Consider the following 288,358-nt stretch of genomic DNA (forward strand, 5'->3'; position numbering starts at 1 on the left):
GCTGTTCTTTTGTAACTCTGTTTCTAGGTAGGAAAATAATTTACCAGAATTTTTAGTTAGCAGAACAGGATAACTGTTCCAGAAAAACAGAGTTTGTCTTTTCCTCACTCCCTGTTTATTGATAAATCTAATCACTAGACAATTACTAATAACTAGGATTGAGAAGGGTATCAGTAAGTATTAAGTATCTCCAAGTACCTTCTGTACACCAAGCAGGGTCGTACAGAAAAATCTTTGCCCCTGCCACTAATCTATGTAAGTGTATATTTTTATAGTGTTTTCACTAAGGCCTTTGGTAGGAAGTCCTCCACAGTATTCTTGCTACTAAATTGAAAAGATGTGAGTTTGATGAATGGACTGCTAGATGGCCAAAGAGTTGGCTGGAGGGCCCCATCTGAAGAGTTGATTTAAAGAGTTGCAGTCCTCATATGGCTCGATGTACCAGGTAACAAATGGTTACTGCCAGACCTCAAGGGTCTGGACCAGGACAAATTGTATTTAATATCTACATCAACAACACAGACAGTGGGATCAAATGCACTCTCAGCAGCTTCCAGGTGACACCAACCTGAGCAGTGCAGTAGACTCACTGGAGGGAAGGGGTGCCATTCAGAATAGTGACCTTGTCATGCTTGAGAGGTGGGCCTGTGCAAACCTCATGAAATTCAACAAAGACAAGTGCAAGGTACTGTACCTGGGTCATGACAATCCCAAGTGCATAAGTACAGGCTGGGTAGAGAATGGATCAAGAGCAGCCCTGAGAAGGGGTTAGGGATATTGGGAGACAAAGACCCAGATGTGGCCTGGCAATGTGTGTTTGCAGCCCAGAAACCCAACTGCATTCTGGGCTGCATCACAAGCAGCATGGCCAGCAGGTTGAGGGAGATGATTCTGCCCCTCTACTCTGTTCTGGTGAGACCCCACCTGGAGTGCTGCATCCAGCTTTGGAGCCCTCAGTACATGACACTGATGCTGATCTCTTAGAACAGGCCTAGAGAGGGTCATGAAGAAAAAACTATGCACAAAAGCAGAGCAAAATAAGGAATTAATTAGCTGCTTCCCAGTGGCTGGTAGATGTTAGCTAACTCCAGGAAAGCAGGGTTCTATCAAGTGCCATGGTTACATGGGATGAAAAATACCACAACCAGTGGAAGACCGACAATTTGTACAAAATAAAATCAAAACACTCTTTGGCAGTGGCCCAATGAAATATTTCTGAATCATGTTTGTCCAGGAAATGCCAACAAGACCGTTAGAAAGAAACACTTTAAAAGAACATTTTTCACTATGATAGAATCACAGAATACCAACTTGGAGGAGAATCTCTAGGATCATCTGGTGCAACCTTACTTGGCAAAAGCATAGTTCAGACAATATGGCCCAGCACTCTGTCTAGATGAATCTCAAAAGTGTTCAGTGTTGGAGAATCCACCACTTCCCTGGGGAGATTATTCCAATAGTTGATTGTTATCACCGTGAAAAAATTTTCTCTTGTGTCTGATAAGAATCACCCCAAAAGAAACTTGTACCCATTGCCCCTCATCTTTTCTATGTGACTCTTTGTAAAAAGGGAATCTCCATCATCTTTGTAGCCATCCTTTAAATACTGGTACATGGTGATAAGGGCTTATTAAAATTTCTTTTCTCTAGCTTTCTTTTCCCAAGAAAGCAAGAAAAGCTAGATATAGTGTATATCAATACCAGGGAGTAGCCTTTCATTCTGCTCAGGGCACCCAAACACCATGCCCTCCCTTTCCTCCCTCCCTGACTCTGAAGTCAGCAGGTTTGTCCATGGTCAAATAGACATCGAGCAGGTTGCTCTGCAGGACCTGCAGAAGAAAAACAGCCCCCCATGTGCTCCTCAGGCAGCTAGCTAAGGTCCAAGGTTACTTGGGAAGGGACAGTCTTTTGAGGGCTAAGGGGCAGAATTTGCCAAAAATGGTCATCTCGGGTCAGTTAAAGTTTTGGCCTGGTTTTGAACTGAAGCTCCCAGGGGAGCATGAAAGCAGAGTTGCGAGCCAAGCCTTAATTCACTGTGTGGAAAGGCAAACAGTGACTTAGTCCTAATCAGATATTGTGAGCCCCTTTTAATGACCTGCCCATATGCTGCTGCACAGATCATCTATTATTAAGTAAATATGCTCTCTGGGATTTGAGCTCAAAAAACAACACCAGGTAGCTATTTACTAATGAAGGGAAGTCGTACAGTCAAAATTCACTGAAGTCAGGTCATATAAGGTAAAAGCCATGATTAATTTGCTGTTTAGATAACAGTGGAGTGAAACTGTTACTTTTACTATACTTAAGGGGATGCGCTCAGAGGATTCATCTGTAGTCACGAATGACATTGCTGTTAGAGGGTAAGAGTAGCGGAAGAAAAGCACTATTCACTTCTGTAAAGCATGTTCTAGCTCTTTCAGTCTTCACCAGCATTGTAGGGGGGGATAATCTGCAAAACATAATTCGATTCCCAACTCAGAGCCACATCAGGACAACTGAAAACACAGGTGAGTGCTCAGGTGCAGCTGAAAGTAATCACATGAAGGCTACTCAGACTTTTAGACTGTACATTGGATGACATGAATTAAACCTAATTTACTACTAGATGATGGAAGAGTCATCTGAGGTCAAACACAAGCCTTCAGTTTTATTAGAAGTCTTATGAACTCAACAGCACTTCTCTTTCAGTGAGACTCTTCCAAGTGAAACAGTACCAGAAGCTGCTGAAGAGATGTGGGCCATGTGTTGTGTTTGTGGCTGCATTTGATTTGGAACACCCTTCATCCTGTGTATTAGAGCTCAGTGCTCACACCTGAGCCTTCTGAACAGTCCTGGTTCCTTGCAGAATTTCTTTGTATTGCTACGGAAAGCCACACACACCAAATATAGACTCAGTATTTCAGGTCAAACACAAATCTTAGCTTCTTCAGGATTCACTGTCAGCAGACCAGGTGCCCCTGAGCACATTGCATACTGACCTTCCTTTTTCAGCCACAGGACTGTATCTGAAGTTACACATCCCCCTTCCTCCTGACTGTTGCATAGCAGTCACCTAGACCAAGAAAAGCCCTCTGTAAGAAACTATAATCCATTAAAAACCATCGAGGTATAGAGACTGAGCTGCACCCCAGAACCTGCAGCCCAGGGGAGGGGTGGACTCAACTTGGAGGGGTCCCCTGAGAATTTATTTCTGTGGGAGGGACCCCACAGAGCAGGGGAAGGACTCAGAGCTTTGGCTCCCTTGTAATCTATGGTGAAGACCATGGTGAGGCAGGTTGTCCTCCTGCAGTACATGAAGGACCATTGGGGTGCAGAGAACCCCCTCATCCCATAGAAGAGAGACCTTCAAGTGAGAGTAAAGAAGGGACTTCTCCTGCACTGATGAAGGGGGCGAAGGGGTGGTCAGAAAGTGTGTTTAAGACTGTTTATTTTATTACTCTTTAGTTTCTATCCTGTTAGCAATACATTTTAATATTATCCTCATGTCGAGTCTATCTTGCCTGTGTGACCTCTCCCAACTTTTAGCAATTTTGTTAGGTTTGAAATCTGGCCAGAGTAAACCCACGACACCCTTCACAATCCTTAGCACCCTGTGAAGAAGCCTCAGTGCTCCCATATTCCTTTCCCCCCCCCTCCAGCCTTTCTCCCTTCTTTTTCGGGAATACATTGACTTGCCATCTTTGAAGAATATGTACTGAGGTGTTATTGGCAACATCAATATTCACATTTTGAGGGCCACTGAAAATTCCTGTGTAATTTAGAAAGATACAAACCAGCTTTAAATGGAGTAGAAATGCTAATGGCTTTATAACTAATGACTACTGGGTAAAGCTCTTCTTGGGAGAACCTATTTCTGCTTTGCAGAGCTATATTGCAGAAAAAACACAACTTCTGTGCAATTTCTCAGGCAGCATTTGCAACTTTCTGCTCCCTTTTGCAGTAATTCTGATTGCTGGTAAGATTCTAGTAGAAAGAGAAATATTCCTCCAAAGAAACAGTACAGTGACACAGCGCTGATGACGGCAAAGAAATATCCCTATTGCTAACAAAACATCTTCTTTACTCAGGTCAGTCATGCTTTTATGTCTGGAGGAATGGAAAATTAAAAATCCTTGCACGTGCGCTGTTGGCAAAAGCATCTGAGATGAGAACTTTCGTTTTAGACCCTGCACCAAATTCAGGACCCTTCTTAAACTCCTACTGCTGCTGCCAGTAATGAATGCTGTCACCTGCATGCCCACTGGTCACACAAATGTTCAGTAATAGCACAGCATAACCAAAAGGCTAAAATAAATTTTCCATCTATATTGAAAACCTTCTTCATCTGATAGGTTCCCACACCATCATCAGGGAGACAGATACCTTTAGAAATATCTACACCATCCTGGAAGATTAAACACGTGGTCTTGCCACTATCAGGAGAATAAGGTTATTCCTCTTATAGCAACTGAAGCAGAGAAGATCCCTGTTTGCAGTCTTTTGTCATGACTTAAATGGAAAAGGAAGGCTGGGAAGAAAAGAGATTGTTGAAGCATATTTCACCACAATCTGTTGCTGCTGTACTGCTGTTAAGAGTCCTGCTCTAGTCACAGAAGAAGGGAGGTTTCTATCAAGCTGGTTTGAGTATGTACAATGTACATGTGTTTATGTTACCTTATACTCAGTGGGGAATGAATGATTCACTTTGACTCAATGTTTTTTCAGTCATTGAAGAGAGGTATTGTGTATTTCTCTTCTGTGCCAAACACCAATGTTTAAGAGTTGTTATGGAACAGTTTGTGCCTTGTTTAGAGATTGTGAGATATTAAAGAAAGTGAGAGGGTATATTTAGTACTTTACAATGTACATACACAAAGCAGAAATGCTGTCACTACACTGGCTGTCAGCCCAAAGCAATAAGACGGAAATTTGAAAAACTAAGATCAAAGTCCTAAAGTTCCTATTTCATTATGTCAAAAAGCTAAAGGTGCTTCAGAAACACCCATTCTGTAGTTCATCATACAGAAAATGGGACACAGAGAGTGTGCTCACAATTGTAACAGGATAATGCATCAATTCATCTTGAGTGTAGCTCCTGAATCTGTCTGACAGTGGCAGAAAATAGACTTTTATATTACATTATGTTTTTACTATTCGGGGAGAATTTAAACCATGTCTTTAGGCCTGTTGAAATTTCCTAATCCTGCAGTCTGTGCTGAATACCAGTTACACTTCTTCTCAAATGCCTCTTCATTCAAAAGTTATGGTACAGGGCTGTGAAGGATCAATATTTTCAAACTTCATTTCTATTATATTTTAAAAGCAATCCCTGATGCCCTCAAAAAGGGAAACAAAGGTTGTAAAGAAGAAACATTCGAAAAAATTGAAAAGCTTTTAACTTCACCACACAACTGAAACAGTCTGGAAAATACATTGTATTCTTATTAAATACCAGGATTTAGTCAGGGGAAATCTATCGGAAAAACAAGGTAAAAGATGCTCTTCTGCCATTCTTCTTCTCCCAATAAATCAACATTGGCATTTATAAAAAGAGAAAATCTATTAACCACATGCTAATAATTCTGCCTTCATTTGGAATGGAAATTAGTCCCATTCATAGGAAGATTTTCATACAGATTGCCCATGCTCACAAGTGGGAATTAAACCCTGGTGAACTTTCCCTGGAGAAATGTCTTTAACCTGAAGGGCAGAAGCCACTGCGTGTTCAATCTGTTTCACCACAGCATTCCTACATTGTTCTCTTGCACAACACCCAACTGTCAAGCATCCGTGGCATTAAACCACTCCAAACTGTGGAGCTGCTTTTTGTGCTCTATTCTTCTGCAGAAAGGGAAGATATTCCCGTAGGATTGTTGTGGTGCAGTGCTTACAGTGTGTCAATGCTCTGAACAAAAAGGTAAGCTCAGCAGAAGTTGTTCTGCTCTTTTTGTGTCAAGAGGTTTTCTGGAAAAGGGCAACAGTACTTTACAGCCCACTCTGTAGACCTCGTTATCTACCTCAAAAGCCCAGCTGTTGTTTTTTTTTTTTAAGTAGTTCATGAAGCCATGATGACCTTGAAATAATTTTGTCTAAGTTCCACAAAAACATGTAAAAAATGGCCATAAATCACAAGACTGAGTACAACATTTAGTCTTAGCCTATTTGACTATTTGGAAACAGCTGCTACAACAAAGTGTGAAATAACAGAGCTAACAATAGCTCCATGTTTAGCCATTACACATTGACAGTAGCACTGTAGTTAGCCTGTTAACACCGCAGTTACAGATGTATTAACTTAAACCACCAAGATCAGGCCTTTGCGCAGCAGCACTGCATCGGCATTAGACACTGGTCGCTTGAATAGCTTAATTTCCAGCACCAGCAGCGTATTTTTATTGACTTGGCTCTGTTACAGGAATTAAATTATAGACTAAATCATCTAATGTGTGACATGCACTCTCTGTTTAACAGGAGTGAAATTGCTTGTAATATACAGGCCAAACCTTCCACAGCAGGGGCTACTGACTGTGTCTTATTTATTTGTATGGTTTTCACATGAAGCTGCAGATACGTTTCAGGGTTGCTGTGCTGATACACTAAAAACTGATGCTAAATACCCTGACTATATCCTGCCCATCACCATACAGTTTGCATGTCTGTGCAAAGGAAGAAAATAAGGGGTTGCTGTTGTCAATCACAGAAATCAATGTGCACATATTAGGAGAGAATCTGATTCAGACTAATGTGGCACTAATTTTTGAGATTTTCACCATATTTCCCTGTGCAAAGCAGTATTGTACTTCATACAATAGTGCAACTGAAACACCAGTATTAAAACAGCCTTGCCCTTTGTGCAGCCCCCTCACTTCCAGCTGGAGCGATTTTCCCTCATAGCTCTTCACCCACACAAATTATTGTCACGGAAGGCCAGAAGAAATGAGATGCCCCCATGGTATCCAGGATGGTGTCCTTTGTATTGATTTTAAGTGTTTATTTCACATACAAAGCTTTTGACTGCATCCTGCAGAAATCCCTGACATTATTAATTTAGTTTAGTTCATCTACCCAATTTCCTTTTTGCTTTAATTCTACAGTCTGTAGTATGGCACTTAAGTGCTCATTCTTCTGTCAGTTTATTTCAGTTTCATGTTTGTGTTTTATGTGAAAATAAAGATGCTCATTACAGTAGCTGAAAAGGAAGCCTTTTTATCATCCAGGCTTTCATACAGAACAGGGCTCTAGCTAAATAGGGTTCTCATTTCCATAGATCTGCAGTAACAGAGTTTTTATCAATCAGTGAGGGATATACCACCACAACTCTCCACCTGACAAAGTAAACTGGTAAACTGGCTAGTGAGGAACTTCTAAACTTGTTAGCAGTAAAATATCATTTCTGCAAACACAATCTGATATTTCAGAAAAGAAATAAGTTGAAGACTAGCTATTCGCTCTGCTTAAAATATTTTAAAAACCTGATTATTTTTTAATTCCTGACAAGAGATATCTTTAAGAATGTTGTGTCTGAGATAAAGTCAGCAGACCTGAGATGCAAATCCAAACACATTTCTCCATTCTCCTTTTCTCTCCCATAGAGAGCTTTTTTTTTATCTTAGCCCACATAAAATTATTGCATTTTAATGTCAAGAAAATACTTCATTTTCAATGAAGCAGGGCATTGTGTTTCATTATACCAGTCTGCAACCAAAACTTTACAACATTGAGGTCATCAACAGAAAAAGGAGATATATATAACAGAACCATAAAAATACAACTTGCTGTTGCTGTAGTGACAAGACAAACAAAAATGAAGCACTGAGAAACACTTTCAGATTGAGATTTCTTTCTGTCCAAAGTACACAGGAGGTTATTTGGCAGCTGTCTTATCAGCTGGGGTGTTCTGAGTGAGATGGGAGCCTGAGCAGCCACTGCTCACTGTGGTCACACAACAAATTACTGCAGCCAGCAGCCTCAGTGCCTTACAGTCAACAGCTGTAGGTAGCTAGGGAATGAAATCTGTGCACAATTGAGAATTAGTTTGGATTTTGGCATGTAATAAGGAAAAGGAAGCTAAGGTGGAGTCCTGAAGCACTTTGCCTTGCAGTCAAAATGGTTCACCTAGTGTAAATATCTCTGGGAAATCAGTTTCCTCTCTCTTCTCTATTTATTTGATTAATTTTTTTTTTAAATCTTTTTTAACAATTTTAATATCAGTGACGTCATTTTGTCCTAATTTGAAATAAATCCACCTTATGACAAAGACAGCATTTAAGTCAAATTTTCACTGTATGCCTTACTACCTGACTGACTGGTAGAGAATTTGCAGTGAGTACCTGGTGGGGTTTTTTTAAAATACTAGTCACATGATCTGTTATCATTTAGCCCAATTAAGTCATACTAAAATTAAATCTTGTCATTTTACTGCATGCAAACTATTTCAATTTGACTTTATTTTTGTTAATTTATATTTGTTTCTGCACTTTCAGAAGATTTATCATGGCATGCTTGCCTTACTCTGGCACAGATATCATTACAGACATTATTTTAAGAATAACTAGGCTTCACTTACACTTAACACTAACTTAAAGAAAGCTTGATTTAAAAAGAAAAAATATGTAAATCATCCTGGCTCAAAAAATAAAACTTGAACAAACCAGACAACTTACAATAGAGAGAATATGACTAACAAGTAACATTTGTTTGCTAAACCTTTATGTCTAACTTAATGAACATAAAAAGTTTAGGATTTATGCTAACAGGGTTCTTCCATTCAGCAAAAAAGGCTCTAATTAAGACATTTCAGGCTTTCACAGGTCTTCATATTCCTCCATATGCTATTTAATTTTTCAAAAGTAAAAGAAGCTTCTTCTATTATCAGAGTTTAAGAAGAAAAATGCACAATAAGGTATATATTGCACAATTAATGTGAAGAAAATGCACATAAAATGTGATGCTATTCAGGAAGTAGGTGTATATGTGAACTTTCCTGAAATTACATCATAAAAAACCTGAAAGTTGGTCATTCTTCTTTTCTCTCATCTCTGTAATATTGCTGTTCTAAAGTTTCATGGTCAATTGCTATTTAAAAAATGTGAGGCAACAGATCTTCCTACTAATACATTCACTGAATTACCTGTTTCTAAGCAGTAATACAAAAAAGCACTACCAAAAACCAGCACTTTAAAAATTTAAAACCTCATAAATTTAAATACAATCTTTAGCATGTTCTAAGTTATAGACACATTTTAGTATCTTGTAATCCTTTCCAAATATTTCTAGAATTCAGGCCAGGCAACTTTAAAAGCATACTTCATCTAGCAGACATCTTAAAAAAATTATGGAAAGATAGAAGTGAGCTATAAAAACTAATAGGAAAAAATTCAACAGTTCTGGTCTTTCAACTCAGAGCAGACTATGGTGCCAGACAGACCTAACAAAATGAGTGGGATGGAGTACTAGTACCAGGTCCACTAAAAAAAAACCTCAAACGAAACAAAACAAGAGAGAGGGGCATACCATTGATCTAGTGGCAGAACAGGCAGCATGGACTGTCAGTAAGTGCAGCTGGTCAGGACCTAGCAGAATGCATCTCAACAGCCAGCACGTACCAACAGTTTTCTGTTTGTCATTTTACGGGGATCTTGTCCCCCATTCTTTCGCCTGTGGGCAGATGCAGTGCATTTCAACCACTTCATCCATTTGGATCCTTACTTGACCTACACATGTCTTCTTCTCCAGATCATCACTCCATGACCAAAATACAGTAAAGAATTTTGTCTCTTGAAGCCCCGAGTGTGCTCACTGTATTTGCACGAAGACAAACTATGTAAACCATCCCCAACACTGATCTAACAAAAAGACTTAAAAGTAGCTGTCCTGAAGTCCTATAGATTCAAGAGACCACCGTTGCTTTAAAGTACTTGTTCCAGCGCTCATAGTACGAAAGCCAGAGATGGGACTCTAAATAGTTTTTGCTACTAAGAAAACCATCTATTCTAAGATCTAAGAAAGAGTATATAAATACCCCAAACAAAAATACACCTTTCTTTTATATGTCAAGTATGCCATAATTTTTCCTGGCATGAGAGAAAAGGAAATAGTTAGAGTTGATTAAATTGCTCACAGTCCCTACCTACAAAACTGTGTTGTGTTTATCTCATAGGCATTGTCACAGATTAAATGGATTCTATCAGCAAACTGGTCAGGACCTCACAAATAATTTTAAAAAATTATCTGGTTTGTCTTTCATTCATATTACTTAAACATCCCTCCCGTGCTTTGCTCCTGATTTTTCATTTTGGTTCTGTTCCTCAAAACATGGGTTCCAGTGACAAGTCACCCAATGTACAATTCATAAAGCCTGTCATAAGAGCACAGTATAAGGAAAGTATAACTATACTTTCCTTGGAAGTATTCTTTGTCAATATTTACAAGTGAAGTTTTCCATTTGGGTAACAACAGATCATTTTTTTGAATACTTGTCAGCTTTCTATAGTAAATCTGCAAAAGTTAAAGTGGACTCCAAAGAGAATGAAAAAAATAAAAACAAAAATAAACCAAACAAACTCACGTGAGATATTCAAACCAAACATTTATCTTTACCCCATTTTTTCACCAAGCCCATGTACCACTGTTCTTATGCTACTGTTATTTTTCAGTCCAATCTATGTCCTCTTTGTCATCTCTCAACATTCTATTTTCCTGTGCACAACCTATTCTGAAAATGCTTCCTGTTTTCACCAAGCCATACTTGTGCTAAAAAGAGCTGCTAAATTTTTCTGCAGTACCTCTCACCAACCTTCAGTTTTATTTAAACTTTTTTATAAAATTATCAAGTCAGAATTAGTCACAAGTTTTATAGCTATCAAATAAATTTATAAGCAACTGTTATTGCAATATAATACACAGGAAAGCAGAAATCTAGATTTCCTGCATTAATTTCCATGGAATTACTTTTGGATCTGCTCCTGTCTCACAAACATTTTATGTTGTATTTAAATGACACACCAGACTGCATTGTCTGTTGCAGGTAATATGTCTATCTATCTACAGATATATATACATAGATAGGTATGTGTGTATATATACACATATATATATCAACTGAAGAATATTTTCAGATGATTATCCAAAAGTTTCTTTTAATGTAATGATGCTTACTAAGACCTGGATCACTAAGATCCAAGTTCTTTCATAAATTTATATGCCATGGAAATAAGAAGGGCAGGAGGGAAAGATACAGTGGAGTAAGAGATACAGTGGAGCAAAATAGGTCCACCAGTCAAAGGTCCATCCAGGCAAAATTTTAAGCATTGTTAAGCTATTGTGACCATTTTCGGACATAGTTGTATTGAAAAAAAGTTATTGAGCTTTCTACTCAAAACTTGCATCCGCCCTAACAATCAGGCAGCCTTGATGGTCCCACATGTATATTTCACTCATTTCCCTTCACCACACACTCTAAATTAAGAAAACGACACAAACTCTGACAGTCTTTCATAATCCTTACTTAGTCTGTATTGTCTAAAGGAATTAATAAATTTAATTAATTAATAAGATTAGTATGTATAAGCAGGGACTAACTAAATTAAATAGGCTGTGAACTCACACAGACAATTCTGCCTTCCAATGAATTATTTGCTGCTTGACATAATTTTTACCCTTTGATTTGAAAGTCTTCCTAATGTCTGCTTTTATATATTTTTATTTTGTATAAAAATCTGCCAGCTTATTTTGCCCTTTCATTTACTTACATGAAGAACTTTGAATGACTCATGCTTATGCTAGTACATATTGAATCAAAAGGGTCTGGTAAGTTATGCTACTGATATATCGTGTACATCTTCCAGTTCATTTTTCCATAGAAGTCAGTTGCTGCCACCAGCATCTCCTGGGAAACACCAAAAGCCAGCAGGTGCTCCTTTCCTGTATTCTGTGCAGAGCACTGGGAGTGGGAGAGTCTGTACTGCCTCACTCCACACGGATATTAACTCCCCTCTACAAAGTTTCCCATTAATGACATCCTGTACTCTTGAAACCAAGAATGAAAATGACAGATTTCTCCTTCATACAATACATTCAATGAATTTTTGAAAGGTGTATACATGAATCACACAGAGATAAAACTACTAATACTACATAAAACTACTCAAACAGAGCACACAGAGAGTTGCACCTTAACAAGTGAAGGTCTGGGGAGATGTTCTGATTTAGGAAAGCATAGCATAACAACCCATTTTGGAAGGACACTAAGACAGAGCCTTGACTATGTCCACTTCCACAATGACAAGCCCCTTACAGGATGATTTCAGAGAATCTCTGAGATCACAGTATATGATCCATGAAGGATTTTTTGTGATGTTGTTCTCAATCTTCTCTGTGATTTGATATCCCCTTACCATAACAGGACCTAAATTTGTTTGCAAGGACAAGGCTGTCATGTCACAGAAAGCAGAACTCAGGAGCAGAGGAACACAGGAGGTGAGAGAAGTGTTAGTACATATAAGCACAGAATCATCAAGGTTGGAAGACCTTCAAGGCCATTGAGTTCAACCATCAACCCAGCACCGCCATAATCACCCTGAAACCATATTCCTAAGTGCCACATCCAGATGCCTCCTGAACACTTCAAGAGATGGCGAATCCATCACCTCCCTAGGCAACTTATTCCAGTGCCTAACAACTCTTTCAGTAAAAAAAAAAAATTCTACTATCTAACCTGAACCTTCCCTGGTACAACTTTAGGCCATTTCCTTTCACCCTTTCACTTGAAACATGGCAAAAGAGACCACCCCCTTTCTGGCTACAACCTTCTTTCATGTAGTTGTAGGGATCAATAAGGTCATCTTCTCCAGACTACAGAACCCCAGTTGCCTCAGACACTCATCACAGGACATGTGCTCCAGACCCTTTGTTGCACTTCTCTGGACTTGCTCCAGCAGCTCAATGTCTTTCTTGTAGTGAGGGGCCCAGAACCGGACACAGGATTTGAGGTTCAGCCTCCCCAGTGATGAGTACAGGAAGACAATCACTTCCCTGGTCCTGTTGGCCACCCTGTTTTTTATAGTGGACAGAATGCTTTGGCCTTCTTGCCCACCTGGGCACATAGCCAGCCAGCTGTCAAACAGCACCCACAAATCCCTTTCTGCTGAGCATCTCTCAAGTCATTCTGCCCCAGGCCTGTAGCACTGCCTTGGCTTGTGACACCTGAAGGTGACACAAGTGCAGATCCAGCAGGGACTAACTAAATGAAACAGGTCATTGCATAAAACTACAATAATAGAAGGGGTTTACAAATTCTGTTTTTACTGACAATTAAGTCTAGAGCACAGCAGAAGTTCTGGTAAATACTCTCTCAAGGTAGTGTGGGCTTTCACAACATGTCTACTTCATTCCTCTGTGTGTTTGTTACTAATTAGTAGCTGCCTGAAATCAACATTAATAGAAAAATGTCCAACCATTAAGACATTTAGAAGTTTCTCCACATTTGTAGCCAAAAGATGATTCCAACAGATTCCCACATTACACTGCTCAAGAGTATCTTTAAGGCACCATTGCCCCTAGAGACAGCCATTTTCTGTTGTTATTTTGAATACACATTGTGATCTCAGCTCTTGGCTCAAAGATTTCTTCATTCTTCCATAACCTCCTACACAAAGGTTTTTGTGCTTTAAAACAGAAGCCTAAGGGACTGCATCATTGTCTCTGGATTCTGGGTTAGAGAAAGACAGGACCCCACAGAGAGACTGAGCTCCTGGTGCTAAGTATGGAGGCTGTGTCCCCACTCTTCTGGGAGACTGTGGGGAGTGTCTTCCCAGGAGCTACTGGCTGGGTAGTAAGTTTTCACACAGGCTGTCTCCACTGCCAAGAACAAGTCAGGCAGGTTCCTGCATCAAAGGATGCTTTCATGCATGCCCTTTCCTAGCCAGCAATCCCACATACTAGCAAACAGAGCAAATCTTCCAAATTAGTAGCAATCTGAAAAAGCTAGGTATCCAATTCTCTTCAATCTAACAAGGGAGAAACCATTCATCTGTTTCAGATAAACACATCACATCTATACCGAGTAGATGAATGCTGGCTGGACAGAGCAAAAAAGAGTCAAATACTGCCAGGCCATGGACTAGAAAGTCTTTTGGTACAGCCAAAATGGAGAGTTTCTCTGGAGGTGATTCAGGATCATGTTACTGCTCTTACCATGGAATTGTCACTCCCAATTAATGACACTTATGGAGCCCCTTCCAGTTAAGTTGTCCAAGAAAAATAAAAATTTATCTTGAGGATGGTAGAGGAAGATGGTCGCAATCAGTTTTAAGAACTGATGGGTAGTGACAGGGCATCCACAACACTTCTCCCTCCTCCCACCACCTCATACTTTACAATAAGTGGCAAATCTGGTCTCTTGGTGAGTTTATACCTACATCTGGAGTATCACCACAGTAAGTCTATATCTGCTCTCTCAAGATTTGTTCACATGAGTAACACGAGTAACAGTGTTTCCAGCAAGCCCATTAATACATATAAGCATTACTCACACATACAAGGTGTGCTGGATTAGATTCTTAATGACATAACCATGGAAACTCCAGTCTGGATTTGCCCAGATAAACACACTAAGGAAACAAAAGCTAGACAGCTGGCACGAAGAAAAGAAATGAAATAGAAAAAACAAAAATATCACTCCATATTAAGTAGTACTGGTAGGATGTTCCATACCAGCTATTTCATAACCCACTTTCACAGTCCTGCAAATATTCAGCACCTTTCCCAAACCAAATACAAACAATTAATGCTGAACAGTTAAGGCACAAAAGCCAGTCATCACAGACCAAATGCCCCTATGGCACAGTTTTTACAAGTTCCAATAAAAAATGTGCACCATGGTCACCCCTGGTGGAATTTATGCAACAGCTTGTCTCTTTCCTCACACTGAAGAAAGCCTCATTTTGTACTCCATTTGTGGGAACAGTGAGAACCCAGGACTTTTTTCCCATGCAATTTCTTTTTTTTTAGTTTTAAATATATTTTATGGTACCTAAGTTATTAAGCATGAATATATAATATATAATATGAATCTCAAGGATGAAGGACCACCGCCTCCCTAAGATCTTGCTTTACGGTGAACTTGCCACTGGCTGCCGCATGAGAGGAGCCCCGAAGAAAAGATACAAGGACTCCCTGAAACAACATCTTAGCCTTGGCCATATTGATCACCATAACTGGTCTACTCTGGCCTCAAATCGGGAGGCCTGGAGACACGCCATCTATAATGCAGCTGTCTCCTTCGAGAACACACGCAGGATCACCCTTGAGGAAAAAAGGCAACACAGAAAGAACCGTGTCTTGCAGAATACACCATCTAAGGAGTCTTTCTGCTGTGCCTTTTGCAATTGGATATGTCTGTCACGTATTGGCCTCATAAGCCACCAGCGTGCCTGTAGCAAATGTGGATAGAGCCTTCCCAAATCTTCGTTTGCGAAGGCTAGCCATGATAATATGAATACAGTTATGTAGCATTCTGTCAGGAATCTTCAACTTTTTGGAGGGTATCATCATCAGATATAGTACAAACACAAGGTACTTGTTATTTCTTACCTATTCCTTCTGTTTCTCATCAAAAACAGCATCTGTCAACAACTCCTAAAGTCGTTTGCAGGAATTCTTCAGAAAGCATCCATTCACTGTCACCAGTGGGTAGTGATAAATCACAGAGCATCATTACTGACAACAACATCACCACTACATCTAATGTTAGAGAAGAGTATTTGTTTGGAATACCATGTAAAATGATCAGCCATGCCATGATCTGTATCATCGTGCAGTCTGGTAATTCTTATGCAATTTTATTAATTAATCATGAGTTGATGAATGACAAATGATGAGTCCTAATGACTTAGAAATTGAGGAGAAAAATAGCTTAAAATACTTTCGGTGAAATATGATTCCAGTTCAAGGCAAGAAGGTTCAAGTTTTTCCCAGTTTCCATAAAGAAGGATTCTCACAGTTGGAAAGCCAAGCCTTTATAGCGTGCCAGAATTAGCATCACCTGACTCATATCACTATAATTCACTAGCAAGGAGAATATGAATACATCCTTCAAGCATAAGATTAGCAAGCCAAATGGCAGGGCAAAGAAGCAGTATGCTCCATATCAGCATTGGTAAAAAAAAGAACTCTCTTTCATGAGAAGATAGATTTTCATCTGAGTCCTGAATTCTGGTAGCACATTTGCTCAAATAATCTGTGTGAAATTAGAAGAAGAACAACAAACAAGCTCTCATCAGCTGGGTATCAGATCACTCCATGGCCATGAACTAATAACATACATCAACGAGATGCAGTGAAGGCCAGAAGAGAAAGTAGTTTGAAATTAATTCCTTTTCTGCCTTCAGCTTTGAATCTGGCTCCCAAATGCTATGGGCAACATGTGGAAACCCAAAACTGTTGCAAAACACAGTGAGTTATGAGATGTTCAAAGTACCTGTGGCGTATATTTCTTCCACAGTGCAAAGCCTCACAGAAATACTGCATATTCTGGAATGAGTCACTGCTGTATTTGACCTAATAAGGAAAAACATCACCCTGAATCCAGAGTCTTGAGTATCATCTTCTCAACAGAACAACCCAGAACACAGATTAGGATAATATGTTGAGTCACAGACTTTGTCCACCCAAATATTTTCATTGCAATATCTTTTCGTTTTGCGGGGTGGGATGGATGGGAGGGCAGGGGAGGGCTGTAGGGTGGGGGGAATACTTACGTCAGTGTGCAGGCATCTTATACACCCTACTGATTAAGAGGTGCTGTAAGAGAAATTCCCAGCAAATAAGAAAGAGTAAGAACGCCACAGCTCAAATACATAATGTCTGTAATGTGCACTGACAGCTTTCTACTATGGATTTACAACACATCTTTGTTGTTTCTAATTTACTAGTGTATTTTGAACTTCAGATTTTTAACATTTCTTCTAAGAGCATAGATATATTTTAAAAAATAATAATGTTGCTGGGGTATGCTGGAGCAGATGGTCTAGTCAATACAGCTACAGTAATTTATATTTAGGAAGATCTATTTGTTTATGCCTATGCTGTAATATACTCTACCAGCTTTTTTATCATCAGTTTGTATTTCAATTCATTTGGTCACTGCCATTTTTATATTTGAGGAAATTTTTTTAAAAAAGGGCAATTTGATGCACAGGATTCAGCTGAAAATACTCCACACAAATGAAAAAAAACAAGTGAACAGGAATGCATTATGCATTACAACTTCATTTTAAATAAACAAATCGATGGTGTTCTGTCTGTAACCTCAGCATGAAAGGTAATTGATATAGAATAACAAATCAATGTCCCATGAACTTTCTGAAAGTTTAACTGATGCTCTCAAGTGGGACCACTGGCATGGTTTTAATGGGAAGGATAACAAGATCTTTGCTTCAATCAGTTGCAAAACAAGAGTGGAGCATTATTAGTATGCTTAGACTCAAGGAATATCCTAAAATAACTTTGAGAAGAGAATAACATATGCAGTTAGAAGAAGATAAATTGAAATTAATATTTCATAGTACTGATACAAACAGGCATCCATAACCTTTCATAAGTAATTTTCACATATAATTTATGTGGTGGCCTTAAGTTGAAGTACAACAGTCACCACCAGTATGCTTGATTCTTTAAAAAATGCTTGTTTTGTGTGAAAAATGTCTTTTCTTCTCTGTTGACTTTGGCACTTAGTTCCTTTCAAAATCCATCAAGTGCAGTACCTGCAGGAAATAAATTCCATTCCTAGAACAGTGCTGTCTTACTTGTGTATTACATGTGCATATTCACATGCAGATACAACCATGTTACACAGATAATCAGGCCATCTGGGAGTAAACATGGAAAAACTACTTCCATCAAGTTCTGAATACCTATGAACTGGCATATCCCAGTATTAGCTTTTTTGGCCCTACTAGAAGAAAAGCCTTTTCTTGCTCTGACCTGTGATATGTGACTGAGTCAAAGAAGGAAGACAATTTCTTAATGGAAACAAGTTACCAGAAAATTTAAAGGCAAATGAGAATCTTTTATTCCTGAAAACAAAACTAACAAAAAACCCCCCCAAAACAAAACCCCAAGCCAAACCAACAAACAAACAAAAAAACCAAAACAAAGACAAAAAAGACAAAACCAAAACAACAAAAAGACAACAACCCTAAAGAAAACATTCATGTCATTTTTCTTAAATGTAATTTGTTTCTTTAAGAATCGAACACAACAAAAATAATCAGTTCAGATCGAGGCAAAAGCATAGGTGTATATGGACATACATAGAAATGTTATGAAACAGACACAAATAAATATTTGTCTGCTTTTCATTACCCAAAAATGTCTGCTGGAGCTGAGCTGCAGTCTGATATTGAATTGAAGGTTGGGGAGCATTTACTATTGATTCTACAAATGACTCTCACTGATGACAGGAAAGGAAAAAGCAAGTTCATGTACTAGAATTTTGAAACAGATTATGTAGAGAGCCCAATAATACAAATATAAAAGGCAAACCATGTTGCTTGCTTGAGAAAGTGCGCACAACTTACACTAAAAAGAATAACTACCACAAGTAATTACCTACAACAATCATTGCATAATGCAGGATGTAGGACAATGCCACAGGTCCTGAAGAAAAGCATTGCCACTGAAATGGTCACCCAGTGGAAAGTCACTTTTGAGAATTTTAGCAGGGCTTTAGCACTAAATACCTCCCTGCTCCCTGCCATGTCTGTGCGAGGGCCTAGGGGGACACTTTCTGAGAAGCACTCCCATTTGTCACATATTAGTTACAGAGGTCATGCCTTGAGAGCGTAAGTGTGCAACTGAAGGCAATACATCTGAGTCACAGCCATCACTGGAACTGTGTTTAGTGACACACCATATCAATCAACACTGTGTTTGCCCAAACTGGTGGGGTACAGCTTCTCCAAATGGCCAGGCCGCTCCAGGTAAGGCTGAAAGTGCTGGAGCTGCACATTTAAATGAACAGACTGTGGGTCCAAATTAAAAGCTATCTCGCTGAGTTGCTCTTTAACTTTTAGAATCTAAACCCAAGACCAGTAGCTCCTGTTTTCTTCTTCCTCAGCCTGTAGGAACGAAGGAAAAAAGGTTAGACACACAGCATTATGAATAGGTCACGCTGAATTCTGAGAAGCACCATACCAGAATTCATCTATGACTTCCTACCCATTAAATCCAAGCATGAAACCCCCTTTAGTGCAACATTTTGAACTCCTGAGTTTGTCACAGATACCATAAATGCACCATTAGACAACTGTTACAAATTAAGTGATGGAAAAAAATCAAGCAGCATGGAAAGAAACTAAAAGTTATCATTTATAGCGGTAAATCACCAGGTTTCAAAAACATAATGAAGTCACACCAGCTGTTTTAAATACATGAAGCTGGGGAAGGCCTAGTTAATAATTGATGAAGTACTAACAAGAAGGAGAGAAGGAGACAAATCTGAAGAACTAAATAACCAAAGTAAAAAAAAAAGTAGAAAACAGGAAAAAAAAAGGGGGAGGCGTTTATTTCTATAGAGCAATTTTCATGTAAAAAGGGCAGTGTTTGCCATTTGATCACAGAAATATGCCTATTAAGACAGTCAGAGATAACAACTCCTAGCATATTTTTGCTGACCCACTTTGTCTGCTGTTATTTCCATCCTGGAAGCATGTATTACCATCTTGCTTCAAGCAATGTGTTTTCAGCAGTCACTCAGTTTTCAGTTGAGGCATTCGGTGTGTTCACATTCAGTAAAATTTTGCAAATAAGTAATTATTACTTAAAAAAACAAACTCAACCTTCCATTTTACTTAATCTTTTAATTACTTTCTAAATAACCTTCTGAGGGAATCCAGTTGGACCCTTATCCATATGAAAAGACTTCAGGTAAGACAAGCACAAATAAAAAATATGAACCAGATGTCTCTACAATCACACAAAAAGATTCAGGTCTTCTTGCCACCATGATAATACACTTAAATAGTCTTTGCTGCTGATGAAAGCATCAGTGAACTGGGCAAGAAGAGCCACTGGCTGGAGGTCACCAGGTCAGCTCCTCTGCTGCTGATCTGCCCTCTGCCACCAGCTCCATTCACAGCTTTTACTGGTGACCTAGTGACATCAGCCAGTCCTTAGATTAAGGTCTCTGCTTTCTTTCTTTAAACTTTGAAATTCTCATGTAGGTGTTTTTCCTCTTGGATCCTTTCACACCTGATGGTTTTGTTACAACCATGCTCCCCCTGTTTGTAATCTTATCATTTTTATCTGCAGACTTTCTTTCTGCTCACCTTCGCACCCTCTTAGTGCTCACACTTCTCTGAGACAGGGTTGTGCAGCTGGGTGTGATCCATGCTGGATCCTTATCTGCTAAGGATCCCATCTGAACAGCAAGGGTTACTGCTGTGACCCAGGGCTTCTCGTTTGGAGCAGGCACCTCTCCCTGGAACAAAGATCACTTTTCTTATGAGTGTCACAATCTTCTTCCACTAGCTTAGGGGAACGTCAAAGTCTTGGGAACAAAAGAAGAATCCCTTGTTAAGAGAATATGAGTTGACAGAAACTGTCAACTTTACAGGTTGGCCTGTAAAATATTCTTACAGAGACAGGAGGATGATCCCAATGCTTGAATTCAAGTTTTAGGAACAGTAAAATGGCAAAATTTTTTACATAACAAAATGTTATTATTTACCTTACTTGACAATGAAGACTATATTAAAAATTCAAATTAGTTGTTTCACAGAGTTTAAATCTGTAAGAATAAAATACATAGTTGAAATGATGAGAGGTAGGAGTGGCTCTAGTTTTTTCCTGCTGATTCATTTGACCCTCTCAACTTCCTGATTCCTGATTTTTTTTTTTTTAGGCCTCCATTATGCTTTTTCATGCATTTTGTGTTCTTTTCCATATTAAGACTCACAAGAAACTTATGTAAGCCAAGAGGAAAGAAGAAAATTCATCACCTGCTACAGTTTAGATTTAAGAGCAATGAATGCAACAAGGCATATCAGTGTAAACCTAAACATGTAGAGCTCAGTGAAGCTGGAGAGAAATTTCCAGAATCTCAGGATTTTATTTAGGCATCTTATTACTCTTGAAATTACTGGGAAATCAGACTGTAAAAATCTGTAAAAATCTTTTTAAATAAATCTATACCAGGAAAGCAGCTTGGGCATAAACCACAACCTAAACCCAGTATCACGCAGAAAATGTTCCCAGCATTCAACATGACCCCAGGTGTAAGCTGCTATTTTTTGGCTAGTGATGACTATGCTGTTTTAGTATTAACTGGGAAGACTTGCATAAACAGAGGCTCAAATCATATGCACTGAAACCATCAGATGGAGTGCATATGCAGACTGCCTGTGAAATCAGAGGCATGATTCCTTTCTCTGCCAGAACTGCTGCTCTGAGATGTAGTTAGAAACAGTTAAATGCATTCACAAATTAATATTCAGGATGATTCCTGTCTTTAGAAAAAGAGTAGGAAGCATCAATAGTTTCCTTTTCATAAGACTTCCCAATTCTTCAGTGGAGGGCACAGCAACACATTCTTGGACAAAACAAATCCAGAAAAGTAATTTTATTGGGCTGAATTCACTCTTCCACCCCAGTGGAGATGTCTCAGATAAAGCACCTTAGATGAGATTGAACACTTGTGTTTAATTAGCTCAGTTCCACTTGTACCTTTTTATCACTGTTTTTCTGGAGAAAGTGTATTTTTCCATGATTCAGAGGAAGGCAACTTCTTTAATCTGGGCTGAAGCTAGAAACTTCCAAAGCACTAAAACCTTCAGTTGAGAAAAGGAGAACAGACTCAGGACAAAAAGTTGTACTCTGTTTTATGAGAGTGAGAGGCAAAGAAAATCTTTTTGTGACCTCCTTTTCATAAGCACAATGCAGTAGTTAAGCATTAAATAACAGCTCAATAGGTTCTCATCAATGCAGAAAAATAATTACTTGGGAAAAGTTATATAACCTCCAACAAGGTCAAAGATTGAGATATTTTTACACGTGGTCTGTAAGATTCCCTCCTGCATGAAATAACTTCTTGAATAGAAAAAACTCATCATCTTTACAGGGCTCGACATAGATGACCTATTATTTTAGCACCCATTAATTTTCCTCCATGTGGAACCTAATAGGGAAATTCATTAAACAGTACCATTGGTTATTCTACTCTGCAAAAAGCACATCCATGAATCCATCCCGACCAACCAAACTGTATCTTTATTTCAAGAGCCAATTTAAAAGAGTTACTTTTTGTTCTTTACTTGAAACAAAATTTCATGGGGCTATCCCAGTCAGTTCACTGACTTATCTTTTCCCTGCTTCCTGGAACTTTTAATTATCACCCTTGTAACAGAAGAGATACTAGGACACAGTTAATCAAACTCACTGTTTAAGATCCTGCTAGCAGCCAAAATCCAGATATGAATAAAGGGCTGAACACCATGTCCTTGCAGTAGTACCTGTGAGTTTCAATTATTAACCTATCACAGATACTGCATTAAATAGATCGTTAATGTTCTCAGCAAACCATATCAAGTCACCACATGCAATTTTAAATGCACCTTATCTTAGGACTGCTGCTTACCTGGCTTTACATATTACATCTTCAGGGTTGGTATGGAAAGAATCCTGACACAACTTTCTCTCTTTGGGATATGTCAGTGAGAGAAGTTTTATTTTCCTCTTGCTTAGGTTCTACCATTTTTGACACTAAGCATAGACTTCCCAGGCAAAATATTGCCTTCTTTTAAACCAGCTGAAGTGTTACAATTGGGCTCAGCGTGGTCAGTGTTTATGCTGCTGAGCCTGGGACTTCCCATTCAAGGGTGTGTAGAGTAAAAGGTGCTGTATTTTTCAGTCTTTCTGAAGGCCCTTGATAGGTTTGGGGCATCTCTGCATAGATATTCCCAGTTTAAGCCTAGGGCTGTGAGCCAACAGAAAGAAATTCTGGGTGACATATTTGGATGATGTCCTGGCAGTCATTTCCTACCACCTCCCTCCCAACCATCTGGTCCTGACAAACTGGAGCTCGGCCTTGGGCTGACAGTTAGACCACATTAGCAAAGAGTAACATATGATAAATTTCCAGATAAATAGAAAGATTGGAGTTCTTCACATCACTCATATTTGTGCCCGAAACATAAGGCTACAGGATTCAAGCTCAAGAACAGCTACAATGGAATTTTCAGCTGATAACTATGATCCATTTTCTATACTAGCTACATCAAAACCAAATCCCATCTCAGTTTTTCATCAGCTGAGCCAAAGTCTTTGATAAACCCAGACATGACTATAAATTTTTAAAACATGCTTCAGTTTTCCTTAAATATTTTAACATTACTCTTGTGATATTTTCAAGACCAAATACAACTCTCCTGGTCAACTCTCTATCAGATCCAGCATGTTGTTACAAAATTCTACATTGACCCACTTGAACATTTTATTGAATTACATTGGCTCTGGAATTAGAGCCTTTCCAGTCCTACGTACTATTAATTTACTATTAAGGAGGGAAAACTGCATCCCTTTCTTCCACTGAGTATCTTACAATAGCTTATATACTTTAAATCCACTAAACAATTTATATAGCTTCATAATTCTCTCTTTTAAATGAAGTGATGCAATTAGTGAACAACATAAGCAGTCTCACACTCGACCAGGTGCCAGCCAGAGAAGGTTGAAACCTCTATGCTTTGCATAGAGCAGGACATCATATGCTTGGTCATTAAGGCAATTGTGAGCTGGTAGCTCCCCTGCTAAGTGCTCCAGTGGTGCCGCTGGTAAACAGCTGGGGGTCAGTCCTTTTCCTCACTGTGCTGGGAAGTAGCACCTTACTGGATGACAAGTACTACATGCCTACCCTGAAGAAAACGTTCAAGATTTTGAGCCTGGAAGGACTAAATTTCATAGTCTTAATTGAGGTGACATGTAAGACCTAAGAAAGTTCAGTTAACTAGTGTACATGGCCAATTTGTCTGAGAACTGTTTGTAAGCAGTCTACTTGTATTTTTTTCCTTATTTTGTACAGAGACATTTGTTAATCTCAGTGGATGTTCAGACAACAAAATATTTAAAGTTCTATGAGCCAGAGCTCTTCTAAGTTAAGAAATCACTACTTTGAATAAAATCCTGACACAAAAAGATTTCTAAATATATATACACACACACATATATATCTCCAAGAAATCTCTCAGGGGAACACTACAGTGTGATTGTTTCTATGACTAAAACAGTTTTGGCGCTTCTTTGTTCCTTTGACTGAACTAATTTTATCATATGTATTCTCTAGTAGTTGCTACCATGTGGAAAGGATGCACTTCTACTAACATCTTCCTGCACATCAGCCACAACATATGGCAGGTTATCCCTTGTCCATGATAAGCATCTTGTTGTCCCTCCAGTGTTTGAGGGGGTAGGGCCTGAGGACTAAGATCATCTGCAACTAAGCTCAGCTTTCTTTTTAACTCTACTTACAGGTCACTGGCCACTTCCAGAATACCAGCAGTCATTTTTGGAGCTCTTTGAAGCCCAAAGCCTCTACTCTCAGCTCCTCTCTCAATGAGCCATCCTGCAACGTGACAACCCCATGATGCAGTTCACACTTCTTCTCATCTCTCAAGGTGTGCCTGACCCAGCCCCACACAGTCCAGCAGCACACTGGCATTTAACCTGCCTTTGCTCTGCTGCACCATGTGATGTGGAGCACTATGGGATGGGATCCCTGCTGATGACAATCGGGCACCAGCTTTATGGGCTAGACCAGTCCTGTTTCTCCAATCTGAGCTGTAATTCCTTTTGAACAGAAACAAGTGGCTCTCACATATTGCCAGGGAAGTAGAGGGTATTATCTGGTCCATTTCATTCCCTAAAGCAAAAAGTATATATAATATAGATTCTAGGGTTTCAAGTATCATTATAATTTTGACTTATCAGAGCGCGTTAAAATGCAACATTTGTATGCAGTAAGCAATAATTATGTAATAAGAAAAGATAGAGAATAGCTTTAATAATGTGCAAACGTACCCATGGTAATGAAAAGGAGTTTATCCCTTTAATGGCTCAAACTGTGTAGTTGGAGTCACATCACAACTACACTTTGGCTGAAAAATATACGTTTGGATGAAAAGTAGGCATTTACTCTGGTCCCTTGAAGGCCAGAGAGCCCTGATGGCACCACTGGACTTATCACCCCTTAAAGCATTTGAACCACTCATCAATTATTTTTCCATAACAGTAGTTTCAGGGGATGTTTACAGCACAGCTGCTGGACATTTTCATTGAGCAGATGATAAGGGGTGCGTTACTTTTAGTTGGTTTGGCTACAAGGAAAGTTTATATTTTACAAATCTGATTCAGATCTGCCCTACTTGACTTGATCACTAAAGCAAAGGCAGCTGCTTACTATAGTTGTCTTAACTCCAGTTACATATTTTGCCTGCTAAAGTAGTAATTATAGGTCTTTGGGAAAAGCAAGGAAGGAAACAATAATTATACAGATAGAGAGGGAAGATATTCCAGCTGCAATTCAGATTTATTTTCCCACATTGCCTACCTTAGGAGACTATCAAAAAAGCATATAATACAGATACTATGTCTATCTAGAACCGTGCTTAGCTTTAACTATTACCTGTCTTTCAGAATCTGAAAGCTGCTTTCCTAATGCCACAGCATAACCTGAAGGTGGTTTTTTGGGTAACTCAGCTTCGCAGAAGACACCTCCTTTTGTTTTATTTTTGTGGTGTGTCTGCTTAATCTTAACTGAGTTTTAGGGATTAAAATGGACCAGTTTAAATCCCTGGTGTGTTTGTAAGATATGTGGAAGACAGTCTGTTGTTTAATGAAAATAGAAAGAAGATTGCCTAGCAGATGTCCTCGCTGATTTGTAAGTGATAGAGCACAATTTCCCCAAGCTCCTTGTTATCTGCAGAAACACCTAGGCAGAAATTTTCTTGATCTCTCTTGAGCTGAAGTTTTCTTGACCTCTCATGCACTGTAAGTACTAGAAGAGTGACTCCAGAGCATCAGAAAGGCAATGCCAAGTCTTCCTGCTTCCTGAGACAGGATAGCATAGTGATGTGTAGCTACTAAAGTTTTCAGTCAGATATCTTTGCTCATGCTCACTTTCTGGGTTGTCAGCAACCACACATAGCACTGCTTATGCAGTGTTTTACCATCTGTCTTGCACACACTTTCTGCTTTTTTGGGAACCACATGGGTTGTTGACATGGATTCTGTCTTTTCCAGCTTCCATCTCCCTCTGCCAAGCACATTTTCTTAATTAAATAATGCTTGGCAGTGTACACAAGCAAACAATTACCCACACAAATTTGGTGCAAGCAAGTGTAAGACCACATCAACAGTGGAGAGGAAGTCGGGTTTAATCATTAAAATGTGTAAAGTGTTGGTTCGACAATTGTTTTTGTTCAATAAACCATACGATTTTATTGTGTGGTTACCTTTCCTGGGCCAAGGCTTGAGCCTAATTCAATATTTAATAAAAGGCATGGTTTTTGTAAAAAATGGAGAACCATGTCCCTATTTCTGACCCTTCTCTCTTGTTCTGACCCTTTCTCACACATGAGGGCTGAATTACCCATGATTTTGAGACTTTACTGCATTGAAGACATAGCTAATGCTGTGTTGAGGATCAAATACAATTAACAAGGAGGTTGTTATCTTACCAAAGATCCAGCAGCAAATAGGTTAAGGAAATTAATTTTGGCCCTCCAACCCTTAAAGTTGTTTTGTATTCTGTTGTTTTAGGTGCTTCCATGTGTATCATTCTCACCTGGCCACTTCACCCAGCAGCTGGCCAGTGCAATCTGCTTGACTAAACTTTTAGCTACAGCAGTGTTCCTGAGATTTTGATTAAGAGTTAATTCTCATGCAAAAAGTTAAACATGGAAAAATTTCCCCATGGTAATTTGAGAAGCAGTCCTGCATCCAAATTAAGTCATACCCAATGCTAATGAAACAGCTTTAGAAACCAAAGGGGTAACCAAATACCTCAGGCCATTTTATCATCTGAGGTACATGAGTAAATATGAAAGGTCTGATGTAGATTAATAGGCATCACAGGTATGTAAATGATCTCTTAATTTGGCACTCTATAACTTGCTCTTAGATCTTAAAGTACCCTAAAGTTTGACTTTCTAACACTAGAAAAACTGTTCTTAATTCCCTACAAAAACACCATGTAATTTTAAAAGAAATTTAATTAGAAAACTTTGTAAATACTTTAAACTGTATATTAAAGATCAGAGGTTACTTGGAAAAAAATCTTGCTTCAGGTTTCACTACAGATGAGAAATATTATCAGAAAAAAAATAAAAGAACTAAAGTATCACTTTTGTCTTCCCATTTTTCCTACTCTGCACTGCTGTAATCCTGCAGCTCTCAGGAATGGTAGTTTGATTTACCTAGGCACGTGTGTCTGTACTTGATACTCCTATTGTGGTAACTCCAGTTCCTTCACAATGAGTAGCACCCAACAGCCCATATTTCAAAAACAACTGGCTAGAATTGTATCTTGGCAATTCAACTAAATTTTACCACCTGCAATAAGCTAAATGCAGGTTGTCTTTTGCCCAAGTATATGTGTTGCATCCTTTGCTTTTACTTAGGGATCTTCCCAGCTCAGGCCACACAGTGGCTTCTGGGCACAGCCGCACTACTACTCTAAAATTTACATGAAAAAGATTCTCAGTGCATTGACAGCAGGTGCCCCAAACAAGAACTCTCCCCCCAAAAGAGCTATTGAATTATGTAATTCTTAGTCTGCAAGTGCCTGTCCCCCCATCCCACAAGGAAGAAACAAAACACTGCAATAGGCAGGATGCTGCAGAAAGGTTACTGTGATTTGTACCATAACCTACCTAGAAGTTGCTTACATACATGCACAGACGGACTCACACAGAGGTTTTACGTGTCTCTTGGCCTTTTCACTTTCCGGCTGTAAGTTAATGGGTTGTGAGAACAATGTCAATATGTGCCAGTTTAAGAACAATGTTTTATGTAACTCAGATTAAAATTTAACAGGGCTGTTTCACTATTCAGTGTGTGCAGCCTTTTCAACTGGATCTGATAAAGATCAGTTTTGCTGGAACTTGTTTTCATAGCACTTACAAAAGCAGCCTCCCTGCTACTGGCACTTGGAGCAAAAGAAGCTGCAAAATCTGCTGCATTTGAGAATGAAGGTAATATGCTTAGCATGCTTTTATACATGCAATAAATAAATAAGGTAAAAAGATTCTGGAAGGATTTATGGCACCATGTCAGTTGCTAATCTTGCTTTAGCTGCATTATAACACTAGCTCAACTCATAGTCCTGTAGGTTACCACTTCACTGGCCTGACAACTGCAAATAGCTGTCAGCTACTAAAGGATACCTGAAGCAACCTGGATGTGTGATTGACAAACCTTACTCGGCTCTATGTTCACATAATGGACTCTTATCACCAGAAAGTCCAGCCTTCCAAGCTGCAGTTGGCATGAGAGGCAACAGGAGAGCTGCAAAATCCTCATTTAAATTGTGGAGAAACAGAGGATCAACCTTCAGTTCCGTTAAATCTCTTGTTTAAGCATGTGCCTCTCACATACTGACAAAAAAAGGTGAATTTATAGAAACCTGGTAGGTAATGATATTTGGACTGCACTGTAAGTGTAAGCAAGCCTCAAAGACAACCCAGACATCTCCTGATAATAGGTTGTCATTTCTGCAAGAAACAGCTCACTGGCTGTAAGAGTTCACACATGCATCAGCCCAGTCCACTGGGAATTCTGTGAGCTTCTATCAACAACAGCCAAGACTGAGGCCTTTGAAGTCCCTGTACCTAAGATGAAGCATGCATATAGCAAATAAGCTGCAGTACAGTTGCACATTTTGATATCAGTCTTTTTAACGTACTTTAGAAGCAAGCTACAAGAGCCAGATGCCCTGAGCTGATTAGGAGTCTGTCCTTCAAGACAAGCATTTAGGAGACATTACTCTAGGAGTTCAAGACTATCAAACTTCAAATTTTAGATCCTTGCCAAAAACTCTTAAGACATATTATCAAAGTAAGATGTGACACTTGGCTATAAAGATCCTGTTAATGAGTAACAGAAGAATTTGTGATCAGCTACAAACTAATTTGAAATCAGACTAAGGAACAGTTTTCAGAGGAGAAACCAAGTTTCTTACCCTGCACACCACCATGTATACCTGTGTATATTCCTCAGGACTGCAACAAAAAACTGTTTATGGATGTGCAATAAAGCACTTACATGCATTACGTATATGGTTTGCAAAAGGACTGCAAAACCTGTGAAAAGACACACTTGCAGGGAGAAACTCATGTCTTTCTTCCCAAACCTTTATGCCTTCCCTAACCCTTCAGAAAAAGCTTCATATGCGGCTTCTTAAAAGCCTATCACTAAGCAAGTAGAAGCTGCACCCTTACTGCTTTTCATAGCAGAGATTAAAAGATCAGATCTTGGCTTCTCATAGAGGTGATCAGTAAAGATTTCTTCATAACCTTACTAAAATTACAATTTTGCAAGGAATAAACTTACAGACAGTGACAGGCACAGATGACTTTTTACTCTCTCTGCAAAAGAGTTCTGTTGAGGATACTTTTTTTTTTTTGGAGGCATGTTTTTGGAAAGCTTATATCCCTATGGATATTTTCAGAGTCATATTTTTATTTTAAAGCATTCATTTTGTCATGGCCAGTATTAAACATTTTGGATTTAATGCATGTTTTGTTGAATCTTGTGGCTTTCAATAATGTTCAAAAGCACTAAAAAGAGGGTCAGAATAGGGTAACTGTTCAAGCTACTGTTATGTGGTTTTTTTGCTTGGGAATACATCACTGCAGACATTTTAAATACACCAGAAGTTAAAATAACATTCTCCTGATTGAATAATTTCTATTAGGCTACTGATCTGAGCTGAAAACCAGTGACAGGCTCCAGTGGTTGTTAGTTTTGGAGTGCTTGAGTTCCTTTAAAGCTCTGCAACCCGTGCTGTTTAAGATTTACCTTGATTCTCTAGTGCTATCTAGTGGCTACTACTGAAAATTATTAATGTGTAGAAATGCAGCTACACTAAAGTCAGCTTCTGTGGACCAATCTAGGTACTTCTTCCATGGTTAGTCTGACTTCAAGGTGTCTAAGTGGGGTTGGTAGTAAAGACAAATAGCCTCTCCCACAAAGGTTCAGCACCCAAAGCTTCCAGGCTAAATGCCCAAGCTGAAATCAGCAGCTGTCTGCGTAAGCAGTTTCGTATTGAAAAAAACCAAACCAATCAAACAAAAAACCACTCATGCAGCCACCTCCAGACCTATTTGTGCCTAAATAGGCGAGCACTTCCCCTCTTCTGTTACCTATCAATTTAACTTATCCTTCTCCTGTTATTGCAATGCACTTTTGAATTGGAAGTTCACACTAGGGCAGCTCCAGCCACCTTTCAATAGAGAGAAAAGCATACAGGCTTCCAGGTGTCAGTATACATATCTGCCTCTTTGCTGTTGGCTGCCCAAGATTTTTGCTTGGTTCATCTTCTCCTTGACATTGAGAAGGAAAACAACCCAGTTAAGGGTTGCCACTTTTGGGCTTGATCAGAGATCCGCTAGCTTGGCCAACAGATCCAAGGTTTAAGCTCAAGTGTGAGGGTCAATAACACATGTATATGAGTTCAAACTATCAACTAAGTAAAACTGAGTATGGTTCCTATATATAGAAGGAACAATCCTATAAATGTTCTTTCACATGGGCCTAAACAAAGAGCTTCTAGCAGTGAGGAAGTCCGGAGTGTATTCATACTTCATGAGTTGATCCTAGCCCCACAAACACGGCATCAGTATCCCAGACTCAAACATTTTTTAACTTCAAATAGGATTTGATTGTCCTGGAAGCACAAACTGAAATGTGCTCCAAACTTAAACATAGCAGGCTAATAGAAAAGATGTATACTCCCATTAGAGGAAGGTGCATTGGGAATCACAATTTTCCTGGAAGGAAATATCAGCAGTCCAAGGGTTAGCACTTACACAGTACTATTCCCAAAACCACACATGAGCACAGACACACACAGACTTTGACACACTCCCCTCACACATAATAACTCCCCTCCACCAGCCCAAGACACACATACAAATTAAAAGAAATGGGAGAAGTGCTGACCAGAATGGTTTGGCTGCTGGCAAATTAAAGAGCTTTGAAGAGACTCTGACTTCTAAAGTGGAAAGAAGAGAACAATATATGACAGCAAACGGTAAACTGTTAATGACTTATTTCTATTAAATGTTAATATTCCATAAATCTGCACTTAAAACAAAGGTCCAGTTATATTTTTTTCTTCCAGCTCTAGTAACCACAATAGAAAGGCTTTTTTTTCCAGAGGGAGACTATATACACAGAATCCTGATGGTGAGCTGCCATTCGAAACAAACAAAAGCCAATTTATTCCTAGGGAGATAAGGCTTAGATTGAAAAGAGAGCATACTTAGTCATAATAGGAAAATCAGCTCAGACCAGGAGATTTCCACCTTGTCTCCAGCAATTCACTCTCTTGCCCAGATTTATCCTTATTGCAAAGGTGTTTTTAGACACACAATTTAACATGAAGGCAATCACTGCTGTCATTCACTGTTGTGAAAGAGGCTGTAAAAGCTTTGCCAAGAGACCGTGTCCACAAACATTTTTGTGAAGTAATCAACATACTGGTTAGAACAAACTCTGAGCCTACATTAACAACAAATTTGAGTGGATTACTTCTCCTTCTGTAGATGCTTAAAAACAGAAGTATCTAATAGAACTGGAGAAAAAGGTAGAACTAAAGTAGCTCCTCTGCATGTATGGCCAGTCTTCATGAACGAAGATTTGGGAAAGGTCATTACCTTTTGAGCCTGCGCAGTGGATTTTTTAGTTGAGACACAGTGTGCGCTGAACTGAGCCCACCCTTTAATCCTAAGGTTCAACTGCCGGGGCCGAGCAAGCTTGGACAGTGGTAGCGAGGTCCTGACGTAGGTTTGTTTAGAGTGACCTTCTCTTAGATGGATGGCCTTACAGGGCTGACGAGCTCCATCTGCCCGGGGTCCCTGACCGGGAATTGAACCCGGGCCACAGCGGTGAGAGCACTGCATCCTAACCACTAGACCACCAGGGGACCCTATAGCTCCTCTGCATAATCTTTAAATTAAAGCCAAGATGTTCAAGGCTAAATTTTTTAAAAAATCCCCCAGTCAACCAACCACCTTGATTTCCAGGACTGCAAGTGAAGATTGTCAGATTTGTGGTACACACCCATATGCAGGACTTAAAACTGCTGAGTATGCATCAATCCCACCAAGGAGTGACTCTGCTACACCCAGAGGTGGGTTCCTAACCACCACACCTGTCAGGGAGCAAGTCTTCAGGAACAGCAAGTGAGCTTTTGTCTACCCTTTTCATTAACACCACTCTACTCCTCCACATTGAATAGCTGAAAGGTAAGCAAAGTTAAAAGAAAGGGATGGATATCTGACCAGAAAATGGGCATAAGGCTTTTGGGAGACCTTGTACTCTGAGTCACAGGCTCCATGGCTCACTGTTGATCCTTCATGGCAAGTCCCATGCCTGAAGGAATGCTTTTTAAACAGACTGAAAAATGAATAATGATCTCTGGCACAAAAAAGCAAGACAACTTCATAGTTTCATGGATTTGCAATGAGTTTGCAAGTGAAGATAAAATCTTAAAAAAAAAAATAAATTAAGGTTCACATAAGAGTAATGCCTTTTTATAACTATGAAATTATTTTGAATTCATCTTTCGCAACAAAATGAACAATGCGAGCATGCCATTGTAAAGCAATCAGGAACACACCTGCAACTTTACTTCTTTATCATGACAGTTTGGAATTTATTTATTTAAATCCCACATTGTGACACAAAAGCAGTAACAAAATAGCTGTAAACTACTTCTGTTACAAATATAGATACTATGTAAAGTGACTTTACATATTCTAATGTAGGCAATTCTCACACTATGCAAGAAATGAGTATAAAAGAGCAATTCAATAACAGCAGCATCCAGTAATGGTACCACGTGATTTCTTCCATCTTAGCCTACCACAGTGTAACTTCTAGAGCAGTTAAAAAGACAAAGGGGTGGATTTTTTGTTAATTCGCTTACACTTAGCTATCAATTTGTTAATACTATTTGACAGACACTTCTAATACTGCTTTTGTGACCCCACTAAAACAAATGCTAGTCTTTTGTGTTTTCCCATAATGATGGCCTGAACATTGCCTGCATTTTCAGTTTGGATTTCTCTTAAATGACAACTGACATGGTGGCCTTCTTGCTACATTTTTTTGGCTAATCAACACAAGGGATCTTTCTGCTAATTAGCATGCTAGTTAGCTGGGTATCTTTCTCCCTCAAAAGACTTAGTGAAATTTTTCTGCAGGAAAATAAATCACGGGAAAAGCGTGCTTTATCTGCCAGATTCCTAGAAGCAAGGCAGGCAAAGGCAGGTAGGCTACAATCAGCTAAGAGCTTCATTGAGTGCTACTTTTACATAAAGTTTTAGTGAGGAAAAAGTGATACATTTATTGACCACACTGCTGAGCAAAGAACAGCTCCATGGTTGCATTGTACTTACTAGACACATCTTGTATTTGTGCCTCTAAAATCAATATCCCCAAAAAAATAGTTGTGGCTCTCAAATCTCTTCTGCTTATTACTGATGCAAATGTTCACTGTTGTCTTACTCTTCACCTCCACTGGGAGGAATGTTCAGGTCTTTACCCATCCTCAACACATTAGTCCTGGTTTTATGTCTCCTCAGTTCAAGGAGGACTCTACCTTTGCTGCTGTTGGTAACAGCAGCAACACTGTAACATCAACTTCTTCCATACTGGCCTAAAAGATATCCAGACATCTTCGGCAGCCAAGTAAACCTGCTCTGAGCAGTTTGTTCACAGCTCTGATTCATGCAGCTTGAAGAAATGTCTGCATTGAGCCTGTAGTTAGTCTTGCACATTGGAAGAGAATAACCTTTGCTTACAGACATTTCATACTGGGAAGGTAGTTTTCACATCCATATACACTAGAAAATACTACTATTATAAAAGTCTAGTTCTTCTAATACTGCAGTTGCTGGGCATTCTCATTCACCAGGAACAGTTTCCACTAGCACTGAATTTTTTGGCCCTGAGCACAAGTCCTCTCCTTTTGAAACAAACACACAAACCTCAACTCCCTGCCAAAAACCCACATAAACAAAACCCCCAAACCCAAACCAACAAATGAGAAACAAACAAAGCAATAAAACAAACAAACATACAAACATCAAAACAAAACAAAAAAACCCTCAAATCTAAGTCAAAATGAAACACAGTTTTCTATTTTTTGGGATACACCATGACTTAGGAAATTTAAACATATAAACAGACAAGCAAACTAACCCATCCAAGTACCCACCCATCCCCTTCTACTTGATCATAGGATGGTTTGGGTTGGAAGGGACCTTAAAGATCATCTAGTTACAAATAACCATCTAAGTCCATTAATAATCAGCCTCCAGATTACATACTCTTCCCTCTATCCCCCAAGTCTCTATTTTATTAGTACTTTTTTTCTTCAGTAACCTTATTCCTGTTTTCTGATTACTGCTACCCATACAATCCCCTTGCTGACTTCGTGAAATTGTAATTTTTCCAACATTATTCAAATATCCAAAGGCTGTTAGCAAAACATTTCAGTTTTGCTGTGTGGTTATTAATGCAAACATTCTTTTCTCTTTTTTTCCCTGCTGACTTACTAATAGGAAAAATATCCATCTCTTTCCATAGCTGACATAACTTCATCCCAGTGGCTTGACAGTAAGAGAAGTACTTCTATTGTATACAGAAATATGGTTAAATGTTACTTTTCTTCAGTGCTGTAACCGAGTCCTGTGAATCTGGAAGAGCAAGAAGACTATACAAACATTTCCATTCTCTTTACTATGTGGAAAGTAAATAATACCCTAACCCTTCAAGCAGCCAGTTCATGACAATACAGTCAAAGTGACTGATCCTTTTGTCCTTTTCAGAATAGCAACTGCTTCCTCATGAGTCACCCCTTCCAAGCTCTGCCCATTCACAGCAATGATCTGATCGCCCCTCTTCAGGCGTCCATCTTCTGCTGCTGCACCCTGAAACGATACAACACATAACTGCAGACTCATGCATTTCTTTTTCTTCCTGACACACAGCCCTTATGGTTTAAGATTGGTACAGTGTACAAACCCCTTGAAACATTTTTGATTTTCAGTGATTCCAATACAGTCAATTGTAGTACAACTGTACTACAGTGCAGTCGTCTGCCCTGCCCTAAGTTTCACAACATCTACAAATCAGACCTACAGGATTTTTTGTTCCCTTAACTCTGTTTGTCCAGCTAGTAAAACATTTAAACCCTGCTATCATAGAATTAGCATTTTCAAGACCCGAGGAAGTTTTCAGCAACTTGTTTAAGAAATTCAGTCACTAACACCCAGCTCTACACTCTGATTTACCATAAAAATTTAGGATTCTTCATTCCAGTTTTCTCTGACTCAGGGCTGTTTCCTACAGCAGTCCAAACTATTAAACTCAGGTTAGTATTTCAACTACTCCAAAGGTCCAATCTAAGTTCAATAATATAGTTCCCTCTACTACCTGAAGAAAACACACTCTAAATATAAGGCAAGGGAAATGTTTTTCTAAGTATGTGCACAATTCCCATTTTGAGATGTGGAAAAGAATGCCATATGCTGGATCACGTGTATTTAGAAATTCTGAATCTTTTGAAGACTACAGCTTTCAATTACTGGAGGTACATTTTGACCAGCACTTACACTAAAAAGGAAAACCTGTAACAATCTTTTGGCTGCCAACTAAGGCCATGATTTGGTCTGAGTGAACTAATAAATGGACTGACTGAACAAACCTACACCTACCTTTGCAAACACTGTCTTCACATAAATGGGTAAGTCTCCATGGGGACTGCCGTAGCCACCCACAATACTAAAGCCAAGGCCATCCGGTCCTCTGTCCAGAGTAATAGTCTTGTACTGAGGAGGTCTAAGAAAAGGGACAAGATTATTGTGATGTTGTCTGAACTTTAGATTTAACACGTATAATATTTCTTTTATGCTAATCAATACATTTCCCTTTCTACTCTAACTATAAATACTTTTATTGTAATGAACTGGTTATTTAAGTTTGTGTTAAACACTGTAAATGTCTAATGCCTATATTATTACGTAAAAGTAGCTACTTCAAACACACAGCTCAGGACATAGTTATGGCTGCTATGTGCTTACCAGTGAAGTACAGATGCAATGCCAGTACCTCAAGTTTCCATAACATCTACTTCAAAAATCCTGTAATGCCTAAAATTAGCGCCATCAGTTTATGCTATAACGTTTGATTGCTTCTCTCTTCCTCTAATAGATAAACGTGTATTTGCATGCACACGTTTATACATATCATCTGTAGGTATATTCCCCCACATATACTTCGACTGTATGAAATTTTGAAATTTTGAAATTCTACCTTTCAAAGTAGCTACGTGTGGCTACAGAACCCTGTTCTCTCTTTGCCTGTTCCTAAAAGAAAAGTGCCTCAGATCTATGACAGAGATTGAGGCAAAATTGTTTACATAATGTACCTTGCAAGTGTATTAGAAGCAAGGTATATCAAAAACATCCGATACTCAGGATATCCAAGCACTAGAAAGCACATTACGGAAACACAAGTACTACAGTGGAAAGGGACTTTTTTTGGTGTATCAATTAATCCCAGCTACCAAATCTCAGTGAAACAATGGAGAATGTAGAAGAAATCAAATCGCACCATAACTCTACAGAAGTTCAAAAACAAATTGCAGTATAGCAAATCATATAATGAAAAATGCAGAAGAGAACCACTGGCCTACAGGTGCCACATAACACCAGTGTGTTAATCATGATTGTGCCAAACAATTCATCTATTATTTGCTAGAATTTGTATGATTTTTAGACTGAGTTCCATCTAAAACAACTGACTACAGAAGTTGCATATTCTATAGTTACTGACCCTAAATCATCCTGAAAAATGCCAGTTGAAGTTAGTCCCGCAAATGAAAGACTGGATGTAGGCGGATCCTGCTGCTGACCAGTTATGACACTCACTTCTCCTCCAGCTACAACCTAGGAACAGAGTTCATAAACCAGTAAAATAAGAATGCTGACACTAAAATAATTCATTGTAGCAGCTGGCAAAACAGTATTCAGAAAGTATTCAAAATGTCACTGAAGATTTTTTACCTGCAACTCAATAGTGCCTGAAGCATTTTTTAAGATATTAACAGCTTGGGAATGAGTCATGCCCTCAGTAGATGTTCCACAGATGCTAACAATCCTGTCCCCAACCTACAGAAGAAAAGGTAGAAAATCTAACTTAGTTAGACAAACAGATTTATTTGTCACTTCTTTCAACAACAGCAGATCTGTCTATTTGCATTTAGCCAGATTTTATCAGTAATATACAGCAGGAAGAAAGAAATTAGCAACTGTACATTCACAGTCCTCTTGTAGGCAAAAAAACCCTTTTAACTGCATAATAACTTTCCCACTACAAAAGTGGGAAAGTCAACATCAGAATGAGCAAAATTCAATAGTTTAGCGTATTCAGTGTAAAAAAGTAATGACGGTTTACAGAATTGATCCTAACATTCTAGAAATGCACAGCACGTAAAAAACAGAGATGCATTTTGCACGTCACCTGAAGATAGACTCAAGTAGCAAATTATCATCAGAGATTCTGTGTTTGAATTCAGCTTGAAATAACACTGTCCACTTTCCAGGAGACCTGAGTCAAATTCAACTATGTCTGATACAGCTTGGATACAGTACACATTCAAATACAGTATCAGATAAGACCTCCCACTTCAACTCAGAACCCAAAAAGCACTATCTCTGTAACATAAGAGATAAAACATACTGCATACCCACAGTTGCAGGAACAATGCAATGCAATGGAATGCAATGCACCACACAGCAATGGCACTCGCTTACAGAATGCATCCTTCTGAACCACTCTCTATGCTTTTAGTTTTCAGAAGCTGACTAATTCTAAGATCCAGGATTGCTTTAGGACTTCCTTTCTTAAGTTAGTACATTTCAGCAATTACATTTTCCCATGCTACCAATCTGAGTTGCTGTTTCATCAATTCAAACAGCAAGAACTCTTGACGCAGCCAGAAGCACTTATGACTGTATCACCCAACTGCTAATTTATTGCCTGTCTAGAGTAATTACTGTGCATTACCCATGCAATCTTTACAGCCTTCTTAAAAATTAACTTACTCTTAGTTTCTGAGTCTGAGCTGCAACTCCGTTTGGGTGCATCATGGCAATAAATATAGGAACATCTCCAAGAGGACTTCCTACACCTCCAGCAATGCTCACTCCTAGTGAATCTGCAGGGCTCTGTTACAGTAATGAAAAAAAAATAAGATTTTTCTAGAAAGAAAAACACATACAGAGAACTTTACGCTTGCCTCAAAAAATCACTAAGCACCTTGTCTCATGAAAATCAGAATTCCTGTGTCTCAACCCATTTTTTAAGATAATACACTTTGCATCACTTCAAGAAAGCACGGAGACCACAAGAGATGTTTCTATTTCTCAGTGGTAGGTGAAAATTTCCCAATTTAGTTGTATATTTTATTAACTAAGCACAGAATTCAGCATCAGTCCCTTAATTCAGCATAGGAAGTCTGAGCAAGGAAAACCGAAGAGATGGGATTGCTGTCTTTAGTATTGTCTATATCAACTTCCTATCATGAACCTCCCAAACACTAGAATTAAGCTTTATGCTCCCCCTAGTGCCCCAGTGTGGAAGAGTACTGCACCACACCTGAATACCTCACTGCAAAAACTGATATTGTAAAACTGGTATTTACAGATTCTACTGTAAAAGAAAATGGCTAAAAACAATCCATGTAATCAAGAAAACCAGATGCCAGGCAAAGTCAAATAAATATAAATATTTTGGACCATAAGAAGCCGCCTGTGACTAAGTTCACACGCATAATGAAGGTGACTGAATTTCACAGTTGAAAACCTCACAGCTGTATGTTTCATTAAAAACATGTGTGCAGAAAAATACTAAACACAAAAAAGCAGCCTTCCAACTTTCTCTGACTTCACCAAAACAGAGTTTGGATTTAACTCAGTCTGGTAACAAAATTAGGTCCCATTATCTCTTAGTAAATCTTCCTTCTTTTGCTTTCAACACAGCTGACAAAAAGTGACAGAGTAAGTCACACTGATTTTACATAAAAATATAGGCAGTGGAGATCATACAGTCCTGACCTGAAAAGATAGACAAATTAACTTCTATTGCCATATCAATTCCTCTCTCAAAACAATGAATAGGTCTAGACTTTCTTTCTGTAAAGAAACCTACTAACAACATTTACAACATCTGTTCCTGATATATACCACTTCATGCTATAACTTACCTTTTTTATTTCAACTGTTCTTAGTCCCTGTATTTCAGAAGCTGCTGTCAAATGAATTAAAATAAATTTTAAAAAAAGTTAAAACTAGCATTCCTAGAAAACTTTCCTAATAAAGTTATCCAAACCATTATGATGATTCTAACTTTCTGCTGATTTGTTATATATATTTTAAGCCAATTTGAAAGTGGCTGTCATTACATTAATTGGATTGAAATACTCCTAGAGTAGGTGAGAGAATCAATCATTTTCTCCATTTAAATAACGTTTGGAATAAAACTGCTCAGCATGCTCAAATAGAATAGGAAAAACTAATATTTGCTAGCAATACTTTGGTCAGAAGTAAGTTTGTTCTACATTTAAGCATAAGACAGCTATTCTGCATGTATTTTCATATAACTATACAATATCTGGATTTTTATGAATGAGACAGCTTGACTGAAGATGTATTTAGATTAAATAGAAAATTATGGCTCAACTTAGATTCTCAGCTGACACAAGAATTTGCTAGTTTCTTTTATAAAAAGGTATTACAATATCTATGTGTGATGTACTGAGCAGTAACTGCCCCTGCCATTTCAATTACTAAGGAATCATTTTAAGGCCTACATCACATAATTTACAAATATTCTAGAGACAGCAAAAGATCTCAGCTACCAGTTCACATGTATAAAACACTGAAAGCACCAACCACCCCCCCCCCCAAACTTACTGGTATTCTTCTTTAGACCACTTTCAAAGACCTCAGGTGCACTGGACCCAGAAATGGGGAAACTGAATGATGAGAGACTGCCACTTCCTTCACTGACCTAAACACAGTGTAAGACTGGGATTAGAGAGCCGCTTCAGTCATACAATTAATAAATGTAAAACTGTAACTAGCTGTATTCAGTGTATGTTCTGTTGTATTTTACTTTTTCTGCGCCCAGTTAAAGCCGATACAGAGAAAATCCACATATTTCTTGGTCACTCTAGAGGGCTCTTTGAAACATCCTTAGACCAATTTAGAGATTTCATGTTTATAACCCCATGCAAAGCTTTGAAGTGCTGCTTCCAAGGGCATGACTAGGCCATTATATTTGCACCTTCTATCATCTCGCAGAGATCTTCTAATGCAAGTTAGCCATAATTATCACAGTAGGGACAGAACACAAAAGACAGATCTTTATATATTCTCATATGTACTTGTGAATATTCACCTACTGCATCAGCTAAAATTAAGACTACGCTCTCCACTCAGCTTCACCCGCACAATTTCCAGAAAGATATTCACTATACCAGCAGGGTAAGTAAAGGAACAACATGGTTCCTGGCCAGACTAGTTAGTTCACTGATTGTTACACACTCTTCAAAACATTCAACATTGTGAGCTTCATCTTAGAATAAGACCAGACAGAGTCTGCATGTTTTCATCTTGTTTGACAATACCCATTTTGAAGAGAGCCTAACATTTCAGTCTTATCCTGTCTAACCCTGCTCACTTGAAACTGTTTAATTATGATTTGTTTTAAAACTATTTATCTTCAGTACTTGAGATCTGCATACTCAGTTTACAACCAGAAAAAGTTCTAAGGTAACTTGTGAGCTCTCAGAAATGTAGCTCCTACTGAAGAGAATGACAATATGAGCTGCTACCACATGAAAAATGCTTTCAAATACAGAAATTGATATGAGTTTGTAACACTATAACATTAGCCAACAATCAAATAAAAAAGAGAAGCCTGATGGAAAGGGTGCAGGTTTCTTGCTTCTGGTGACCAAGATAATAGTAAAAACATGCAAAGAATGGAGAAATTCACTAAGTTTACTGGAACAGTATTCCATTGCATGCCAAGCACTCTGAAAGTAACACAGAGGTTGACTAACTTCTTCTAGTATTGGTAAGAATTGGAGTTCTGTATGCTGTTCAGGCTGAAGCCTGGAGCAAAGCCATTTCTGGGGTACATTTTTAGTTGGATCCTGTCTATATCAGATACAATATGTTAAAGTCAATGTATAAAAATATGTTCTGAAAAGCTGCAGAATTTTTCCATCTTGGATCACACGGCTAGGCTTTGCGAATGAAGATTTGGGAAGGGCTCATCTTGGATCAGGTACGTGGAAAACCTGATGTCATCATAAACCCATTTCTTTTTATTTGCTTTCATTATTTAACCATTATTTCTTCCAAACTAACCAGTTTTACAGTTATATACCTGGCTGCTCTGGGATGTTCTCCTCTCAGAGTGGAAGGGTCCAGCTTTTATTCGTCCGACCTCTAGTCTTACTGTACCTAAGGAACACTAAAGAACCAGTCACTTATAACACACCTCTTCTGTCTACAAAATTAAAGCCTACGACAATATTTAAGTCACTTATCTGCCAGTGGAATAAGAAAAAAATACAGACAGAGGACAGAGTGATGGACTAGCAACCCTGAAATGAGTCCTTCAGAGAGTTCATGGCAGGACCAGAGACACACAGACTAAGGTACACCATGATATTCAATACTGAGCAGGGTATTTTTTTCTATTAACCTGTATTACAACGCAGACATGAAAATCACACAAGAAGACTAACTCTGCTACTTCACAGAGTACCTTAATAAGGAGTAGTTCTGTCTTCTTGCAATGTCAACATCTATTTTCAAGTTGGCACTTTTCAAGGAATAATGAAACTGACCATTTTCACAATAAACACTAAAACCAGTGTAATACCTCAAAGTCTTAATCATCATTTCTCTTTATATGACTGAGAACATGATATTTAAACTGGAAGTTACTCGTCTCTCTCACAGTTTTGAAATTATCTGTTACTTTGGATAGACATCAACACAACTAAAGAAATTTTGGGCAGGAAATTTTCTAAACATCTATCTGTAGTTTAAGTGAACTTTCTGCATCTGACTCCTAGCAAGAAGCTGGGTGATATGGACTGATTGCACATGGTAAAGTCCTTTCACTACTCTTTAAGTTTTTAATTATACTGTCAAGTATCCACATATCTATATAAAAAGCATTTCTTAGAAGAAAATTCTATCAAATATTTAGAAACCAAGACATTATTTTGAAGAGACAGATAAGTTATTATTACAAACAAGATTTAGAAAATTGAATCTCCAAAATAATATAAGTAGTGTCAAAAGAAGACACCTATCTGCAATGTATTCAAATACAGAAATTTCAAAGTTTTGTTGCTATTCTGCTTTTTTCTTTCACCATGAAGTTCTGTATACCAAGAACCTAATATAAGTTTGCCTTTATTTATCATGTTTTATCTTTATTACCTTAAGAGAGGATCATGTAATTGTCAGAAAAATTCACAGTAATACACCAATATGTCAAAAGCAACTGGACATATCCATTCAAACATGGTTTTCGTCCCTCATTTGCTGTTGTTATATTCTTAGAGTTGACACTAAAAAAGATTTATTACTAAATTGCTTTTTATTTTAAGTTATTCCTTTTTAATGTTGACTTCTCTATGTCCTGGAAAAGACTTGATCAAAGCTTGGGGGAAACCATTCTTTCCTGCTCCTATTAAACCATACGGACAACTCTTATTCAAAATGGAAAACTGGCGAAGTAATCTGTGTACCTAAAATTACCACATCCTCACATAAAATGCAAACCCACAAATCAGATTTTAAAATTACAATGTGTGAAAGTTGGAAGTCATACTTTCCAACTAAACTGTGAATAAATCAATTTTCATTTAGTTTTATTACACCTTCCCTTATTACTGTCTTCCTGAAATCTCCCATTCGATAAATCCATAAGTCAAGTAAGTGGAAAAACTGATAGTCTTTTCACATGTTGTAGGGATACTTCAAATAAACACTTCAAGAACCGGCAAAATTCTCAGACTTAAGACACATTCTATTGGTCCCATGCTACTAAAAATACACTGGAACTTCCCAAAGATTATAAATAATTTTCTAGCAAAATACATTTTAGGCAGTTCAAGAGAATTCACTCCTAGGTCTCATTCTTATAAATGAAAAGAGAATGGATACCTGAACTGGAAATGGTGACTGCGCTTCATTTCATTTATACTGTGTGAACAAAGCCATTGTTAACAATAATCTGTCTAAGGTATTTTTAAAAGCTTCATTTCTCAGGGCTAAGACAATTAATTACAAGTACTACTAAGCACGATGAAGTATTTAAAACATGAATATATGAATGGTAAGTGGGAACTAAGCATCTTCAATTAGATACTCCAAATGCCTGCAAAAATGAAAGAAACTTTCCACAGGAAATGGCATTTTTATTTAGAGGAGAGGTAAAAGTACAGTGTATGAAGAAGAAACACTGTGTTCTTAAATAAATAAAAAAAGTATACCAGAGAATAATACACTAACAACTTCATTGTCACAACACAGACTTAGTTCTGGCATTCTCACTATTGGGCACATGCTGAAAATACAGAAGTGCTCCTACATCCCCCTTACTATGCACTGCTCGCCCTCAGGACCTCTCTACCCCAATAAAAACAAAAGCTCAAGGAACTGTTCAAGATCTGGAAAAATATACCTTTGAATGAGAGTGTTAAGAACCATGACTGTGTGCCTATGTATCCAAGAGACAGCTACAATTAGTGTCTGTTAAATTTTATCCAGTGGAACAGTTTTCCACTGGAAAATGCTGACTCAATGGAATCCTTACCATGCAGCATACGTCTCAAAACTCTGGACTGAAAAAGAGATGAGCTGGCTGACCAGCTGGACTTCCTGCCAGATCACAGGAAATGCTGTATGTCTGACTTCATTCTGATTTGGAAATAGGGGAAGGATATCAGAAGCACATAATCTATTGAGAATAGAAATTCTGATTCCAACAGTAGCAGATATGAGTTTACTTAGTAAACTCTGAGAAAGCAATTTCTTATACTAACTGCCTTGGTCACTGAGAAATACATTGTAGTATTTAATGGATGTAAGGAGGCACTAGACAGAGTTAAAAAAAGATTAACATTATCAGATATCACAGAATCATAGAACTGTAGAATCCCAGAATTGTTTGACTGGGAATGAACCATAAAGACTATCCAGTTCCTACCCATCCTGCCTTGGGCAGGAACATCTTCCACTACACCAGGTTGCTCAGAGCCCCATCCAACCTGGCCTTGAACACTTCCAGGGATGGGGCATTCACAGTTTCTCTGGGCAACCTAATTCAAGTGCCTGACCACCCTCACAGCAAAGAATTTCTTCCTAATATCTAACCTAAAAATTTCTTTCTAATATCTAATGTAAATTTACTCTCAGTTTAAAACCACTCCCCCTTGTCTTATCCCTACAGGCCCTTGTAAATGAACTATGAAAGTAATCACTTTTGGCACAACTACTCTGATGAATTCTCAGTCATTTAAAGTCAGTTCTGAGTATCCTTCCAAAAATGTGAGATAGTTAACTAATTCTAAGTTTGCTAGAGAAAATACAGTGTTAATTTTAGGTTCTTCTAGGTAATGGTCCTCTACTGCCCTATAAACACATGGCATTCTGTACCACCACCACTCCCATCTTCATCAGGCAAAGTATCAAAATCTGAATGTTCTAGACTTCATGAAGCTTAAATCTGAATCCACAGCTCACCTCACTGACATTCCAGTAACAGTCTGAACTCAGTCTGAATAAAATTAAAGCTTTCATAAAATCTGGACTTCAATTTTTCACTCTTATCCACCTTCTCTTTTGGCAATACCTTTAGCAAAGCTGCAACAGCTTCCTGGTTAGCATTTCGGACATCTTCTCCATTCACTGTCAATATCTGGTCTCCTTGCATCAATCTCCCATCTGTATCTGCTATTCCTCCTTTGACGATGTCTGACACAAACACACCTGTATCATTTCTGCAAATACATACACGGATTTTGCATTACAGCATTGTTTGAGGGTCATTTTTATGGCTTGCTATTGGGAAGACAATAAACACTGTCTCATTTTTCTGAGTAACGATGGGCTAGTTCCTTTAGGGAAGACCAATCAGCTTAGGTACAAAAATGATGTGTTTGGCCTTCAAGCCTGTGGGATCTGAGCACCAGATCATAACAGAAACATGAGCATGCCCAGCAAGTTCCAGATATTGACTCTCCAGTTACATTACTTACCTTTTCCCAACAATACTCAGCCCAAGGCCTTTGCCAGGCTTCTTCTGAAGCTCTATATTGAGCACATCATACATGTCTTCCTCCTTGTACTGGGCCTCATCTCTGTACACAGTCAGACGAACCTTTTGGGGAGTCTGTCGGAGGACATTTATGGCTTCGTCATGTGTGGCATTCCTGAGGTCAATTCCGTTCACCTGCAATGAAAGCATACAATGGTAAATTGTGTAGCACCTTCCAGCAGACAAACAGAACAGACCTTCTGTTCAATGAAAACAAAAGTGACTGTATTGGGTTTGCATGGCCAGGTTTTGGTAGCAGAGCTGGGGCTGCAGGGGTGGCTTCTGTGAGAAGCTGCCAGAAGATTTCCCCCTGTCTTGTAGAGCCAATAACAGTTGTCTTCAGGATGGACCCACCACTGGCCAAAGCCGAGCCATCATGAATGACAGTAACACCTCTGTGATTACATATTTAAGAAGGAAAAAAAGTTTTGTGCAGATGAAAATTGCAGCCAGAGAAGAGCAGAGTGAGAACATGTGAACAATTCTGCAGACACCAAGGTCAGTGGAGAGGGGAGGGGGGGAGGTGCTCCAGGCTGAGGTTCCCCTGCAGCCCGTGGTGCAGACCATGGTGGAGCAGCTGTGCCCCTGCAGCCCATGGGGGACCATCGGAGTGTAGAGATCCACCTGCAGCCAGTGGAGGAGACCCACGCCAGAGTAGGTGGATGCCTGAAGGAGGCTGTGACCCCGTGGGAGGCCTGCTGGAGCAGGGTCCTGGCAGGGACCCATGGAGAGAGGGGCCCATGCTAGAGGTTCTCCCGGTGGGACTTGTTGAGGACTCACACTGGAGCAGCCTGTGCCTGAAGAACATTGCACTCACCCCATGGAAAAATGATCTACACGGCAGCAGTTCATGGGAGGGACTTATGCTGGAGAAGTTCATGAAGAACTGTCCCCTGTAGGAGATGCCCCACAGGGAGCAGAAGAAGGACTCCTCTCCTTGTGCAATGGCAGAAACAACAACTGACTGTTACCCCCATTCCGGTTTCCCTGTGCCACTGTGGGGGAGGAGGTAGAAACTGGAAGGAGGGGTGGGAGGAAGGTGTTTTTAAGGTTTGTTTTACTTCTCATTCTCCTGCTCTGACTCTATTTGTAAAAAATTTAATTAATATCCCCACTTCGAGTCTGTTTTGCCCATGATGGTGATCAGTAAGTGATCTCTCTCAGTCCTTAACTCATGAATCCTTTCTCTCCCCTGTCCAGTTGCAGAGGGGAGTGAGAGAGCACCTTTGGCATCCAGCCAGGGTCAATCCACTACAGGAACCAAAGAAATCGCCATACCTCTAATATCTGATCCCCAGCCCACAGTCTCCCATCTTTAGATGCTGCTCCTTCTTCATATACTTCATGGATAATGATTGCTCCCTGTGGACAAAAAAAAAAATCAAAAATCGCATGTTGCAAGAAAATACCCCATTTTGAAATAAGAGCAACTGAAAATTCCTACTATAATTTATCAATGATAAGCACAAGTCAGATGTACGATGAACAAATATTTAAGAAGTTTACGAAGTTTATTTATGAATCAAAATATTTAGGAAGTTCATTTATACTTTCAATTTTAGAAGTGCTTTTTTCTTTTTTTTTTCCCTAAACTGGTTTCTTTGTGTCTTTCTGTAAATGCTATAGAAAAAAATGACGAGAAAAATCTCTTCTATCAGACACTTTAATTTCATTACTGTTATTTCACTTGAGTGACACACATATTTTTCCAACCAACCAGCAAAGTGTCTGCTCCTCCAACAATGCTCAGACCAAGACCAGTCCGCCCTTTGGAGATGTCAATGGTTGTTTCACATCCAGGAATGATGGGACAAGTAGCTGGGTCAGAGGCTAACATGGCTGGAGTTGAAGATCTGCTTGTGTCTAAAAAACAATTAAACATCCTGGTTACAGTAAGAGGGCTTGGTATTAGAAAAGTGACTTTAAAACAGCATTTTTCAGAGCTCATTGACAGCTGCACACCAAGAGCTGACCCACAGAGAATGATGCTGCCAATTTGCCCTTCCCCTCAAACAAGTACTGTCCTGTAGTTTCATTTACAAGTGTCCTGTTTTCATGCCATCAAGTACCTGGGTCACAGTCTGGACAGACAAAGAAGATATTGTACAAACATATTCTATTTAGGATACAATTTAAGTATCTATATGATGTGTGCATTACTCAAGTTATTAACTTCTTAGAATTGCGTTGCTTAACCAATAACCTTCATCCATCAGTAACATCTTGACTCTCCACTCTAAAGGAGAAGAATCAAATGTGGCTACTTATAAATGGCAAGACAGTTTCAACCATCCCCTTTTCCTAGGAAAAATGACATGACTTTTCTCTGTCATTTTAAGGAATGCCTCTCACTTCGTTCCAGATAGCCATGAGGCACCTGCTGTCCAGTATTTAAGAGGGAGGAGAAGATCCGTCCCTCCATTCTCCTGCCTCTGCAACAGGCTAGTGGGAAAGTATATGGTAGGTCTTCAGGATGGTGGTACAATGCTTCTCTTAGAGGAACATGTAATCCAAAAGTATTAAAAAATGCAACTCACAAGACAGCTGAGTGCATACAAAAGGAGGAAATTCACAAGACAGGTCTTCATTTTAAGGCTACAACCTCAGTGAAGATAAGCACACAAGAAAAACATTACTTTTGACTGCTTCTGGTTCTGGTGAGCTGGAAGCAGGAATAGTTGCTGGAGGCTGCATATTTCTCTTGTCTGCTGGGGCAGTGCTGGAAGGGACTGGTGCTGCAGTCAGGTTATCCAACTCCGCTGAGTTGATTGTAAGCCTCACTGTAGTTTTGGATGTCTTCAGAAGACTTATAAACTGAAAAAAGAAAAGCTGATGAAGAGTGTAACTAGATTGTTCAGTTGCAAATCAAAAATAAAGCAGAATAACTGTTCTGTAAACTGGAGCTACCAGTTACAATGCTGCAGGTTTACTTGGCAAGGAACAAAGACAAATATTGATGGTTTTTCTGAGAAACTTTTCTCCATGAAACTTTGCCAAACTATATCAGACGAGAATGAGGCAGACTTTCAATGTCCTCTCTGAACAAAAGACTCTATTTATAGCAATTATTAGAAAAACAGAAAACTTTTAATGCTGGATGGAGGTCAATTCTGATCTCACAGAAGTCAATATCCAAACATCTTAAAAAAATGTGCTACTGCCATTCTAGAAGGAATATTCGAAAGTACTATCTGAACTATGGGAGGGAGAGAAGGAAACCAGGGTGTAACACAAAATCTAGTTTAAAGAGATACTGAAAAACCTTCAAAATCAATTGCCATCTCACAGAAAAGACACCAAATCCTTCTGAGACTTTACATTTCAGTAGAACTATTTTCAGAAATTACTTACCCAATCTCTCTTTTCTTCCAAAGCCTACCTATTTGTCTATAGACAACTTCACTATCTCTTACTTATTTACTGCTTCAAAGATAGCAGTGCATCAAAGAGTAAGACTGATGCTTTCCTAATTGCCCTTTAACAAACAGAAAGTAATCTACTCATGCCTAAAGAATCACTTTTCTTGGTAGCAAGGCAAGTGCTAGAAAAAACCCTCCTTGATTCATTACAGAGTTCAAATTGAGTGTGCAGACCTAGAAGTTAGAAATAAATCTTGTTATTTAGGAACAGAGATATGTTTCTCCAAAGGGTTGAAATACCAGGCTTGGAATATAATGAGGCTGTTACTGCAAACAGTCCCCTTGGATAAGTGCAGTTCATGACCTGATTTACCACTGACACAACTCGCCCATGTAAATTTACACATATTAAATTTACTAGTTCTAATACTTTTAAAGTGGAGTAGCTATGCAGAGTCATTACTGAGCAATAGTTCATGGCTTTTATTGCACTAAGTGCCTCTCAGGCATCAGGTCTAAACCACAGAGAAAATAATATCAGATTTGTAGCACAGAGATAGATGATTCATGTAGTGAATGAATGTAAAATAACAGCTGAGCTTTAAATTTAGACTTTAGCTTATTCTGCAGTAGTTTCCTTATCCAGATAGTGCCTGCAGATCTTTGCTTTTTTAGCCAGCTTTGAAAATTAAGTCAGAGTACAGTCATGAAAACCTTGCTGGTTTAAGATACAATCACTCCCACATTAAGCAGTGAGATTTCTGCAACATTCCTGACACTTCAGAGGCACCTTTTCTACAGGATATCCCGCAACAATCTCATCATCCACTGCCAGAATCTGATCACCAACTTTGATTCGTCCATCCTGGAAAAAACATAGAATAAAAAATATCAGCTCTGGATGCTACTTCAAAAAAACATTTTTCATTCCCTAATTGAAATTTAAATATTCTCACACCTTTGCTGCTGCACCATTATCTGTTAAGCTCTTAATAACTACTCCATTAATGGTGTCTTCTTCACTAATGGCAATTCCAAAGCCTCCTTGATCCTAGGGCAAACAGAAAAATGCAAATGGTTAAGTACTGTGTATATCAAAATGTCAAAATACATTCACTAAAGACTAGTGAAGCCTGCTGACATAACAAAAGTTAGGTTTTTCACAATGCATCAATATTGTTGTTTTAAACTAATCTATTTCTGAAATAGGTTCCACCAGCCTGAACCACTTCTAAATTCAAACCCACTCCTTCGAAACTTACAAGGTCAATTGCGATTCAGTTGTTATTTTGAATAACTTAGACAATGATTTTACCTGAGGAACCACCAAAAGTTTTTTAAACAGAACAAAAGACGACTTCTTCCAGAGACACAGAGCAATTGGCAAATTTATGTGAAGTTAAAGCAACTCATGACTCAAAGACAGTCATCATGTGAGGAAAACTTTGGGTCCATTCACAAATAGGAAGAGAAGACCTCTAGAAATCACTTTTCTAACTTCTAGTAACTAAGAGACACATTTTGTTTCCCATTAGAGGGACTCCATTAAAAAAATGGAGGCTAGTGAATACAAGTGTGACTGATATAAATTTAACTTTCATCACATACCTTAGGAAGTTCCACATACTGAATGTTTTTACATGAACTCAAGTCAGAAAAAGCGCTAGAGTTTGCAACACTTGCATCAGTCTAAAAGAAAATGAAAATGTAACTGTAAGCAACTATTTCCAACATTTTGCATCAAAATAAAGTAGCTCTTAAACGCTTAAAGTGAGTATGATAATTTTCTAGATTCATTTAAACTGCTATAACCCTATCAATGGGAAGTCAGACTTACTTCACAGTATAGAAGAATATAAAATGAAACAAAATTGAGCACAGATGTAATAAACTTAGTAGCCCAGAACAGAAGAAGAACTTTGTTCTTCTATTTGGTTTCTTTCTCTTTTATGGTATATTATAAGCAGACAGAGCACTCCTCTATCCAGAACAACGTTAGTATCTTGGTCAAATAAGAAAAACAAATATTTACTTTACCTCTTGATGTTGAAGTGTCCCTGAAGTACTTTGTGAAGCCTCTACTGACTTTGCAGGGCAAACAGCCATCTGATTTACTGCATCTTTATTTCTGTAACAAATTCAGTTAAAGAATGCAGTAAGGAGGTAGTTAATATACCACAATATTTCTAAGGACAAGTTTAGGTCTAGTGCTTTATTTGACCTTATTTCTGGTTCTAACAATAGAAGTATCAAAACAAAAAAACTCCAAGGCATATTTAACAACTACTAAGATTGTGATCAAAAGCACATATACCTTACCAAAATTAAACAAACAAACAAACAAACAAACAAACAAACTCTCTGCAAAACTTGAGCACATTAAAAAATAAACCTTTTTAGCCAAACTTTTACCAGAACTTACCTGATAAAGATCACTTTTACTTTAGATGGTGTGCACTTGATTATTGAGGAAGCATTCTGATGAGTCCTTCCATAAAGTATTTGCCCATTTATCTAAAGAAAAGTAGCAATTATTTATCAAAATATTTTAACTACTTATATTTAAACTAATTTTTAAACCTTAAAAAAAAATCATTCATTCCACATTGCTTGCTAAAGCAGCAACTGTATTAAAATAAGAGAGTATGTTGTGTTCTGCTTTCCCTCCCTTCTTACAGTAAAAATATTCACTACAGTTTGATTTCAAACTAACATTGTCACAGTGCTAAAAATGCCATTCTCTGAATTATACTGGGTTGACGTGGCACATCATCTATTTTCACTTGCCATTGATCACTTCATGACTGATGTGGTGATAAAGCAGGGCTATGGGAAATTCTAACCATAACAAATATTGAATTGCTTATATCCGGGAATGAGATTGCTATTATTTATTGAATCTCAGCCACTTTGAATCCCTGAGCAAGGCACTTTACACATAGAGGTCTGAACACTGGAACATTTAGCAGAGTTTTAATCTAGATTTGGTGGGGGAAGGGAATGTACTTTTGTGTGTCAGAGAGGAATGAGGAAACACCAACGCTTTAAGAAGCAGCAGGGAAACACTTCTAAGTCATCTCAAAGGAATTAAGAAGGGTTCCTCTCAAAAGGTGAAGAGGTCAGTAGCCCAGCTCAAGTGCTTTTACACCAATGCGGGCAGCATGGGTAACAAGCAACAGGAACTGGAAACCATGGTGCACTTAGAAAACTATGACCTAATTGCTCTCAGAGAAACAGGTGGGATGAGTTACACAACTGGAAAACTGCAATTGAGGGCTAAAAGCTCCAGAGAAGAGAGAGGCTGGGAAGGAAGGGTGGGTGTGTTGTGCTCTGTGTTAAGGAATGGATAGATTGTGAAGAGCTGCCTCTGAGGAACAGCCACAAACAGGTCAAGAGCCTGTGGGTAAAAACCAAAGACAGGACCAACGAGGGACATCGTGTGATTGGTGTCCAGCACAGGCTACCTTGGTCAGGGGAGCCTGTTGACAAGACTTCTTGCTTCAGATACAAGGATAACTGTGCTCACAAGCTCTCATCCTGATAGGGATTTCAACCACCCATGTCTGCTGGGAAAGCAGCCGACTGCAAGCAATACAGGAGACACCTGGAGTGCATTGAGGACAACTTCCTGGTTCAGGTATTGGACACACCAACCAGAAGAGAAGCTTTACTGGACCCCACGCTCACCAGTGTGGATGAGCTCATCAAAGAGATTACGATTGAAGGCAGCCTGGGCTGTAGCAACCATGCCCTGGTTGAGTTACTGATCTCAATGAAAAAAGGCCAGAAAAAGAGCAGAGTTAGGATTGACCCTGAAACTTAGAATAATGAAATACCAGCTGTTTAAAGAATTAGGGGATGAGATTCCCTGGGAAACTGTTCTTAAGGACAGAGGAACTGACCAGAGGTGGCAGCTCTTTGAGGACACTTAGAGCCCAAGTGTCCATCCCCATGTGTAAGAAAACAAGCAAGGCAGGTCAGAAACCAGCACGGCTGAGCAAGGATCTGCTCTTCAGACTGAAGAGTGTAAGGGGGGTACTTTAGAATTAGATGATCAATGGAGCATAGAGGCGTGAGAAAGTAATTATATTAGGATGTGAAACCAACCAGAGTATTGTACAATGTAACTTTATGGCACAAGTTAACTGTAAGGTCCATTGCATTCTTTTAGCAAGTCAACTAGATGTCCCCTACTATCAGAGCTGAGTTCCTCTTTGGCTTAGCTCCCTGCTGCAAGATGGATACAAATACCCATCACAGTGCTAGAGGTCATACATAGGGGCGAGAAAGATGATGGTGAGAGGAAGATTACGTGGGCAGGGGTCGTTTGCCCCTTGCCCTACAGCAGGGCATGCACAGACTGTTGCCATTAGGTAATGAACAGGCGGTGTTTGGCTGCCACTCAAGCATCCCCTTGTACTACGTACTGGCCCTACGTGGTGTAATGTAGAGCTGATAAAAATGGGGTGTCAGGACTGCTGAGTTGAGCGATACTCATCCTTCCACCGAGACCGTGTTGCTCCGTGGGGACGCCCGCTAAGCATGGGTACCAACCAGCTGCTGCAGATCCTGGTAGCCCTGGCCTGTCTGTGTGGGTAAGCACAGTTTCTTGATAGGAAACAACAGAGAAAACAAATGTTTTTCTGTTCTTTTTGGTATCCCTTTAATTCCCTTTTTACTAGTTAATACTGTATTAAAAGCTGTCCGTAGTATTGTTTTAATATCCTTTTTTAGTGTCCCTTTAATTCCCTTTTTACTAGTTAATACTGCAATGAAAGCTGTTCATAGTATTGTATGAATGCCAACCGGTAAAGTAGTTATTTTATATTCTTTTTTAGCTTTTGCTTCTCTTTGCTAGTTTTTATTCTCACTGCAATAAAAGATTTTTTGTAGTGTTTGAATGTCTGTTGTACTTATCTTTATTCCAGGCATGTATCCTAACAGACCAATACATAAATTGGCATAGTCGGCAGGATACATGGTGGAATAAAGCAGTACTGTATAGGGAAATTCGTTGGTGGAATGCTTAGCCAATGAAGCTGTGTCCCTGAATGAGTGGTGGGGAGATCTTCAGGTGGAGTGCACAGCCTGTAGAGCTGCGTCCTCAAATGAGTTGTGTGAGAAGGGAGATTTTCAGGTGGAGAGCATAGCTTGTGAAGCTGTGTCCCTATATGGGGTGTGAAACATAGAGTTCAATTAACCCCGTGTGTGGGGGGGGTGCCGAGGGTGCCGATGTCTGTGTTTTATATGTTTTTTTTAGTTTTTTGCCTGTTTTGAACCAGTTTTTGTTGATTAAGTTACTATATGGGAAGTACTTCTGAGCAATTACTGTTGTTTTATGTCTTTTGGAGGATCCATTTGGAGCTATTGTAGAGTGTGTATTCTGTGGTTGGTACATACACAGACTTTAGATTTGATGTGTATGTGTGGTTAGATTAATTTGTGGTGTAAGGGCCACATTTTGTGGATTGGTGTGTATTGTTGTGTTCAGCCTGAAACTGTATTTGTTAGTGAGAACATTCAGTAGATTAAAATGAAGAAGTGGTTAGGAGGGTTGGCCGCAGGCGGCAATAAACCCAAGAAAACCACTGCTCCTCCCTGTGAATTAGTAGAATGGGGGCAGGAGTCATGGAATACCTTATGGAATAAATGGGAAACATGTACAAAGATTCCCTCTGAATATTGGGGACAGCAGACCCCTATGGAGGTATTGCAATATTGGGAGCAGCTTACACAAATCCCTACTACTAAATCAAGCATTTGTTTGGAACATGCTGGACATATGGGGGGTGCGCTGCTTGCTGCATGTAAGTTACCTGTAGAAAACTTGCAAAAGGAATTAGAAAAGAACAACAAACTGCAGGAGCAGCTGAATGCTGTTAAGAGCCACTCAACTGGTACAATGCCAAGCTTTACTTGACCTTCAAACTGAAAAGAACAGGGTAGAAGATAAATGTGTTACTTCAGCTGAAAAATATGTTGGAAGAACTATTCAGTGCAGGCAAAGGAAAATAGAACAAAGTGATTGGGGGCCACGGGTGCGTGCTGTAGTCACTTCCCCTGATTGGAACCCAGAGAAGTGGGATGGTAACATATGGAGTAGTAGTGATGATTCTGATGAGGATGATTCTATAGAAAATTCAGGGAAGCCATCAAGAACAGATGAGTTGGCACAGGAAGTAAGGGCAGCCCCTGTTGTACGGTGGAAGGCAGTGGTGGATAGTCAGGGTAAACAAGTGAGACAGGATGAGATTGTTGATTTCTCCCCAGAAGACATTAACAATCTTTTATCTAAATATTCTCAGCAACCTGGGGAATGAGCACAAATGTGGATGGTTCGATTAACGGAGCACGGGGCTGACTCTGTGATAGTAGACAATGTTGATGACATGAAGTTTTTAGGGTTAACTAATGATGCATATGTACAAAATGGTCTTCGGCGTCTAAAACAAACACCAGGAGTTAGTAAAACTTTAGTTTCAGTCATTGCTGAAGGTCTTAGTGCCTGTTTTACTAATGATGGATTATGGCAGGATGGAAATTCATCCTGGGTAACTCTTCATCAAGCAATCAGGATATTGAAAGGGGAAGCGATGAAATTTGCTGCTGAATTGCAGAGCCCCGAACTTTACATGCAACAGCCTTTAACCTCAGTCATGCGAAACAAATTATTAGAAGGCTGTCCTTTACCCTGGAAACCATATATTATTCTGCTGTTGGTGTCTAACCCAGGGGTGCCCACAGAAGAGATTGTAGAGAGGTTGCAGCAACTCGGTGACCTTCCAGGTCTCTCACACACAGACAAAGCAGCCAACCATGGGAATAAACGAGACAATAATGAAAACCAGAGAGGAGGGAAAAGAGAAAAAGGGGAATGAACTAAGTTATTTCAAGATTTACTTAAAAAAGGAGTTCCAAAAAAAGATATTGTTGGGCAGCCAACAGAAGCCTTACGGAGGTTAGCCTGACACCACCAAATTAGAAGAGCAACAAAACAAGAACAGATATATCTCCGGGTTGAGATGCAGAAGACAGTCGATTGGTTCCTTAACACAGACCCAGTACTTTCAGGGTTTGAGGCAGCAAAGGCTAATGCTCCTCCAGACGAGGGGAACCATAAACTTGAATAGGGATGTGGCCAAGCCCCAGTGCAGTCCCCCAATGCTTGCTGTGTTCGTAAGGATCAACGATCTTCTACCACTTGTACAATACATTGGTCCACTAAGAACAAGCAAACTGTGCCAGCATTAGTTAATATTAGGGCAGAGATCACTATTATTCATGGCAATCCTGACAAACATAAGGGGGACCCAGCACCTGTATGGGGCCTTGGAGAACAGGCAGTTCAGGGGTGTATGCTTGAAATAACACTACAAATAGCAGACAATCCACAAAAACCTTACAGAGTAATGGTAGTAAAAATATTTGAATATATAATAGGGATTGATCTTATTAGAGCAATGGACTTACGGATTGACAACACCCTGTGGTCATTTGGGTCCACGCAGTGGCGCATACAAGCCATGCAAGTAGGAAAGATACAGGAAGAGGCAAACATTCCTATTTGTACGCAAATTGCCAACCTTAAACAGTATAAGATTCCAGGTGGAGATGAGGAAATTCAAACAACAATCCAAGAACTACTTGAGGCACAAGTAGTGAGGTACACTCATTCCCCATTTAACTCCCACATATGGCCTGTGAAAAAATCAGATGGGTCATGGCAAATGATCGTAGATTATAGGGGTGTTAATAAAGCTACTCCACCAATTACAGCTGCTGTACCTACTGTTACAGATTTAGTTCATGAAATCCAAAACACCCAGGTGATTGGTATGCGGTAACAGACGTAGCTAAAGCCTTTTTTACCATTCCCATACCACAGGCAGCACAGGATCAATTTGCCTTTACCTGGAAGGGTATTCAATATACATTCACAAGGCTCCCGCAAGGGTATAAACACAGTCCAACCTATTGTCACCAGGCTATACATCAAACCCTGAAGCAGCTTCCAAATCTGAACCCCTCAGTCCAGACAGTACAGTATGTACTAATCCATGGCAATACAGAGCAAGAGCCAGGTGATGCTCTCGAGAAAGTAGTAGACATACTGAAAAAAGATGGGTGGGCTGTCAACCCTAAAAAGATACAGGGGCCAGCTATGAGTGTAAAATATCTAGGGATAACTGGCATGCTGGGAAACAAGAAGTACCAGAGCAGACAACGCAGGTCATAAAGGAATGGCCAACATCCACAACTAAATGAGAAATGTAGCGATTTCTAGGAGCTGTTGGGTTTTGACTGTCGTACCTCCCAGGGTTAGTCATTTTATTAAAACCATTGCACAAAGTGACAGGGAAAAAGCTGTGTTTGAATGGGGCAGTGAGCAACAGGTAGTGTTTGAGGGAGCCAAAAATCTGATACAAGAGCACATGGAATTACACCCCATTTAGGCAGGACCCATTGAATTACAAGTGTCAGTAGAAAAAGATGTTGCTCTACAGAGTTTATGGCAACTACAAGATGGGCGACGCAGGCCACTTGAATTTTTGCCCCAACAATTTCGGGGAGCAGAGGAAAAGTACACTCCCTTTGAAATACAGTTAGCAGCTGTGTATCGGGGACTGCTAGACACAGAGGATCGGACAGCAGGACACGAGGTAATAGGACTCTATCTCCAGTAGTATCCTGAGCTCTAGGACCTACAGCAACCAATAAAATCGGTAGTGCACAAGGACAGACAATAGTAAAAATGAGGTGGTACATTCAGGAGCATGCAAAAGCTGGGGCTTGTTGCCATGGAGTTTTTGATTTTTTAATTTTTATAGGCTTTAGAAGTAGTTATGTAATGAATGTAGATTTTAAAGTAGCTGTATTATCCCTCACCCTTTAGCACAGTACTTTATACATCTTCCCAACACTGCTCCCCTTCCCACATCAATTCCGTTAATTCCGTTAGCTTGTTTAGACTTCCCTCAAGACTTCCCTTAGGCCTTCATGCTGTTTAAGACCATCTGCACCCTGGCCTGGACAACAAGATACCACACAGGCACAGCGACCTTCAAATCCAGAACTCTGGAAGAGCTACAAGGACTGGAAGTGCTGTGACGAGGAGGAGGATGAGGAAGAGGGGGTCCCAGAGTCCCTGCCTCAACTCTTGGAGGGGTGTGCCGGGGGGCGGAATGGGGCAGAACCGAGGGGGCTGACAGACCTGGGATTGGATGAGTTAACACCTTAAATTGTGGAACCCCCTGAACACGGTGCACACAACGGATGTATTCCTGGAGCCTGGTGGCTCATTAAAGCTTTCTGCTGTCTTATCTTATCTTATACCCTAATTTGGCCCGGAGTTTCTTTTTCAGCAGTCTCTTTAGGCAACAGTCTGGCTCACTGAACGGTGGAAATTGGAATCCAGCACTCTAGAACACCTGGATCTCCTGACTGGGAAATTTCATCCTGCAGGAAATTCTTCTTCGGCTGGCATATTTTGAAGAATTCCTCGCAGTGATCTTGGTGAGATAAAGAAAGCAGTCACTTTGGGTAATTTTGCTAGCAATTATAAAGTGGAGTTTTCCCCAGAAATTGGGAATACGGTGGGACTAGGAAGGGAACTTAGACTTGGGCCCAGAAGCTGCAAGAAGTCAGTGTTTTCCCAGTCTGTGGGCGAAAGGGTTTTGCCGGGAAGGGCAGCTGGACTGTCCTTAAGGCTTCAGTAAAGGCAGGGCAGAGAGAAGCTCGGGAGTTTTGTGTTTCATGCTGGCCAGGTACAGCCATGAGGGGAGGGGCGCCTCCCTGTGCGGTAAAATACGTTGTTCTTACGTGAAGCTGTTGGTGGCGCTCTGGGAAAGAGCTTTGCACAGTGTTCCTGAGGCTGTGAATTCTTATCCCAGTGCTGTTAAGTTTTTCCTTGCCTGTTTATTTGTCGTAATGGGCTGCATACAATCTAGAAAGGAAGAAATCCTTAAGGGGTCTCCTCTGGCTTCGGTTTTGTGACACTGGAGGCATTTGGCTGGCCCTAACACATCTTTAAAAAGGCAGAAGTTATGTAAGTTATGTAAGCTGTCCATACATATATGGCCTTTGTATGGCAGACTCAGAGAAGAAGCTTGGCCGAAGTTCGGCTCTTTTGAAATAAATACAGTGTTGCAGCTTATTTTGATCCTTCCTAAAGAGGAGCAATGGAACGAATTACTGTATGCCGAACTGTTTTTGGCTTTCTGCCAAATTTATATTACAAGCCCCAGAGATGAGGATTTAAATCTTCTAGCAGGCCCGATTGGCGAGGGGGCAGTCCGGGAGCCGTTCTGGCCCCGGGCGCAGGCACACTGGGTGCAGGTCCCGTCGGAGCAGCGGCCCCTCCTGCGGCTGACACTGGAGCAGTGGCGGTGGGGGCTGGGGCCACCCCTGGAGCAGGTCCTGCCGGTGCTGCGGGACAGACTGTACCGGGGATGCCTGCTGCGGTCGCGGTGGGGGCCCCGAGGGCCGCTGCCGAAGCTGTCCTGGGACCGGCCAGGCTACTGATGGACTGAGAGAACCACGCTTTGTCCCCCCACCTGTCAAGGCTGCCAGCAGGGTGGGACACTGTGTTAGGTGATACAGCCGTTTTCTACACATGTACACGATGTCATCATCATCATGGCTGGGCTTCGCGAACGAAGATTTGGGAAGGGCTTTACCCACGTTTGTTACAAGCACGCTGGTGGCTAAAAAGGCCAATACGAGACAGGCACGTCCAGTTGCAAAAGCCACACGTAAATTTAAGAAAACCCACATGATTCATTTCAAAGCAAAATAATCGGAGCAGTCGCTCTCCCTCCCAGGCAATCTCCCTCTAGGGGCCGTGGGAGTGGGCGCGGTCGCACCGGGACAGGCAGGGCTCGTCCGGGCTGTTCCAACTGGAGCGGGGGGGGGGGTGGGTGGTGGTGACCGTTCCCCCCGCACCTGTGGTTTTGGCCCCTGCCAGCGCCGCGCCGGCGGGTGCAGGCGCGGTTGCTACGGCAACGGGAGCTGCCCCATGCGCAGGCGCTGTGGCGGCTCTGGAGCCGGCCGGAGCGGGGCAGTTGCCAACTGGGGGCGGACCCCCCCCGGGGGTGTGGGACCCATTCTGGCTGAAGCCGCTCCGGGGACAGTGCCGACTGCCGGCGCGGTTACGGCGGCAACGGGGGATGCTGCCAGCACAGGCGTAATTGCCGGCGCGGACGAGTCTGTCCCTGCAGGGGCCGACGCGGCCCAGGGAAGGGGGCTGTAGGGGAGGTGCCGGCCCCTGGGGCCGGCGCAGTCCCCATGGCGATGGGAGGAGGAGCAGGGGCGGTGCCTGCAGCCGGCGTTCCTGTCCCAATCGACACGGGACCCCCCAGCTCCGCCATTATGGGCGGAGCCGGAGCTGCCCCCTTCCCCCTAGCACCCCGCTGTCCTTTATGGTCCGTACCGTCCCATCGGGTACGTGGGCGGCGCGGTCATTCCGACTGCCTCCCTTTGGTATGCCCCTAGGGTTTCCCATTCTGAAGGGGGGGGGGGGGCAGCGTCCAGCGGTGTTCCCAGCTTTTGCCCCACACCCTCAAGAACTAGGCATGCCAAGGAAAAGTAAATAATTCTCGGGGCAGGGTCTTCCTTGCTATGACCCCTCAAGCGTGAAATGCGAAACTCGAGACAGTGATCTCACTGACATAGACACAGAGGTTTCTGGTGAGGAGTCAGGTAGTAACTCAGAAGAGGGGAAACATCAAGTAGCAGAACCAAGAGCAGCAAACTGGTCAAAGATGTATAAGGGAAAGCAAGACAAGACTGACTCCCCAAAAAACAGTAACTGCCAGGAATGCTACAGACACAATGTCCACCACAAAAGTTGTGGATGGAATTGCTAATATGATAAGGCAAATGATAGGTATTCTTTCTGTAAAAAGAAAGGATACTGGAGAAGGAGTTGTCCAGATTTGAAGAGAAGGGGATCGGAGGATTCTTCCCCAGCAGAACCTCTGGTTGTAGCTAAGCTGGGGGAATAGAAAAAACTATCTGTTGACGGCTGTATTCTAAGCCTGTTTCAGGCTCACAGCCTGTGAATGTCTCTGCCCTAATTCAGCTAAGGGGGGTGTGGGAAAAAAACAAAAGGGGGGGTACTGTTTTGTTCTGAGTGTGAACTAACAATGTGTTAGAAGTTGACTGTTTACAGAAAGTCCATTGCAGCTGACAGACCTGAAAGCTGTACCACCAAAACCCAGGTGAAAATAACTTACGTGCAGAAGTGAATGAATGCTTTAACAACTGCAAGTGAGATACACCAAGACAAGGAATTTTGGACTGCAATAAGAATTCCTGAAATGGGTCAGGAGTAAGTAAACAAGAAAGATCAATATAGAAAAGCTTCTGACACAGTTAAGAACTATTGTAAGATCAGCCTGTGACTTCCAAAGGTGGTACATATACAAGAATCAAAACAGTGCCATGACTATTGTATTTGTTTTGTTATCTTCTGTCCTATGCTACATTTAGGCTTCTCTTACTGTTAGTTTAATTGCAGAAGAATTGAAAGCTTACATTGTTTTTGCTACAATGATTGTTTTAAAGTTTGTAATGTTTATATTTGCATATATCTTGTCCCAGCAGTTTAACAGCAGTTTGTAAACACTGTTTGAAACATCTGTTTCCTTGGCCTGGTGCAGCTTGTGAAAGAATTCCTCCTGGAGGGATGGTTTGATGGAAAGTCCACACAGGATTTTCACGTGATTGTGAGATCAGATTTATACACCTGATGCCTCTAAAATGCTTTCTCACCCAGTGTCATCTAGAAGCAAGTGAACGCTGAGTTTCACAGAAGAGAAGTCCTGTGTTAGGGGGGAAAGAGAGGTAAGAAGGCGGCTGCAGCACTGCAACGGCACTGGTTCTGTGGACTCCCCCATGGGACTCTGAGACCTCATTGGCATCTTGCCTGCAATCTCTGAGACAAACTGGTAACATGGTTGTTGGGACAATTTGTTTAGATTGCTTAAATAGTTTGCTTAGAATCGCTTCCTAGCTTTATTGTAATATAGCTGTTTTGTTAGTATTCACATACACATGAGGATACTTTTATCCATGGAGGCAAGAAGTACCTGCACTACCACTCCATGAATTAAGGATGATCGACTGCAGTCTGGGGCAGACTGTGGCAGGATGGCCTGTCCCCTGATAAGGCCTGGAATCTGTCCAGAGAGTGCAAACTCCCTGTGATGAGCTACTGGCACTGCCAGGGTGCCGTTTGGTGTTACATCCAGACGCAGCCTGCTTCTGGTAAGCTCCTGACTGGCCTATTAGATCTGTGACTGGCAGTCAATCACTTTATGTGATAAAAGCACAAGTTCCTCTCACACAGTCAAGATGAAGGAATTCCAAGATTTGGGGTTCCTGTGAGATTGTCATCAGACAGAAAGTCACACTCCATAGACTTACAAAACACAAATAAACAGGGTTTGTCAAGAGACATCTATGATGTGGGTTCAGGCCTTGCATATAGCCATATTAAAGATCCACATACAGTCCAAGGCAGAAAACAACATGCTCCCTATTTGCATAAAGGAAGGTTAATTTGTAAGATTGTTTAATAGTTTAAGCTCTGCTTTGCAGGAACTGCAGAGATTCATCATGTCATCTAGGCCTATGGGACTGGACACTCCTGTTCATCTGTTCCAGCCCAGAAACTGAGCCTATGTAAACAATGAGACCGAAACTCCCACAAGCCAAACAAAAGAACTGTTCCAAGTTCAGCAGACCATCTCCATCATGGTCAGAGTTGTTGGCAAAAACCCTGGATTTGCCACCCAGAAAGAAGATAGCCTCTGTTCCTGAAACAAGTGAAGCAACAGAGACTGTTACAAGGACTGTTAAAATGATGTTTAAACTTTTTCTGTGTGTATTGTCTAATATCACCAGTAACTATGAATTGAGTTTAGCACCAAAATTTACATTTGGCTTTAGTAAAATGCACCCAATATTCTTCATGAATGTGAGTGCTGAATTTGCACTATGGATTTGGCTGAAATTTGGCAACAAGTTTAAATTATATACATTGGGTAATTCCTGAAGATGTCTCATTAGGTTTACAGAGATATCTTCTACACACTTACTTCATGGTTACCAAACTGGACCTGGATAAAACAGCTATTCATGTTAGTTGTATATAGTGGTAGATCTGCATAATAGCTTGTTGTATGGTTAGTGTTGTAAATATTAGTCATCTTACTAGTATGATGTTAAGTATAAGTGGTAGAGGCTAGACAAGATCTTTGGGTCTTGTCCAGTCTTTAAAGGGGGGACTGTTGCGTGGAGTTTTTGATTTTTTAATTTTTATAGGCTTTAGAAGTAGTTATGTAGTGAATGTAGATTTTAAAGTAGCTGTATTATCCCTCACCCTTTAGCACAGTAGTTTATACATCTTCCCAACATTGTTCCCCTTCCCACATCAATTCCGTTAATTCCATTAGCTTGTTTAGACTTCCCTCAAGGTAGGCCTTAATGCTGTTTAAGACCATCTGCACCCTGGCCTGGACAACAAGATACCACACAGGCACAGTAAATATTAATGCAAAAGTATCTTACCAAGCAGGTCACCAGTATGGTATAGTAGGTGAAGCCACAGTTTTAGAGCTTACGCACAGTTATGGGCCACAAGAAGTCAAATGGGAGCGACCTGATTGTCAGCTAAAAGCTCCATCAGTGCCCCTTGTGAAATTACTTGCTTTAACTCCACGAGCAGTAACCAAAGGCTTAACCTTGTTAAATCCAGTACAAGATGGTACTAAACCTGTGTTGTTGGATATCAAAAACACTGCTGACCATACTGTTATTTTACACCCTGGCCCACTCTGTTCTTTAGTATACATTGCATCTATACCTCTAACACCCCCTGTAGTAGTCGGGGGTATAAGACACAGTGTGTGGTATACCCCTCCAGGACAAAGTCCTGGAAATAGGGATGACCCTGGTTACAAAAACTGTTAATCAGCTTGTTAGTAGCCGGATGTATAATAATATGTATATTGTGTATAATTCCCTGCGTGCTAACATATGTATGTCGAATGATAAACACCAAGATAAATGCATTACAATCTTGAGTAGTGCGCTATCACCCTCTTGCTACCATTGATCATGCGGTGGAATGTCAGGGGGGTACTTTAGAATTAGATGATCAATGGAGCATAGAGGCGTGAGAAAGTAATTATATTAGGATGTGAAACCAACCAGAGTATTGTACAATGTAACTTTATGGCACAAGTTAACTGTAAGGTCCATTGCATTCTTTTAGCAAGTCAACTAGATGTCCCCTACTATCAGAGCTGAGTTCCTCCTTGGCTTAGCTCCCTACTGCAAGATGGATACAAATATCCTTGAAACACAATGCTAGAGGTCATACATAGGGGCGAGAAAGATGATGGTGAGAGGAAGATTACGTGGGCAGGGGTCGTTTGCCCCTTGCCCTACAGCAGGGCATGCACAGACTGCTGCTATTAGGTAATGAACAGGCGGTGTTTGGCTGCCATTCAGGCATCCCCTTGTACTACGTACTGGCCCTACGTGGTGTAATGTAGAGCTGATAAAAATGGGGTGTCAGGACTGCTGAGTTGAGCGATACTCATCCTTCCACCGAGACTGTGTTGCTCCGTGGGGACGCCCGCTAAGCATGGGTACCAAACAGCTGCTGCAGATCCTGGTAGCCCTGGCCTGTCTGTGTGGGTAAGCACAGTTTCTTGATAGGAAACAACAGAGAAAACAAATGTTTTTCTATTCTTTTTGGTATCCCTTTAATTCCCTTTTTACTAGTTAATACTGTATTAAAAGCTGTCCGTAGTATTGTTTTAATATCCTTTTTTAGTGTCCCTTTAATTCCCTTTTTACTAGTTAATACTGCAATGAAAGCTGTTCATAGTATTGTATGAATAAAGTAGTTATTTTATATTCTTTTTTAGCTTTTGCTTCTCTTTGCTACTTCTTTTATTCTCACTGCAATAAAAGATTTTTTGTAGTGTTTGAATGTCTGTTGTACTTGTCTTTATTCCAGGCATGTATCCCAATGGACTAATACAAGAGTGTCCTAGTTAGGATAGCTGAGACCAGTTCATCACTGGATGGGTGTAACCCAAAACTGTGTATTCTATAGCCTTCCATGCCATTTCCCAGAAACTGTTATCAATGAACCATTTACACCATCTGCACATAGAGCCTGACTCCTCAGGCTATAAACTAGGTGCTAAGAGGCCTGCCAGATAGGAGTTGCTCTTGTCCTCACACCCATTAAGGAACCCCCCACTCTGAGGGAGGTACTGAGCATTCCTGCCTGAACTGGAGGATGTATAATCTTGGAGTCTTGGGACCTTTTTAATCACCTGTGGGATCCAGAGGAAGACTGCAGCTCACCGCTCTCAACCAGACTGAGACCACCACTCTCGACTGGACTGCAACCACCACTTTTCAACCAGACTGCAATCACCACCCTTGACCAGACTGCAACAGCTCTCTCACCAACAGGTTTTCCCCTCTCCTTTTCCTTTGGACTCAGGGGGCTTGAAGAACACCACTCTGTTCATGCCCCAGGGTGCTGGATTATATATTTGGGTTTTGTGGGTTAAAACCAATTATTTGTCTGTATAATCGTACTTATTGTATTATTTTTATAAATTGTTATTCTGACTTATAATCTCTCTTTTGAGTTGAGTTCATTTCCCCTGCTGGTTTACCTTTAAACCAGCACAAAGAGTCAGAAGGAAATGCACAGCCTGAACCAGGCACAGATGACCAGGGAAGAGTACAAGGATATGATGCAGCTGCGTAGGGATGGGATCAGGAAAGCTAAGGCTTGGAATGGGACTTGGCGAAGGAAGCAAAGAGTTATCAGAATGGATATTATAGGTCAGAAAAGAAAGGCCAAGGAGAGTGTACCCTCCTGACAAATGAGAAGGGAATGTTGGTGACAATGGATATGGAGAAGGCTGAGGAACTCACAAGTTCTTCACCTCAGCCTTCACTGGCAGTCTGGCTTCCCACATCTCTCATGTTCCTGAACCTATAGTTGGAGGTTGGGGAAGTGAAGTCTCTCCCACTGTAACCAAAAAGCAGGGTCTAGAGTTCTCAGCACAAGATGTGGATCTGTCAGAACAGGTCCAGAAGAGGGCCACCAAGATGACCAGAGGGCTGAAGCACCCCTCCTGCAAAGACAGGCTGAGAGTTGTGTTTATTCAACCTGGAGAAAGCTCTGGGGAGACCTCATTGCAGCCCTCCAATACTTAGAGGGGGCTTATAAAAAAGAAGGAGAGTGACTTTTTACATGGGGTGGTAGGAGTATGACAAGGGGAAAGACTGAAACTGAAAGTTTTAGGTTAGATGTCAGGAAAAAATTCTTAATCCAGAGGATAGTGAGGTACTGGAACAAGTTGCCCAGAAAAGCTGTAGACGCTCCATCCCTGGAAGTGTTCAAAGCCAAGCTGAATGGGGCCTTGATCTAGTTAGTGATTGGCCATCCGTCCCATTGCAGGAGACTTGGAACTAGATGATTCTTAAGGTCCCTTCCGACTCAAGCCGTTCTATGATTCTACATTTACTATCTGAAGTTTTGACCTGACAATCATTGTCTTCATTTGGCATGAGCAGGCTCACTATAACACCTTGAAGCACCTATGATTCAGATACAACTGGACATATCAGTATGAATTTGCAGACTAAGGCCATTACTTGCTCACATTTTATTAGCTGTCTTTTTTTGGAAATGGAAAACCACAGTGGAGAAGTCCATTTTAAGAAAAAAGAAATGACTGGAAAAGGACAGCTTGGACCCAGACAAAGGGAACGTAACACAATACAGACAGGTAGTATTAATAGAAGCAGAGACACAGTGAACAGTGAGCAACAGATGCAAATCACTGAATTGAGGGCTGAGCATAACAACAATTGCTCAGCTTCTAAGCAGGCTGTGTCCACCAGACATGGTCACAGGGATACTGAGCCCTGTCATTTACAGTGGAGTTGACAATCCAAATGCAGCACTTCCTGCAGTGTTTGCCATAGGCTTGTGGAAAACCCTGGTTAGGCTGCCAGGTGGGGGATGGGACATGACCCACAACAGCTGATGGACAGCTACTTGGGAATACAGGAAGCAAGCTCAGATGTCTCCTCTCAGAAGGGGTTGAGATAATTTCTTAGCATTAGTCTGTAGGTCTACAATGTGGACAGTAAGCATGAAATCACATGACAGCAGACTCAGACAGATGTGTTTCAATATGTCCTCAGAATACTCCATACTGCAACATGAAGATTTTAAAAACAGATGTTTCAAGAGAACTGTCAAGCAGGTAACACTGGGCTTTTCAACTAAGTTCCCTCCGTGAGACTTGGTCCACGGCACCACAAATCTTTTTAGTTTCTTTTTTAATCTGCAACTACCAGGCTATATAATTTACCCTCTTAATGTCAAGCTTTGTTCAGACTCACCATTCCCTCCCCTGTACCATCTCCCCAGTACATCTGCAAATACCTCCACATACAGCTTTGAAGTTACACAAAGCATTTCTGTGATGGTAATGTTACCTATGGCTATCAGAAAATGAGAAATGCTGTAGCAGAGAAGACATCTCCAGGTATCATCAACTGAGCTGTGGTAATACAGAAATATCCTTTATGCTCATATACCTATTGGAAATGTTAGCTGCATATTTAGTGGTTTGGTCATTTCACTCCATTAGAAAACAGCACCCGAACATGTAATGATTAGAAGTATATAATAAAAATGGATCTGTTCCTGTTTCCCCAATTTAATTTCCATATTCCGTGTTACACAACATAAAAATATTCTGCTATTATCACACTTCTATAGCTAGGGAAGTAATCAGAGAGGTCTGGAGCACTCCAAAAACAGATGGACTAAAGGATTTCAGTATTTTTCATAGTCTGCAACTCATTGCCCTTCTATATGTCTCCATAACCCCAAAACTGCTGTTATCCCCCATTTTTTCCATTTTAAATACACAAACACACCTTTACTTAGCACTACTATAGCCAGAAAATCTGCAACTAATTGGCTTATATCAGAAGGAAAATCTCGTAGCATAGTGATACATTGGATAAACTGGGGATTTCAAAATTCACTGAAGAACATCCATATTGCAGAAAGAATCCAGTATCTTACTGCATTTTAAATCAGTATGTTTGGGTTTCAGTATAAATTGAAAAAACTCACCTCTAGCAACTCATCTGCAATCTGTAACCTGCCATCTTTTCCAGCTGCTCCATTAGGATCAATTCCCACTATAAAGACACTCATCCTGGATCGGTCTTTGTTACCAGCAAGACTAAGTCCCAGACCTGTCCTTCCTTTTTCCAGCTCAATCATGTGTAACTCCCCTGGTAGATTTCCATAGCGCTGCACGATCTTTTCTAAATGTAAAAGTGTGGGCAGCAGAGGTTGGATTTATATTAGAAAGTTTCACAAGTCACCTAGAGTCAAGATCAGTGTCCAGTGGGCAGTATCTGACAGAAAAATCACAAACTGGCTGAGAAAATTTTCAGTGTAAACCACACCTTCTTTTAAGCTAAGCTTTAGGTGATTTACAATATTATTTCTAGTTTCCTGTTTTCCTTATAATTTCAGAAAACATTAAAACTTTTCTTAAAAAAAGACTTTTCACACATAAAAGCAATAATATTCTCTCCAGTAACGCCTTCGGGTAACAGAAACTATCACATCAACCATTGTCATCAGTTAATAGGAGTACAATGAAATTCTTTGAGTAGTACTACATGTGAAACAATGAATTTAGATCATGGAGGAAAACAGAGATTGTAGTACAATGATCAAGAAAAAATGCATTTCATATCTTACCATGAGCACTTGACCAAGCACAACTAAAAGAGCAACACTTAACATCCAAACCACGAAGCACATGATAAAGAAGCAGTTCAAACAGGATGACCCCACTCCCATATCTTATGCAGTGCTATTTTAACACCGAGTATTGCAAACATTAGCACAAAGGATAAACTTACTCCAGCTGTAACCAAACTCATCCTCCTTCTCCACATCTTCTGGCACTCTGGTGGAACATGACTGTGCAACATCACAGCTCATTCCTGAAAATGCTGAAGGAGGGGGCAGAGGCAAATTACAAAGTGAAGTCTTTTCTGGTTCTACATTGGACTGACCGAATGCCTGTGGAGAATAAAAAAAATGCAGTGGCTAAGAAAATGTAGACTCTGTGAAGGGCAAACTAGTATACAAAAACATCAAAATGGTAATGACTATGGCTTTGAAGTTTAAATATCAAGCAACTGAAACTCTAAATTATTAACACAACACAGAAAGGCTGAAAGAGATCATAGACAGAAACAAACACCAGGCAAGGTAAGAGAGAACATCACTCCAAAATGTATTTGGAAACAAACAAAACTCACAATAAAAGCCCAATTCAGTAAAGTTTTATGTGCCACTTTATATTTCTGAAAAAGTCTCTTACAAAGACTCAAGTGATTTTTTTTTAATGCTCTAATTGCAAAAGACTTACACCTCATTTTATTTTTAAAAGCCACTGCATATAATTTCTTCCTATCATATGCTTTGGAAGCCAAATATGAGAAAAGGGAAAGGAAACAAAAAACTAGATGCTTTCAAAAATGCCTCCAGGAAAAAAAGAATAACTGGCATATTAACTGAAAGAAAAATTAAAAACCAAAATGAAACAGATGATAATTGACGAAATCTACAGTGACTGGACTTTTTCAGTCTTATTTACTAGTTTCCAGTAAAGGGCACAGAGGAGATCAAACAAAGAAAGATACATATTAAACCACAAGAGACAGATACTTTTAGTCTTGATGTGGTCTATTCATATTCATAAAAAAGTAAGAAGTACAAACGCGACTACTGCAATGTAATGGTTAAATGCCCAAATCCACAATATGGTAAGCCTCCGTTCAAGTAATTTCCCCTGAGGAATATGGACTCTGATCAGGGATTTCACTAAGTGTTTTTAATTTGTATGATTTTGTCTTGCTTAGAGTAAACATCTAAGCAAGAAACTTGTGTCTGAATATCATAATTCTGAAGCTTATGCATGCCCAAGAGACTTTGATACTGGAAGATCAGCTATTGATATAAGCAACAAAAACTTTAAAAGAAAACCAACTATTTTTTCAACAGTAGAATTTTCAGGTGTGTTGCCCTAGCTTCATAGCCCTGTTCTCATCATTTCAGCTTTCACTACTTCCATTAGCAAAAGTCTGAATGCAATATTTCAGATTGTGTCTCTAGGTGCCAAGAACACTCAGATAATTTCTTCATCAAAGGCAATCGACTGAAATGAATAACAGTGTACATCTTCCAAATTGAAGGTGTTGAAAAACTTAGGAAGTTACCAATTTATTCATATTGAGATTTAAGAAAGGTCCCATCTCCCAGTGAAGATGACTTATCTGAATTCTGTAACTCCAAAGATTTAAAGAAATTGCAAATGCCCTGTTTCAGTTCTCTCATTCTGCTTGTGCTTGAAAAACATTTTCCTTTCATTTAGGAACTTGTTCTAGGAACTAAGAAGTCATTAAATGTTAAAAGTGTGGGAAGTTTTCATATAACACCCAAATTAATAATTTTTATAAAAAATGCAAATAAATGCTATATGACTTCATATCTTTAGTAACCTTGTCTCATGCTTCCAATCTAAGACAATGTCATCCTGCTGAGATGATACCTAGCATCTCAAAACTGAAGCAGCAAAATTCTAGCAAAGACATTGTCACCCATCAGAATGAGAGTAGGGTGGAAACCCTATCTAGTAACATTCAAAGTGATTTTTCACAATCAAAATTCGCGTGTCCACCATAAAGAAAAGTTGTAACATACCTCCACATATCAAGGAGGAGTGAAAGGGAGAGTAATTCTAGAAACACTATTTTTTCAGAGTGCTTCCTAGAGTTTAACTAGGAAGCTACATAATATACTGAAAAAATGAGGAAATACAGTGTTGTGGTGGGTAGACCTTGGCCAGTGGCCAGCTGCCCATCAAAGCTGCTCTATCACTCCCCTCTTCAGCTGGACATGGGAGAAAAAACCAAGATAAAAGCCACCCCATAGTCCCCACAGCTACCACCACCTTGCCACGCAAACCGATAGCAAGTGTGAGAGCAAACCAGATCAGCAAGCTTTACAGTAGTCTCTCTGTTTTAAAACCAGAATTAACATATTAATTTAGGGGTACTCTTTGCAAATGACAGTGTCCAAGAACAGCAAATTTAATGAAAACATGACTAAAAAACCAAACAAAATATTGGTCAAGGACCTCTGGAAAATCTGTAAGGTATGGACGTATGGCTACATCCTGACAGATTAACATTTATTAACTGCAGCCACCATAATCTGATTGACAAAAAACGCTTCTTTCTGTACCTTTGTACACATGTACCTAAATCTGAATATTTCTGAAGGAAATGCTGAAATGAAAGTAAAAGCAAGGCTCCTTTGTGGGAAGGGTGAAAAGCATGCTACAATGCCATTTGTGTGGAGGGGAACACATCCTGCCTCCAAAACTCAACCTGACACACGTGCGCAGCCAGAAGCAGAAGCTGGCCTCCACAGTTTACACACACATAAGACTTTTGCTCCCTGAATCGGGCAACACACAGAAAACCTAAAATACTTTAACTCATGAAATACTTTCAGTGTGCCACAGCACAGTATTTCATTTAAAATGCAAAGCATCAGAGAGTGCGTGAACCAGTTCGGCTACCAGGGTCACTCTGATCACAGCCAAGCAAATATTGAAAATGGCAGCAAGTCTGGAGCTTGAAAAAATGAAGGCACAGGCAGAGGAAGAAGCAGTACTCTGGAAGGTATCACAGGCCATGTACAAATGTAGAGCACACATACAGTAGGACCCACTGATGGGAATCAAGACAAACCTTGAATGGTGTGGGAGCAAAGGGGTTAGTTGGGGAACAACGGAAGGTAACCCTAACTGGATTCGATACCTCCTACAGTAACAGAAAACAGCAATCCACATGTTACAGCACCTTTGGCAATACACAGTACTGTTAATGAATAACTCATTTTCAATTATGGATTCATTTTACTAATTGCAGGAACTTTATTAGTTCTATTTATAAACAGACAAAAGTATTTAATGGTTATTAAGGACCCTGATTCAGGAAAGTAACTTACTGTACACGAACCTTAGGTTCAGCAAGAGAACAGAGATGACAAAAGGCCATTCTTATATTAATGTTAAAAAAGAAATTACGCAGAAACTGGAAGACCATTATGTATTCTTTTAAAATATGTGCAATATTTTTCAGAAATACTTTTGAAAATATAGAAAGTACAAGCCATCATTTATATTACATATCTGTTCCCTTTCCTCAGATACAAAACTGTAACAAACATGAAAAACAGTTTTAAGAACACACATGCAATTATATACTACATGTATTATCACAGATGTTCATTGCACATATGATGTATTTGACAACAAGGGAAAACAGAAGGGCACAATCACTTCCAAGATGTAAAACCAGCTAGAAATTATTTTATTAAATCAGAAATGCATGCAAAGAAGAATTAAGCTTTTATTTATTACTGTGTTAGAGGGTAACTGTTCCCATTGTGAACAACATGCAGTAAGCACTAATCACCAAAAAAAAAAAAAAAAAAAAAAAAAAAAAATATCTAACTTTTTAATTTTTCCAAAGATGTCAGCATCTTGTTCATGGTGCATTAAAAGATTTTTCAAGAAGTATAGGGAAAATATTTTCAGCATCATAAACTGAAAGCTGCTAATGTTTGGATTTTTTCATGCAAAAATAAAAGTAAGATATTAAAGCTGTAAAGTTTTAACCACGTAAAATAAGTACATAGCAGCAAAACACTTCACACACTGATGAGAGAGTTACACTCATGGGGATACTTTAACATATACCACAGGGACTGATCTTGTATTTGAGAACCTACTCCTTTGGTAGCTCTGAATAGCTCAGATTTAGTAGTTATGACTAATAGAGCTGGCGTTTTCCACTTCTCTGTAACTTTCCTTTGTGTATATTTGTCTGTCATTTTAATTCCCACTCTCATCAGCACAGTATTTTACCCAAACTTGTATAAAAGAATTTGAATGCAGAGAGACACAAATGGCAAAGAAGCACACATATTGTGTTTGGTGAATCAAAAGCAGACAGTGTGTCATCCTCCCACCTTGCTGGTGTTGAACTGAGAAGAATCAGCAAATGGGTTAGTGCTGCTGAAGACACCTGGCCTACAGAAAACACTGTTCTGCGGGAAAGATGGAGAAGAGTTCTAAAAGGAAAGCATAATAGAAACTAAGCAAAACCAATTTTTAATTAACCCTTTTTACTCATGAAGCAAAACATATTTATGTAGTTGTTTGGGCTAACTAAACAAGGTCCACTTCCTGCACTTTGCTACAGATAGGTGAAAGTGGGCAAAACTGTATTTGCTCTGTGTTTCTATCAGCTTTGTTTAGCATAGCATAGAGGAAAAGCACTGATGCTCATATCTGTTCTCTACTCTTCACAAAGTACATCAAGTAGAGAATTGAGCAGCACAAAGATGAGTAAATTTATGTGCTATTTGTACAATTTTGTACAAGCATTTTTTACTTCGCAAAAGAGAAGGTTTAGTAATATTAGGCATCTCTAAGCAGCTTTCATATCTAATAATGACTTTTACTGAACACTTTGTATATGAGTGCGTGCACCTATAATTGCTTGAATTTATAGTTTATTGAAACTAAATTCTCTGGTCTTCTGTTTTAGCGATGGAAGGTATTTCCTCATTATTATGTAACATGAAAACAGTTTACACATTTAGACGAAATTAAAGGATGTAATTCGATCATTTATATTCCTTACTCAGTTTTTGTACTGTACTCTATTTTGAGATCAAAACAAACTTAATTAAGAAGGACCAGCTCTGATCGCACAGTTTGTTGGAAATATACCATGTATACATGATACAGATGTATCCATCTGTCAATAGCCTACAAGTCTTAGGTCTATAAGTTAAACACTGCGGAAAACAAGAAGTATGGTAAATGGAAAGGAATGTGAAAAACTTGCAGGATCGTTTATATCAAGAGTAATTTAATCCGAACGTACACTGCTGTTTAAAAATTTTCTTAAAGCATTTTGCTTTTTTCTAAATGCTTCTGAAAATAGTAAACGCATCCCTAAACATTTATTTTCAAATACTGTATTGCAAAAAAGTAATGTAATTTGATAAGACAATATAGGTCTTGACTTTACTGTGTCTTCAGCAGTGAGAAAGCAATGCCATGCATGAACAAGGTTTCTCACTGTCAAGTCACTCAAAGTCAACAGGCTGTAAGATTTTTTGTTTACACACGTCTTTTAGAGAAGTTTGCAACAAGTAATTTGTTACTGTAATGATCCCATTACACTTTAACACCTGCATTTGTCATCTGCGTAAAATTTTAAAATGTATCTTGATGGAATTTTAGGAAACTAAGAAAAGCATCACAAACCTTACATATATCAACAGTGAAATCCTAGTAAAAGAGGAAACAAATGTCAGCTACAGTCATTCAAAAGCTTGCCTTTTATATTTTTCATGATGGCATGGTTCCTAAAATACTAGTCCAAATTCTAATCCATGCAACAGTATTGTGTCAATATGGACTGACTACTATAATAAAATATGGAGCATTTGAGTTTGCCTGAACAGTTCAGTTTAGCATACCTTCTTGCTAATATAATAAGAAAAGCAAAGGTTAAAATAAAGGGCATTTTCCCTTTTGCTGTTTTTTTATTCAAATCAAAACCTAAATTAACAAGATTTTTTTTTATCTTTTTTTTTCTTTTTTCAACTAACTTTTGTTCATAATTTTATTAATGTGTCCAAGATGCTAAGGTATCAGAAACTAGCTAGCATTTCCTATAGCACAATGCTGTAGGCATAATACTATGGCATCATAATCACGGTGACATTTTATTTCTTACTCAGAAATAAACAGAGCAGTATTGGTAAGAAACACGGACTCAGTGGGTAACTCCTTATTAGCAAAATTATCCTTTGCTTAATTAGCTATTAGCAAAATAGCTTTTCATAGCCCATTTGCATTACTTGGACTATTCTGGAGTACTCAGGATCTCTTTATCTGCTAGATAAGCCTGAATGAAAAAAAACAAAGCAGAACTGGACTCCTTAGCTACATATCACTTGAAACTGACTTCCTGGCTAAATACAACCTGTATCATATTAAATATAGCTACTCTGTGCAGGCAGCTAGCTATTTGGGTGACTGCACATGAATGAAACCAGGAAATTTCCTTATAAGATCTCATTATAAAGTACAGATGCAAGTTTCAAAAGATGAAGATAATAAATATAATGCCATTTACGAAGATCACAATGTAATGTATGTGTACAGCAAGAGCAATTGCAATGTTTCTTCTTACAGAGAAACAAGGGTTTGTTAGTACAGTCAAAAAAACCCAACAAGCTTAATAATTTGAAAATAGAACAAAGAACTACAATTAGAAATAGGAAAGGAGCATTCTCTAAACAAAAGTAAGTTGTGATAAAGTAGTGGCATCACTCCCATCCCAACCTGGCCTAACCATTCAGCAGTGGCAATTCTGCTCATATCACAGCAAACACAAAAGCCTTATTTTAGTAGTTTGAGCATCAAAAATCAACATTCAACAGAGCTTTTTCATGCAACTTTACCTTAGATGACTGACGATAAAATGGGTTAGTAGTTTTCTGCCCACAGGGAGCAGAAGCTGAAGAAGGGCTATAAAGAGACTCTGGCTGGGGAACAAGAGTTATGAGACAACTAGTAAATAAACACGCAGCTTACACAGACTCTACAAAGAGGAAGTTTAGTTTCTAGTGATGCAAGCAACTTATATTAAAGCTCAGTAGCTTTTGTCTGCAATGTCCATGCAGCTTAGTGACAGAAAACTTCCGTGTACTTCTAGGTCCTTTCATTAATGTCCAAAGAATTTTTTAACAGGTGCTGTATTTCTGCATGCGCTCCTCAGACACGCTGTCAATCTCTAAGAGTTGGTTTTAGTTAGACTCCTACTCTGCCCCCCAACAAATTATCTTTCTTGAGGCTTTTCAAAATAGTTTGTGGACGGCGTGATGGAGGGTAATTCCAAATCCAAATCGATTTCATTCTAAATGGAAATAATACTTAAATCAAATCTTTGTTCCTAAAGTAGCTGAGATGGCACTTTCAGGATTAAATATCCCATTCCCAAACACCACCATCTTGAACATTTGTTTCATTTATTACTATGTATTACATCTCTTTCAATATTCTTAATGCTTACCCTTGGTCTGCTTATAATGCTCTGTACCATAAAGACTACAGGATTGCCTGCCTTCCGTATGGCTTCCACAGCTTGTTCATGGCTGGCATCTCTGAGGTCAATTCCATCCACCTGTAATTGGAAGGCCTCATCTTAACATTGCAAGAAGCTACAAGAATCATGAGTCAGTTTTGGTTAGGAAACTTTGACTAAAACCTGAGCCCAAACCTCTGTTTCTAGTGGAAAGCTTTCTACTAACTTGGCCTAAAGTCCCTCACACACAGGTTTGAGATTTCCAAGAGCACTGAAAGGACATTAAATAAATATTCTCTTATTCTTCTGTTTTAAAAACAGGTTTTTCAACATTCTTGGTTCAGGCTCCATTCATTTTTTCCATAGGCAATATAACATAGCAGATATGATAATCTGAAGACAGTGGTAGTTTTTGCCAAATACTGCTTCCTGTAAATTCTATCTCAGAGAAATCTGTCTCCCAGGACTTTATGAGATTTACAAACAGAAATTTGTTAGGTGCTGTAGAGTCTTTCACAACGGTTTTTTGGGGGAGTTTGTTTGTTTGTTTGTTTTTGAAAAGCAAGATAAGACCAATTTTAGCTACTAGGCACTTTCTCCAGAAGTCAAATTTTTAGGTCAGAGCTGAAAAGCTTTCTCTCTTCCAGAAGAAGGCACTTACAAAGGATGGCTAAGGATAAATTTTTGCCTGGTTGTTTTTCTTCATGTCTTCATGTATATTGGTGCGTGAAAAAAAATTGTCAGGTAAGAACAATGTTAAGGTGAGGTTAGCATCAGTAAAGTATTCTCACAAGGACCACAACAAAAGCTAGAAGATAACACAGAAAGGTTATTTGTTAGTGGTAATTTTTGCACACAGAGTTATATGACTTTATATGACAACTTTTTAATTGTCTAACTCTACCTTAAACTTAACCATTCGATGTAAATAAGAGAGCACAAAAAGAACCTGAGAGAAATTCTAAACCTATGAGGAACTGAACAAAGGCTCTCCAACTCCCCGTGTCTGAAATACTGTATGCAATAGTGGAGATAAAGCTCAGATATGTCACAGCCTGAGAAACTGAAATAATCCATTCAGAAACAGTCACATTAACATAACATTTTAATTTCAATCACCCATTCCAACTTCTGCAATTATCACTGTCAGAGTCAACTGCACTCATAAAGATCCAGTTATTCAAATAAAATGACTATTTTTATTTTGTGGCCATCAAGCAAAATTCCAACTCCCGTCTTGTTATAACAAACATCTTGTTATACAAAAAACTGTTCCATCCTATTGAAGAAAGTGCTACTTATACTAAGGTATTATTTCAAGATACTTATACTAAGGTATTATTTCAAGATCCTTGATAGGGATCTTGTAGCAAACAGCAGACTGCAGCTCAGTGCCACTGTGTAAAGCAAGCCCAGTTTGATCCAGAATCACCATCTCTGTCACCCCCCCTTGTTACATTCTTACTGATGGACAGCCAGCTAAGCACATCCAGCAGGATGGAGGGCAGTTCCTAAGAGCCTGATGCTGGAGACAGGGTAATGCCTGACACTGATAATCATCACAGGGAAGACCTATTTTTTCAGCACGTTCGTTCTTCAGTATCTTTAAGCAAGAAAGCAAAAGTGGCTGTATGAACACAGAACTGGTTAAGTAGAAGAGAAATCTAGATAAATCCCTTCATGCAACACCAATGGCTACCTCACCCTCAGGCATGGACACAAGTGTACTTACTTTCCCGAACATCAAACCCAGATTTCTTCATGTCAGGAATTAAAAAAAAAATGTGTCTCCCTTAATTACTGCACAAGATGCATAAGAATGATGTGATATGATTAAGATTTAAGAGGGAAATAAGCTTGGTATTTATTTGCATGATCTGCACTGGCCATTTCTGTTGCTACCCAATAAACAATAGTGAAATCTTTTAGCTTAACCAAACTTAAGCTTTTTCCTACACATGCTGGCTTTAAAACAGGCAGGTTGAACTGCTGGCTTTGTAGTACCCTGCTCACATAGTCAGTCATCTATGCTTCAGGTTAGATATTCAACTTAACAGACAGCTGACTGCACATAAACATCAGCAGATGGTAGCACAGTCTGCATGGCTCAAGTGGTGTCAGCTGGAGCAATTACACAGCTGTCAGCCCAGAACTACAAATCCATCTCAGCGGCTCCTGAGATGCTGGGGGCATTGCAGCAAAAGGCATTCAGCTGGTACCTCTACAATTCGATCTCCAGTTTTCAGAGTTCCATTTTTGCCAGCTGGGCTGTCTTCCAGGATGTGCTTGATAAAGATCCCTCTCATCACTTCTCCATTACTCAGGCGGCTCCCCATCCCTCGTCCTCCAACAATGCTGATCCCCAATGACTTGCTAGGCTCTCTCCAGAGTTCAACCCTGTTGGGAAAAAACAAGGGCCAAAATAAATAAAAATCTGTTGTGATTATGACAATGCTGCACACTGAAGACACCTGGATTTGCACAATTATTTTATTCTAAAATAACCCTCCTTGCAAGGTTTTGTTTTTCAGTGGGAGTTATCATCTGAATTGCTCAGCAGGTCTGTAATTGAGTCTAGTGTTGGTCACTTTATTTTGGATTCTGATAAAAACTTTGAATCCTTCTATTCATCTCTTCTTTCTGGATCCCAAAGAATCAGCCTGGGATAAGTAAAGATAAGTTACTAAAACAATCAAGACACTGTTAGATTTAGCCCAATGGCAGTAAAAATCAACTCCTGCAATGCACAACATACATAATTGCAGCAATTCTGCTGTTTTCTTACTCCTCTTAAAATATACTATGTGTTTCAAAATTTTTATATTTCATATGACATTTTATTCTGTGCAACTAGATCTGCACTTACTTTCTGGGCTGGTTCCAGTTACTGAAAGCTGCATTTTGAAATTCACTTTCTTCTCCCTCCCCCTCTTCACGTTCTGGAAGCTCTGAGAGTTCCCTAATGATGAACAGGAACATGCAATTCATTTTTAAAGAACTCATATAATGATTAGATTTTTCTGAAAAATTTCATGTATTGAATCACCCTGCCAGCACTAGAATTTGTACACAGGATTCACATAAGGAATTTCTTCTTCAGATGTCTGTTAGAATACATTTGGTGTTTGAGGATTCCCCATTCACTTTTTTCTGCAATGAAGTCGCTATCCACAACCACAGAATAAAAGACTATGCAATTTGGAACAAGAACCAAATCAGAGCTAAAGGTAATTATTGACTGTTTTCAAAATGGAATAAATAACAACAACAGCACTTAAAAAATGTTACTGCTTTTGGAGATGAATTTTAAAAAAACCCAAACAATATTAGTCACTTTGAAATTTTGGACTGTAACTGCAATGAATTTTTGAAACTCAAGGAAAGGATGGCAGAATTAGTTCTTTCCACTTACATTCTGGGAAGACCATCAATACTAAATTCTTATGTTGAAAATACTGAGTATTTGTGGCAACATGTAAATCAAACTGCATGGTATTTAAGAGAAATTTAGGATGAAACAGAATTCAATCTCCTTTTTTGGGCAAATCAAACAGTATGAAACAGATCAAACCTTGAAAAAATGTTCAAAAAATTTTCTAGTCAAAGTAAAAATTGTATTCTGAACAGCTTTTTATTGTAATGGCTGCTGGTCTGAAGAAAATCACCCATTTTTCATCTCTTCCAAACCAAAACTTATCTTCCCAATATAAGTAAAGTGTATGGGAAGAGCTGCATCTGAGAGCTCTGTGGGAGAAAACCATAAGCCTTTTGACTCACCTGACAATATGTGATGGAAAAAGTTCAGGTGGCACAGCTCCCTCTGTCTCTTGTCCCAAACCGGCCCTGTACTCATCTAAATTTTCTGCTGGCACATATGTAATACTGCAATAAAATGGGACATGATTAAAGTAGCATGAGGACTGCCGGTCCTCCCTTTGGTGGGTGTGAGGTATGGATATGAGGAAGCCACTCAAGACTACTTCATTGACTTCAAAGGCACAATGCAAGTACATTTGGAGTAAGCTGTTATATGAATACCTTGTGACTTTGCAACAAATATGCATTTATAGTCAAATTAAGTAGCTGAACAGTACATATATTTCTGTAATTAAAATAAATGGTGCTTGAACAGTGACAAGAGTGTTAACAGAGACAATCCAGCTTCAGTTAAATAGAGTCCTCAAGGAAAGACAAACACTGAAGGATCTGTGAAGTTTGAGGCACCATTACGACACTAAATGACTGCTGAAAATGTTTCTGAAAGTTGGCTTGTAGGAGGTTTTGTGCTTTCCTATGTGGTTTTGTATTTATTTTGTCCACAGATTTGGACATACAAATGTGTTACAGCATACCACCTATGCTCCAGGGAGCAATCCCCTGCTCAACTCCTTCCTCCACCCCTTCATGCACTTCTAGGCAGTTTGGGACAGTCAGATAGTCATGTTTCACCAACCAAATGACATGCAGACTCTACTCGATGTTTGAATGCCAGAAACAGAAATGGTCCAATAGACTGGGGAAGGAGAAACAAAAGGAAGGAAAAAAAGATTACACATGAAGAATATTTCTTTAAAAACTCCACTCTATAGGCAAAAGGATACCATGATATAAACAGGGCTACTTAGATGGCCCTCCTTTAATGATGCTTTGTCTTCTTAAAAGCATCTAGTTGTACAAAAAGCAGCTTATTGTCAGATCCAAGTCTGCCAAGAAGTAAGGTTAATGGAAAAAAGACAAGGGAAAAAAAAGTCTGTCTACTCATACGTCACATTGTTAAAAGAAAAATTAACATATTTCCCCACAGAAGAGAGAGAGGAAAAAAATAATCTGGACGACTTCACAAGGATGTGTAAGCTGCTGAGGAGAGACTCTTTCAGCTCTGAGGCTCAAACCTGGAGCTGTCTCCTGTCTGTCATTCCCTGACTGAAGTTCTCTGTCTGACTGTATCATTTTCCCAAAACCCAGAGACCTCCTGAAGAGGAAAAGTGAACTTCCAAACCCTTAGGGAGTCCCGAAATGCAACAGCAGCTAGAGAGAGAAAGAAAGGAGCTGAAAAACTCTGAATCGTCCTGAAAGCTGAACCAGGACGGAATGCAGAGGAGGTGGCTGTGCCCTCTGCAGCTGCTACCATGCTAGCAAGCTGAGAAAGAGCAGAGGAGCTCTGGTAAGACTGAACTGAAAGCTGCCTTAAATGCTCTAATCCAAGAGAAGTGAAGGTTTCCAAGAAAAATCCCCTGAAGGCTTGGACTTGGGATTGGAATTTCCACAAAATAAAAACAAAAATCCTGACTGCCATACTTAATCTGCTGCCTCAGAAAAATGAAGGACACTAACCAGTGCCACAAAAAACTGAAATGAACGAACTGTGGCCTGAGGAGTGACAGAAAGACTTTTCTCTTTTCTTCTTAGACTTTTATTGAAGGAAAAGAGGAATTTAATTCAATGTAAATATATATATGTGTGTATAAATAAACCTTTGTAAATATTTTCCCCTTCCCCCAATAACGAATGGTTGTGTTTTGTCTGAGAACTCCACATGAAGTGAAGAAGATATCAAGTCCATACCATCGATAAACCCTCTCACAGGGACAAACTGTGAGAGGGGAGCTTGAACTTAGATATTAGATTCTTGAGAGTTTCAAACCACCACACTCTCACACCCTGACTGCCACTGATTCCCCCTCTCACTGGTTCTCTGCTGGATACAGCAAGCATCAAACAGCAGCTCAAATGAACTTTTATATGACTAATGCTGTCAGTTCAAAGCACTCTACCAAAATTATCCTAATGACCACATTTATTTGTCATCTTTGTCTGTGTCCCAGCACATTCCCTACCTCCTCTCACATTTACCATATCTAGAAAAGTGCAAAGAGGGTCATTGTGAAAGTGCTGAACAGAAGGAATTCCACCGCTTCTAATGGAAATTTCTGAAACATCCACATTATCACCAGCTTTTCCTTCAATCTCCTCCAAGTTCTACTTTGGCCCTTTTTTTTCAAGCACTGAAGTGTTACTGTGCTTGACACAAAGTATTTTCCTTTTGAAGTGGTGGGAAGTTAGCATACACTAGAAAACAAACACTCAGCAGAAGGTCACTGACTCTTATCTGCCTTTCCTGAGGGCATTCTAGCACTGGGAAAGACTAATGACATGCAGCAGTTATTCTGTGAAGACCCAGCAGTGAAACATCAAGAAACAAGAGAGGAAAGAACTTTTGAAAATAATCACTACTACTTCTTAGCCACCTCAAACTCCAGGTGTATTGAAATATAGCAAAGTGCTAGTACTATGCTCACAAAACTCTCACAGGTCAAATGCTGATGCAGAAGCTCCACCCAGTAAGCCCATAACAATACCTTGCCTCTACAAAAGCTACAAGATGTGCAAGTTGCATTTCAATGTAAGAAAATGTAACATTCATTAAGTTACATTCATCAGTTTCACCCCAATCAAATTCATCAATTTTCATCCTATAAAAACAAGTAGGAAATAATGTATTTTCCCTTGGCAGACAGCTGCAGTAAAATAACCCAGAACTGCAAACAATGTTTCTGCTGACTGGAAGGCTCAGACAATCTCCTTTATGCTAAACTGCAGCTGTTCTAAGTATGGAAAGGAGAATGGCACACTCCTACAGAAGAAAGGGATAAGCCCAGATCCAGCCTGGATGTATACAGCAGAATGTGATCTCTGACAGTACAGTGACCAATATCTATCAACTCTTGTCTAGTCCTTTTGTGCAAGGGGCACACGGCAAGCAATTATGCAGGGTGCCAAGGTTCAAAGGTAGTAGTAGTCCTTACCTCTCGTATGTCAGCATTAGAGGTCAGCTAAGGGTGAGGCAAACCATGTGCACTCCAAGTTCTGGGATATCCTATTGTTTTATATGATTTAGTAACTGATATTGTGCTGGAACATTTAATGACACAAAGGATGCTCTTAAAGAGCCTCATACGCTACTTAGTAACATCTCCCAAAAGCTGCCTTACCTTCCCTTTCTGTGTACAGCACAGGAGCTAAGGAGAGAAGTTCACTCCACCATTTTTAAAAAAAGCATCTAAAATTGAGCAATTGAATTACCTAATTGATTTCCACAGATGGAGTAAAATTTAGATAGTCTCATTGGGAGTTGTTACATATTAGCTCTTAGGAAAAATACATTATTTCTATTCTAGTGCTTAACTACAGTTTGAATAGCGTATTTTAAAGCACTCAAAGGAACATACAGTGTGTTTTTAACTGTTCATTCTTATCTACAACTAAATTTCAGTAATGCTTCAGCTATTGCACAAATATAAACCAGAACACTTGCATTTTGCAAAAAATAGCATAGAAAAGAAAACTAAATTACATGGATCAAATACACGAAAAGTTATATGCTGTGTAGTTCACCTTTGTTTCTTGCTCATGATTTCCAAAGTTCAGTTAATTGCAAAGGTTTCCCTACCTGCTCTTTTTATCTAAGTTGTATTATTGATGTGACTGTCCTCCTCACTCTCTCCTTTTGCATGTTATTGTAATGAAAAGTTATACTTAAAAAACCTCTCTCTGCTGTAAATTACAGTTTTAGGAAATATGTATACCAGAAAGTAGTCTTTGCTATGAGGCATTCAACCTGATTCTGCCTTCTGTAACACTTGGCAAGGTCACATTGTATTAAAGACCTTCAATTTACATGAGTTTTTTCCCTGTTTAACAAGAGCAGACGTGCTTTTCCCTGTACTCATGAGCAGACACTCCCCAGTTATAAAATCCATCACTTGCTGGATTGCTACTGTAGCTCACTTGGAGGTCACAGTGAGGTCTGATGATATCCAGCATCATCCTGAACAGGTCAGCCTGTGACTGGGATGATGAGGGGCCCAGAAGAAGTGCATCGGGCTCCTCTGACCGACTCTGTTGAACCTCGTGCTGTACAGTGGAAATAAAAATCCACTCTGGCACCTGAATGGTTTGTCTGCAAAATAGACTGGCAGTTGCCTTGATACAGTTACAGGGAAGACAGTAAGAGTAAAAAATGCCAGAAAACAGGGATGAAGACACAGAAAACAGGAAACAAGTAAATTACTGTTTTACTTCTGAGCTGTATTTCCTAGCTGCAAGAAAAGTTGAAGTTCAACAACTTCAAAGGAAAGTATATGACAGGTTTAACCATCTCCTCTCTTTCACAGTTGTATAGCTTGAAAGAGAAAGTGTTCTGGTCTTCTTTCTTGAGAGATATAACCACTTCTACCCCAGAGGTATGCACTAGCAACTAAAGCAGTGACAATGGAAACACCAGTGGTTGTACATATGAAAGTATCTTGTAAATATGACACCGCATGCAGTACAGAGGAACATTTATCACATGCTTGACTTAACAGCCACACGAAACCTTGAAACACCAACAAACCAAGTAACAAAGTATGGAAAATGTTCAGGACACATTACTCTAACAAACATTTAAGGTTTACTTTGAACCTCTTTATACATGAAGTAAAATGTAAGTGCCACAGAAAATATGACACTGAGATTAATCCAGATATCAGTACAAAGTACTCATGCCAATTCTAGCAGTGAACCTTGTACACATACACACACATGCACACGTGCTTTGAGCACATCTTGGGTGGCCACCACAGACAAAATTTAAAAATATTAGCCATAATTTTTTAGAATACAGGTATTTTCATTTCAGACTTAAAAAGTATGCTCCAATCTTCAAGTTGAAAACCATACATATAAATACGAGTATACACACACACTCATATCCTTTTTTAATCAAAAAAAAAAATATATACATCCACATGTGCAGCCACATGTGCATGCACACACGAACATACGCAAGGAAAGAGAGAATATGTACCTATATCTGGATATATCCCTGACATTACTATTGATGTCATAAAAGCATGGAATGATTTTAGAGACAAGTTGCAACATAGAGCCATAATGAGTGTCTGAATTGCCAATACTCACACATAACAGAGGGCCTGATCATCAGCAGGTGCTGGAGAAGATCTAGAATGTGAAGCATACGATGCAGCATCTTTTTACAATGGTGTTAACAAATGTTAATGTCTCATGCTGAATGTGAGAGGTATATTTATGTAGTTAAAAGTGTGAGCTGCTTTTTTTTTTGTCCTTTTTTTTCCCATTCCACCTCTGCTTCATCCCAGAAAACATCTGCTCTTTATTATTGTCTATAGCAGTGATTATTAACAGGTATGGAAAATGGAATTGCAATCTATCTTACTTCTTGATTAGGAATTCATCCCCACACTTCAGTCAGGTGAATTCTAATATACCTCTAGTAATTATCTGACAGATGTTACAAGCAGCTGCTGCTGAGCACAAAACACTGGCTATTATTACAGAAATATAAAAGCTCCTGGCAAGGTAGAGTGAGACATGGCACAGAATGCATTGTGGTAAGGCCATACATCTGGTTTACCACACATGAAGGGGAAAAAAATTAACTACCCAAATCTGAAGCTCAGATTGCTGGTTCTTGACCTATTCAAAATCAAATTTCCTTTAATAAAATTTAACAAAGCCATTAAATGGCCAGTAATAATGGCTTTGTATTTTCTCTGCAAATACTGTTTGCTGCTGAAATACAGCTTTGACAGTAAAGTATTCCTACTTAATCACTTTTTGGGGGCAACCTGCTAGCCAAAAGAAGCTCAGTCTAAAAGTCAAGGTGCCAATATTGCGATAAGGACAGAAAAGAATGATATCTCGATGGTCACATCCAAGTGCTAGTGTACCCTTGCTTCCCAAGGAAGATACTAAAGAGATCCAATTTAAATATTTGAAATGCTGGCCCTTGTATCACAAATGCTGCAAGGTGATGCACCACATTAGCTCTGAATTGACATATACAGATGTGTGTGTGGGTCTGTGTGTGTATCCCTCCAAGAAAACAAGAATTATCAGGACATAATGCTCCTTATCTACAATTTCTGATTTGAGACATTATCCACTCACTTTAAAACCTTATTATAGTAATAAAATGAAGAACATAAATACAAAAAACCCCCACAAAAATCTTAATTAAAAATATGAATAGCATCTGCCCCTTTTCTGCAAAATCTTTCAGAAAGAGGATGCACTTTTCTCTGGAAAATCTGAATATTCACATCTAAGGCAAGATTTTAGTATTTCCAACGTATCTGCAAAAGACTATAAAACAAAACTTAAGTCAAACAGTGTAAAACACAGCAGCTATAAAAGAATAAACACAAATAATGAACACATCTGTATTTGATCATGTAACTACAGCACTAATAAAGGACTCCTCATAGAAAAATAGCGCTGCAGCAGTTGTGTATCTAAGCAGATATATACACACACATGCACATGCACATACCAACTGATACTAGTGACAACAGTTAGAATTACAGTTTGGAAGCCTACAATAATAACCAAGGACACATTTTATCAACACTGACCCATGTCAGTATATAAATACATGACAACATTGACAATAATGTAATTCATTATATGAGCATACCCCTTTTTTTCAACAATATTACATTAAATCATAATCCTAAAGGCATGACAACTATGGGGCAAGACAATTAAACCTACAACCCACAGTGAAGGTACTTTGACCACCTGTTCCCAAAACGCCAGGTCTCTTCGAAGTAGAATACTTCTGCAGAAATATGGAATGCCCAGCTGTCCAATCTGAACTAACAGAAATCACAACTACCTGGAACCACACTGGGATTGGACTGATCTCTTTCAAAGCCACCATCTTAAATAAGTAGAGGCTTTCTATTACCCACAACTCCATTAATCCCATTTGTTTATCTGACCCAATCCATGTTACCACAGGTCTGAGAAAACCAGCCACTAGGTTTTGAAGTTGCAAAGCCAGCATTGGCATGTCTACAGCACCATCCACAGCTTCAGGAACAAGCTCATTTCTAGATGGTGCATGAGAGCAAAGTTAACTCCACAACTAAGACAGCAAGAAAGAAGTGTACTTTGAGGCAGAGTTAAAATTCTGCACATTGTGTGAACCTGAGAAGAAACTTTCTTATCAACTGGGTATCTCAAAACTTGTATTAATTACCACACATTTAAAATAGTACTCCCAAGAGCAGATATTTATGCACAAGAGCAAGAGTTTCTTTCTATGTACTGATAAAAAATTGGAACTGACTTCAGAAAACAGGGTGTTTCTGCTGTTTGTCACAGATGTACTGATATGTTTTAATCATTATTTTTCTGCATTAACATCATATGTCATACTTTCTGTCTGGCAGTCAAAACCAAAACTCATTGTAGAGATCAAATGAAATGACTTGTGCAATGGCAAGGATAGTCCTCCTTTAAGAACCACAAACATCTTGAGGAAATAATTATTTTCTTTAGAAGAGTAATGAATGCAAAATTCTGACTAACCCCATTCTTTCAGTAAAACCATGCAGAGCAGTAATGATGATGCTTACTCATGACAGTAATTTTCCTAAGAACATCCAAAGTCTCACACAAGTGATTTTATCTTTGAAATTCATGAAAATGTAATCTGAAGGTGAATTATCCAGCTGAAGCTGTAACTTAAAGGTAAATTCATGTGTAAGAACATACAAAATTTTCACTTAAAATACTTGCATAGATAACCAATTTTCAATTATTAGCTTTTTCCTACCACAATTCAACATCTGGCTTTACCTACTTTATATCTGGTCCAATGAGTGAATGCCGTCTCAGCATAGCCCGGGCTTGTGCATTGGTTAAGTTAGTGGTTGACTCTTCATTGATGGACAGGATGCAGTCCCCCACACCAATCCGCCCATCACGACTGATCGAGCCTCCATGGATGACGCTGCGAACTATCATTCCCAAGCCATCTTTATTGGAGCTTACTGTCATCCCTAGAGTGAAAACACATGAACCAATTAATGTCTTTGAGCCTCAGCTCTGGGTGCCAAGACAAGGAAATGAAACCTGGGCCACATGGGAGGTAAAAGTCAGTCAGCCAACCTGCCAATATCAGCAAACCTATAAATGTTGCTCTTACTCTCCCTTGCATTCCCTTGCTTTCTCCAACAGGAGACAGCAATTACAAATAGCAATCACAGTACCTTTACTTCACCTTGTTGTCATTTCACATACTAGGCTCTACATAAAAAAATTGAGACAGTGGAAAATTTAAGCAAAAAATAAACAAAAAAGGTAATGAAATTGCTTCAAATTCACCTCTTGTGATGGTTCACCGAGTTTATATGTTTCAGTTTAGTTTATGATGATTCTCTTTGGAAAGAGGGTGAAATGATTAAACAGGTAATTAGGAGCACAAGCCCAACACACACACTTATTTTCAACAGAAAGCCTGAATCAGATCTCACTGAGATAGCGACTGCCTTACCACTCTCCTAGGTGGGTCACAGCTTAGGCCAGATTTCTGTGAGAGTCCTGATTTCTGTGAGAGTCTGTGCTTTGCTTGTGGATACAAGCAAAGCACTATTTGAGTTACACCATGGTCCCACCTGTGGCACAGCAGGACTCCAGTTCTCTATATTTACAAATACCCTTTAACACCACTTTCTTCTCACTAATGGGAAATGAGACAGATATTCTCTCACCGCTCCTTCCCCAGGGGGAGCCCACAGGGACTTACTTGTGCTGGGCTTCACATGTCTGTGATTGTTCTTACATGCATGAGTTGTCACGGTTATTTGCAGGGCACTTGGTGCTCATGAAACAAACCCTGATAACAGTTTCAGGAAAAACTGTTCTTCACTAAAGCAGTGGAAAGGCAGCTGTAGGTTCAGGACCCTTAAGTCTACCCAGAGGACTTCCACTATCTTACTACTGCCAAACATGGTACTTTTCTTTGTGCACTAACAGGAAAGTTTTCATTTGCTAACAAGGTAAAGCCACTGAAATAAGAGCATCTTATAGACGAATATCTATTGGAGAAGGAGGCAGTGACCACCCCACTGGGTTCTCCTGGTTTCCAATGTAAAACATCAGGCCAGCAAGCACTGGGAGTGCAGCTGTATGTCTGCAAGTGCTTACCTTACTGTCCAGACTGCGAGTGGACAGAAGATGATAGCTACCAGAGAAAAACCTCCAAGAATACTAGCTAAATAAATTCCAACAATTTATATACAAACACGGCTACAGAAGACACAGTCTGAACTCTTTATTTTGTGAACTTAGACTTGGGAAACAGACTGGTTGAACAGAGTTTATAAGGCAGCTGTTAATTCCAGGCTACCCAGGCTCAGCCAACCATACAAACATCTGACTATATATTTGTCTCAGAAAAAAAAAAATAAAATCCTGTAAACATTTAAAGAATAACCATAATTCAGATATTCATTTGTGGGTTTTAGGGCTCTTTTCAGAAAATAAGAATCTTTTAATAGTGCTAGTTCCTCACATCCCCTTGCAGTTGAGATCAACATAGTTGTCTAAAGCATGAAAAGGTAGCCCTGACTAGTAAACTGCTCAATAATGTTCTTAGACATAGGAATACATGTACTTCGCTACTTGGGTATGTGGAAGTCAAGGTCTAACTTTGGAAAAACTGCAAAACCCATCTTCATGATGACCCTTTATATTAAACTGCTGAAAGAATATGGTGTTACTACTGACTGGAGATTTGTATGTATTATTTACCAGTTAATAATGTAGGTGTGGACAGGTGTAATTTAGAGATGAGTGTATCAGATTTGTAATACAGACACAAATGCCACTGATTATTCCTTGCTACTAGAAAAAGCAGAGGCAAACTGTATATCATCTACTCCTCAGGTCAGTAACATTACAATACTAAGCACATCACAGGTGCCATCCTGGGGTGAGTGTCCCATTTTTTACATTCACATGTTTCTTCCAAGAACCATCTCCTGACAGATCTGCTCATATAGATTTTATTCAATCAGATCTGAATTCAAACATAACTGCAATAAAGTGATCTCCACCAGAATACAAGTAGAGTGCACAGAAAACTGCCAAGGAAACAGGTAAAATGAGGTTTGAAATTCTGAACCTAACTTAGCTGTCTGGTTAAGACAGTAACAAACATGCATAACTGAGGGTAGTGTAATAGCACTTCAAAAAAAACATCACATGGACCCGTACAAACCACTCCCCTGTTTCTATGCTGACATCATCATTACAATTTGTAAGGCTGATGTCACACTTTGGACAGCTACAATCTCAGGTTAAAAATGCAAATACCACTGGTAAGTTTCCAAATGATTTATACAGGATAATGGCATTTCAGCTCTTTTTCTGCATTTGGGTGCTGTCTTCTTAAAAAATCACAGTCAAAATCTTAGCGTTCCAGCTGTGGCCAGATTTGAAGAGCTGCTGCAAACTGTAGGTGTCAGAGACTGAAACAGTTAATGATTTACACATTCCAAGATCACTAAAACACTTTTGCAAACTGAAAAGAAACAGCTGCTCACCCAGCAAAGCCCAGCCCCCCCAGTACTGCTAAAGGATCAGATAAGTGCGTGCCATTGTCCAGCTATCCTGGGTGCAGATGCCTGCCTGAGGAAGGGAAGAGGCTAAGCAGCAAGTCCTGCAAGGTGGAAAATCCCTTTTATCATGCCAGTGTAATGCCTTTACATGAACTCTGCACATCTAGCCTGGGCTATACATCTCAAATGTTAGACCCTGATGGACCACGATTGATGCTGGTACAACAAGCAGCTGCAACAGTCTTTGGAGATGCTGGAGGCTCATGGCATGGCCCATGACACTATCCATTGTAAAACTCCCCACCCTGGGGAGCTACAAGGTGTTTCCATCTGAGAAGAAAGTGTATAATAACTCATAACTTCTTTGAGTTTTGAGCCCCAACGGATCAAGATCACCACTTCAACAAACACACAGACGCTGCAACTGCCAAGTTTCATTGCTGGATCCAACAGGCGGTGACTATATAGATCTTTCCACCTTTATCCTTTCTTTCCCTCTCTCTCCCTTACGCTTTTCCTTAAGTGCTATCTTTATGCTCTAATGATTGCTATATTACTATAGATGATATTGCTGTAGATGCCGTAATACTGCTATGCTTTAATAAAGGGCTATATTGCTATGCTTTAATATTGCTAAGCTTTAATAGTCATATTGCTATGCTCTAATGTTGCTTTATTGCTATAGATGCTTTAATATTGCCATATTGCTACAGAATAACACCTAAACCAGCAACATATCTGTTTACCTTTTGAAACAAAATTGTTCCAAAATAAACCTACATATATATGTATTCAAACACCAATTATTCAGTGTCATTTCACTCTAGTCTACCCCAAAGGATTTATTAATAAGAACCTGGGTTATCCTCCCCTTTCTGGGGCAGGTAGCAACAATGGTGACACCGTTAAAAAGGAAAAAAGAAGTGCCAGTTCTCAACTGAAGTAATTGATGCAGCTGCAGCTTTCAACATCATTCTCAGCTTTTGATTTATCTCCTTTGCAAAAATGAAAGTTAAGAGCAGTGCAGCCATGTGTGTAAATTGGTCACTGTGCCCAGGCTGCTTCCCAGGCCAGAGCATACTTAGCCTGGAAGAAAAAGCCTGGTCCAAAGCCAGGAGAAAGCGATATTCACATTCATATTTTGTATATATGAATAGAGACCAGTATTACTTTCATGCATATAATGTCTGCCAATGTGGACCGTCTTCCAAATTTGTATTTTCATGCTTGACATCAAATTTGCTTTGTATGTTCACTGTACTTAAAACACTCAAACAAATAAATGAAAACCTGCTTTATTGAATTAACAGTTTTTTGCAAGGAAAACTTTTTTTACAAAATCCAGATGCTTGGAAATGCACTGTGACCTGCACTTTATACAGCCTGGCAGTAAGAACAGTAAAGGTAGTAGCTAGCCAAGAATGTCATACCAATGAAAGGTAAACCTTAGACTTTTTTCACAGTTTTATATTTTGGAGACCTTGATTTTAAACCCAATCAGTTCCCAATCCAGTTTGAGGTGACAATCATGAAGGTGACAGGTGGCAGACTGAGCATCCAGTCATCAGAGGGCAGTTTATTCCAGGTGAAAGAGTCCACTGAAATACAGCATCACAGCTGTAAAAAAAAACAACACCCACCTCTGCACAGCAGAGGAATCCTAAGTGGGAACTGTTTATAAACATCTGGTTCTGTGGACAGCCCATTTTAAAGCATTTGTGGAGTTTTTGCAAACAGCCAGCACCCACACAAAGTAGTGCCCTACCAACTCCAGAGAGTCTTCAAGGATGTGCAGCTGGCTGGAAGAAGCAGCATCAGAAACCTAAACCAAACCAAACGAACACAGCAGCCACAAATGGGAAGGACGCACCACTGCCTCTCAACAAAAAGCCTTTCCCGCACTGGCTCTGAGAAGGTTCTGTTCCTGTTCTCCCTTTCACACTGCCAAGGGCCACACCAGAGACTAGGACAGGACAACAACAAACATTACCATCTGTCGTGCCTGTTTGCTCCAAAACGTGTCTCTAGTCAGTATGCTCAGGAAGCTGCAGATTGCAGATATTTAAAAACTCTGAACTTCATTACAAAATGATAATATTGAGCCAAAAATACTACCTATTAAATTAATCAATTACATGATTTTTCAGAAATATTGCAGCACTTCAGATACAAGTATGAAATTGTAGCAAGGAAGTGAACAGCTTGTTTAGACCCTTCTGACCATCCTCAGGAAGCAAGATCATTTTGTGCTTGCAAACATTTGAAATTCTAGTCTGAAGTTCTTTGGCCAAAGTGTTCTTCTATGGCACTCCTTGGCTACTATCTTGTTTTTCCACTATATTAGTACAGACATAAAAAAACAGTGCATTAAAATTGTTCTGTTAATAGTTTGAAAGACTAACCTTCTTTATGGGAAAACAAATTCTCAGTGAGACTGGACACTTCACTTTTGTGTCTACAGTGACAGCACATGGATTCAGTGCCATGACAGTCAAAAAGGGCAAGAGCAGCAAAGAACGAATATCCTATCCCCACCAAATGGAAAATATTTAGTCTTTACTACTAAAACATACAAGGAAAATGGAAAGCCATATTCCCTACAACGTTACAGAAAATGTTAGCTAACTTACCTAGACTCGAATTGCCTTTTGCAATTGTGATAGTCTTCTCATACATGTTTTTGACTGAATTTGGGATTGTGAAACTTCCCTCCAAAGATACTGGGCATCTCTTCTCCATTAAAAGCAACTGATCCTAACACAAGGGAAAATAACATTAGTTCAGAATACTGACATAAAAATAAAAATATAATTGGTCATACTGATCTCAACTCACTTTACCTTACACAAAAGCTATGTGCATAATTAAGACAGATTCCTTACACAGACACAGAAAAAGTCAATCCACCAAAGATCAAACCAACATACCTGAGATTTGTGTTTTCATTCAGGTAATATACCAAATCTGTCACAAAGTATACTTTTAATTTAGAAACATTAGTTACACTCTTAAAATTGGTAGGATGAATTCAAGGGCTTCAGACTTGTTCACCACAGATGTCTGACAATCTGCCAGTACTAAAGTAACGAATATTGTAAGAAATTGCAGCTCTTTCAAGCATTTCTTAATAAATCACTGAATGGAATAAATAAGAAACACGTCACAGTGACTATCATATAAAGATTATGCAGCATCACAGGTCAGTTTGTGAGTTGACCTGCATAGGCTGGCATGAACACCATGATGCAAGACATTCATACCACTCCCCCTCGGCTTCCTAGGCCCGTTTCCAGCTGGGCACCTCCTTCTTGCACTCATGTCCCTGTGAAGGTTAATAGGGGATAAGAAAATCCCCCTGTCCTGCCCAGTGGGTACACTGTGGTCCTGCAGTATCTAACAATGTGAGGTTTGAGCAGACTTTTATACACCATTGTATTGCCAGCCTCTCAGAAACTACTATCTTGATGCCATAACTTATGTCCTGTTTTGGAAAGGTCTAAATTCTGCAGTTTTGATGTGAGATAACACATCTGATGAACATTAATAATCAAAGAACTATGCACAGCTGCTGGCAGTCACAATTTCTGTAGGATATGTTACGGTCTAATAGAGCCTTTCTGTAGGTTTTTTTAAATTATTACTTAAAAAAAATAAATAGCTTTACTTTTCCTTGGGGATCAAGCTGCATGGTAGTAGCAAGGCTTGTATTTAGTGCAACTTCTGGTGCTGTCTGAGATTCAGTCCATGTTGCTGTGTTTTCACTTTCATTTTGGTTGATAGTCGAAACATCCGGAGGCAGTAGATCCGTTTTAGTAAAACCAGTTGCAGTTTCCAGGCTACTGCCCACTATACACTTTTGCTCTCTCATTCTCTGGTTCAGATCCATGTTGTACAGATTCTTGTCAGATACATGGAAATCAGCTGCAGTATTTTCACATTCCTCTCCAATAGCCTGTTTAACACAGGAGATAATGAACAATCACCATTCATTCGTAGTATAATTCAAAAACATATTTCATGCTAAAACCTTAAACAAAAACTAATCTCACAGAATGTAAACATCTCTGTTGTACAATCAGTAACAATCAACCTCGCCTTTAGTTCCCTACAGGCATTCATTCCTCTATAAGGTGAACTTGACTTCTTAGACGACTTCTTTTGTTTTAGAATACCAGAAATCAGTGAAAATAAGTTACTGCTGAAGGCCAAATTCTAACTTAGTACTCTGCAGTAACTCTCTACTAACTTTAGAAAAGTAACATCCACTCACACATTCTTAAAATAGACATAAGCCCAGTAAGTTTTTAAATTGTTTTTCTCAGGTGAAAAACTTTGCAAGACCAAGGTCTTTACTTTCAACACACTTAGCAAGTAAGAAGGAATTTCAAGCAGCTCAGACCATAAAAATGCAATATAATCATTCATTTAACTGAGCAGAAACATATTTAGATATCCCTTTCACATAAAGCAAAACTAGGTCAAACCTCAGTAAAAAATGAACATGGAGGATTTGAAGTAGGACAACAACAACACAGAATGATGAAGTTACAGCATCTTAGCAGTTAGTACTTATTACAAGTCTACCTTTTATGGCTGCATCACTACAATTAAGCTCTCTGCACATTTGTTTAGACTTCCAAGATTCTAAGGCCCTGCCTTTAAAATGTTTCAAGAGATTTCAATAATCACAACACTCTGACAAATCTTCAAATATTCTCTAGCTGAGCTTTCAAAGTAAGTTATTTTAAAAATATGTAGGCCATTAGACATTACAAAGATGCATCAAGGACTCGGAAGTTGGACTTAGAGGCTCTGTATCAATACTAGGGATTTTTCTCAGAAATTTAATACAAGTGCTACCTAGGTAGCCTCATCTCCTCGGATGGTAAGATTGATGGGGAGATAGACAACAGGTTAGCAAAGGCACACAGTGCTTTCAGAAAGCTTCATAAAAGAGTTTGGCAAAGTACAAAGATCAGTGTTTACAGAGCCATGGTGCTGTCTACTCTCTTATACAGATCTGAATCATGGGTCATCTACTGCCACCATCTGCGTCTCCTAGAATGCTTCCATCAACGCTGCCTCCTTACAATCCTAAACATCCAATGGTCAGATTATGTGACTAATACGTCTGTTCTTGAACAAGCAGCAGTCACAAGTATTGAGGCCATGTTACTGAGAACACAGCTGCGCTGGGCAGGGCACGTCTCCAGGATGAAGGACCACCACCTCCCTAAGATCTTGCTTTATGGTGAACTTGCCACTGGCTGTCGCAAGAGAGGAGCCCAGAAGAAAAGATACAAGGACTCACTGAAACAACATCTCAACCTTGGCCATATTGATCACCATAACTGGTCTACTCTGGCCTCCAATCGGGAGACCTGGAGACACACCATCTATAACACTGCTGATGCTTTTGAGAAAGCACACAGGATCACCCTTGAGGAAAAAGGCAACGCAGAAAGAATCGTGCCTTGCAGAATACACCACTTAAGAAGGAGTCTTTCTGCTGTGCCTTTTGCAATCGGACATGCCTGTCTCGTATTGGCCTTTTCAGCCACCAACGCGCTTGCAACAAATGTGGGTAGAGCCCTTCCCAAATCTTCGTTCGCGAAGCCCAGCCATGATAATACAAGTGTCAAAACCAACTGCCTTTACCTGTCTTTCCACTGGTCCTATTAATTGTTCTATTACTTTTCCAAAAAGTTGGGAAACATGTTTCCCAGAATCTGGGGATATTTTGCAGTGTTTTGTCTCAAGGGTCTTAGAATTAGTTTTTGTCAGCTTTTATTAAGTGCATACATGCATGCTCTGTCGCTAGCCAAGAATCAAAAAAGGTTTACCTGTAAATAAATGGTTTAAGTAACAGCTGAGAAGATAATTGAGCAAAGCCTAAATACCACTAATCTGCATGATATAATCAATGACATAATTTCCTACCTTTTTGAGAACAGAACACCAGCACGATAATCTATTTAAATTATTTCACAACGTTTCCAATACAATTGGGACACATACTTTTAAGTCTACTTTTTATCCATTTCCAGATCAGTGAAAACAAGCCTCAGATCATACTCAACATTTATTTCACATGCCATATATACATATAAGAGTCACAGTATATGCTCATTTTTATTTCTGTTTCACTTAAAGACAAGCCAATGCTGTAATTTTTGAAGAAAAACACGATTTCAGGAATTTGTAACTACAGCAATATGTGGCCTGAGCATTTGCATTACTTTAAGTATGCTTTTCATCATTATTTTAAACATGACACCAAAGTGACATTCAGAACATGTCAAGTGCCCTGCAGCCAGAAATAGTTGAAATACGTCTGCATTCCTCACAGCATCAAATAGCACTGTTTCAATTTTTACTGCATTTCACTTGATTCAAAAGTCTTCTTTTATGACCAGATTTTCTCCCTGTGTTTGTTTTGTGAAGTCACTCTTAACCACAGAGTATGTTACTTGATGAGAACTTAATATTCACTTCATACTGGTGCACAGAGATGAATACTAAAAAGTCAGGACCATAGTATTTTATTAAAAACATATAAACCAAAGCCATCTTTAAGTCAATGCTGAAAATAGCTTAAGACTTTCTAGAGCCTCTCAATGCGATATATAATGTAAATCCAGTCTCTATCTCATAAAATGCTCCTAAGCATGCAAAACGCATAATCCATTTAAGTAACAATTACAGAGTTAAACAATGCAATCTGTCCCACTGGCACTGCAGAGATGTGTGTTCTTCTGTGGATTAGGAGAAACCATTAGAAGATGAATCTAGTTTTCTAACAAGTGCCTGATAAAGGCTGAATATACTCCAGAAGGTGTAAAGGGAGTTACTGAAGCTCAGGTCTGCAGGAAAAAGCAGCAGCTACTCTATTCAAGTCCAAAGACTGCAAACCCAGGAAGAAATTTCTACAATGTGGCTTTCAAAGATGACTGCTAGGAGAATGGAACTGGAAGGCTCTGGGTTAGCAAAATAAATGTACAGATTCTCAAGAAAAAAGAACATGAAAAACCATGGAGAGAAACAAAACACATCTCTGATACTAACAATCAAGTCACTATGGGTATGTGACCAGCAACAAATAGCTACTGATTTTTGTAATACTCTTAAATAAATCTTCATTTATTGACTTTAAATATGATTAGAAGCAGAGTTTTGATATATACATATTTATTTTTAATTTCATTCAAAACATACTAACACTAACTATGGAGCATAAAAGCACAACTTAAGATGAAAACTTACACTTGTTTTCATAGTAAAATACCGTAGAACAACAGTCATTTTGTGTTACCACTCCTTACTATGCCTTAAATAACAATTTAGTTTTTCTACCAACTGCTCACCATAGCTTTAATACTGTAAACATCTCACCACACTTTATATGGCTAAATCATGCTTTATCTAAGAAAAATCCAAGCTTTCAGCCTTCTATCTGCCTCTCTCTTCATCAGAGATCTGTAAGACATCAGCAATACTCCAAACAAAACTTTAACCTGGTAACAAATAGCGCATTTTGAACTAAGATGACAATATAGCCTGTTCACACTTATAATCAAAGTTTGTCTTCGATAAAACCATCCTCCTTTTTACCTTGGAAGTTGATAATGCAAGAGAGAAGCTGTCGTTCACCTCACCGCTACAGGCGCTGTGATGCAAAGCTGCCACTGAATCCTGGAAGACGTCTCTCTCTAGAGAATACTGTGATTCAAAGGTGGACTCATCTGCTAGATCTGCCTCTCCGGAGTCCACCTAACAACAAAAGCAATTCAATCAGCCAGGCTGTTACCATCACACCACATAAGCCCCAAACACATGCACATCAGCCACTCCATACTGACTGACACTTTTCTTGTTTTTTTTTTTTCTTTTTTTCACTCCATGTTTTACACTGAGGTTACATTTGCACAGCACAGTAGGAAAATTTTCTGCTTCAGTAACAATCTGTGTTACCACATCTTTAAATGTTGCAAAGAATATCTGAAGTAAAGCAAGAGTCTCAACCAGAATAAGTTGCGGGGCTAAGGCAGGCTCATGCCTGTTAATAGAAGTACAAGGTGTTGGGAGAATTCTGGTGTATTTCCTGATGTGAATATCTGGATTTCTTTAGGGCTTCTTTTTATTTTTCTTTTGAATTTTCTGTTACAAAAATGAACATGGAAAAAATAATGAGCTTCATTTGGTACCACCTGTCAGGAATGTTCTCTTGACTCAACTTCTTAGGCTCAGTTATTTTTTATACTCTTTTAAAAACAATCATTATAATGCTTTACAGTACATTTATAAGAAAAATTTATTATATGATTTTTTTATGATTTTTACATTTGACGACAAGATTATTATGGACATTTCTACATTTCTTCTATTCCTCTTATATGAGAAATAAAGTTTTTAAAAGAGTTTCAGACATGGACATGGGTAGTATCTTTTGCCCCTTTTTTAAATGAAACATGATTTTTTTTCAAGACTCACATACTTTCAAATACTAGAATAAAATTAAGTCATAAAAGACCTAATTTATGGTGCTTCTTAACTACACTTTGATTATAATTTCATCTCCCCTGGTAGACCTCCAGAAAGTAGCGTACGTTAACAAAATGATCAGAGAATTTAGAGCCATGACATACCATAAACTTGTATATAAGCACTCATCTGCAGAGATGGGATCTAACTTGTTTTCCAGCCCCTCTAGTTAATCACATTGTGAATTCATTATAGTAAATGCACAACAGCAATAGCAACAATCTGCAGAGATCTGACACACTGATTCCTTTTTGTGGTAAAAAGGATCAATTTTTTTATTATTTCAAGCCTAAAGACTTAACAGCTAATTCAAATTGCTCCTTCGCTGTAACTGACTCTCAGCTTATTGTCTGGAAAATGCATACTAACGTTACCAAAGCTACGCCCTAAAAAGGTATTGTGAAAATTCAGATCTGTAGAATCTGAGTGCAGATCTATCTATGAAAACCAGGATCTCATAAGTGCAGTCTGTAACCACATCTTCAACCGGGTGACTGCATATTTAGTTTCATATTTTGCATATTTAATTAGACAGCTGACAACTCTATTAATGTCATATATTTTCACTGCTTTTTTCACAAGTTTAATTTTTTTAAATATGAATCAGATGAAAGTCGAGTTTTTTAAATACTTTAGTTTTAATCTGATCTTTTCAACACATCTTTAATTACGGGTTATTTATAATATACAGCGTGTCTTCTTCATGCTTCTTAATGAACGGAATAATACAAATACTATTATCTAACTACTATACAAAGATAAAAAACTGCAGAATTAAAACCAGGCAGTCTTGTTTAAAGGCAAGTTATTAAACCAGCTTGACATTTGCAAGAGTGAAAAAACAACAGATCTACTGGAAGTAGCAATGCAGATATTTTCATCCTGGAAGAATCCATTTCAGGTTTTTTTTTTGGTTTTGTGTTTTTTTCCTAATGAACTAAGTCCTGGTGTTTAGTAGAAACTGCTTCTCTGCTAAAGTCCTCAAAAAGAGAGTATAATGACTTCAAAAGGGGTTGGAAGGGGTTTTTTTTGCTTTTTTGTAGAGTCCTATTTCCTGTGTCTTTTTAATCTGAGTTCTTATTGGTAACTTCTAGGCTATGTAAGGCACTGAATGCTCAGGTAAGCCGCATTGTTTATACAAGTGAACAACTTTTGACCTTGCAAATCTCATAATCACTGATTGATGTTGAAGGCTGAAGAATATTATTAGAAGGAAGCGTTTGCAGCTTTTGAAGACAGACAGCATTCCTTGTAAGGCTGGATTACATGCAAAAAGGGAGTACCAAAAAGTTTTCAAGGTAGAGAAATGATACGTAGGGAAATAAGCACATGAACATTTCTCTACACAAGGTGAGATTTCCAAAGGGACGCTCAGTGCATGCAAGGAGATGTGGATAGCCATGCACTTTTGAAAACATCAGCAAAATACTTTTTTTCCCCAGCAATTAATGTATCACAGATTCACAGCTCATGCAAACATCTCTAGATACCAGTTTCTACCATGTCAGGATCCATCCCACCTATGGTAGATGAGTAATGTGGTGAGAGTAAACACTAAAAAAAAAGCATGAATAGTGAAAAAGCAACTCCTTTCATTATAAAACGCAAAGACTGAAGAAATCTTTGGTAAGTTGGGCCACTAACCAGAGCCAGCTCAGCATGGAAGAGGGCTGCATCAGCTGGCCCCTCCTCCTCAAGTGACTGGGCAGTGTAGAAAAAGCAATCTTCCTTAGCAGAGACATAGCCCTCCTCAGGTGAAAGCTGCAGAAAGAACGAAGCTCTGAGTCGGATGAGTGGCCTGGACACAGGAGGTGCAGACTGCATTCTGGAGGGAGGGGGCAGGGGGTGTTTAGAAAGGCAAATGGATTCCAAATGCAGCAGAGTTCATTTCAATCACAGTCACAGTACGGGGCAGGTAAAGAGACAATTTTTTTTTTTCAGATTTACTGAATTGATTCAGCTTCACACCTTGTTTTACAACCCCAAGTAATGAAAAAGGCCTATCCAGGTATATCACAGAGCCCACAACTTAGTCTAAACTCATTTTCAATTTCTGTTCTTAATAAAAACATTCTAAAACTGCCACCACAGCTGCCACCAGAGAAAGAGCCTAACAGCAGGGATCTTGAAATTCTTGCTAGCCACAGAGCAATCTTATTTGCAGGCAGAAAGACTTCATCCACTGTGTTTTACTATTGTATCTGCCAGGTGGAACAGCCTCTAGAGGACAAAACATAATTCTGACTATAAACAAACAGCTTTTTCTAATATAATTTGATGGTAGGTGCATTTGTCCTGTACCGCAAAAAACCAGTGATTATTTGCAATGTTTAATTACTTGGCAAGCATAATATATGAAATATTGAAGTGCAAATGCTGAATGTTTACAAGTGTTTGCAAAAAAACTAAAACCCCCCATGCATTTTCTCTTTTAGAATGGTATCTTCGGTACAAAATTTTTGACTTGCAAGACACTTCATTAATATAGTGTCCATTACAAAAAAAGAATTTAACAAAGCAAGTTAAAAAGTGCCCTCTTACTGTGAAAAGGGACCTAAACAAGTCATTCCCTCTCACTCTCTCCACAGAGATCTACTAAGAATGAAAATTTGATATTTGCATCCACAAGGATTATAAGATTATCAATTCATGAAAAGCAAAAATGAACCTCTAAGACTGTACTTGAGCTTGCTTACAAATATAGAGAAAAGTATCTTCCTTGTATGTATGAACTAATGCCATTTTACTGGTTTGAATTTAGCACACCAGGGACATTAGTTCACTAGCATCCTTACTGATACATTATCTTGGTCACCTTAGGTCTCATTCAACCTCCTTTTTTGAATCGTTACAGGTTACTGTCTAAAATCAAGCCTGAAAAAACCAGTTAGATGTATACAAACTGAAGACTACACACTATTACATAAACAAAGTGTGCAGTCTAAATACAAAGACTGCAATACACTATGCCTTGCAAAGCAAAGGAATAGGTAAATTCCAGGCAAACCACATAAACCTAACATTATGTCCCCATCAAACACATTCAGAGAACCACGTAAAGTGTACAGTGTACAAAATTGTGCCTGTCAACTTTCAGCCCTGAAAGACTCTGCTGGTTGCAAGATGCTTTGCTGTTTTCTCAGCTGCAAGACAGGTGTGCTAGGTCCTGCAATCACTACCTCAGTCATACACTACCCAGGCCACTCCTACATGCAAGGAAATAACTGGGCCACTCAGTTATACCCCAGAACACACAAAGTGTATGCAGAAGACAGGATCAGCATGTACCAGCTTAAATGACAGGAAAAGTACCCACTGAATTCCCAAATCCTTACAGGCAGTGGTTTGGCAACTCCTATTTTAACTGTTCCTGTTGGAGCTCCTTTCAGTGCTTGTACTGCTTCCTCCAGGCTGCCATTTTCCAAATTGATATCGTTGACAAACATAAGCCGATCTCCAGGAAGAAGTCTGCCATCTTGCTCAGCCACACCTCCAGGAACTAATGAGCGAATCACAATTACAGTGTTTGCTGGATCAACAGGATCCTAATTAGATAAAAGGAAGAAAAGCATTTAATTTTATTTACTCTTTTATGTCCTGAGAGGCAAATTTTTATTTATGAACTTTTACTAACCCAAGGGAGTTGGGTTATTAAGAAGCTAGAGCTCTCCTCCAGGTGAACCCTCAGCAGGAGCAAACCCTCCAGTCTGTACTGCCCATACATTTATACTTTCACCTATTTTTAATTCTTCAATGTGAAAATTATTACTCCTATCTAGGTGATACCCCATCATGTATCTCCAGTATAAAGTATTACTAAATTGTACAAGTCAACTTTTGAGCTTGCAAATCTCATAATCGCTGATTGATGTTGAAGGCTGAAGAATATTATTAATTGCAGAGTGTTGTCTGTACATATCAAAATTCAAGTACTTCCTACTGCAATGACGTTGCAGACTCCATCCTCCTTTACACTCAGTGGTCTGAGGATACAAGTGGGCAATGCAGGCTAGGGCAAAGGTAACACGTGTATTTTAGTGGACAAAGGACTTACTTTCAATAACTCTCTTACACTTCATGGCACCAGATCTTGCTCAACAGAGAAAGCACTTAGGAGGCAAGTTCTTGTGCATGACTAATTAAACACTTTATGTGAGAGAGGAACATACCGATACAGCACTCTAATCAACAAGACAAAACAAAATGGTGTTTGTTTCAAAAAAAATAAACCTGTTTTGAAGTTCCCATCCTCCGGTGCACCTATTTTTATAAAAAAGCTAGCATCAAATACCAGTAACAGGAACATATGTTTCTGTCATAACAATTATCACAGGTGCAAAACATCTGTGTGATTCTTACAGAACTACATTTACAAGGCACATCATGTTAATAATTCCAAGACACAGTTCACTTGAATGTGCACACAAAAAAGAACACCAAGAAACATAATCATGGAACAGCTTTACTGATAGCAAAAGTAAGAGAAAACCAAACATCCACAAACAGGCACAAAGCTGTAACAAGTTTCCACGCCAAGACATATATCTGAAAAGATGGACACCATTTTACCAACATGTAAAAACTGCAGAAACTGGGAGACTGCTGAAAGCTGGTGTGAGAGAGAAGTGCTGAGGGAGGGAAGGAGGAAAGGAGGGAAGGACACTGAAAAGAAGTGTTCCTGATGGCAGTTAATGGAGTAAGAAGAATGCCATGGAGTTATAAAACACTTCACAAGTGGAAATATAACTAGCATTGCTGGAGATAGAGCTTGAGCTTGAACACCGAAATCTTTCTCACTATTTTAACAACAGATAATTACACTGTCACTTTAGATGACACTACATGTCACTTTTTTTTTTTTTAATAAATACCTCTCTAGTCAATGTGACAGTCTTCTTTAGAGTAAGAAATTATGCAGACTTTTCTAGAGGCCTGCCATTGTATAAAACACGAGGAATGTATTAGTATGGCTGTAACTGTCCTTAACTGTAGTCACTGTTCATTGAAAATTAATTGAAAATTTGAAGAAAACAGTAAAATACAAAGAGAAATCTCCCTGTAAATTTATTGTTCGCAATCTTAGGTGAAGGCAGAAACTTCAGTGACAAACTGAAATTTTTTTACTGCGTGTCAAAGAAGACAACATAGGACAACACGATACTATAACATCAAAAAAGGTAAGTTTCAGAAAGCCAACTAAAGCTGTAAGACAGAATTATATTCATATTTGAAAAATATATTAACCAATTTAAGACAGTTTCCACAGCCCTTTAGTACTATTATCCATAAACAAAATCCAGAATCCAGTGACTTACGCACCCACAATTTGTGTTAATGCTCAGAAGAGGCTGAAGCAAAAATATACTTTACTGTGTACTGACACAGACTTCAAATACTCCAACTCAGCTATGACATCTCACTGCACAGCATCATGAGTAACATATGAGAGAGTAGTCATTGTTTCATAAAACAGACACTTGACTATGCCTTTATCCTTCAGATTATTACAATACACTGCTCTTCACTTTTATCAGTGTGCAAATGCAAAATCTAAGGTATAGGCTAATTCTAAGCAGTGCCCTGGGGGCACAATTTCCATCTGGAAGTGATCTCCAGATGTAAATGCATATACTCCTAGGGACAAGATCCAGTAGAAACCTGGAAGGAGACTGGGTCCTGCACCACCACCAAACAGCTCACCAAAAGCCTATACTGACCATAGTATAGGGAGAAAATACTTGAAGTCAGATTAAAAGTTATCCACTGAACAACTGGGAACAGGAGGAACATTTGTTTTGGAGATCCTGACCAAGTGCAGGCAAGAGACAGACACTGACCTGCTCACTGGAACACATCAAGAATCATTGCTTACATATCCAGGAATTCTGAAGTCAAATACAAAATGAATGGAGATGTTTAAGCACATCCTGGACAAACTGCAGCTAAGCAAGGGATTTCAGAATTGCGGCTCTGGATTTTAGTAAATCCTTCTTTAAGCACCTAAGTCCTTTATTGGATCTTGCCCTAAACACCTCACTGCAGGTGCACAATACATGGCTAAATGCCTGAATATTCTGGCTACATCATTCATTGTCCCTGGGTCACTAGAAGACAGCTTTCTGAAGACCCTATTATATAACGGATTATCAGTTTTTCTGGAACCAGTATTACCACCATCATTAGAACCTGTAGTCTTAATACAGAAAGAAGAATATGTAATGCAATTAGTGAGATGCCTAAAACTAATTAGTGATTAGTTTTACTCTATTGCTTGGTTTCCATTAACATTTACCCTTAAAATACATATTTGGAACACACTGCAAGATGCAAACAATATGAAGTATTTTGCCCTCTATTCAAAGAAGTGCAGAAGTTACCTGATAGTCCAATATGCTAAATCCAAGCCCCATACTCCCTTTCTCCAGCTCAATGTTCTGTACTTCTGTTTCCCACATTGCCAAAGATGAGCTTTGCACCTCTTCCATACTCTGACCCTCGTCAGCTGCTTCCAAAGCTGTTCCCTCTGTGTCCGAGGAGCCAATGAATCCAAGTTCTATGTGAGCCTGAGAAAAACAGTAAATGTTTACCAATAAAATGTAAACCCTTGTGAATATGCAGAGACAAAACTCTGTTTATGAAAAAAAAGATCAAAACTAGACATAAAGGAAGTTCAAGCCCCCAGCAGATTTAATAAACAAGTCTGATAAACCTAGCACAGAATTCACATATCCTTTTAACAAAATAGCCCTGCTGTAAGTATATGAAAGTACTCCCTGAAAAACCTTTTACAAAATGGAATTTCTGTCAAACGAAAAACTTCAAAAAGCTTCATTAGTACATGCATTCAAATATACAGGAAATATCTGTTATTAAATGGTATGTCTAAATGTAATAATACTGATAGTAGTCAGAATATTCAATAAAAGAAAAAATACACGCACACATACACAGACATCTATGTTCTTCACTTGGTTTCATAGAAAAGCTTAGATCCTATAAACTGAATTTGGTGCCTTGCCCAGAACTCAAAATTAACTGTGTCTCTTTTCATATAAATGCTATTGCTTTGCATACTACACTGTAGGCCAGCCATTCCTACATATTTAATTCATCAGACTGCCCAGAGCTCTACAAGTATGAGTGACAGAAGCATCAGCCACTGAATGCACACAGAGTTCTGTGCAACACAAACCCAGAAAGCAAAGTTTAAAACCAGAATAAATATATTCAGATTCTAAACAACACACAGTTCGATTCGCCATACCCCTACCTCTCACCTACAGAACAGAAGTACATTACTCAGACAGACAGCCCTGCATCCCAGAATATTTCTGCCCATGACCAACCAGGATTGACATCTTCTGGTGGCCTAAAGAATGGCTGATAAACATAATTTGCCTTTTCCTATTTGTCCTACAATATTAAAACATATTTCTAATCTTGCAGAAGAACTTGATCTGTTTCTTCCTCAAGGAAACAGTAATTTTCAGTGATCTTTTAAAGACACAATACCTTTTCTGTGAGCTGAACCTCAGACAGACTTAGACTCTCTAGCACTTCTGGTTGAGTGATGGGGGGAGCTACTGGACGACAGCACACCATTGTCACCTTAATAGGCAGCTCTTTCAAGATACTGACCACATCCTTGTGGTTTTCCCCAATCAAAGAGATCTCATTCACCTCAATAAATAAAGAATACATACTGGTTAAAACTAGAGTATTAGAACAACAATGAACAAAAAAAGCCCCACAAACCTCAACTCACTAATCACCTCATTAAAAAAAAAAATTCCCATGCTAGAAGACACTGTCAACCCTTAATTTCTATTCAGTTCAATGTTCAGAATGAGCATCAAGATAAGTACTGAACTGAATGTACAGTCTTATAAAATTGCATGACATCACCCTACAAACCCCACATACTCTGCAACTTCATGTTTCTTGCATTCATGTAAACAAAATTCACATTTTAATTCTGAGAAAATAATTTAGAAAAATAATCCAGTGTTCAGTACCTTCACTGTGTAGGGATATTCCTATTAAATCCTAATGCTTTTGCTACATATTCTTTTTTTGTGACTGTCCTGGTTTCAGTGGGGATAGAGTTCATTTATTCTCAGTAGCTGGTGCAGCGTTGTGCTTTGGATTCAGTACGAGAATAATGTTGATAACACAGTGGTGTTTTGATTGCAGCTAAGTGTATTTATCCTACAGAAAGGACTTTTTAGTGTCTTGTGCTCCGCCAGTGAGGAGGTACAAAAAAGAAAAAGTGGCTGCATGGTACTTAATTGCTAGCTGAGCTTAAACCATGACACAGACCTTGGACTGCATCTGAAAAATCCACTACCATCTGAGAAATAAATGTAGGTATATGCAGTCCCATAAATACACATAACTGCACATGAAGTGACTGCTCAACTGCTAACTGGTATGCAGTTAGATATGCCACATTCCAAGGTCATAAACCATGAGAAGCAACTTACTGCTCAAAAACCTTACTGAATGCAGACTAAGCTAAGGTAGTATTTTTTCTTACTTCCAGCAGTTCATCTCCACTGAACAGCTTGCCACTGCGTCCAACTGGCCCCTCCGGTAAGATAGATCTGATGAAATGATGTCCCACTGTAGCTTCAAGGCTTATCCCCAACCCACTGCTTTCACTAAATTTGTTAACTACAGCCACCTAAAGCAAGATTAAGAAACAGTTACATTTGACGTATTTACAGCCATACCTGTTACTTTCCATTTCAATTTACAAATTATGAGGTCGATATTCCAGAAGTGAGAAATCACAAGTATTGTCATGTGTAATGGGGCAGTCAGGTAAAAACTGGAACTTTGATCACATACCACTTCACAATACACAAGTAAGAACTGTATGACAATAATATATCTAATAATACACACTTCTGTAGACACATCACCTATGGCATATGTTTTTGCAGTAGCTCCTAAACTTAGATACCACTTTTCAACTGTATCTACAGTATATGTTCTATACATTTTTTACACCATTACATCAAACCATTTATTCAGGATGCAGAATGGGTATGAAATTTCAAATTCTAGCTAATGAAGGGAGCTTTGAGTTTCATATTAAATATTATTTTTTTCTATAATACACATTTGTTCTCTTGAAGCTAGGAAATCGGTGAAACAATACTCATAGGCCCAGCAATCTAACAAGTCTATGATTGTTTGGCAAAATACAGAAAAATGTATTTCCTCATACAAATATTATATAAAAATAATCTCAACAGACTAAGAGGCATATGTATAATTCTTATACATGAATGAACAAATACAATGCAAACATATTTCCATCCATACGTTGTTAACATAATAGATGGGCAGATTAAAGGGCATTTAATAACAGTAAATAGAATTTACGTACCACTATTTCATAATTCGAACCCATAATCCTCTGCCACTTTATCTTCGTAGCTTCTTTTTCTGCAGTAGTTAGCTGGAAATCTAAAAATTATATGTGAGATTACTGTGACAAAGAATAAAATAATTAGTCTGTTCCTATAAGTGACAAAGTATATGGAACATACAAGATGGCACAATCAGGAACATACAGCATGACACAATCCTTCCCATGATGCCAGAACTCTCCCAAATATGACTAAAAATCTGCCATGTTTTGTCTCACCAAGCTTGAGTTTACCAAAGGAAAAACCTGCAAAATACTATTAAGATTCCAACCCTGCAAAACTAATCGTGTATTTTGAAAGAAATGAAGTTCAGTCCAACAGTTTGGTGCGTGTAGCTGGGAAGAAAGGACACATATTTAAACTAGCCTCAGAGTTAGGTGAATTTTTTGCAATTTTTCAAGATAATAGGCACAAAAAATATTTAGAAGTTGCATGCATGCCCTGAGCATGGATTAAATCAGACTGTATGTGGGCTGATTAGACTGATTCAGGGAGATGGCTGAAATACTTAAAAATGTAAACTGCATACTAATCCTTTTAGACAGGCACTGCATTTTACAGAGAGCATCCAAAGACACAATCTTGACATTTTGTATTTTCAAAACCATGAGCACAACTGTAAAAGATTTTTCTGAAACTGTAAGCCCTAGAGGACAGTGACAGAATGCAGGAAGTCCCACCTCTATTTTTTTTTTTTATTATGTTAGACTCACATATGTGCACACACACGACATAAGATTCTAATAGCTAAAGAGTAGCAGTGAACTTGGAAAGAAAGGAAGTGGACAAAGTAAAGATGTGGTGAAAATCACAGTGACAGGCTAGGCAGAAAACTCTGGCAACTCTTAACTTGATTGAAAGTTTATCTGCAGGCTGAAAAAACTGAGAAATGCTTTCTTCCTGCTCATTTTGCCCTCATTTACATTGTCTAGGCTCTATGGTAGGAAGAAATAAAAAGCAGTATTTAGATATAACAGCCAGCAAGCACAGCAGGTTTAAAAGAACCCTACATATTCAAGGGCCATGGTCTGGACTGTGCCTTCAGTAAATACCCAAATAAACCCTTCGGATCTGAATGTTCATCACAGGCAAAGACAAGAATCTTCATCACAAAGTTGCCAAATCCCACTGATTCTAGTAAGAATATAAAATGTCTAACAGCCTTGAACAGTGTTTTAAGTCTAGTCATTACTTGGAAACATTACTACACATAAAGCCAGATGATGTGTGGCATTCAAATAGGACAATACTTTCCCCAAAGCAGAGACCCAGCAGTATCTGAAGGAAAGGCATTTAAAAGAAATTCCTTCATCTATCCAAGATAATAGAAAGTATGAATTATGAAAAGATAAACATCACAAAACTCTTCAGTTCCCCTTTTGCTCTGGAAGCAGGAAAATGTCACAAAACACGCCATGTGCTGTCTCAATCTGGAAAACATATCATCACACAGGACTTCTGAAATGCAAAACAGTGTTCTAAGAGCTCAAGAGGGAAAAAAATACTCATTAGAAAATAAGACAGAGTATGGGAGAAGTTGGAGAATATCAGTGCACTAGAACTGACTGAATTTCAAACGTTACCAGACAACACAGATTGAAATTAATGCAAGTTCAGAAATTTGTGAAAAGGAAGTTTATCAAAAGAAGTGTAAGTCCTGGAACTGTAGCTGAGAAGATGCGGACAATTTGGAAGATAAAGTATATTGGGGAATGAGGAAGAAAAAAGCTTTCTACTAGAAAGAGCAGATACACAAAACTGGACTAAGAGAGGACCGAGCAAATGGCAAAAGCAGACTGCTTCATATGACATCTTTGGCATATAATTATTTTCAGACACATATAGTAGTCAAGATCCTACAGCACTCATGATCAAGAGTACATGATTAAACATATAACTACTTTGACTTTTTAGTTCTACCTCAGCTAAACAGCATACAAATGGAAAGACACAAAAAACATCTGATCTAAAAACATCTGATCTTAGTGTAAGCACACACAAGTGCATCTTCATAGAATAAAATATTAAATCTTGAGAACCTGTCTCCTGTTGTTTCACGTCATCTCCAATATTTACCACACTGGCACTGCATGGCAATGATGGGGATCCCTGTTCTGTTTCACTGTTATCTGGAAAAAAAGAAGAAATCTTTTCAGCTATTTTATGTTGTAATATTCATCAAGCTCACAGGTATGCTTCAGGGCATCGACTCTCTCTTCCATTGGACTTCAGAGTACAGTAGCCCCATTTGACAAATGGAATCTGGCATAGGGGGCCCAGAAGAAACATCACATTTCAAAGACATTGTCTCTCCTGTCAACACTTTGCCTTCTCCAAAGAGTTTTCAATAAAACAAATAAACAGAAAAGCACAACTACCAGTACCTGCATTTCTATCACTGAAAATATATCTAAATACATTCCTTACCATTCTTGTATTAACTTTTTTTTTTGTTTTCTTTCATGCAATTCAGGAAGTTGACACTGAAAACAAAAATGCTAGAGACTTGGAGACTTGCATAACTGACATACTTTTCATTTGCAGAAAACCTCTACCACAAAGTTCTGTTATCTCTGTTGCTGACTGTCAGATGTCTTGAACATCTATTGGCTGGAGAAACAGCACTGAGCATTTTGTCTTTATTTTTTTCCTAAAGCTGGGAGCAAGAGGATGACATACAGATAACATACTACTGGGTGTTTGAAAATCTTGCACAAGGTGGGTATTATGCCACAGCTGATGAATTATGACGTACTTTTACTGATACCAAACTATAACACAAGTAGCTGTTTGTGCATCCAGCCTCCGCTCAGGTATCCTGTGTTCAAGCCCACTGACTTCCAATATCTGGCACATATACTTCAATATGTGCAGAGTATATAAGATTAAGCTTCACTAATCTCATGTTATCAGCAGCAAAATTAATATGGGTCTTTAGCTTATGAATATTGTACACACACATCAGATTATTAATAACCTCTAGGTGTAGGCCACACCTCTCGTACATGGAGCTTGTGACATGAAAGAGTGAAAGGAGCTAAGATTTGCTTTTGTTCATTGAGGAGGCTATCTCTCTGCTTGCTTTTGAATGCAGCTTTCACTCTTGAGCATGAATAAAAGATTTGCTACCTTCTTGCCATTTGAAGATTTGCAAGATCAAAATCTTGAAGCAATTCAGACAGAAGTGCAATGCAGGGCAGAAATTTCAACACTCAATTCGAAAATGTAGCAAATAATACCATTATGTCTACAAGATTAATCAAACCATAGTAGACCACATTCTGCCCTCACGTACAGCAGCTCTGCCCAGCAGCTCTGCCAACAGTAATAGCTACCCAGAATGAATCTGGCCTATTTTATTTCCAGTTTGCAATTGAGAAGAAAAATGTTTCAAGCCAACTTCAAAGCAAAGTCAGTTTTAATTACCTTTGGCTGTGCTACTATCCTTTGTTTGGAACTGTAAGTCCTTTTCAACAGAAGCACTGAAGTCCTCCTGGGGCGGAATATGATTTTCCTGCTTAAGACCTCTTCTGATCAAAGTGAGCCGAACCGTTTGTCCCGTGTGCCGCAAAACGTCAACTGCTTGCTGGTTAGTAAAACCCTGAAGATTTGTTCCATCCACCTGCAGAATTAAGCAGCTTTTCAGTCCACCCAGAAAAAAAAAGTCCAGGGCAAAATAATATGGTGAGCTCTCAGCATCTGTTAGCCTGAGCACAAAGCAAGTGTAGGGGCAAGAACAAAACCTATATGACTTAATGAAATTGGATGAGCTAAGCACTTCCACTGGAGTACCGCACAGCTAGACGACAACCAGCACTACACCGCAGAGAGGGGAAGTGCTCCAGGTGCCCACAACGGTGCAGCCGGGCAGATCTGCTCTGCAAAGTGGGAGAAGACATAGCACGTGCTGTCCAGGGCACATTGTGCAGCCTGTCTGCTTGACCATTTCAGCCATCTCTACCTCCAAGGAGAAAAAACTGGGTGAATTAACCAACACAGCCACGGTTAGGAGTGCTGGGGACAGGAACGTTAAGGAAAGATACACTGATCCATGGTGGTAAAAAGAACTAGAGAGCACAGTCATTCTGAGGCCAAGGAACCTCAGATACAGGGAATTCTACTACTGAACACCATGAAGTCCCATTTCCCAATCAAACACAGTCACAGCCAACCAGATGTTATCACTGCTTCATCATTTTAATATTTTAAAGATAAGATTTTGGCCTCTTCTGTTTGAAACTATCTCATTATCTCATTAATTCAGTGTTTTTTTCTGGAACTCAAAACTTTGGCATTGTTCAATTTCATCCCATTATCCCTAGCACACACCCAATTTTATTCTTCTCCCTGCAAACTCTGTAATATCCTTTCTCAATTTACCCTTCCGTGCCTTAAATTTCTGAAATACTTCTAATAATACTATGTTCCTGTAGCTTTTTCTGTCTATCTACACAACACATATATTTCATTATTTTAATTGCTCCTCCATGAAGAACGAATCCCTCTGGACTCTTAGTCATTTTGTTGTTCTTCTCTTAATTTCTTCCACCTCTGGTGCTCTTCTGAGTATAAAGTAACCAAAAATCACATGGGGTTATTCAATTTTTTCTCCATGCTTAAGCAAACCATATTTAAAAAATGTTTATTATTCTTTTGTCTGAGAACACTCAAATAATTTTCTTCTTCTGCATCTGCAGTAGAAGAAGCAAACAAACTGCAATAATCAAGTCCAGCCATTTGTATTCAGCATGTAAATCATTACCAAAAACATATACTTCCACAAACAAACATGCAGGCACATTTAGAGAGAGACATTAACTTGCTCTTAGTGCTGCCTAAGGAGAGATCTATGAGACACACAAAAATGCACTCCCTCTGTTCATGACCTGATTTTCACTAAACAAATAACATTTTATGGATGAAAATATGTTCTTTTTTCTCTGAGCATCTAAAACTTTTATAACATACTTTTAAAAATCATTTTGAAAAGTTGTGCAAATTTAATCAAACTTTAAAACTTTGCACTTACTAAGATCCTACTGATAAGATACACATATGAAATACAGATTTTTTTAAAGAAGTACAAGTTAGGAGTGGATAAAATAATCAGACAGAGAATGTGATCAAATATTCTATCAAAAAAGGCCTCATCCTTTCAACAGCATTTAAGTATTTTAAACAAGTACTATATAAGCATTTCTTTACAATTTAAAGAAGCAGAATTTTGCAGACAAGTGATCTTGCTTCCTTTTGTGTTTACTTACAACTATAATTTGATCTCCCACATGGATTCTGCCATCATGTTCAACAGCACTGCCCTTTGTAATGCTTTTCACAAAGATACCAGAAGGTTCTGGGATGAAGAAACAGGAAAAATTAAATTAACTAATTTATTAAGAAACAATTTAAATAATGCAACAATCTCTAACTAATGGCACCAGTCAAAGAGAGAAAAAAAACCAACCCACAATCTCAAAGTAAGATAAGAAAATAATCATGAAGAAAAGTAATGATTTAAGTGAAACATAAATATTACTAAAGGATGAACTTCATTAATGTCGGCTTGCATTGCACCAGCTTTCATTCAAAATCTTACAATGCCAAATTCACAATTCTTGCTGGAAAATAAAAAATATTCCAACTTACTTTAACCTAAATATTGAAACCAACATCAACAAGGAACGTATCTCTGACTTCTGTCAAATTTGGACAGAAAATTCAGCTTCAGTATACTAATCTGGTAAACTCTGAATTTTCTATGTACTTAATAACTGCTTAAGAAAATGCATGTTTGAATAACCAAATCCAGAAAATTATAAGCAAACAGGACCACAACTTACATTTGAACCAGCTTTTAAGTACAGATGCCAATATTAGATAAAACAAAATTAAAAAAAAAAAAAAATCCCAAACCAAAAAAAAGCAACAAAAAAAAAGCCACAAACAAACAAAAAAACCCTAAGACAGAACTATTTTAGACAGTTATTAATTTTGAATCAGAAAAGAAAGGAATATATAGAGAACATCTACAGAAGCGACGTTTTACTAAAAGAAATTCATTTCAGGAGAAACACGCCTGTGAAACAACTTCAACAGCTCAATAAAGTGAAAATCTCTGGAGTTCCTACATACACATTTTGCACATCATACATGAAATTGAGAAAAATAACAGCATAAACAGGCATGAAATCAGGTCTGACAGTTACAGGCCTGTAACACTGATATCAGAAATCTCAAAAGAATCTACTTTCTCTCAACAAATGTTCCCACTGTTAAATGAATATGTTTGATATGAAGATAATTCACTACAAAATGCATTCTAAAAGTTGTCAGATCCTTTACAGACCTGAAGTTAACTTTTTACTGGCCTTATTATGACAAAAGTTAGCAGGAAGGAGGGCTAATGATCCAATTCAGCTTAGGAAAAATAAGATTACAAATATATTAAAGTCACATCACTGACAAGTCTCTTTTTATTTTTTTTTTTAAGCTGTTGTTTCCACAACAACTGGTCTTACAGAATTTAAGGTATTCTTATATCCTGTAACAGCTGTATGATAACACAAAAAGTTGTTATTTGTCATTCATGAAAGATTCAGCCATGGATCTTTTTGTCCAGTAGTTTTATTGCTACTTCTCTGACAGCAAAGTTATCCTGTAACTAAGTGTTAAATCACAAAACTGAGTTACCTAATCAGTTCCTAAGTTAAGAATATTCTACATAGTTACACACAGCACAGTAATTTCAAATCGAAGACTGGTGATACCCAAACACTAAATCAGTTAAAATATGATCTATCACATGTTCTGCATTTTAATTTGTCTCTTAAAGATTCAACTGGAAGCTGCTAAACAGTGACTTGCACAAACTGTGACCATCCTGTCCTATGCAACAAGACTGTTAAAATTTAGTCCAGATTTTCCAAGTCGACGAACTAAGCTATATACTGCCAATAATGCAGAGTGCACCTATCCATACATTTTTCTAAATATATATATGTGGGTGCAAGTCAAAGCAATAGCTCTTTGAGAAGTTTTACAACACATTCAACAAATATCCCTTCCTAGCAATACTGAATTTGCCAAATCCCCCCTAGGGAGGCCTAACAGAGTTCAGAATAATTTTTCAGAAGAATGCAGTGGAAACTGCAAAGTAAAAATACACAGAACCGTACATGAATATTGTTGCATGTGTTTATTTAAATAAACTTATTTATTGTCTGCCACGGTCCACAGGCCAACAAACATTTATTGTATCTATATCTATTGTATTCTTGATCTGCCAGCAGCACTATTCACATTGTTAACAATTTAATAACAATACCTTCTCAAACTACTCAAATGGCTAATGTATTACCTTGTAAGAGCCTTTTAAAAACGAAAATGTAATTTTAAAAGCCCGGCTATTTCTAACAAAGAGGGCTCAACCTATTTTAGAACTGTTTTTCAAAAACATATAAACATAAGCTTTAGCCAAAAGTGAAGATAAAAATTGATTTAAAAATAGAGGTGGGATTCTATAATAACACCAACTGCTTTTATTCTGAATGTCCTTCTCACTAAAGGAAAATAATTCTTTTTCCCTTACAAACTTTAAATAGATTTTCATATTGTCAAGGGTTCTTTTAAGAGATGCTATACCAAAATTAAGTCTCGGATGCATATATACCATAGTATGCAATAGATTGTATAGTAAAGTGCAGAAATCTACCATTACCTGATGTTTTGTCTCCAATGTAACCAGCAATAGTTATTCCTAAACCTTGGTTGTTTTTAGTAAGTTCAACATTAAATTTCTCCCCATCTTCACAGCCATCAATAGAAGCATCTGCCTAATAAGAAAACAGTAATTAGATTTTTTTTTTCTTTAAAGATCCTTCACATTCTTTAATGTCATTAACATGTAAAATTAGATGCAATCATAAAAAAGAAAGTGCAAACTTCCCTTACACTCTTTGCTGTTCACCAGAGAAATGAGAAATAGGTTAACACTCCTCATGGTGAAGCAATACAGGGCAGGTCATGTACTCTCCACCCCACTGCTCCAGCATATTACCTCTAACCTATAAAATCATTATTTGATGACTAAAATGATCGGTGAGATTTGTACAAATTGAATAATGAATTGCTTGTACAATAATTTAGACATATATGTATATGAATACGTAGCTTGCTGCCCTTCTGGTGCCTCCTCTGAATCAGCTTTAGATGGCTGGGTTATTAAAAAGAAGAAAAAAAGTCATAATTCTATTTTGTATGCTATTTGTTTAAATTTCTCTGCAATAACTACAGCTATTTTTTTTAAACTTGTCAAAAATTTGGGAGTAAATAATTAATTTATTTACTGTTAATGGAAGTAAAATACATATTAAAATCCCATTTTTACAATAGTGGTTTTGTAGTAAAAGAAAAAACTACTTATAAAAATTAATTTCAACTTTAAAAAAGTTTTGGATTTAAATTTTTCATCTTTCAGTTGTCTAAAACAGACAGTTTCTAGCCATTTCAATAACTGATATGTGATTACATATAAAAGGCTTTAATTTCATTGTATTTATATGGGCATCAATATTTATGCATACATTTAAAACAGGATTTCACAAAGTAAAAATCCATCAAGATCCTGCTATACTCTTCTTTTATTCTGTCCTTTCTGCATGCCAAGTAGCAGCTAATATTTTTTTAAAGTGCAAATATGGCAACCAGGCAGATACTAATCAAACCTAGTTTGACTAGATAAGTATGCATGTGCCTAAAGAAAGAAGATTTCAGGAGAGCTATGATGCTACTTGCCAAGAGAATCTGATTCCAGTTCTTTATCTGAACAACTCCAACCAAAACCAAAATTAAACACAAGAAAAAGAAATTGCTACTGCATTAACCATCTCTCTACTTGATAATACAGGATTGCTTTGGCCAGAGGTAATACCACTAAAAAACTGATCTAATTTCTATAACCTCATGAATTTTTACAGGATAGACATCTACAGGTGAACATGACAAGAAGTGGCCATTTTGAAAAGCCATTCTGCTCTCAATAATAGCTGTAAGCACATCTTGAAGTCTTCACCCACACTGTATTTGATTACAAGAAACTAACAAACCAAGCTGTTTGCATCATCATCTTCACTTCAGACCCAAATCAGTAAGTCTTGCACAACTGTTAACAAGGTGCTCCTTCCAAGAACAAGACTTGCAGAAGTTTAAAAACAGCCTACCTTCTGCCAGAAGAGAGGTACAAGGAAGAAGGTATTGAAAAGTAAGGAAAAGGAGAAGAAGGTGTCAAAAAATTTAAATTTTGCCCCTTGGCTGCTTTGAGCTACTTCCTCAGTACTAGAAATCTTATACCTCCTGAAGTTGCAGATACTTCCTTCAACATTGCATCATATACTGGTGGTGAATGGTGTTGTATCCAGTTGTTGGCCAGTCACTAGTGGCACGCCTCAGGAATCAGTGTTGGGCCCAGTCCTGTTTAATATCTTTACTGATGATCTGGATGAGGTGATTGAGTCTACCATTAGCAAATTTGAAGATGGCAACAAGTTCAGAGGGAGTGTCAATAGGCTGGAGGGTAGGAGGGCTCTGCAGAGGGACCTGGACAGGGTGGGTCAATGGGCCAAATCCAGTGGTACGAGATTCAACAAGGCCAAGTGCCAGGTCACATGCCTTTTGGCCATAACAACCCCCTGCAGCACTACAGGTGGGGAGAGAGTGGCTGGACAGTGGCCAGACAGAAAGGGACCTGGGGATAATGATTGAGAGGAAGATGAACATGAGCCAGTAGTGAGCCCAGGTGGCCAAGAAGGCCAATGGCATTCTGGTCTGTATCAGGAACCGTGTGGCCAGCAGGACCAGGGAAGTGATTATTTCCCTGTATGCGGCACTGGTGAGGCCCTCGTTTGAATCCTGAGTCCATTTCTGGGCCCCTCAGTTCAGGAAGGATACTGAGGTGCTGGAGCAGGTCCAGAGAAGAGCAACAAGGCTGGTGAAGGGACTGGAGCACAAGTCCTATGAGGAGAGGCTGAGGGAGCTGGAGTTGTTTAGCCTGGAGAAGAGGAGGCTCAGGGGAGACCTCATCACTCTCTACAACTGCCTGAAAGGAGGTTGTAGCCAGCTGGAGGTCAGTTTTCTCTGCCAGGCAACCAGCAGTAGGACAAGGGGACACGGTCTTAAGCTGTGCCAGGGGAGGTTTAGGTTGGACATTAGGAAGAGGTTCTTCACAGAAAGAGTCACTGGGCATTCAAATGGGCTGCCCAGGGAGGTGCTGGAGGCACCGTCCCTGGAGGTGTTTAAGGAAAGCCTGGATGTGGCACTTAGTGCCATGGTCTAGTTGACAGGGTTGTGTTTGGTCATAGGTTGGACTCGATCTCAGAGGTCTTTTCAAACCTAGTTGAGTTTGTGATAACCTCAAAAAGGCAAACGCTGAAGAAATATACACAGATTAACTGTGTATGTCAAATTCAGCTTTTGTTTTGAGACCGATGTTTTTCAGACAAGTAATACTAGGAATAAACATGGATCCTCTATCTAAAATGCAGAGAGGTTTTATGTCTCTCAGTGCTGTAAAGACATAAAAGTACCAGTTTGTCTCTCCTGCTAGATGCTCAGAAGCCTCCATGTTAACTTTCTTTGCCTTATAGCCACAAAAGAGGGGACGTTTCTTTTTCACAGGTACCACTACAATGGACAGGGGCAAAATGATGGTAATCATGCATAAATTTTTATGGCTTTTTTTTTTCTGAAGTGACCTGTTTGAAATGTAAATTGTAACTGGGGAGAAAGTAAACCAAAAAATCTTTCAAGGCCTAAATTCTATCTACCTGGAGGCTCAAAAACAATGAACTTTTTCTTCTCTCATTAATTTACTCCACATATTCACATTTATATGTATCTGATCATAACCACATGTGACAAAACAGTACTGTTCCTGGCTCTTCTGAAACCAGACTTTGCTACAAACATGCAAATGACCTATTATGCAGAGGTTTTGAGCTGACAGGCCATGATAATATATACACCTCTTTTTAAGAGGCTGACAGTTGTAGAGGAGTAACAGCGCATAGTACAATCATCAGCAGGGGAATAAGGGTAGCAGCGGTCAACTTTTTTCAGAAAACATCTAGCAAATGAGCAAGGTGATGTAGGAAAGAAGCAGGTGTGTGCTGGTTGGCACAGGGAGGAAATGTCTGATGAAGAGCTGAAATTCTTTGGAAAGAAGAAATATTTCTGGAGAGGAAAAAGACAAGTGGACAGAGAAATGCTACATAGTCAACTAGCTCTGTCTGAAGAAAAGACTTCATGGCTTCAGTTGTTTCTAATGTAATAACGTACCCTTGCAAAAACCCAGAACAAATTGTTTCAAATTATACTTATGGAAGTCCTAAACCTTAATCCCAAAAGTCTTTAAGAATATAGTTACTTGAATTGTGGACTCATTATATTTAAATTCTCCCAGACTGTCAGATGAGAACATCACTATTGGGAAAGAAAATCCTGGCTTTTGAGAACATAAGGACAAAAGACATTCAAATAGCAAGTAAAAAGAAAGGAAGTTTATAGTAGATATTTGCAATGAGTTGAGTATATTCACTGTTGCTTACCTGTTTATCTGGTGTGGAGGTGGGTACTGGTGTACCTGGAGGAACTGCTGGAAGAGGTGGCTCATCAATAGGACCCCTTGCAATTACGAGTTTCACTCTATTTCCACACTGCCTTAGAACTTGTGCCACCTGCTCACTGCTCATTCCAGCTAGGTCTGTATCTCCAATTTTCAAGATGTGATCTCCACTACACAATCTCCCATGCTGGAGGAAAAATAATGATGAAAAAAATCTTTTAACATCCTGCTACTTCTTCCATGTACCGTATAGTTAGAAAAAGACTACATAGCTATAGTAACTTTTACGACATATGAACCAGGTGACTTTTTTGGGGTGTCAAGTCAATATCCTGAAAACATGGAGAAGAAAAGAAGGTTGCCTAACAGCACGCTAATTTTACTTGGAATTTCCAAAGAAATACCCAGGAGATCATTTTTCAAACAGTCACCCAAGCACACAAAAATAAACGTGTTTAGTTATGATTACTACCTTCTGATATTTAACAACTACATGTAGAGTTCAGAACTCTAGGTTTCATTTCCAAGTACACTTTTAAAGACAGCACAAAAACATTTATTCTGCTTTGGACTTCTATTTAAAAACCAGTTCTCAGGATCAACCATAACTTCAAAATAAAATTAATTTCTCTCTTACTGTGATTCAGTTTTTTATATTGCTTTACACTGGTTTACTCTCCTACTGATTTACCTTTAATTAACAAAAATGCTTTACATGAATGTAGGCCATATGATGCGTATTAAAGAGACAGATCTGTAAAAGCAACCTATCTACCTGCTCAGGGAAAGAGTGCAGCAGTAAATATTCTCCATGAATCTCCAGGTTATCAGGCTGCTATGCTGTTGTTGGAAGACTAACCAGTCTCTGTGCCTATTAAATCCTTGAAGATCATTAATGCAGCCCTGGGTACCTGTCCAACGGACAAGTTTGAAATCAGCTGTGATAACCAAATTCAATTCACATGAGCCCTTCAGGCAAGAGCAGAGCCTGCATTCTGAAGCAGACACATGAAATCACCTCCGCTCCAAGCCTCAGTAAGCCCAGCAGAGAGAAGTAGATTGTCTTACCTGTTAGGGCAGAGCAAGTCAATCTTTGGAGTTCTCCCTACCCTTGACTACAACCAGTGCACTCATGAAAGAATTAAGAGTGTAAATGAATATCGACCAAACATGTATTATGTAACAGGTTTGAAAATGTGATTTAGGGCCTAGTCCAGCTTTTACAAATGTGCAAATCCCAGCACTAAACACATTTTTATATAAATATAAATTTATATAACTTTTATATAAATTTCACTACTTGTTCTTTTTTTTTTTTTGCATTTATGTGGATGAAAGCTACCAGTATTTAGCATGATCATAAAAGTAAAGAGTAACTGCACGCCTTACTGAATGGTAACAGAAAGGTAGATTGAATGTACCTGATCAGCAACCCCTCCTGGGAGGATGGTTTTAACAATCACTCCAGTTGACTTTCCTCCCACTATCCCAAATCCCAGACCTGAGCCATCATTGACCAACTCTATGGTCTCCACATGCTGCCAGTGAACCTAAAAGGAACAAATATAAGCTTGCAAATGATTAAAAACATAGACTCATAGAACATATGATTTTTATAGGTATGAAAAGACCCTTAAGATTATCAAGTCAAAATCTTAACATAGGTATTAGAATTTGCAAACTATTTTCTCTTTTTTCTTGAACATGTTTTTGATAATGGAAGGTTGGAGGAAGGTAGACATAAGAGACCTTTCTAACAATTACTATTTGGTGTAAGATTTCATAATTTTTAAGCAATAAATTGCTAGTTACATAACAGGCAAGCTTCTCTGGTACAAAACAGAGCTAGGTAGTGGGTCAGACCTTTCAAGAACTTGTTGAATTAATTTAAGCAGCAACCTAGGGCCACCCACCTTCACGCCCCTTTGCAGTCAGTAAATACTGCTGCTACAAAATCTCGTAGGACTAGAAATCTTCAGCTAACCGCATGTTCACATTGGCCACTATAACAAAGCACAGGTGAAAGCAAAATCCCAATTTAAGGATTTTTAAGGCTGAAAGTAGCACCAAGCATTGCAAAGTAGGCATGAGCAGAATTGCCTCATGTAATGAGCAAAGATTTTTGCATTGTCTGATGTCAACAGCAGCAGAATGAAGCGGCTCTGACGGCAGACTTGATGTTCTGACAGGAGCAAAACTGCTCTGAAAGACAGACAAATGCTAGTTTGCTCATATGGGGCACTACTTGAAGGGACAACTGGAAGCTCATGGTGTGCTTTCTCCTGAAGAATACACCATACACTCATCGGAAACTTGAAACTGTAGCTGGTCCTGCATTAGGTAGGATCTTGAAGGAAGCATTTATTTTGACATAATCCGGGTATTGCAAATTCAAAGCCCTGTGGTACCTGTTTGGAAATCCACAATCTTAACATAAACCAATGATGATCACCCAAAGCCTGAAGGAAAAAGGACAGCTCCTAATACACTGCATTTGAAAGCAAAGAGAAAACAAGCACTGGGAAAAGCACGCTAAAAAACCAAAAGCTGTGGCATGTTTAAAAGGAACATTTTTTCAAGCAAGGGAAGTTGTCTGGAGAATACAGAGGCAATCACATAGAGAAAAAAGTGTGTCACAGCAATATTGGAAGAGAACAGGCCTCTCCTGTGTGCTAGCAGGAAAGCTTAGGTCAGTCAGCTGCATTCCTGCATACAGATGAAAAGAATAATTCTGACATTTTTTCACTAAAAATTTTATGCTAATGATTAAAAAAACCCACTAAAACAGCTGCTTTTTCCAGACCAATTGCTCTCTATACTGCTGGTTATCGACTCCCTTAAAGAAGGGCCACAGATGACTGAACAGCAAAACCTACAGAAACTAAAGACAGGTTGTTTCATCCCAGGACAACAAGGCATTACATGAGTAAGATACCACCATTCAAAAGAAAGGAATTTTGTAGCAGAGCTGTTTTCTGGGGGGTCCTAAAATGCATCCATGCATTTTAATGTTACTTGTTACTCTACTTGGATCCCCCACGCTAACAGAACAGAGAAACAAACACACAAGTACCCATTCAGCTGGTGGTGTGGATCAGATTGCAATGCCTCAAAAAATTCTGTTTGCCCAAGCAGAAGGCAAAGAAAAAAAAAGATCTTGTTTACTGCAATCTCAAAATAAAGCTTCATCAAGGTAAATACGCTATATTTGCACTGGTAGATACAGATAATTTGGCAGATGAGTGGAAGGAATACATCCAAGATGAAGATTTCCCCCAAGCAAACCTGAATATTTTCTACTCTTTGCATGGGCAAAGGTACAGCAAAGATAAATAGAAGAAAAGCCTCGAGAAATTTGAAGGCGTGTATATACAAGTTACAAAAAATGTCTCAAGATCCTATATGCAGTAAGTACATACATGACCAGAACTGAATACACATATGTTTGAGGTATACTCACTGGGTTGGAATGGGCTGAAACTGTACTAGCAGCAGACGGAGACCGGGAAACTACAGGACTGATGAGCTGAGGAAAAGTGCCCCTGGCCACAACTAGCTGGACATTATCTTTTGCTTTCTGCAGGATGCTGATAGCCTGTTGATGCGTAATTGTCTGATCAAGGGCTTGTCCATTAATAGCAAGGATTTGATCTGCTTCCTTCAGCTTTCCATCTCTGTCACATAGATGTAAACAGGGAAGGGAGATGACAAAATAAACAAATCAGAAAAACCAAGGAAGCATTGCCACAGAAATTGCAATATTTTGACAATTTTCCAGTATTTTTAATAACCCAGTCTCTATTCCCCCCACTTTTTAATCCCTCCCTGCAGTTTTGCTGAAAGGAGCTGATGCGGCACCCTGGTGATTGCTTCCTTTGAAGCTAATCCCACTGCCACTGTCCCCTGGCTACTACCCCCTAGCCAGCTTTCTTCTCCCTGTACCCCCATGCGAGACTAAGCATATTAATCTCAGTCACTCCCAAACACAGCCTAGGAGCTTGTGTTTATTCTTGACTTTGAGCCTCTTGCTTTACACATCAAGTGCTCCACTTTGTTCAGTGCCCCCATCCTGAATATTCATCAAACTGTGGAGTGGAACACACTTTCATCAAGATGTTACAGAAACAAATTTTGTTTTGCTGAAAAACAAGGAAAAAAAAGGAAAAGAAAAAAGAAAAAAAAGAAGGCTAGGCAAATAAAAAAAAGAGAATGAAAATGATTAAACAGATCCCTTTTATGCAAAGGGAAAAAATTAAAAAAAAAACTCTTCGCTTTCTGACAAAGGAAGCACTACTGTAAAATTACACACTGAGCCCTTCCCCAGACCTAATCCAAAGGAAGTGCATGAAGCCTACAAAGTTGAATTACCTGCTACTTCCTTCACCAATTCTTTGCATCCTAAAGTGCCAACACTTCGAAAACAAAGGGCAGCAATGAAAACAAGGATCCCTACTACACCAGCTTTTGTGAGTACCTACACGGTAGAAGCTCAGTTACAGCATTCAGGAAAAAGAATTTCACTTGTGAATTCGAACTGTCTTCCAGAGTGCTCTTGAAGACTTATTATTGCCAGGGCCTTTCTCATTTATGACCCCTGTAACAGTTGTTGAATGTTTCTCTTCTGGACAATGAATCAGGCAGGGCCTGATTCAGTAAAGACAGGTCTCATCTCCATACAATAAAAGAAGTAAAAGCAAATACCACTTGAATGGGAAGAAAGAAAAAAGGGGGAAATTTAGGCAAATTAGAAAATATTGTGAATAAGTAGAGCATGATGCTTTCTGTAACTGAATTAACTCTGCAGACCATGCTCTGGCCTCTGTTAAAAATACAGTGTTCAGATCACAAATAATCCAAAAACTTCTCCCTACAGTACAGCGAAAAATAGAATCAACATGACTCACACCTCCCCACACAACATACAGAGTTCACTGCAAAGCAGCTCTGGCCAGGTTCCTTGATCACTGATACACCTCACCAGCCTGCAGTGAACCTTGCACTGCTGCCATTTACCACCAGGTTTGTTTGCTCCCTTGGGCTGTTCTTACAGCAGAAATCCATTTCGCTCAACACTCCTTGTGAAATTTGAGTTTAAGCCTAAAGTATATTTTCAGCAAGCTATTATTATTGCTGAGCTTCTGTAACATCAACTTAATATCTCTTCGAATATCTCTGAGTTTAGGTCAAGCCTTGCTTGACTTTAAAGCTTGGTTTCTCACCTGCTCAGTGGGCCACACCTTACAAATAACACTGCTAGTTACAGCTAACTATTTTGCATAAAATTGTTTTTCGGTGCATTCAAGGATGGCAAAATATGGATTTCAGTGTTAAAAGACACAATGAAGAATGGCAGCCTCCCCTTTTTCCCTATTTAAAAGGAGATATTATAAACAAACCACAGAGAAAGACATAAGTAGTTTTAATAAATTCAGAACACATCATATGTTGTCCTGTTCCAACATCACAAAAATGGCAGTGTTAAGTAATTTTACATCTGCAATGATGCTTAGGATATGAGAGAAACATGGCTCTTGTACCACAAAAATAACAGCACTAACACAACTAAATTCCACTGTCATATTAACATTTGGTATAGTAAAATATTCCAATAGTTTTCTTACCTATGTGCCACACTTCCCTCCTGGATTTCTTGCACAAATATTCCTAGTTCTCCCCTGTTTTCACTCTTGAGTCCCACAACACTGAAGCCCAGACCACCACTTAGAGGTTTAATAAGTTCAATTGTCTCAACAAGACGACCCTATTTAGCAGAAGTTAAAAAAAAGGGTACAAATGTTAAAAGATTAAAAATGTTGAAAAGTAGTAATAATGAATGTTATAAACAACTTGGAAATTAGTTGCTAATTTGCCAGTTACAGTTACAGTTGGGCAAGACTATACAAGCTAATAACTGAAACATAGTTGTTCATTTCCGATTTTTTCCTATCATACAGAAAAGATTTGAGAAATAAAAGACTACCACAGCCCTGAAGAGGAAATCAGGGAAGAACAGCTAAATATACAGACTTTAAGCTTAGTAGTGACTAAAATAGGATATGCATCTATAAAATTTTAGAGGGTACAGGTCAACTTTCAAGCGAAACTAGAAAAAGAGGAAGAATTTCAGAAATATGAAAGAAGTAGGACTATGCAAAAGGCTCTCCATAAAAGCATTAGACTTCTCCTATCAGACTTTTTTAGAGATTAATTACAACAATCCTAGAATATATGCCTGGGCATTCCCAGCTCCAGCCACCGTAGGGACTTGTACATCATTTCTGGCTGATACAGGAAAGTAGTAAGATTACACAGCAAGGCCAAAAAGGAATTTTCCATTTAATTTCCAAGAAAGTCTAGTTGTCATTAGTTATGCATACAAGAGGATGCTCTGACAAAGTATCTCCCCCATGCACAGAGAGGCAGTTCTACAATGTGCATAAAAAGATAATGGGATGCTGATCTGTGAGACACACACAGGCCAGCTAAGGACAGTAACTCAGCAGCGACAATGTCAAGACCACTTTTTCACCTGCTTTCTCATTTACTAATTGTTCCTCAAATTAAAAGGTTACTTTTATTTTATATAGGAAGTGAGCTCTGGTCTGCGTCATAACACAATTGCTTTTAAGTAAGCATACATGTATTTTAATCATCAGATAACCAGTAATCCACATTCTGTGATTACTGTAAGACAAGTTTACCTGGGACATGTTTCTGATTAGCTGCTCAAAGTCATCACTAGAGGACTTTCCATTAATCTGAGGAGTAATGGATCTCATTGATGCTTCTAGCACATTAGCTGGGCTGCCATTCTGCTGAGCCAACAAATATGACTCATTAAGTGGCAAGGACCCCATGTTCACACCATGATGGAGAAACTGAGGGAATTCATCAGTGGAATGTATGGAGGGTGCAATATTTACCTGTAAAAGATTAATGGCAACACAGATTTATAGACACAGCAAAAACCTCCCGCCTACATAAGAGCATCATAGTTAGTCAATTGATTGTTAAATGTACCTGAAATACCAATTTGCAATTTCAAAAAGACATTTTAAAAAGGAAAATTACCTTTGATATTTATAATCAATGTAAAGTTGTGAACTACCAGCATAAAACACAGAAATTGACAAGAACAATTTTAAATTGCCTAAAATTATTTTGTTCCTATCAGCATAGCATCTTGAAGTATTCCATCACAGTGGTAGATGTAAACAAGTATTTCCAAACTTTTTCTACAGTAACAGTATTAAAAAAAACCAAAACAAAACCCAAACAAATGTATCGCTTATTTTACAAGAAAAAAAAAGTATGTGTATATTAATGAAAAAAGGAAAGAAACCTCACCAGCTACATAGAAGACAAATTTCACTGGTCATGGTTTCTGCATCACAATGCACTACCAATGTGACTATCTACATGAGCTAGAATTAAATACAAAATTACTGAACAAGTCTAAAACCACCAGGCTGCTCTGAAAATCATAATTGTACCTTTACACAGACAGACTTGACAATACCATTCTCTTAGAACAGAAAAGAAAATGAGAAATTTCTCCATTTTGCCCAGCCATAGTAAACTACCTCTTTTCAAGCAGGTCTCTGCCAACAAATCTAATGAATGGCTGCTGGCGATACAAAGCTCACCTGAGAGATGAGCAGAAACCCTCATTTGGCTGTTGTCCCGCTTGCCTGTTGACTGTCAACACGAACCATTTTACTCCACATAGATTTGCCGCATACTTGCCTGGCACACTAACCACAGTACTGCAGTTTCAAATACTTTTCATAGTTTTACAGTGCAAATTTGCTAGCATTCTGTACCACAATACAGAAGACAAGGGTTCCCCTTCCTTAAAGTCATATTTTTAAACTTCACGTATCAACAAAAATTTCAGAATTGTAAATATATTCTAAAATGTCTACTGCACCAGTCTCAACTGTTTAAGCATGTTACTTCTATTAGGTTTATCATATCATTCTCCCAACAGTCCAGTCATTAAAAGGTCAATATTGCTCTCCGTCACACAATTCCATCTCACCTGGGTACTTTAGGAAAATGCAATAAAACAAATGTCATTAGTTGAACAACTTATGTGCCTGGGAAGACCTTCAAGTTAAAATAAAAATACCATAAGACAGCATTGGGAAAAAGCAGTTCTTAGCCTGCTCTGCTATAAAAAAACTTTTAAGAGGAAAATCTGGATGTCTGGAATCCCGATATTTCCATAACATATTGATTATGTTCTGTCATCTGAGTATTTGTGAGGAATCAATTGGGTTATGTTACAAATAAATCATAATGCCTAAAAAATGTGCACATATGCACTTTTTTAACCACATACATTCATGTCAACAAGCATATAAGGTACAGGTAGACAAGCCTTGTTTCACAACATCCAGAGACATAATCAAATTCTACCCTTCTGTTAATACAAAATTTCTCCTTATATTGTATGAACAGATTTGAAACTAGTGAAGCCTATGACATACTGCATTTCTCACCTGCATGAGGCCATATAATAGGTTAATTCAATTCCACCTTCCAAATGTCCTCCACTTCAATGTATAAAAATATATACCTGAACTTGGTCAAATATGTGCTTTATTTCTTGTTCTCCTCCACCTTCAAATCTTCTTGTAGATCCTGCTGTTATATTTCTTCCCACATAAAAATTGTCATGAGTGAAATTATCAATCCTAAGAGTATTTAACATCTAACACCACTGCAATTAACCAGTCTTAACTGTTTCTGTGTAACATTTTTACATTTCTACAATCCTACAATAGTGCTAAAAGCAAAATTTAAGTCTATGTACAGAAAGCTAGAACCCCTTCTGCTTTACAAAGAAAGAGCCATGCAGGCAAAAAAGGACAGAAACAGAATTTTAAGCTGCAGAAACTGACTGTAGCTGCAGATCCACTGCTCTAAGTTTATTCCATGTTACCAAATGGTGTGAAGAATGCTAACGTAGAGACAATACCACCAGCTTGTGAAATCTGGATAAAAAGTCTATATCATTCCTGCCTCTAGAGTACTCCTTTACAAAAAAAATGTGCAGGGAGCAAGTTGCATTAGAAAAATCATGAAATGCACGAAAAGATATGTCAAGCCACAGTAATTCAAAATTATGACAATTTTAGAATAGCATGAATGACACAAGAGGTGTTTACATCATGATACAGGTTTTTTTTCTAATATATAATCAGACTTCCTGTAAAAACAGCAAGGGAAAAAATGGAACTACACATCAAAAATAAAAGGTTATGGAGAACAACAGGTTGCCCTTACAATGAACTGTATTTTATGCCTTATCTGAATCTAAGATACTTCTTGTACCACTCAATATCCCACACAGGACAACCTTCAGTATGCAGAGGGACCTCTGGGCCCATCCTGTATTATGATCTATATATGTTCTCCTAGTACTACTTAACAGTGGATTGATTGCTTTAGGCAGCTCATTTCACTGTTTGCAATGTTCTAACAGCAGATATGATGGGCACTTTAACTTCCACCTGAACATCTGCCCAGTATCACTATATTCTTCTCTATTTAAGTTTGAAGGAGTTCTTCAATTAAGATATGACAATGTCCTTAGGGAATTATGGTTTTCTCTCTGGTAGAGAACTTGGACATTCCCATGCTAAAATAGAATCAGCTCCAGACCAACTAATTTTTTTTCCATTGACCAAATCCTGTTCTAGCTGGCAATATAGTGCCCACCTTCTCAGTTTGAAATTTCATCCCTTCTCCATACTTGTATGAGCTGGGACATCACTGTAAGCACACAGGAATCGACTGACCTCTCCCACTCCTTCCACCTTTCGAAGCAGAAGATGGTAGTTGTTCATGCTTTTCTAAGACATTGTCCATAATTAAGTAATAACTCCCTTATTATGAAGACAATGGATGGTTTTTATTTGCTTGATGGTTAAGATATCAACTGAGAAGAAGTGTTGCACACTATATATAACAGGAAAAGGAAAAAATAACCCTCCAATCCACACTAGCTTAACTAGAACTTTAAAAACTTCCCCTCAAAACTTCAGTACAACAGCACAGTTACAACACAGTACTGAACACAACCATATCAGGATGCAACTGAGAGCAATATCTCATTTTCATCACACCTTTTTTTAAACATGGCTACATATTCAATGAAGGATGTGCTTAGCATAGGAAGCCAATCCCATGTGAAGTGGCGTCTGACTTCTGAAAATCCAAGAAAAAATGTTAAACTGTTAACAGAGGGAAGTTGTTTGCATGTGTATGTGCAAAAAACTCACAAGTCACAATGCTTCCTCTTCTGAAACACACATGGTTACACTTTAAAAACCATAAAAAACATTTATAACAACAGTTATAATGGTACTTAAGGTATAAGTTCAGAATCCCCAGACAAACCATAAGCAGAAACGTGAGGACCACTCTCTTCCCTGACCCTCCTGAAATCCAGGCTTATAGCATGAAAAAAATCAGAAGAACTGGTGTATATTCTTGCTAACAACAGAAGTATATGTCATTCCAGGGGCAGCAAATCTTAAAATTATGGTGCTCTTGTGGTTGCATGAAATATTTTTCGTGACTTCTAAATTGCACTACCTTGCAGTAATAAATTCACCATAATCATCATGGCCAGTCTTCGCAAACAAAGATTTGGGAAAGGTCTTTACCCTTCGAGCCTGTGCAGTGGATTTTTTAGGTGAGACACAGTGTGTGCTGAACTGAGCCCACCCTTTAATCCTGAGGTTCATCTGCCAGGGCCGAGTGAGCTTGGACGGTGGCAGCGAGGTCCTCAGGACGTAGGTTTGTTTAGGGTGACCTTCTCTTAGATGGATGGCCTTACAGGGCTGACGAGCTCCATCTGCCTGGGGAAGTCCCCTGACCGGGAATCGAACCTGGGCCGTGGTGGTGAGAGCGCCACATCCTGACCACTACACCACCAGGGGGCCCCTAAATTCACCATAATTCCATCAAGAAATAGCTTTACAGCACTGTGATTGCATAAGTACCCTATGACAGAATATTGCTATGTTTTATAAACTGGCTTATGCCAATTTTCCTTGATTGGCTTTCTCGGAACTGTACACAGAAACTCCAATGTGGACATAATTTGCATAAGACTAAAAGAAAAATTCATAAATACCACCGAGTATGATAAAATTTATGTTACAGTCACACAGATAGATGCTAAATACAATCAAGTACTGCTTACATGCAGTTGCTCAAAATATTTTTTTAACAGTGTATCAACATTTAAAGCAATGTCCTCAACATTTCTAAGTCTCAGTTTGGAGAAAAAATTTTCAGTGTTTCTGTGCTCCAGCCATTGAGCACCAGCCCTTGAACACTCCAAGAAGCACAGGGCAGTATTTCACCTGACTGCAAGAATCCTGAACAGCAAAAAGGTCAGCTGCAACAGCGATCACACCGGAAGACAGGAAGCGAAGCGCAAGGCAAAGGCTGCTTGAGCCCAGCACTGCCAGGTGCCCCTGGCCCTACAGAGAAAGCCTCCAAGCTCCCTGAACAGGCAGTGGCACCAGCACCCCTCTGATGACCGCACCTTTACGACTCCATCCTCAGGGTGCATGAAGCAGATCCCAAACTAGTATTTCTCATGAGCACTTCATTTCCAAACACTGAGCAAACAGGTTGTTAGTGAACGGGGAAGAATGTCAACCAAACATCTCCAGCTGTGCAAACACAGCAAGTGTTTACAGGCAACATGAGAAGACAAAATTTATCATTTCTTCCCTAAATCCTCTCTAGCACTGACACCCAGCTATCCCAGCCACTACTGTGAAGGAAAAACTATTGTCAAACTCAAGTAAAACAAAAAATCTGAGGAATGCAGCTCAGCCAAGGGAGAGCTATTTTGTTCTGGCAGAGTCCTGACTGGAATGGAAGGGGGGTGGGGGGACGTGGGGGAAGAAGAGGAGGTGGATGAGGGGAAGACAAAAAGGAAAGGAAAAGAAGCAGGAGAGGAATGCTAGCATGGTCTGAGTATTTTCTTTAAAATATTTTATAAAGAAAATAAATATTATTGAAAAGTTTAAAACATCACAATCTCTGCCTTGTTTTTCTGTCACTTCCTTATCTTCAAACAACTAGACGGTTCTTTAACATGAGAAAACAAGCATTCACTGAAGAATAAAGGACAAAGAGATAGCAAAAAAAACTATTTCCTTCAGTGCTCCCCAGCTCAAGTGACTAGTAAAGTCAAAACAGTAATTCTCAAAAAAAAAAAAAACAACCCTTTGCTGTGCCTTGACTTTTCAACTTCAGTTCTTAACTTCACAATGACAGTTTTGCAGTGCAAACAAATCCTGCTTGTTAGTTTAAGAAAGGAAAAAAACCCAAACAACTTTAACAATAAGCAGCAAAGCATCAGATTTGCTGACTTTAGCATCATGATTCCCCAACATTCAGAAAAAGCAACATACACTCAGTCCACACACTGCACAAACAGAAGGCAGGGCTTTCACTATCATCCCTATGCCTTCCAGACACAGTGCCTCAAGCCAGGAATACATCCTACCCTCAAATTTATTGAGGTCACTACAGGCCCACAATGAAGTCTCACTGGGTGACCTGCTTCTGCTGGGATACTTGCAGGGAATTTGTATGACTTAGAAAGTAAATTGCTATTCTGGCTTCTCTGCTCCCACCCCCTCTTTCAATCTCTACTATCCTAAAAGATGGCCTTCTCCTGATAATTTTGCAATAGTCTCATAGCTCTTTAAAAACTGATTAAAAATACAGGAGCAGCTTAAATAGACTGTCACACTTCACTTTAGGAAACAAATCCCCATTCAACTATCATTGCAGCTCATCATTAAACATAAAAAAAATTCGCCATTCTAATCTCAGCTGGGTAGAGACCGCAACATCGCGTCATTGCACAGCTCAGCACCATGTCATCCCGTCTCAAACACGGCTCTGACCACAACTGCTTGGGAAACAATTCACATGTGTAAGTGTTCATATAACCACGTATCAAAAAGGGAAGTCACATCCAAGTAGCTTCCTTGCTACAGGATACATATCCTTGTACCATGATATGTACCATGCAACATGCGCAGGCCACTAAAGTTACTGCACAAATAAACCTGCAGAGTCAGGACAGATGGTAAAATTATTACTTGCTTTTTACAAAATATATGTTTTAAATTACCCATATGTAGTATCAGCTGCTTCATTTTTCTAATTTAGGTAACTGTATTTAAAAAGATAACCATCCTTTAATTTCACAATGAATGTCCAGAAGTGAAAATTTAATTTGTCTTTTCACCAAACTCCCAATAACGTTTCAGGCACACTTTCATTTCTCACTCTGTGTTCCCAGGGTCTGCACCACATAATTCACACAATTTCTGAATGTCACTGTTAAATTCTCACTTTCAAATAGGAGAGCAAACAAACCTTCAGGACAGGGTTTTTTCCTAGATTTTTTTTCAATCACTCCAATATCACAATAAAGGGCCATATTGTGCTCTTCTGCCACACAGTTGAAGTAGTGTGAAGATTGTGAGGAATCCTCACCACCACAGTCCGGTCAGAGACCAGACATGGCTCCACACTGATGATAAGGTTCATGTGCAGGGTCTGCATTCTCCCACTTCAGCATTTCTGCATACCAGACAGAGCTGCCCATCTTGTGGGAGTCAAGAGGAACAACTATTTGCAGATACACAGTTTAGTCCTAATTCAATTACTGGACTAATTTTTATATTTTACAAGTTCTTATTCTGCTGACAAAAAAATTACAGTAACAATAAATAAGTCAATATAGCCATTATAGCCAACATTTTTCTCACTCTCATTGAAAACATGCAGAAAAGTAAAACTTTTACTTAGTACCCTGAGCAAGCAAAAAGGAGGCTTCTCTTTGATCTTTTATTCCTATATCAAGAAAAAATAACATCCCCATATCCTTCTGAAATCAACATTCCACAGCCTCCCTTTTACACTCTCATTTTAGCAGGGTAAGACACAAGAGGGCAATAAGAGGCTCCTAGGATAAAAGTCCTAAGACCTCATAGAAAGAATTCTCCTTTTGAATGGCTGAGACAAAATGCATTGTGTCAACCCTGCACCCAAAATCACCATTTCCCTAACCTGCACATTGTAAGTAACGAGCACATACATAAAAATCACATATACAAACTATGGGTCTCAACAAAGCCCAGAAAAGTCAACGGGGTATGTCCCCATCAGTTCCCTGAACCTTTGCATCAGATTTTTAGTTTAAGCTATTTTATTTCACTGTTCAACCAGTAGACACATTTTTGCACCACCTTAGCAATTTTTGCCTTGCACCTGGCAAGGTTGCTTTTCCTACCTGATCTCTCAGTTGTTGAACAGAAGTCTGAAGGTTCAGAATTTGATTAAAGAGAGGACTCTGCAGCACTGATTTTAATAAGTTGAGTTTCTCCTCGTTTGCAATGTCACCTCGATTCCGAAGTTTTGCCTGTAAGCGATCCATGGCCTGGAGGGCCCGATGGGTATCTGTAGCGACAATTATTTCTAGTCAGTAGCAGTCTAGAAACAGCCATATACAAGCAGGTAACTGGTTTAAATATAACTCTCTTTACTGTTCAAACTACAGAGGACTTGAATGGCTCAGTTCTCAACAAAAATCCCAGTCCAAACATGTCTAATGAAGCAGGAAGTCAGAGGCAGAGCACAAAACAGAAGCCAATAAAAATCACATTTTTGTCCACCAAGAACTGGCTTACAAAAGTGAAAGAGCCTTCATTAAAATTCAGTTACAGGAACTGTGGCTACAAACCATTGTAAATAAATAGTGACATAAAGAGTCATAATAGAAAACATTTGTCTTTTTCATGTCTTTCAGGCAAAGATTAAAACAACCAAATGAATACAACAGGCTAAAAATTAAATACACTAAACAAATGATGGTACACCTTCTGTTTTCAAATACAAAAACCCAAACCCAACACAAATTTTTAATCAGAAGAGATAATTTTCTCAAAATCTCTCTCAGCAGTTTATGCCAATGACCCAAATCTATCATGCGCACTTGATTTGGCCACAAAAATACTGTGATGCAAATGAAAAAAATTACCAATTGTTTCCAACATCTTTTTTTCTTCTCAGCTTCTATTTCAACGTTGGTAAGAGATAGAAAATATATCCCTGAAAAATAACAGAAAGGGAAAAAAAGTCACATTTATAGAAGTGTTAAGCTCTGATGGAGAAGAAAAAAGCTTGACTTCCGAAAACAAGAAACAGCAAAATAACAATCCACAAAAAACATATCTCCATGGATAATTAAAATAACCTCAAAGGTGACTATATTCTGAGTTACTTTGGTGCTTAAAACCTGCCTGAAAATTGCTTTAGGAACGTACTTTGTCATATTTTCCTTTCCATAATCAATGCTGCTGTCTGCATACTGCTGCACAACATCTCCTGCAATGCTTTAAACAGAAGCTATTAATCATCACTGTCACTGATATTTTACAGTTTCATTGCTTTCCTTTTCAGTGATTCACAAAAGACATTCCCTGCGGGATCAGTTTTCAAGCTCTATGTTGACAATTTCAGGTGCACCAGCCACAGCACATTTTTAAGCAATCTTTTTTAAAGAAAAGTCACATAAATCACAAAGTCTTCATGCTAAAGACCTGCAAGAGTCTCACATTATAGCCTCCACCACTAATACGACTTGGAATTGAGACTCTGATCTGGATGATGGCTGAGTTTTCACCAGTGTGTGTTTTCAGGCAGGAAATTCCATGCTGAGAGGAAGAAATTTGGAAATTGCTTTGTTGATTCTTTTTGTTGCTTTTGGGCGTTGTTCAGGGCTTTTTTTTCCACAGTATACCTCCTATTGCTCTGAAATTTGTAGCGATAGAACATGTCTGATGAGATGGATAGCTGAGGAGAAGTGAGGAGGTCAAGTATCATTGCAGGTGTATGAACTCATAATCTTATCCTTCAAAATCGTGCTTTTGTTTTCTTTATAATAGGAAAACCATTATAGCATCCCAACTTGAATCTGGAGAGCTTAAAAATATGCAGAACCGCGATCTCTAAGCACTCAGGAAAAGAGATTTTTTTCTTGAAACTCTGGAGAAAAAGAGAAATGGGAATGATGTTGGCAGATCTCTGGGTAAGCTAGCCTACCAGGACCATTAGTTATGGAACCTGATTGTCAAGCCTATACTATTTAGAGTTTATGCAGAAAAAACAAACCGAGTGGGTTTAAAATGGTCTCAAGTTCCATCAACATGACTTCCCTAGTTTTGATATACCAGAAGCTTTGTATCAATTTTATTCATGGAATCACAGAATCATAGACTGGTTAGGGTTGGAAAGAACCTTAGAGATCATCTTGTTCCAAGCCCTCTGCCATGGGTAGGGAACCTTGCACTAGACCTGGCTAGTCAGAGCTCCATCCAGCCTGGTCTTGAACACTTCCAGCAATGGGAGCATTCAGAACTTCTCTGAAGGTTGCTTTTGAATTTGCCAATACATTGGTATAGAATCAGGACAACATACCACTTAGCGACAAACATTCAAATCCCTTAAACCTGATTTTGTCAAAGTAATCTTATTCCATGATCCAAGAGAATCCAATAGAATATCAGTAACAAATAAAAATAAGCCTTTATGAACTTGTTTTCTCACTTGGCAAAGGAAATCCCAGCACGACTGCCAGATCTCAAAACCTGAAAGTGTCTTGTTTTTTCACCCTGTCGCTCTACAAAACAAGACAAAATTAAGTCTATTTTATATGGAAAGGGCTGGATGAGATTATTTAAATATTATGAAGGAAGCTGGCTTCCCTAAATCTTAATCACCCAAAGCTCGTTTTTAGATTAACAAGCTACTGTCACTTCTATTCAGAGTCCCTATTTACAAGTTTACATTTATGTCACATTCATAAGTGTCTTTCTCAGTGACGATACCAATCAAAGCAGTTCTTTCCTGTTTCACTGTTCCAGTTCTTTCTCTATAGCTATTCTTGGGGCTCTGTAGCGGATCCAACCAGAGAAGTGTGCAAAAAAATAGATATGGAGTATTCTTCAGTCATTTTAGTGCCATGATCCTGTTTATCACAGCACTACACACACAAGCACATAGCATTATATGTTCAACAGATGAAACTACTCAGGAAAAATAAAGGGTTACTGTTCTGCTTCAGCTCCACAAGAACCTCAAGAAGAGATGCAGCTGTAAAATGTCCCTGTCTTTTGGAATAGCTGGATATTGCTTTATACCATAACTCTATTTGTCAAAAATCTCATTCTTGCCATGCTGTGAAAGGCATATTTTACAAGCGACAGCAGAGAAGGTCACCACTGTGTTCAGGCAACCCTGAAGGTATGAACTCTGATAACTTATAGTGAAAGATTTCTAAAAGCAGACTCAAGTCCTAAACATATTCTACAGATTGAGATGATGGCATCTAATTTGCAATGAAAAGAAGTCCTTAGCTCTGCTAATACACTCATTACATACTTTCTCTTTACCTCATGCTTTAGAGAGAGAAATTAATACTGCTCCAGTGCTATGCTAGCATCAGCAAATCCATTTTTAACTCTCAGTTTATTTGTGTTTACTTTAGCAGGAAATCCCTCCCCAGATGGCCATCTTAATGCTTTTGTTGACTGCAGCAATAAGCATGAGCAAGACAAAAACTGTTGTCAGGATGTTTTCCCTCAGGACACCTCTGAGGCAGATGCAATGTGTTGAGGAACACCAGCGTTTCTATGCATCGCAGGCCCAGATGACCCCTGTTCTCTCTGCCTGCACTCTGAAATGGCAAAAACCCACATGACTGTGCTCCTGCTGTGCCACATCCATGCTAACAAGTGGGATCTGTCAGCACCAGCTTAGTGGCACATTAACATATTGAAAGTACAGGAGCAGCAACCACACATCAGTCCAAAATGCACCACTGAAACACATCCATAAGCAACACCACCCACTGCAGGCTGCCCCGGCCTTTAAACCAGCTTTTGCTTCTAGGTTTTCTAGAAATAATGTGCTAGGGAGAAGTAGAGAGGCATGCACGATGACTTGCTGACAGGTGTAAGTCTATCATTTGCTATTGTGAATATTTTTATAATGCCATCACAGACTTCTACATGTACAATGGGAAGATTCGTTCTGATTTTCTCATTTTGCAAACTCCTGGCAATTTGTTTCACAGGAACCTGAAGCCAAAACTAGCCCTTCTATACATCATACCATACTGCTCATGCCTCAAAGAGCTTACTAGCTTAGCTCAAAGTAGATTTAACTATTTTTGTATTTCAGTGTTAAAGTTCATTAATCTCTTCACAGTAATAAGGACACAGACTGTCTGAGTTAGACTTTTTTAATTGGCAACTCAAAGAAATGCTGCTAAGGAAATAGCAAGTTAAATTTACTTTCAAGTTTTAAAGGCACAGACTTGAAAGCTATGACTTTTAAAAAAAAAGGCAAACAAAAAACCCTCTCCACCTTCTATTTTTCCTTCTGTTTTATAACATTAAAGTAGAAAACACAAGGAATTTTAGACAGGCACGTGGTGACAAACATGGTCTTCTCTCTAAGTATAAATGAAAATTAAAAATGATCCCTTTCAAACTTGCACTTTGGAAATGTGACTCTTCACATACTAAGAAACAAAAATGTGTTATATACACATTTCTCTACTCTCTATGGTACCCTTCTTTGATAAGGTTGGTTGCCAGAAAACAGTTGGCATGTTGCAGCTCTGGTTTCCTTCCGTCCACTTCTGTAATGCTAAAATCCACAGGTGGCAGAATTTTAAAAAAAACAACCTGAAATTTATTTGATCACCTCCTTTCCACTGCAGCCACACAAGACACTTAGCTAAACAGACAAAAGATTCAAGAGAAAAGAGAAAGACCTTTTTCCAGTGATTATTCTTTCACACCTGATCATTTAGTTTCTACAAAGAAACCTACTTTGTTTCATTGATAGATACTCCATCTACTCTTTCACAAAGTCATTTCAGATAATACCCTGGAAACTAATGCTCATAGCAGTGGATTACCAAACATGCAATGCCAAAGATAGAAGACACAGTAATAGGCTTTGCCCTGTAGCTCCTGCATTACTTGAAGTGCTCTGAGCATACAGAGGAAATGCCTATCTTAAGAGTGATCTCTGGGCCCAAACTTTGGCATGAGATTAAAATTAAATCTGTTTCAATTAAGTAGCATGGTAACCACAACATGCATTTAATAGCTGTTAAAAAAGAGTATTTCGAAACTTCTAATCTAAATTTCAACACTTGGGCCTGGTTTTGTGTGTGCTAGAGATATCATTTAACATTTGATTTTTATCCCATGTCATTTCCCTCCCATATTTTCTGGCTATCACTCAAACAGGCATATTGTGTTAGCACTGCATGGTGCAGGAAAGGAAACCAAAACATGCAGGAAGTGGAAGATGTTAATTACTGCTAAACCTTCTGCTTTGCCTGCAGATTCCAAGAGGTCTTCCATTTTGCCCAGTTACATCCTGCACGCTGGCTACTAAGCCCAGGAAGAAAACTAAGGTGGATCTCAGATTCTCTGGGAGTAGTTTTGTCAAAATAAATGCAGTAGAAACTATTCATGGTAAATTGAAAAATCTCATGCTTTTCTATGTATTTTTCTACTGTCACAAAGGCAATTTTACTCTTGCATACAGTGCTTTCTTAAGCACACTGAGAAAGCGTATGGAAATAAATGCAAGAGAACAGTGACCCACAGGGAAAACATGATAAACAAAAACAATAAGTGGAAAGGAAGAAAGAAGGGGAAAAAAGGCTAGCCTACCATTTTACTGACAGGACATGCGCTGGCCAAATTAACATCAACCACTCAGTTTCATCAGCCAAGAGACCCTAGACTGCTAGCTTCCCAATGACAAAAGAGAGAACTGATTCAAATTAAGGATTTAATACAAGCAAAATTAATGTGCACTGTTCCACAAGGAACAAAGCAGATTTCCACTGGCTATCTGGAATGTAACAGGTAAGCAAGAGAAGCCTGACATTTACATTTAAAAGCTATGCTAATGAAAATTGTTCTGAAACATTCAAAGTAGAAATAAAAAGGCAGTATTCACACAGCCTATATTAAGACTCTAAGAAGTCTGAAAAGATGTTACTAGCCTCTAGAATTTGGCAAAATGCTGAATGCATCAAAAATATGTAGAGATGTAATGGCTCTGTATGTTAGAGAAAAGTTCTGTTATAGAGTTGAACAGCTTTATGTATTTTGAAGCAACTATGAAAACAGAATTCTGAACATTCAACTATTTTTAACCTTCTGTATACAACACATTAATGTATTAAAGAAACTTAAAATCCTTTTTGATGAACTGGTAGTCTGTTCACTGTGTATAATTAATAATGTTCTGTAACATTGGAAGGAGACCTACATCAGCATAATATAAAATATCCATGTTAACTGACAAGCAAGTGATAATTGCAACTGGAAAATTGGCTTAAACTATCCATAATGCTTTCACCTACAGATAAACCTGTCTGATATAGCATATTTAAAAGTGATTTGCATAGAGTATTGCAAAAACGACAACATAGTAGGTGGAGTGTTTCTAGTGGGGTTTTGGTGGCTTTTTTGGTTAATGAAACAAACATCTGTTTACAAAAAGGTATTTTTTCAGTAAATATTTAAATTGAGAACAGTTGGAATCCTTTCTTCTAACTTCTGAAGTACATAAGCTTCAGAAACTAAAAAGCAAGTTTTTGGTATATGTTGAATATATGGGACACAACAGACGCTGAATTAACAAAACATAGGCATGATTAATATTGCCTCTTTATGTTTTCAGCATAGGCAATTGATTACCATATTCACTAATTCAGTTAAACCTGATGAAGCATAGTTCCTGCAGCAGTTGCACCTCTTAATGTATACTGCATCCTTCACAGAGGTGACAATAGCATACATAAATGAATAAATACAAAGCTTCACTGAACAGTTGCCAGTAAGCTTCAACAAAGAGTCATTATTTTCCTTACAAACTGAAAAGGGAAATTTCTCATTGTATACTGCGACAATAACAAGCAAGTTATACAGGAAATCACGACACTGTATAACAAGACCACTGTGCAAGAGGTCTCAGATGCAAGGACAAGGTTTGAAAAGTCTACGAAAGAAATACTTCAAAAGTAGCACATTTTTGTACTGACTTGTTGGGAATGCCAACAAAACTGTCTTTAGCAATGATGATACAGTATACAGTACCAGCATAGTACTGTATTAGCTTAAATTGCTTCATCAGGATGCTTAAATACAAAGCCAATTAGAGAATTTATTGGATGCTCTTCACAGAATGTAAACTTTCTTACAGGAAACATGGAGAAGATGATTTTAAAGGTCTTTAAAATGGTTCTCAGTACAGTGATCAAAGTGCTACTTATTAAAACAGAACCATCTACAGCGATCTGGGTGACTGAGAAGCGGCACGGCATTTCTCGCTGAAGAATTCACAGACAAAGGGCCAGAAGGAATATAAAGATCATCAATTAGTATGTAAGTAGTGCAGTTCTCTCTTGCCTGATGCTGATACTGATCTAACTTTCCTAGTGTAAAGAGGAGAGAGTGTATCCAGTTCCTGATGAAAAAGCTTCTTCAAAGCACTAAGGAAACAATTAGTAACACAAGAGCTAATCAGCAAATGTTACATGCATGTTACTGTTAAATAGATACACAGAGATAAAAAATATGCATACTAGAAATGCATAACAATTTTGGAAAAAAAAAATTTGATGTTCTCTGTCTTAAAAAATGTTGCTTATTAAGGTCGATATGTCCTTAGATATTTTCAATCTGCATTCTTTTCCTCTGATATTACAACTACTTTCAATTTCCAAGGAAGCCTCAAGTAACATTCCTAAAAAATACTTCACCACTTTCCCCTTTTCCAGTTTAGATTCCTCCCTCCCAACGAGTTGCTGTTATCTTGGAAAACGGAGTAGTTATATGAGAATCACAGGGCATCACACAACAGAACTTCCGCAACTGCAGAATTCAAACCCTTCCGTTTGATTAGGGTAAATCACTGCTCTGCTCCAGACACACACTTCTGATACCATTTCTGGCACCAAAGCCGGTAAGGACGTTTTCTATTCAACAGTTTACAATAAAAAACCCCACCTTCTGCACGTGTTAAGAACTAAAAATATAACGGGACGTGGTAGTGTTATAAAAGCAAAACACAGGGAAAAGGAAACAAAAATAAAACCACAGCATTCTTCAGCCAAGTGGCAAATCAAGCCTGTTAAATGCGGTACACGGAGTTCAAAAGGTCGGCTTTGTGAAAGTTTTTCTTTTACTCCCTTTCTTCCTACTACTATTTCCAGTAACATATGGAGGTGCTGGTAGCAAGGGAATACCATACGAGGAACGAACCACTCCGAAAAGCAGACCCTTTCCTTTGCGCATCCAGACGTATCAAAGGGCACGACTGCGGGCGGCTCCTCGCCGCTCCGCTTCCACTCTGCCAAACCCGTCACGTTTGAAGGCGTACCCGGGGAGCTGCTGCAGCGCCGCAGCGGGGTCCGGACCTGCGGAAGCGCCGACACCACCACGGCAACAGGTACCGACCCCCGAGCACCCGCGGCCGCCGCCCCGCCCCGAGCCCAAGGACACCGCCGGTCTCGCCCGGGCCTCCGGTCCGGCTCTGGCTCCGAGCGAGGCTGAACGCCGCCGACCGCAGGCGCTGGCCGAGGGCCGCTCGCGGGTCAGTGGCAGCGGCGGCAGATGAGGAGACCCTCCCAGGCAGGAAACACCGGCGGGGCTTGAAAACGGGGGGTGAGGGGGGGGGCGCGGGCAGCAGGGCTCCCTGCAGATGCCGGGGGAGGCTCGGCTTTTGTTTATGTGAGGACGTGTCCCCATCAGGCCGCTGGAGCCCGCGGACCGCCCGCCGCCGCAGGCCGGAGCCCCGGCCCAGCGCGGCCCCCAGCGCCGCTCCCGCTGCCCGCCGACGGCCCGGGGCGGGAGGGACGGGACACAGCAACAGGCTCAGCGACCCCCGCGGCTCCACGGCCTCTCTCCTCCTCCAGCCATTCCCCTCCCCGGCAAAACCCAGGGGACCAACAGAACAATAATAAATAAAACTTCGCGAGACAAATGCATTTTAAAATGCCGCTCAAACTCCAGCGACATGGCGGGGCCCTCCCCGGCCCGCATCCCCTCAGGACGACGCGGGCGGGCTCAGCCCCCTCCCCGCCACCCGGCCCGGCGCCCCGCTTACCCCCGCGGCTCGGCGGCACCGCCGCCCGGCCCTGGTCTCCGCCCTTCCCGCCCCCGAGTAGCGGCGCCGAGCGATCCGCGCCGCGGGGGCAGCGCGCTCGGGCACGCCCCGCCGGCCTGAAACCTAATCCTGCGCCGCCGCCCCCCCGCCCGCCGGTCTCCCCGGGGAACGGCTGGACTGCCCGCCCGCCTGCAGCGCCAAGCGGGACAGCGGCAGCACCGCCGCGACGGATGGCGGGGGTATCCAGGGGATGGCGGGGGCATCCAGGGGATGGCGGTGCACGGTCGAGGGCTGCCTGGCCCGCTCCCTCCCGGCCTGTCGCTTCGCGGTCCTTCCCGCAAAGTTTGCCTCTCCACGGCTGCAGGAGAGTACGCCGTGCCGGGGGTGACACCGGGGAGCCGGGCTGCCCGGATTTACCTCGCCGGTTCGCCCGTGAAGTGAAGGTGGCGGCGGGCTCGCCGCTGCCTCTTCCCGCTGGGGCCGGGTCGCCTGCGGCCGGGCGTCCGCTGTGCCCCTTCTGCTTCAACAAGATGAGCCGGGACTGGAAAATGGGAAATATTTGCAAATGTTAAATAGAAAAAAAAAAAAAAAATTAAAAAAAGGAGCGAAGACCAAGAAACAACACATGATGAAGTTGATGAAGTCAGACAAAATGATTAATGAGGTCACAGAGTTACTGAAGGGATGATTTTTTTCCTCGATCCAGCAGCTGGTTAGTGTCTTAACTAAAAGTAAAGAAGATGCTGTGTGCCTTTCACATATATATGTTCTAAGAATAAAGCACATAATGCAGGAGTGTTTGCAGGGACCACATAAACGTAAGTTCAGCTAAAAGTGGAATTATTTGCTGTTTGTTAACTTTGCTTCTCCCAGGAAATGTTATCAGTCTTGGTCTCCCTTTTTCTTTTACAGAAGATAATTCTTTGGTGTAGATGCACTCCAGCGGCTCCATCGAGGTAACCCCCCTCAGAGAGAGATGGACCCGCACTGTTCTGCCAGGCATGTTGACCCTGGCTCTTTAGAAGCTCCATGTACTCTTTATCTGCTTGCCTTCTATTCTGGTTTGGTTCTTTTTCCAAATAGATTTTAACTCTAAGTGTCACCATATCAAGTGATTGTGGTTTGGGATGATTTTTTTTTTTTTTTGGGTCGCACAATCATTTTAAAGAAACTTAATGTTTTGAAGATAGAATGGAGTACTGCCCTATCTATTTTCAAGAGGATCAGTAAATACAACCACAGTACAAACCCTTACATTAGCAGAAGACTTATAATGTAAACTTTAAGAAAGACAGGTCTTTGCACATTGCATGAAATTATTCAAGATTAAGTTCTAGTTGAACGACCAAACAATATTCATCTTGCTTATTACCTTTCTTCTGCTGAATACTAAAATATGCATGTAATTACACCTTTTTAACAGTAATACTTCCACTTTTTAACTAAGAAAAATAATTTTCAAAATTTTATTCATGGGTTCCATTGTTTGGTCTGGCATGTGCTGGTGAGCATATTGCTTTTTTAAATCAAACACAGAATAGCTAGGACATTGAATGCTCCCTAAACTGTCCCACCAACTTTGTGTGTTGCATGAGCCTTTATTCAATCCAGAATGAAATCTTAAAAGGAAGTTACAATTTGTTTGCATGTATCATTCTTCAATAAATAAACCATAGTCAATTAGGTAAGTACGAAATGAGACAGCTATTGTTATTTTTCTGTTGCTCAGGCTTTAACCATAGCATCCCACTGAAATAAAATATAGTGACACTATTAAGTTTATTTGGAGCAAAAAAAGGGCCAAAATTAGGTGCAATGCTACTTTATTCCTGATGTATAACAATATCATTTGTTTAATAGGTCCTCCCAGGAAAATTTGTCTTTGTGTGGGATGTACCTTTCAGATAGTTTTTAACATATAGACCACTATTCTCAAGTAGAAATAAATTTTCAGTTATATTCAGATTTTGTCAGGTCCTTGGGGTCTATAGAAAGTAAATGATAGCTACTAAACATCATTCTACCTTAGTTCTTGCCTGTATTTGCATGGGCATACTTATGGCAACACAGCCGTATGCACAAACTTAGCTCTCTCAGTTGACATACAACGCATCTGTAATGGGAATTTGCATCACAGGAACATAATGAACTCTTGTGTGCAGTAGCTGGTGACTGATGAAGAGCCATGCAGGCATAGTTCTAGTAAATAGTGAAGCAAACTGTTAGGAGTTGGACCACACTAGTGTTCTTTTGCATATACCTCCTAGTAAGTCTAGGAAGCTAATTAGAAAGACATCAGCAATTAGTATTTACTCTTTTCTTCTTTTTGTTTATAACAAAGTAGGACAGAAAATCATTTCATGGATTCTACAATGAGGAAATCATGTGACCTCTCCAACCTCTTCCCAGAAAAAGAGGGTAGCAAAGTATTAATTATTAATAATAATTAATAATTTCCTTAGTGTGAATTACATTGTGCGCAGTGACCACACGATGTTTTAAGTTATGTGATAGCTTCATTAGTGTAAGTGGTGTGGCCACTGATGTTATCTTGAGACATGCTGTCTTTAAAATATGAGAAAAGATAATCTGTTGTGTATTTCAAGTCTAACTATGTTAGTAAACTACAAACAATTTACAAACATTTATCTACGTGATTTTAAATAAAAATTGCAAGCAGTTTTTTAAAGCATAAATTTTCTTCAAAAGACCATTATGATCACAAAATCCATAAGTTAAAAAAAAAACAAACTGTCTGAAAACTCTTAAGGAGACGATGAAGAGGATCTAAAAAAACCCACATTTTATGTTCTCCAGTATTAATATATAGAAATATTTCATTTCTCAGGCCAATTTATAATACGGTTGAAGTATCAATATTGAATGAGATGTCTGCCTTGCTGATTTACTTAAATAAATAAAATATTAATATTAATGATGTACTGCTTAGATTGATTAGAAAACATAAAGGAGAAGTGAACTCAGAAAAAAAGTCTTTACAAAAATATCAGGGGCACAAAAAGCAAGTATATGTGTCCATTAAATCATTCATCAGGCTGCTGTTGGGGATGCAGTCTTTTAAAATAGTAATGGGAACAGGATCCATCAAATGAAATGAGTCTGATATTGCTCTATCTGAGTCACAAATACTGACTTCGCTGTGAGAAGGATACTGTCTATGAAACACATTTGACAAAGTTTATGGCACAGATCTATTTAATCCCTACCAGAAAACATGCATTCATAACAATAATTGTTTAATTTCATTACTGTGGGTATTATATTTTAGTATGGGAATTGGTATTGCATGCCCCACTGGAGACTGGGTAGAATATATATTTTAGGAACCTAAAGGAATCCTGTGAGGGAGGACTCAGGAATATTTATATATTTTATATTAATGCTTCAAAAATTCCATCTATCAGCTTAGAATAAAACATAAAAAGAGACAAAGAAACCTTTTCATAAGTACTAACTTGATTAAAAATTTAATAAATTTCTTCTTTTATAGCCTTTTCATTATTACAGCATAATTTTCTGAATGCATATTCATGTATATATCTGCATACATAGACACAATATTATACTTTTCATTAGAGAATTTCCTCAAATTTTAAGTTAAAAAAACCCACTAATTACAATCTTCCCTTTTAAAGAATGGTAATAACTATTATAGATCAAATTTTATTCTCTGTGTGTAAACCAAGAGTAATCCATTGCCTTAAGTGGAATTAAACTGTAGAAAACCAATTTGAGATCAAGGGTAACTATGATCCTAATTGATGTAGCTGCTAATCTAAATATATTAAGTATGTGGTTATGCATTCTGTCTTTATCTAACTAGGGATGGATCACTATCATCTTCTTTTCTCATGGAACTCTTTATAATAGCATGCTTTTTTACTGCATTTCCAGAAGTTACACTAGAAGAAGCATAGTTAAATATAACACACTTCTCTGCCATCACCTCAACATAAAAATTATACTTGAAAAGTCAGATGGCCTAACTCTGCAGTCACTTCTGTTACTGGAGGTAACACCACTCATGTTGTTATGCAGAGTTAAAATTAGGAACTGTCTCTCAACTTTTGCATTTGAAATTTATTCTTGTTTTTATTATTATGCTGAAAAGTACAGAATATCAGTTTCACTTACTGAAACATTCATGTTGGCAAGAATGGTGCATAGATTTACACTTTAAAGGTTATTAGGGAAAGTCTTCCCTGGGGATATACTTCATAACTGTTATTGCTATTGGAGGTTACACATGTGTGTAGAAGAGAAAGTATGCCCCGTAAGGTAAAACAGAGTAAAAAAAATCATAAAAGGTATGTTAATTATTTATAACTACAAAACAAAATACTTTAAATTATGGCAAATTAAAAGGACATTTATTTACATACAAACAGGATTGTTTAAAGCACAGGCCTTGCCCATAGCATAGAAGTGAAGCCAAATAAGTGACAAAGTATATTAACCTTGTCGTAGATTTTTCAGACACATAATACCTATAAGGAGTGTCTGGTTTTGTCAGATTAAGGCTTGTTTTTTTTTTTTTTTTCAAATGTTGAATTTTGCCAAAGGCTGCCACATGTTTGACAGACGCCACTCTCAGACAACATAATTTAAAAACGTTTTTTCAGAAGTCCCTCAAGGGACACAGTCCAGAGCAACATGTGATCTGGAGTACTTGTAAATGTAACAGTTGTACCAGTATTTAAAAACACAATGCAATATCTCATTAGTAATTTTTGTGTTAGAAAAACTGGTAGGTCCTATATGACATTTCCTTTAGTTCTAAAATCTTCAGAATGGAAGGAACTGACCTGACTAGTTCATGAGTTTAACTAACAGCTGATCTTGTTAATTTTGAGTATTGAAAATGCTATCACCTCTCTCCAAAATATTTGAGGTGTCAGAACAGCTATATAAATTTATCTGGAAAAAAATGGACTGTAATTAACCAGTTTTACAGGCAGGTAAACTACAGTACATTAGATGGGAGGGAGCAATGTTGATAGGAAGAAAAGGAAACGATTCTCTGGCAGAAGAGAATAAAAGCTCTTGAAGATGAATTGGTGAAACTGAAGTAAAGCACAGCAATGTGTATAGATAAATTTTTTATATGGCTCTGCAGTTTATCCAAATACCTTGTATTTGTGTCTCTGTGCACTATTTAGTTAATCAGTGTATCTGACATCTTGCCCATTTCCAGTGTATGATGCAGATGACATTAAAGAGTGCACATTGTCTTCAAGTCTTTGCTTCTGACACAAACTGTGAAACTGGAGAGGTGTTTTACTTTCAGTGGTTTTCAGAGTTAAAATCTTAGGAAAAATTTTTGCAGTCTTGAGCCTTTTATTCCCAGGAACACTCCTGATACCACCTACTGTGGATAAATAGTTCCCTACAAATCAGACCATTAAAAATGGTATCAACCCTCCACACTCTCCCAGTCATGCACCAGTATTCAAGCTGTAGTCTGTTTGAGAGGCAATGAAGTTTTACAGATGGCTTTGCCAAGTCAGTGTGTACAGAGAGACTAAGCAAGCAGCTCTGCTCCATGACCTTCCACCTATGCTTCTCTAAAGGGTCTGTTTCAACATGGCTCTGCATGTTCTTTCTCAGTTTTGACTTACATGTAGAGAAGAGGCTGAAATGTACATCTATGTCCTTCTTCTATCTTATTTATGATGTAGCTGAACTTTGGTTTAGGACTAAAGCTATTAGTATTACTACTATTATTAACTGCCATTAATACTATTAATATATAGATGAGTTGAAAATGTGATTATGACAGACTAGGAATTACCAATATGTTGGTATCAGTATGGAGAGTATGAGTCCAAAATCCAAACATGCCAAGTATATATCCCTCTGCCTGTGAACTTGTAAATTACGTATTGCTCATTCACATCAGACCAGTCATTTATGGATAGCCGGTGACATTGGCAAAGGAAATAGCTGTGCTCTCTTGAAGAGGCTACACAGAAAAAAGGCTTTATTAGCTATTATACCTGTCATCCTCTTTAATGCTATTTTATATAGCAAGATCAGCACCTGTGAAAACCAGAAAAGCTGGGGGAACCTTTCCCTTATTAAGAATATATCCTATTCAGCGAGCTGGATGGAAGGAGGAAACTTCTGATGCTTTGTGCTATAGACTGTTGGCCCTGATGTGAATGAGCATGTCGGTAATTGGCTGAATTTTTAGAGTCTTTGGCAGATTTGCTGATGTAAAAATGCTTAAAATTTCCTTTGATTCATTGACTGTCTTGCCTTCCTCTATTCCTACTCAGCTGCTGCAAGAGAGTTCACCATTCCTACACACCACTCAGAAAGTACTAAGAAAAAAATGAAAAAATACAGAGAGAAAAGAGATTTCAAATAACCAGAAAATGTAAAAAAGTTGGTGTTTCTGGAATAAGCTGATTTTTACAAGTATCTGACAAATGGAAGTTCCATTTTAGTTTGCTCTTACATAGGAATTTGATACTAAGGGAAAATCACTTTAGCAAATGAAACAAATATAAATTTACTTCAACTGCACTCTCACTAACATTAAAAAAGTTCTCTTAGAGCAGGAAGCTAAATCAGTAAATTCCTTTTTTCTGTTAAAGTCCACTTTGGTTTAGGTCAGCTGCTTCTCTTATAGATAAGGGTTCCTTCTCATAGTGATATTGTCATGAGGAGGTCTTAGACTTTGATTTGAAATGCACAAATTTGCCCTTAGCTGTTCAATAAGTGTCAGAAACTTTCATTATAAGTAAAAATAAGAATGAATATTCCATGGAAAAACACCTGGCTGTAGTAAGATGAATCCCTCATTTTCAGGAGTGAAATGGTTGTCTATTGGTACTCATGACTTTGTTTGCAGAAAATAGTTCATTTTCTAGTTACATGGTGTTGCCACTGTCACTGGCTAAGTCTCCTTTTTTTTGTTTTCTTCAACCTTTTAAGGATTCATACAGTGTGCAGAGCACAGGACAAGGTCTCAAAGCTGTCATAAACTTTCCCCAGTTTAATGGCTTGAGATGACACCTAGTCTGCAACCAATCAGAATCTCAAAATGTGTTATGCAAAGACAGGCTCAGATGAACTGCAATTTTTTTTTCATTATACAGTTGCCTTTTAATTTTTATTGCCAAGGGGACAAACCAAGAGGAAATGGATTTAATAACTGCAAAGTGGTGCATTTTGAAGCTGCTATTAATAACATTTGAACTCTGAATCTAATTTGTGTGTAGGAGGAACGAATAATAATAATGTTGTTTAAGAAAATAAACTTAAATAAAAAAAAAAAATCACTCTTTCCCTCTCATACTCTTCTATCTCGTGTCCATATCATTTGGGAACTCAAGCTGTGAAAAACAGAACTATAAATGCCCAGGTAACTACAGAACCATATGAAGGTAAAGAAAACCAAAGTATTGAACCTATTCTATTTCATAATCTGATATTGCCTTAACATACACAGACCCTCTTGAACATCAAGAAAGTCCAAAATGCACATCTGGTTTGTAAATGCTACTCAAACAGCAGAAAGGAGATGCTGTGGACAGCAAGAGAGATGTTTCTGCATCTCCCCATACCCCTTGCATGTTTTTCCATAGGAACGACTTGGCAAGAGAAACAGGAGGGAAGCCAGCAGCAGGAAAAAAGCCCTTTTAGTTTTTAGGACTGCTCTCTGCATAAATTAGCTGTGTGTAAACTTAGACCCAGTAATTTGCATACAATCCCCTGCCCTGCAACACAGAGTGCATCACCATGCTCATGAGGCTACAAGCAGCTTTTCTCCTTCCCTCCTCCCGGTCACTCCTACATGTTCTCCTTTTCTGGAACCTAAGGCATGATGACTCACATGGACTTTACTGCAAGGGGCTTTCAGACATTTATGCCTGCAAGGTTACCCTCACTGCAGACATCTTCTGCAGGTGCTTTTTCTGATAATGCCACTGTTCATTCCACTGTAGTGAAGCAAATGGTGGACCTGGATATTGAAACTATCCTAAGAAAAGTTAGAAATAAACAGCTTGGAGAGATCCAAAAGCCCTTCTCCAGATCTGTGTAAGTACCTAGAGGAGGCTACCAATATTGTTACACCCAATACTCAGCCCCATCCAAGTCTGCTGCCTGGGTCTTCACACTTTGGGAGCTACATTTGTGACATTGAATTTACCTAGATGACTCCGTTTTTGTTTCTTAAAATATTTTTAGTCTACCATCAGGTAAATGCTGCTAGAATTCATAAACCAGGCATTTTTCTATCTGATTTTTGAGACTACCCAGACTTCTCTGATAGAAGATACCTTCCTGAGCAGGTACCACAATGACCTATTTCTTCATTTTTAAGAAATAATTTGGCACTCAGACAAATGAATTGAGATACCTTTTGGAAAGGACTTAAACTTATGTGTCTTGCAAAAATAACCTATATTATCCTAGCTAATGATATGCTGATTTGAGCACAGTCCCTGCATTTGACATCAAGACTGTTTTGCCTCACACTCCTCACACATGGCATTATTGACATTTAAAACCAGAAGTCTTTTACCTAACTCACTCCAGGAATATCACAGTAAGTTCCTTGATCAAGACAGCCCTCAGTCCAAACAGAGGGAGGAATAAAATTTAAATCAGGGTCTGCTACACTCCAGGTGGAGGTCAGCCCACAATACTGTTTTATGTATATGTGGGTGTCACTACTCCACATCAAAAGGTGTATCTGCCTTTGATGCAGCTATGAAGTAGCCAGAGAACTTTGTGATCCATAAATCTGAAGTAATACGAAATGCCTCAGTCCAGGCAGAGAGAAAGGTTTGAATATCCTTGTCTATGTTCTTCCTTGCTAAGGCAGCTCCTGGGCCAGCATCCTTTTCTAAGACAGCAAATGGTTTCTGTCCATACCTCAGTACTTCCATCAAGGCCTCAAAAGCCAAAGCAAGGCCATAGGCATCTAATATATTTGCAAACTTATATCAAGCTAGATTAATCATATTTTCTCTGGATCCAGCTCCAGATTCAGTACCTTCTTTTTAAGTCAGGAAAATCCAAATGGTTTCTTACTCCATATAATGCTCTCAACTTTGGGAACATGTTTATTAGAATTTTTTGTATGAATTTGAAAGAAAATCCTTGAAATAATTTGAACAGGAAAGTTTATCTTCCAAATAGTCCAATTAGACTTACTTTGCATCTGCAATTTTATTCGGGAATGGTATGTTTATACACAGCTTTGAGAAAACATACCGGTTTTGCCTTTTGACCTTCAACTGCCTCAAGCTTTCATTAAACTATAAACATCAGCATTCTGATAGGGGCATATGTACCAAGTACAACACTGACAGTCATGCCTTATTTAGAAGGGTACTTTCCTTACGAGACTGGCAAATCATAGGTGATTTTTCAACCTTGATAAGATATTTGAGAAATCTAATTTCCAGTGGGAATAAAAGTGCCTTGCAATCTGGAGATACTGAAGACACTTGTTAAAACCAGGGAGGAATTGCAAACTCTAGAAATTAAGGAATTTGAACATCTGTTAAAACTCAATAAGCATTTAAGCAATGAGTGAAATAATAAATCTGGTAGGCATTTGGCATAAAATCTCAAGAGAAACAAAACAAAAAAAAAAAGAAAGATTTATACTTCAAATTAATTTGGCAGATGGCTCAGAAAAGAGTTTCTTAATTTCTCTTCAAATTGTAAATAAATCAGTTGAACATCATTTTGAAGACTACATTTACCAAGTGTCAGATGAAGAGAGGCACATAGTGTGATCAGGTATCCATCACTGCAACTTGCTGAACCAATTGGAAGTTCATAGAGCAGGAAAGGCATCACGTCGCTAGTAGTTTCTCTGCAGAGCTGGTCTCCAGGGTGGTTCAAGCTGCCAATGGCTCCTGACTCCCTGTTGCTACGTAGCACTTCAGATATGCCAGCACGTCATGATGCACTACCCTGCAGAGACAGACAGCCTAGCTTCAAGTATTCAAAGATGACTTAGGAACCAGAAATAGTAGATGCACATTAGTGCAGCACCAAGCCTGCCAGAGTTCAATAAATGTCTGGACAACGCTGTCAGGCATGTAGTGTGGACTTGATGAGCCTTGTGAGTCACTTCCAACTCAGGATATTCTATGATTCTATGAGTCTATGACTGAGCCAATTAACTCTTGGTAATGGAGCATTTAAGGTCCATCTAGGTGGACACTGTGCTAATGTAATCATCCTGCTCCTGGTATCCATGTGGTAGCATCATGTAGACACACATAACTGTGAAATATAGACTGCAAGAAATGAACAATCCATATCACAGTTTTACAATGCTATAAAATACAGATTATGTTTTTAGTGAAAATTGTTGAAATTCTAGATGTCCAATTTAATTGACTGGTATAATATCAAACATTTTTCCACAATAGATGCTGTAATAGCTGCTACAGTCTTTGTTTACAGGGAGCAAACACTGATTGAGAGACGCTGTAGAGCAGAAAATGAGACAAAAAGGGAAAGTAAATAACAAAAGTTTGTTCTGTCTTCCACTGCAAGTACTAGGAGATGTGACATGAAACTAAAAATCACTACTTCTCTAGGCAACTTGTTCTACTGTCTCACCATCCTCGTTGTAATTAATTTATTCTTTCTGCCCAACTAAAACTTAATGTCTTTCAGTTTTAAAGTGTTGAAACTTGTCTTTTCACCACAAGCCTTGTAACAAGTCTCTTTCTCATCAACCCCACTTTATGTATTGGAAGGCTGCACTAAAAGCCTTCTCCTTGTTAAACAACCACAATTCACTGAGCCTTTCTTCACAGGAGAGGTCTTCCAGCCCTTTGATCAATTTTGGTGGCCCTCCTCTGCATCCACTCCAACAGATCTAAAACCTGATGTCTCAGACTACAGAAAAAGTTGGGCTGTCTTGCCTAAGATTACCTTCATGATCACAGCATCAGTGAATTGACAAGTTTGTGCTGGAACACTTGTTTTGATTAGTGAAAGTCCTTCAAAGTTGTCAAGTCTACTCTCATAAAGTACATCGCACATTTTACGATAGGTGGCAAAATTTTCTGGTACATCAGGCACATGATGGAAAAATTAGTTGTTTAAACATTTAAGTGCAATGTCTAATCATATGAAAAGTTTCTGAAAGTGTCTGTGACAACTTACCACTATTCTCACTTCCATCTCCTTGTGCAAAGAGCGAGCGTTATCACAGTATTCTCACTTTGGAAGATAAAGGGTAAGCTCCAGATCCATTTAGAAGTACTAAAGTCTCATTCTCAAATATTTAGGCTTTGTAGTTACAACAGCATTTCCATAATACCTTAAATAAATTCTCTATTTGCAGCCCTGAATGTCAGTTTAGATTTTCCATTACCACGGCCTTATGGATTATTAAATGATTTGCAAGGAATATTTTGTATTGAAAAATATAAAAATAGTCTAATTCTTTTAAATTAACACTGTTAAAAATTAGTTTTTAACTGATATTTGTGAAATACGTAGTTGGATGGCACCAACTTAAAGCTAGTTGTTGCTGTCTATAGTTATGATAAAGTAGTCTTTTAGATAAATACCTTTTCAAATACTGTTTTAAACACTTTAAAAAAAACCATTTAATATGAATTAGTTTATATTCCTAATGCCTTGCTCTAATGCTACAATGAGAGCATGTCATGTCAAGATGTTTAGATTGGGCCAACTTGCTTGTAACTTGTTGCAGTTTTAGAAAGCTGCACATCATCTAGGGAATGCTTTTAACATGGTTATTGGTCAGCAGTTTCTATGAGCAAATACAGTGAGTCATGTATCTTTATAATGACTGAAGCATAAAAGGATTTATCAAATGTGATTATGATGTTTAATTTATAAAGAATATGAGACTTTCATATGTCCAAAATATCCTTGTGTCCAAAGCTATTGGCAATAAAGATACCTGTCAGCATTTTCACCTCCCAAATTGAGCCTTTAACGACTTACCAAGACTACTGCTTCTGCATCTCAAACTTCATAATTTCTTACTTTTTTGATTAAGTCCAAACCATGAGATAAAAAATATAAGCACGTTTAAGTAAATGTGTGAAACTGTAGTTCCTGGCTGCAGGCAAACGATAAATCAACAGTTTCAAGTGTTGCTCTGTTCAGCGTAGCACAGTCGTATAGTCTATTATGTTGGTGTTTTGTGCATGTAGATTCAATGATAAGCATAGGAAGAAATCAAGCAACAGCTACTATAAAAACCCTACAACTTCCTTATTAAATGAGCTATTCCACTGAATGTTTCAAAGGACCTTTGAAAGACAAAGCATAAATTAAATTATTATAAAATAAATGGTTGAATCTCAAAGGAACCTATTTCATAGTCTTTTTTCTCGTTTCCTGTACTGGCACCGTACCCAATGTGTCTCCCTCCTCTAATCAAGATAAATAACGTTGCTATGCAATCAGAGGACTCAACAAAAATCAGAGAGAACATTCCCAACTGACTCAGTCTGATGAGACTGGAATGTTTGCTAAAGAGGATGAGTTATGAGATAGACCAAACTCCTCTCTCTCAGCAACTGTAAATTCAAAATTAAGGGGCTTTGATCGAGGAAGTGTGGAAAAAACCCAGAAGAAATAACAACCCTTTATTAAAATATATATGTATGTTGGCACAAAAAACCAGTAACAGAGCACAAAAAAACTAGACAGCAGTCCTAGGAAAACAAAAAGTCTGAAGGAAATACTTCTCCGTCCTTTAGCGCAGTCCTAGTCGTGGCCTGCAGGGGGCGCTGTTGGGTCGCCAGAGGTGTTGGGCCTGCAGTGCCCCGTCGTGGCCGGCAGGGGGCGCTGTTGGGCTCTGGCGGTCGCCATGCGGGGAGCGGGGTCCGGAGGGAGTGGGGTCCAGAGGGAGCGGTCCCGGCCCGCGGGAGGGGCCGAGGAGGAAGCGGGGCCGTTCCCTCAGTGGGAGGAAATAAAAAAAGAAACAGTCGACTCCCTCGGGACTCACCGCTGTTCTCAGATGACGGTGTTCCAAAAAACTCTCTTCTTCTAGCAAGCACAGAGACTCTCCGATGAAAAACACAGCAGGTCCAGGCTGGAGACAACTCCCAGGCCAGTTGAAGCCAGCATTCAGGGCTGCCCAGGACGGGAAAACCAGACAAACAGGCTTCCAGGTCCTCTCTCCAAAATGCCCCGAACACAGACCTCGTCTCCATCCTCCAAAGAGAAAACTCTGCCGTCTCCCTCTCCTCCCTCGCGCGGCCAGCTCCCCCCAGCTCCTCAGGGGGGATATCCTTTCAGGAAGGATATTGAGGTGCTGGAGCGGGTCCAGAGAAGAGCAACGAGGCTGGTGAAGGGACTTGAGCACAGGTCCTATGAGGAGAGGCTGAGGGAGCTGGGGTTGTTTAGCCTGGAGAAGAGGCTTGGAGGCGACCTCATCACTCTCTTCAGCTACCTGAAAGGAGGTTATAGCCAGGTGGGGGTTGGTCTCTTCTCCCAGGCAACCAACAATAGGACAAGGGGACATGGGCTCAAGCTCTGCCAGGGGAGGTTTAGGTTAGATGTTAGGAAGAAATTCTTTACAGAGAGGGCTATCAGGCATTGGAACGGCCTACCCAGAGAGGTGATGGATTCACCATCCCTGGAGGTTTTTAAAAAGAGATTGGATGTGGCCCTTAGTGCCATGATATAGTAATTGGAGTTGGATCAGGGGTTGGACTTGATGATCTTGGAGGTCTTTTCCAACCCAATCTATTCTATGATTCTATGATTCTGAATGCCCCATTAATGAGGAACGCAGGCTAGCGAGCTACACCTTTGTACCTCCCTTCTCCCCCCCTTCCCCCCCCCCCCCCCCCCCCCCGCTCACTCAGTTTTTCTTACAGGGAAGCAGGGAAAGAGAAAATTCTGCTCTCGGATTATAACCTATAACACCAACATTGTGACTTTTTTTTAAATCTGACTTGAAATCTAGCAATGCAATATCATTTAAAAAGTGATACCCTTTTTCTTCCCCAGATTTTGAGGAAAAAACATTTAAAATATAGCAAAAGTTATCTATTAAAAGGTGTGATGTTTAAAAAGTAGACTGACATACCCTCCTTTGTGTGGCTGAGGACACATTTCCCTGGAAATTTTATTACATTTTAAAATTCTGTTTTGTTGTCTTGCTGTGTTGTGAGGACATAGTTTTTGAAGATCAACAATTCATGTGTAGTTCCCTGGCCATCAGCTTTTTAGCATGTTCATTTTTAATGCAATTCCACTCCATTTCATTATGTGTTTGGGCAGCTGTAAAACTCCTCCAAGAAGTGTCAAAACAACTTCAGTCAGAGATGATTGCAGGAGAGAGTTGGATGCTTTTCTGTCCTTGTGCAGGAGCTGTGGTGCAGGATGTCTATGCTGTCAGTTATAATACAGCAGTTCTGATACCATACTAGGGCTATTTAAACTCTGACTCAGAAAACCTGTGCCTACCATTAAATTTGCAGTGTATCCCAGTTATGTCATTGCAATGGCGTTTGTTTAACACCAAATTAGTCTGAAGCATCCCCATTCCCTTTCAATGAATGACTATGCAGTACCAAAAAATCCCAGCCAAATTAGATGATCTACCAACCAACCAAAATACCAGTCCAAGTACTGAAATCGTGTGGTATATTTCATTAAAATTATATATGGCTTGTAATTTTTTGCCTCAAATATAATACATAATAGTTAAAATATATATTATTATACCAGTACCAGTAGATGTCAGTACAATCATTGATCTCAACTACAGTATAGCAGAGTACATTCTTCATATTCACTGCCACAGACAAATGAAAGTGTACTAATGGAAATTATATTATGAAACACTTAGTGTGACTGTTTTGGAAAATATTGAGTCTGTATTTGTTACACTGAATCATTTATAGCATCAGGACCTTGAAGAAAGTTTCAGTTCTAAAAATGTAAAAGGTATTTTCTAGGCATCTTCTTCTTGAGCAGCAACTCTAATTTTCCATTTTTTTCCCCTCAAAACCAAATGAATATACATTAAAGAACTCATAGTATTAACAGAAATAGGTATTGGAACTTGGCTTTTTTTCAGACAGAACCTAAGATTAGACATCCATCCAGAGGCAGAGCTATAGTTTATTAAAGATAACTCTAGCTTTCTCTGACCCTTGCAGGAAGAGTCCAGAGCTGAGTGAACTGCAACTCATGTTCGATTAAGCCTCTATTACAAAATTTTCCTCTGACTTTGAAGGGAATAGGGAATTTTGAATAAAACTTGAGAGAGAGAAAGACACACTGGAATTGGTTAACCCTTGAAGTAAAGAGGAGTTAGGAGTGGTGTAATAGTGGCCTTAGCAAATGCAGAACTAGGCTATTTTGACATTATATCTCTGCATAGGGGCATGGCAAACTCCTATTTATCAGCTGTGGTCTGGAAAGATTGTTTTTCTACAGTATTGTCATACTGCCTCAGCTCCTCTCATTCCTTTTTCAATGTCTTGCTTCTTGGGTTGAAATCCTGACTAATCCCTGTTCTCCAGAAATCCCACTGAGCTGCAGAATTATCACCGTGAGTAGTACCAAAAGCTCTAAAAATCTATATTTAGGACAATATGCCATACTCACTCCATGCATTCTGATAGTCTAATAGTTACAATAGCGTACCACACATAAAAAAATTAGTCTTTTCCTAGGCATGCAATGCACACATATTTCATGATACATGACCCTGCTGTTTAAAACAGCATGAATCCTGGATACAAACAATATCAAATGTCAATACACTGAACACTGAAACCTTAACACAGCTTGGTTTTGCTTTCCTTGGACCAAAACAGGTCAGCAGCATCCATCAAAATAAAGAATCAAAAATTAAAAGTACCTTCTCTGTCATCTTCTTGAGCTGCTGCGGACAGATGATCCTTTTCCAAGGCCTCCGAATGCCACCTAGACAAACCAATTGTTGGTCAGAAACTGTAGATATTAATTCATACAATTTCAAATTTCAGCTTACTTGCATGTCCCTTACATTTTCCTTTTACTTTCTACATGCTTATCCTTACCACTTGACAGAGATTCTGAAATAAGCCCAAGGAAATGAAAGTCACAGTTAAGCTGACTTCCAGGTTCCCGGATGTTGCTGCGATTACTTTCTTGCAAACACACTGACATTTACTTAACCCAGAGATAGCAGAGGAAAGGTGGAGGGAGATGGGGGAGAGCATGGTGGGTGCCTGGGACTGCCTGGTACTGCACTGTAGGGTAAAGTCAGGGGTTTCACATGAAACCCCTGTGTGGGCTCAGATAAAGAAAGACAAGCGAGCCAAGGATGTAGCACAGGATCTCGTTTCTACTCTGCTGCTATCCTTCCTCTCTACTGTTGAATATTAATTGGGCAGTGTTCTAATGAGCTTTTTGTGCCAGTTTGGCTATTTTTAATGTACATGCTTCTAACTATCCTACTGTGGGACCTCTGTATCATTTACATGACTGCTGGCATTGAGCACCTTGGGACAACTGTTGTAAGGAGCTCTTGCATTTAGCATGTGGCAATGAACAGTTCCTTCATGTGCAGCAGATACACTTTTCTTGACTCTTCAGCTGTCCCTGCATAGGTGACAAACTGATCCACAAAACACAAGACAAAATACAGAGGCCTGGCTTAAGGCTCTGGACTTGAACTGCTCTGACTGCCATGTGTCCTCCTGCTACTTTGTGATCCAAGGACAGCAAAGTATTTTATGAACAGGAGGTAAGAACAACAAATGCTACAAGAGACATGTTTAAGCCCTGTTTTGTCTCACAGAGAAATTTGCAAATAAATTTTATGCAAGAAAGCGATGAGATTCAAGCTAAGCCTCTATCTTTTATCAAAAACATGCATATGTAGGGTGCTTATATAGGCAGTTAAGCTGGTGGGACCACATATGCTAAACTGGTAGATTTAGAATCACATTAAAAAGTAAAATAGCTGACAATGCTATTCCTCCTTATTTTAAGTTTTCGTATACCAAGACTGTGATTCCTTATTTTTTCCTGCAATAGCTGATGCTAGTCATGACACTTACAGCAGAACAGAAAATCGGATTCTCCATGATGATTTAGATGTTAGTTATGTCATTAACTGTTGACAGAGAAGCACAGAACTCATTCCAAAACCCAAAATCCATGGCTGGCATGCAGAACGAAATCAGTTTAGGTGCTTACCTGAACCAAAGAAGGAGTAAAGAAAAAATGCCTGTTAAATGACCCTTTTAAAAAAAATTAGTATGAACTAGTATCAATTAAAACAAAGTCATCATGGGCAAATTGTTCTACTCCTTTAGGGTTTTAGAAACTCATATAAGAACACTGAAATTCCTCAAGGGGAAATGCAAAACAGAGCACATTGAAATGTGGAAATTTCATCAAGCCACATGCTCGTGTCTCCTCCCTCTAAATCCTGCTATCTGTGTCTTGTCTCTACAGAAACATCAGTTTTCTATAATGAGGTGGAATATTTTGTGAATGATTTGAGAAATGCAAAATGTTCTCTAAAGATGCTGATCATCAGCACCAGGTCTATACTTGACTAATATCCTGTTAGAATCAAAGACAAAAAATAGATATTGTTTATTAAGAGATGGACTAGCCTATTAAAATCAGCAGAATTCTGAAAATAAATGGAATGTAACACATAACACTGCAAAGCGTTTCACCTATTTCTTCAGTACTTTTGTCAATCACACAGCAATAGAAGAGCCTGTCTCTGTGAAGGAGAAAAAAATCTTTCCATTTGTTGCTGTCTGAAGAGCTAAACACCTAAAATTAGTCACTGATATTTTGAAAAAATTCAAGGAAAAACTCGGTTCCCTCAGTAAATGAAGCTGAAAAAAAAAGATGTAGGTTTATAATCATCATAAATTTCATACAATATAACATGACAAGTACAGACTTTCTGAGAGAAAGGGCTGTGTTTAATTAAGCAGTATGGCTTTTTATTTATACTTAAAAATACCCTTAAAAATTGATGGGAGGCTGCCTGTCTTGAGTTGCCAGGCTGCATAACAGTTTAGACCTTGCTAATATTTTCTGGATGAATGTTCATATTGCATGCCTGCACCATATGAGTAAGATCTTCATGCTAATACATGTGCAAGAGCTTTCGGCACTTTAATAACCCTTTGGTGGCTTGGCCTCACCGCTAGGTATCAAATTCACCCAGCACGGAAATCATAAAATCCATGAGAAAAAGATACCCATCTAGGATCTCACTGTCACACATCTCCTTTGCTTACTGTTGAAATGGCTACTTCCCTTCATTCACCCCAGACCCAAAGGCAGCTGTCCTGACCGTGGTCTGTAGAGGGGCACCTTTCCAGATGCAGATGAGCTGAGCTCAAAGCACAGCCTTTGAAGTGAATGCTCAGCTGGTGAAGGGTGTTGAGAGAGTCTGCTGTGAAAAATGATAGCTCACCAGATGGTGGCATCACTTAACAACATATGCAACTTGGTCGAAGTCTCCTGCATCCTGCTTACTTCTTTCCAGGAACTCAGCACGTACCAATTGCACTGCAGCATAGTAATTCTGCACTGCTGTAAAATAACAAGATGCTCCAATTTCTATAGCTTTGCAGTGAATATTTGACATAGCTTCATCACTAGCTTACTTAAAAGGTAAGCTGGAGGGGGCAGCTGTGTGTTTCCTTACCCTCCATATTGCTTGGAGTTGCAGTGTTGCAAAAAGTAAAGAAAGGGTGAACAGAGTAGCATAAAGAAGGTAGCAGCTTTTCACTCTTTATTTTTTTTTCTTTTGTAGACAACTAGACCACTCAGTTTACTTAAGGGGATCTTCAATAGTGAGAGATATGAGAGAAACCCACAAATGGGACTTGAAAAGCCTCCTGTCCTAATAAAGCTCTTCATAGCAAGAGACATAAAACGAATCCTCTGGTGCCACCAGTGGTTTTTCAGCTATTTGCCTCAGTGATGGAATGGTTTATGGCACAGGCAATAGCTGCCTGGTACTGGGAGGAAGGCACTGGAGTTCAAATCCACAAAGCATCTAGGCGAGGATGGAGAGGTCCCAGTTGACTGGAAGTTGGCAAACGTTGTCCCAGTTTTCAAGAAGGGCGAGAAGGATGACCCTGGAAACTACAGGCCTGTCAGTCTCACTTCAGTGCCCAGTAAGGTTATGGAGAAGATTATTCTGGGAGTTACTGAAAAACACCTGAAGGACAATCAGTCAGATCCAGTATGGGTTGATGATAGTTACATCCTGTTTGTCAAATTTAATTTCCTTATATGACAAGTTAACTCACCTACCTTATCACAGGGAGCCAGTAGCTGTAATCTTTTTTTGGATTTTAGTAAACCTTTCCATACTGTATCTTGCAGCATCCTTCTGAACAAAATATCAAGTGCACAACTGGATAAATGCATTATGCAACGGGTGAGCAACTGACCCACAGGTCAGGAACAAAGGACCAGAGTAAGTGGGGTTACATCAGGCTGATGACCTGTCACTAGTGGGGTTCTGCAAGACTTCATTGTAGGCCCTGTGCTCTTCAACTCTTCATAAATTACTTGAATGTAGAACTTGAAGGGTAAGTTTGAGTAACTTTGCTGATGACACTAAATTGGGAATACATGTTGACTCCCTTAAAGTCAAAGACGCCATGCAAAGAGACCTTGATAAATTAGAGGCCTGGGCAATCACCAACCGTATAATGTTTAACAAAGATAAGTGCCAGATTCTGCACCTGGGATGGGGCAGCCCTGGATGTTTGTACAGACAGGGGAAGGAGAGGCTGAAGAACAGCCCTGTGGAAAGGGATATGGGGGTCCTGGCAGCCAGGAGGGCCAACCATGTCCTGGGGCGTATCAAGCACAGCATCACCAGCCGATCAAGGGAGTTGAGTGTCCCTCTCTACACTGCATTGCTGTGGCTTCACCTTGAATATTGTGTGCAGTTTTGGTCACTGGCATATAAGAAGGACATAAAACTATTAGAGAGTGTCCAAAGGAGGGCAGTGAAGACGGTGAAGGTTCTAGAGGGAATCTGTATGGAGAGCACCTGAGGTTACTTGGTTTGTTCAGACTGGAGGAGACTGAGGGGAGACCTCATATGGTGTCATAAGTTGAAGGACAGGCACCGATCTCTTCTTTCTGGTGACCAGTGATAGGATCTGAAGGAATGATCTGAAGCTGTGTCAGGGGAGGTTTAGGTTAGATACCAGGAAAAGGGTTTTCCCCCAGGGGGTGGTTGAACACTAGAACAGGCTCCACAGCACCAAACCTGCCAGAATTCAAGTGTTTGGACAATGCTTTCAGACACACAGTGTAATTCTTGAGGTTGTCTTGTGCAGCGCCAGGGCTTGGACTTTAATGATCCTTGTGAACCCCTTCAAACTCAGGATAATTTATGATTCTATCATTCTAACTGTTGGGAGGATTATGCACCAGCCTTCAGTCAGGGCACTGTTGCAGCCTCTCTTTTTTGTTTTTTTTTTTAGAAAGTACCAGATGCCCAGCTAATCAAGACTGACACATACAAGAATGGGCAAGGTTAGCTTAGTCAAAGTTTAATTTGCTCTCACAGTACTTGGTGGTACTCTCAGGACTACACTGCTATGGTCACAACATCTTGGCATCAACAAATGGCTCACAACACTTTAAAATCAAACATCAACACTTGGAATCAAACATACTGAAAGTATGTGTCATGAAAGCAATAGAATTGCATATGAGTGTTCATTGATGGAAGCAATATGATGAGTTTGACTGCTCATGTTTGCCAGACCCACTAGGTAAATAAATAAAAAAATAAATTAAAAAAAATTAATAAAATAAAAATAGAATAAAAATCTACATCATCTAACTTGAAACACATAGTTCATGCCCATGGTACAGCCAACTCAATATTTTAATTCACAAAAGAATGAACAAAACATACTTTTAAAAGATAGAAAGAAGAGTCTTTGTAGAATTTTAAGACAAAGGGCTTTTTTTAAATAGAGAGTGACTGACTGAAAACTGCAGATGGAACTAAATATTGAAGGCATCTGGAAACCTAGCCCAGATGCAAATTTTGTCTTTGTATCTTTAATGATGTAACTTAAAAGTGAGAAATGAATATCACAGAGCCTAGAGGTGAGCTAGTAATAGAAGGCTGGGTGTGAATTCTGTGATTCAGATATGTGTCATCATACACATACTACTTTGAGGACATCCCCATCTTTATATAAACGATGGATTCCTAAAATGTAAACTGTATGATTTGCAGAATGACATTGCCCTAGTTTTGCATAAATTAAACAGCAGATCCCAATAACTAGGCTTTCCCATTTACATCATGCTTCAGTTCCAAATCCATGGGATATAAATGAGAGCAGCATATGGTCCAGAATGGGAAAACTGTGGGACTTTCATGTATGCACCATGGGAGCAAATGGCTGTCCCACAGATGGTGAAGTATTTAGATGCACCTCCTGTATGATGAATGCCAACACGCAGGAGGATGAAGCCATGAGCAGCCTCTAGAGGTCTTTTCTGGCTGGCCTGCCTAGAACAGATGCTAGAGCAACACAAAGGGTTTGCAAGGGTAACTCTTTTTGTATCTTGGCTTTCTGTTTTCATTGCTTGTCTGTATGTGGAAACTCACAGCATAGCTGAATGATCTTTCCGTAACGCTGTGCTATAGTTAGAACTTGTCTGTGAGGGCACTAATAATAAAAATCATTTTAATTCAGATTAAACTCTTCAGGTTTTTTACATGAGAAGGGCAGGAAGCAAACAGATGTTTGTTTGCTTGTTTTTTAACTCTCTTGACCTGGAGCTGTGAAGAAAAATTCACAAGGCAGAGTGGATGACAAAGAAAGGTCTGAGAAGCTACTTCCATATCCCACAGACTTTCGTAGGCACAAGTGATATACAACACTGTAAGTGTTGGCAGAGGTGAGCATTAGACACAGCCAACAGGAAGAATATAATTGGAAGAAAAGTCAGAAAAATCTTTCTGTGAAGAGTAAATGAATCTACTGGTATATTTTGAAATACTAAGCTCAGTTATTTGGAGAAGGTTTACAAGATATTGAAAGAAAAGTCATAACAAAACAAAAGTGTTATTTCAAAAACTGCTTTGTATTTACCTGAGAATCTGTAGCTAGCTGTAACAATAAATGAGTAAGGCCATGGGGATCCTACCACACTGGTGTATGTCCCAACAGCTATAATCAAAACATGCATAAAAGCAGCAGAAAATTGTTGCAATAAACAGATAAGAAAATACTTGTGCCAAATGAGTACTGCACTTACTAAAGTAATGCACTGTGAGCATACAAGACTTCTCTCCCTGGCCTTCCTCCCATGGTTAACCACATCTCCCACACTCTGCCTGCCCCACATGCACTCTTCTCCTGACCCCCCTCCCATTTTCTCCTCCTACAGCCATGCTCCTTTGTTCTCCAGATGCCTTCATAAATACTTTAGAGTGTTGCTGGCATCAGAATTCTTACCACAGACTGCAAATTTGATGTTCTTTTGAAAATGCCTTGCACAGCAGCATGGCGCAGGCTTCCACATGAGTTTTGGAGAACAATTGGTGGGAGCTAGGCCAGGAGCTGAAAGAATTGATCCTATTCTGTTATCAGGATGAGGGTTTCTAGATCGGAGCCTGGCTAACGGAGGTAGGTAGTGACACACCAAAGCAGGCATGGGTGCAGAGATGTGGCACCAGCAGAGTCCATGGTTGGCTCCAGGCAGTGGGAGTGATACTGTTGGGGAATGCTCTCTGCTGACACTGCTTGAGACCCAAAAGCTTCTCCTGCACAGCGTGAAGTATGTTTCTTCACAATTTTGCCTCCTTGTCTTTTTTTCCCCTCCTTCTACAAAAGAAAGAGAGAATTTTCTTTTGTCACACAGTTAAAGTGAGTCACCAAACTTCTGTATAAAATTTCATCTCAGCCCTTCAAAAAGCTATACCAGCACTTTCTAATGGTAAGGGTCAAGAGAGAGCAGAGACAATTAAGGATTTTTTTCAACTTTTTTTTGCTATAGCTAAAACCCCAGTTCATCCACAGCGTATAAGAAGAATACGATAAGTAGAAGAAAAATTCTATAAAATCTCATTGTGTTTAAAATTATACAGAAGTGGATCTCAGATCTCTCTAGCAGGTTCACTGCAGTGCTGGAATCCAAAGAACAGAGATTTTTCTGTGTGGTCATTTTATAAATCAATAACATGCTCCATGTATGTTATAAAAATCTTAATCCCTGACTTTTTTCCTCCTTGTCTTTACTTTAGCTATTTCTCTGAATTTTTTATTCAGTTTGTGTTTACAATTAGTTTTATTAAGAACATTCTCCTTCATCCTACTTTTCTGTTTCAAACATCTGAGGTTTCTTGATTCTGTTTTTTTCCTTTCCTAAATGGTGGTGAATCATTTTTCTTCTGTCTTTCATCAGCCTTTTCTCCAAAGAGCTTTGGGATTTTACAGAGTTCTTCTTTCCTGTGAAGATGTTTTCCCCATTTAATTCTGTTTTTGAGAGCTTATCAGTTTAGTTTCTCCTCTTCTACTTTCCGCTTTTTTGTCTTCAGAGTCTCACCTTATTTACAATCAAAATGCCTTTCTAGATATGACTTATTGAAAACAATATGTATACACAGACTGAAACAGAAAATTACAATCATTCCCTGTGTACAACTCTCAGTAAGAAGCCTTTTGGTCTTCAGCAGATACCATAAACATCCATACATACCATATACATGTATATATGACATATATAATGTGATTTAGTGTTTCATATCTGAACATTTCACAGCCAAATGTGCATGACTGTACAAAGTTAACTGCCCTCTCCACTTCCAAAGGTGTTCCATAGGGGACCAAACCCATCCCTGAGTAGTTTCAGAACAATCACTGGAGTAACATGAAAGTGAAATCTGGCACAGACTGTTCTGATGGGCATCAAAGACCCATTGGAGATCTAAATTTATGAAGTATAATGAGTGTTCAAAACTAAAAATAATTGCACGCGTAACTGGTTACTTTTCCCCCTTATATGATTCTTTTTTATACTATTATATTTTATTGTTGCATTTACTCAATAGGATGTTCCAATTACCTAGTTATAGACTCAAGAGCCTGGCAAGGAGGATTTGATACAGGCAGTGTAATGAGTGAATTGACTAAACATTTAGTCATTAGACCAACTGTCACTATTAAAAAAAATAAATCATGAAAGGATAACTAGATTGCTACTCACTCACAATAAATTTCCAAATGAAAAATGTATCATCTCTTCAGTTACAGTGGTCTAGATCAAAATGATGATCCTTTATTTTCACCAATTTAATTGAGAAGGCAATTAATCTTAGTACTTTTTTTTCATTTCTTTTGTTCTATATAAGATCACAAAAAGGATAACATAAATAAAGCCAGGACAAGCATCTTTTTTCTTCGTATAGAAAGTGTCCTCTAACAGCTCAAATGAAAAAAGAAAAAATCTTGCTAGTCATGAAAATGTAGCAAATGAGCTATTGGATTTCACTGCATTTAAAGTTCCAAAGTTTAAATTTGACCTGTTTACTGGAACCCAAGTGAGTAATGGAGGAGTTTTATTTGGAAATACTCTTGGAAATTATTCAAGCCAGTTTTGGCAACATTAAGTTCACTGTAGTTTGGGGAGAATTTCACCTTACTTGGAATGTGTAGCTTGCTGGCATTAACCCAGGTGTAATCTACCAAAATCATGTAATCGAGTTCTTAAACATGTTCAGTGAACATTTTGGGAAAAGTGACTAAAAAGACATACAGTATCTCTTCTGTTTTTCATGTGGTATCTTATCTTTTCGTCTCAAATGTGGAATGGCAAAGCCTTAAGAAGAACTTTCCATGCAATGGAATATTTTTCACAAATGCAATAAGGAAATAACAACATTAAGACTTGATATTACCTTTTACACACTGCTGCTTATCCCACTGAAATTAACCTGGTCAGAAACAAATTCCAAAAAGAATTCCATCTCTTGTGTAACTTATTTTTTTTCCACACAGTTACTCCAGCCCTTAGGCTCCATTTTCTTTTATTCATTAGAAATGTAAAGAAAACTTATTTTTCATTGGATTTAATTGTCTCAGTCACAGACTCATGGCATTATAGAGTGGATTGGGTTGGAAGGGACCTCAAAGCTCATCTAGTTCCAACCTCCATGCTGTGGGCAGGGACACTTTCCGCTAGAAGAATCATAGAAATATAATGTGGCTGAGGTTGGCCAGCACCTCTAGAGAATGCCCAGTCCTACCTCTGCTTAGAGCAGGGTCAGCTACAGCAGGTTGCTTGGGGATATTTCCAGTTGGGTTTGGTTGAATCCAAAAATGGAAATTCCACAGCCACTGTGGGGTCTGTGCCAGTGTTCAACTCTCAGTGCAATTAAAAAAAAAAAAGGTTTTTCACTTATGTTTAAACAGTATTTACTGCTTTTCGGTTTGTGCCCACCATTTCTTGTCCTGTCAGTGAGGACAACTAAGAAGAGTCTGTCTCCATATTCTTGAGTTGCCCCATCAGGTATTATACACATAGATAAGAGTCTCTTTAGGTTAAACAGTCACAGAAGTCTCAACCTGTCCTCCCATGGCAGATGCATCAGTACCTTCAACGTTTTAGTGACCTTTCTCTGTATCCTCCACAGTATGTCCATGTCTCTCTTGTACTGGAAAGCCCAGCAATGGATCCAGCACTCTAGGCAGGGTCTCAGTCATGCTGAGTGGAGAGAAAGGATCACATCACTTGACCTGCTAGTAACACTTCTTCTAATGCAGTTCCAGACGCTGTTGGATTTCTCTGTGTGAAGGGCTCATTGCTGGCTCGTGGTCAGCTTGATGCTTACCAAGGGTCCCTGGGCTTCTTCTGTGAAGCTGCTTTCCAACTGGTTGGCTCCTAGTCATCTCCGATGAATGGAATTACTCCTTAACAGATGCAGACTTTGCTTTCCCTTTATTTAACTTCACGGATTTTGAGGCATCCCACTTCTCCAATGTGTCCAAGTTCCTCTAAGTAGCAACAAGGACAGCTGATATAATAGCCACTCCTCTTGGTTTTGAATGATCAGCAAATTTGCTAAGGGTGCTCTCTGTCACATCATTCAGGTCATTAAAGCAGGTGTTGAACACTGTTGGACCCAGTATTGACCCCTGGAGTACACCAGTAGTGATTGCTATCCAGCTGGACTTTGTACTGCTTTTTGCAACTCTTTACCTAGTAAAGACTTTTTGACAGTTTTCGATTCACCTCACTGTGCACTTATCTAGTCCATACCTCTTCAGCTTCGTCAGCATTGTCTGTGTTGATGTTATGGGGGGCAGTGACAAAAGACTTGTTAAGTCAAGTTTAATAACATCCACTTCTTGCCCCTCCATAAAGCCAGTTGTATCATTCTAGAAGACTATGAGAGTGGTCAGACATGATCTCACTTCATAAATCCATACTGACTTCTTGTAATACCCTTCTTGTCCCCAGTATGTTTTGAAATCATTTTCAGAATTATTTGGTCCACAGCCTTCCCAGGGATTAAAGTGTGGCTGACCAGATTGTAGTTCCCCAGATCCTCCTTCTTGTCCTTCTTGAAAACAAGGATGTCTTGCTTTCTTCTAGTGATCAGGGATCTTTACTGATCACCGTGACCTTGCAGAGATAACTAAGAGTCATTTCACAGTCACCTGGGCCGGCTCTCGCAGCACTCACATGTGGATCCTGGGAGTTCCCAGGAACTTGAGTATGTCCAGTTTGCTTAAATATACCGTAGCCTGATCCCCCTCCAGCAAGGGTAGGTTTTCTTTGCTCCAGATGCATGTTTTTTGGTTTTAGCTGACCGTTCCTTAAACTTTATATTAATTTTCTGAAGGGATTTGGTCATATGGCTTATTAAATTTAATAAGCACTATGAGGCAAAACTCCTGCATCACTACCTGAAAAATTGACATTAAAACTTATTAATGCTACTTTTGTAACTTTTGGACAGAAAAGTTAAGAATTGCATAAATAGAAATTATTTTTGTGGGAATAGTAGAAGGAGACAGGTTGGCTGAATGTTAGTGGAAAATTTAGAGAAAACTGATAGCCTAAAAAGTCCTTCATGAAGAGGTAAATAGTTTAAATCATCAAAATCAGAATGTACTGTTGAATAAAAGTTGTGTCAGCGACCTTTATGGAATGGACTTTCCTCAGTTCTCCAAGATAAGCAAAACAATATCGAGAATCCAAGCTGAATCCAAAATAAAAGTGGGCAAGATATGAGGACAGAATTCTTTTTGAAAGCTGTACCTGCCAGAGTAGGTCAATGCAGAGTAGTGGATATGTGTAGATCTGGCTCCCATCCATGATGGAAGAGCTTACTGGGAAAAAAAAGGCTTCAGTGAACACTGTCATCAAAACACTGTCGTCTTCTACAAGTACTAAGATTTTTATACAGAAACAGGGGCTTATATTTAAAAACAAATATCTTTTTAAATATAAAGGATTGTCTAAGAAAAGGTAGAAAAATGAGTGCTCTGAGCTTGAAGAGTTGCAAAAAACCCTATTCCAAACAACAACACGATAATCTGCACATAATACGCAGACCTTATAACAGTAAAGCTTCCAATAAAATAAAACTTCTGTGCATCTCTTGGTGCCAAAGGTGTTATTCTGTGTGCAATGAAGAACCATCACATTTATAAGACTGGATGAATCACTGGAAATATAGTGCATAGGCAGAGATGAGGGACTAACTTCACTGTCTGGATTCAGCTCTGTTCTTTCTTTATATTTAAGCACAGCAACAACTGCCATATGATATGAAGCTCACAGTAAAATGAAGAGTCAAAAGTTTGATCCATATGAGCTGGCAAAGAGTTGGTTTTTGCCAACTTTAGTAGGATGTGCAGGAGCTGTGTTGGGATTTAGTGGCTCTGCAAAAATATCTCTGCCCTGAAACATTGACTCTGAAGAGTTATCTGCTTCTGCTGGGTGTTACCTGTCCGGAAACAAATGTTCACCACCCAGAAATGTACTTTACTTTCATACAATTCAGGAAGGAGTGTTCTTTGGAGAGAAGGAAAGACGGAAATGATCTGGGAAACAATGATAAATGTTGAAATCAACCATCAAAACTATGTACATATAAATATACTCGGTGTGAGTTCAGGAAACAGGAAATATGCATGGTGTTTATTACCCACACACAGTGATGAGACCAGCTGGCTACATGTCCTGGAATGGTCAGTATAATCCCGTAATTAACATTGCACCACAGTGGCCAATAAATAAATAAACTAAAAAATCCTCTAGTCATCTCAAACTTGAGCATGGAGGTGTAGAGGAAGAGGGCAGCAAACAGCATTTAAAGACCACTGTTAGGAATTTTTGAGGAGCTGACTCCATGCTGTATTCACAGTACAGTTTTCCTGCACACTGGCACATCCTTGAGCAGTCCAGAGAGCTTCTAGAGGTCCTGTGTCAGGACATCCTGTTTCTTAACTGCAGATATACAAGCTGTATTTCACTTGGAAGCCAAGAAATGCTACTGTAGAAATGTAACAGGAAACATAATTTTGCCAGTGCCTAGTGGCAACAAAGATATACAAGTATGATTTACTCTTTAAAATTTCATTCGTATCCTACTATCCCTCACTGTGAAAAGAAAAGGATTTCTGCGATCACATCACAATAGCTGAATGGATGGAGATCACTATAAGGGTAGACACCTTTTGTAGGGATGCAAAGACAGAATTCCTCTCTGGAAGACATAAAACTGCCACAAAATTTGAGCCATTTTTTTTTGACTGTTTAGTGGATACTCTACGTCTCTCAGTTACTACAGAGGATATTTTCTTCAACTTTAAACTTCAATTTAATGAGACAAATCTGTTTAGAGAACAAGCTGAAGTGTTATTTTGGTAATACACTTGCAGCACTACTAACAGGTCATATCTTTTACTCTTTCCTTTACAAACAAAAGAAATGTTCCCACTGAGCAACAGAACATCTTGATGTTGGTTAATGACCATTTCACGTGAACAAATTGATATCTTCCAATGATTTCTGCCAGCTATAAGAGAGAGTAGTTTGAGGTAGGACTGCATAAGGGAAGGCGTGTGTAAGCCCAATGATTCATGACAATTGAACTTTACCTGTAGTATTTTAAAGTGAGAAAATCAGTACATGTAAAATGGTCATGTTCATGCCTGTTTTTGTGAGGCTGTTCTGAGTTCACCATCTCAAAACTCACATTTCTGTAAAACATAAAATAGTAATGATTATTATCTTTCAGAGATCAGCATTACAGCCCAGCCTCCCAAGCTCTGGAAAGGATAAGGAGAGATAAGGGTTCTGGTTTTAGACAGGAACAATCTTCCTTCTCTGTCTAGTGGGTTTTCGCTCAGCCCCACACATTACAGAAGCACAGTCCAGCACCTCTGCCATGAGGTAGCAGAAGAGCTGGTGTGAAGATACTACCTCCCAAATCCTCAAACCTGTGAGGAACCTTGCCACCTTTTTGGGGGTAGGACAGTCATATATTTTCAGCTTTTCCAGATGATATTCCATGCATACACTTAAAATCACTAAATGATATTTCACTTGGCTCTGTCTGACAGTGGAAAGCATAGTGGGCAGCTTAAGTCTTTTGGAGTTATCCTCTACTCCCCACATCTACTCCCAAAAAAGACATCCTCTTTGCTGTTTATAAGTCCTCCTTGCTGCTGTATTTTGTCCCAGACTTGTGTTTATGATGCGAGTGTCAAAGCCACGTCATTGTAACCAAAAGTGAATAAACAGTGCTCAAATTCCCAGTGGTGTCTCACTTGCGTGCCATAATGGAGGCATGAGCATTTGAAAATGCTGTGCTGTACTGTACTTTCTTCAAGTGGTTGCTGCTATAGCAAGAGATGAAGGGTTAAAAAATTCTTCTTGTCCTTTCAGAAGTACCACTTTTGTTTTAAGCTTAAAATATCCTCCAGTTCATCTATGTCTACCAAAAGGGAGCTGTTTGCAAACAGCTCTTTCCTTTTCTCCCTCTCTGCAGTCCTGCCTGCACAAACCAGAGCCTTCATTCTCCCAGCCAAGGCAAATGGGTTGCAATTCCCCTTGGATTTCATCCACAAATCTCCTTAATTGGCAGGAAAGATTGCCACTGAGTTGTATGAAGGACTCTTTCCTCCACAGGGGTTGATTGTGCTGTCTCCACAGGACTACCCACACCTGCCAGCCGGCAGAGCAAGAAGCCAGCATTGGTCATCATCAGATATGAGCCTCCTGCCTAGTTAGAACATGGTGCCTTAAAGAGCATGTCGGGAAGACTACATGGAGTGCACTTGAATATAGCATTATTTTTTGTGCCGAGCACTATTGCACTTGTCGCTCAAAATGAGTCAACCATTGCAATACAATGTCCTTCTCTTTCTCGAGGTACTGTAGTGTGGACTAAATAGCAAGTATTTAATGCTGCTAGACAGAGGTGTCATCACAATTATACAGCCAGTGGAAAGGCATCCAGTTAGTGACAAAGTATTAGAGATCAGCACTTTTTCTTCCATCTATATCACCTGTAACAGCACCCCTTACATTCCTCCTCTCTCTAGGATGGCAGCTGCAGGAGAAAAGGCTTGTCCATAGAGATTTATCGCCATGGGGGAAAGCAAGCCCAGGGAAAATACTCAGAAGCATCAGTTTCTTAACTGGAGAGTACTTACTAGCAGTGAATGTGGAGAGCCATGTGGGTTGGCAGCAGTCAGTTCTTGCTTTCAGGACCATAATGTGCAATGCACAATAGCAACTCTTTTCAAGTTGGTGCAGCTGTTCAGCTCCATCAAGCACCCACTGAGTTGAAGGGTAAGCACTCTATTTGAACACTGCAGCCTCCATTTCGAAAGGCAAATGAATTTCCTGAAATGTGCAAAAGCGTTATCAAGTCATGCAAATAGCATACATGAGTTGGTCATGGTAATTTGAACACTTAGTTTGTATACCTATTTTCTTGATTAAAAGAAAAAAAAAAAGGAACAAAAAAAAGCCTGTGCTCCATCTGTCTCTCTAACTAGCTAGCCATGTTCATTATGTCTGTAGATCCATAATACAACTTGAGCTTGGAAGGCAGGTGTAGGACTGACCAGCTTTATAAGACTAAGTAGAAACAAGAAAATATTTTATAACAAACATCCACCTGACACATTTCTTAGTTTAGCCATTCATAAAAATTCCTGCAATACTGTATTTAATTCTTATGTTGCACTTCACCTGACAGCATGTAGTTGACCTCTGTAACTTTAGCAAAGAGAAGTTCAGATTGTCCTGTTTGACTTTTGTCCAATGTACAGGCACTGATTCCCCTGAGGAATATTAGAGATAGCTCAACTCATCCTCTGAATTCTCCATTTAAACATATTAGTGTGTGATTGAAAACCAAGGCTCGACAGGTATCACAGTCTTGATCCTACGTGACTGAATGGTTTCTAGCAAGATCTCACGAATCACGTAGTGCCCATGACCCACTTTCACCTGCCTTGCAAGTCATGCTGTAAGAGCGCTAATGTCTGAGTCAGCTTTGGAGGGGTACTAGAAAGGAACATCTCCCCTGGCAATCAGTGCCCATACCAGGGGCCATCAAACAGCACTGCTCTAGGTGAATCTGCTGTATCAGTGGGGTTGGACTAAACGATTTCCAGAGGTCATTTCCAACACTAATGATTCTGTTCCACTGTGATACTGCTAGTGTCTAATGTTCATTTTTGCATCTAAAGCCTCTATGTTACGCCACATGGTCACTGCTGAATGTGGTAAGTCCACCTGTGTCCCACTATCACAGGAAAGATGTCACATTTACAAGTTCAGTCTTTTTGGTTAACTGGAGATGCTCACTTAAAATGCATAGCTTCCTGCGGTAATCTGAGACAAAACATGATCAAGGAGCCAAAATTGAGAGCGAGTAAAGCACTGAACCCAAAATTAGTGTAAAATACCCATGGATACTGGAGAGAAGTGTTGTCCCTATCCATCATGATGACACAGCACTCATTCTTGAAGCGGGAGATAAAACTTTCACTTCTCAAAGGGTGAATATTGAAGCTTCTTTTCCTGGTGTGAGCAATATTTCTTTAGGACAATTTGAAAATTATCAGAATGTTGCTGAAGACAGTTTTGCTATTTGATCACTCACCCTGGAAATACTGCATGAAATATAAGGTCCCAAGCAGACTCATTGCACAAGAGAAAATTTTATCTACAGACAATAGAAGATATGAATGGTTGGGAAAAAATGCTGTTGCATAGTTGTTCTCTGGACTGGATGTAATTCTATAGAAAAGCATCAGTCTGGCCATGAGAAAATTAAGGAAATTAGTTTTTGCTGGGTATTTGTTTTGTTTAGTTTTAAATCAGAGAACATTCTAGGATTCTATGAACTTTCTGTCTTTGCAAATGAAGCACTCATACAAGAAATTCAGAGCTGAGAAAATAGGTAACTTGAAAGATGAACGCTTCTTAATTAAATAGGATGTCAACCATTGGAAGAATTATATTCTAAAGCTGGTTTTGCAGCTCAGATGGGATTTTTTTTTAATTCTACCATGCTGCCTAGTAGGAAAAAAAGTAGGAAAGAGGATATAGTCACAAAATCTTCTCTAGAGAATGCCCAGTGGTATAACTATTCCAATCCTGCAAAAACTTAGTCTCACTCCATCTGCACAGTTTCAGTGGAAGTAGTCACAGTGAATACAATTCATATTGCTATTTGAAAATCTCTGTCTCTACATTATATATGCCCTCTCTGGGAATTATCTGTTAAGGAATTAAAAATGAATGCAGAAAACTAGGTAGTAGAAAGAAGGGAAAAGATTTAGAAATGCAGTTCTTTTACTGCACAGGGAGGAAAGTTCTCATTAATTAGCCAACCCCGTAGTTTCAGTTGTGGTTAAACCCAGGTAAGAAATTATGTAGTATGACAACATAATTCTATTGAAAGGCGTGGGTAATACAGCAAACTAGGACTGTACAGCTCTGTCAAACTCCCATTTTAATGATCCCATCATCTCCATCTTGTCCTAATACTGAGTTACTGCTCAACCTATGCTCACACATCCTTGCAGATAGTCTCTGAGGAGGTCTTGATTCACAATTCAGGAGGCCAACACTTTTATCAGTGCTTTCTTCTTAACCTCTCTGATTAAGATAAACAGTTCAGTAACACAGAGTACTGCCATAGTTTCCTTGCAGTTCTGGGGAAAAATTAAATTGCTCTTGTCTCAAAGTCAAAATCCTTGCTTTATTAAAAACAATTGGAATTTTATTGGATAAAAGTATGAATTGAATTCTGCTTGAATAAAGCAGTTTCTCAGATCATCCTGTAATATTTTCAGGCAACATCACGATACTTCGCAACTAAAGCATGAAACTCTATTGAAGGTATTTACATGTATGTGCAATTACCTCTGTAATCTCATTGTTAGTGTTGTATGTGAAGATATCTAGGTATGAAGACTGATTAACCTGGGCAACTTCCACATTTGCCTTCCAAAGCTTAATAACAGTGATTTTATGTAGTTGTATTTAGTCTTGATTGAAGCATCCAAGATTCAGCCACCCATTAACACATTAACATCTGAAACCTAGGCTGGAATAAAAACCACTGTTATTTCAGTCCATTAAATTCTGTGTTTGATAATTTAAAGTTTAATCTTTTATTTATTCTTTTGCTACAAACATTCAAAATAACTGAAGGAAGTGGTACTCTTAAATGTGAAGACAATCATAACTGTCTGTAAACATTTGTTGCCTTTGTCCAATTTTAACGGTTTTAAATGCATGATTAATGGTAAAAGATAGATAGACAAGAAACTGCTCCTTTTTCTGTCCTGGTACTAGACTTTAGTTTAGTGAACCAAACCAATTTATTTGTCTTGCTGTGTGGCTTCTCCACTTGCTCATTCAGTATGTCTGTTATTCACAATTTAAAACATTTATTAAATAAATATCACCCTGGGCCACATCGCTGTGTGAAAACTTTCATTCATTGAGAAGGAAGAAAAAAAAGCAGACAGTCAAAAATTAAAACATATATTTTTATAATTAAACTCTTTAACCTACATTCCCTTTGCTAATAATATGTAGGAAAAAAGTTAGTGATTACTTCTATTGTTATGGCAGACTCCATGGGTGACTAAACTAATTTGAATTTTGATTCAGTTTTAAATAAGTGTAAGGAGTGTGAAATATTGGACTAGAACTGTTTATATTGAAATAAAAACTCTGGAGCAGCCTTCATAAAAGGATATCTGCACGTGCCTTTACCTGGCTGACAAAAAATTATTCTTATAGAACTTTTTTTTTATTTTAGAGTAATTTTTTCTTCACAATAAATGGTGATTATTTTAGAATGGCACAGAAGCAGAATACATTACTTCTTAAAAGAAGCATGCATGTGCTGTAAATAGGCAGTGTCAAGACAAAACTGGTTGGAGTTATTAAGCACATTTTACATTTTTTCTTACTTGCCTGTACTTTGTGTGTGTGATTTAAAAGAGAGGTTCTTTGTCACAGTTGCAATTTCAGGTTAAAAAGAAAAGAAAAAAAAAGAAAATATATTGCTTTGAGTGTAATGCCTGAAGTGACTGTATGAAGGAACAGCATTAGTCAGTGTGGTATCAAATTTCTTACCTGCTGAGTTTTGATGCACATAAAATTATATCACATTCTCCAAGACACAGGAAGCGGGAGCGTGCTGGGCCCATAACCCAGAGGTCGATGGATCGAAACCATCCTCTGCTACCAAAAATGTCATGGTTTGAGAGCCCCAAAAATCTAATTCCCTGGTCCTAGCCCCCTCCCACATCTCAACCCAGTGTGAGATGGTTTCCAGACACCACACGAGACTTAAATGGGGGAAAAGGAATATATTACAATGACTGTACAAAATAAATACTACAATACATTATATACAATCTTAGCTATCTCTACCATGACATTTTACCCAATGAGCGCTTCTGCAAAATATAAACATATCACACTCAGAACGGAAGAGAAGGTAGTTGTAGTTTTGGTGGTAGAGGAGGTAGCCATGTTGTGAAAGCCACGAGCAGGAGCAGGAGCCCCTGGGGGGCTCTGGACCCCCCCAGCCCCCAGCTGGGGGCTATAGAGACTTGGAACAGTGTTAAGCTGGACTATGTATCTGTAGCTATGAGCTGGGGGATGTATCTCCACTGTGAGCCGCAGCAAGAGATACTGAAAAGCAGCGGCAGAGACAGCAGTGAACAGAGGCTATGGCTAAAAGCCAACAGATAAGAACTGAACCAGAGAAGCAGCAGCAAACAGCATGCAACCAAAGAAGACACAGAGTTGTCTGAGAGAGCCGAGGGAGAGCCAGCAGCAGAGAGACAGAGTTGGGGTAAGAAACTGAAACCAAAAGACCCCAAACTCCTTGGAGTAAGTCTTGTGTGGTTGTCTGGAAAAAAACCATCTCACATTGGGCTGAGATGTGCGAGGGGGCTTAGACTAGGGAATTGGATTTTGGGGCTCTCAAACCATGACAACAGTGCAGTTCACAAGATGCCTGAAAAGTAAGTACTCTTTCCTAAACAATGTCCAAGGACAGCAAAAAACTACGCTCTTACTCAGCATACTTTAACTTGGTTAAAAAATCAAAAAAAAAGTACCATCTTATTATTTAGTCACATTATTTTTAAGCAATGTGATAGTAACACAGGAAACAAGAATAAGGTAAAAAAATGAATATGAAGATGAAGGATTACTTCTAATTTTGCAGGGCTCTTTTAGAGGTGAAGTTTTGGAACAGCAGTCTTCTCTTTTTTTTTTTTTTTTGTGCTACCGTCAGTCAGACTAAAAATAAATCAACCAACCAACAAATATGATCTACAAATTGTATGTTTCTGCTTGTAAAGTAAACACATGGACAAAACCCTGATGTATGATGCTGTGGGAGAAGTCAGCACATACTTGTGCACGCAGCCTACTGAACATCCCATTGAAACTTGCTGCAACTCACATAAAGGGAAATTACGGGTGTCCACCCCCTAGAGTCATCCGTGCCTTTGGCATGCTTCTGTTGTGCAGCAGTGACTGGAAAGCCATCATCAAGGTAAACCAGACTGCACATTAGCATTATGAGACAGCTCAGCCTTACAGTGAAGATGTCAGTTGCTTGGGAGGATTCTACATCAGCAGCTTGTTGCATTGCCAATGCACTCATTACACTAAGTTTTTACGGTAGACAGAACAAAGCTAAAGCTGAATCTCAAGAGACCCTCACAATGGGAATGATGTTGGGGAGCACATGGCCTGAAAGGAAATAAAGTTGCTACTTCTTTTTAAAAACAAGCTCATTTCACCAGGAAAAAGTGTGTCTCTTTGTTTAATCTCCAGCTTCTGGCACAATGTGGCCCTGGGGAGTTGGACACAGCTGTGTTGCATGAGCCCCTGAATGCAAGCACAGCCCAGCAAGAGTGTCCTTATTTTCCAGGAGCCAGCAGCATGGCCATGTATAAATCTACCTTACAGCAACAGTTGTGTGTAAGGCAGGAGCAACCTGTCAGGGACATATGGACCTCCCCAGGCTGATGACAAAACCTGGGGATGTGAAGACACGGTCCTGCAAACAGACCACCAAAGAAATCTGCAGGGAAACTCACTTGCACCCTGGCTCTGAGCTGGATCCTGTACATGCCCTGCTCCTGACCCCTCTCTCTGGATCCAGGATTTGCAAGCAGGGGTCTTTCTTCCCATAATTGATTATGCTGACGTCTGTGCTTCCTTGCAGCCTGAGGACCATCCATATCTGCCTTTGTCTCAACTCTTGTCTTGGCAGTCCCTGGTCCCTCATTCTCACCCTGTAACCCACCAACTGGAGTTTCCTGTTTTCCACCCCTGAGCACAGCAATCTCTGCCTTATCTCCCTGCTGGTTTCATTCTCAGCTCCATCTGTTCATTTGACATTTATGAACCTCATCAAGCTTTTGTTTTCAGATCCATCCAAATTTAAATACCTTTCATTGTATTTGTGCTCACTTGGTTCTCACATTTGTCATTGCAAAGAATGACAAATAACTGTGCTGAAGAACCTAACTTTGGTTCTAAATTTGGTTCTGACTTCAGCTTCTATTCTTTTCAAAAAGCCTGCCGTGCTTTCAAAGCCTCGCAATGAGGTCCCCATGGCTAAAGCAGTCCTTTTTTTTTTGCTCTGAGCCTATCAGGCATTCTCCAGATGCATGAAAGTTCTGGTGTATACATATCTACTCATCCTACCTATGTACTCTCCTAGCCATAAAATGTGCTTCTTCGTCTTCAAACATCATCTGAGTTTGTCATACTCCCTCTTAGTTACACACATTTAGTGACTTCCACCCCTGTGAGAGGCATTTTTTAACTATTCCAAGATGATTCTGCCATGTCTAAATTCAACAGGAAACCTATCCTTCACCTGGCCTTTCTTCTCAGCAGAGACGACAGGTTTGAAAAGAGAATACAGATTTTTAAAGTATATTCTTTTAAAAGTATATTCCCTCCTCACTAATGTTTATATCTCTTGGGCGTTTTATTCTCATCTGAAAATGTCTCATTCCTCCATAATTTTTGCTGTAGTGAAGTGTCACATAGATAAAAGCAGGAAGGAAATGTAGCTACCTTAATTTATCCTTATTTTTATCTCAACTAAATCTGACTTAAATCCTTCAGTTATTAAATCAGCTCAATTCTGAGTATGCCACCTGCAGAGGATACTATGAGAAATATGCTGCAAACAGAACATCAGCTCAGGAGCTGAAAGTTAAAGAAAAAAATACTCCACGTCCACTATTTAGATGATTTAAAACTCCTCGCTCTCTAGTCACCTTACTGAAAGATCAACAGGAAATCCATACCTCACCATTGTGGGTGTTTTTAATCCATAAATTGTTTGTGGTTTTTTGAATTTTATCCTAGTATCTTAGGTAAGAGTGTTTGACAGCATGCAGGTATCCTTCTGACTAAAACAGGTACCAATCTTTCCTTTCGTTTCTAGCCCTCATGTGTTTGGGTTCTGTATTCCCCATTAATACCTGCTTTTTTCTTGTTCAAATGATTCTCTGGATGGACACTTTTCCTTCCCAAGTACCTAGTAATTGTTCAAATGAATTTAGTGGGTTTTTTAATCTTAATCCAAGTAATTTTAGTTCTATTATCAGCTTCACTGCTCATATTTAATGTATCTATCTTTCATTAGTTTTAACATTGTTTAATAGTTTTAAGCAAAAAAATCACAACTCCTGTCTTTTATGATTGCTGAACATGCTATCAAAAAAATTTCTCTTTTAAAGATGTATTTCTCCTTTTCTCACATTTTGCATCTTAGTCCCTAAAGTGATCAAAACACAGCCAAAGAATTTTCACAGCTCTAAAAATCAGAAATTATCATTTTGCCAGGCCTTGGAATAAGATAATGATCATGGCAGATATTGCCACACTAGAGCAAAACCCTGTCCCACCTTATAAAGTCAAAGGAATCATAGAATTGTAGAACATTAATTAACAAGGATATCTTTCTGAAATGAAATATGACAAAGAACTACAAGAGTAAACAGAGGCTCTAAACTTGTTATTTCATGACCAAGATGTGATCAATTGGCAACACCTGTCTTAATAGTACAGCTATCTCAGAGCTGACTTCTGACTTTTCTGGGATATAACATGAGGCAGCAGGATAGATTTGTGCAATTAAAATGCAAACACCTGTGCTGACTTTTAAAGACCAGATGTGCTTCAATTAAACAAGCCCTGAGGTTTGCTTAAAACTAGCACCTGCTCCCCGGTTACGTGCAGTCACCTGAGTTTCTGCATGTAGAGTAAATTCTAAGTTTTGAATGTCTTTGGTTCTTTTTACACAGGAAATGCCTGCATTTAGGTATTTTTTTGCAAGTACGGCAAATCACCTTTTCTGCAAGCTATGTTTCAAATTTCATTCCCATCAGCTTCTTCCAGAGGCTTGCTCCTAGATGATGTAAAATAGCCAAGAGCTAAGAGCTGCCCACTGTGCTGTCCCTCAGTGCTTAGTTATTTTGATACCTTTAGCTACACTGAAAAGTGGCAAAATTGAAAGCAAACCTCTAATGAGTCAGCTTAGCCAATTAAACTACAGCATACCTTAGGCCACAGCAAAAAAGGCAAACTTAGTCAGTAGCTACTGTAGTTTCTCTTGGCCCCTTGTGGACATGTTCATGGGCTCTGCCTGGCAACTCCTTGGTTTATAACAACATAGATTTGACTTTGGGAATGAGCACATATGCATCCTTTGACTAGGGACTCCCTCGTGCCATCTGTTCTGTACCAGCTGTACTGAACCAGCATGCACCAAAAAAGCTCACACATTTTGAGACTTGCAGGTAAGACAAAGCCAACAATTGCCTCCTGGTGAGCAGATTCATAATCAGGGAAATAGAACTGTCCACAGATCCATATAGTGAGTGAATAGCATGACTCAGTTGTTCAACTTAATAAATCTCAGGGTTTGCATCCATGCTGTAATTAACAATATATTTATTATGTTTAGCAGGGAAGAAATTAGCCAGACGATATCTCAGTCAGCATCTCTTTCAGATATTGGAAGAAATTATAATTTCACTGTAAATCACTATCTGCCTAATTTCCTCTCAGCCTTTGTCAATGTCATTGGATAGAGATAACAGTTTTAAAAACATCAGCTTTTGTACTGAAGGGCCTCAGCTAGAGTAAGAGCTGCTTTGGTTTAGGGTGGTTTTTTTGCCAGGTGAGATCTAAGATAAAGGAGTAGGGCAAGAAAACAGGACTTTTTTTTTTTTTTTCTAATAATGTTATCTGCTCAGTGCTAAGCTCTTAAATCTGCAAGCATCATATGCCACCTGGCCTAGCAAGTGGTCTAATAGATCAGAGCAGAAATACTCTACATCAGTGAATGAGCAGACAGCACTGTGCAGGGCCTGTCTAGTGGCAGAGGGATAACTGGAAAAAAAAGCTACAGCTGTATTCAGTAAGGGAAGGTGAATTGTTTCATGGAAGAAACTTGCTAGGGACTTTCAAAGTGATAAGAAAAGCAGAAGTGACCTTAAAGTAGAGTGAGTAAGCGGTCCTCAAGTGCTTGTCTCCAAATCCCTAAGGCATTGTGTCACTATATAGGTCTTCATCTCAGTTTTCAAACTATCTTAATTTTCATTCTAAGTCCTCTTTTGATTGCTCTGGTCAAAAAACCTCCCTATATTTAAAAACTACCTAGAATCAAATCACTTCCAAAACTGCAGAAACTGTTTTATCTACAAGGCAGCAAAACAGGAGGAGCAGCAAAGCAATCCATGACTATTCTTGTCTGGGTGCCTGTGGAGAGAACAGACATATGATGATTTGCCTGGAGCACTGGAAGCCTTAAAATCATAGAATCATAGAATCGATTGGGTTGGAAAAGACCTCCGAGATCATCGAGTCCAACCCTTGGTCCAAATCCAGTCCATTTACTAGATCATGGCACTCAGTGCCACGTCCAATCTGCGTTTAAAAATCTCCAGGGATGGTGAATCCACCACCTCTCTGGGCAGCCCATTCCAATGCCTGATCACTCTCTCTGTAAAGAATTTTCTCCTGATATCCAACTTAAATTTCCCCTTAGCACCCGCTTTCAAAGTTTAAGATATGCAGAGAGTGAGGACAGGGACATGAAATGTTCAGAATGCGCTAAACTGGCCTTTTGCAGTGTCTGATGGAGCTCATAGGCATGCAGGTCATTCAGTTTTACCCAAAGGTGTTCTGCTTGAGGGAGACAGAAGGGAGTTTACACCAGCCCTTGACATCAAGACTCAGCATAGCCATGAAAAAGTTATGATTCTCTGCCTGTAGCATTTTCAGAAGGCCTGAGTTCACAGGTATTGGACTTATAGACAGGGTTTTACCCATTTGTTCTTATCTAGAAATCAAATAACTTATGCACCTCAGTAGCACTTAATGAATTATTTCTTTCTGTTAGTGTGTACAATGAACAGACATATACATATGGTATATGTATGCATTTATACGTGCCTAATCACACAGACACACACATATGAGAAAAAATGTGGAACTAATAATTAGTTTAATTTGACTGTCTTATTCTTAATGAGGTTCTCTGGTGTGAGCATGGTAAACTTCGTAAACACAGTATACATCAAAGGAACAAGAGGAGGCATTTTGTTGGTATTTTGATAGTGTAAATCACAGAAATATGGCTGAAAGAATCCTTTATTCTATGAACTTAAAAGCACCTTTTTTATGTGCTGTCATTTAAAGTTGTGACTGCTGAGCACTGTGCTATTCATTTAGATTAAGTGCCCCAAATTATTATGTTTTGTTTTGTGATCTCCAGTTCACAATTTTAGGGAAAAGGTGTTCAGGGATTCAATGCAGGGATTCAGGTTCTCCCTTACCAAGGAAGGATCAGAAGAAGCATAGAGAGACTTACCTCTTCTGTTTCCCTCTAACACAAAGGTCCTGGGGGTCAGCCCAGGTATCAGGCAAGCTCTGCCAGGACCCTGCCTGCCCCTTTTCCCAAGGCATTTTTCTTCAGCAGCACCCTGCTGCTCCTGAGAACATGGTACAGCTTGGGATGAAAGAACAGCACGTGTCCTCTCCTGTGGGCAAGGCACTGCCGACCATGAGCACTGTACTCTGCTCCCTCCCATATCCTCGTAGGGCAGAGGCAAACAGAGAGAGGAGAGAAAGCAGATGAAGAAATGATTCAGAGGTGGAGTTTAGCTCCAGTACTATGCAAAAGGAGAAAACAATTGTGGAATTCTTTGCTTTCAGAACGGAAATTAATTCCAGGGATGTGAGTAGGATCTGGGTCTGCAAACTGGTACGTGCATGCAGAAAGTATCCAGTGAAGGCCAGGTTTTGCAAGATGTTTAGGTGGTCGCAGATGCAGATAGACACGTAGCCCCAGATCCTCGGAAATATTTCAGTATCTATCTCTAGTAAAATTAAAGAATCTTAAGTGAGTGTCAGCATCTAAATAATTTCTGTAGTTGTGGCCCTTTGTGAGTTTTGGAGAGGTTTAAGGCCCTTATCAGATTCCTCAGGTACCTGCATACCTTTACAGATCTGTCCTCACATGTCTAACTAAAGATGTGAAACACAATCAACACTGTTATTTCACTTCCTCTAACCAGAGTCAACAAGTCTTTTCTTGACAATTTAAGCCCAAAACTTGCATGACTGTAACATAAATCCTGACTGAATTGCTAGTAGGCCAGTCCTTTTTAACCTCCAGATTTTAAGTTGATTCTTATATGAAAGTTACTGGCAGTTGTCCATAGTTTTTCCTTCTGGATCTCATTCCCCACAGTAATATTCCTTCATCTCTCATTTTTGCCTACAGTATTTTGATCAGGACTGGGTAATCTTGTTGTATTTTTTGAAATTAACCATTAATTACATTTTTCCAAAAGGCAACAAATATACATAAAGCACACTCAGACATCTGGGTCTGACAGCAAGAAGCCAGTGCTGCCTTAGTGCTGCTTGACAGCCCTGAAAATCATCTGTTCAGAAATCATCTGTTCATCATAACAAGCACAGGCAGCACTGAAGGTTTTCCCAACCCCACTCAGATAGTATACCCCAACTCCAAAAGAGAAACATCTCTCAGCTGTAAAAGCCTTCTTCTTAAATCACTTGGGTCTTGCTTTCCTCTATAAGGCAGCCTGCAAGCATGGACTGGTTAATGATGGCTGCAGTGGTACTTATCTGACAGCAACTTGATGGGGACCACCATCCCATTTTATAGAAGCCAACAGCAGATGGCAATATATTTTTTGTCACAACTGCCTTTAAACTGGATTTGAACCAAAGACCTGGAGATGAAAGGCACGATTTTAGCCTCTTGAGACACTCAGTACACCTTTCTCTCCTTTTCACTACATACTTTCTAAAATTTTTTTTTCATTCCTCTTCCAAGCTCTTTTTCATGATGTTTGAATCAGAACTTGGCTCCTCTACAGACCACAAGCCACATATTATAGGATCTCTGCTGCACCTCTTGAGTCCTCTCTCTTCTTGAATTCTGCACATTTTCCATGGACCAAAAGAGATCCCACTTCTGTCCTTTTTCTACCCTCTCTTAATATAAAACATCCTATAATGCCAGTGGTTTTGGTGTTATTGGGTATAGTTTGATTCTGAGTCTCTTTGACAATGCTAATAAACTTCCTGGCCATGGGGAAGGTCAGACTATATTTCTTCTGTCCTGCTTGAAATATGTGCCATAAAATTAAATTAAATAAATATTGCCTCTTTCAGTAATACATGATTTTAATGGCACACTTAGCTATACTGAAGTATGATTTAACAGCAATAAAGGCACTTATACATTCAACCTTATTATGATAAATCCATACTCATTGTAATGGTGTGACATTGAATTATTTAGACAGAGTCCTTTCTCCCCATTGTGTTTTTCTATAAACTCACCAAATAAAAAGAAACAGCTTCTAAAATTTTCTGCCTTTATATTTTTTCTGTATGCAGTAAAACCACTATCAGACAAGATTATTTTGACCACTCTTAGTCAAAGCCTCATTCCAAATTAAGTGAACCATTGATATTCACATTTTTCTCTGCTAGATGTTACTTGAACAAAAAATCCAAAAAAATTCATCAATGTAGTTCAATGTATTCAACTCATTAGAATTCCCTCAGTTATCCAGCTATAGCTTGGCATGTTAAGTATGTACACATGAGTCCTGAACTCTCCTGATCTCAATGACCTATTACAAGTGATTAAAACCAAGCAATGTGATAGAGTGTTGGAGAGCTGTGAGCAATTGAAAGACAAAGCCTGTGACATCTGGCTGAACATGTTGTCCTTCTGGTGAAGATAATTTATGGTTTGTTTTCATTTCTTCACTGAACTGTCATGATGTAACCTTTCTGACCTCTCATTTATGGGATTTGTAGTAGCTCAGATCATCATCTGCCTTCATAAATGTTCCCACAGGTAACAACACAAAGCAATTCGACAGGAATTCATGGAGGAATTTTGATTAAGTCCTGAAGATATGAATGGACTGACATCCACAAAGTTTTTGTTGAGAAGCAAAATTTCTTGAATCCTAAGGCTTCTCATATTTTCCAAACAATGTGACCACATAAAAACCTCAGTCCCTAAAGCTTAAACATCATTCACTTACAGACACTATATTATTTTTATGCATCATACCAGGTTAATATAAAGCATTTTTGCGGTTATTTTCCTTTATAGTTTTTTTTCTCCTTCTTTGAGGTTTTCCTTTGAGATTTATGCAGAACGCGTGTGGGTACCGCAATGGTTATATCAATCATATTTAGTAATTTCTTTCTACAGGGTTATGTAAAAGCTGCTAACAAAAAACATATTAAAAACATAACATACTAAAAAACTAACATTTATTGTCTGAAAATTATTATTGTTGTTGCTATTATTATTGTTGTTGTTGTTGTTATTATTTTACCCTTAAAATTTATTCATTGTTACAGGCTTGCACTAAGATTTGCTTTGCAAGGAGGCAGTCTGTTTCACATCAAAGTTAGATGGTATTATGGAAGGATACAGAGTAGTTTTTCAATATTATCTCTTCAAAGATATCAAAATGCTGGACAGGAAATATGTCTTAAAATATAGTGGTTTATTTTTTTCATAGGTATAGTAGAGTTTTGTCCTTGTCTCACTTGCTTTCTTCCCATCTAATATCATCATATATCATCTTAAATCATTTCCAGTATATTAATATAGTGCATTGATCTACCACTCATCTGATTGTTGAGAGGAGGACATTAATGGTTTCCATTAGTCCATTTTCTAATTTCCACGAGTTCTGACAATAATAAATCTTTGCTTCATCGATTTGCAAGGAGCAGCAGGTTCCAGCAGAATGGGCTGCATTGCAGATGATGGAGGTTTCTAGAATGAGAAAAAAAAACCAAGGAGCAGTGATTGTCTCTGCAGCAGAGAGAATGGCAAGTTCTTTTGCAGAATCCTTTCGTGAGAAAGGGGAGGATGTGAAGGCAGGCAAGGAGGCTCAATCTATATTATGTAACTAGAAATCTGAGAGCCAACATCAGTCTTGTAAAATCAGAGAGGAGGGGATAAGGGATGAGGCTCAGTGTCTGGGCACCCACGCAGGTGACAACTTGAGTATAGACCACTCAAACTGGGGACAGAGAGCACACACCTGCCTGAAAACTAAGCCCCAAAAAGCATAACTGTGATTCCTTATATGCTTGCGCTTCCAACCCACCCAATGGTTGTGAGTAACACTAAATTTTAAAAATTTTTGCAGTTCCTAAATATTGTCTGAAGAGGAAGAGTGGACATGAAGTTGAGTTGAACTAAATGTACTAGGATGGTGTTGATTTGATAGACAGAAAGAATAAACGCTGCATGTATTCACAGATTTGCACAGCACCAATACCATTAAGAAATCTTCCTTGCTTTTTCTTGGCCCCTTAAGCTTGATTTGAGTACCTTCACTCCCTGGCTTTCCTGTCAATGCCATTGCAAAGGCATTGCATGTCACTGTTCAACAATCTTGATTTCCATTCTGGAACTTCAATATCCTGAAAAAGCACTATGCTTTGGAGCACAGAGTAGAAAATCTGAAATGTCCTGAGAAGGAAAACACCTAGGAAGAGAAATAATTTAGAAACAATGCCAATTTTGTTCTGGAAGGAAATGGTGCTGTCAGAGTAGAAAAGTCCTTGGTTGAGCCACGACTTTCTCAACCCTAAGAACCAGATACACAGAAGCCTACAGAGGCACCAAGGAGTCCCTCAGCAGTGATTGGTGGAGGTTCAGGCTTCACAACAGGTAAGTCAAAAAGGAGTCCCCCACCCCCAGGCTTCTACCTTGTAGAGGCTGCTACAGGCCTAAGCAGCCAGATTCTTCGCCTCATTGCCTTTTCTCAGAAACTGCTTGCAATACGGACATTTTAACAGAAGCTCATCTTCATTGAAGATGCATGTATTATATATCAAGATCTGTTTAGAAGCTGGGGGTGGGGGGAATGGAGGGGGCAAATAAATTTGTATCTTCTCTTGTTGTGATGAGATCCTGTTCTTTTTCATGTGGCCACCACATATTTAAATAACAGAATTCTATATTGCTATATTCTGTGAATTTAGAGAAGTATAAGATCAATGTAAGCAGGGTGGGAATGAGGCTCATACATAATGCAGAGCTCTGTTGCTACCCACTAGTGGGTCAGAAACACGCCTATTTTCTACATGCTGTTAAAAAAAAATTGCATATTGTAGTGTGAAAAAATAATAGCTACTGAAGACCACACCTGTTTTGTCTACGAAACTTCTGCATTTTTGAGAGAATCTTTCTTTGAAACAGAATTTATTAGTCTGATCTGGTCCGTATTTGAAAAACAGATGCCACCTATGTTTCATCTGTTTTCACAGTGTTTTCACATTGCTGCTGTGACAGCAATGAGCAAAGAAAAGGTGAGTAGAAGGGCTTAGAGTTAATATACATGGAATCATCATTCCTCCTTTAGGAACAGACAGTAATAAAAGCTCTTAAAGTTGTTTTCCTTGGCAAGATTTCAATTTTAAGTCTCTAAAACACAGCTTCGATGGTCATGACTTGGCAAATCATCCTTAAAAGTATCACATGCTCATACATTTTTCTCAGTTTGAACTTGGCCTGACATCATCAATTTCAAAGTCTGACACAAAATTCAGCATTTTGGAATTTATTGTTGAAGAAGAGGAGAAGAAAAAGAAACAGCATGATCTTTAAAGAAGATCTTCTACATTACAGAGAGAACATGTACACATGCAAACCTGTGACATAAAAAGCAAGGGGAGGATGGGACTTATACAGGAAAAAAACTGTGTTAAATAAAGCATCTGCTGAACATGGGGTGCACATTTTGCCAGGATACCTTTTGGAAGAATTATTTTAGCTGTAGCATTGTGAATAGTGTTTTAGCTAACAAGTTTTAAAATTGAATCTATCTTTGAAGTGGTGAGGGGACCCAGACAATTAGTTACAGAAAGAGTGATTATGAACTGGAACAAGTTTTCCACTTTTGCCTCCACCGTAAATACTTCAAGAAGTTTTTGACGGATCGTCAGACTCTTGAGGACTGCATCTCAGTGAAGAAGCCAGAAGAGAAAGATTAAGAAATTCATCTCCTAAGGGAGAAAAAATAAAAAAGGAAGAAGATAAAAGAAAATATTAAATATTTAGCAGCGCACTGTTTCCCTGGGCAGCTGACAACCTATGGGCCACACCTAGTGTAATTTAAAAGCAGAACTGTCCATGAGTTCAGCTGCTGAAGCAAATTATAAGTGGAATCAAGAGAGCTGCCATGGCATGAGAAGAAAGTGGTGCATTTTATGAGTTTTAAAAGCTTTCATCAATCTATCTTAGGTTGACATATGAATGCCTAGGCTGATCAAGCACTGTGAGCACTAGAACACCCTGCAAGAACATGGAATGTTCTTGAGAAGTCCTGTCAAATTGAATGTGCAAGGTTTGGATGGATGCTCCTAAACAAGACTTTTCAATCTGATGGACAATTATGTTGTTTGCCAAATAATTCTGTGTGGTAGTGACGGAATGATTACAGAAATGGTCTCTCCTAAATGCTGCAGTTAATGTGTGTTCAAGCAGAAAGAGGAGAATTCTAATTCCAGGCCAAAGGAGGAAAGTGGTGACAGAGTTTGGGACACAATCTGCAGGTGACCTCTTTTCTGCTGTAGAGGACAAAAAGGAATTTTCTCTTTTTCTCTGCTATTAAAAGTCTTCAGCTTGAAGAATGAAATATAAAAAAATATTATGTCAATAGTTCACACTAAATTTCACTTAATTCTATGGGATATTTTCCATGGGCTCCTGCCATTTCTTTCAGCTTTGAGTTGAATCATGGTGGAACTACATTCCATATGTACTAGACTCAGCCTTGAAAGGAAGAGGTTAAGATCCTCTCTTCCAAGCTGGCAGGAGAGTGTGTAGCTCTCGAGGCAGATGATCCAATTGCGATGTTGAAATCCAGTATCACATTCCAGATTAGATTGTTACAGCAGAGTCTCACTTTGAGCAAGGTTTCTGTAGGGTTGAGAAGGAGTGAGCGGCTGGTCCAGCCTAATGGTATCTCCAAAAACAATGGAAGAAGAGATAGAGGAGAAGTTGAGATGAATGGGGGCAGAGGAAAGGGGATGCTGAAGAGGAATACAGTGACAAGATCTGGACTGGCAAGTGAGATTCTTCAAACAACAGCAACTGTCTCTCTGTTGGGAGAACCAACAGAACAACAAACAAGTTTTTAAGGCCTGTGTTATTTTAAAGTGCCAGAGCCTATGGAAAGAACAAAAGATAGCAGCTTCCCCCTACAGGACATAGCAGAAGAATCAGTTTCTTCACACCGAACCTCCAAATCAAAAATTCACTTCACTTGTTCTAGAGAAACACGTCTGCCAGCCATGTTAGGCTGTGAAGCTGTTTTGTGGAACAACATAATGGCAGCATTTAATTAGTTTGTTTTCATATCAGAAGTCACATCCTTACCCTTGGCACCCTTGCAACACAGGTTCCAGTGGAGCTGCACCACACTTCTGACTTCCAAAGTATCTCGCATCCTGGGGCAGAAGGGAAAGGGACTCCACCCCATGATGCCACAAAACCATCCCAGCACTCAAGATTTGCCAGAGATAGGGACATATTTCTGACTCTCCTAATTGCTAATGCTGACTGCATGGGGTGCTCTGCGTCTTAACCTGCTACATCTGACAATGCCTAAAAACCCAAAGCTTAAAACCAAAAAATATACCGTGTTACTACCCACTCACCTGATCATGACAGAGCTTTAATTTTGTTGTAATCACTTTTCCTAAGCAGAGAGGACAGATAGAATGTTTTGCTTGTAATATTCAAATTTAAAAGTTCAATTTAGAATAAAAACAGCAAAGAGCCACTAAAACATGAGCAATGTTGCAGTCAGGAGTTGTGAGTAAAGAGGAAAGGTCAGAGAAGAAAAAACTTTGGGAAGTTTTGACAGGTTACTTGACATTGCAAAATATTACTCATTAGCTTTTGAGCTGCACTTCTGCAGGGCAAGCATGAAGAACAGAAGTAAAGCTTAAGGGGAATTAGAGCAAAGTTGATTTAATGTAATTGGGCTTTAATGAGTAGTCTCAGACTCCCTGTTCTTCTCCACAGAAAATCCTACAAACCAACCTGTGCCCACAGAACAGCAGAAGGCTACTTGCATAAGCCTCAGTCAGCCCTTGCAATGTTATGCTTGTTATTTATCCACCTGTAGCCATTACGTTGTTCTGATTTTATTTAAACAACAACGGAGGTCCAGTAAGAGCCACATATTGATTGCAATGCATTTTTTGTGCTATAGTGAAAGATAAGACCTACACCTATGATTTCAGTGACTGGAAATAGATTTACAGCAGTTAAACCAAAATTAATTATGTAAACAGATCCCTGTTATGTGCTTCAGATTATATGAATGTTATTCCATATATGGCTACACTCAGTTTCAGCATCTCTCCATGCCTCAGTTTCTCCTTCCCTCATTGGTGTAGTAATATTTGTTCACCTCTTCGCAGGCAAACTGCAAACTTTAGTGCACATTATTTTTCCCCATTACAGTTGAAAATACTGTAAAACTCCAAACTGGGTAGTGCTTGAAGAACTATACTAAACAAGAAAAAAATAACATCCAGTCTCCATTCATTTAAAAATCGGGAATAGGGTCTACTAAATGAGAGATCATGCACAACACGCCAAGTCCTTTAAAGTATTGTAAGAAGGGGATTACAGAAGAGGGAAGAGCCATGCCTAGGAGTGGTAAGACTGAAAAGGAAGTCAGAAAAGATTAATTTGGAGGGTTGGTAAAACAGTACGTGACAGGAATTGGCTTTCATATCAAAGGTACTCTGCACTTATGCCTACGAGCTGTTCATAGTCCTTCAGAAAATACATACATCTGAAAAGAGCCTAGAAAAAGGAGAAGGAGAACTAGGATGAAGTAGTTAGAGGCTTTGTAAGCAAGCAGTAAGCTTGAGGAAAGAACTTGTAGAAATGTGATGAAATTTCAGCTTAATGTAAAACAGCAGTAATGCAGTCAATACAAAGGAGCAATAAAAATTCACTTGATATAGATAGGTGAGGAACAGGAGTTGTTATGCAGTTTATTCCTTAAGATAAAGAAATGTCACTTAATGGTGCTAAAGGAAGAAGGAAATTAAAAGCATATACCATGAAAGGGCATGTTACACTAAAACAAATTGTCTAGCAGTCATATGAGTGTGCCCTCTTTCAATTCACAAAGAGCATGAGAAGACATATCCATAAATAAATACATATCCCCCTTAAATAAATAAATATCCATCATAAAGGAAAGCATGGAAATTATACAAACTGTAGGACTAGAACAAAACAAAACAGAACAAAACAAATGATACCTGTTTTCTGCAATTTTTAATTTGTATTAAAGGAAGACAAATGTCTTAAAGAATGAAACTTGATATTGCACAAAGTAATTTATGAGCAAAAATTCCTCCAAACACACCTACAAACACACACACACATGTGAAAAATCATCCTTCATTGACTACATCACATCAGTCTTCAAACTGTGTGGATGTCTCCTGGGGCCTTCCAGTACAGACTGCTGATCAAGTGTGATACCTGGTGAGTTGGCTATTCTTCACATGGAGGTTGATTCAGAATTAGATTAACAATCTCATTTCTCATGAAACTTCAGGCTGTGTTTTGAGTATTTTCCAAAGACTAAAAGATACAGCACCTTGTAAATTACTCACAAGGGGCCGTATTACCTCCTCTCCTTCTAGATTCACCTTTACTCAGACAAGTGTGCTCTGATGGGCTCAGAGATAGTTTTTAAGAGTTTTTGTTTTCCCAGCAGTGTTTATGATTATCACACATGGGAAAGTCCTCCTCCTACTACTATCTATTGCAACTGTGTTGAGTCCACAGGTTCCAAGTTGTGCAAGAGTCTGCAAGTGTTCCTTTCAGGTAAGTCTATTGTGTTAATAGTTACTCCCATATACAACACAGATCAAGATATGTAGGTATGTTTTATATCTACTAGAAATATATCACTACCAAGGGAGAAATATCACTATTTGGGGACCTTCCTCAGGGACCATAGCTTTAAAATTGAAACACAGCCCAGACCTCTACCCAATAGCAGTATCAGAGGAACACAAACCAAATCTTGAAGAACGTGCAAAGAAAGATGAAAAACTCAAGGACTAGTCACACAGAAAGGAAAGTCTGACATATTTTTAATGTTGTGAGTATTATATGTTTATTGTACAGCAGTAAATAACATAGCGGTATTAAGAAGAACAACTTAAATGTCAGATGGCAGTGAAGATTGCTGCTGATTCAAGCTGAGGCCTTGTCTGAATGATGAAACCATTGGTGAACTACTGCAACTGAAGTAAAGAAAGGTCTTCAGAAGAAATCTTCTCTAAGCTTCGTGTCATCCTTGATGACAAGTAAAATCTTGCAGTCATCCTAAAAATGGGTGAGAAAGAAGATCCAAAGAACTACAGGCAAGGTCAGAGGTGCCAGGAAAGATGGTGAGGCTGGAGTCCTTGTTCTGCAAGGAAAGGCTGCAGGACTGAGGCTGATTCAACTGGGAGAAGGGATGACTTCAGAAGCACCCAACAACTGCCCAGGCACCCAAGAGGAGGGGACTAAGGAGGTGCAGCTATACTGTTTCCTAAGGCATGCAGATGGAGGATGAGACAGAACATTCATAAACTGAAATAGAGGCGGTTCTCATTGGGTGTTAGGAAACAAAATTTCACTGGAAAGATAATTAAGCAGTAGAAAAGCTTGCCCAGAGAGGTTGTGCCATCTCCATCAAGGTTTTCAAGACTCAACTGGGCAATGACCTAAGCAAGGTGACCTGAATTCAGTGTCAGTCTCTTACTTGGAGCAGGATTATGGACTGAAGACTCTCAAGGAATGAAGCACAATTCTAGTCACAGTAACTAGTGGAGGGGTCTGCTCCAGCAGTCGCACACTTTTTGTCTTTGGCACCTTTGCTTTGCCTGTCACAACTTTGTAGGGCTTTCTTCTGTCTTTTCCCTATATTTTGTCTGCCTAAAGGAGATCTGAGGTATTACACAAGTCAATTGGTGTCAAACATATGAAATAAGAAGTAGCTGTACATGATGCTGAGCAGTGTCAAATTGTTCACACAGTGCGATGGCATGCTTGATTTTTGGCACTGTGAGAGACTCAGAGTGGCTTTAAACAATCAAGAATCTAATGTTCTTGAAACACAGGTAGCTCAGCGATAAAAGAAGCACTTCAATTCTAGTACTGAGATGAATTGTAGGAAGACAAGGATTACCACGTGATGGATTAAAACAATGGCCTGTTTAGACCAACTTTTTCTTTTTGAGAAAGCATGAAGTAGCATATGCTTAAGAGAAGGGTAAGCTAGGAGAGTTTCTTTCCCATCCACTATAGCTGAAGCTCCCAGTAATGTAAACAGGATGTTTACATACATGTCTTTCCAATCAGTCTCATTTCAGTAGGGAGTCATAAGCCATAAGTGCATCCCTCTTCATTAGACCTCACTACATTTAAATAAGTTCAGGCTGGTCTTTAACACAGAGTTCATAAAATTAAGAAGCTGCGTTCGCACATCTAAACAAATAAGAAGGCTTTTCAAATAAAAGGTAAACCTGGTCCTGCCAGCCTCAGCAGAATGTGTGTGATTCCAGCTCTTCTGAAGACTCATCCACAACTATTTACGTACTAAAGAGAAATATGGAAGCCTATGCTTGGCTACCCAAATTTGACATTTTTGTTTTATGTGTCCAATACCTGTGAGGATTCTTAATCACCAGCACCTGTAAATGCTTTGCTTTTTCAATATGTGTAGACATCTTGCCATCAAACCTATCTAACCATTTTAAAATGTTACTCCTACCATAGCATCTAACGGCTGAATACCAAATCCACCAACTGAATCCAGATGTAGATTGGTGACCTTTTTTCAACTGTTTTTATTCCTTTTTGTTCTCTCATCTCTCTTCTTCCCTGTGTTTACAGTGTGGTGTCCATGCAAACAAAGGTTTGCTACAGCAAATTTCTTTGTTCATTTATAGTTCTTTCTTTGCAAGTTTGTTCCAATAAAAGGCACTACTCCACTATATGCAATTCCTTAGTCTTTTTTATCTGGAATTGCCTACATCAATCCCACTCTTCATCTCCCCTTGTAAAACTCTGCTAGTATGGGAGTAAGGATGCAAAGCACCACAAAGTACTCCCGTTTTGAGGTTAGAAATAACAGACTTTACCCTAAGAACCTCCCTCTTTTCCATCAGTTTGATGCAGCCTTTTAGAACTAATTTCTAAAGTATAAAAAAAAAGAAGAAAAAAAGAAAGAAAAAAGGTTTCATTTCATTGTGCATTTAAGTGAAATCCTTAAACCTCTTTGCATTATTTTATCACATCAGACTTGTCAAGTCACACTCATTTGAATGAGTGAGATTTGAAAACCTCTGAGTGTTATATTACATTTTCCATTGATATATGCTGTGAATCTTTATGGCTGCATGAAAATGAAGCCAAAAGTAAAAGGAGACAGCTTACTTCAAATGAGTGAGACTGGATAGGTCTGTCATATGTTATTTCAGGTGCTCAAATGATAGCAATTGTAAGCAGAGATGGGTGACGCACTTGACAGGTTTGCATGGATTTAGATAAAGAAGGAAAAATTAATTGCAGAGACAGAAACAAAAGGCTGTGACTCCAACAGAAGTCATACCCTTTGAAAACTTGAGCCTCATCCCATACTCAAAAGTGGTAAAATGGCAGAGCTGAGAGCCCTTCTGGAGGTACTCTTGCACTCCTGCAGCGACTCAGAACTCTTTGTATGAGAAAACTGGATTGACTTGCTCTGCAGGTCATTATTTTTGACTGGAAGGGGAAACTGTGACCCCATAGGCACCCCCCCACACACCAGTGCATTGACTGCTGTCATAGATTGTCCTAGCAGGAAATGCCTGTGTGGCAGAACGACTTTGCACATCTTGCTTGCACATTTGTTCAAAAGCCAGCCACAAATGGACCCTGTTCCTAATTTTCAAGAATACTTATCCTCTGATTGTGCATGCAAAATTTGAGTTTATATTCCCATATCTCTCATTTAAAGTTACCAAACAGGCTTCTAAAAGTTTAACAAAGGCTTTTCAACAGAGATTTGATTTTCGGTGCAGCTGAGGAGAGAAAATCTGGTGAAAGACACCTTTCACATTTGCACTGTGGTGCAAGAATGTTCTTTCTAGTAAGTGCTTGCAAGTTGATTTTGTTTTGGCAGAGGGAGAAACATGTCAAAGAGTGCATTATCACGGGCACAGCAGTTCTAGCAAAAAGACTGATATGAAAGATACGAAAAGGAAGGGTTTGCATTTAATGGGTTTGCTCCCGCCGGGAGAGCAAATAGCCCATGTGCCAGCTGCGTTCGGGATGAACCCCCAGGTTATCCCTTCAGGATCGCCCAGTCGCTGCTCCGCCCCGCCGGCAGCAGAGGGAGATGTCGGCATGCCTTTCGGTAAAGGTTTCACTCAGCTGCGTTTTGCCACTTAATTAATTCAATGTTTGAAAACAAACCACCGTTTAAACTGCACTGGTATTAATATACAAGGGTAGACAAGTAACGTGGAGAATTTCCACTAAACTTTCTACACAACCACAAATTTTCGAGTACTTTTGTGGGATGTTTTTGGGAAGTCAGTACAGCAGAGATGTTCTTACAGGGAAATATTCTTAGGAAAGAGTTCAGGCATCGAATTGTTTGTACAGCTTTTCTGAGACAGAAAACAAATCAAATGTGACCATTTGTAGGAAGACAGAACTGAACCTAAAAATGTGGTTTTGTTGGTTTGGATATATGACACCCTGTAACTATTTTAAAGGAAAAGAGGCATGAAGACAAGCATTTCTGAGTGATATTAGTATACATTGGATAAACATATAGGGATACTTTGATGCCATGGTTGTGGTGAGATCAAACTTGATCAATTTCATCTTGAAAAACAGCATTAATAGTAATAAAAATAATAATATTTGTTCAGTTCAACACACCCAAGGGACCACAGAAGCTATATCAATTTTGTATCAGACAAAAATTTTCTCCTTTTTTTGAAATTTCATCTGGAGAAAAAAACCCACACTACTATTCTCATTTACTTTTCTGTTTGGGAAGAGTATCTGCTAACCTGGGATGTTGGCGCTAAAGCAAGTTATAGCCTCTTGTACTTCTATTCTTGCATGAATCAGGGGGATGTTAGATTTGTTTTTAGACATCAGGTAGAAGGACACATACAGAACTGACTCTGTTTTGGCTGGTTTTCTGCAGGGAATGCTCCACTGAATTGACATTAAGAGTGAGCGGGGTGAGGTGCTTTGGTGATATCTCTCTCTAGCTCCAAAGAGGGAGAAATGCCTTGTGTTGATAGCTCCCCTTTCCCAGTCACTCTGCAATCTGCCTACTGCTTTGTTACACTCAGTTAAGGTAAAACATGGAGAAAAATTTTGAAGAAATAAATTGGACAGTTTTGTCTGGAAATTGTTTTGCTCGTAGAGTTGAAACTGATTTTGAAGTCATATTCCTTAAATTTTGATTTGATCTTACTTACCAGTTTTAGGTCCTTGGTTTTCCTGTAAGTGTATGAGACAAAAAGTTGAGGCATTTCTTCCCCCTAGAAGTTTTTCAAAGGTAAAGTATAGAATTATCTAAAGATATTCACAGAGATATCACCTAGCAGTGAGGCAAGGGAAACACCCAGCTCCTTGGGTGATGGTACCTGAAGCCAAATAAATCATAACCATGACTTACAATTTTGGCACTTACACGGAGGCACAAAGCAGGCTTCATTTGTATTATCCCTGCCACTTCTAGCGGGTAGGACAGGCAGCACATTGCAGTCGCGTCAACCCAGGCTAGCCCAGCAGGTGACATCCATGCCATCAAGGGGCAGCTGTTGCTACCAGTTGGAATGTCAGTGGGTGCTGTAGACAAAGGTCTAGCAAGAGTATAAGCAGAGCTGAGATGGCAGGCAAAGTCCTCCTAATATTTCAGTTATTTCTGGAAAGTGGTGTTTGTATGAACTTTTGAAGTTGTGTTTTTTCCGCATTCTGGTATTTCAGTGATAACTACAGCAGGTCTAGTTGTTTTTCCATTTTGTCAATACAAAACCACAGCAGTTCATCCAAAATCCACAGAGTTTCTCCAAAGTTAATTGTGATGCAAGCAAAAACTGTGGTAGGCCCTGAATCCCTACCCAGGCAAAAATAAAAAATAAAAATTGTTTTTACTCTAGCATAAAGTTCAGTGACAGCCTCCTACACACAACATGTGGGAGATAACACGAAATACTAATGTCTAAAAGAAATGCAAGGGCTACAGCCTGCAAATTTTAAAAGAAGTATCTAAATTGTAGAAGCACTGAGAGGACAAAAAAAAGACACTATTGCAATGAGAAAATTCTCTGCATATCCTAGATCAAGTTTTTAACTGGGAAATTGTAATCAGATAACATTGGGGTAAACTTAGCATCACATATAGGGCTAATTTTTTTCTCTTTTGAATAATAATGTAAAATCAAATTTAAATTGTAAATAGTATCTAGATACTATTAGTTTCCTGGCTCAAATTCTTCAGCACATATGGCAGAAGCATAAGCTTGTGCCAGTCTGCCTACTTCGGGTAATTTTGCATGCAAATAGTTTGGTCCCTATACTGAGGTGCTAGAATGTGTTTAGTACACTTGAAAATATTTGCATTGCAAAAGGAGGGCTAATCTCCTGGTAAAAATCAAATTGATATTTTCTATTAAGGGACTACTTTGGACATTGTGTGGCACTGTTTTGTGGAAAGGTATGTTTACAGTACAGCTAGAATTTTTAATTGACCTTCATGAGGGAAGGACCCACTACTTCTTTGCCAAATGTGCAAGCTATTGCAACAGTCTCTGGTTGTCGTTCACCAAAATGCCCCTTTCCCATTTCTGTTTCTTTTCGCTAGCAATTTCATCACTTTGATAAAACTATTGTCCATAAACAGGTTTAGCATTGATTGCAATGTTTAATAACTACTCAGGAGGTAGGTTGGTTGGAAAGAGGAAGCAGATCTTTTTAATGACTTGAATAATTAACACGGCTTGGTCTGCTCTAGCTTCTGGAAATGTCTATTTCACATTGCATATGCTTAGACCCTCAACTGTCCAGTTCTTGGCCTCACTTCCCATTCAAAACAATGAAAATATATCCCTTCCCGTACCAGTAAACTGATATTAAGACTTATATTTCCAATCTTCCCTTGAAACACACACATACAGAGACCTTTTTGTTATTTAAATTCACCTCTGAAACATTTATCTTTGAAACAAGATGTAACTGGTAAGTATAGCACCTAATACATATTGGTTCATTAACTTAGTCTAGGCTGTTTTCAGCCTGTGTATCTGTCTGGCTGTGTCACAACACAGGACCAGCATGACTCAGTTTAGTTCAGTCTGTTAAATTCGGCTGATATTAGCCAGGTACCGTGACAGTGGTGATGCTGAAGTTAGCAGTGATTCGATACTCAGTGCTTCTTCTGACACTTGTCTCTCGTGACACTGGGGGCAGGTCTGGATTCCCACGTATTTCGAGTACCACAAAGTGCATGCTGTTCATCAAGATGGCATTTAAAAGGTGTTCTTTCTTAAAGTGTAGCTGCAAGTTCAGCCACATATTTCTATAGTTTCAGCACCATGTGTACAATAGTGGAACATGAATATATTTTTATATTGTTTTGTGGGGGAGGGAAGTTTTGGAATTTACTGTAGTTAATATAATTGCATTACTCATGTATCGTACTTAAAGAAAAGCCAATGAAGCTACAAGTAGGGTCCTTTTTTTTATTATTATTATTTTTTCCCTCTTTTTTTTTCAGTCTGAGCACAGATTTTATTGGACCTGTTTGCTGATCCACATGCAAATACAGCTGGTTGTCCCTGCTGCAGGAAAAGCTCATCTGGAGTAATTGTGTACTGCCTCACACAGCTGTCAGAAACACTCAAGAAGAAAGGTGTAAGCGCCTGGGGAAATTCCTGAAGCAGTAGTCCTTTATATGGTTGATAGCCTGGGACAAAGCAGCGGGGTGAGGGATGCCACAATAGGCTGTGCAGCAAGGTAGAGGACTTCGGGGTCTCTAGCAATGGAGTTGTAAACCGGAGCAGAATTCCTTCCAAGGCTGTCCTGCATTTCTTTTTTTCTGATGATGTATTGACCAGTTAAATCTTAATACTTCCTAAATGGCTATTGTAAATGTCTAAGTCCAGGTGAAGTAGTTTTCCAGCAGATCCAGTGAAGGTCTATTGGCTTTCAACATGTGGGAAAAGAATTTAATCTGAACTCAAAAGTAGTGTAGATGCACTCTATACTATGCATGGAGTATTTCTATTGTTACTTCTACTTAATTTGAATTAGCAATCACATTATCTTTTTTTAGTGAATGCTTACTAGCTATAATGGCTGCTAAAACATTTTTTTGACTTTTTAAAATTCTGAGATTTCCATTATCTTTATAAGGAAACTCCGTAAATTTTCTTATTCTGTGTCATTCACAATCCAGACTAAGTCATCATTCATTACAACATAAATACCATGTAATCCTTCAAAAATCTTTAAAGTTACTCTATTAAATACCCCAGGTACAGAAGTAATATCAAATAGCAATTTACTGGTCTTCAAACCTTCAAATTATATGTTTGAAATCTTCTAGCTTATTTTATTTGGCCTGCTAAAATTAGAAATATTGCTATTTATAACATATTACCTTTTGCCTCATAAGTTTTTTCATTGAATAATACTTAGATCTTTGTTTTGATATAATTTCTATGTGAGTGTCATGCTTATTAAACTTTGGTGAGGCAGGCAATTTGAAAGAAAAACTTTCTAGTAACCACCTGATGCTCTTTGAAGGCTTCAGAACACTTCTGCATGAATATGGGACTACTCAGAGGCCTTTTGCCATGTATTTGTGTACTGGATGTGAATTATTTAGCAAGAACCCTGTAATGCTGTGAGTGAGAACATTCCTTCTGTTCCTGTTTCGTCCTTAGAGTCTTTCTTGCAAGGTGCTGCACTATTAGTGAAATAGCTGCTATCACATATTACTCCTTTTTAGTGCTCATTTGTATTAATGTGTTTCTATTCGTTGGTGAGTTTGGGGAGTACAGTTGGTTTTAAATATGCCATGTATTGGTATGGTAAAAGAAGCCACAGGGCAATTGCAAGGCTCCTTGTCCTCAGGAAGGCTTTGGAGCTATGTTCAATTTCTACATACCAACAAAGGAATTTATTACCAGTGATTCAGTTCAAGGTATTGATAATTCTTTACATGGGATTTTGAGGTTAGAGGAAAAAAAAAGTTGAATTCTGCATTAACCAGCAAGCATCCCCTTCTCAGTACCAGTAGCACAGTTAACCACATATATTGTAGCTCTATTAAACTATCAGTAAGTCTCTAAGTAATATCAACAATTAAAGAGTCGCAAGTAGTGTTCTGAATTAAAATAACAGTGACAGCAATGTAAGCAGTTCAAAGAGCCTTAGATCTATATGTAAGGATAACTGCAGACTCAGGCCTGTATTCTATTCACATTTTAATTATTATCCTTCTAGCCATGAGGCAGGTGTTTAATATTTCTGATGAAAACGGAGATTCTCAAGTACAATTATTCAGAAAGTTAAAATAAAAAGGCATCCATCTGAGCAGCTGCATAATGATATTATAGGTCTTTGTACTAACACATCTGTTAGCATAGATACTTCCACAGGAACATTAATTCATTATTAGTATATTCAGCCCCATACTAATAATATGATACCTGTCTGTAAAGAAAGGTGCCAAACCAACTACAGAACCAGTCTGATGAGAAGCAGCAGTTGTTTATTTGTGAGCACCAAAATGCTCTCCCTGATTTTCAGGGGACCAGCTGGTTAGAATCTGAACTGAATCAAATAACATGCACTTTGATGCACACCGTCAGCTGTGCTGCTTTATGTTCTTCCATTATGTCTAATCAAGGGAAACACAGTCAAATAATCTCAATATGGATCTGGGAATTCTTCCTTGTCTCACAGTGTCCTTTCTGTTGCTGTAACCTACCTTCCCAATTATATCCCTTCTATGAAACAGCCTTTGACCTGTTTTGCAGAGGATTGTGAGACTTGCTAACTTGCATTTGTAAAACACTTTAAAGACTGAAGAACAGCAACAACAGCAAAAAAATTTCCGGGCTTTTCCGAGGGAAAGCAGTACATTCTGATCCAAACCCCACACCCCAGCTCATTTGTTCTGATTTTCACCTACAATCCTTTATATGTCTTTAGTGCTTGCTGCTGTGAGGGGAGAATCTCTAGGGGTGTTCAGCCAGCTGGAACTACATGACTGGGGAACAAAGGAAGAAATGGGGACAGCTGAATTCACACCTTCAATATGTGCACATGTACAGTCCCATACAGGTTTTACAATGCCCTTCCACTTTGAAATGTATTATGATTCACCCCAAGGAAACAGGACAAGAAGTAATGTTAAAAAGAAATGGTGAAAAGAAGTAATGGTAGTGAGGGGTGAGTATGGAAATGGCAGAGGAGGAGAGAAAGAACATGTTATACTGAATGCAAACACCTGCTTCTGTCTGCATGGACTCCCCGTATTCCTGGTGATTGCTGCCTCTTTTGGAAGGGAGGATGCAGCTCAAAATTAAGAGGAGCTAGATAGATAGTCACACAAAGCAACAGGCAATGTGAAGTCTCCATTTTAGTAAGTCACGCTATAGTCCACTGGTTGCATTCTATGCTATTTTGCAGTATTTTATTTGTACAGAGTCTGCTGCAGCTCACAACTGTCTGCTGTGAGATTCTGTTTCAATAGATAGACAGTGACAGTAACTGTATATGAGCCAACAGGAACTTATTTAAAATACAGAACAATAAGGAAGATCTGACTTAGTGTGTTTGTGAAACTCCTGTCTGTTCTCAATTCAATTCTTTTGAAAAAACAAAAATGAGACCTCTGCTGCCTGAAGGATGCTGGCACATCAATCAATCCATTAGGTATGTAAATAAAGCAACAACTGAAGAATAAAAAATTTCTAAAATTCACCAAGAAAACCTTCAAATATATAAATTACCGGAATGAAATGACTCATGAACAATTTGGAGGCTACAGCATACGTTCAAACACAGAGGGGGAAAAAAAAAAAAAAGAAAAAAAAGGGATTGAACAGTAGGGCTAACTGTAAAATTTTCGTCTCCATTTGATCTTCCAAATCTTTCCTTTACTCCTTCTCACTCACACCTTCTTGTATGAAAAAAATAAATAAATTACGCAGCACATTTCCTCTAGCACAGAGTGTGGGCAAAACAGCTGCCTTCACAGCTGATGCCGTGATTAAATCCCTCTACCTGCTCCACTAACCTAGAAGCTCATGAGCCTTTGGAAGGCACAACACAGCTCTACAAGCAAAGCATCCAGCACTCCTGCTACTGCAGCACACTGCCTCCTCACCAGCTGACACAATAGGTATATGAAACCAGACTTTCTGAATAATTCTTCCCTTATGTTGGCAAAAAAACCTCCAAAGAAATAATATATTTTCTGGTCGATAAGTGCACAAGTCTTTTTAAGCCGGGCAGCAAATTTAGAGTTGAAGCTTTTTATTTCCATGTACTATTCCTTTATAGGGGTACGAGGGCAGGAACACAAACCCAACAGCACTGACAACTTTCGTAGGTATATTTTGTGTGCTGGAAGCCTTGGATGAACAGTTTCAATTGATTATTATGATTAAAAATTAGTGTTGTTAATCTCGTAGCATGCTTTTCAACTGGACTTGCATCACTAGTCTTATTGAAGAGGTTCAAAGACCACACACTCAAGACTGCTCTCCTAGAGAGATGGGATAGTTCTCAGGGAGTCAGTATACTTAAACTGAAAGTGATTGCCTGTTACAAAGCAATGAGTTGAACAGAAGCCTAAAAATGAGGTTTTCATTGATATTAGAATATTCTGGAGTCAAGATTCTGTGAATTGGACTCTAAATTGTTTTAGTGCCGCTTAAATACCCACTAATTTAACACCACTCAAGTTGGCAATAAAAATACCCTGGACTGTGTTAAACTGTCATCCAGTTTATACAAAATACCTCCGAATCTCAATACTAACTATGGTAAGCAATGCCACAGGGATGAAATTGATAGTGATGTGCATAGCTTATTTTTTTTTAATATACTATGAGGCAGTCTAGCCAGGTTTTTTTAATTACTATTACTACTTTAACATCACCTAGTTATTTCCATAATACAAGCACTGGAGGGGAAAGTCATATTCCTGCTACAACTTTGAAGCAAGAAGTCTTTGTGGTTAACCATTTCCAATTCACTTGGTGCTCTGCCGAGATTTAAGCAGTGCCTCTTTACCATCTTGTAGTTATGTACCTTCCTTTGCAACTTGCCAAAGGAGTGTGTTCTTGCATAATTGCTTTCTTTACAGTCTGTCTTGCAGGTTAACCACAATCACCCGGTGCTAAGGATGGAGGTGGCATTCAGTCAATAAAGACAGAAGGTACAAGAACTCCCTTCTATGCCTATCCCTGATAATCAGTCACTGAAGCATTTAATGAAAAGTCTGACGTCTGAGTCATTGTGTAGCTGTGAACCATAATAATGAAACACACCTTGAGCTTTCAAAGTGGCTGGAAGTATTCCAGAGGAAAGATGAGAACTGTTAAAGGAATAATTCACACTTAGCAGTATACTGCAATGTCAGTGTTCTTTGTTTATTCAAATGCCTCACTGACCCATTTTGCATATAGGGACATCGATTCTGATGTTCAAATGTCACCATTCAGAAGGCATGTCTTCAGCATCTCTGGTTAAAATATTATTCTACACTCTCCAGAGACTGGGGTCTTGTTTGCTGCAGTCACTACTGGGAGCTGAAAAATGCACTATATTGATACATTCTATAGCCTGAGACAGTGGTCTCACTTTTGCCAATATTCCCATGAAAGAAGGAAATCAATATTTGAGATGATTTGAAAGCTGAATTCTGGGCATCAGTGACCAAGACTGATTACTTTCTGCTATTAGCGTATTTATAGGCATATCTTGATATTCAGAAAGAATTGGAGTCATGGAATATCCTGAGTTGGAAGGGTCCTACAAGGATCATCATAGTCCAGCTCCTGGCCCTGCACAGAACCACCCCAAGAATCCCACTATATGCCTAAGAATATCATCCAAAAGCTTCCTAAACTCTGTCAGGCTTGGTGCTGTGACCACTTCCCTGGGGAGCCTGTTCCAGTGCCCAACCACCCTCTGGGTGAAGAACCTTTTCCTAATATCCAACTTAAACCTCCCCTGGCACAACTTCATGACATTACTTTGGGTCCTATCACTGGAACACAAGAAGTTCTAGAGTCCTGTGAACTCTCAGACACAGAAAGACAGAGGGATAGGTCAAGAGAGAAAATAACCATTACGTATTACTACATCCCATATGTTCTCATTTTATGTTTTCTTGTCTATCTTCCTATTGTTTTCTCCAGTCAGGTAGTCACATCTTGACCTTTCCCCAAACTGAAGCAAGGTGAAAGTTTTAATGTATAGGTAGCAATATTTTTCCTAATTCCTAAACAGAAAACTAGCTCTTTTATTTTTTTTTTCCATCTTTTTTTTTCTTTTTGTTTTCTTTTTCAGTTAAGGTAGGTGCAAATCTGTCTGTGAATCTGAGGACAACTACACTTAGAGGAGACTCTCATAATTCCTTTTTCATCCAAACAATTTCTGTGGTGTTGGATAGCACCACAAGCATGGCCAAGGAGATCAAAACCAGAAATTTGAATAGCTGTACAAATGGTGACAGCTACAGCTATAAGGCCACCACAATACTTTCAGGATCAGCTCCTTTCACAGACAGAATATCTACTTTGAGGCAATTATCAACACAATAGTTCCACTAATTCTTTATAACTACTGTATTTTATAACCTCTGTATGTATCCTGTTTGGCTCATCTCTTCATGTTTAAGAAAGCTTTTACTGACTACTCATGCTAATCTTCACTCCACCCCCCCAAAAAATAAAAATTTATAACCTGGTAGCCACAAAAAGCAATTGATGACAACCTTCTTTGTAAAACCATTTATACACTAAAATATTGTCATTGTGCGTCAGCTTATTCAGGTTTCCAAACTAAGTGAAATTAATTTGGCTCTTTTCCTTGCCTTTCATTCCAGTCATCTTTCTTTGGACAGTCACCATATCTTCTTTTTTTTTCTGTCCAACAAATTCTGGCTTCACATAACCACTAATTTTATCCTTCACTGGGTTCATTTTATGCAAAAATTGCATGGTAGAATCAAACAAGATAAGTTATTTCAGCATGACCTCTGATAACAATAACCATAACCAAAATGTTGGTTTTGGTTTTGGTTGGTTTTTTTTTGTTTGTTTTTTTTTTTTAATATTAGTGTGAGCAGCCCAGCATTTAGATTAAGAGTAGAAATATAGACATGTAAGGGATTTTAAAATATGTCCCAGAGATTTTCACATGACAACAAGATAACAAATTTAATCTTAAATTTCTAATGGGCTACTAAATAAAATATTGGCTATTGGAGACAATTTAGATACCTGCAACAATGAAACTTTAGTAAAGCAATACCTGGACACCAGTACTTTGAAATTAATCTCAAACCCTGTTTGCTAGAGGCAAGGAATATTTTTGAAAATGTTAGTTCAGAGAAGATAGGGTTGAATGAGATTAAGCTACCAATTTTCCCCTTCCTAAAATGCATTATGTTTGTTTATCCAAATGCTAGCATGATTCTGTGTCATAAGTCTGTCACAATCAGAAGAACCATGTTATAACTTACAAGATGTATTAACACTTCACACTAACTGCAGTGAAAACGTTCAGCCAAAGGCTGTCAACTGAGCCATGTTTATGCTTCAGCTCCTTTTGCCAAGAGTGGATGCCTTTGCTTAGTTTAGCTTCCCATTTTCAGACTAGAATTTATGCAGGGGAAAAGTTCCTAATAAGAGGCTGCATTTATGTGCTGTCATAAAGTCTTACAAAAACATGATTCCAAAAAAAGGGCAAACGTGTTATTTCGTTGTAGTCCACAGATGCGGGTGCATTTATGGTGCTATCCCTCCTGGAGTTTCTATTCAAACCATACTGCTATGGTGTTCATAATGACCAAACACATATTTTTGCAGCACTTGACATGTCAGGTCAGTGACATGATTGTGCAATCATGGGTCAAATGTGTATGGATGCACACATCCTGTATTGAATACATAATAGATACATAGAGTACAATTTATCCTCTAGATTCTGTATGGAGCATTTACAACATTTTTTAGAGGAAGTTCTCTTAACTTCCAGTTATGTTTTCCTTTCATAATTACTCCTAATTCACGCCGCCTTATCCTGGTAGTTACTTCATTTTGAGGATGGAGTACGTCTATAGAGTTTTTGAGAACATAGATCATGTTATGTGCTCTTATTCAGAGACTTTCTTTGTGATAGAGGAAATCTTAGTGACATAGTACAACTCAATTGCAACATTGCTATTCTGGTGCATGTGCCATTTTATAACTACCATTTTAAAATTCATTTAATAATTAGCAACAATAAACCTTTACTGGCATGGAAGCAAATCTTGCAACAATCGTGAGACACTAAGTTTACTTCTTCCCACCCACACCCTTGTAAAGGAAAAATTACTTCAATCCTTATCTTAAAATCTCTGCATTTAATGTTGTTTACATTGTTTAACACTTTCTGACTGATTTCTTAAATTACTGAATTTGTATATAGAACAGCAAATATTACTTTTTTGTTGAATAAAGTTCAATTTACAGTGAATTGTTTATAGTTATGAATGGAGGCTGAAATAGCTGATAAACATTTATCTCCTGCCAAATTCATGCCTCTGAGCTATTCTATATGGATAACACAAAACACTAATGAAGATACTTCCTTCACTGTTCTTGATCATCCTGCCTACAGTAGATTCATCTGCCTTTTCTCCACAAGACAGTAAAAATGTAATATGTTCTGTTTCAAATGAACATATACATATTAGTAGGATAAATAACCACTGGTCTAATACCACTGACAGACCCTTCACTCTTGTGGAAATTAAGTATTTGCCCCAAAAGTCAGTATTTTGTTTGTACCAGCTTGCAAGAACAATACAATCACAGTTTTCCTGGATCAGATAGGCTGCCACAAGGAGACAACTTTTGTAAAATCTCAAAAGGTAGAAATATCATTTATGTAAAAGAATGCTTTCATCACTTAGATACGTGCCACAATACAGACACACATTTTAAAGGACGCTATGCACATTTATAAAACATAGTAAAGCTGAAAAAACACTGCCATAGGAATTAAACAGATAAAATTCAGTTTATAATACTCTGCCTAACAAGTACAAGAAGACTTCTGCAAAATTCTCCTGTCATAAGCTACAGATGCAAAGTTTTCTTATGCCTCTGTCACTGAATAATCAACAATACAGATTTTCTTTTTCTAGTTGCATTGTTTTAATCCATGCTGTCTCAAGAAGATAATTACTACTGAATCAGTAAATGCTACCCAATGGAGAATGGTAGCTCTCGGGAAATGATGTAGCTCCTCACCTATTTGTAAAATAAAAATTGATTGATCAGTGGATGGAAAATGAGTCTCTAATTTTCTGTTAATTGCTTTTAGTAAATGGCCAAATGGAGTTTTAATTTCTTTGAAGAGGCTACTGTAAATTCTTGTTCACCCAAGAGTAGGATGAAAAGAAATGTGGTTATGAGTTATCCATATTTTGTTGTTAGACACAAATTGTTCTGTATATCACAGAGGGTGAGAGAAGTGGAATCTTCTTCTTTCTTTCTTCCTCAACCATGAGTTCAAGCTTTCATGATATCTTACTCTTTGTATGTGGCCAGTAGGTCAAGGGAGGTAATTCTCTGCCTCTGCTCAGCAGGTCTGGAGTGCTCAGCACCTGTTACAGCAGGTTCAGAGGAAGGCCATGAAGATGGTTACAGGGCTGGAGGAGCTCTTGTATGAAAACAAGTAGAGAGAGTTGAGATTGTTCAGCACTGAGAAGAAAAGGCACAAGGATGACCTCATTGCGGCATTTCAGCACCTAAAGGGGGCTTATGAAAAAGGAGGGATAGCAACTTCTTATGTGCAGTGACAAGGAGAAACAGTTTTAAACTAAAGAGGAAGAATTTAGATTAGATATCAGGAAGAAATTATTTACTCAGAGTGTAGTGAGGCACTGGAGCTGGTTGCCCAGAGAAGTTGTGGCTGTTCCATACCTGGAAGTGCTGCAGGCCAGGCTGAATGGACCCCTGAGGAGCCTGATCTGATGGGTGGCATCTCTACTTATGGCAGGGGACGTTGGAATTAGATGGTCTTTAACATCCCTTCCAATCCAAGTTATTCTACGATTCTATCCTCAATTAATATGCGTATGACACTCTTATTAAGAAGGTATAACAGACATTGGACTCACTATAAACATAAAATGACATAGTTTCTACCTTGAAAAGCACTACTTGCTGCTCTTAACACTTTGGCCCTACCATAGAGCCTCAGAGAAATTACCACTGTTTAAGAGACATTACAGCAGCCACAGTATGCTCTAGAGAGGACGAATTGATGAGTACTATATTTTTCCCATGTGATGCCTAAATTTAAGCCAGGATCTGGGAAAAGGTGGGTTTTTTTGAAAGTTAATGATTCCCTCATGCCGGAAGTATTATGGTAATGCTATGGGCTCTAGAGAAGTTGATGTCATACGACTGAGAAAATGGGATTGTCAGGGCTCTGTACACTGGCTTATACCTTTAAACTGATTCTATCTGTTCAAATTTACTTACTTCTGTAGTAATAATAATAACAATATTTATCATCATCATCTAGACTTTGCATTTCAGAGGGAAAATAACAGTAAGAAGAAGGATAAGTCCACCATTAACACGATAACTTGTATAATGCCATAAATTGGTACTTAGTCATCCATGATGGCAACAAGTTTAATGTTCAATGGGGACTGATCGACCAACCTTCAAAGGAGAACATTTTAAAAAAGAGAAAGACATATTTTCTATATCCACATTAGAGTTTTCTATCCTCTGTAGTTACCTGGGAAACATATATTAATACCTGTGGCAAGAAATCTACTGGTAAGGCATAATCTAAATATTAGTCTAACTATTCTGTACCTTCTAAAAAAAGCCAAAAACTCTTCCCCACCCCATCCATGGGTTTGGACACCGTGCAAGCTGAAGAGTAGCTCAATAACTAGGTGCTTTTTGCAGCTGTGTTATGATAATTGATTCCATTATGCAATGCAACTTCCTCAAATATATGCTTGTACTGTGAATCATACTACACATACTTTCTGAGACAGTGAGAAAGAGAGCAGTATTCTACCAGTTTTAAAACTTGCATGATTCTTAAAAATGCATAAAATCCTAAAGATAAATAGAAACCATCAGTACAGTAAATTCAGTTTTGATGTTCTAAAGCCACTACTATAAAGGTCAACTTAAAAGTTTTAAACCATTTTTGTAAAAGTTTCCAATAGAGAAGCTTTATAAGTCTTTCTGTTAAGCCTCATGAAATATATTTTGAAAAAATGTTAAGCTTTACATTAAGCAGCAATTATCTAGTCTCTTTGACTGAGTATGGTACAAAGGTTGATATTGAAGCAGTCACGTTGATTTCAATATTTTTCTCCATTTCAGTTCTGACAATCCACTGCCCGTTTTCCATTAGTTTCCAAACTTTTCTAGATTGAAGAAGGTGTGGAGGACAGTGTGCAGATTTTATTGTCATCATTTTGATATACTTTCCATTATTACTATAAACACCTTGCAGCTGTCCAACGTTGGCAGTTTTAAAATGTATAAAATGAAAAAAAAAGTAATCCAAAACCAAATGAAAAACATACACACAGCAGCCTCATCCCTTGAAGGTTATGTGCGGAATTCACTATATTGCATTCAGTGAAAACAAGAAACAGAAGATAAAAAGGAAAATCAGAGCCTGAAATGTTCCATGGTGGAAAAAAAAAGGGAGGATTATTTTGAAGATATGTGATTTATATGCATGTAGGGTTTTTTTAAATGAAAATTTATTTCAGAAAAAAAGTAAGTTTAATTTGATGTATGACTATGTACTGAACATTTTAAATCAGAGAGAAGTAATAACAGGAAAAACTGTAAATCCTACTTTCAGGTGAAGTACTCTGCAGACCAACACAAATACATTCAGATATCATCATCTTTTCTGAACCACCTTGCAGCTTCCTTCATAGTTTTTTCTACCTGTAAAGCACTGACAGCAAAAATGCTTAATTTAGTGAGAAAACATAATGGTCTACAGAACACTGCTTAGCATTAATAATCCAGCTTATCCTGACCAGTAGTTTGTTAATACTAAAAATGAATGACACCATCACAGAACATAGCAGAATGTTTTCCATTCTTTCCACTGCTTAGTGAAGAACTACAATCTCACACATCCACAACTCCCTGAGCTGGGCTAGCAAAGAGCAGTGCAGATCTCATCTTCAGAAGAAACACACCACTCCCCTCCCCTCTGCAGCTTTTATATTTTCCTCTGCTGACCACTGCTCTTCTGTCACACATTTGTCCATGCAGGTCATTGATATTGCTGTGTTCATGATAAAGGCATTCAGAAATATGGTAGAATATGACTCAGACCTTCTGAAATGTACCTACAAAAGCATTTCCCCAGTAAAAGAAGAGCTAGCTGTACTGACTAGATTGTCTTTTTCAATTCTTTTATCAAAAGTCAGCATCAGAGAACATTGTAAAGAAACTGCAAGTTCAAGTTAGCTTCCTCCCAAAGTATTTAGTGCACTTGTACTTTTAAATTAAGTAGCAGTTTAATGGGCAGAATGAAAATGTTCCAAGAGGTGGATCCCAAGATTATTTTCTACCAGCCTCTGGAAATCATGTACCTTTCTACTGATTTATAGAAATTTATGCTGGATGAATTTCATTAAGTTTGCTTTTCACCTCATAAGGCATCTCAGAATTTCAAGCTCTGAATTTCATCAGGAACAAATCAAGTGTTTATTCAACATGTTAGTGAATAAAGAAAATAGTGATGAAAAGACACAGAGTTTGAAAAACATCCTAATCTGGCAATCTTTATTCTTTCCTACATCTATACTTTGCTACACCTTCTATTACAAGTCACTTTACCTACCCACTCTTTCCCCATTAGTAAGCTGGATGAAATGTACAGGCAAGCCTTGGCTTCCACATTAATCAAACACAGCCCTTGTTGTTCAGGGTATATATGCTCCTGTACCTATAGGTTGGCATTTAGGATCAAATAAAACCAGTTTGTCAAATTCTATGTTTGCAACGTAAAAGTCTGACTGTGGAAATGGTAAATATCCTTGGGCCTTTTTTGCCTCTCTTCTAGTGGTGTTTCATAATGTCAGGGCAAACCTTCCTTTTGGGTGCTTCCCTGTGGGTTGTAGAGGACAAGTCAGTATTCCACACTCCAGGTTTGGAATAACTTTTACCCACAGACACTGGGACATCTGAATTTCCTGATGGCACAGGGGAGAGAACTTCCAGCAAAGGAAATTTCTCCCTTTTCTGTTACGCATCTAAGTGAATTTGCATCTAAGTGTCCTACAGAAGGGAAGAAAATCCAGATATGACGTTTTCTCTGCAGAAATACAGACTTCAAGTGTCAAATTACACCGGTTTCCAGTTCCATGTTTCTCTCTGTGAGGTTTGAAAACGTGTAAATCAAAATTAGTACAGTTCGGCTCACCAGTACAGCCAATTACAATTTCAGGAAACAAGCAGCAGGAAGGACTTTGCTGGAGGACCATTGCACAGTCAGTGCTGCTATCCTCTGACTGGGTGCAGAGCACAGTAGAGAAAGCTGTGAGGAGCAACATGGGTTATCCCAAGGTAAACTGAGCATTCAACCAAAATCATCTTGATCACAGTCTTGCATCACAACAATCCACTTGGATTTCACTCCCATGTTCAAGCACTATGAGCACTTCCAGCAGCTGCAGCAGATAAAGGCCATGGGCTCCTTGGTTTCCTCCCAACACACACGCAAGGAGGAAGGGTCAGGTCCCTTCCTCTGTAGCTGACAGATAGCCAGCTATGGGATGAGAAACAGGCAGCAGAACGGTGGGCACAGCATCTACCTGCAGTCAGTCTTTGTCAGTACCCCTCCCATCCCTCAGCAGAAGAAAGGGTATCTTCCAGTGCAATCAATAGCAAGAATCCAATGAATCCACTGGGGGCAGGACCAAGCAAAAGACAGATTTCCTATTCTTAAAAATGTCTCAACATTTACAGAGTATGGAGGTGTGGAGAGGTCTCTGAAAACAGTTCATAATGGGGAGTATGCTGAAATAAAATCCAAGTGGATTACATTGCTTCAGATGAGAGGAGGGGACATTTATTTTTTTTATTTGCCCAGGTAGCTGGTGGCATGATAAATCCAAGGGAGAATACAGATCTTCTTTACAGATCCTTAGAATTAAAATTATATGCGTTAACACAGTGATTAGATTTTATCACTTTTTTCTTGAGTTCTTCCTAGTCAAACTGGGTTTGTATTTTGTGTTGGGGTTTTTTAGGAGAAAGTAACTCAAACTGGTTGCCTTGCCATGCATCCCCAAATATTTTTAATCTCTATATAACAATGCTTAAATGGCATTTACAATAAATATTAAGTGGTTTATCATTTATCGTAAGACTCTAAATGGCTCAGATTGTTAACAACATGGTTGTCATGGTGCCACTTACGAGTTCCCCAGCATTAAAAAACAAATCCAACTTGAATTACACTAACTACCTTTTATTATTTTCCTCACTTTCCTTTAGTATGAATGTACTGTAGAAAAAATGAATGAATGAATGAATAAATAAGTAAATAACCCAAATCTTTAATTTTGCAGACTATCCATGCATTACGGTTGACTTGGTCTTACTAAACTCGAGCATTATTTCAATCCTGAGATTTTCCACTGTATTTTATGTGGTTTTCCCTAAGATAGCCCTCCCCAAAAGAAAATACCTACAAACCTTCCTCTCTTCCCAAAAGTTTTTACTCTTTGAGAGCTTTTTATTGTTCCATTTCATTGCTTCATTTCAAAAGCTTATTAAAATATTATGAAGCTCAAAGCATAATTATGCAGAAGCACTTGCCAAGGAATAACATTTGTAGCAATGTGTATGTATATTTATATTACAGTGAACTTAAACCCACTCATTTATTTTTTTTTGCATTGTCTGTCTTAAGTTCTTTGTCCCAAGTAAAGCACTAGGCAAACATATAAACCACATAGGCTACAGTACAGCCATTGTCACTGAGTGCAGTGCCAAATATAATTTCATCATTTGACCGAGGTTCATGCCAGGGTAAACTACTCTGTGTTAGATGTCTGCAAAATGTTATTTGCTCTTTTTATTACATTATTATTTTAAACTTATCTGAGCTGAGATTGGGTTCTTTCTGTGTGTCTGGTTTTGGTGCTTACTGTCTGTGCATGTTATGTCCTAAGCCAAACTGCATTTGGAAAACGAGCAGAGAGACTAGCCAACACTTATTGCCCTCTCCCACTCTGTCTCTTACAATAAAACAGAACTGGAGTCCTCTTGTAATGAAAGTTTTGTCAATAATGAGAGACAGTGCAGTCCGCAAGTATTTGGGTAAGCACACTGTGCCATTTCTGTTTGACTACTTTTATTTGTGGAATTGGGTTAACTGTAACATGATCACACAAAAAAAGAAGGAAAGAGAGCTGTTGTCCCATGAAAAATAAAGAAAAATACTTGTAACACAAGAAAGAAAATTACCACAATTTTTGACAGAGACAATAGACCATACAAACTCTTCTGAGCAAAGCGCATTGACCTAGCCAGCCTATATAACAGTGTGCAGCCTTTGAAAATTACATATTAGAAAAAGGCAGTATAGAAACATTAAAAAGTGCTTAGGGAAATGGGCTCCAATTGGAATTTTTGCCGCGCTGAGGTCTTTTCAGGACTGTGTTCCTCCCTCCCTCCCTGACACCACCCAAGAGCTGCAGCTCTGTTTGCCAAGAATCTGACATACATCTACCCCTCATTTAAAGCTGTCAAAGTGTTCTCATGCTTATATAATTAAAATGAATTTCCAAAATAATTTAGATCCTAGAGCAACTGATAACAAAGCTTAAAAACGTTGTGACTGTCATGTGTGCCTTTCATTCTCCCATGTTAATCTTCCTTTTGTTGAAAATATTGTCCTTTGGGAATGCTCTTGGAGCCTTCACTGTTCTCAGTTTTTTTCCTCCATTCTCTGCCAATTGTTTCTAGATTGAAATAATTTTGCTAGAAAATGACAACCTTATACATTAAAAATATATATTATCTTGAATGAACTTAGATAGGAGAAACACAGGTAGCTTTTAGGAAATTTTGTGTGTCATCATGCAATATGGCTGAAAAGCTTTGTTAAGCAAGGAGAAAAGGCAAGACAGCAGCGTTCTCTTTTTGCATATGTTTAGAAATGCTGTACCCTGAAGTTCTGATCTAAGCATTTTGGTATTTTTCAGCCAAGCCCAGATCAGACCTTACATTGCACAAGTCTCATCACCCAATCTTGTCAAAAATCATCACTACAGTTCTCAGTTTGAATCTCCTCTGGACTGTCTCTCACAGCCTCATATGACCCTATTTCCCTCTCTTATTACTAACACACCTCTCTCCACACGCATTCAGAATATGATCCTGTTCAGAGTGAAAGAATTAGGAGTTTCTTTTTTGCTCCAGATGTAGAAGTTTTGCAGGGAAAAAAAAAAGAAGAAGAAAAAAAGACAAGGAAAATTAATCTTATAGAGCTCAGAACAGAAAGAAAATTCTAACTTGCTATTTGTGGGCCTTTGAGAACAAGCTGATGAAGGCATCAAACCGTAATTCTGTTTCCTGCTACCCTAATCATCTCCAAGTCTTCTAGAGTACCAGAGCTGAATTAGGAACTGGTGAATGGTGGAGGAAAGCTATTTTCTATAAAGAGAACTGTCTTTCCTTAGCGGAATTTACTACCTTAGGTCAGCTCAGATAATATGCTATATGTTTAATACTAATCTGACAGAGTGGCCTTTTATATTGCATCTTTTCAAAACTGTCCAAAGAGAGGTGAACAGATTTTGTGGTGCTTCAAATAAGAAAGACAAAATGAAAGAGAAAAGATTACTAGTTATTTATACTGGGGCAATAAAGAGTTGAACAAGAAAAAATTAAATGAGTCTTCCATTCCTTTCTTCTTTACTCTTTTAAAATAATTAAAAATAGAAAAGGATTTATGTTGGGTAAAAATGAGATACTTAATGAGTACCTTATGCGTTTAACTTCTACCTGTGTTATTTTGACAGCAATTCCAGTGAAAAAGCCTTGTTAGACTGTTCCATGCACCTCATTTTCATGAAAAGTTAAAAGCCAACAGTAAAAAGCCAGAATTTAAAAAAGCAGAAATCTACTCCTTATCTGTTAGTCCAGGAGAGCAAAATGAGAACAACTAGGACTTGGGGAAAGGGGGGAGGGTGGGGGGGAAGAGTTTTTAGATTGCCTATGTGATTCTATGGCTCAGGTCTTCCTGTTGCGATGTAACTCAATGAATCAAAGAAAGCTGTGTGCTAAAACGTTGTTTAAGCAACATTTATTGAGCTTTCAGTCTGCAGTAGTTGCAAATGGACTCTCTTGCAAAGCATGGTAGCAGCTGGATGCTCTTAGAATCTTTATCAAGATATGGACCCAAACTCTGGTAGAGTTGGGAATCCATGGATTTGACTCCAGCAAAAAGACATAGGATGCATAAAGTAAAAGGAAGTCAGGAAATGAATACAGCAGCTGCTAGATTTACCATGCAGAGTAAAAGCTATTTCCCAAGAAATCCTGAGAGACATGACATATTCAATGTTTCTGTATCAGAGATAGTGATGTATGCTCTTTCTTCTTATTCACAGACTATGTTAAAGGATGTGAAGAAAACCAGTCTGTATTTCAAGACTAACTTCTCTGAGCCAGGAACAAAGGATGATTTTGGATTGGTTACACGCAGGCAGACATGCCCTCATCATATATCCCCATGTGTTTTTGTCTTCAGATTTGAGTCACTGTCAGTCACCAATGTGAGACACTCTTGCCATATACAGAGGGGAAAGGAGAATATTCCTTCCTTAGACTAATTAAAAAGATGCATGGGAAAATTAATTCTATGTGAATCAAATCTGGCCACCAGAATAATGGATGGAAAGTATACTGATTATATCTAGGATAATGTATTTAAAAACAAAATCCATGCATTTTTTTTCCTGCTTTTCTGTCCACTTTTTAGATGAAGCAATTGGGACAGAGATGACTAATGCACACTCCAATACCAACTGCAGACAACAGTCCTGCTCATTCAGTTGCATATATCATAGTAACAGTTAGTGAAGAGCCCGGAAATTCACAGCATCCCCTGCTATTAACAGAAAATGACTGGTGAGATTTTATCTTTCCCTAATAAATTTCAGTTAAAGCTTGATTTAAATTAGACAACCCAGGAGAATTAAGTCCAATTCATTCTTGTTTTGCATGTGGTTGAACTGATTGCAATCCAAGAAGGGAATAAGCCTGAACAAAGGACTACACAATAAATATGTGTGCAGTCAACGCTGGATTATCCATGGTTAGCTTATCTGGACTAGTCATTGTCTAGTGCCATGTGTGTAATAAGTAGACTGTTCTCCTGAGCTCTGCTCTTCATGTCTTATCTATGTCTTTTTTTTTACCCAGGTTGTTACATTACATTTCATCCCAATCTGTATTCCTCGGGGTGACTGAAATCAACCCTTTCCTTTACAGAGTTACTTTAATTAGTTTCACTCCAATTTAATGTCTGATAGCAAACTGTTTCAGAAGTTAGAAGAATCTCCTTCTCAATCCTAGTTACCGTTCGGGTGAGTCTTCTTGAAAGTTGAAGGAAGCCTTCTTCACTATTTAAAAAACAGGCTGAATTTGGTCTGTGCTGATGTAGGATTACCAGGTATTATGAGCCTTATTCTCCTCAGTCTGTCTAAATCAAGGCTAAATCCTGCCAGGTCAAAGAAGGTAAAGAAGCACAGGCAAGAGAAATGGGACCTCTCTGTATAATTTTTTTCCTCTTCAACATCAAAAACATGCCACAGTGAGTCAGTCCCCCATCTTTACCAAAAAAATGGCATGAAAATGAATAACACTGGTGTGATGCAAAGCACAATCACACCACATTTGCTGAGAAAAACAGAAAAGGGAAAGTGGTAGCCAACTGCCACTGACGGAGATTCATTCCAAGGGCTGCACATCTGGATCCTGCAGCTGCCAAACTTGTAGTGACTGACTGCTACCAGTCCTTGAGTGATCAGAGGTTAAGTAACAGAAACAGCACCATACCAGTACAATCAGAAATGATATAGGTATTGCTCTTCAGTAAGGAGCTGCATCACCTGTTTTCTCAGCATTTGTAAGACATTTACTAGCATGTGAATATCTAAACCTCTAGAACTGAGAATGATGAAGAATGTTTTTTCAGGGGCCATTTTCTAAAATAACATACCCACTGTTATCACAGCAACATTATGTATGATCGTGCTTTCCGGTTTGAAGGAAACATGAACCCTCATTCTCTGTTTGACTGGCATAACTCCATTGTTAGAGCTGGTTTCAACATGTTCTCTCTCTCTTTTCCTCCCCTTCTGCTCACTTTCTTATACCCTAAAAATCTGTAATAAGCCACCACATATTTCCAATAAGAAATCAACATTTTTCTACAGAAGCAATTACCTGAAATTTAAAAATTTAAAAATTAGTAGAAAGGAGGATGGTTTTTTTTTTTCAAAATTCTATTTAATCTAAATCTAAAGCAAAAGAAACAGAAGGTTTTATTTTGAAAACTATTTAATTTTTAGCATAGTTAGAGTGACTTCTGATTTGCACTGATATGAAATCTGAATCAGACCATCAGAGTGATCTTGCAGCTTTTTCCACTGTACATTCATGCTGCTATTTCAGAGGAATTAGAGACATTATATATGAGATTTTTTAGGGTTTTCTTTCTTTTCTAAATCAGTGCAGTTGCCTACAAATATATATTAATCATATCTAGTGACTAGGGACATATTTTTATTAAGGAGTATGTATTTTTGCAAACTAAGTACTCTCAAACATTGATATCTTTTTTTTTCCCAACTGGATATGAAATAGTCAAGTGTTCTCAGTGTGACAGGAACACACTCACACCAGCGCATTGTCATAGTCTGAAAGTTAAACATTTTGAAATGGGAGTACATCTTTCAGTAATACCTTGAACAGTCAGAATTCTCATCTAGGAATAAGAAGAAACACAAGTATTGTGAGATGGATTAAGGTAATTGTGAATTCTATCTCTGAGCATATCTAGCTATTAGTAATTCCCAGACTTCATTTGAGTGGTTTGATATTCTCTATGATGGCAGCGACTGCAAGATCCTACTCTAAGGATTAGAATTGTTGCATCTAGATGTCCTTGTAGCTTTTGCAATGTTTCTACCTTATGCTATTCTGTCTACCATGCCCTTACATATGTACTGCATAAAATCAAGTGGTTTTGAGTATAATTTACAAACTGTGTACAGTGGGAATTACACAGAAGCACATGCAAAAAATGAAGACAGTGACATTAAATAAAAAGCAATAAAAAGTCCTAGAATCATAGAATATGCTGAGTTGAAAGGCACCCATCAGGATCATCAGGTCAACTCCTGGCCCTGTACAGGACACCCCAAGAATCACACCATGTGCCTGAGAGCATTGTCCAAACGGTTCTTGAACTTAGACAGACTTGGTGCTGTGGTCACTTCCCCGACTTAAAGAGGGCTCTGTAGTGAATCGGTGTCAAAGTTATGAAAATAATGCTAAGTATAGACACAGAATTTAAGGAAATATAGCTGGTTATGCAAGTGGAAATTAAGAAATATTTTTAGGTTGGTTTATGCACTTGTGCAGTTTGCTTGGTTCATTTCATTTCAGAGGACTGTCTGATTTCTAATATTTAAAAGAGTAGTAATGATTAATTAGTTTTATCCTCAGCACATGAACCTGAGGTAGGGAAGTGTTATCCTGATTTAAAGACAAAGATGTATAAACTGACATACATCAGATCAGCTGGCATATGTGGCTCAAGATAGGATTTTTATCACATCTTCAGAGTCTTAGTTTAATAATTTGGCTAAACTAAAGAACACATTTTAATACTTCAGGAAGTTTTTGGTTTATTGGTTGGTTGGTAAGTTTATCCACATTCAGGTTGTTAATTCATAGCTTTATGATGAATTGTTGGAGAGAATGGGAACTTCTGATGTCTTATCTAAGGGACAAGACATCCCTTGTCTAAGGGATTTTCTGATATTTTTGGTTTAAAATCTCAAGTAAATCCTGGGATGCACAATGCCAATATTTATTCCTGTTTAACTAGAGGAGGACACAGAATGGATGAGCATTTCAAAAACTGTATAGTCTGAAAACAGCGTAGAAGTAGCATGAGGTACCACAGAAAAGCGGATAATGTATGTGCTTTGCATTCGACTGAGGAGTTTAAACATGAAGTGGACCTATAGCAACTAAGGTCAAGCAGGAACAAGTTATATGAGCTACTTTAGGCATAGCTACTAAGACTGGGATATTCCATTACTGCAGTATACACAGAAGATTATTTGGGCCAACACCCTTGCCCATGGTAGGGTGAGATTTTTTAGCTCATCACAGATCTTCAGGACTGTGAAACCAATAGCTAAGGACCCTCACTTATTTCTAAGCCACGAGTTCTTGTAAAGAGACATCCTCAATTTCAGGACCAAGTGTCATAAGAGAACAAACCAATATTGTCTCAGAGGTATCACTTTTAAATTCTTTGTGTTCATACTGTAAGTCAGAGTTATTTGACTACTCATGCCAAGCCTGTTTGCTTTCTGTTCTCCTACCAGACATATTTTTTTTCCTAAAAATTGTATTCTTTTACTCTAATTTCTAAACAGTTGTGTAAAAAAAACATTTCCTGGTGTAAGATTAGAGGATATTAATGTAATTCTACAAAATTACATCAAGGAACAGATAAGAGTGTTAAGCAGCATTGTATTTCCTGAAAACAAAGAAACCGTGTAAAAAGTATGACCCTATCAAAAGTTAAAGAACCCAAGGAAGCCAATATTTAGAATCTCCAGCAGTTTTTTCAAAGCAATAAAAGACACCTTCTGGGCAACCAATCACAGTATTTTTTTTTTTATACTGCTGTAGATCAGGGTAAAGGAAGTATCTTTGCTAGAGATAGGTTTCGTTCTGTCTTCATCCATGGAAATGAATAGAGCCAAAGGTAGTCATGATCAAAATTGCAATAGCTGCTGTAGCCTGACACCAAACACTCTCTGCTACCTTTCTCAACAGCACAACATGAAGCAAAATGTAGCTAATTAGCCTCCATGATTTCCTGTCTGCTTCAAAGGTCAGTTGCTTGACACCTCTGATTAATAGCACTTCTTCCCTGTATCCACATTATGGTCTTTCCTTCTGCTTCTTCCTTCTGGTATTTGTTAATGTCGCTGTCCCTTTTGATTCAGAAAAAAAATGAGAAAAATAGGGATTATTTTGAAGAGGTGATCACTGAAGAAGAAATCATCACCTGGTTTTATTATCATCAGTTGCATATGAAGGCCATCTCTGGTCTTCACAGATGATGAAACAGCTCCCATTGTACGTGTCTATTGAAGAAGAATTTGATTCAGTGAATTTAGCAAGAGGGTTGTACTTTGTCTTTTTTGTTCCTTGATTACACTGTGCAGTTTGCCCCATAAATTACATGTTAGATTGTGTTTATGGTCAGAAGAATAACTGTAAAAATGGTATGTATGCAACACAACTGCATCATGTTTGCACAGAGTAACATATGCTTTGTTTTTTGAACATAAATAGACCTTTTTTTTCTCTTTATTTCACAGAAACTGATCCAATTAGGGGACAATAAGCTTGTTTCTTTCATGATCTGTGCATTATCAACACAATTGTTAAGTGTTTACAGTCTCAGAATTTTATTTAATACAGAAAAAAGGAATGAAACTATACAGAAAAAAACCCCCAGCTTACATTTCCATTTCTCTTTCATAGACAGACACTATTTCTCAATTGTGTTTTCTACCTTTGGCTGGAAATCACATACACATTAAACAATAAAATCTCACCTTAAGGTAAACTATAAAAGTAGATACAGATTACTTTAGACTGAGATCTAATTTAGAAATGGGATAGGGGCAGTTTTCACCATATTACTTTTCAAAGCAAACTCCAGTTTTTAGAATAATTTAATGAGGACTGTTTAGGATGTTCTTATTGTTCTTTTAAGTCTTTTGGACTAACAACTGTGTTCTTGCTGTAATTACTTTAATCCAGTTCTAGAGACCAGTTTTTTTCTTTTTACCCATCAGTGCCTTCAGACCAGGAACACTTAAATCAAAAACACAGTATGGAAAGCCAATGGCTCTGTAGTAATAATACTCTACAATTTGCTGTGCAAAATTCACATCCTATTTCTTTGACAGGAGAGGGAGTTCAGACTGGCTGGCAGAGACATCTAATCTGAAACAGATTTCCTTCCTATTCAACACTTGTAGGATGAGCTCACATGAAAAAAATCTAATAGTGTTTGATCACTCGTTAGTTCAGCAACCTGCTTAACTGCACCAAGTGACAGTCTTGCTGGTATAAAGTTTGCACAAAGCTCAGAGTATAAAACACGTTTAAGACCAGCAGCACCCATTATCCTTTTTGCTGCATTTTCTCAAATCTCACTTTAAAATTAGGAAAAATTTATTCGTGTTGGATTTTTATTTTCCCAGTCCTGCCTCCACGGGCAGTTTCAGGGTTCAAGAGGATATTTGTTGATTGAAGCATGTGCATTAAACCTTATAAAACATTTAAAAATCTCAAACAAACAAAAAATCCAACCCATGGTAAGTTAAGGATTATGCAGGAAATCCTTTTTATGCAATGCTTCAAGCATTTTTTATATTAACATTTGTCTAAAAAAAAAAAGAGCATGAACTTTTTAATGGTAATCCTAAAGTGTCCTGGAAATGTTTTTTTCTTTGTCTGAAAGAAGACTTTTCTGGACATTTTCTGTGTCTTGAAAGACTCCAGCATAGGGTGCAGGGAGTGTGATTTCTGATTTGATTAGGTAAGACTTTACCTTTCAGCAAAACTGTTTAGGTGTGTATTAATACATTTACCTTGAGGCATGTAAATATCACACCTAGTTCCTTTGCAATCTGAACATTAACTGAAAATGAAATAAACCATCCTTCAAGTGAGGAAAGGGCAGGATGTTTGCTTGAAAGTAATATCTTCAGGGAACGTTATATATAAGTAACTTTCTTAAGACAAGTACTATCTCATTGACTACATGTTGATAAAACCACTCTTGAATCAAAGTAGTAATTAAATTTGGAGGGGGGGGTCCTTATAAATTTATTGCAAATTGAACATGATGGTAAAAGTGTGCTGCTTCATTGTAACTTTTTTAAACGTCCTCATGAAGTGTTTTGGTAAGCCAATTCCCATGGTACGTTTAAGACCAGCACTTCTGCAAGCATTTGATCTTGAATCCAGTATTTATTCTGTTGAAGGTTAATGGGTGTATTTTCTGTTTCCAATTCTGTTTTCAATTTCACCTTACAAGCAAAAACAATGAGGGGAAAAAAATGAAGCAAAACCAACGAAATTCAAACTTCTTCCAAGAAAAAAGAAACGAAAACCCGCTTTGGAGTGAAAAGAATCATTAAAGCAAATTTTTAATACCTGACTTTTTTTTCCCTGCATTTTAAACAGGAAAGAGTTTTAGATTTGCCTATATACAAGAATGCTAGATTTAAAAATACTTGATATGCTTCCCAACAAGAGACAGATATAAGCCAGATTTATTAACTGCTAAATAAACTTTATGTTCACTTTTTTTCCACATTCCAACTAAGTAATAGGGTGTATGAAGATCAAATATAACTAGGGACTTCATAAAAGACAACAAAAAATACCTGTATTTGTCTTTTCTTCATGTATTTTCATAAATGGGACTGGTTTAATTAGTAATAACTAAAAATCTGCCACAAAGGAGGTTAAAAGGGACCTCTCTGAACCAAAGATTAGGTTTAGCAATCCCATTTATAAATTTGCTCATTCTTCCCTCAGTCTTACAAAAAACAGTAGCTGACTTTTTTTTTTTTTTTTTTTTTTTTTTAAGAGGTTTCTGATTTGGCACTAATTTAGTTATTTGGGAGTAAAGTAATAGCTTAATTTAAGATGTTATAAGATTCCAAAATTTGGGGTGAAATATTTTAATTCTCCAAATGCTCAGAACAATTTGTGGAGGCTAACTGTATGCTTTCACAATCATAAATGTAGACCTCAGTTTCTATGTGATATCTTTAAATACAGTGTCAGTTACATATTCTTAAGATATCTACTAATTACTAAATGTCTACTAAACATCTACTAAACAAAGCCAACGAATCTATTTAGTAGATTTTTAGCAGTCTTAAAATTTGTTCACTTTCACACCATGTGACTATCAGGAAAAGAAAAGCATTATTTAGAAACCATGAATTGTGTATGACTATCCTTATAGAGGTGCAATATTTTCTTGAGAATGTGTGAAAATTAGCAGCATGAAAGGAAGTAGTAGAATTGAGAGCTTTAGAACAAATAAGTCAAGTTCCTGTATATCTAAAAATCATGAGAATGGCTTAATTACCTGACGAACAAATATAGCATTTATATCAGTTTAAATAATATTTTATATATGTATATAATTTTATTAGTTTATATTTAGACTTTTTTTTTAAAGACATGCTTTCTTTTTTCATTTAGAAAGTCTGAAAATGAAGTTTAGCAAAAGTCAAAATTTGCCTAATAATCTTTCTTCTGAGGTATTAATACTATATAAAAATCTGCAAATGAAAGATACTGTTCTAGTACTATTAATTTTTATGAATTCACTACACTTTTATGGTTTTAAAACTGAAACGCCTGAAAATTATTATCTTTACTTTCATTTTTACTAACTAATGTTTGTACAGTGCATTACAATGACTTATTACATATATCTCCAAAATGTTTTTCTAATAGATAAGTCTTTGGGAAAGGTTTGGAGAATGGTAGTTTTGTTCAGATTTTATTATTTTTATTTTAATGACAAGGAATGTTTCTTTTAGGAATGACAATTGTGCTTTGAAGCCTAGTTCTATATTAACTCTTTCCCACAGAAATTATTTGAAATTTATAACTCTTGATAATTTAGGTTAAGACAGAGAAATTTTTAGATGAATTTTGAACACTGTCATAGTTCAGGTGTTTGGCACATACGCTGGTAGAATAATACTTCTCAGATATTAAGAAAGTCCAGATTTGTCAGACACTGTAATGCACATTTACACTTTGTCAATAATGCTAACTCTAATTCTTCACTTTTTTAGTATGTGCCTCCAGCCTAATTCATGTGCACCTGGAATAATAACAAAAAAAGAGCTGTAGTGTTGAATCTACCTTGATGCTATGTTCACAATCAGTTCTATAATAGCACCAATTCATTTTGCAGCAAATTCTTCTGAAGTTATCAGGGCAGGTTTTTACCCATCAATATTTCTGAAATTCAAATGACAGTGCCAGCTAATCCAGGTCATTCTGTGGCACGTGTAAATATTATGCAAGTTTGTCAACTCCACTAGTATCTCGCCTTCAACAGGTATTCTCCCCTCCCTTCTGTTCCAGGTGAAGGCTTACTGTCAATACAATCTCTGCTTGCACCACTGCGCGTTAGACTAGTTGTTTTACTGAGGCTTGTTTACCTCTGGGTACAAAATTCTTTTGGGTGTGATAACAAATTTCATGTATACATATTTTGAATGTTCTTCTGATGGTGCCTTATTTGCTAATGTGACGTTCCAGAGGAATGGTTATTGTTTTCATACATTGTGGACACATATCACACGTAATCATCAGTTTGTTTCAAGTTGACTTTTCACCTGCCTATTGAGATCCTACATCAAGCAGTTCTTTTTATTTTGGGCTCCTTAAATACTTGAAACCCATTGAATACGCAAAAAAATAGCAAAATTTAGTTAGCATGCATGCACAAGTTTTGTTTCTTTCTTTTTTTTTTTTTTAATTAAGCACTCGGACTTACTTCAAAAGTAGCACAAATATGCAAGTCAACTTTATGATTAATAGCTTCAGACTCAAATGCTTTTATTTTTGGTCTTCATGGAGAATCTACTATTTCCACTGAGATTTTTTTCAACAACTTTAGCTGTATTTAAAGTTAATGAGCTTTTTCAATTAAAGCTTCAGATATTTAGCCCTTGGATAACATTTAGATGAACCAGGGTGTATCTAATTATGTTGGGTGAATTCTTAAGAGGCTCTGCATATGATTCATTCATAACAAGCACATTTTATGTTGTGGGCCCATACTGGACCTCAATCTAGACTGAATGCAAATCACATTATGTGAAAACAGCATTACCAATAGGTCTGAGGGTCTGAGGAATGACTACACTAGCAAATATCCTTGAGAGTGTACAACATCAACCTTTCTGAGTGGCAGAGACTGCTGCTTAGGGTCAAAACTAAACAAAGAGAAGGCTGGGTAAAGATTTAAGAATATTTTCTAAACTGGGCAAAACATGTCAGAACAGAATACTGAAATCTTACTGCTTGCTTATAGAAACTAGCAGTGAAACCAATAAAGGAATTAAACTAAAATTCCCACTACTTTAACATGATAAAAAAGGGGATGCGGGGAAAACTGTATGGTTTTCAAATTGTGTACTTTGGTCCAGATGTACGTGGGGAGGAAATTCCCTGGGAGCTGATGTCTTTGACTTTCCTGTGAGAGTCCTTTGTTTCTAATCACTGTACCAGACTCCTGGGTGTAGAAGTCACTGCACAAGATAGTCTGACTAGTCTAGAAAAACTGGCATATCAGATTAAATTGTTGACTTTCATTCAGGGCAGACATTTAAATCTGTGTTGTGTATGTCTTTTACAACCTTGAGGACATCACTTATAGGGTCCCATTCTTTGCATTCACCACTTGCAAAACAAGGGTGGCCTTACATCTCTATATAGAGCAGCAATTGTGAGGGTACCTGCTGAAGGAAAGAGCTTGCCACAAGGAATTAGTGAGATAAATACCTATCTAAGCAAATAACGAGTAGTATTAAACTATGAATTTTATCACCGTACTGGGATTTTAAGAATTTTAAACCTGGGGAACTGCTGAGCAACAGCCCAGGTATTCAGCTCCCTAAATATATAAAGCAGAAAGGCTTTGGAAGGTAAAATCTGAGTTCAGGTTTTAATTGCTTCCTAGTGCAGGGCTATCCAATCGTATGGTGTAGAAAAGCCAGCAAATAACAACTTTAAAAAACTCTAACTCTCTTCTGTAATTCTGTGTTTTAAATTCACAGATACAGATGTCTCACTACCTTTATGTTTTCCTGATTTTTCACATGCATGGTTTTCTCAGTTTTGTTCTGTGTCTGTTTGTAGGTTAGTTAGAGGTTGGTTAGACAGACTTAGCACACTCAAGGTAGTCTTTGACTTCACTTGGCTGGGCAAACTTGTTGATGGGGCAGCCTCTCTGTACCGAAAGAGAAATGAGTTGCATTTGCTTATCCTCCAGACAGAAAAGTCAATGGAGACACAATATCTTCTGTCTTTATCAAATTTTCTGAATCTGACCACTGCATGCAAAACTGGTAGATGTGACGGCTAAGACAGACCAAGAAACAGAACAGTGTGATTATGCAATGTGATTCCCCAAGCACTCCTGATATAAAGAATGTAAAGGCAGGGAAAAAACTTCAGTGGCCATAACTGAGATCTGACTGAAAGAACTGCAACAAAGTACATGGTCTCATTTCTGTCCTCCATCCAATCCTGCTCAAGAAAAACACTAAAGACAAACTGCACCAGGGTGCAGTTCTGAAGTCAGGATTTCTTCTGTAGCTTTGTGATACTACTGCAGTGAATGATTAAAAAAGTTTCTCTCTTTGTGACTGAAGCCTCAGTCTAAACTACAATAAAGATGACAGCTGTTTCTTCAAGATTATTCTGGTAATATATCTGATCCAAGAGAAAATGCCACTTTTCCCCCGGCAAATGTGGCATTAAAGGGGAAATGTAGCAAAATTCCAACCAGAACTTGCCAAAACTGTGAATCTAAAGCTATATGCCCTGGACAGAAAAATATCCACCATGTTCTCAGCACTGAAGCATAAAATGGATGTTTTCTTTCTATCCAAATTTCCTGTGGGTTTTGTTTCGGTTTCGTTTTTTTACTGACAACAAAGTAGCAGAAACCCTATAGAGGACAAACCCCCCACAATTTCATATCATCTCCATTTTGAGAATTTTCTTTACAGAGCATAATCCAAATCCAACATCACACTTCTGCTTTTTATCTTTAGAATAATAGTGTCCATGTCATTATAGCTGACTTTTCACTGCTAGGTAACTAAGCCATTTTTCCCTTGGCAGACATGGGCACCAGAGAGTCATCATCAGGGACAGCCCCAATGCACAGGTGATGTATGTGTTGGGCAAACTCCCATCCTGGCCAATTAACCAAGATGCAGCACTTAAGTGCACCCTGGGTGCTAGACTGGGCTTAGGTGTTGTGAGGAAATTTCTCACACAAACTACTTTTGAAAAGCCACAGCCTTCATTTGTATGTTTAGTCATAATCACTGATTTGGCTTTTTGAAATGCTTCTTGTGACTTGATTGCTTTTAGTAGCTACTTGGCTTTAACTGCACAGGAAGCAAAAATAGATTAAAACAGCAAGCGCAGTTGGAGCTACAACAAATTGAGAAAGGTACTTTAAGAACTTACCAAGATACATTTGTCGTTGGTTTTTGGGCTTCTATCCCAATGACTTCAGCTTGAAAGCATTAAAATTAGTTCCTTATACATGCTTCGCAGGTGATGGGGGTTTTTTGAGCTTTAATTTGCTGTTTGATTTGCCCCAGGATTTTCAGGTGTTGCATGAGGGAGTAAAGAACAGAAAGTACCTCAGTTCTTGGTTGTCAGCCATTGGATGATGGCCACAACATTATTAAACCATCCAAGCATGCTGGGTCTCAACCACAAAATTTAATTTTCCCTACTGCAGGGACTAATCAACTACCAGAGGCACTAAGTCCTGAGGAAACTGGTTTTATCTGTATTATTTTCTTTCAAAGACTGAAGCGCAGTTAATTTTACAGTTTTGTCTATCCTCAGGCTTACAAACAATGACAGAAACGCAGCTCGATGAGAAACAGATAAAACTGGAATTTACGCTTACGCTATGACATAAATTAAAGAAAGATGAAAGGTTTAAATAATTAACAGCACCTCTGTAAGTCAGATAGAAAGACCAAAGATTCCCTTAGCTGAAGGGAAAAAGAGATTGAAAGGGGAATAAAGCACACTGAATGCTATCAGCAGCTACCTCTTGCTTTGTGTGAAACTGAAAAGGAAAGTTGGTTCTTAATGCAATTGCTCGTTTCTGCAAAACCGCCTCTGCTGACAAACTAAATTCACATTTCCGAGTCTTCAGAAGGCATTTAGAAGGACACACACATTTGTATGTCAAATTTAGTATTCCAAAGAACTATTTGTCATGAATTCACTGCATAATAATCCCTTAGCTTCTTCAGTAGTTACTAAAATATTGGTTTTTTTCAGGAACTCCATGTATATGTTCTCCACCCCAGAAATGTAACTAGGCAGTTGAACCATTTATGATTCATTTTCTGAGAAGTATAGGGTTTCATGCTAAGAAGACAAACCTGTGAGGGAAGTAAAGAGAGCAAGGAAAGCAAGGAAATACAGCAGCTCAGCACCACCTCAATATTCATCTATATTGTTTTTAATCATAGAAACTGTTTCTTGGAGTTCTTCCAAGAAAGGGGAGCAAGGGGGAAACTCCAATGAAATAATGATACCTTAAAATCTACCACTATTGGAGATAAAGGCTGTACTATGCACGTGTTAAATTTATCAGAAAAAGATGGTTGCAAGAAGCAGTTCACATGACTAAGACAGAATTATTTCAAAATGACAGTTGTTCAGGCTTTATAGGAAACATTAGCTTAAAAGAAATTTGAAAATAGAAGAAAGTTCTAGCCAAAGAAAACAATTATAAATATTCTTAATTGCCTGGAAATAATTTGTCATACAAAATTGGACTGAAATACATTTATACAAAAGCTTCAGATGTGTTGATGTTGTAATACCTTTTAGAAGCCCAGTGTGTTTTTGCACAGCGAGTTCCAATAACACATTACAGAAAAGGATATGACTTTCACTTTTATCTTCTGCCTCCTTTCCTCACTCCATTCTCTCCTTTACTTTTTTCACTTCACTTTTCTCCTTTCTTTTCTTCTTTTTCATTTTGCAGGGCAGGGGGGAGCATAAAATAACTGGAAGACTCAGTAACTGCTACTCAGTGTATTTTATTATTTCAGGAATTCATTCCAAGCTGGGCTGCAATTACATTTAAAACTTGAGAATAATGGGCTATTGACATGTATATAGTTTTAGAAATATAAGGCCTCATTTTCTCAGCTGGAATTTCCCTACAATGTGCATTTGCATTACATTAGAGGTGCTCTTTCTAAAAAGAGCATAGCCTGCATTCAGACATTTTGACATTATCTGGGTCAGAGGCAACATTTAAAAGCAATAGCCCTACATCTACTGTGAATCTCTTACAAGCACACACAATGCATTAGTGAAAATGAGGGGAAAACTGAGAGGTTCTCCATATTAAGCCATAGTTTATGACATACCTGCCTGTACCAGACATTAATCTGCAGGAGATAGATTGTCATGGTCATGGTCCCCTGCTCCACTCCAATTGCATATATATTACCTAAATTGAAATCTGTACTTCTTCACACCATGTGTAGTTTGATGTGGCCAGAAATGGTAGAATGCGTAAACTAGTGTTTTTCATGGTGCATAAAACCATCTCCATTTTCCATGTATTTACCTACACATATAGCAGCTGCAAGTTTTTCCTTCTGGTTTAACAATGAGGACGTTATTCTCTCTCAGTTTAGCTGACGTCCAGCTAGCTTGTCAGGCTCAAAATTGCATGGCACTGATTAAGCATGTAAGCAACTCAGTACCTTTCTTGTTCCCAGAAGTGCATAAGACATAAGGAAAAAGGAATGCAGAAGTTTTTCACCTGTTATAATTGTTTCATAAAGCCCTGTACAATGTATTCTTTGTCATCTTCGAAGAATGGGTCATTTATGATGGTAATGCTTACACAAGTGTGTTTTATGAATAGAAAGATCTGCGTAATTGGTGTGGTATTACAAGTGAAAACCCACGGAGGTTGCACAAGATATATTTAACTTTCTAATTCACCGCTTACAAGATTTCCAGATATCAGATGTTTAATTTGTCCTTCATTGACATATTCCATTCTAATGAAAAGGGCTCCAGATTAGTACCATCACACTGTAATTACTGAGATATTAAAGCCAGTGTAAAGTATGGGGTTTTCTTGCTTCCTTTTTTCATGTCTCATTTCTAACACTTACCCCCACTCCCAATTTCTATTGCCATCACAAATTTCCTTTCTTTCAAATTCTCCTATTTTAATTTTCTTCTTCTCTTTCTTTCTCAAAAACCTGACATTACCTTTGCTGCTCCCTTGGCACTCGACTATTTCTAACCCTGGCCAATCCCTCATACACAATACATCTCTCCTAGCACTTTTTCTGCTGTCTTCAGTTGTTTCTTTCAAAGCCTTTCCTCTCTTCCTGTTTTCCTGTTCAATCTAGTGTATCCCTTTTTAACCGACAATCACAATTTCCCTTTACCTCTTTCTCTCCCCTTCCTTTTAACTGAACCCTGGATCTGCTTTGATAAGCCAGCCCTTCTTGATTGCCTATCCCCACCTCTCCTTCTCCACCTAGCAGAAAGATATTTCTCTTGCATTCCAGTGCTTGAATTTCCAGCTCTAGACCAATGAAGAAAATAACCACCACAGAAAAACCTTCTTAATAGAACCACAAAAATGTGTTCAATAACAAATGGCTGTCCCTCGACTCTTGGAAAAAGAAAATCCTAAAATCAGCAGACTCACAGAGAACCTCTTAAGGTCCTGTAAGGAGGATATCCCAGAAGACTGAAGCTTGTCCTTCTACCAGTTAGGTAAGGAGGATAGGTAGGACCTGCAGAAAAGAGAATTTGGGATGTCCTTTTCCCTGCCTAAGTGTCAGAAACTATAATTTTTCTTCCGAAGTTTGAGCACCTCTCCCTGGCTTTAAATCAAACCTAGACAAAGGTATGTGCTTTTCTTCTGAGGAAAGGATGTTGCCTTCTAGTGCAGTAAAGAGGGAAGAGTTGCTTACATACAGCTTTAGGTTCACTGCTCCACCAACACATGAGAGTGTATAAGAGTTTTCTTCGCACAAGGCAGAGCAACTCTCACAGGTGTCTCTCTCCTAACGGAAGGTGGAGTTGGAAAGTGGGAATGGATGGACTGGTATTCTGTTTTGGTTTTGGTTTTTTTTCTTCAGCAAGTAGGCATTTTCTGTTCTTTTTCCAAACACAGTCTAGCTAGCTGTCAGCTGGTGTGGTTGTAAACAAGCATTCCTACCTAATAAATTTGACTCCTGCGCTGTACCTCATTAGACAAGATAAAGTGGTTTCACTTCACTCCACCATAAAACACTCAAGCTGCTAAGTAGCTCCAGAAAGCAAACTGACTTTTTTAGGTCCCTCTTTCTGACAGGTGAAGTTAACACCTGGTGCCCCACCCAGGCATGGGAGAAAATACAATTTCTACATGATTCTGTTAGCAATACTACTCACCCCAATGCCATTGTGATGAAAATTTATCCCTTTAAGAAAGTTATTGACATTTAAAAAATGATTTTACTGTTTTAGCACATGGTAATGAGTGTTCTAAATAGCAAACGTGGTTTAAAATAGTATTGTGAGAGACAAAAAGAGGTGAATAAGGAAAAATACAAGGAATTGTGTGTTACAGTCTAAAAAGCAGCAGGGAATGAAACAGGAAGGGACAGAGGGGAGATTAAGCAGAGACTGGTTTTAGGAATTGAGTTGTTTTATCATTTTAGTAAAATTCTTTGTTCAGAACAAAAAGAAAAAGGAAGTATTTTATATTTTTTTTTAAGACTTTCAAAAAAAAATTAAAAAGAAGTAGAAAGGTCTGCTCATAAAAGTGTATATAACTACACAGCAGGTGAAAATCGGCAAGGCAGCTGGGGTTGATGGAATTCCACCTGAAGTCTGGAAACATGGGGGCCTTGCACTCCATACCAAATTTCACGAGTTTGTAGTGTGCTGTTGGGAGCTCGGTGAACTACCATCAGACCTTCGTGATGCAGTCATCATCATTTTGTATAAGAAAAAAGGTATTAAATCAGATTGCTCAAACTATCGTGGTATTACTCTGCTCTCCATTGCTGGCAAAATCCTGGCAAGAATACTCTTGAACAGACTAATACCCACTATTGCAGAAGGGATCCTACCTGAAAGTCAGTGTGGTTTCAGAGCCAACAGGAGCACCACAGACATGGTATTTGTCCTCAGACAACTGCAAGAGAAGTTTAGGGAACAGAAGAAAGGTCTCTATGCAACCTTTGTTGATCTCACCAAGGCTTTTGATACTGTGAGCAGAAAAGGTCTGTGGCAGATTTTGGAACGTTTAGGTTGTCCCCCCAAGTTCCTTAAAATGATCATCTCACTCCATGAGGATCAGCACGGCCAAGTCAGATATGGCAATGCACTTTCTGAGCCCTTTTTAATTAAGAATGGTGTGAAACAAGGCTGCGTTCTCGCTCCTACCCTATTCACAGTCTTCTTTAGCATGATGCTCCAAAGGGCCATGGCAGACCTCAATGATCAGGACAGTATCTACATTCGATACCGTACTGATGGAAGTCTATTCAACCTAAGGCGACTGAAGGCCCACACCAAGACCTTAAACCATCTTGTCCGGGAGCTGCTTTACGCTGATGACGCTGCCCTTGTTGCCCACACAGAAGCAGCTCTGCAGCGTTTAACATCCTGCTTTGCTGAGGCTGCTGAGCTCTTTGGGCTGGAAGTCAGCTCAAAGAAGACAGAGGTCCTCCATCAACCTGCACCTCAGGAAGTCCCCCATCATCCCCACATCACCATTGGCCAATCAGAGCTCAAATCAGTTCAACAGTTTAATTACCTCGGTAGCCTCATCTCCTCGGATGGTAAGATTGATGGAGAGATAGACAACAGGTTAGCAAAGACATATAGTGCTTTTGGAAAACTCCACAAAAGAGTATGGCATAATAAACACTTGAAGAAAAGCACCAAGATCAGTGTTTACAGAGCCATAGTGTTGTCTACTCTCTTATATGGATCCGAATCATGGGTCATCTACCGCCACCACCTGCGTCTCCTAGAACGCTTCCATCAACGCTGCCCCCGAACAATCCTAAACATCCACTGGTCAGATTATGTGACCAATACATCTGTTTTAGAGCAAGCAGCAGTCACAAGTATAGAAGCCATGTTACTGAGAACACAGCTGCGCTGGGCAGGGCACGTCTCCAGGATGAAGGACCACCGCCTCCCTAAGATCTTGCTTTATGGTGAACTTGCCACTGGCTGCTGCAAGAGAGGAGCCCCGAAGAAAAGATACAAGGACTCCCTGAAACAACATCTCCGCCTTGGCCATATTGATCTTCATCACTGGTCTACTCTGGCCTCAAATCGGGAGGTCTGGAGACACACCATCTATAACGCAGCTGTCTCCTTTGAGAACACACACAGGATCACTCTCGAGGAAAAAAGGCAACGCAGAAAGAACCATGTCTTGCAGAATACACCATCTAAGGAGTCTTTCTGCTGTGCCTTTTGCAATCGGATATGTCTGTCACGTATTGGCCTCATAAGCCACCAGCGTGCCTGTAGCAAATGTGGATAGAGCCTTCCCAAATCGTCATTTGCGAAGCCTAGCCATGATGATTGATATAACTACAAAGGTATTCTGACATTCCTGGCATGAGGAGACATTCTAAACATACAATCAGGTTTTAATTTGCTGAGAAGCAGCAATAGCAGATGACTCTGGTAGCTGTATAGGAAGTAAATGGATATTTCAATAGTTTTGTAGAGTAAGCAGTTTTGCTTAATCAACCAACAAGATTATTTTAGAAATTAATGTGAACTAACAAAACAGAACATGAATTCTTTGTCACATGTAGTATACGATGTGGCAAACAAGTCCTGATTAGGATTCAACAAAGATCTGTGAGGGTGACAAAGTGGCCATGCTGAGAACCAAGAACAATACAGTGGCCATTCTGAGAATCAAGTATGACACTGCAGTGTTCCATTTAGGGAGGACACAAATTATGCAGGCATTAAAAACTAGGATGAAGTAGTCTGCTGACTACTCTGAGCCTGAATCAGTGCTCCAGGAACTCTGGGTATCTTTCTTTCATGTAATTTTCTGGCAGGAACAAGTCTTATTCCATTTAGCATATGACCAATTATTCCTTTTTCATTGATAAATTATTTCTTATGATGAGCATTTTTCCAAGTCTCTTCTACTCTAAGATTTTGCAGAAATTTTACTGGCAATTTGGACCTCAGGACTTAAGCTGGCTTGGCTTTATTTTCCCTTCTCCCTTGACCCCTTCACTGCCTTATCTCACAGTCACTGGGGCATTATCTGTTGAATAATCAATTATTGTTTCTTTTAAAAATAAAAGATATTTGCTATATGTGGAGATCAAAATTATATTCTGATCCTTTTTTATGCAGGTTTCTAACTTAAAACTCCTGGCAACATGCTTTAGGGCATTGTAAATCAAAAACGCAAATGCTACAGCAGGTAGAATTTAGGCAGAGATATTTTGGCTATAATTAAGTGCTACTAGCACTAATACTTGAGTCTGGTTACACGACAATTTGAAAATAGAAATTTCCACTTCTCCAAATGCAAATACTGTTTATGCAGAAATAAGTTTTCTAATTTTTGACAAGACCATTTGTTATAGGAAGACATGACTAAACAAAACAAATCCCAAAGAACTGTTCCACAAGAATGTGCCTGTCTCAGTGAAACTGCAAACACAGGATGGTGTGTGTTCTTGAAATAGGGAAGAGTAACTCAAATATTCTCAATGAAAAATAAGAGTTGGATGGGCTGGTCATTTACCTGATAAAGGGAGATGTGGGAATTAAAATCATGTCCACCTCCTAAACATCTCAGCTGCATGTCTGGATCACAACTAGTGGACAGTTTCCAAATCAGTTCTATGGGGATGTAGATCTGTAAAATGGTGAGGGGATCAGCAGATAAATTTAGTTTCTGGGAAATAGGCAAGGGAGTTGGTTTATTCTTTTCTATGATACTATTTCAAAGATACTGCTGATTGAGTTATTAAAATTGTGTGTCATTTTAGCAGTCTGAAAATATACATATATTAACATGGAAAAATTAACAACTCCCAACACTCCAATATTTGTTCATGTTGAAATAACTGACAGACTTCCAATATGCATGAACTTTATTCTAACATTTTGCAAACAATTCTTTATCAAAATTAATATGAAAATCACATTCTGCCGCATTGGTATTAACTGTAACCACAAAATGGAAGTACTAATACTTTCTTAAGGCAATGTTCTAACAATTTTATCTAGATGGGATAATTCATTAGCATTATAGATACCACACAATCTTGTAAGCTCTGTAATCAATTTGAAAAACTTTGACAATGATTTCCAAGCCCTGTCTAAATAACTTTTTGCATTAGAACAGTCACAAGCTGTTTATAGTACAAGGGTTTATAGTAGAGTAAAATATTTTCATACTCTTCAGCTGAGGAAAAGAGCAAGCCTTCCTACAAAATGTAATCCTGCAAGGCCTTTGTGTCTGGAGTCAAAGGCCTACTCTGTTCTTCATGCCTTGTCTTTCTCCAGGACTTCATGGTTCCCATCTAAGATAACCTAAAAATGACCTGCCAAGAAAGAATCAAGCAAACTTTTGAAGCTACACGTAGAGATACACATACCTACATATCTATATCTATGCATCTATATCTACATATCTGTATCCATACACATGTATATATGTGCACACACACACATACATGGAGTGAGGAGTACAACTTGCACTTTAGAAAATATCCTATAGCTTTTAGTTTTTGTACATGATTCCACAGCAATAGCCACTCCTGCAACTGCAAAGAGTTACAATTACAGGTTACAGTCTAGTGTAGGTAAGAGTCACACTGTGAAGTCCCACTTGTAAAACTTCCCATGCAAATAGCTGTGAAATCATCTCTGATCACCTTTTCTCTACTTTACAATGGGTTGCAATGAAAAGGCACTTTATGCCACATTACTTATATGCTATTTCTCATACAAAACTGCAAAAATCCTTGATTCTTATAAATATTCTCCAAATAGGGAGTAGAATTATTAGCACTGGTAGCCTTATCAGCTGAAATTATTCCTCAGTGGTGGCTTGCCAGTAGTAACGGCTAAGATTTCAAAAAGCAAAATGTGAAACTGATTTTACTGATGTGATTGAATAATTAGATAAGTGCAAAAATCTGTCAGTGCAAGAGTGTGTGGCAAATAAGTATTCAGACATGTTCACCTAAAATACCTGTTTCAAGAAACACTATGAATTATCTTAAACTCCCTCTAGTGCAAGGTGATTTGATTTCCACTCATCTGTACCAACACCAATTAATCACTGTAACAACAAAAAGGTCACAAGCAGGAATCTTCAATTGCCATAAAATGCATCTCAATGCACTTTTAAAAAGAAGTCAGATTCAGACCCAAACCAAAGCACAGACAACATCTCAGCCACTCTACACAGAGTCATAAGATGAATCTTTATACTTGCAAGCGTTGGGCAGATATGTTATATGAGACTACACATGAAGCATCAAAGACTATCATTGCACAATTAACATACCATGTCCTAAAACAGTAGAATAGTTAGTCTAATACAATAGTTTAGGTAAGTTCAGTCTGACGGAATACAAAGTAGATATTCCAGTCTGCTCCATATTCCTGAATTGGTTTCCAACAGCATACTTCCCTTAGCTGAGAACATTTTAAAATTATATCTCTAAGAGAAGACTATATCTGCCAGACTTTTGTAAGCACCACACACTAGATCTTCTTTAAATTGCTCTGCAGAAGAGAGATAGAACCAGATGGGTACATGAAAGCAGGCTTATAGTTTAAAAAAAAAAAAAGAAAAAAAAGGATATATAAAGTCCAACACCTTAATTTACAACTCACAGATAAAGGACTAACAGCAGAAGGAGTCTTCAGCCAAATGTGATGCTTTGGGCCCAGACTATTTCAGCTGAGCATAAAGTTTCAGCTAGTGATTTGGAACGAGAGCTGGAACCAAGCTGGAGCCCCAAGCCTGAAGTAGGCTGGTAAGTCGCAGCGGGAGCTGGATCAGGCAGAGGATGCCAGGCTACAGTTGCGAGAGGTGTCAGAAACAGGTGTGATTCAGGTATGAGTTTATTAAATATAGATTCCTGATTAGGTTTGAGACCAGATTAAGTTTGAGACAGATAAGAAGGATTTTAGATATAAAGCTAAGAGACAATACCATATTAGCCTTATCATGAAGGAGTTAGTCTGTGGAGTTCACTTGCTCTACTAGTGCAAGAATAGGAAATGAAACTGCTATGCTCCATCTGACTTACTGATCTGTCAGGAGCTACGTTAGGATTAGTCTGGTACCTAGAGTGTGTCCATGGTTGGATTCTACAGCCCTCCACTATGCTTCAATGTTCTTTTTTTTTTTTTTTGATTGCAGAGTCTACATGCAGAAAACAAGAAACTGCAGGTCGAACTCTGTCTCTAAGGACTTGCTCACTGGTCTTAAACTCATCCATGCTTACCTTAAACCCCATGCAGATTCAATACAATTTCAAACTTATTCTTTTTATAATAGGAGGAAGTTGAAATTAAAAATTAGCTATATTAGATTTGCCTGGCAACCAAATTACCAAAATAACAAAATTCACAACAACTGGTTTTATTACTGGTTTTTGTCCTTGTCTATCTGGGTGCCTTTGATATCCTGCTAACCCTAACAGTAGGGTATGTAGCTTGGGAAAGAGCCATTTTGATGTTACCGTTGAACATCCGGAAAACAGAAAAACCACAGAAGCAGCAAGTCATTTGAGCCTCTCTCCATGAGTTCTTGGTAGTTCTGTATCTCATCCTTTAGCATCTATGATGTACCTCAGAAAACTTGCCATCTTTGTGCTTCCTAGAAGACACACCTTTGAGAAGGGCACATGCCGTGAGAAGGAACGGTTACAAAGATGCTGAGAGGAGCTGCAGCAGGTGCAGAGAGAAACAGAAACAATCAAGCACCTACCCAAAAGCAATAGGTTATAACATTGATACTGAGGAACAGCTGACAATGAAAAAGTCTGTTTTAGTGTTACCAGTGAATCTGTTCAGCACAGTTTTATTCCAAGTTTTTCAAGTTTTAATGTATTTACCCCTCATATCTACCCTCCAATTTTCCTATTTACTGCATTGCAGATGTTTCCCTCATTGGTCCCTGCTGATCCTGTGTTCCCTCCCTCCGTTCTTGATTGGTCATCACCCCTGTCAGTCTCATGCTCCTCCCTGGTTTCCAGAACCTTCCTCACCCTACCCTATATAAATCTTCACCTGGCTTGAATAAAGTGTGATAGCACAGTGACAACCTGACTTAATCTTTTACTTTGCTCGATCCCAATTTGCTGTCGTGGATCCTTTCCAACCCCAAACTGCGACACACCTTTTATTAATTTTTTAAAAAAGCAAAATATTGTGATGTTCCATGAAATTCTGCTTGCATTCAACTCCCATATCCGCAAAGGATAACTGTTTCCATAGGCAAGTAAACCTCCCCTTTTAATTAGGGCACTGTTTTGTGGAAGGCATAGAAAGTCAAGGTGGGATCAGGGGGAAAATTGCCTCAAGCTGTTTTTCTCTGTTCTTCAAACATGCAGGAAACTGGGGTATGCTCCCAGGTAGAGTTTGTTTCAAAAGAAAAACACTGCATTTGCTATCAAAGACTGTGGGATTTGCAACCCTAACTGCATCGCCAAAGTCTTACTGAGACCAACAACACGAAAAAAGAAGTATAGATTAGCTAGAGACAGAGAACATCCTTACAGACATGCAATCAGGATAGTGTGAGCAAAACAGAGGAAACACAAAGCAGACAGAAAGTGACAGAACAAATCCCACTGAGCAGTATGGAGCTCTTCTCCCTCTACAGAGCTGCAGCAACATGAGATGGGAGGGAGAGGGATAACATAGTAGTGAGTCTGAGTTAACGTGATGCCAGCTAAACAAGACAGGTAATTTTATTTCTGAAATAGTTGTAATTTGGGCAGTAAGAGCCGTGGAGTGACTTCATGAAAAGTACCACAGAATAGCTTAGTGCCAAAATCTTAGGCCATACTGAAATTAATAGATGTCGTTACCCTCTGGTGTAATGAAAAATCCTGTTCCGGTCTAGCATCTATGACCTTTTTCTATTCCAGTTGTGGTTTTGGAACAATTATTCAATTGTGTTTGGGCTGGAAATGACTTTTCATTCGACAGCTACATTGCATTTATTGCTACTGTATCTCTACACCTTTACTACCGCTCTATTGTGAAGACTTCTTTTTCCATCAGAGCTCTTCCCTGGACTCATCTATTGACTATCTCTCATCTGGGCACCTAGATGAGTGTTTCCCTAGTGGACTGGGTTTTCTGAATAAAGAGGAGTTTCTGGTCAAGCACTCTTTGTTTATCCTGCCTCTAGTGGGAAGGTGACTAGCATTTCACCCATCCCAGCTCTTTCAGATGGAGCTACAAACTATAAAACTTTACTATGTAATTTAGTTTTTAGCAATAGTTTCAGTTTGGATGAAGTTAATGTTTTTCATGAGTTATTAGCTGACTTCAAAAACAATAGCTCCATAATCCCCTCTAGACATAGAAATAGGCTACATGATTGCAGAAGTCATCACAGAGGAGACAAGGTTTTTTACAACTGGCATCTCCTAAGATTTATTTTTTTTTACATCATTTTCCTTCAGTGAGAATGATCTTGACACTGAGTAATTCACAGTCAATATCTACTTAGGAATAAATAGTCTTTTTCTATAAGCAAAGTAGCCTGTGAAAGGGGTTAACAGTAATCAGCACAGAATTGTTCCATTGGGGAATGACTGTAAATACTGAGAACTTCTTCCATTTCTTTCCCTGCTGTAGTTACTGGGTTTTTTTCAAGTGAGTAGTTTGGCAACCCTGAAACTCTAGCTTTTATTTCTAGTTATAAATCAGAGAATCATCCCCTTGTGTTGACAGTTGCTATATAAAATCTGATTCTTGCAAGTTTTAAGTGGTCCAGTATACAAAATTTAATAAATTACAGGACACATAAATTTAGGGGTTTATATTGAAGTCAATGACTTGCTTTTAATATAATGCAGACAGGATACTGAGGTGCCAAGGTTGAAGGTGAAGGTAACAGAACAATAGTAAAAATTATTGCCATTTTTTCTTCATCTTCTTTAGCCTGACTGAGACAATAATGCAGAGACATTTAAAGCTAGTGTGATAGAAACACTTTCAAATACCTAATTAAAAGATCATGAATAATTCAGATATAAATAATATTTGTGCACAGATTTGCAAGTGGACTATCAGTGATTCATTGCAGATTTATTAAAGAAGCCACAAAATGTTCCTGTTGCAGAGACCAACTCTAAGGCCTATCTATAAGGACATTCTTTGTCTCTAACTAATCTATACTTCTATTAACAGAACAATTCTTTGTGAAATTTTCAAATTTCAAAATGAGGAATTACATAAATATAAATGATGGCTCTGTTCTCTTCATTTCACTTTTTTTTTAATTGACTGAAATTGGCAACACAATCTTGGAAAAATCTAAAAACACTCCACTGACTTCTGGAAAATTTGGGGGGGTTAGTGTAAGAAAAAAGTGATTTCACAAGCACTACACATGCAGCAATCTTATCCAACCAAAATAAAATTCTCATTGCCTGAGAACAGTGTGGAAACATGGAAACCTTGCTGGAATAATCCATCCACACAAAGAAATGGAAACTTATCTATTTGTGTCCTTTCTGCAATGTTGTCTGACATACAAGTCAGTATGACCACCATCCTGAGCCTAGGGCTGTGGAGTCCATTCAGGGCTCTCCCCACCTCCTGCTGGTGGTCCTGGGAAAAATCCTTATGGAACCTGAGCTGTAGCTGGGGGGTGGGACTCAAGGCTTTGTTAAGGGCTGCCACCACAGACAGACACCATTGGTTCTGGCTCCACAACCAGGATGGCTGCACCCATAGTTGTGTCCCATAGAGCTCATCTGCCAGAGACTTTGTCCAAAAAGAGTCTGGGATGCACAAGCAGGTCGCAGCCCCATGGGCTGACCCTAACCCAGGGCAGCCCCTATCCCACAGATCCACAAATGCTTTAATGAGAATTCAGTGAAGGGAGCACAGTTTTATCAGCCAAGCAAGTCTAATCTTCAGTGCTTTGTGATGCCTTACCTGCAAGACAGATGCTAGTCCATCCTCAGCAGTTATTTCTTGTCCCACTGGTATGGTCAGCTGGGTGCCCCCTCAGGCAGAGGGAAATGCCCCCTGCTCCAGGTCCCGGGCTCCCAGTTCAGTGCACTGGAACAGTGCTTTGGAAACAGCAATCCTACAGCCATGGAAGGGATTCCCTTGCTGGAGCTCCAGCAGAGCAGCCAGTCAGTCACCAACAGCACCATCTGGTTCATGGAGCTGGGTGTGGGACCTGGCTAGGACGAAATAACTCCTTGTGGCCCACTACATGCTAGCATTGAGGGTTTCAATCACAAAATGGTCAGGGTAAAGCCACGTGGAGCCTGGGTCAGCTCTTGAATCTGGCTCTTACTTTGGACAGCTACCTGATGGCGTGCAAGACAGAGAGCACCAGAGCTCTGGGGAAGCCCAGACACCATTTCTTCTGCTTCACAGGAGAAGCTCATGGAGGTGGGCACCAATCACCTTCATCCCTTATCCCACATCCAAGAGTGAGGATGCAGGTGTTGGGGAAGATCATGCTTCTGCTGTGTTGAGAAATGCCACTGACTCAAGCAACGTCCATGCCCAGACCACTGCAAAGGCAGTGTTGTCTGCAGGTATCTGCAGCAGCACTCTGCTACACAATACTCTTTGTCATCGTTTTCTTGGAGTAGATGCACTGCCCAATCCACTGGGTCCAGAGTTTTGTGGCCTCTGAGTTTGTATGAATGCCCAGATGCTCCCTTGCCTGCAACCCACCTCAGCCAAATTAATTGCTATGGGTGGGAGCTATGGAGACAGTCACCTTGAGGTAAACCATGGAACCAGGACAGGCAGAGGCTCCTGTGCCCTCCACTCTGCGCTATCATCCTCAGGCTACCTTGACTGCAGGAACATTACCCTGTCACTGACTGCTAGTTGGGATCCAGCAGTGCTCATGTGCCTTTACCCCCAGCTCCCAGTCAATTCTCCCTTATGGTGCCATCCCAGTCTTGCTGCTTCCTGACTCAGAAGACTTTCTTTGCCTTTGTTGGATTTAAAAACTCATTCAGTGGAACAAAATAACAAAATTTAGATGATTGTCCCCTCAATATCATTCATTAAATAAGCTATTGGGTTTTGTTCTCTTCCCAAAGGATAACTGTCTTGTCACAAAATGACACCTTCAGATGTCAGTCTTCTCATTAAGATAGAGCTGAAACCTTAGGGAATGAGGTGCCGTTTCACTGTAAGTGGTCCATAAAAACTGAGCTCCATAAAAGATGTGACGGTGTTCTGACATTGTTTTACCTGTGCTATAGCCAGTCTTTGGATATATGAGTGACTGGCAGTCTCTGAGTGCTTAAGTTTCTAACTTCTTTAAAGAACGAGAGATATTTTTAAACTTGTGGTGGTATCTGTTTCTCTCTGCCAGTAACATTGTGGGCAACTTTATTGAGGTCAGAGAGCGTACGCACTCTTTTACCACCACCATGTAAAGTTTAATGGTCAGGTTTTATCTGGTTTTAGTGTTGCATGGTGACCACAGCACAGCCTAGCCTTTGCCCAGGGTGTGTGTACCCTCTGAATGTAACACTTCACTGCCTTGGCATACCACATGGACAGACTGAACAAGTTTTATGCACCTTAGATAGAGGACATTTACAGAACAGTTCTCTGTGAAATTTTGAAATTTCAAAATGAAGAAATGGAAAATTCTTAGGTAGTTTGCAAAAGAATAAAAACTGCAGAATATTTGAGTTGAATATTAATATGGACCTGCTTGTATTTATTGCTCAATAGGTGCATCTCAGCATGTTTCAGTCTTTTTTTTCCAGGTAGCATCAATATTCAGTCAAATGAGAAATTAGTGGTTGGCCTCCTTGCATCTCGCCATTTCCATGGGGTAAATCTTTAGATTTAGATGATATGAGAGAGATTTTCCTACCTGTTTCCATGAAGTTATATTTTCTTTAACATATCCTCAGCTTCTTTTGTTAACATATCCACTATGAAAGTAATTTTCAAAAGTACTAGAGCCAATTCTATATGATGCTTCCTTAGTGGCATGCCTAGAACTGCAAATGTTGTACTACAATCACCTATAAGAAAACTTATATGATATACACATAGCTGGTGGTTTTTGCTGCATAAACACTAAATTGCAGATGAAATAAGATGGCCAACTGCTGCTGACATGCAAAATAGGTAGGAAAATAACATTACAGATCTCAAGATGAAAATCTGACCCAGCTTATAGAATTAATAGCTACCTAGTTATGTGCAGATGGTTAATATTCCTACACTATACATACTCACAAATGATTCCATTTTTTCTACTAAGAAATGCCAGGTGAGAAAGTTTATTAACTGGGCTCCAGTCTCACTGATGTTTAAATTGTGTTCAAGTAGAATTTATCTTCAGAGACAGTTGTGCTGTTTAGTTTTTGTCAAATGAAAAGTGATTGGAATTGATATCAATGGTTTTCTTTGCTACAGAAAACTCAAAAACATTTCATTCTGGACAGATTTTGAATATGGTACTATTATTTTTCCCCTCTGGCTAGAAAAAAAGCTTCATTAGGAAGTGAGAATTGTTGCAGGATTTTAACAGAGCTGAAGTTTTTGTGATCGATATATTTATTATAAAGAATAAATTCTCTAATGACCATGCAAATTAACTTTTTTTTTCCCAAAATTTAATTTTATACTCAGCTGGTGTAGCACACAGACAAGTCTGAAACCTTCCACTTTTTGATCATTATTTTCCAGTTGCCTTCATAATAACAGTTTTAAACAGAACTCTTCAGCTGGAAATCTGATTACGCTTTAAGAAAAGTATCAATGCTAAATTTTTTTTCCTACAGTTCATACTCTTTTAATACAGAAATTTATGGCACTGTCCATTTACATTACATTCTGAGAGCCTGATCCAACTCCTGTGTAATCCTATAAGAATGCCTTCATTAGCTGCACTGGAGTACATAACTACCACAAAACCAGATCCAAACATCCCTAAGCTTTGAAAAACTTTGGAACTTTTTCCAAACTTTTGACTCAAATCCATCTGTATTTAAACTACAAAGTACCGTCTTGATTTCATCTTAGATTGCAATGTGTATTCTAATTATGCAAATTTTAGCAAATAAAATTAGGCTAATAATGACATATAAGGAGCTGTTAGTATGCCAAAGAAAATATGGCATTATTTTAATTGGCAACTTATTTTAGAAAAACCATTGATATGTTTTGACATCAATGAGTATTTCACTCCAACTTTATTTTATTGTTTATACTGTTGGTAGCCGTTTTAGGCAGTTTAATTCAAAAAAACACCCCAATAGCAGTATACTAGTACTATGACAAAATATCTATGTGAAATCTGTGCTTTTTTTTTTCAGTAACTGTGTTCTTTTGGAACATTCAGGTTCATATTTGTGTACATAAGTAACAACAAGAAATGCTTTTATGGGGTTTATATTTCACTAGCCATGCAGAACCACAGAACTTAAGAAGAAGAGGAATTCCCATTGAGAAGAGCAGACAAAAAAATCTCTGATTTGATTCCTCTGGCTCTCATATCCATTCTTTACACAGAGACTAGGAGCCTGCAGCTCCTGTAGCACTGCTGACTTCCCTATTGCCTTACATCCCTCTGTACCTCAGAACAGACCATGAATGTACATCCGAGCTTTTGTTGCTCCATTCCACTTCATCTTGGATACTTCCTGGAAGCTCATTCAAGGACAGGAGCAGAGTACCTCTTGTTGCACTTATATTTCAGCCTGGTCTATATTGCACATGAAAAGACATGGGGCAGATTCTCTTTGTTTCCTAAACATGGCTGTTGACTTGTCAAAACTACCCATGCATACCAAAACAGGGCCATAGGGCTTGAAAAAGTCCTACATGTTAGGACAGTGGGTAACACAGGTAACACACCGCTGCAAATTTTCTGTGGAAGCACTTTCCAAGTTAGAAATCATAACAGATTTTGTTTTGCATAGTGTGAGTTACAATGATAGGTGAGAAACTGAATAACTTTTTTCTTAAATCACTGTTTAAATTTAGGGAGAAAAATGCTATTTCTTCCGGTTTTATCCTTTTTTTTTTCCTGGAAAATTTAGCCCATATTTAAGACTTAATTTCCTCCCCCTTTGCCAATTCTGCTCAATTTTCTGAGCAGAACCACTTCTTAATTGGTCTGAGTTTGAATTAATTATATCAATATGATCTATATTTACACACACCAATATCTATCTTTATTACCACAAAATATTTAGTGCATGGATAGATTACAATTTTGTACTGTCGACAAGATATATAAGCAAATAAAAGCTCTTCAAAATTTCACGTTCTTTGAGCAGTTTACAAGACAAACTGAGTCTAGCTGTCATGATTTTGAAAATCCTTATTTTTGCCAACAAACACAAAATCTTTGACACAGAGAACAAGCATGTGGAGTGAGTAGGAGTGTTTTTCAGTCTGTTTTTGTTCTCATTCTCTCTTTAAATGCTAGCAAATGGCCATCAGTTTTGTTTCTAAAATGAACCAGTACATCCTGCTAAAATAGCTCTTTATGGCCATGATTTGACTCATGCATAAGGTTTATATTTCTGAAAGTGAAGGAGTTCCAGCAATTTATGATACTGAATCTATTAAGAAAATAAATGCTGTACAAGTCCCTACTAAGAAAAAAGGTTGGATTGGTTTGTTTGTTTGTTTTGTAATCATTCGTTGTAGCTTATATTAGCATCCTAAGTAGAGGCCTGTCTCTCAGTTTTATCACCCATCAAAAGTCCTATCTGAATAGCCATTTTAGATACACTAGAATGAAAAATGCCTGTTTGGCATGGAGTCATTGAATAAACATTAAAGGCATTAGCCTTGTCCTATGAACTTGCTACCGACATGAGTTGTGCTCTTGCAGGTGTTCCAGGTAAAGAAAAATATCTATGGCTGTCCCTGTCATCATTTACAAATTACTGGATCCACAGGAAAAAGCCTGCTCTTTAGTTAAAGAATGTCATTGCCATCTCCAAAATGTTTAATATGGTGGTTGATTTGAAAACATTGCCATTTTGAATTACTATACATCTACTTTACAACCCAAAGGCAGTTGAAATACTGTGAAAGCTCATTTAGAAAACAGCATTTCTTAGAAAATTGGGCAATACATAGAATGATATTGTTGTATTTCTGTGCTTTCTAAAGGAAAGAAATGCATTCATTGTAATGCAAGAATGCAAGAAATTGCCTTCATTGCAATGGTGAAGTTAGAAAGGTCAGAAAAAATTGGAGAACTGTTGGGGAAAAATTAAAAGTATTCTGGTTAGAAACACACCAGTAGAACTGGAGAAAATAATTGCCTTGGGAAAATTTTTATTTTAGACAAAATTTCAAAATGCAGAATACCTGACTAAATTCATTAATTTTACAATGCATCTTCTTTGCCTCACTACTCAATGTTCCACTTGCGTTCAGATGACAGGCAATTATTTTAGTGTTATAGATTAGGTTTATTTATGTGGGAGAACGACCGGATTATGAAAGCTGGAAAGAACAGCTTTAGAAGCAGACTCACCACAGCGGCGGCTTCCCGGGATCGATCAAAGCAGAAAAACCCTACCCCCAAACCCATATAAACCGCGCGGTTTTAAGAATAAACCCTCTTTCTGCCACAGGACACACTTGGAGGTTTGGTTTTTCTCTCCCCTGCGCAAGGGGACAGCGAGACTAAACCCCACTCCAGGAAAACCAGCAGAGAGCAGCATACAGATCTGTTAATTGGTGCCCATTACATGGATTCAGACCTACGAGGAATCTTCTACAGTGTAGAGGATTTTCAGAGATCTGCAGGCTCAGGTGACGAAAGAGGGGTGGCTTCCCGCTCAAACGGCATCCTGCAACTCAGCGTGGGACCGAAGGGGCAGGAACGTGTTCCGAACGGGAGAATATTTCCTCTGTATTTCCACCCTGCACAAATCACGGGGAACTTAGCTCGCCCCCCGAGAGCCGAGAGGGTAATGGTCACATGGCTGTGTCGCAGCCTACGGCCACCCCCGCAATTCCCCCCACTTCCTGAAATGGCTCCAGCCTCGTGGCCGTGCCACCCCCCCCCACCCCCCAGACCAAAATGGCGCTGACCACATGGCAGCTGCCCATCGCCTCCCCCGCTGCCCGCCCACCCCCCTCACCCCCCACCCCCCTCACCACCCCCCCAGCCCAGTTCTAACAGGAACTGCTGCATCGTCTGATACAGGTTTAACAGTTGTCCCACAATCAATATCTCTAGACAACCCAAAAGTAGTAGAAGTAACCATCAAAGCTCTGTTTCCACCCATAGAGCTTGACACAAATACACCGATTGCCAGTCTAACCCACAGTGAGGCGGGGAAAACCACTTTGGACTCAATGCCTTTAGTTCAGTGGTCACAGTCGATTTTACTTGACCGCCCTATGCTAACCTGTACTGTGTTGTATCCCAATTCTAACCAGTGTGTTCGAGTTAAGGGTCTTTTGGACACAGGCGCGGACGTCACAGTCTTTGCAGAGAGCGACTGGCCTAAGGAATGGAACACGACACAGCCCTGCATCAACATCAAAGGGGTAGGAGGAGCGCAGTCACCGCTCCAAAGTGCCTGCACACTATTGATTGAAGGCCCTGAAGGTAAAACAGCCTCTACAAGGCCCTACGTCCTTAATATTTCAATGACCCTTTGGGGAAGGGATATTATAGGGCAATGGGGAATTCACCTAACCACGTCAAATTTAGCTTAAAGGCCACTGGTCAGCTGCAGTCTCCCACCCTCACGTGGCTGTCGGATGAGCCACACTGGGTATCCCAGTGGCCTCTACAGGGAGAAAAACTGCGGCAAGTAAACTTACTAGTTGATGAACAATTGGAAAAGAGACATTTAGTACCAACAGATAGTCCCTGGAACTTCCCCATCTTCACAATACAAAAATCAAATGGAAAATGGAGGTTACTACAGGACTTAAGAGAACTTTATAAAATCATAGAGCCCATGGGAGCTCTCCAGCCTGGGCTCCCATCACCCACAATGATACCCTCAGAATGGCCCATCATTATTATAGACATCAAAGACTGTTTCTTTAACATCACTTTACACCCTAAAGACTCTCGTAGGTTCACGTTCACAGTACCCTCCATCAGTGCAGCAGAACCATCTTGACGCTATCACTGGACCATCCTGCCTCAAGGAGTGAGAAATAGCCCCTCTGTGTGCCAGAGAGTCATTGCAGAGGTCTTGTCTCCAATTCGTCGGCAGTTTCCCCAGACCATCCTGTACCACTACATAGACGACATCCTACTGGCTGCTGAATCCAAGGAGCAACTCGCACAACTTCATCGGACTGTGGAAGCTGCTCTGTCAAGACACGGCCTTGAGGTTGCACCAGAAAAAGAACAAATGACAATGCCATGGAAGTACCTAGGATATCACATCAATAACACCACGATTCAACCTCAGACGGTTGCCTTACCCTCCAACATCCACACCTTAAATGACTTACTATCCTTGCTAGGTTTAATTAATTGGGTTAGACCTCTCCTAGGTATAACAACAGACTCTTTAAAACCACTATTCCAACTTCTGAAAAGGGTGGTGGACCTGACATCCCCTTGACACCTGATACCAAAAGCCCGAGCAGTGTTACAGGACATAAATCAGAGACTGAGTGCATGTCAGACTAAGCAGAGAGTGTGTGGGTTACCGGTGGTATTAGTAATTTTTAAGGGTATCAAGCAACCCTATGCCGTTCTAGGACAATTAGACTTAAAAGGCAAGAAGTTTCTGTTATGGGAATGGGTTTTTCTAAGCTTTCAGTTTTCTAAATCGGTTACGACATACCCTGAAATGCTCTCCAAGGTGTGTCACAAAAGCAGACTGCGATTGTGGGAACTGTTGGGTAGGGACCCAGAAATCATATATGTTCCTCTGTCTACTGTTCAACTAACCCAGTTATTGATTCATAGTGACGATTTCCAGTTAGCTATTGCTGATTTTAAGGGTCAATTTTCAGTACACTTTCCACCTATCCCTTTTTTACAGCTACTATCTCTCACCCAACCAGAACTAACAAATAATTATTCACCTTTCCCTCTAACGAATGCTAGAACTGTTTTTACAGACAGATCTGGTAGGACATCTAACGCAGTAGTCACCTGGCAAAAGGCAAGGAAGTGGGTATTTGACACGCACAAGGTAAGAGGTTCCTCTCAGATAGCGGAGCTCTCTGCAGTAATACGCGCATTTCAACTGTTTCTAGAGCCTTTGAATATTGTTTCTGATTCAGCTTATGTGGTTGGTGTGGTCCGACGAATTGAAAACTCTTACATAAAGGACCTCTCCCAATTACAATTACCTCACATGTTCAAGACACGCTGATATGAAATTAGTCAGAGCAGACACAAATTCCATATAATCCACATCCGCTCTCACACTTCCCTCTCAGGGCCCATTGCAGAAGGAAACCGTGTCGCAGATCAAATAGCTGACACAGGACACCTAGCAAAAACTGCAGTGGCCCCAAATAATTTTGAAAAGGCAAAACTGTCTCACAGCTTTTTTCATCAAAACATAAAATCCCTCACAAAAACATTCAACCTCACACTCTCTGAAGCTAGAACCATCCTCTCTGCAGGCTCAGACTGCCTAACACTTACTCCCCTACCATCAGAGGGAGTAAATCCTTGTGGAATTAATCCACTGGACATCTGGCAGTCAGATATAACACATTATGCACCTTTTGGAAAATTAAATTACATTCATGTGTCTATCGACACATGTTCTGGTGCTATTGCAGCAACAGCTCAATCAGGAGAAAAGGCTCAAGATGTCAAAAAACACTTCATGTCTGCCATATCAATTCTCGGCATCCCCAAAACCATGAAAACCGACAATGGCCCGGCCTACACCTCTCAATCATTAAAAGAATTTTTTAATATGTGGGGAATTACACATGTCACAGGTATCCCCCCCCATTCCCCGACTAGCCAAGCTATAGAAGAACGTGGCCACCAAATGCTAAAAACCATGTTAACCAAACAATAAAACACAACCATCGGGCTCACACCCCAAGAGAAATTAAATAAAGCCTTGTACGTCATCAACTTCCGAAATAGGTTAGAAAAGGACACCTCACCCATGGAAAGACACTTCAATTCACACCAGAATCAAGTTCGAACTGATGCAAAAATTATTTATAAAGATGTAATAACAGGTGAATGGGTTGGCCCTGTTCCTCTTATCACTTGGGGAAGGGGGCATGCTTGTGTTTCCACATGTTCCGGTCCGAAGTGGGTTCCGTCTCGTCTAGTGAAATTGCACAACAGCGACCAAGTACCATCATGATCTACATTATTTTTGCCGTCTTAAGCCATCTCACTGTCTCATCGAAGCCGTTTCCTCCCACAAATCCTCCACTGCCAGATTGGGTAGTTGCAGACCCTGGAAACATGTGGACTTCCTTAGCTAAGTCTTTAGACGTTGATTCCTTGTGCCTCTCTGTCTCAGACCCTTCTAACCTGTTAAAAACATGTTTAGTTGCAGTTCCCTGGTCCCCTCAAAAATGGACAGGATTTAAAAATCAGTATTCCCCTCTGTGCAATGATCTGGAAAAAACTGGAAACCAAATTGTGTCCTGCTTCCCACAACCCCCAAAACCTGAGTCAGATCCACTATACCTAGATGACCACGCTGAAGAGTTACAAATTTTGGATACCCTCCCCTCATCCCACTGTTTTTATTTCAATACGAAAACAGAGGGAAGAGGTGAAAATTGGTTTAATGTAACATCCAGTGGAGCATATTCCAACTTTGAATTCTAGTGCAAAGAAAAAATTGAGAACCCCCCACTACCCTTTGCCCTCCCCAAGGGGGTATTCCTCATCTGTGGACTTCGGGTGTGGAAAGTAATCCCTAAAGGAGCGGTAGGGGGACCTTGCACATTAGGCCAGATATCACTCTATAATCTCACAAAGATAATTCATTCATCAGCCATTAGCCCCCTTAAAACAATCACGAAATGGGACATCACTGGAAAAACTGGACTCACCTGCAGTCCAGCGATTTAAAAGAAGCAAAAAACCATCCACAAACACAGCCCCTCAACAACTCCCTCACCCCCTGGTTAAGCAACATCCCCTTTTCAAATCTCAGAATTTACAACAATTCACTGAAAATTGTGATTCTGACCTCCACTTTTGGTCCCACAGCAAGAATCTCTGGGGAGGCATAATAATTCCGGCCACTGGCACAACACATGCCTTAGATCTGCTCACGAAAATGGGATGTTGGTTAGCCAAGGAGGCAAATGCGACGAGTGCGGCACTAGAGGACTTACTACTAGATTCACAGCATATTAGAAAAGCCACCTTACAGAATAGAGCAGCCATTGATTTCCTACTGCTAGTTAATGGACATGGCTGCAATGAATTTGAGGGGCTATGCTGCTTAAATTTCTCCGACCACTCTTATTCTATTCATTTCCATATAAATGAACTCCGTTCCCTCATACAACAAATCCTAAGGTCTGACGAGGTTAGTTGGGACGACATGTTTAGCTGGCTCTCCTTGAAGGGACTCTCACAGCCCCTGCAGAAATTTCTGTTATTTCTACTCTTAGGCTTGCTCATACTAGCAATCCTTCTCTGTGTTCTTCCGTGCATAGCCAAATGTTTCCAGGGTCTCGTAATACACAATGCTGCACAAGTTTATGTTTCATTAATAAATAAAAACGGAGGAATTGTGGGAGAACGACTGGATTATGAAAGCTGGAAAGAACAGCTTTAGAAGCAGACTCACCGCAGCGGCGGCTTCCCAGGATCAATCAAAGCAGAGAAAACAACTCCTCGTGTTTTTATTGTAACGGTTTCGCCCTGAGTTATGTATTTTCCCTGGTCCACGCGGCCCCCCCACTCACAGCCATGCTGTCTCCCCTTCCTCCAATCGCAGATTTTGCTGTGCCCGCCTCTCCCCAAATCCTCTTCGGCTATTGGACACAATCATCCCGTATCTCCCATTGGTCAGTGGGCTCTCAAGCCACTCCCCTCCCCCCGTACCTCGACCCAATCACAGCTCTCCTTTCTGCCCTCCCCCTCAACCCATATAAACCTTGTGGTTTTAAGAATAAACCCTCTTTCTGCCACGGGACACATCGGGAGGTTTGGTTTTTCTCTCCCCTGCGCAAGGGGACAGCGAGACCGAACCCTGCTCTGGGAAAATCAGCAGAGAGCAGCATACAGATCCATTATATTTAGACTAGTATTCATAGTTTGAGGGGCTTATCCAAACCAAACAGCTAAACTTGAGGAGTTTCACTTCTCAGTAAGGATTGGTGGTTACTTCTGATACTCAGTCGATCAGAGTTGCTGTCCCAGAACTGATACTGAGTGACACTTTTTCTTCTTTTCTCATCCATAAATAAAACTAGGACCATTACTCCTTCATAAAAAATCTGATTTACTGATGAAATGTACTTTGTAAGTTTGTTCTCATTCTTCATTAAAAACACCAAAATTGAAAACCTCCAAGACTCTGAGGGAAGACTGGAACCTTATCTGAAATAGTGGTTTCTGACTCAGCTGTAATTTATAAATTATAAATAACACTTAGCAAAATAAGTACATAGTGCAGTGTATGTTTTGGGTTTTTTGTCTTTGAGGTAGGCAACTCTTTCTCCCAAATTAGAAAAAAAGGATGGGTTTAGACAGTTTTTTGTTCTACTGAAATAAAAAAAAAGGTGTTGAATTGTTGACGTAACAGAGTTTGCAGTTATGCATGTTCTATTTGTGGGCCAAAATACCCCTCTGAAATTTCTAAATAATCTGAAGACTCTGAGAAACAACTGTTCAGATTACAACCAGTGAGAAGAAGAATTAAACAGGAGCTCTCCAGTGAACAACAAAAAAGATCTAGGCAGTCAAATCACTGACTAATATGGGGGAAAAAGTGGGTTAAAGTTGGGGCCTAGGCCTCTTTTTGCTATCAAAATAGTAAACATATGGTCTTAGCATTAACATGTAAGGCAATAAAATATTTCAGCTTTTTTTTTTCTTGTACAGTCAAAAAAGATTTTCCTCTGTAAAGTGGTTGCACTCAAAGCCTACTGATAATTCTAAGTCTCATTAAGCAGCAGGTGGGAGTTAGGTGGTACCTTCATTTTAAGAACTCTCCATAGAGACCATCTGTAGAATATGTGTCCTCTGCAACAGTACATTACCTACAAATAACCATACAGTTATTTTTATAATTGCTCCTGATATTCTGTCTTCTGCACATAGAAGTTTTGGGGATTTTTTTTTCTCTATTCAGAAAGCAGACAGAAAAAATGCATTCATGGCATAGCTGAAAATACTTATTTACAGTGTCCACAATTTTGGAAAAAGAAGCTGTACAATAAGCTGAAACACACAGTTGTGTTGCCAAAAAATGAGCAAAATTGGATACATGTGGCTTGCAAAGAAAGAAGGAAGATGTGAAGGGAAAACAGAACAGTACAGTATTTAGGGCCAAAAAAATGTGCTCCAAATGATGGAATTTACTTTGGGATAAAGGTCCAGTAGCTAACTTGATAGAATTGTGGCCTGCCTGAGACTTTCTTCAAAAGTTTATAGCACAGAAAGTGTGTTTGAACAGGAACAAATATTTCTCTTCAGGTATCTCCTTTTCACTCCTCTTGCTTGCAACACATATAAGTAAAAAAATGACAAAAGCCATCCATGTCTGAGAGCAGAATCACCTCCAAATACCAAGGCAAACGTATGCAGTGTTAATGCACATTACCCTTCAGGTTTTATTTATGTAGAGTGAAGAGTTATAAAAAACTTTTAATTTCAGTTGTCACCTCAATTAATGCAAAAATCTGCAGTAGTATTATTTTCTTCATTTTGACTTCACCTCTGTTGAAACCACAACTACTATTCTATCTATCTTGGCTTGCAGGGATTCTGGCCTTGCAATTTTTATGTTCTGTTTGTGTTCTTTCATTTTGCTGCCAGACTTCCCATTTTCTTATATGTGAAAGCCTCCTCCATCCACTTCTTTTAACAATATCAAATGTGACAATTACCAGGTGCTGATGTAATGTCACAGGCTCTGAGAAAGAAATACTAAATTTTAATATTATAAAAGCAACACAAATAACAGTGAGAGAATATACAACTACTAAATCAGAGAGAGGGTGCTGCCTAAAGTGTACAGAATCAGGACATTTTTCATTGGCCATGAATGTAAGGAAATGTACTATAACATGGAAGTCTACTAATGAGGACAGTCATGAATCTTTTCTTTCATGCCAAAATCAATAGTGAATAAATACTTTTCCACATAGAAGAAATTCCAACAAAAAAAAAATACTTGCTGAAAAAATTGTTGAAATGGAAAACGAAATAACTGTGTTGTTCATGGAAATGGACTCATTTTTATGCTATGGAGGAATAGTCCTGTTGCAATTTACCAGAATATAAAGCGAGAAAATCTCGAAAGTAAGGCTTTGATTTCATATATTAAAAATGAACCAAAAACTAATAATGACCTAATATTGTGTTTTATTGTAGAAATTGGGCCCCATATGCTTGAGGATCCCACCCTGAAGGTGCTAAGTGTTTCTTTGCTGAAACTCTACCAACACAGTATGTCCCCAAACGAACACACTTGTTGCTAGCAAGAAAGGTTTTTTCTTATGCTGAGTTATTTAATATTGTTATTGTCATATTCAGTATAGCCTGACCTTTCACTATATATTTTGTTTGTTATTTTTATGCTTGTAGCCTCGCAGTACTTAGGGCCTATCCAAATAATGTATTATAAATATAAAGATCACAAACTGTTAAAATACACTGAATAAAAATAGTATAGTTCAGAGACTAAGCAACCACAAGCATATACACAGTCATATATTCCACAAGGTGCATTGAATTTCATTATTTGAACAATTCAGATCATCATGAATATGGAAATATAAAATAGAGAGAACATTATTTCCTACAAAGTAAAATGGAAAGGAACAATTAGAGCCCCTACTTTGCCAAACACTAATCTTCAGCTAAAGAGTCAACAAATTAAAAGAAAAAAGTACTTTTTCAATAAGCAACATGATACAGTATGTGATGTATTTACAGCAGGATGTGAATGTTTGAGGCTATAAGTTTGTAATGGGGAGATCATTTCTCCTTCTCCACTGATATAGTATTTCAAAAAGTGGAATATAATTTTTGGATAGTGTTCAAAATGTACAAAATTCAAAGACTGATGACATAAGTTCACTTCATCTATGGTTCCATTTAATAGGCCTTGGCTGTATATTTTATATATTTTTATAGCTAGAAGCTAGTTCAGTTTATAGAAAATATACCCCATTAGCAGTTTTGTGACTTTATAAATGAGCTATTGTGTTTTTGTTAGACTGTGGGCATGTCTTTGTGTGTATACCTATCTATCTATACACAAATATATATTTTTTTTCTTAAAACACTCATTGTTTTAAACTTTAATCATGCACAAGAACTGCAAAGTGCTTAGAGTTTAAAATGTTTTCCTGAGTGCTGCAGAAATAAAACCAGAGAAGTTATAGCAGTGTTTAGCAGAGATTAAGTGCTTAAAGGTACAGTGTTCAATTTTTCTGGTAATCCTTTAAAATATAGCTTATCTTCAAATCAATGTAAATGCTCCTAAAAAAACCTTAAAAAATAGGAGGATGTCAGTTCAAGGATAAAATCAAAACCAGAAAGAGATGACTCTGTTTGATTCCTCTGGACCTCATATCCATCATTTACACAGAGATTACATCATCTACACAAAGAGCATGGTGAGAAGTCTGTAGCATTTACTTCTCACCACACTTTGGAACAGACATGAATGCATATCATTGCTTTTGTGCTCCCTCCAAATCTCATAGACTCTGAACAACTTCATCTAGGGCACTTCCTGGAAGCTTGTTCAAAGACTTCTATTCTCATGTTATAGCCTGACTTATGTTCCACGTGAAAAGACATGGGACTTGCACTTGGAACCAACTTCAGTTTGGTTCCTAATGAGAATTGTTTTCCTGTCAAAACTACCCATGCAAATCTAAAGCTAAATCTGTAGGGCTTGAGAAACTCATAGAATCTTAGAATGGTTTGGGTTGAAATGGATCTTAAAAATCATCTAGTTCCAATCCCCCCTGCAGTGGAGAGGGACACCTTCCACTAGACCAGGTTTTTCAGAGGTCCATCCAGCCTGATCTTTGAACACCTTCAGGGATGGAACAGCCACAGCTTCTCTAGGTCACCAATTCCAGTGCCTCACCACCATCACAATAAATATTTTTGTCTTAATATCTAATCTAAACTTACTCTGTCTAAGTTTGAAGCCATTCCACCTTGTCCTGTCACTACGTGCCCTTGTAAAAAGTCCATTTCCATCCCTCTTGTAGGTCTCTTCTGTTAGTGGAAGGCCACAATTCAATCACCTTCTCTTTGCCAAGCTGAACAATTCCAACTCTCCTAGCCTTTCCTCACAGGAGACGTGCTCCTCCCATTTAATCAACTTGATGGCCTTCCTCTACACTCACTCCGACAGGTTGACATCTGTCCTTTGCTCTGAATTGTTCTGAAAAATACACCAAAGATTTTGCTCCTCCAGTTCCCATCCTGCTGTTCATCCACTCAAGAGGTGTGGAGAGTTTGTCATTTAAGACTGAAGCAAAAAAGTTTTTTAATACCTCAGCCACCTTGTCATCTATTGTTACCAGTTTAGCAAGGTTGTTTAACTGAAGGGCTACACCTTCTTTGACATTCCTTTTCTGGTTAATAGACCTGTAAAATGCTTTCCTGCTATTCACTTGCCAGGTTCGGTTCCAGCATTGTCCTGCCTTTCCTCACCCCATCCCTACCCAACCAAGCTTCATCTCTATATTCTTCCCAGGTTACCTGTCCTAGTTTCCACTGCGTGTGCATTTGCTCCTTTCTCTTTACTTTGGCCAACAGTTCTCTACTCAGCCATGCCAGTTCTGTGTTTTAAGAAAGCCTCAATGCTCTAACATATGGGGCCAGTCTCATGTGTAATGGTGTCTCACAGAGAACACAATAGATTTATTTATGTTTATTCCCCCTTTTTGAAAGGATCAGAGACTTCCATTCTATTTTTATCCAAACATTTTGGTGTCTTTCTAAAAAGCTCTAGCTACAAGAGTCATTATTTTGAGAATTTCAGCTTTTGTGAGAATAAGACAATCTCTCCCCAGGTTGGAAGAGTTGGAGGAAACAGCTTGAAAGCTTAGGTTAGGTATTTTGAAAATAAATTTCATTAATTGAAGGACTGCTCACTCTTACTGAGCAATGAATGCTTGAGTTTGTTGTAGATTTGTAAAGTCTCTTTTGCACCACACTGTGTTCTGTACACTTTTTATCCTGAGGCAGACTGCAAGTTTCCTGGTGAGCCAGAGGAATATTGCCACTTTAAAGTGCTCTCCAAACAAGATGCCATTATAAAGATGAGTGACAGATGGGAATATAGACACATCTGTGTCTCAGTTCTTAATTTCCTGAACATTTTGAAAAAGGAGAGTAAGAAGCAGTTGCATATTAAGTAAAAGTTAAAGAGAATAAAATTCACTGTCAGTAAAAATGCAAAAGTGTTTTAATAATATAAATTGAAGAAGTGGAATTATTTTCCTTCGGAATACACAGTCTGTATAACTGGAAAACCAAGGCATTGTCAAGACTGCTGCTTCTAAACAGCTAGACAGTCCTCAAATTAATTTCAATGATCTCTTCTGAGAAAAACAAACAAACAAACAAACAAACAAACAAACAAAAAATAAAATACCATCTGCTTTAAAACACAGTTTGTGCTTCAAAATCACAGTATTTAGAACCTGGGAAGTGAATGATTTTTAAATATAAGGCACACAGAAGCTCTCATACTTGTTGGTTTGGTTTTTTTTTAACTCTTCCAAGTGTGGCTTTAGCTATTGCCTTTACTCAAAAGCAAAAACAAAACAGAAAGGAAAATCTTTTAGCTGACAGTAGTAGGAATTCCTTAAAGGGTAGAAAACAATAAAGACCCCTAAATTCAGAGCTCTGGCTGGAAAGTGGCACAACTTTTCATCTAACATCTGATGTGGGAACAGCAACTACTAAAGGATTAAAAGTCAAGGTTCTTAGCAAAGAATTTAAGACAAGCTTCGCACCTTCTGCCATGTGCATTTCAAGGTTTTGTGAGTTTGCCATCATTAAAAGACATTTTTTCTTTTGGCCTTGTGTTCTTTACTATTTGGGAATTTATTTCCCCCTTGAGGTATCCCAGAGGCAGCCAAGACCACTTGTAAAGTTTCTTGCAGAACTTATCAGAACCCCACTGTGCAGCCTGTACCTGTCTTTCCCTGATTTTTATAACTGATCTTCAGAAAAAGAACAAAAGACGTTTCAACACATTTCACAGAATCATCAGTAGCCAATTGCATTAGTGTATTTAAGAATGTAAATACTCAGCACCTAATGTTTCCTGTTGTGCATCTTATCAGACAGCAGTGTACTAAGATCCTGAACTAGTGACATGCCACAGTGAAAATGGAGACTTGACCTGGGGAAACAACTCTTTTCCCAGGCCCTGGACTAATGGGGGTGGGAGTGTGTAAAAAGCAGTTAGCTTGGGGGGTGGAACAAGGGGCATTAAGAAGCTGATGCTCTCAGTCTCCAAAAGAAAGCTGCTATAATCAGTATACAGCATTCTCTCAGTCAATCCAAAGCTTTACAGCAGGAAAAAAAAAGCTCAACAAAATCTTTCAGCTCAGTGTATAAATGTAAGAGGATTGTCAAACTGGATAGGCAGGAGTCTATCACACAAAAATTTATTATTCAAATTTAAAGTAAAGCTTTGTTTAGGTTTTAATGAAAGCAAGAGAATTTTAACAAGAGAAGTTCTGTTCTTTCTCTTTTTCTCTCTCTTTCCACATTCAGTTCCTCTGACCCTGCACCTGCTTCCAGTTTTGGCTTCTTGGCAGTGATTCTTAAAGAGACATCAGCTGGCAGCGGTAACCTGTTAAAAGCTCCCCTGCAATGCAGCTTTGCAAATGCCAGCCATTTATTCACTGGTGCATGCCAGCTTAACACAAGGTTTCTTTTCCTCTTGCTTCCCCGCTCTGAGGTTTCAGTTCCACACAACAGTAAGGAGTCTGAGTCATGCCCTAGCTGTTTGAGCATCCATTAAATGTGGTCACTACTATCTGTTGTTGTCATATTTTGATCCAAAAGGTGTTGCATAGAATTTCAACTATAGCACTGTTTCTTCTTTGCAGACGTAGCTGTTGAACCACAAGTTTTGTTTTATTTTAGTGTTTTGTCCTTTTAAACAGACGGTGGGATAGCTAAGCTGCTAGACCTTGTAGTTATTTTGTTGCCTTTTTATCTTTCCTCTTCTGCTTTTCCAAGTCCATAATGATCCCCTGGAAAAAGAAATAGAGAAGAAAATGAAGACAAAGAAGGTGGCAAGTAGCTTAAGTATTCGACATAAGCAGACTCTTTCCATGCTGCCTTAGAGATCACAGTTCACTTGGATCTCCAGTGCCTCAGTGTAAATTCAGAGCTATTAACAACATGGTATTCATTAGACTGAGTTCAGAATTCTATGTATGGTAGGATAAAAAATTGGCCCCAATAGGACATTTTTGAATTCACTGCTTGACTTCAGCAGAGAGTGAGAAAGTGCCACAGATGTGCGACAATTCCACAGTATATTTTCTTTGGAAATCTAAAGCTTATCTTTAATGTGTGTTGTCTGAAAGTTCTTTCTAGGTCATTTGGGGAGATAAGAAATCTGATTTTCATAGTCTGAACTACTGAAGTTTCTCCTTGTACTCCATACTCTTTCTACAGATGGTTCTAGGTGGGAAAGAGTTGTCTCAGTGCTCTTAGCATGAATAGATTGAAAAATTAAATTTCACTGCAGCAGCATTTTTGCATGGAAGAGGAATCAGAAGCTTATGGACCTTTTGATCTCATGTTCTCCTTCAGTAAGACCTGAGCCTATTCCAGTTTATCAAAAGATTTGTATTGACTTTCACCAAGATTGAACCAAGTCCTTCTGAAAAGAAGTTTGCAAGAGCAATGTACCCTAACTTTTTGAGTGAATAAAAAGAGTGTTGCAGAATAGTTACAGTAAAACCATGAGGAATAAAAGCAGTGTTGGACAGGAGGCTGGGGATAAAATAAATAGCTCAGGTAGTTAGCAGCAGTGTGAGCAGTAGCCTGTTCTACTCATCCAGATTATTATTTCTTTATTAAGCTATGAGAAAGCTTGAAAAATACAATGTGGGTGAAGAATAGCCACATTATCAGTCAAAGGAAGAGTAAAGCAACTCTGCAACATGTATTTTATCCCCACTCATGTCTGAGAAATTGTGACTCTAAGACTGATGTCTACAAACCAGATATACTGGACTTGACACATGCATCTTTCTATGTTTTAACCCTGGATGCTAATGTTCACATGCCCACTGCAATAGTTTAAGAGATTTTCTTCCCATTTTATGTAAAAATCAGTCATTCAGCTAGAAGGTAATAAGAGGGGTTGGGTTACAGTATCATAATGAAGGTCCGTGAACAAAACAGCCAACTTGCAGGCAAAGAATCTGCTGAGCATTGTTAAATATATTTGCAGCTGAAACAAACATGGTCCTTGGTGTATATATGAAGCCTGACCATCAGGGAATAGAAAAAAGAGCAAGTTTAAATGGCTTTTATTATGAGGTGAAAAAGGTTTGAAGGTGTGAGTAAACATCTACCTTCTGCTTGATGTCTTTATATCCGGCGGGGGGAAAATGCATCTATCTTTTTTGTAGACAAGAAAGATATCTGGCTCCGTACTACAGAACAACCTCCAATAACCTGATTTTTGGCCAAGCACTTAGGCCACAAGAACAGAGAGGTAGAGTGAGATACTTAAGTGCATTTCTGCATGAAGCTTTGAATTTAAACCCAAATCCATGGTCCATTAATCCAAAGATTACAAGGTGACTTGCACAAAGGAGGCAGAAAACATACCAAACTACAAATGTTGGTATGTAGGATCATATGATCCTTTAACCAAATAAGATGGAGCAGTAGGGCTCTAGCAACATTTTCCCTTGCATGTGTTTCAGAGATGTAGCTGACAGAAAAGTGTAGCACAAGCATGATATACTCCTGGTTTTGAAAAGTTTATTTTGTAAAATAGATGAAGCAGATAGTTGTCTTGCTGACTCTGAAAAATAGGAATAGATTTCATAACAAAATATGGGCTTGGCTCAAGTTTGGCTTTGTACCAAAAGGGCTTGATCACATGTTTGGTGTCCTAGATAAACCCCAGATAGAGTTTCATGCAAACTCAGAGGCATCACCGAAAACCTAAAAAAATTGACTAATGTTATTTAGAAATGTTGTCTTTCTTCTATCTCAGAACAGCTTCAAATATTGAGTGGAAATGACAGACCTCTGAACCTCTGTGAACAGATGACCAGAAATGAATTTCTACAAACCCTATGTGGACCACATTTTCCAAACTCACACTATTTTGATCTCTTCTGACCACGTCTACAGTAGGGTTTACACTGCTGACTACTTTTGATCTCACAGCGCAGGAATGGTCCATTGGCCTGTAAAGCCCGGAGCTAAATTCAGATCTATCTGGAATACTTCTGGTGAGGTAAAGAAATCAAGCTCTTCAATAACAATTCTAACAGTAATACACCTTTCAAGCAGTACAGGACATGCCGTAATGAAAAATTTGGGAGACATGTTGAGTCTTTAATCCTCAAGTGTTACATTTGGTGGAAGAAAAAGACAGAGGAGCTTGAGCCAGAGCAGTTTCCTGAGTAACACTGAGTTCTCAAAATGCTTTGGAAGAGACAGAACCTGTAATACCAGTTAGCATTGCTAGATAATAACAATTTGTAGCTGAAAGACAGTATGCAAGAAGAGTGACATTTAAAGGAATCATCATATGCAAAATTAATCTTAATTTGTCAATGCTAAAAACCACTTGCTTTCATGCAGGTAAAAAGTAAAAATATTTGAAAAAGGCAATGAAGACTCAAATGATCTCTTAGAAAAACAATATCAAGCTAAGACATTACTAAAACCTAAAGCCAGGTATTTAACACTACTATATTTTGTAAAATTAAACATCGCTTAGAAAAAAAAAATTCACAAGGAATGAAATATTGAATCAAGATAGAATATTTAACAGTTTTTTGATGCTCAATGAAGTTATTTAACCCTGAAGTATTATCTACATTTCAGTGAAAATCTATAGAATCAGGGTTTCTTTCATTTTTTTTAAATCAAGGTACAACATAGCTTGTAATATTTCATCTAAAAACCTCTATGGTTTGAATTTATGTGTTCTGTTATTCACTTCTCCTAAAATGGAAGGCAGGTTAACTGGGCACTGCTAAACAGCTGGCAGATCTCAGCCCAGAGGAGGTTATACTTCAGAACAGGCTTAAAAGTAGAACGATGATTTCTGCAACATTCATTTTTAAAACTGTGTTTTTAAGAAGTCTCATGAGAATATTCATATAATAGTGGGTTTCCTTTACAGGGACCTAGTTGGGTACCTTACATGGGCACTAAATTGCTCAGATAGCTTGGCAATACGCACCACTAGTATTTGCAGTTGTTCAGAACATGTTGATTAATCACATGCCAAATTTTCAAGCAAAAACACGTTGATTTAATTCCAAACACATTTATGGTATTTAATTTGCATGTGCATTCCGTCTACATTGATAACTGCCCCACATTTGCATAGTCCTTCATCTTGAAGAGCCTTGAAGCAATTTATAACTTCAGAACAACTTGGTCTAAAGGGAGCCATAGAAACAGATCTCTGCATTTTAACATGCAGTCAAGGAGGGTGTCAGCCAGCTGCAGAACTTTGGTTTTCATCTCTGACACTCTGAAGAACCCTGCATTCTAGATGTGATGGCCACACATAGGGAGGGCATAATGAGAACCCACATTCCTTTCCTACACCAGTTGCAGGGAATTCATAGCAGCTCCAGCTGCCTGGGGCTCCAGATGCATCCCTACCCTGAGCTTTACTCTATGTTTCTTTTCCTCTTCCACTTAGACCTGCTTTTGCACTTGTGCTGTCAGCTAGAAAAGCAAACTAGACCATACAGTCTTCTTCAAACTGCCACTAGTGTGGTGCAATGCATCCACCAACTGCACTCCTCTCCACACGGAGAGCTGTGTCCACCTATGAAGAGATCAGAGCATTTCCAGCCTCTTATTCTTCTTGGGAAGAAACCTAGAGATATGAAAAGCGGGGCAAGCAGCTTTAAGTAGCTCCTTCGCAGATTCCCTTTTTATATATCCATTCAGGTATATAAAAAAATTTATGTTTTCAGTTTTCCAGATCAATGACTGTGACCCTTTAAAAACAACCCATGGTGTCTATATGGCTTTTTAAAAGTTTTCAGACTAAACAGTGTGCAGTAGAGTCCTATGGGCTCTGTAAAACCTCATTTTGCACATGGCTGGGTTCACAGGGGCTTTTGCATTCCCTTTGGTTTTTCCTCTTCTGGGAAGTACAATAGGATGCAAAATGCTAACATCATATAAGTTCATGAAATATTTTAGAAGAAAAATATATCACCTTTTCTTGCTGGGATCCCAGGATAATGCCCCTTTAATAGGTGTTTTATGCAGATTGCTGAATAGTTGCATTTCTGTGTCTGACACAGACCATTTCAAATCTTATTCTTTTAAATTTAACTTTAAAAGACAGTTGAAAGTTCAGCTCAGTTCAGCTGTAAACAAGCAATCCATCATTTTTTCATGTAACTAAAACAAACCAGTGCTCACTGACCAAGTGTTCTTTAATCAAAATCACTTTTTCTCTCTGAAGGTGGGTTGTCTTTTTTGTGTTTATTACATGCAGTTGAGAGACGCTCTTTATTTAAAATCCTTTTTCATCTGAACACTTCAGAGAAGTTGAATTCTGGTATCTTGTTTGTGGCTGACATTTTCTGGTGTGGTACTGTCCACTAAAGGAGACCTCCTAAAAAAAATTAAATTTTATATATATATAAAAACATACACAATCATAAACTCACATATAGGAAAACTACTTCTGTGACATGTGGGAAAACATAGATTCGCAAGGAAGCAGAAATATAAGCAAAGACTGACACTACCACAATTAAATTTGCTTGTCTCAATCTTACTGCTGCTTAACAGTTAAAGTACTGTTGGAGTACAATGATAACTACAGTATTTTGAAAGGAAAGACAACAAGATATATTGCTGATAAATAAGCAGGGAGTTATTTCCACCTAGTTACTCTCCTGTAAGTTTGAAGTGACTCCCTGTCATGGTTTGAGGTCTCCAAAAATCTAATTCTCTAGTCCTAGCCCCCTGTCACATCTCAATCTAATGTGAGATGGGTTTTTTCCAGACAAAACACACCAGACTCCAAATGGGGGAAAGGGAATATATTACAATGACTGTACAAATAAATACTACAATACATTATATACACGATCACAACTATCTCTAGCATGACATAAGTATTTACAATGGATCAGATCTCTTCTCCCCTCCAAATGAAAGTCCAGGAGGGAAGAAGGACAGATCCCTTCCACATTTAGGGCAGCAGCTCCTCTTCTGTCTTCCATGCAGCAGTTGATAGCTGGGTTGTTGTAGCTGGATCTCTGTTCAACATACACAAGGGGGTCTCCAAGCCCCTCGGCTCTCCTTCGACTCCAAGCGAAGGTCTCACCTGTGGACTGCCAGCAGGGACAAAACTCGCATCACCACAGGTATATCACGAAGTGCAGGGGCATCTTCGTGAAAGTCCCTTCCTCAGGGGATTCACCCCTGAGTCAGAACATCTTGGGCAGCTTTCAGTTGAAAGCCTTTGCCTCAAGAGTTCCACCAGAGCTCCTGTGCTCTGTCTCAACTGCCAACATGGCAGCAGTTTGGGGGGGGGGGGGGGGGAGCAAGGTCACCCCCCTCTGCATTCCATCTGACCATCCCGGTCCAGCTCCGGGATGTCTTTGAGCTTCTAAGCTGCTCTCTCTCTCCGGTGATGCAGCAGTCCAAAACTCCTCTCCTTAATAGGAGTCCATCTCCCTCCTTTCTAGGAGGGGTCTCGAAGGAGTTTGGGGTTTTTATTCAGTTCTTACCCCAAACTCTGTCTCTCTGCTGCTAGCTCTCTTTCTTTGGACAACACTGTGTCTCTCCTGCTTGGCTGTAATGCCTCTGCCACATCTTATCTTTTCTGGCTCTCTGCCACCGCTCCGGTCAGTGCAGTTCTGCCACCGCTGCTGCTGCTGCTGCTCACAGTGGAGAAACATCTCCAGGTTCAGCTACAGACACTTAGTCCAGCTTAACACTGTTCCAAGTCTCTGTAGCCCCCAACTGGGGTTGAGGGGCCCCAGAGGCCCCAAGGGGCTCCGAGCTCCTTCCTCGTGGTCTTACAACATGGCTACTTCTTCTACTACCCAAAACTACCAATCTTCTCTTCCATTTGGTTGTGATATGTTTATATTTTGCAGAAGCACTCATTGGACAAAACTTCAAAACTTCCGGGGCCACCACCCCCTGGGGTTTTACCATTTTCAACTGCAGGGGGAAAACCTGGTTCAAACCACTACACTCCCTTAACATGACTAGAGGCTTAAAAAATATCAAACTGGAATGTGACTTAGAACCTGGTATTTTTAGCCCTTTTGATAAGATCCTAGGAATAATATCTACTTTGTTTATGCCAGAGAATGCTTCCAATTCTACAGATCTTGGTTTTCTTTTCCTTTCTTACCTGACCAATGACTATCACCTCATAAACCCCCCATATCTTTCTCAATTTGTGTTCCCAGCACTGGATGGATCATGCTACAGACATTTGCATGCTCGGGAGACCTGACAACTAGAGATCATACCGATATTTCCTCAGCAACAGGAATAGCACTGTTCTCTGAGTGCTTTGCTTAGGGTAGATTTGGGTGGTCAAGATGAGTCTCAGAAAACTGCAAATGGGAGAAGTAAACACAGTAGACAGCAGCCAGCTGCAAAAAAAAAGGGTAATTCCTCCAAGAATTCTCCTTTATTTCCCTTGCTTTTTTATCTCTGTTGGATTTTTTTACCTTCAATTGCATGTAATCATAGTTTGCATATTGATTTTTCTCTTGCATACACTCCTTACAGGTGAAGTTTTGGGTTTAGAGGGAGAAGACTAAAATATTTGATTTTATTAGCTGAATATATTAAGCCTGATCAGAAATCCACTGACAACAAAAGGAAAATTCCCACTGACTTTAGCCAGCTCTGGAAAGGCCAAAAGTATGAGCTTTTGGACAGTCAGTTCACATTTGCCATCACACCCAGGATCATATACTCACTCCCACATGGCTTTGTTAGAATTGTCTGTGTAGAATAGAATTCAACATGGGATGTCATTTCAACAGAGCAAAATAGAGGACATTAAAATACTAGTTATCCTCTAGTAAAAAAAGTCCCTGTGTGAGGCCCCTCATGTTTCCGACTGAAGAAATGAGGCATTGGACGCTGAGTTTGGCTGGAACAGAGCACACGCAATCTCTTTCAGAGTTGTTCTTCTAAGTGTTACTGACATGAACTCTAAGAATCCAAAAAAACTGATTAGCAATAGGCTGTATTTTACATTTAAGGTAGTTTTTAATTATCCACAAAGTGCTTTTTCTATAAACATTGCCATAGACAATGCCATAGCAATTCAGTTTATCCAGAAGAAAAGCGAGAGTCTGCCACAAAACGAAACAAAACCAAGGAAATAATATGGGACATGAACAGGCCATTGCCTTCCATATATGTGGATAACCTTCCACGAAAATAACTGGTATCTGAGTAGAGAAGCTTGGCTTTTTTAGCTTCATCTCACAAATAGACTGCGCAACTCTTTACAAAGATGGAACTGATCATGAGAACAAATGAATTTCATTATATTTGAGTCATCCGAACTCTAATTGTAAGCTCATTACCACTGTTACCTACAGGAAGTTCTCTCTTGCACCCTTCTCTAAATAAAGGAAACTCTATGTATGGAAAAAAAAGCAACTGGAAGGGGGGCAGTAAGGAGTCCAGCAAAATGCTCTTTTCCCTGGCAAGCTGGCAAATCTGCTAACACCTGCTGCACCCAAGAATGAGACAGTTGAAAGTCTGTTCCCCCTTTAGATCTCTGTTTTCCCTTCCTCTTTCACTTCTTAGACTGCAGGTTCCAGGTGTTTGATAGCTTTATCTGTTCGAAGACAGCTTGAAAATTCAAACTATTTTTTTCTTATTTTCAAACATCTTAGTTGGTGGGAGCCTTCATCCTTCCAGTGACAAGATACACCTGCAAAGCAGGGAAACAAGTCACTGAACAGCTACACTTGGTCATATGCAGAAACAAAAACTCAATTATGCATTCTCTATACAAGCATTTTTAATTTTATGTAATTGGTTTTTATGTACATTGGATAGTGCTGTAGGTAGCAAATAGCCATTTTGGATGTAGGGAAAAGATAATGTGAAAAATTATTAGAAAGGATTGTAAAGGGATAAGTGAGAGAAAAAGGACAAGAGCAAGAAAACAGAGACAGCCTTGAAGGAGAAAGGTGATGCCCAGGAGAGGTGAGGCAAGGCTCTACATGAAGCTGACTACTTCATTAAAAGAAGCTAGAGAAATGCCATCGCATTCCAGACCAAGACATTTGTCTTGAGTACCCCTTGCTTATGAAGGTTTTCTTTTGTTCTTTTTCTTTACTCCTGCCTCCCATTGCATACTTTCTTCAAACAAAAAGTGGGCATATAAAGCTGATTTTCACACTGCTCTGCAGCTTTGTCTAAAGGAAGGATTCATCTAAGAAGTGGAATCTTATGTGCACACTCGAATACAAATATGTCTGCTCTATCCAGATAGAAAGGAGTAATTTCAATTTCTAGCTTTACATACCCCAACCTCATCTCTGTGTCCTGTGCCTGTGTTCTGACATTTCCGAAGTTACTTTATTTAGGTTTCTATCAGAGACATCATGAAATGCAGGACACTCCATAGGTAAAATGATGATAAAACTTATTTTCTCTCTCCTAAGGGCAGCTTGCTCAGGTAGTGCATTTTGTTTACGCACACCCTACTTCGCAACACACAAGAAATGCTGCTCAGCTAAGCTGATTGAATATTAACTGGCCTTCTCTTCATCTCTCCCTCCTCCCTCTTCTTCCACGTCCTCCCCTTTTTTTCCCTTCTCCCTCCACTTGTGCGCTTGCCGTAAGAAAGAAAAAAAAAAAGACAGGAAAAAACAGAAAAAAGTGAAAAGATGCTTTTGGGATTCCTTAAGTCTGTGTTGACAGGACTGCTTGTTTGTGGTGCAGGTGTGGTGTGCAGGAGACCTCCTCCGTGTTGTCACCACAGCAACCTGCTTGTCTAATTTGCTGAATATAAAAGAAATAAACAGAGAAAAGCCATCCACCCCCTTCTATGCCATCCATGAGCCCAACAGAAGGATATCGTTTCCAAGCATTCCTCATAATTCCCCAGCCATTGCCCAGGCAACAGTCACGAGTAGCTGGCAGGCCCTGTGGAGAGAAAGCAGTCCCTGTCTGGAATTCATTCCACCACCAGCACTAAACATTTCCCTCCCCCACCTCATGATACTCCATTATTTCCCCTACACAAATGTTGCATACACGTGCATACACACACATACTTGCACATGCAGAGCTCAGACCCTTGTGTGTCGCTCATACCTTCCCCTCTTTGTAGAAGGTCAGACCAGGAGCACATGCATTTCATCACCCTTGACTTCGTGTGACCTCCTGTTTCCAGAATACACACCAGGAGAAGCCAACAGAATATTTCAAAGCTGTCATTGCCTGAATATTTATTCTAAAATGACCCCATGTCCCTTCTACTGTGTCTATTTTAATGATTCACTGTTGGCAATAACAAGGCAAATGTTGGATCTAACTTTGTAAAATTCAGTGTCCCATAGGAAAAAAATCTAAGTTTTACGTTACATGGTATTGTTGAGCTCATATGGCTCAGCAGCCAGATACTATAGTGATAGATACTTCAGAAATGCCAGCTGGGAGCTCAACATAAGCATTTGGGAGAGGTTATAAAAAGAAGGGGATGGAAACCTTAAAGGTATTTAAATCTCTAGTCACCTTCCAGAAAGGCTGTGCAGCTAGAAGTGTGTTCGTCTAGAGAGAGCAATGGCGAGAGAATTCTCCTTATCAAAGCTCGTGGTTTAAAAAGCAGTCCCTTGCAGTTTCAGTTATGACAGCTGTTTCTGGGATATGAAGAGGTTTTTCAGAGCTGTGGGCTCTCTATCCCCTGTATCCAGCAGTGAAAGCTCTCATTTGTCTTCCCACCATCATGTTGATGCAGCTGGGTTTGACAATGCTTACCTCAGCACTTTTTTTTTTTTGTTAAAAGACAGAAGGCTTACTTGTGATCCCAGCCTTCTCCTATCATATGACACTCAGCTAGTGGTTTTGGTGACTTATTTACTGGCACTAACCCAGTAAAAACAAAAATGAACATTCACAACTAATAAATCTTTGAGCCCAGATAGCTTCAGCTACATTAGTAGGATTACATCAAACTGTCCAGACTGATACCAGTGCTCCCTGGGAATCTGAAATCTAGCAAGTACAGCAGGGGTGTCTATTTCATCCTCTATTCATTCACTTGGGCTGGACTTTGATAATGTAGTGTACAGGGCAGCTAGGAGCTCAGTGCTAGAATGGGGAATGCATTAAAAAAGAAGCTATCTTCTCTCGTGCTTGTTGGATTTATTTGGACACTTCTAGTATAAACTAAATATTATAACAGTATAAACAGCCTGCACAGTGCAATAGCACTGACTCTGCCAGAAGAACTGGGGAGACTGGAAGAGAATTTCCATCTTTCTCAGCTGCAGTGAGGCACACCATTTACTGCAGACAAAAGGTCAAAAAAGTTTAGCTAATGCAAATCTGTGCTGTGTACTACTGCATACAGGCTGAGATCAGGCCCCTCTGTAACTTTATAGGAGGTAAAAGCATTCCTTCAGTGTGCTGATGATAACATTGTTTAGTATTGCGTTCCTCTTTCTGATCACTGTAACTTCCTTACAGATCTAAGGTATAATATTCCCATCAGTGACAGGGCTCTGCTCTCTAACCCTTTGACACTGCTCACTGTAAAATCTTTCCACATTGCATCTGAGGAGGGACAGTGCTGAGCAACTGTGCTTACACCAAAGACTATTCCTATTGCAGGCATAATTGTATGACAATGGACTGAACAGTTCAGAATTTGGTAGTCTTGTATGTAGGACTCCACCAGGCAAGCCTTGTTGTAAGACAAGGAGCATATTGCATTTCATATGAAAGTAACTACCTAAAATGCATCAAGCAGCTCTACAGCAGGGTTTACTACTTCTTTCTTCTTGTGACAAAAAATAACTAAGATTGCTCTAAATACCATTTAAGTACTGGTATGAAAGCGGCCTGTCCTCTGTGTTTTAAAAAGACCCAGTGCTGCACAGAGGAACTCTTCCTAACAGTCTTAACATCTGCCTAGCAATACAAAGTCTGAACACTGGTGTTGTTAACACAGAAAGGAAAACATATGCCTAGCAAAATGGTTGAGAGAAGAAATGAAAGTGACGTTTGGTGCTTAGCTGTGTCTTATAGAAAGCTGTGAGGTAAGTATGTAGATGAGATTTCATTGAAGGGGAAAGTACTGGAAGCACTCTAGCTCTATGTTCTTAATGAAAAATGCTTGATAAACCAGGCATTCTGCCACCCTATGACATCCACTTACCAGAGCAAAACGTGAAAGAGTTAAGAAGAAAGAAAGTATCATGGAAAGAAAGATGGTTCTGCTGTTAAGGAGAACTCCTGACAGTCAGGAGTCAGCAATCCAATGCCAACAGCTGCCACAGGTTGCCTACATGACTCTGGTCACACCAAATCGCTTAATCTTTCATTGACTCCATTTCCCATCTGCAAATAGGAACAATTCTTTGTCAGACATTATTCATTTTCTCTTTGATTTAGACCATAAATTTAGTCTTTTGTTTATTTAAATGTCAAGACAATGATTCATGCTTAAGTGTTTACAGCAGTGCATTACAGATTAGAATTCTAATTTCCTATTGGATATTTACATAGGACACATATTTCAAAATACAAAACTAAGAAATCTGTGCAGCAGAAAATAAATACTGTCCTGTAATTAAAAATACAGTGTGTTGAGAAAGACAGTTTTCTTCCATATGGCACAGTTAAAATCCTAACAACTTGTGTGGTTTCTGGGAATTTGGAAAATTGGAGTAAAGGTATGAATTAAGTTACTGCAAAAGCAGAACTTCAACAATCTCAAACAAACCCATAGTAAATGATTTAGAATTATTTCTTAAGTAAGCCTTTTCTTAAACTTCTTGAACTCACTTTCCTTTGTTGTTTTAGTTTCACTCAACATTTCATCTGTCTTTGGCAATCAGCTTCCTGTAGGTAAATCAGAAGTTTGTTTTCTTTGAAGCAAAGGAAAAGTACTGATGTTTTAATAATCAAAGGAATAGGAAGATATGTGTTCATCTCTGGATGTGAGCTGTGTACAGGATGTCACCAACATGCCACTACACTCCTTAGGTGCTCAAAACAGTATGCTCTTCAATGGAGAGGTGTTTTCAGTTTGGCAAGCACAGCCGCTTCAGAGAAACGGTACGGATGTCCAATGCTAGAGAATGTCCTGCTAAAAGAATTGGAGAAAAAGCTAACCCTAAGTTCTCTTTAATATTTACTGTGTAAACGTCAACATATTTGCTGACCACTGCAGATGTCTCTGTCTATCTGGAAAAAAAACAAAGAGGGTCTCATACAATCAGTATCCATCTCTGTTGTACAAGTATCAATTTATATCTTTATTTTTTCTGGGTATGGCATGATTACACTGCCGTCACAAAGAAGAGACCTGATTCTACCTGTACACTCCTTTTTTATTCATGACAGGAAAGAGCACAAATTCAAAATCCTGCTTGCTTTTTATGAGATTAAAAAAATTAAGGTTTCTATTATACTGACAGTACTTCATCCAGAAAACCAGAAAATGTTGTATTCTTCTTTCATCCTGGATTCACTTGTTTTCCATTACATTAAATTAGATGTCTGTATAGATTAATGTGGAGCCAGGGAATAAATCTGTTAACGAGTTAAGCAAAAAGTCCGTAGGCTCTAAGGTCAGGAGGAGTCACTGTGTTCATCCAGGCTGACCTCCAGTCCAAACACACACCACTAGACTTCCCTAGCAGTCCTTGATTAATTGCAACAGCTCATGTGCTTAGGCTGAGGACAGATGATTATACAGAACAGTAATTTCTCCCTAGAATATACATCTTCACAATTTTTATTTAACTGCAATACCAGCCCTAACTGGTACATCAAACATATATATTTATTTTTCCAAGGGAAGGATAGAAGCTTACCGTGCACTGGCATTGAATATAGCCATAATAACTCTCACAAAGCATATCTGCCTTTCAAAATTTCTTCACGAGTGAACCTTCAGTTTCATAAATGTTTTGTTCCCCTGTTTATCACTCTCTCCTGCTGGGGCATAGTCCCCTTGACTCTTTTTCTCTTCTCAATGTTTTTACTTGTAGATTTAGTTGAGAACCTGGATCTGATCTTTCCTATGTAAATATAGGAACTTATCAAGAGAGGCTTCACTCAAGTCCAAATTCAACGATACAGGTGCAACTGAATCCTGTAAACTTGTTCTTCAATAATACCATTCCCAGACTTAACCAGACCAGAAAGAAACTGCTTTATGGTGAACTTTGGAGGTAATTCCCTGCACTTGGAAAAATATTTACAATATCCCCAATCAGTAGAACTTAAGTGATACAAACAAAATAGTAGCATATTAAACTTTTCTGGTCTTTCTCTACCTACATTATGCTAGGAAGAAATGTGCTTCAGATTCGGGTGTACTAAAACCATCAGTCATTGAATTGCTGCACCTGAATAAGTCACTGCACCTAAATAAACACTGACAGTGTACTCAATTGAGAACTGTAAATCTGCACCTGCAGTCATTGGGGGTCAATGAAATGTCTGTGTTGCCTGAAGCTTTGTTTTCTGTCAATGATAGGCAGACAGTTCTGGGTTTCTATCCTTAAGTGCTTATTCAGCAAAAACATAGGTACAGACAGCAAGAGGAACATTTAGAGAGATTCAAAAAATGAAAAATATTACCAGAATTAAACAAAACAAAACAAAAACAAACAAAAAACCCAACCAAACAAAAAAGTCCAAAAAAACTTTTGCTTTTCCTTATTTCTTTGAATCCCACTTATCTAACTGTAGCAGAGGGGAATAATAGACTTGGTCTCTCACCCCAACTCTGTCTTTTTTTAGGTAGATGATAGAGCTATCAGGAAATTAATTTCACTGTTTATATGACTAATAAAATAGGGTCCTGATCTTATTCAGGGCTTCCATACAATAGAGCAGTTCATGTAATTATCAGTAGCATTGCTATTACTAGTATTGACTACATGGTTGATCAGTTGGACACCATTGAGCCATTACTTTGCCCGTGGAGACAAGTGCTTCTTCTCCCCACAACAATCTCTCTGACTTTATTAGAGCAGGTTGTAAGGTCACTTCACCCTGTCCATATAATTGAGTTATCAAAGATGAACATGAGTCACAGGCTGGCAAATCTGTGAAGCCTGTTTGACACTTGGCAAGAAAGACAGCAAAAAGCATTGTAGGCAATCCCTAAAAGGCTTCTTAAGTCTTTTAACAGACCATGCAGATTCATATTGAGATATACTTCCTCTTGAAAGCTGCATTAAATAATTAACAAAATGTTACCCCACATTTTACCATTTATTTTGCTTGCCAGTCTCTCCAGAGGAGAGGAAATGGACTGCAGATCTTGGAAATTCTGCTTTTGAACTTGATCCTTGAGAGTGTGTGGATTTTTCACAGGAGCAGATCAACAGTAGTGAAAAAAAAATTGCTAGACTAACAAGATGGTACAGTTAGCATTCCATTCAACCTCCAGTCTGAAAATAGCTGTAGGGCAAATCACTATATGGATGATTGACACTATATGGTAGAGTGTGCACTGGCCCTGAGGTATATCTCTACCAAGTCAGCAGAAAGGTTGGACTTTGGGTCTGCCTCTCAAATGATTTGTAAGCTAGAGAGCATAGTAGCAACTGGTTTTAGGTCTAAACAATCACTATCTGTCTCAGGAGACAGCAGAGAAAACTGGGAGAAGGATGCTGAAATCTTACTTCATCAAGGCAAAAGGAAATCTTTCTTAAACAAAAATCTGCAATAGTTTATGCAAGAATTGTAACAGTATAGATTGTATACTGGCACTAGCAAACTCTCAAGGTTAGCCAGTGATTAGGGATGAAACATAAATATAAGAGTACAAGTTCTTACACAAAAAACCTTTACCTTTTTTCCATTAAATGTAAAGACATTATTCTTTGTTGTTCATCCTTCTGTCACCAAAAACACTCACTAAGGCACTCTAAATCTCTCACTTTTCACTCTTTGCCAAAAGAAGTCATGAAAAGACCCCTGTGCAGCCATTTTCTCCAGCATTAGAATACAACTACTAAATATTGAACTATACCTCTAACGCATTAGGTCAAGGCACATCCTTACAGATTTTTATCATTAGTGATTTCTGACCACCATCCCACGTAGCAAGTATTTGAAAAAAGCTGACATAATCAAGATGTTTTTCTGAAGTTAAACATTCTAGAATTATTGCTATCACTGACTGGTCAATTTTCTCTATGTCTTTTCAGCAATGAAAATGCAAAACATTTTAAAAGCTAAATCATTCTCCTTTATGGCTCTTATTGCATGCAGTAATTTAAAAGACAGGCTAGTACGGCTGCAAAAGTAACGTGTAGCTCTAATTTAATCAGTTCACAATTACCATAGACCAGTGCCATACATTGCCTATCTATTGAGATATCTGCAGAAATAGGCATTTCTGCCTTCTCCAGCCACCAATGTGCTGAAAATATAAGGCAATACAGGCACTGAGAGATTGTATTGAGAAACAGAATTTACTTTCTGGATCGCTGGAGAGTGGCAAAATTTAATTTCCATGAGGTTTTATTAAATTTTTTTAGCCAGTGATAATTTCTTGCTGAGTGGACTACATATACCTGCCTGTGCTTTTTGACTGAGTTTGCCCTGTTTAAAACTAAATATGAAATCAGGATGTCTCAAAGCTTCTGCTGTGCTTCACCTTCCCATGCTATTGTGTACTAATGAGGCAAATATATAGGGCCATAGACTCACTTTGTTGACAAAGCTTGTGGCCAGCCTGGGCCCTGAAAGTGCTAATGGGTACTGCAGTCACACCAAAGAATTGAGTTGCTCAGTCTTCCAGGAAAAAAAAATATATGCTTCCTCATACTTACTGTAATGTATGCAGTATGCTCTCTTGGTTTTCACTACATCTAACCATAGGAAGTTAATGGCTTGTGTGCTAGCCTAGCATTCATTGTCATTCCAAATATCCTACAACAGAGTAGTCTGACAAAAGGGATTGGTATTTGATTCTAGTTTGTATTGTATTTGAACAGCAGCAAGGAGTAATCTACTCTTTCTGTAACTAGAAGCATGGTAAGAAATATGCGGGGGATACTATAGTCACATCCCTGGTCAGAAGTCTTTGCAATGTAAATGTCACCCTAAAACATCAGCAGAATGTAGAAAGTGTAGCTTACCTTGCTTTCAACAGCTGCATTTTGGAATCCTTGAAACATCTTGTCCATTAATAAGAGGAAACAAGAAAAGTTGTTTATTTCTACTCACACATTGTCTCATCCACTCCAATAAAATGTCTTTTGATTAAACAAAATAAATTAAGATATGCAATCTGTAACTTGTCTCAAATTCTCAAAGTGTATATTCAGCTAGTCTTCATCAAAAATAAACAGGGATATACACACATAAACCCTCATTTAGCTAGCAATTGCAATCATTTGAGCAAAAGCACGAAAGTTCCAAAATATGTAAGCCATAAATTCTGTATCATGAAAACTTTATTAGCAACAGGTTTTTATTCTGTGTTCATAGCAGTTTCCTTAGGCACTGTGGAGTGGAATATAGTTATCTCTATTGTGAACTGAATGTACCTTTCAAAGGTGAGTTTTCGAAGAGGAATTCTTTGTGTTTTGACCAAGAAAAGTAGATTTGTACTATCCATCAGAAGCAGGAGGCAAAAAAACATTGCAGAGTTGTATTGACCACAGAGGATCAGACCAAATAAGAGAGATGAAGTGAATTTTTTAATTCAGGCTAATAGATAAGGGCACTAAAGTTTGACAGTTCTTCAAATATATGAATGCCACCCATAACAGAATCTTAAAAAAACTATCTGGATATTACTAGAACCCAAAGTTGATGCAATTTTTGAATGCAAGTGTCAAATCTAACCTCCTCTCTTGTCCAGGCTTGGAACATTTATTTTGAAAATATTTTCCTAGAATTTGTTATAAGCACGATTTTTTTAATGTTATGCAAATGGTGTTTCTGTTCATACCTGAGAAATAAAGCTTGTGCTAAGTTTTCTCTTCATTACTACTCTTGCTCTTAGCTCTTTGCTTTGTTTTTACTGAGTTATGGTTCTCCTCAGTTACCAGAAGCAGTACTAAAATAATAAGTCTTTAAAAATAAATCAGATAGAATAATAAAAGGTGCTCTATCAAAATAACCCACATGAGCAGGAGTGTTCATTAATTACATGTAAATGTGGACACTAGTAAATCACAGCGGAAAAAGACAGAGAGAGAAAAATTAAATAATCCCAACTGCAATTTGTAATATATTCTATTAAATTATATTATATTAAAAAGGAGATGTTCCACAAGCAAGTTTGAATTATTACTGTGCTATATATCTCTTCCTCTCATGTGTCTAACAAAGGAAGAGAGGAAAAAAAAGAAAATATTGCAATGATCTTATTGTTCCTTTAAAACAATTTACAAGTGAAATGGGAACATGTTTTCTTCCCCAAAAATAGTCACATAATACTCCATCTTCACATATATTCCTTAAAACTGTTCTTCTTCTGAAAAACTATAGTAGTAGATTGGTAATATTTCCCATGCAGGACAATTCACAGCCCACGGGAACAAGCCTTGCTTCTGAGAGTATGACAACATTTGAAAAGTGGCTTAGCTTACTAAATTTAAAGTTAACATTTAGCAGGTTCTACAGGACTCATGTTTGGCAAGCAGAGGGTAATAAACAAAGTGGTATTATTTTTCATCATCTTTAAAAAAGTAATTCCCTGAAGACTAAAAGGTGCTCTGGGGAAGGAGACCATGTATTAATTCTTCCCTTTTTGCAGGAGGTGATCCAGTCCATATAAGTTCTGTTTAATTAGCGTGGCAGTAGCCCCTGGTTTGACTCTGGTTTTGCAGTTGTTTACAACTTCCTTTGCCAAACTGTCCCTGGAAAAAAAAAAATCCAAAGGGACTGAAAGAAAAAGAAACGGGAATTTTTTTGCTTCTTGTGCACCTACTCACTGGCAGAGCACAGGAAATAGAAAACTCCTTTATTTACACTAAGTTCTACTCAGTAACAACTGAAAAAGTCGATTCAACATTATTCTCATACTAAATCCAAAACACACCACTGTACCAGCTACTAAGAAGAACATTAACACTATCACATATGAAAATGATCTTTTCCAGACAGACTCTTAAGGGTTGTCCACAGGGAAGCAGGTTGTTCAGCTATTATTACTTGAATGGTTTTCAACTCCCCTGATGTCCAGCAAGGCTAAGACAGTGTTATCGGTACTTTGGCTAACACCCGGTGTCCATATACACACAGGGAAAACTAACAATAAAGACTACTTCCCCACAAAAGGCATTTTCCTCCTCCGAAAACAGCTGTCTATCCCATGCAAACGTCCCAGAAGAGAAGAAAGAAGTTGTTTCTTTCTCATCTCTTTATATCTGAGCTGACATAACATGGTATGGAATAGCTTATTGGTAAAATATACATCAGGTGACCCAGAATGGTATTTTGAGCAGTTGGTGAGGAACCATCTCTAACCATCTCTAACCATCCAGTGGTTGCTTCCACCATGGTGAGCACATAGTGCTTACCTTGGCAGGTCTGTGGCAGTGTGATATAGTCAATCTGCCAAGCCTCCCCATATCTATATTTATCCCAATATCCACCATACCATAGGGGCTTTACTCTTTTTGCTTGTTTAATGGCAGTGCATGTCTCACAATCATGGATTACCTGGGAGATAGTGTCCATGGTTAGATCCACCCCTCAATCTTGCATCCATCTACAGGTGGCATCCCTGCCTTGATGGCCTGAAGCATCATGGACCCATTGAGCTAGGAACAACTCTCCCTTGTGCTGCCAGTCCAAATCTACCTGCGACACCTTGACTTGTGCAGCTCGGTCTGCTTGTTTGTTGTTGTGATGTTCCTCATTAGCTTGATTTTTGGGTGCATGGGCCTCTACATGGCAGACTCTCACAGTCAGCTTCTCAACCCGAGCAGCAATGCCTTGCCACAAATCAGTAGCCAAGATGGGTTTTCCTCTACACTTCTAATTAGTCTTCTTCCATCGATCCAGCCACCCCCATAGAGCATTGGCTATTATTCACGAGTCAGTGTAGAGGTAAAGCCTCGGCCATTTATCTTGTTCGGCAATATCCAGGACCAATTGAACAGCTTTGAATTCTGCAAATTGACTTGATTGACCTCCTTCAGTAGCTTCCGCCACTTGGGACTCCAGACAGCTGCTTTCCACTTCTGGTTCTTCCCTACAATACTGCAAGAACCAGCAGTGAAGAGGGCATAATGTATTTCTCCTTCGGATGACTGATTGTATGGTGGAGCTTCCTCAGCCCGATCCACTTGTTCTTTCTCCTCATCTGCCAGACTGAAGTTTCCATCTTCAGGCTAATTTCTTATGATCTCTAGAATTCTGGGGCGATTCGAGTTTCTGATTCAGGCATGCTGTGTAATCAAAGCAATCCACTTACTCCATGTAGCATCAGTAGCATGATGTGTAGAGGGCACTTTTCCCTTGAACATCCAGTTCAGCACCAGTAGTCGGGGTGCCAGGAGAAGCTGTGCTTCTGTGCCAATCACCTCTGAGGCTGCTTGTATTCCTCCATAAGCCGCTAGGATTTCCTTCTCCATGGAGTTGTAGTTGGCTTCAGATCCTCTGTAGCTTCGGCTCCAGAAACCGAATGGTCAGCCTCGGATCTCACCAGGCATCTTTTGCTGGAGGCTCCAGGAGGGACCATTATCCCTGGCTGCAGAATAAAGTACATTTTTCACGTTTGTTTCTGTGCTGACTAGTCCAAGGGCCACAGTGTGTGCAGTCTCCTGCTTAGCATGTTTAAAGATTTGCTGTTGTTCAGGACCCCACTGGAAATCATTCTTCTTACAGGTCACTGAGTAAAGAGGGCTCACAATTTGGCTGTGCTCAGGAATATGCATCCTCCAAAAACCTGTGGCCCCTAGGAAAGCTTGTATTTCCCTCTTGTTAGTCAGTGGAGTCATTGCTATGATCTTATTGATGACTTCTGTTGGAATCTGACTATGTCCATCTTGCCATTTCACCCCTAGGAATTGAATCTCCTTGGCAGGTCTCTTGACCTTATTCTTTTTGATGGCAAAACTGGCTTTGAGAAGAATCTGGATGATTTCCTTTCCTTTTTCGAAAACTTCCTCCGCTGTGTCCTCCCATACAATAATATCATCAATATATTCTTTGTGTTCTGGAGCCTCATCCTTCTCTTGTGCAGCCTGAATCAGTCCATGGCAGATGGTGGGACTGTGTTTCCGCCCCTGGGGCCGTCGGTTCCAGGTATACTGTGCACCCCTCCATGTAAAAGCAGACTGCGACCTGCACTCTGCTGCTCAGGGGATGGAGAAGAATGTATTTGCAATATCAACGGTGACATACCACTTTGCTGCCTTGGACTCTGGTTCATATTGGAGCTCCAACAAATCTGGCACAGCGGCACTCAACAGCGGCGTAACTTCATTCAAGCCACGATAGTCCACAGTCAGTCTCCATACAGGCCAGATGGGGCTATTGAAAGGTGAGTGGGTCTTGCTGGCCACCCCTTGGCTCTCCAGCTCTCGGATCATCTTATGGATGGGAATCACAGAATCTCGGTTTGTTCGGTATTGTCGTCTATGTACTGTTGTAGTGGCTGTGGGTACTTGTTGATCCCTGCAACAATACTACAATGGAAGGATCTTCTGAAAGGCTAGACAGGGTAGAAAATTGTTTAAATTTCTCTGTAGCCACGTGGCTACACCAAAAGCCAATCAATACCCTTTGGATCTTTGAATTATCCTCTCTTGAGGTAGTCAATGCCAAGGATGCAAGAGGCCTCTGGACCAGTCACAATGAGATGCTTTTCCCATTTGAATCCCATTAAACTTACTACAGCCTCTAGCACTGATAATTCTTGACTTCCTCCAGTTACTCCAGAAATCCAAATGAGCTCTGTGCTTTTATGACTCGATGGCATCAAAGTGCACTGTGCATCAGTGTCTACTAGAGCTCGATATCTTTGTGGATCTGATGTGCCAGGCCATCAAATCCACACAGTCCAGTAAACCCTATGACCCCTTTTCTTCTCCTGGCTGAAGGCAGGGCCCCTCTATTGTTCTTGGTCAGAGTATTCACTGTCTGACCTTTGCACTGCCCAATCAGAGGTCTCCTCATCAGGATCACAGGAGTTGATCTCAGTCTTTTTGCATCTCAAAAGTCGCTGATTTCTTTCCAGGGCGCGGAAGTTTGAAATGCCATACCGATATGTTGGATACATGCATGCAGTGCCTCTGCCGCTCATCTGAGTCCACTCTCGCACCCCGCCATCAGCAGTTTGCTGGTAACTCATGACTGCTCTCACTGCGTGGACAATTGGCCGCCCGTGGGTCTCCTGGTCCTTCGCTGCCTGGATCCCAGTGACTTTTAGCAGGGTCCCGCACGGCGAGAGTCCTAGATGCACTCGGTAGTGCCAGAGCAGAGGGACCTCCACCATCCTGCAGTCTCCTGTCCCTGCATGATGACACAGGTTAATAACTCGCCTAATTGCGGTTTGAGGAAAATGTTATCTTCTCCTGCCGAATTTTGAGCAAACAGTCAAGAAAGTTATTATTAGTTTTGGAGGACTGTTTTTTAAGAATCTTAAAGTCTATCCTCCATGGCCCAAGAATTTTTGCTGCTTGTTTAAAGGATTGTTCATTAGTTTCTGAGACATAGTGTTTAAACATGTGTTTCAGGATTATTTGTATCCCCATGTTCCCTAGTTATCATTACAAAGTCTTTAAAAAATAATTACCAAGTTCACGGACCACTCCTCCAGAAGTCCTGCTTCTGAGGCCAAAATTTCTTCAGTTCAGATCTATGCACTCACCCACCGAAAACAGAGAGAGCAGCTGCCTCTGTTCCAGCCAGACCATTAGCTGGCAAACTTCTGAATATTCGAAGTGGCCCATGCCCCACAATTGTGGCAAAATTAGTGGATGGTTAAAAAATAAGCAATTCCAGGTATGGGGTAGAAAACTGGAATACTTTATTGAATCACGTGAACAAAATTTAAGGGCCTTTGGGGTTGGACATGTTAATGAGGAGGACGAGCTATGTTAATTAGGGGATGGATCATGCTAACTAGAGGATTACACAATTTTCTGCTGCAGTTACACAAGTGATTAATATTTTCCCTTAGCTAGGACCACATGGCGGGAAAAGGACAAAGGGATTTCTATGTGGTCTGATAACATCATCACAAAGTCTTTCCATATATTGCTGGACGAGACAGGTCAATCAACATAGCTAAATATTAATAGGTCTTGTGATAGAGTGTCCTCAGAGCAAGGAGTTTCTCCCAGTTCCTGCTGTCCACAGCCTGCTACATAATCCCATCAGCTCCTTCTCTGCTAATATTGTATTTTTGGGATCCAACAATGGATCAAGATATTTCCCCCTAAAATCACTCAAATTTTTAGTGTAAATCATACTTAACTCATACCATACTGAGTATTGGGAGGTCTCGATCTCTTGTTTCCACACTCCTGTTTAATGTGCATGACAAAATGTTCTTGCAGGCTGCATCAGACATTTTTGAATAAGTAGTTTTCTCTGTCTGAAAGCTTTCTGTTGTTACTATTATAAATGTTCTTCTTTCTGCTCCTGATCATATGACAAGATGTTGGCACTCTCCTGCATGAAATGTATATTAATTTCCCTGTGAATGATAACAAAAAGGCAGCTAAGAGATAATTTATCACTGCAGATTAAGGCATAAGTATCGAGTGAATAGTCCCCTTAGACGGCTTTTAATCTTTTTCTTCTTTCCTTCTCTAGGTTTTTTGTCATATAAGGTCTCGGCTAAAGTCTCTTCCAGAAATTTCTTAAGGATTCAAGCACAAACAATGAACATTCATAACATGAAAAAAAATGCTAAACATACTGCACTATTTTATTTGTTCCAACAGAATATTCATTTCATCCTCCACAGTTTCATTGATAAAATCTCTTTTTTCTTCTTCTACCTTATGAATCTACTCATTGTCACAATTTGTGTTGTCTCTGATTCCAGTAGTGATATTTCTGCTTTAAATTCCTAAGTACAGTCAAAACGCAAAGCTTGACTCACCAGTTGTTTAAGAAGCTTGATCTCTTCAAATAGGTGTATAAGGACATTAACATTTCAAGAATGAACATCAGGATATAACAAACTTTATTTCTACCACTATATTGATTGTAGAACATAAAAAAAATGCAAGATTTGGGGATTTTTTTCTAGAATATGACACTAAGTTGGCCTTATGTACTGAATGGCCCTTACTATCAAGTGTACAGTGCTGTTGTTATGAATTTGTTGCACATGCAAAAACCATAATTTTTTACTGTGTCACAATTCATTTGAATAAAACTGTTTTTCTGGCAAGAGACTTGAAAGATACCACTGTACAAAACCAATTCCCCTTCTGAATTTTCTTTTTTTTCTCTTTTTTTCTTAATTACAAACCAAAGGCACTAGAGTTGTTCAAAAAGAACTGCAAATCTTGGTGTATAAGCAAAAAAAATAGTACTGTTTTTTCCTACTCTGTTCTGCTTGGGTAAAATTAATTTGGCTGAACACCAGCATTCATTAAAAAATTCTCTTTTAGAAAGTGAGGAAAATTTCAGTCATTCTCCCAATGTACATTTAAGAGTACGTTAAGGTCAATTTTTTGTGATACTTTCATAGACAGTTTTCTTGCCTCCATCCAGATAATTTTTTTTCACAAGAGGGTCATACCTATCATTATAGTCTACTCATTCATAACCTTTTTTGTACTCCCTAATCCCAAAATTGCCAATTAATATGAAGCTATAAAATTTGAGTTATCTCAGCTACCTGAGAGAACTCTAACTAGATTAGAAATCAATACGGTACACAGTACCATAGATCTGAAGATCTCTCATATTCCTCATGATGTAGTACAGGTTAAGGACTTGTCAAAGTGTGCTCTTGATAATTTATAAATGGGGACATTATATCTGCACAGATTAAGCTAACTGTCCCAGCTCACAAAAGATGTTTGCAGTAGCATAAAGAACGGGACCCAGCTCCTTCAAACTGCAGAAAAATATCTTAACTGATAACACCATCCTCATCTATTCTCTAATTAAAGTAGAAGGATCTATATACAAACAAGCTTGTTTGCTCTTACACCCAAAATGCTTTCAGTAGCCTTTCATTCACATAAAAACATCTACACATCCTTTAAATTTTTACTAACATTCAAGAGATGACATTCAACATAGGGTTGGATGATCGTACAAGCTAGCAGGGATACAAGATGAGCAAGAGCATCTTTCAACACAATGTCAGTCAAGCAGCCATTTGCTACAAGCAGCAAATTCAAGTATGTGAATGTGGGACTTCTAGCTGTCCCTCCTGCCCCAGCATAAGTGTAAGCAGCAGATTTCAACAAGTTTCCAAACTAGGTAAATCAAATTAGTTTGTGGCTATTTTTAAGAAGGTGAAGTCCCAGGCCTTCATTCTCAAGTTTGGAAGGTAAAATGAGACAACAACCCTGACACACACACTTCAATATCTAAAACACAGTGTCTTTGGGAAACAGATTACTTACACGTGCAAGTTTTTCACAGCACAAGAAGTGAAGAACAGCATAGGAATTATAGAACAGTTTACTTCCCATGACCAAACCACAAGAACAAAATTATAGGAGAGGCAGTACGACATGCTGTGTCTCAGTACATACACCATCTGTGTTCCTCAGAAGAAATAAGCTTATTTTCCAGCACATTAAAGAATATATTTCTTCTGTTTTGGGTAACCATCTCAGACAGACATACACCTCCAAGGAAAAGGCTGCATCCATTTTTTTAAACATCTCACTTCTGAAATATTTTCTGTAATTATGTATAGAAATAGAATTAAGATTTCTGAACACATTGTTTCTGGAAACCATCTTGCTGAACACTGACCTTGGTATCATTAGTTCTGAATAGTTTGATTTAGTCAGCTGCATAGGTTTTGTAAGATTCACTACAGAGAAATAAGAGCGCAGGGGGATTTTCGGGCAAAAGCCCAGATTCTGCTCCTGTTTGACATGAGGGACAGTGCTTTTCTCCACAAGCATCTCCTCTAATATTGAAAGTTAAAATCTGTTCAGAACTAATACAGTGAACAGAAAGTTGGAACACAACATAATAAAAAGAGAAGAATCATGGCAAACATATGGGACAAGTGAAAAGCAGAATTTAGGCTGAGGCAATAAAATTGGAATTTCCCTTGAATTACAAGCAGTACTCTCTTAAGCTGTCATTTAGTTAAA

At 38.9% G+C, this 288,358-nt stretch overlaps 1 protein-coding gene and 3 long non-coding RNA genes across 25 annotated transcripts; 2 read left to right on the top strand and 2 right to left on the bottom strand.

The window, feature by feature from the left end:
* Positions 1-18,086: 18,086 nt before the first annotated feature.
* LOC135407548 (uncharacterized) lies at positions 18,087-28,170 on the bottom strand. The gene is made up of 3 exons (XR_010426919.1): positions 27,903-28,170; positions 20,307-20,458; positions 18,087-19,097 (listed from the first exon to the last, which is right to left on the bottom strand). It is a non-coding gene; the product is annotated as an uncharacterized LOC135407548 (long non-coding RNA).
* A 4,709-nt stretch (positions 28,171-32,879) lies between these two features.
* On the bottom strand, positions 32,880-144,085 carry MPDZ (multiple PDZ domain crumbs cell polarity complex component). Of its 19 annotated transcripts, none has more exons than XM_064641242.1 (50): positions 144,062-144,085; positions 135,480-135,550; positions 134,733-134,899; positions 127,090-127,311; positions 126,010-126,149; positions 123,849-124,062; positions 121,810-121,938; positions 120,372-120,575; positions 116,489-116,603; positions 114,036-114,124; positions 112,198-112,393; positions 110,811-110,900; positions 108,729-108,808; positions 107,871-108,017; positions 106,847-107,014; positions 105,712-105,897; positions 102,670-102,879; positions 100,979-101,095; positions 98,405-98,563; positions 94,458-94,745; positions 93,424-93,547; positions 88,033-88,231; positions 85,323-85,364; positions 80,139-80,243; positions 79,228-79,320; positions 78,581-78,758; positions 76,350-76,460; positions 75,739-75,822; positions 73,225-73,326; positions 71,940-72,011; positions 69,036-69,198; positions 68,230-68,426; positions 51,454-51,545; positions 51,069-51,159; positions 50,640-50,720; positions 49,990-50,082; positions 49,822-49,896; positions 48,309-48,486; positions 47,390-47,535; positions 46,951-47,034; positions 45,614-45,807; positions 45,208-45,355; positions 41,719-41,805; positions 40,236-40,332; positions 39,527-39,570; positions 38,367-38,489; positions 37,326-37,430; positions 37,096-37,208; positions 35,976-36,099; positions 32,880-35,189 (listed from the first exon to the last, which is right to left on the bottom strand). In XM_064641242.1, the coding sequence occupies exons 2-50, from the start codon at positions 135,493-135,495 to the stop codon at positions 35,043-35,045; spliced, it is 6,429 nt and encodes a 2,142-aa protein (XP_064497312.1). In that variant the 5' UTR covers positions 135,496-135,550; positions 144,062-144,085; the 3' UTR covers positions 32,880-35,042. The 19 variants fall into 19 exon arrangements, with proteins under 19 accessions (XP_064497312.1, XP_064497314.1, XP_064497313.1 ...); XM_064641244.1 differs by lacking the exon at positions 144,062-144,085 and adding an exon at positions 143,645-143,732 and having other exon boundaries at positions 73,225-73,302; XM_064641243.1 differs by lacking the exon at positions 144,062-144,085 and adding an exon at positions 143,645-143,732 and having other exon boundaries at positions 39,527-39,567.
* On the top strand, positions 141,422-156,066 carry LOC135406816 (uncharacterized). Of its 4 annotated transcripts, none has more exons than XR_010426495.1 (5): positions 141,422-141,921; positions 142,317-142,501; positions 142,752-142,987; positions 144,557-144,643; positions 145,989-150,967. It is a non-coding gene; the product is annotated as an uncharacterized LOC135406816 (long non-coding RNA). The 4 variants fall into 4 exon arrangements; XR_010426496.1 differs by adding an exon at positions 154,462-156,066 and having other exon boundaries at positions 141,429-141,921; positions 144,557-150,052; XR_010426494.1 differs by having other exon boundaries at positions 141,429-141,921; positions 144,557-150,052; positions 150,605-150,967.
* Positions 156,067-250,781: 94,715 nt separating this feature from the next.
* On the top strand, positions 250,782-251,948 carry LOC135407392 (uncharacterized). Its single transcript, XR_010426853.1, has 2 exons — positions 250,782-251,126; positions 251,621-251,948. It is a non-coding gene; the product is annotated as an uncharacterized LOC135407392 (long non-coding RNA).
* Positions 251,949-288,358: the final 36,410 nt, after the last annotated feature.

This window comes from Pseudopipra pipra, chromosome Z (genome assembly GCF_036250125.1).
Source record: "Pseudopipra pipra isolate bDixPip1 chromosome Z, bDixPip1.hap1, whole genome shotgun sequence".
NCBI classification, from domain to species: Eukaryota; Metazoa; Chordata; class Aves; order Passeriformes; family Pipridae; genus Pseudopipra; species Pseudopipra pipra.

Bases quoted from the DNA above. Each gene is read 5' to 3' on its own strand.
- MPDZ (XM_064641242.1), bottom strand. The intron at 101,096-102,669 runs GTAAGGATTTGG...TTCTTTCTGCAG, and splicing joins GAGTTGCCAAACCACTGCCT to CTTTCACCTGAGGAGGGCTA. The intron at 72,012-73,224 runs GTGGGAGGATGA...CTGTTACTGTAG, and splicing joins CTCAGTTCAACACCAGCAAG to GAGGTATCGAATCCAGTTAG.